The 288,358-nt window shown below is 40.8% G+C and overlaps 1 protein-coding gene across 2 annotated transcripts; it reads right to left on the bottom strand.

Moving 5' to 3' along the window:
- Positions 1-84,394: 84,394 nt before the first annotated feature.
- TGFBR3 (transforming growth factor beta receptor 3) lies at positions 84,395-271,832 on the bottom strand. 2 transcript variants are annotated; one of them, XM_075833225.1, is made up of 17 exons: positions 271,744-271,832; positions 271,255-271,412; positions 213,883-214,067; positions 183,170-183,307; positions 148,738-148,921; positions 147,983-148,148; positions 145,932-146,079; positions 134,333-134,519; positions 133,270-133,493; positions 131,748-131,897; positions 129,745-129,891; positions 126,832-127,005; positions 125,190-125,489; positions 119,478-119,595; positions 114,993-115,031; positions 113,668-113,775; positions 84,395-92,756 (listed from the first exon to the last, which is right to left on the bottom strand). In XM_075833225.1, the coding sequence occupies exons 2-17, from the start codon at positions 271,313-271,315 to the stop codon at positions 92,638-92,640; spliced, it is 2,448 nt and encodes an 815-aa protein (XP_075689340.1). In that variant the 5' UTR covers positions 271,316-271,412; positions 271,744-271,832; the 3' UTR covers positions 84,395-92,637. The 2 variants fall into 2 exon arrangements, with proteins under 2 accessions (XP_075689340.1, XP_075689341.1); XM_075833226.1 differs by lacking the exons at positions 129,745-129,891; positions 131,748-131,897.
- Between the last annotated feature and the right edge of the window lie 16,526 nt (positions 271,833-288,358).

Below are 288,358 nucleotides of genomic sequence, written 5' to 3'. Positions count from 1 at the left end.
TCATTACACTGAGTTAATTTGTACTGTTTTTAAAGCATGATTATACTCTGCAGAGCGCCTGTTTAGTACTGGTACGTGACCGCTCGGTTATTTTCGTTTTTGCAGTAGACATATGAGTTCATGGTGTGAAGGTAATATTTAGTCCTTGTATACTGGTATTATTTGGTAACTGCTTTACTGTATTTTTGGGGGGCAAGGCTAATGTATCTATGGGTACAGGTTTCCTTATAAAGTAATATCTAGGTACAGTGTACTGATGAGGTTGTCTGTCTAAGCCTATTGTTTACTAAAAGTTGCTTTATACTGCCTTCAATATATTCTTTGGGTTGGGGGAGCAAAGCATATGCATTGGGGCTCATGCCTTGATCATTTTAGTCCCTAGCAACGCTCCTGGTGGTGGCAGAAAGAAATTGACTTGATTTTTTGTCCTGAACTGCTTAGAGGGGGTTTTCCATACACTAGGAAATCCCCCTAAGTATGCCCATGGACCTGGGCCTACAGGAGGATCCTTTTGTCCTCTGAATGGCCAGTACCAGCAATAAAAATATGTTTTTTTTATACTGTGACGCCAATTGTTCTTTTTAAATTTATTACTTAAAAATAAAGAAGTGGCATAAATGCAATATGTAATGTTAACAAGTCTTCCAAGTGCTTAGAGTCATGTCTAAATAAATCCAAAAGTTGTCCAAATCGCATAATAACTATTGAAGTTTTAAAGACTGTGCAAAAGAATACAAAGGGAAAATGCTGTAAACCACCCTTTCTAAATGTTATTGAAACAACAATAAACTAAGTAATAGCACATGGATAGTGGACTTTCATTTAACTCTCTGTATATAAGATGTGAAACAATATGATTTTGTCAGTACAATGTGTTTTCTTTATGTGCTACGTGCTTGGCTGTGGAACAGCTTGGATGACATGACGGAACAATGGCTCCCAGAAAGTATGATATAATCTCTACTTGGACACACACGGAATTTTTTTTACTAGTAATCAACACTTGGGGATTCTGCTGGGGATCCTCATTAAAATTGTAAATAGCAGAAAAATACATCACTCCAATCATATAAGTCCAACAAATACTGGTTTAAGGAATTAAAAATTCATATGTTTTTTTTCTGCAACAAAATACTATAGATGCAATAAATAGCTAACCAGAGCATATTAACATTATAGATGAGGGTCCCTCGCTCAGGACCCCACCCATTCTATTAGCCAGAATGGAAAGCCTAAACAGTAGATTAGCGTGAAGGAGAGGCAGATGGATGTGAGTAACACCTAAATATTAGGCTATTGCTCTTATGGGCCAAGCACACTTTATTACTGTGCGCACGGACCCTATATGGCAGCAGAATGGAGTCTCTACTGGACAGGTAATATTGACCCATAGGCACAAGGTGCAATTAGTATTTTAACCAACCCCCTACTGAGTGGTACAGGTGTGTCCTTCCTTACCTTTCCTTTTATTTCAACATATCCTGGGATGTGTGACACAAGATGACCAGCTTTGAAGGAAAACATGCTTTTGCGATAATCTGTCACGAGATGTATAAGCTATATCTGTCTACAATATGTGTGGCCACTCAGTGGTTGTGATGTGAGTTGCACCCTGTTAAGGATTTTGCTATCATGTTGCAATATTGTATTGAATTTGTTTCACGAGGTATTGGAGTCCTTAACCAAATTCTAGCAAAGGTAAAGGTGGACACATCTGTATGTGTGTGAGTGGCTGGTCATCAGTATGTTGCACCTATGCAATCTCCCTCATATAACATTGTGGCTTGTCTGCATCCAGCTGAGAGCTGGTATTTTATCTTGCCCTTGTATCAGTAAGTATGGGCCTTTTTCAACACGTGTTGGTAGTGATATGAATTAATTTTGCTTATACAAGTATTTTATGACATTGCTATAAAAGCAATTTTCTAATATTCAATAAATACAATATCTCCAGTGTGAAGCTTTGCTGATGAGCAAGTGAATGAGATCGAAATTCACCACTTTCCCATGTTATGTTCAGACTTTACATATTTAAACCATTACTTGTATATTATAAAATGTAACACCATTTAAGTATTACATTACTGAATTGGTCGGTTACTGCAGTTCTACAAAATGCCCCTCAATGTTTTGAAATGTAAATGAGACTTGGCAAATCCTGGTATAAGGAGTGTTGCCAGATAAAACATTTACAATGTGATAGTGTAAATTCCTTCTGAAAGGTTCGTGAAAGAAAAATAGCCATTCTTTGATTTATATGGTAAAGATGGTTAATTTAAACCACTTTTTAAATCTAAACATGTTAAAATGTTTCACTGATTTTGTTTTGTTACTATAATTCAATTGTGTGTGGCTTGACAGCTTTAACTATGTTTGGAACTGTTCATAACATATCCAGACTCAGAATTTTTATACTGAAATTGTACTGACGAAATAAACTGGAGAAATCCTGGCAAGACGAGCCTGCTTGACAACATATGTTCTGTGAGTAAAATATATTTGGGTGATGGATCAAATCTTATTAAGAGATAAGTACCTTAAAAAACACTCCTTGTTGTTTTTTATCCTATCATTAGATACCTATCCCCCTAATATATTTACTAGGTGAGTATTTCCTTATTTCATTTTTCCTTTCTATCTAAATTCTTCTCTTTAGTTGGGTCATGTGATCTCACTCTGACCTGATAAAATCAGCAAAATACAGCAGTTAAAGGCTATGTACAGCTTTAAATTCTTTCTTTTTTTTAAAAATTTAATTGCCTATAAGTGTGTTTTGTGCAACTCACTAAATACATTTTATTAAAACTTTGTTTTGCTCTTTGAGATACAGCTGCTTTTTACTTTTTGAGATACAGCTGCTCTGTATTCTCTATACAGAGCAGCTATATCTTGCTCTAAATCCTGTATCTGCCAGGTCCGCGGGACTGACGGGTTCAGTGACAGCGGGACCTGTGTGTCTCTCACAAGCAGGATCGAGCAGTTACCGATCACATCTAAGTTCATAACTTAGATGTGATCGATAACAGGTGGATCCAGGCCTCAGGCGGCTCCCTGCTGCCTCTCTGAGGGTGTGGCGGCACCACTGAAACCAGCTGCCAACACACCCGCCTGCACTATAATTGTACCTGCGTCTATAGGACTCAGATACAATTACATGCATAAGTGTTGAATGGCGGGACAAGTTCCATGCCACGCTATTCAGTGCCTTTCACTGACATAAGTGGCGCGATGACATCATCGCGCCGCTTGCATCGTTGAATGACAGAGCAGCCTGCCGATCAGCGTCTTTCAACCTTTCAACGACGCAACGTTGAAAGGTGCTGATTGACCGGGCAGAATGACTTGCCCTGCCACTTAGTGCCTTTTGACGATGCAAGTGGCGCGATGATGACGTCGCCCCGCTTGCGTCGTTGAATGACAGGGCAGAGCAGCTTGCCAATCAGCGCTTTTAAACGACACAACATTGAAAGGCGCTGATTGGCAGAATGACTTGCCCTGCCACTCAGCGTCGTGCTGTTCAGCCCCAGCAGATCTGCATTGCAAGAAGGCGGCACGGGAATGGGTTTAGGTGAGTATGTAAAGTTTGTTTTTTTTGCTAAAATTGTGAGGGGCTATATGTGCAACAAAACTAGTAGATTGGGTTTACAAAACTAGCAGATATGGGCCCTATGGACACATTCAGTTTATGCGCTAGAAGCGTTTAAGCGCATATGCAGAACGTATGTCACAAACGTGATGTGAACAAAAACTTGCTTTGCCCAGGCTTTGCCTTTGCCCAGGCTTTGACTTTGCCCAGGCTTTCTTAGGCTCCATGGTGATGTTTGATGATGACATGAAGCCACCATAATTGAGTATCAGTCCCAATGTCTAAACAGCAAACTGCAACATTTACTTTAGGTCTCGTTCATTTTTATTAGCCAAAGCGGAATTCAAGAAAAAGAATAGAAATCCTTCCTTTATAATCCTTCCTACTTTAGAATCCACTTATATTTTTCCCAAAAATAAATATACGTACAAAGCTGCACCAAAACTGCTCTGTAGGGATTAGGCCTTAATGTCCCAAGAATCCAGTAAATGTTGCCAGTCTTGTGTGCACAGTTTTATGAACTAAACTAAGGCCGGTTTCAGATGGCTGTAATACAGCTGAATTTTTATTTGTGGTTCATCTGAATCAAACTCCGATCATCACAGAACCCTATGGTGATCTAGGTTCGGTTCAGTGGAACCTCAGAAGGTTGTGGTGTTTTAAGCATAGTACAGGAGGTAAAATGCTCAATATTACAGCTATCTGAAACCGGCATTCTATGGGAAGAAATAAAAACGTACATCTTGAATTAAATAAAGTGACCCAAGTCATGGTCATACTGACCAATTTGGAACAGTCAATACTTGGCGCTAATCTTTATATACCCAGGTTCTTGAACCCTGGGCAGCATCATTTACAAGACAACATTGAGCTTTGTAGTTCACTCATAGATGGACCGACCCCAAATACTGAGATCACTTCACTATTCTTCTTTCTTCTGGGCAATGAAAACATTTATTATAACTTTTCCGGCAAGGATATAGGTAATGGTTTGTAACTGTTTAGGGTTCACTTTTACTCAGGACTAATTAAATACATCACGATGGGTATTATAATAATAAGTACATGAAGTGCACAGGGAATGCTCTTTAAAACAAAGGTTAAAAGGAAACACATGGTCTCCATCAGTGATTTTTCTAACAACTGGAGATCATATTTCTTCATGTGTCAAGACATTGAATATTTAATCACCCAATCATGACCCATTAATAAGTGCAGCTTTAAAATATGTAAGAAATAGCAGTACACGCAAATAGTACAATCACGGATAGATAGTGGTATCAAGTGATTCATCCTGCCGCAGTCTTTATCAATGCAAGAATGAATCACTTGGGAAATATAAAATTGTGTTTCTTTCAAGTGTTTCCCCAGCTGGATTTATCATGAACTCTCTGCAACAGGGCAGTCATGGGTGTTCCCTAGACCTAATCTGCCTATCTCTCTCCTAAAGGAGTCGAGGGTGAATGGTCATTTCAACATGTGACACTCAAATATGTGTGTGAATTTAGACGCAAGATAAAAAAAACATTGTTATTGTGCTTTACAGAGTTCAATATTAAAATGGCTGCTTATTCATCCAGGAAAAAAAATATGCATTGGATCATGTACTTAAACTGGACTCCATTTACAGTGCATGACATGCCTTATAGCCGCTGTAGTCCTAGTACTTTGTGCAATGGGGCAGTTGTTTCTTAGGCCTTGTTCACACGGCGTGTATTTTTTGCCACGTTTTACGCGCCGAAAAAACCTGTCAAAAACGCATGCTGTAAAGTTTCCCATTGACATCAATGGGAAAACGCATTGTAGTGCATACGACGTGTTTTTTTTACATGCGCGTGTTTAAAAACGCGACGTGTAAAAAAAGAAGCATCAGGTCAATTCCTGGTGCGTAAAACGTGCCGAAAACTCACTGAGAATGGTCCTAATTCCCATAGTGAATGGAAGTCCTAATTAAGTGCCCAAAAAACGTGCCGAAAACGCTTAAAAAACGTCTGAACTTTAAAAATTGCTTTGCAAAAACGCTGGTTTACACATCTTTTTTTAGCACCGTGTGAACAAGGTCTTACTATTGCAATTGGCGAATGCCAAGGAGAAGAGGGACATGGGGAGGATAATGTATGGGGAGTAGTCAATTTGGAAGTACATCTATCAACCTTACAACTAAAGGCCATTCTAGGAAAAGTTTATTTGTTTTCTAAAGTTTCCAAACATTTTCGAGTGTTCATCATCATCTAAGTCCCTAGTCCCCAAAGTCTGTAATTCAGTTTAACAACTAAATAGGAAAACCAGCAGTATCCCACTTCAGTGAATGATTGGATCATTATTCACCTATGCAATGTTCCAGCTCACTAATGAGCTGAAACATTGCCTGGGTGAATAAAATCCAATTATTTACTAATGTGGCATGCTACCAGTCCTACTTTTTCTGTAATATGCAATTGTACAATTTATCCAGTTGTCACAGACAATCCAGTAGACCCCCTACGTCACTATTAGATTTCTAAATCAGAAGACAGAGTCTAAGCGATTGTTTGGTTTTCACCTTAAAGCGCCCATCAAGCGAGAAAGTACTAATTTTGACTCCTTTTATAAGGCTCATTTGGCTATTTGTATATAACAATTTTATCTTTGTTGAAAAGGAAATTATGTCATCATGTAATAACGTCCTGATGAATTTGTGCTGGGCTTGAGCTCATCCACCATAGCCAATCTGAACACACAGAGCTTCAGCGTAAAAACATAAGGGCGGGATAAAGCAGCAGCCTGCGTTACCGATTCACCGATCATAGTTGTTCACTGGGTGCTGTGGAGCAGAGCTAAAGAGCAGCCAACACTGAAAACAATAGATATCAGGTAACAGTACCCATGGGGTAGTGGCTCAACTGAAATTCTACTTTTCCCTGGTAGTTCTGTTGCTTGCCTCTTCTTGACATGAGTCCTAAGCAGAATCAGTTTTAACAGTTAACTGTAAAAATGACTTCCAACAAATACAAGCACGCAAACAGATCTGTTTCAAGACTTTATGGCATATTTAAATGCTGTATTCTTTGATGCAGATGGTCAAAAAGAGGCAGAACAGAAGAGAGAGGTTATTCTTTGAAAATAATATGTCTATGAAGTCTATTTACACTTTTATATGGAATGTCATGTTTGTTCATGTTTGTACAGAACTAATTAGTTAAGAACAAGCTAATTATAAATGTATGAAAAGTTCTTCAAAAAGAGGAAATAACAAACAATTAATTGCTGCCACATTTCATAAAGCTAAAAATATGTACGGTGAAAACACATGATAAGCAGGGCCAAGGCACAAATGGCATGCATGTAGTGAACTATGTACATTTATATTGGTGTCTATATTACCCTGTTACCAATATGGATCCAGAATATGGCACCCATAGAATTCTATGCTGTACTTCCATGTGCCCCAATTTTCACATGCATGCACACTGAATAGGCCTGGTTAGAAAATATTAAAGTCCTCATGGTTTCTTCACTTTATGATCCGTTTTCTGCATCCCATGCTCTGTAAATAGCAGTCAATAGCCACTATTGTGACATCATAACAATAGCACATAACTTATAAATGAAGACACAGTTTATTGTGGCGTCATCAAAATATAACACAGCTTATAATTGAAGACACAATTAGGAATAAAGACAAACACTATTGTGACGTTATAACACTAGAACTTGGTTAAGGAATTGAAGTTGCATTCTGTTGTGACATCAGCAGGATATAACACATCTTAAAAATGAAGACACAGGCTATTGTGACGTCATTGCAATAAAACAGAACCTCAGAATAAAATCAAACACTATTGTAACATTATCACAATTAGACACAGTCTAAGAATAAAGCTAAACAATATTGTGACATCATCTCAACAGAACACAGCCTAATATTAAAGATAAACACTATGGGGACATCATCATAATAGAATACAGTTTAGGAATGAAGATGAACACTATTGTACCATCACTCCAATAGAACATAGTTTGGGAATAAAGACAAATGCTACAGTGACATTAGTAGAACATAGCTTGTAAATTCCATAGTCTATTATAACACAATAGAATGTACCCTAGGAATAACAACAAACACTATTTTGATTTGACACTGTTGTGACATCATTGATAGAAAACACAACCTAGTTATAAAGACAACACTATTGGGACATCATCAGAATAGAGCACAGCAATAAAGACAACATATTGTGACATCAGGACTATAGAACACAACCTAGGAATAAAGAAAAACACTATTGTACAATCATCACAATGGAACACTGTTTAGGAATATAGACAACGCTGTTTTGACAATAGAACAGCTTAGAAATACGAATAACAGAGCAATGGCACAATGCAGAGTTGTAAGAAAAGATGCTCCAGAATTATGATTTCATGAAGAATATGAGTATTTACTAAAACAGACATGTCAGGAGAGCTGTCAGGTTCTCTTTAAACATTAAGGAGTTTTGTAATTGAGTAATAGAGCAGGGGTTCTTGGCCACTGCCCTAATGTGCCCAAAAGGTCAGTCCGCATCTGCTGTACAGGTATCCTGACTCCATAGAATCTACAATGTAAGCAAACAAGTACGTAGAGAATAAGCCCAAAGATCATAAAAAGAAGATAGGGCAAATGTGCACCAAGTCCTCCGACCTCAGGTGATTGAGTGTGTCATGGTGTTAACCAGCACCAGAAGGGACACTCATGTCAGTCTTTGCTATAGTACTCTTAAATTTCATACATACCTCTGGCCAAGAGGAGTGAACAAAAATGCTGGAAAATGGTGACAAATAAATTTGATTGTACTGCAAAAAATGTACATCAGATACTAGTCAAGATTTTTTAAACCATCGGTTGTTCGTATAATTGCACGCCCACATTGTGTGTCTTGGGACTTTGGTCATCACAGCATATAACCTGTAGAAAAATATTCTGTGGACAATATTGCATTGTTGTTTTAGTATGTTGGGCTCGTTGTTCAATTACTCTCTTTCTATCTTTTCATTACTTCTTATAGCAGTGAGATCACCTTCTACCTTACAGATGTGTAGTGCACCAAGACACAGTTTGACCACACTGTTTAAAGTATAGAGTCGTTGCAGATCTGTGGGTGGGTACACAGGAAGCCCACTGTGACTCTGCTGCACAAGGGCCCCTATAGATCTAGAGCCAGCCCTGAGTGCTCTTGAGGTCATCCAGTACCAAAAGCTAGTGTTCCCAAAAAAGGAACCCTTCTATTAGAGATAGAAGATAAAAACCTCAGCTTTGTTTGGAATACGTTTACATCTTTTGGAAAGTTTAACAGAACCGATATATCTGGCATACATTTGGACTCAGTTAATGGATAATTTTGTTTGTTTGTTTTCTTTCTAAATATGTTTTGTAGTTTTCCTTTCAGACAAATCATTGACTTTTATTGTAAAAAGAAACAAAAATAGCAGCACACCATGTATGTTTTTTGTTGTGCCAAATATAATAGCCGGCTACAATATCTAGCAACTCAACAATAGTTTTTTGAGACACAAACGTGTCAAACATTTGCAAACAGGACACTGTTTTTATATATATGCCACTTGGCAAATGAAGTTTAATGTAGATAAATGTAAAGTTATGCATCTGGCTACCAACAACCTGCATGCATCATATGTCCTAGGGGGCGCTACACTGGCGGATTCACTTGTTGAGAAGGATCTGGGTGTTCTTGTAAATCATAAACTCAATAACAGCATGCAGTGTCAATCAGCTGCTTCAAAGGCCAGCAAGATATTGTCGTGTATTAAAAGAGGCATGGACTCGCGGGACAGAGATGTAATATTGCCACTTTACAAAGCATTAGTGAGGCCTCATCTAGAATATGTAGAATATGCAGTTCAGTTCTGGGCTCCAGTTCATAGAAAGGATGCCCTGGAGTTGGAAAAAATACAAAGAAGAGCAACGAAGCTAATAAGGGGCATGGAGAATTTAAGTTATGAGGAAAGATTGAAAGAATTAAACCTATTTAGCCTTGAAAAAAGACGACTAAGGGGGGACATGATTAACTTATATAAATATATTAATGGCACATACAATAAATATGGTGATATCCTGTTCCTTGTAAAACCCCCTCAAAAAACAAGGGGGCACTCCCTCCGTCTGGAGAAAAAAAGGTTCAAGCTGCAGAGGCGACAAGGATTCTTTACAGTAAGAACGGTGAATTTATGGAATAGCCTACTGCAGGAACTGGTCACAGCAGGGACAGTAGATGGCTTTAAAAAAGGGTTAGATAATTTCCTAGAACAAAAAAATATTAGCTCCTATGTGTAGACATTTTTCCTTCCCTTTTCCCTTCCCTTGGTTGGACTTGATGGACATGTGTCTTTTTTCAGCCGTACTAACTATGTAACTATGTAACTATGTAAATATATATATATATATATATATATATATACACATACATACACACACACACACACACACACACACACACACACGGTGATTAAAAGAGGATGGTGCAAAATTATAGCCTTGGTATTCATAACCGAGAGGACATAATACAAATTTATGAACATGAATAGACTATATATATATAATAGACACTAGCTATCCAAATTTTATCTATACATTACAAATGTTCAAAGTGATTTCCATTGGTGACACAGCAGATGTCTAGGCGGTAGTCCAGTTCTGCCCAGACGCGTACCAGCGTATCCTCGGATATGGACTCCATTGTTTCAGTGCTGGGTTGTCTCAGGTCATTCAGATCCTGTGGCTGGGCAGATACTGAGTCCTTGACGTAGCCCCACAGAAAGAAGTCACAGGTTGTCTAGCGATCGTAGAGGCCAGTGCAACGTTGGTGAATCGTTGTTTCCGGCGCGGCCGATCCAAAGTTCCGGTAGAGTTTCATTCAGGAAATATGGAGGTGCACCATTCTGCTGATAGACTACGTTTGGCAGATCTTCCCCTATCTGTGGCAAAAGCCATTCCTTTAACATGTCCAGGTAGGAGTGGCCAGTGACAGTATCCTCTGCAAAACAGAAGGGACCGCAGACTTTGCGCCTGCTCATTGCAAAGAACACATTTACCTTGGGTGAGTACCTCATGCACTCGATAAGAGCACATGGTTTTTCTGAGCCCCAAATTCCAACTTGGCAATTGACCTTCCCACTGAGGTGAAAAGTGCGCTTATCGCTGAACACCAGCCTGTTAGTGAATTTGTCCTCTTTCAATCTACCCTGCAAGTCAATGCAAAAGTCACGGCGTTTTGGTTTGTCGTCTGGTTTCAGGTCCTGAAGAAGATGTATTCTGTATGGCTTGCAACACAGTCGTTTTCGTAAGATACGCCATACCGTGGTTTGTGGCACCTGTAGTTCCATACTAGTCAGCCTGTTTGACTTTCGTACACGGATTGAATCCTGTTCAATGTCTCTTCTAGAGTCTTTGGTTGGCCCAGACTTTTCCCATGACATAAACACCCAGTGGTTTCGAATTGCTTCAACCAATGTGAAATGCAGATTCTATGTGGAGCATATTTACCAAATTTATTCTGAAAGTTTCTCTGTACTGTCATAACAGACCCCGTTCTTGCAAATTCCAACACGCAAAAATCGTTTTCTTGTTTTGATGTCGCCATCTTATGTCACATTATGTAAGCACATTTCAAATTTGGCTCTTGAATATGAAAGCTGTGTTGTGATTGGTTGCTAAGGGCAGCTAAGCCAGTTTTGCTTTGAATTTCAGTCACTGGCCTCTTACCACTGATTATACTTTATGTACAGGCCTTTACTTTTGCACCATCGTTCTTGAATCACACAAGGAGATGGCATTATTAGAAAAATAACTTGGTCCGATGAAGCCAACTTCAAACTTTCAGGTGCTGTCAATAGGCACAACTGAGTTTATTACTCAATAAAAAAAACAAAAAACTTGCAACAATTGAACAGTTGAATCACCCGGGGGTTACAGTTTGGGCGGCCATTTCATGTAAAGGGGTAATTGGACCTTTCTTCGACAATACAACAGTTACCTCAGACCTGTACCATAACAAGCTCCAAGAAAATGTAATACCACAATTGCAGTTGGAGCATGAAAATGAAGACTATTTTCAGCACGATTGAGCCCCTCCTCACTATGCTTTAGCGGTGTGTCATTTTCTTGACAAAAAATTACCCAATAGGTGGATAGGTAGACGAGGCCCGGTTGAATGCCCACCCTGATCACCAAACTTTACCCCAATGGACTTTTTCTTTTGGGGAGTTATCAAAGATAAGGTATATTTAAGCAAACCACGCACGGTTGACAACCAGATTCAGTTCATAAAAGGGGAATGCCGAGAAATTAATGCCAATAAAGAACTTTGTGCCAAAGTGTGAGTGTAAAAACTAGATTACAGCAATGTGTGAATAGTGAGGGCCAACAATTTGAGCATATAAGAGATTGTACAAAGTTGTTTTGTTATTCTATAAAATACTATTTCAACGGTGTACCTATTATTATTATTATTATTATTATTATTATTATTATTATTATATTTATCTAGTATTTAAACTGTATACCTACAGCTTCATAGGAAGTATAAGCTGGGGTTGTCTGAATAAAAACAGCATGATTTTTTTAGTGTGTTCAGAGCTGCACATTAATACTGGGTTATGGTAACGACCTCTACCTATTAATTTTGCTAATTCCCATGCTCTCGGGACTCTCCTATTATTAACACAGTCAGAAATGATAACCTCTCCTCAGGTCTTTAACTCAACTTAATCACATTTGTATGTTGTTTCCCGTCACGTTGTTTTCCTTTGGTTTCACATAACTTTTCCTCCTTCCTCAGTCCTATTTTTTAACCAACAATCATATTCAGCTTCCAGGCATTGTTTTCTCTGGGTATCATTTTCATTGTATCCCCACTTCCACTCTTGTCACTGTGCACTTGATTATTTACCATTTCATTTGTGCACCAGAATTAACCTTCCGATGGGACTAAATAACTTTGTAATATACGTTAACCCTTTTCATGCTGTTTCTGCAAAAAAATAACTACTTAATATAACCCAATATAGTACACTACTCTTAACAGATTTTTCACAGTATTTAGTGTTGAAACAGATATAGTATATCCAAACAGACTGGGTAGCTATCAGGTTTATTTACTGCTAATCCAATTGGATAGTTGAATTTAAGTAAGTGGATGCTATTATTATTATTATTTTTATTTATATGGCGCCAACGTATTCTGCAGCGCTTTAAAATTCAGAGGTTACATGTACGAACAAAACCAGACATTAAAGAGTAAAAACTAATTACAATTCAAACAATACTAGTGTGAGACCTTCTCACAAGAGTTTACAATCTAAAAGAATATGGTGCTTCATTTTAATCCCGCTTTAGTCAATTTAATCTTTCCATCTTTTGTACACAATTGAGGAAGACACATGAAGCTGCACTAGCCAGTCACCCAGTCAGCACCTGTCCAGATACAGATATTAAATGGGTTGTCCCGTTACTAAATATCATTTGTATTTAAATGATGTTAGAAAAAATTATCCAGTGATGAGGTATAACATATACTAACATAATATGATTCTACCTGGTGTTAAAAGTGCATAGCAATGTGCATTTCCACCTACTGAGCTGAGTGCTCTTGGACACGCATGCTAAGTCAGAATCACCACAGCCAGGTCTCTGCATAGTGATCCTCTGTTAACTGCAGTTCAGCCAATAGAAATACTTATCTGCCCTGCTTGTCAGGGAAGGAGCAGAACCTCTGCAGTAGCATAGCAGTATAGTTGCGAAGACTCCTTCTGTAGGGGAAGCAGGAATGGACTATATTGTCAGCTGTCTGAGAGGGAAGAAGATTGATTCTGCTCAGAGCTCCTCCCACAGCAGCACAAATTAGCAGCACCAATTTGGGTCATATGGAAGCAAAAAAATAAGAAAAATAATTTTTTTAATGCTAGAAATATTGAAAACGTCTTTAAAACAGCTATTAAAAGCATTTCAGGACTTTTGATATAAAAATGATTCATGGGATAACCCCATTAAGTGCATTATGGAGCAAGAAGTGTGAGAGATGTAGAGGCAGTAGGTTTGAGTGTGAAGTGATAGGGTCCTGAGGAACAATATAGAAGGGGGGTAAAAGAAAAATCACAGTTCAGACCAAAATGTTCAGAATTGTTCAGAACTGTGTTAGGAATAGAGACCAAGGAATTCCTTTAGTCTGTTTTTTAAGCCTGGATCACAGAGGGTTCACCACTCGGTGTGTTAAAATAGTTAACCAACTTCCTCTCAGACCCAACCTATAAGATGAACAGGGGTTTCCTGACCTTCGTTTGGCAGGCCAAGGAAATCAGCATCAGCCACCTATAGGAGGAGACCAGATAGCGAGGTGTCTATGCATTTACACGACTCCCTCCATTGAGGTCTACAGGAGTTATGGAAACAGATGATCAGGCTTGCCTGCTCCTGTAAACATCCCTTAATTGTCTGAAGTGGGAAGACCCCTTTAAACAGTTCTTAATTTACTAGGCTCATACATTAATCTTCCTGCCTTACTTTTACATATCTCTTCTTTTTCACATTACTACATGCAAAGGAGTAATTCTTTACAGGATGCTCTTTACCACTGCAGTTGAGCTTTCTCTTCTGACTAAGTCTTCATGTCTAACGTTACATTGCAATTCTTTATTGCTTTATTTTGATTGGCTTCTTTGGCTGTTGAAGAAAAGTTCCCTTCAATGTTTTGTCCTGCCCATCCCCAACAGTGCATTCTTCCAAACTACATCTGTAATAAAACGGAAAAAAATAATCTGAGCATCGGCATCCATTTACCAATATAAATGTGATGCTAGTATATACCACCAGCACTAATACAGACAGACTGGTGACTTCTCTGGTCTGCAGAGAAGCATGGAGATCCAGCATAGTCACTCAATGATTGTAGTGTCTGGTCTGGGTGTGGGTCCACACTAATTCTGGTGCCACCTAAGGAAAAAAATAATTATTAGGGTGTCTGGAGAACTCTAATCAGGTCCGATACTCCTTAAATCGCTTTGAGCTTTTTATTGAGGTCCGTTTCACATATTACTTTAATTTTGCACAGTATGTTCCACTATTAACAAACGTATTTAAAAGTAAGTAGGATAAATAGTTTACATCATATAATAAGATTATAACCAATTTCTAACCACAAATCCACACAAATCTCTGAGTAAATAATGCCTTTGGATAAATATATTTGTACAGGAAGCAAAGAGCTAAGTTTCAACCAGCAGCAAGCCAATGGGAGTCCACTGAAGTTGTCCTTGTTTTTTCTGCATCTCTCACCCATCCTGCAATTCTTGAAAGATAGGGTCCTTTTACACTGGTCAATATTGTCCGCAAAAATGAGACAGCTCGTTGATCGGTGTTCGTTTGCTCCTTTCACAAGGAGCTAGTATGGGGACGATGGCTCGTTACTACAATCGCTCGTCCCCGTACATTATTATCATTTCGGCAATGCATCTCCCTGTTTAGACAAGGAGAGGTGCTGCCGATAACAATAATATTTTAGGCTGCTAAAATGATACAATCAGCCAATGAGCTCATTCATTGGCTGATCGTTGCCCAGATTACACAGGACAATGATTGGGAAAGTGCGTTCTGTGAACGCTCATTTACCCGATCATTGGCAGGTGTAAAAGGGCCTATAGTCTAATAAAAAAAAACACCACATTCTCTTTCAATTGTATGGGAAAAGCATTATCTTATCAGATACAGAGATGAATAGAAGAAAAAAGATCGGTAGGAGCAACAAAGGTCTTCAAATGGCCTCCTGTCTTGTGAATACAAATTCACCTTCCCTAAAACAGATGTCTAAAGTCAAAAGCTTCAGGCTCTGTTCAAACTATCGTTCAGGTTCAGGTATTTTTGACAGCAAGAATAGCATATTGAGACTCAATGCTATTCTTGCCACCAAAAAAAACAGTAACCAATGCCGGAAATCTGACAGATACCATTATAAGTTGTTGGGTTCTGTCAGGATGCTTTAGTACGCACTTTAAAATGGATCCGCCATATAAAAAAAATTTCATTTTAATATCTTCTGACATATCTTTTTTATATATTTGTGTTTCTCTTTCTCATATATATGTGTATATATATATATATATATATATATATATATATTATAAATACACAGGTGTAGCTATAGGTGGTACAGGGGTAGCAGTCACATCCACGCCCTGGAACCTAAGATGGCCCAAAAACCCCTTAGCCGCATAAGAAGACACTAGTGTTATAAATGACACATGGCAGGTGGGGGCCCTGTTATAGATTTTGCATTGGAGCCCAGAAGCTTCAAGTTACACCTCTGTGTGTATATATATATATATATATATACATATATATATATGTATATATACACTACCGTTCAAAAGTTTGGGGTCACCCAGACAATTTTGTGTTTTCCATGAAAACTTATACTTATATTTATCAAATGAGTTGCAAAATGACTAGAAAATATAGTCAAGACATTGACAAGGTTAGAAATAATGATTTTTATTTCAAATAAGTATTTTCTCCTTCAAACTTTGCTTTCGTCAAAGAATGCTCCATTTGCAGCAATTACAGCATTGCAGACCTTTGGCATTCTAGCTGTTAATTTGCTCATGTAATCGGGAGAAATTTCACCCCATGCTTCCAGAAGCCCCTCCCACAAGTTGGATTGGCTTGATGGGCACTTCTTGCGTACCATACGGTCAAGCTGCTCCCACAACAGCTCTATGGGGTTGAGATCTGGTGACTGCGCTGGCCACTCCATTACAGATAGAATACCAACTGCCTGCTTCTTCCCTAAATAGTTCTTGCATAATTTGGAGGTGTGCTTTGGGTCATTGTCCTGTTGTAGGATGAAATTGGCTCAAATCAAGCGCTGTCCACAGGGTATGGCATGGCGTTGCAAAATGGAGTGATAGCCTTCCTTATTCAAAATCCCTTTTGCCTTGTACAAATCTCCCACTTTACCAGCACCAAAGCAACCCCAGACCATCACATTACCTCCACCATGCTTGACAGATGGTGTCAAGCACTCTTCCAGCACATTTTCAGTTGTTCTGCGTCTCACAAATGTTCTTCTGTGTGATCCAAACACCTCAAACTTCGATTCTTCTGTCCATAACACTTTTTTCCAATCTTCCTCTGTCCAATGTCTGTGTGCTTTTGCCCATATTAATCTTTTCCTTTTATTAGCCAGTCTCAGATATGGCTTTTTCTTTGCCACTCTGCCCTGAAGGCCAGCATCCCAGAGTCGCCTCTTCACTGTAGACGTTGACACTGACGTTTTGCGGGTACTATTTAATGAAGCTGCAAGTTGAGGACCTGTGAGGCGTCTATTTCTCAAACTAGAGACTCTAATGTACTTGTCTTGTTGCTCAGTTGTGCAGCGGGGCCTCCCACTTCTCTTTCTACTCTGGTTAGAGCCTGTTTGTGCTGTCCTCTGAAGGGAGTAGTACACACCATTGTAGGAAATCTTCAGTTTCTTGGCAATTTCTCGCATGGAATAGCCTTAATTTCTAAGAACAAGAATAGACTGTCGAGTTTCACATGAAAGCTCTCTTTTTCTAGCCATTTTGAGAGTTTAATCGAACCCACAAATGTAATGCTCCAGATTCTCAACTAGCTCAAAGGAAGGTCAGTTTCATAGCTCCTCTAAACAGCAAAACTGTTTACAGCGGTGCTAACATAATTGCACAAGGGGTTTCAAGTGTTTTCTAATCATCCATTAGCCTTCTAACACAGTTAGCAAACACAATGTACCATTAGAACACTGGAGTGATGGTTGCTGGAAATGGGCCTCTATACACCTATGTAGATATTGCATTAAAAACCAGACGTTTGCAGCTAGAATAGTCATTTAGCACATTAACAATGTATAGAGTGTATTTCTGATTAACTTAATGTTATCTTCATTGAAAAAAAGTGTGCTTTCTTGCAAAAATAAGGAAATTTCTAAGTGACCCTAAACTTTTGAACGGCAGTGTGTATATATATATATATATATATATATATATATATATATATATATTATATATTCAGCATTTTAATATCTTTTGACATATCTTTTATATATTTGTGTTTCTCTTTCTCTCATAATATATATATATATATATATATATATATATATATATATATATATATATATATATATATATATATATATATGCAACACAAAAGTTTGAACAGCACATTCCAACAAAATGAAAAAAACATGTAAACAGGTGCAAGAACGCCTGTGACTGCAAATTTATACAGCACACAAAAAAATGGCAACAGCACTCTGCGAAAACCAATGTCACCTTAACCGCTAAATATAAATAAATATGCATTACTGCTAAATCTACTTACAATAGGGAGGTTCTTAGTGCACATTCTGATCAAATTGTGTTTGCCCACCTGCCACGACAAGGCGTCCTCCATAGGTGGACAGTTCTGGTTGTATGTGAGGAGTAGGTCCCCACCTATGGAGGACGCCTTGTCGTGGTGTCATTGGTTTTCGCAGAGTGCTGACCATTTTTTTTATGTACAGTATAAATTTGCAGTCCCAGGTGTTCTTGCACCTGTTTACACATTTTGTTTAATTTTGTTGGAATGTGCTGTTAAAACTTTTGTGTTGTTTATGTGATCCATATATGTGGGGTTAGTGACTGCCTCCATTTTTTGATCTTGCACTCCTCCCATTCTGCCCTGGGTGATTTTAATTAATTTAATGCTGGTTCCTACCATCCCCAGATATATGTAGGCTTAGTCCCAGTTCTGGGTGTATGTGCAGAGTAGGTCCCCACCTATGGAGGTTACCTTGACGTGGCAGGTGGGCGAACACAATTTGATCAAAATGTGCACTAAGAACCTCCCTATTGTAAGTAGATTTAGCAGGAATGCATATTTATTTATATTTAGTGGGTTAGGTGACATTGAGAGGGAGAAATACAAATATATAAAAAAGATATGTCAAACGATATAAAAATGCTAAATATATATATTTATATTATATCTCACATTGGTTGTTAATTAGCTATTTAGAGGTAAAGAAAGGATGTTTGTATGTATATTGGCCCCTGTATCCTCCTCCATCTATTCCCTCATACCTGCTATGTAATAACCTATCTGTTTGAGAATGCAGACACGATTAATCACATTAAATGTGTTGACACAGAGCATACTTATGCTCTACAGAGAGGAGCATGCAGGTCCCCTGCTGACTTCACATTTTATTTTAGGAAGAGTTTTATGAGTTCTGTCTGGTCTCCTCTAAATATGTGAACTGACAATGGCCCGTCTGTGAGATAAATGGCAAGTACTAAATCTTATGCTTTTTACAACTGTTAAGGAAAATGCATATGTGACATTATTACATATTTGCTAATTACTATATAGTGACAATAAAACAAGAGAAACATGTAGGTCAGACATATATTAAATCCCAACATATAGGTAGAAAAGTTTAGTTAAAGAGCATTGCCCCATTTAGAATTGTATATATTGTTATTTTGCACAATGCAAAAGCTATTTTAATATCGTACATTGTGTTCCTCCTGGGTTGCATGTTTCTTTATCGAAATAGCTCACCACGAATACATATTACAGGCCCCTCCCCTTCTCTTACCTCATAAAATACATAATTTATAAACATTCTCTACACGCTGAAAGCTGAGTGGCCTGACATGTGACCTCACATTTGTTGCTGAGCAACAGTGAATGTGATTGGTTAAAGCCCTCTCTGAACAGTTTTATAAGCTCGACTCTTAAGCTGGCCATACACTTGAGAGGTTGACTGTCACACTGGCACTGAAGGTTGGCAGAACCGCCTGATCTCATGTGTATGCGGTGCTTTTTGACTGTCATCTGACAGCATATTTAGGCGAAAGAGGGATCGGGCATGTTGGATTTCTTCATGCCCGACTCTTTGCTCCCAACAGAGTTAAGCTCTAGCCGAAGCTGTCTGGCAGTGACTTATTTCCCTTTCCCCAATGAAATACACGAGTCCGCTCAGTCGAGCCGAGCATGCATGTTTGTGGTAGATTCATGAGAAATAGCTGTAGGCCAAGCGAGCTATCTCAAGTGAAGGCCAGTTTTAGACTTAAGCAATTCTGCTTAAGAAACGTTATTATTCTTATTTACATTATAGCACCATTAACTTCCATGGCGATGTACATATGAAATAGAGGAGTTTAAATGGATTAAATGAATAGCAATAAGAAAAAACAAAAAAAGCAAATACAATATTGAGTGACTTATTGAGTGACAGGCTTATACAGAAAGATAGAGGTCCGTGCCCGAGAAGGCTTACAATCTACAAGGACACCGAGTTATTGCGGGCTGTAAGCTCTTCTGAAGAGGTCAGTTTTCAGGTTGCTTTTGAAAGTGTTGAATTTCAGAATAAGAGGCAGAAAAGTTTGATACACAACAGTTATCAGACACTGAAAAAAGCAATGCACCAAATTGGATCTAGCCCCTAGGTCCTGCTTAGTAGAATACCATACACTGATACAAGCATGCTAATCAAAATGTACAAAATTGTTGAGATAGGTAGAAGTATAAAATTTCAGACATGAAGATGAAAATATATAAAGTTAGTATTTTCCTCAATCACACAGACATAATGTACCTTATGAAGGTCAACTATCAAAGTGGAGCCTATATGTTTGCCTATCCATATAGAGCAGTACTGTACATACAATTGCACGTGGGGCAGAGCAAGAGACATTAACTATATAGTCCTAAAAGAGTAGACTCCACAGGAATTAATGGCAATACAAGTTTTAGGATGGAGACATATCCAGATAATACAATAGGAAAGTAGTACACCCTTAACTTAGCTCAATACAGGGACAGAATAGCCTAACAGAGGATCCTCCGCTGGGCCCAGGCTCTGACACAATAATGGGCCTCTAATACAACAGAAGACAAACTTATTTGTAGCCAAACACTATCCGCTAGGCTTTATACCTTAGTGGATGATTCACAAATAACCAGTAGTAGGAATAAAATTTTTAACAAAAGAATCTCTGTTTTGCCGACAAAGACATACGCGCCTGGGGAAAGGGGTCCCGGTGTTTCGTCGTGTATCGCGCCATGGAATATGATTCTAATAATCAAATAAAACTATTTCCCTGTCCAGAATGTTTAACTGGATTGCCACACTATGCATATAATTACATAAGCCCACATACATACCTACCCACAATCATTATATTAAAATAACCCATTACGTATAGACCTATATGCTCACATTCAATATCCTAAGCGGGCTCAGCTCATTTACTTAAACTGCAATGTGAGAAGGGTGGAGGACAGTGCTGCGTGTGAAGTAAGCCATGACAAATCTCCCGGCTAATGAGCAGACACGGTGCCAGAACCCAGCTCAGTACATAAAAATTACACTAGTGTAAAGGCGGGGTAGGGAGACAGACAGGTGAGCCCTAATCTACCTGCCACTCAGTCCCTGCCTACTTGCAACGGCCCGTCCTAGGTGACGGCGTACAACTGGGCGACGGTCCCTACTCTCACTATGTGCACGACAAACAGACAAGGGTACATAGAAGCTAAGGGAAAAGGGGCAGAAGCCCACGGCAACACCGTGAGCTACAAGAGTAGTGAACGAGCCGAGTCAAACCAGGAGTGTACGAGGTACCAAACGCAGAGCAGGAGAGTAGTCAGTAAAGCCAGGGTCAATATGAAGCAGAGGACAAATAGTACAAGCAGCAGCAGCAGAGCCAGGAAACAAGCAGAATCACAGGCAAAGGAGAAGCAGGAAATGAAGGTATAAATAGACAGAGGGCAGGAGCTAGCTCCGTCTGGCCAGGCTGTGATAGGCTCTCCCACTCCTCAGCCTCCCACCCTGAGTGGTACAGGAAGGAGTCACTCTATTAGACTTAGGAGCAGGTGCAGACTGACTAACCACGGGCGTCGACACAGAAGCTGTGTCTGGCAGATCCATTACAGTACCCCCCCTTTTATGAGGGGCCACTGGACCCTTTCTAGGTGGACCTGGCTTATTGGGGAACCGAAGATGGAACCTCCTGAGCAATACCCCAGCGTGAACATCCCGGGCAGGTACCCAAGTCCTCTCCTCAGGCCCGTATCCTCTCCAATGGAACAGGTACTGGAGGGAGCCTTGGACCCTCCTGCTGTCCACAATTTTGGCCATCTCGAATTCTACCCCTTCAGGGGTGAGAACAGGGACCGGAGGTTTCCTCGAGGGAGCCAAGGACGGGGAGCAGCGTTTCAGGAGGGAGGCATGAAACACGTTGTGTATTCGAAAAGACGGTGGTAACTCCAGTCGGAAGGAGACAGGGTTAAGGACTTCAATGACCTTGTACGGCCCTATATACCGGGGAGCAAATTTTTTGGACGGGACTTTAAGGCGCAAATTTTTTGAAGACAGCCACACCAGATCCCTGACCACAAACAAGGGGTTAGCAGAACGTCTTCTATCTGCCTGAGTATTTTGTATGTTCTGGGACGCCACTAGGTTCTTCTGAACCTGGGCCCAGACTGTGCACATTTCCCGAAGAAACGACATCTACCTCGGGATTGTTGGAACCACTAGGTGAAACGGAGGAGAACCGTGGATTAAACCCAAAATTACAGAAAAAGGGGGAGACCCCTGACGAGTTACTGACCCGGTTATTAAGGGAAAATTCAGCGAGGGAAATGAAGGAGACCCAATCATATTGACAGTCAGAGATAAAACACCTTAAATATTGTTCTAGAGACTGATTAGTCCTCTCAGTTTGGCCATTAGTTTCAGGATGGAAGGCCGAGGAGAAGGACAGATCAATCTCCAACTTCTTACAGAAGGCTCTCCAAAACAATGAAACAAATTGTACCCCTCTGTCAGAAACAATATTGACAGGAACCCCATGGAGACGCAGGATGTGTTTGACAAACAAGGTAGCTAACGTCTTAGCATTGGGTAGTTTCTTGAGGGGCACAAAGTGGCACATCTTACTGAAGTGGTCTACTACAACCCACACCACCGACTTGCCTTGAGATGGAGGCAGATCGGTGATAAAATCCATGGAGATATGGGTCCAAGGTCTCTGGGGAATGGGCAAAGAACATAGTAAGCCCGCTGGTCGGGACCTGGGTGTCTTGGACCTAGCACAAATTTCACAAGCGGCGACGTATGCCTTAACATCTTTAGGCAACCCAGGCCACCAATAGTTTCTGGCAATGAGGTGCTTGGTACCCAGGATGCCTGGATGGCCAGATAGTGCAGAGTCATGATTTTCCCTGAGTACCCTTAGCCGGAATTGCAGGGGAACAAACAGCTTATTTTCAGGAAGGTTCCCGGGAGCTGAACCTTGATCAGCCGCAATTTCGGAGACTAAGTCAGAATCAACAGAGGAAATGATTATACCTGGGGGCAAAACACAAGCAGGATCTACCTCCGAAAGAGGGCTGGCCATGAAGCTACGCGACAGTGCATCAGCTTTAATATTTTTAGACCCAGCCCTATAGGTGACCAAAAAGTTTAATCTAGTAAAAAATAACGCCCATCGAGCTTGTCTCGAGTTTAGCCTCCAGGCAGATTCTAGGAAAACCAGATTCTTGTGGTCGGTAAGGACCGTTACCTGGTGCCTAGCCCCCTCCAGGAAGTGGCACCACTCTTCAAATGCCCATTTAATGGCTAAGAGTTCGCAGTTGCCAATGTCATAGTTACTCTCAGTGGGTGAGAACTTCCTGGAGAAGTAGGCACAGGGACGGAGATGGGTGAGGGCCCTGGTACCCTGGGACAAGACAGCACCCACTCCCACCTCGGAGGCGTCAACCTCCACGTTAAATGATTCCATTTGGTTAGGCTGAATCAGCACTGGGGCCGAGATAAAGCACTTCTTAAGGACCTCAAAAGCCTGGATCGCCTCTGGAGGCCAGCTGAGGAGATCAGCACCTTTGCGAGTGAGATCCGTAAGAGGCTTAGCGATGACCGAGAAGTTAGCAATAAATCTCCTGTAATAATTCGCAAACCCCAGGAAGCACTGTAACGCCTTCAGGGAGGCAGGTTGGACTCATTCAGCCACAGCCTGAACTTGGCAGGGTCCATGCGGAATTCATGAGGAGTGAGGATTTGACCCAAAAATTGTATCTCTTGCACCCCAAACACACATTTTTCGGTTTTAGCAAACCGTTTGTTTTCCCGAAGGGCCTGGAGCACCTTCCTGACATGCTCAATGTGGGAGGACCAGTCCTTGGAAAACACCAGTATGTTATCAAGGTACACTACAAGAAATACCCCCAGGTAGTCTCTTAAAATCTCATTTATGAAATTCTGGAAGACCGCGGGAGCATTACACAACCCAAAGGGCATGACGAGGTATTCAAAATGACCTTCAGGCGTGTTAAACGCAGCCTTCCACTCATCCCCCTCTTTGATGCGGATAAGGTTATAAGCCCCCCGTAGATCAAACTTAGAGAACCATTGGGCCCCCTGAACCTGATTGAAGAGATCAGGAATCAAAGGAAGGGGATACTGGCTCCTTACAGTGACCTTATTCAAGTTTCGGTAATCGATGCACGGCCTAAGACCACCATCCTTCTTCCCTACGAAGAAGAAGCCAGCACCTACTGGAGAAGTAGAGGGGCGAATTTAACCCTTGGCCAGGCATTCCTGGATATACTCTCTCATGGCTTCACGTTCGGAACAAGAGAGATTAAATATCCTACCCTTAGGGAGCTTAGCTCCTGGTACCAAATCGATTGCGCAATCGTACTCTCTATGAGGAGGTAACACTTCGGAGGCCTTTTTAGAAAAAACATCAGCGAAGTCCTGAATAAACTCAGGTAGAGTGTTCACCTCCTCAGGGAGATAAATACAATTAACAGAAAAACATGAAGTCCTTCATTCATTACCCCATTTGGTAAGATCCCCAGTATTCCAGTTAAACGTGGGATTATGCATCTGCAACCAGGGTAGGCCTAGAACCAAATCAGACGATAATCCCTGCATCACCAGTACAGAGCACTGCTCCAAATGCATGGAGCCAACAAGGAGTTCAAAAACAGGGTTATGCTGCGAAAAATAACCATTAGCAAGAGGAGTGGAGTCGATACCCACTACCGGGACAGGTTTAGGCAATTCAATCAATGGAATAGCTAGAGACATAGCAAATTCCACAGACATAATATTAGCAGAAGACCCTGAATCCATGAAGGCACTGCCGGTAGCAGACCTACCACCAAAAGAGACCTGAAAGGGAAGCAAGATCTTATTCGATTTCATATCTACGGGAAATACCTGTGCGCCCAAGCGACCTCCCCGATGATCACTTAGGCGCAGAAGTTTTCCGGCTGCTTATTCTTACGCCTAGGACAGTTGTTCACTTGATGCTTGTCATCCCCACAGTAGAAGCAGAGACCATTCTTCCTGCGGAACTCTCTACGTTGTTGGGGAGACACGGATACCCCGAGTTGCATAGGTTCATCCGAGTTTTCCGTGGAAGAACGAAGCAACGGCACCTCGGGAGCCATCATGGGGGAGCCAGAGGGGAAGGCACAAAAACATTCAAGTTGTCGTTCCCTGAGACGTCGGTCAAGACGTACCGCTAAAGCCATAACCTGATCTAGAGAGTCAGAAGAGGGATAGCTAACTAACAGGTCCTTCAGGGCGTTCGACAGACCCAATCTAAACTGGCACCTCAAGGCGGGGTCATTCCACCGAGAAGCTACACACCACTTCCTAAAGTCCGAACAGTACTCCTCAACGGGTCTCTTACCCTGACGTAAGGTCACCAGCCTACTCTCGGCAAAGGCAGTCTTGTCAGTCTCGTCATATATGAGCCCGAGAGCAGAAAAAAAAAGGTCAACAGAGGAAAGTTCAGGGGCGTCGGGAGCCAAGGAAAAGGCCCATTCTTGGGGCCCGTCCTGGAGCCGGGACATAATTATACCCACTCGCTGGCTCTCAGAACCTGAGGAGTGGGGCTTTAGACGAAAATAGAGCCTACAACTCTCCCGAAAGGAGAAAAAAGTCTTCCGGTCCCCTGAGAACCGGTCAGGCAACTTGAGGTGGGGTTCAAGAGGTGAGGTGGGGGGCACTACCAGGGTAGCATCATGCTGGTTGCCCCTCTGAGCCAGGACTTGGACCTGTAGGGAGAGACCCTGCATTTGCTGAGCCAGGGTCTCAAGGGGGTCCATAGTTGTGTCAGGGACCAGGGTAGAAAAGGTATATGGGCCTGTGATTATGTAAAGGCAGGGTAAGGAGACAGACAGGTGAGCCCTAATCTACCCGCCACTCAGTCCCTGCCTACTTGCAACGGCCCGTCCTAGGTGACGGCGTACAACTGGGCGACGGTCCCTACTCTCACTATGTGCACGACAGACAAACAGACAAGGGTACATAGAAGCTAAGGGAAAAGGGGCAGAAGCCCACGGCAACACCGTGAGCTACAAGAGTAGTGAACGAGCCGAGTCAAACCAGGAGTGTACGAGGTATCAAACGCAGAGCAGGAGAGTAGTCAGTAAAGCCAGGGTCAATATGAAGCAGAGGTCAAATAGTACAAGCAGCAGCAGAGCCAGGAAACAAGCAGAATCACAGGCAAGGGAGAAGCAGGAAATGAAGGTATAAATAGACAGAGGGCGGGAGCTAGCTCCGTCTGGCCAGGCTGTGATAGGCTCTCCCACTCCTCAGCCTCCCACCCTGAGTGGTAGAGGAAGGAGTCACTCTATCAGACTTAGGAACAGGTGGAGACTGACTAACAACGGGTGTCGACGCAGAAGCTGTGTCTGGCAGATCCATTACAACTAGAACCAAGCTCAGTACATATATACAGTTCCAGAACCAAGCTCAGTACATATATACAGCACCAGGACAAAGCTCAGTACTGCCCTCACTAAAGTCTCAAACGATCCCTTGGTGGCTAAATCTAACGGCAAATACTCTCTACTGATTCTGCTGGATCGCTCTGCAGCCTTTGACACTGTAGACCATCAACTCTTACTAAACATTCTTCCTATCTCTCTGACCGCTCGTTCAGTGTGTCATTTGCTGATTCTATTTCTCCTCTTCCCCTTGCTATCGGGTTCCTAAGGGATCAGTCCTAGGTCGGCTCCTTTTTTCTCTCTACACAGCCTCTATTGGACAAACCATTAGCACATTTGGCTTCCAGTACCATCTCTATTCTGATGACACCCAATTATATGTCTCTACCCAATACATCACCCCTGTTCTAATAGATAACACCAGTGATTGTTTATTAGCTGTCTGTAACATCATGTCCTATATTTGAAACTGAATCTTTCTAAAACTGAGCTCCTTGTATTCCCACCATCTAGTAACCTACCTAAACCTGATGTCTCCATCGCAGTGTGTGGCACTACCATAACTCCTAGGCACCACGCCTGCTGTCTTGGGGTTATTTTTGACTCAGATCTTTCTTTTACTTCGCACATTCAATCACTTACACGCTCCTGTCTATTTCACCTCAAAAACATCTCCAGAATCTGCCCTTTTCTTACTGTATTAACATCCAAACCTCTCATTGTCGCTCATCTTTCTGACCAACTGCTACACCAATGCCTCTACCCTGTGCCAGTCACTGCACTGGTTGCCCATACCCTTCAGAATTAAATTCACCCACAAAGCTCTCCACTGTACTGCACCTCCTTACATCTCCTCCCACGTCTCTATCTACCACCCTACTCATGCTCTACGTTCTGCCAACGAGCGTAGATTAACATCCACCATAATCTAAACCTCCCATTCCTGGCTCCAAGATTTTTCTCGTTCTGCACCAGTCCTCTGGAATGCACTACCCTAGACAATCAGATTAATTCCCAACATCCAGTTTTAAACGTGCCCTAAAAACACATCTTTTTAGACAGGCCTAAAACATTCCCTAATCTGACTCCTTTCCCTGGCCGTCGTTTTACATTAGTCATGAGAACTTGACCCCTTCATTCAGCAGTATCCCCCACATTCCTTGCACCCTAATGCACTTAATTTCTGTCATACACAGACACTGGCTGGTCACCGGCTCATGCAGCTTTATGTATACTACCACATATGTATAAAGGATGGCTGGACCATTGTACTTAACAAGCACTTTTTTAGATTTTGTGTCTCACTTATTTCCTCATAGATTGTAAGCTCTTGTGAGCAGGGTCCTCACTCCTCTTGTTTGAATTGTAAATTAGTTTTGTCAATATGTAATGTATGATATTGTCTGTACAATGTATCCCCTGAATTGTGAAGTGCTGCGGAATATGTTGGCGCTATATAAATAAAGATTATTATTACTATTATTATAATATATGCAAACACAGTACATAAATACAGAGCAAGGACCAAGTTCAGTACATATATACAGCACCAGAACCAAGCTCAGTACATAAGTACAGCACCAGAACAAAGCTCAGTGCATATATACAGTGCCGGAACAAAGCTCAGTACATAAATACAGAGCAAAAACCAAGCTCGGTATATATATACAGTACCAGAACCAAGCTCAATACATAAATACAGCACCATAACCAAGCTCATACATATATACAGCACCAGAACAAAGCTCAGTACATATATACAGTACCAGAACAAAGCTTAGTACATATATACAACACCGGAGCAAACCTTAGTACATAAATACAGCTCCGGAACCCAGCTCAGTATATGTATACCGCATCAAAACCAAGCTCAGTACATAAATACAGCTCCAGGACCAAGCTCAGTACATACATACAACACCAACACCAAACTCAGTATATAAATACAGCACCAGAACAAAGCTAAGCACATACATACACAACACCAGAACCAAGCTCAGTACATAAATACAACACCAGAAACAAGCGCAGTACACTGTGGTATTACTAGGAAAGACTGAGCCCCATAGAAAACTTTTGACTGGGCCCCCCCTTCCCTTGGTGCCACATACATACCCTCTTGTAGATAATGCCCCCCTGTAGATTGTGCCATGCAGCCCCCTGTGGATTGTGCGATACAGCCCCTCCTGTAGATTTTGCCACACAGCCCTCCATGTAGATAGTGCCATATAGCCCTCCTGTAGATAGTGCCATACAGCCCCCCTGTAGATAGTGCCCCCTGTAGATAGGGCCCCCTATAGAGTCCCTTATAGATAGTACCCCCTGTAAATAGGGCACCTGTAGTGTCCCCTGTAGATAGGGCCCCCTGTAGAGTCCCCTGAGGATAGGGTCCCCTATAAAGTCCCCTGTAGATAGTGCCCCTGTAGTGTTCCCTGTAGCATCCTATGGGTGCGGATACAATTGAGTGCAGGGGATCGGTTCCCGGTTCCCGTTTCACCCCAGTTCTGCGAATCGACTATCATTTTAACCACCGGTTTGGGAGAACCTGGATGAACCGGCCGGATCCCACCCCAGCAAATAACCAATCAGAACTGATTGTTACATGTCCTGCTTATTCAATGATACAATTTTACGAGCAATATGTATTTTACTTTTAGAGAACGACTCGTATTATTGACTTTTTTGTCTTTCTGCTATTAATCTACTTATTACTAAAACAGCAGACGGAATGCAAGTGATGTATTAACCATACCAAAAACAATCCTTTAATAGGAGCCTGGATTATTCATATAAACTTTATTAAACTGAAGTCTAAAGCATAACCGCTACAACAGCACTGAACAATATTAGTTTTACAGATCAACTTTAAAAAATGCATTTATTATTTATTTTTGTTGGTAGTCGCTCATGGCCGGTGTCATAGAGGTTGAATTTTCTGAAAACCCATCTAACACAATAATGAATATGAGGCCAAAGCAAATAACTCACAGCTCTAAAGCCAGCTTAACTCTATCTCTTACAGAGAAAGGTGTAGCAAAGTCGTTCCTGTGATAAATACATATGAAGCCTGCACAAAACGCTTGGGGATTATAATTGTCACCCACCCTGGATACAATTCAATCATACATTTGTAGCACTGATCTCCAAGAAGTTCAAGAGATCCAAGATTTCTTTAGAGGGAATTCGGATAAAATTGCCTGTTTCTGTTAATTCCATTAAATGCGCAACAAGTAGCTGGCCTTCTTGAGCTAATCTAACCAAAGACTTTCTTAAGACAATCCAAGTAAAAGCAATACAAAGTCCAAAAGCCAATTAATACATACGTAAAGTGTAAACTATCTGGTAAAGCACATCCCTATTCACATGTATGTAATGATTTTTTTAGTAACAGTCATTTCTGCAACAAATCTGCCATATGTCAATATACCCTTAGAGGGCTCAGTGTTCCTAAAAATTATTGGTATTATAAATTTGCCTGAATCCCCATATACAATTTGACAGGGACAACAGATTAAAATATTTATTGATTTGGCATAAAACACACAGACTACTCCCAGGCCCCGATGCAAACTTTTTACCAGGGCCCCCAACTATCCCATTTATAGCACTATGTCCCCTTTTGTGGCAGAGCGGTCTTTGTACTGTACAGTCGTGGCCCCTTCATTCAGCTGATCAGTGGGGTTGCTGGGAGTTGGGCTTCCATCAATCACTGTAAATATTGATGGTCTATTCTAAGGATAGGCCATCAATATTACAGTCTTAGAAAGCACCTCTAAGGGTATGTGCACACGACAGTGTAAAATACAGCTCCTGAATTTCAGACGTTTTTGCATGTACTTGCGTTTTTCGCGGCGTCTTTTATGGACGTAATTGAAGCTGTTCTTCATTGGAGTCAATTAAAAACGGCTCCAAATACGTCCCAAGAAGTGTCCTGCACTTCTTCGACGCGGGCGTAATTTTACGCACCGTCTTTTGACAGCGACGCGTACAATTACACCTCGTCTGCACAGAACATCATAAATCCCATTGCAGGCAATGGGCAGATGTTTGCAGACGTATTGGAGCCGTCTTTTCAAGCGTAGTTCGAAGCGTAAAACCCCTGAATTACGTCTGAAAATAGGTCGTGTGAACATACCCTAAGACACCATGCACACGACTGTATATTTCATCAGTAATTACGGACCCATTCATTTTTATTTACCACGGACACCTTTCAGTATTTTTACTGATGGGTGTCCGTGATGAAAAAATTATAGAACCTGTCCTATTCTTGTCCGTAATTACGGCACGGACTCGCCCATAGAAGCCTATAGGAGCTTCCGTAAATACTGACGGCTACGGATGTGCATCCGTAAACTGTATTTACGGAAGCGTTGCTATGCAACATGTTGGTGACATCATTTGCAGACATATCCATGTACGGATCAAATACGGATGACTATGGTTCTGTATTTACGGACAGTATTTACAGATAGATGAAAATACGGACGTGTTCATGGGGCATAAGACTAATGAACAACAGATTAAAATACTGGATTCAAATCTGATGACACAAATTAAATAAATTTCAGTCCTTTGTTCCATGGACCAAACAATACACCATGGTTTAGCAACCTTTGGCACTCTAGCTGTTGAGAAACTAAAATTTTTTCATGCCCTGACAACCAAAGGCTTTATTATTCCAGCCAAAGGCTGTCAGGGCATGCTGGTAATTGTAGTTTCACAACAGCTGGAGTGCTGAAGGTTTGCTGACCCCCTGCAATACACTATGCTTGTTAAAGGGGTTTTCCCATCAGAGACATTTATGACATCTCCACAGGAGATGTAAAAAATGACAGATAGATGTGGGTCCCACCTCTGGGACCCGCACCTATCTCTAGAATGGGGCATCCTGAATCCCATTCCACCTTTTTCTGCTCCCTCTGCCTCCCCGGCCACTGAGATACGCTGTTTCCGTAACTCCCATAGTAGTGAATGACAGTTACGGAAGCAGCATAGCATTTCCATAACTACCATTCAGTTCTATGGGACTTACAGAAACAGCATAGCTTAGCGAACTACGCTGTTTCCTAATTCATGGTCAGAATTTCAACTGCCTCTGCCGCAAAACAGAGCGGCAGAATGGGGTTTAGGGGGCCCCGTTCTAGAGATAGTGCGGGTCCCAGAGGTGGGACCCGCATCTATCTGACATTCATGACATATCCTGTGCATATGACATAAGTGTCTCTCATCGGAAAACCCCTTTAAATAGGAAAAAAAATGTTCTCCTTTATTTTTGTCCCCTTAAAAACAATGGGAACAGAAGTATGATTGAACTTGAAAAACGTTGTGCAAAAAAAATTGAGGCTCAGGCATTAAAGGAGTTTTCTGAGAACCCTCCCCAAATACAAACCAATGAAACTGCCTGGCATCATGCACCATATAGAGTAAAGCAGGAACAGCACATGCATGTTTTCCTGCTGTGACAGTGCACGCCCCCTTTCTAGTGATGTGTCGTATACTGGGCTTTTTAGATTTATGATAATTTATTCTAAATGCGCAACTATACACTTCTCTTCATTTATGCCCAGCTTTATTCACAGCTGTAACGTGACCTCCTCCCACAGGTCCTCCACTGGAGAGATGGAAGAATGAGCACTTACTCACACATTCATTTTACTGAAGTGTCTTGAGAGTGAATAGACATCACCTCCAGCCAGGACGCGATGTCTATTCACAATCCCGACACTTCGGTAACGTTTGTGTGGGACTTAATGACAGCAAGCGTGATCTCGCAAGATCACGTTGTAAATGACAGCTTACAGCATGATCTCGCGAGATTACACTTGCTGTGCTGTAAGTCCCACACAAACGTTACCGAAGTGTTGGGATTGTGAATAGGCATTGCGTCCTGGCTGGAAGCGATGTCTATTCACTCTCAAGACACTTCAGTAAAGTTAATGTGTGTGTATGTGACTGCACATCATGATCTAGCAAGATCACTATGTGCTGAGTAAATGAATGGAGAGAAGTGTATGATGCTGATTGGTCAGCGTCATACACTTCTCTCCGCAACGCCCACTTGGTCAAAAAGTAAAAACACGTCCAGTTGGGCATTAAGAAAGTCATTAGAATAAAGCTAAAATAGGTCATAACTCCGTCAAAATTTATTTTTTTTCTAAATAAAAAACACTGCTGTAATCTACATTACAGCGCCGATTACATTATGTAGAAGATAGGGCACTTATAATGTGGTGACAGAGCCTCTTTAAGTAAATAAGGGCGAAGTAGCCTGGAATTTCTCTATATAGTACCAGGGCTAGAAAAAAATATAACAGGCTGATGTCAGATGGGGTAATTGCCCACGACGCAAGAGAAGGATGTGCTGTATATCACCAGAAAAAAAACCAAGATATCCTAGAAGAGTGTTAATAATACACTTTGACATTGGGTGGATGGAGATAGTTGATATATAAAGGAAAACTCCATAATTGTTTGATTTGCTCATATATAGCCTACATTTTTTTTTATAGAAGCACGCAGCGTATCCGCCCTGTGTGCCGTAGGGACTTCCGGACGAAAAACCACACCAAATTGTGGTGCAGGTTTCAGGCCAGAATGTCCGCTGTGGAAAACTCCACAGAGAAATTTAAAAAAAAAACGATACTTACCATGGCGACACATCCCTCCAACGTCCTGACGTCAGACGCTCTGCAGCCCTGGGATGACGTTTCATCCCATGTGACCTCTGCAGCCTGTGATTGGCTGCAGCGGTCACGTAGGTTGAAATGTCATCCCAGTAGGCCAGCCTGGAGGAAGAAACACAGACTTCTGGGTAAGTATAAGATTTCTTTTTTTTCTTGAGCAAAAAAACGCAACATCTATATGTTGCGGGTTTTACCTCTCCATTGATTTCAATGGGGAAATTCCGCAAAAAATAAGCAGCGTTTATGCAAATACAATTGACATGCTGTGGAATAAATCTCTGCACCGCATCGCATGTCAATTTCTAAACGTTTTTTTCCACTCATTATTTACGCAGCGTGTGGCAGAGATTTGTTCCAATCTCATCCACTCTGCTGCTACTGTAATATGCCGCGGATTTTCCGCAACTAAATCTGTTGCGGAAAATCTGCCGTATTTACGCTACGTGTGAACTAGCGCTTATAGTGTAGCAAACAGATTTTTGGATTACCCTGGATATAATAAAAAATACTATATAGAGAGTTCCTGCCTAGCATCTGTTATAAATAGCTGGAAAAAACAATGCTATCATTTCAATGACGCAGCAATGAAGATGTTTATTGCTATGTGTAATGTCATTCAGTCTCTAGTCTAAGCCAGATAATTATTTCAAGAAAATAGCAGGCCACCCAAAGACCACATCTTAGTTTTGTCAAACTGTGACAAAACTGAAGGCCCCTTGAATCAATTGTATCACAATCAATTGTACACAATTGACATCACTGGCTAAGCAAGGGAACCTTAGGTTCCCTTGCCCGCTATTCAGCCTTCTTTTTTTTTATGCTGGCGGCACGATGACGTCATTCTGCTGGATGCGGCCTGGTCAGAAGAGACTAGGCCTGCATCGTCTGAGAAGAGGACGGCGCTGGAACGGGGACAGGTAAGTGTGGCACTAACTACAGGGGTGTCGCATCTACAGGTGGGGCTGTGTGGCGCTTTCTATAAGGGGGTGCTATCTACAGGGGGGCTGTTTGGCGCTATCTACTAGGTGGCTGTGTGGCGTTATCTATAGGGGGGTGTGTGTGGCACTATTTACAGGGGGTGCTGTGTATAATGCTATTTACAGTGGCTGTGTGTGGCGCTATCTATAGGGTTGTGTGGCACTATCTACAGGGGGTAGTGCTATTTACAGGGGGTTGTGTGTGGCACTATCTACAGGGGGGTTGCGTGTGGCACTATCTACAGTGGGGGTGTGTGTGGCAATATCTACACAGGGGTTTTGTGTGGCACTATCTACAGGGGGGTTGTGTGCGGCACTATCTACAGTGGGGGTGTGTGTAGCACTAATTACAGCGGGCTGTGTGTGATGTTATCTAAAGAGGGGGGTGTGGGGCACTATCTATGGGGGCTCTGTGTGGCGCTATCTATAAGGGGGGCAGTGTGGTGTGAGGCTATCTATGGGTGGGTGGTTGTCACTATTTACAGGGGGTGCTGTGTGTAATGCTATTTACAGGGGCTGTGTCTAGCGCTATCTATAGGGGGTGTAGCGATATCTACAGGGGGGTGTGTGGGGCACTATCTATAAGGGGGTCTGTGTGGTGCTATCTATAAGGGGGACTGTGTGTGATGCTATCTACAGGGGGGGGTGTGGGGCACTATCTACAGTGTGTCTGTGTAGATCGTTTTTCTAAATAAAAAGCACTGCTGTCACCTACATTATAGCGCCCATCTCCTTATGTAGGCGATAGGGCACTTATAATGTGGTGACAGAGTCTCTTTAACAATAGTTACGGCGCGGCAGGGCGGACAAGGGGGGCCCTAGTTTGGATAACATCCAGGGCCTATGGTCTACTTAATCCGCCACTGATTATATCACTTGTTTTATTTTGTCATTCCAAAAATAGAAATATTAGGGTTTGATTTATGTTTAACCAGAAGACCGAATACCATCACTCAAAAAAAATACAAAAAATTCGACAGAATTAGTTAATAACTTCAGTTTCCCTAATATGATAGTGTTAGGTGGAACTCACATGTGGCAGATTTGTTTCTGAAATAACTGTCTTTCCCATTTAGGGTAGGAACACACACAACGTATTCAGTGCGGATACCCTGCGTTAAACTGTGCAGCATAACCGCCATGAACACCACAGGGAATGCCATCTGGCAAATGGCACCACATTGTGATGCGTTTTTCCGGCTGAATTTCTGCTTTGAACGTTTTTTTGTTGTTTTTTCCGGTGCCGCTTCGTACTTACCCCTCCCTCTTCTCGGTGCGTAGGGACATCTGAGGTTTTTATGTGCGTTTTTTTGGGCAGATATTTACTGTGTGTGATCCTTTCCTTAGGGTAGGAACACACAGCGTAAAAACTGCGGATTTTCCACAACCGATTAATTGCGGAAAATCCGCAGCGAAATACAGTAGCAGCAATGTGGGTGAGATTTTAACAAATCTCGCCCCACACTGCGGTAAATATCCGGCAAAAAAAATGCACAGAAAATTCAACTGCGGTGCTGTTACTTCAACCGCAGCATGTCAATTAATTCTGCGGATATGCAACTCTTCTGTTGAGGGTTTACCCATTGAATTCAATGGGGTTCTTAAACACAAAGCAGTGTGTGTTGCGATATTTGCGGCGGAATCACAGCGATGCGCCGCAAAAACTGCAAGTAAGAAAAAATATATATCAAGTTATACTTACCCAGAGCTCCCTGCTTCTTCTCCAGTCCGGCTTCCCTGGATGACGTTGCAGGCCATATGACCGCAGCAGCCAATCACAAGCTGCAGCATCACATGGCCTGCAACGTCATCCCAGGAGGCCGGACTATGCGCCGAGAAGAGGAAGGGGGTAAGTATGAACGTTTTTGGTTTGTTTTTTTCCGGCGCCCCTTCGAACTGGAAATTCTGCCGTAAAAACGCATCACAACGCTATTTTCCAGACGGCATTCCCTGCGGTGTTCAGGGCGGATACTCTGCGCAGCTTAAGGCAGTGTATACGTACTGGATACGTTGTGTGTGTTCCTACCATTAACTCAATGGAGCTTGCAGAAATGTACACAAATGCTGCATAAACAATCCCATTCAGATGTATGGAACAAGTTTTCAGTCAAAGAAATTTCTGCAACAAATCTGCCAAGTGTGAATATACCTTATTTATGCACCTTTGGACAAGCATTTACAATGCCGTTCGGTCTATATGCAGTGTAAGGGTATGTTCACACGAGGGCGTCCGTTATGGCTGAAATTACGGGGATGTTTCAGCCTGAAAACATCCCCGTAATATCAGCCGTAACGGCATGTGCAGGCGCTTGAACGTCGCGTCCATTACGGGCGTAATTAGCACTGCTATTCATTGGAGTCAATGAATAACGGCTCCAATTACGGCCAAAGAAGTGACAGGTCACTTCTTTGACGCGGGCGTCTATTTACGCGCCGTCTTTTGACAGCGGCGCGTAAATTACGCCTCGTGTGAACAGACAAACGTCTGCCCATTGCTTTCAATGGGCAGATGTTTGTCAGCGCTATTGAGGCGCTATTTTCGGACGTAATTCGGGGCAAAAACGCCCAAATTACGTCCGTAAATAGGCCGTGTGAACATACCCTAAGAATGTAAGGGATGAGTTGGTTATATACCGGAATACTAAAAGCAACCTTGAAGGGGAATCATAAATGTGGACATTGTTCAAATTGTAAGGACATGTAGACAGACAAGATCCTGCATGCGGTTGCAGCACAACATAATGTAACACATTAATATCACATTGTTCATATTTTGTTTTCTTTTGTCTGTGTCACTTTTTATATATTTGTAAAACTATCTACAAGCCTTTGATAAATTTTGTGAGCATGTTTGTTCTCTAACTACTGGTGAAGGTATCCCTAGTTTGATTTAACATATAAAGAATGTGCATAAGGGTGACCCAGCATCGCTTTCGTTTGTGAGTCTACAGAGGGTGCCCACCCAGAAGAATGGTTTGGATAGTCATACAATCCAATTGGCTTCACATGTAATAAAGAGATAAGAACAGATACATTAGGATCATTAGGTTTCAAGGATAGGAACGATCTATTGGCAAGACTATATATATTTTTGACCTGGGATACATTGTTTTTATTGATTTGTTATTTTGTATCGGCTTTAACTTTTGTAAATAGTAAGAGGAAACATTGTAATTGATGTCATTAGTGACGCATGGCTAGGGATTTAAGAGTGGTTACGCTATCTCCCATCAAACCTTCAAAAAGCATCAGCAGAAGCGTGGCAACCGGTAAACATGTGTCTGTCCTTGTGTAATACCTGCAAGAAGCACTGCAATAAAGGATTGCTACTTACATAAAAGGGAAAGTGTCGAGGATTTGTTCTCGTGTTCATTTCAATATATTATGGAACTTACTTGACACTGAGCACCACATGTAAATCTGACTTATTGCATCACAGTTCTTAATGATTTGGTTGCCCCATAAACAGACATTAAAATTTGAGTAGCACCAGCCGTTTCTCCAATTAATAGTAGGGACAGTGTAGGGACACACCCTATTGACAAGGGGAATGGTAACGACCAGTTGTCAATTTATTCATGTATTCCCAGGATGAATAATAGAGGAATAGTACAAAGTAAGGTTCTAAGAAAAGATGTTCCTAAATTGTTATTTTATGGGGAATGCAATTATTACTAAAACAGACATATCAGGAGAAAACTTTTCTGTACATATTTTGTAAGCACTGGAAGGGACACAAAAGTGTAAATCTATCTAAAACATTTTACCATAATAGATCTGGTCTTTGTAGTACAATATAACTTTGATTATTACAACACAAACAGGACATTACAGAGGGAACACAATACATGGAGGTCTTGCAGTAATTGTAACCACACGAGACCTGTCCCGATCTGTCCCATGTTACTGAATGTGCTATGTAACTAAGTGAACATCCATTGAATAGAGGGTTAACTGCAATTCTAAGACTTGGGTGTTACAAGTGAGCTGACACTCTGCATCAGATTTTGATTATAGCACAAATAGGTTTCTGAACTGAACTTGGAAATCATACAACCTGATAAATATTTATGGTGATGCTTCATGCCAGAAGCTTTACAATCATTGTATATCTTGGACTAAATAACTTATTAATATATGTTTCTGCTACAACACCAACCCAGGAGAATGTGGCTTAATTAATACGGATACAGCACTGGCATCGCTGTGTAATTCACTGGCAAGTTATGTTTCATTTAAGTAGACTTCTTCCCGTAACCATACTTGCATTTTAGTATTATAATCCTCAAGTTGGCAAGCAATAGAGGAAAATATAATGTATATGGCATTCTCTCATAGCAGTTCCATTCACAGCTGAGGAAATAGTAAAAAAAATAATCTTAATGAGATAATTGTATCTAATTTCTAAATGGCAATGTAGGATTAGAAAAAGAAATCTTATTTAAATCAGGCATTTATTATAATTAATTTTTTTTACTATTTTATTTTATGGGGCTATACCTAAACTAAAATAAACAAATCTTGCATTATTGCCATTTTCACACTGGCCACTAGAACATACACAAGCTGACACTTCCTATTTTCTGCAGCTAAATTGTTGGCTGTGCTGTGTAGACTGGGACAGAATGAGCAGAGGGCAGGGATTTAGTGGCATATCTATTGTACTGCTGGGGGAATAGCTAAGGCAGGATAGCAACATTATACTCTATACACACAGGTAAGGCGCTTTATGCAGCTCCTCTGTCACTCCCCTGTCTCTAGGAGAGGGAGCTGAGCTCATTGTTCTTTTTCCTCCAAACATAGTGTTGTGCATTTGTGCTTAAAAGTTCTACTTTTGTCTCATCTGTCCAGTAAACACTTTCCAGAAGCTTTGTGGAACATCCAGGTGGTCTCGAACAAACTTAAGACAGGCCACAATGTTCTTTTTGGAACAGCAGCGGCTTCCTTCATGGTGTCCTTCAATAACCACCATTCTTGTTTAGTGTTTTTCTAATAGTGAATACATCAACAGAGGTTTTTAACAGAGGTTTGTAAAGTCTTCTATAGGTATTGCCCATTGTTCTTTTGGAGTGAACTTAAAGGGGTTGTCCCTGAATCAACAATAATCACCTATCAAATAATTGTGTGATTGCTGGGGGCCCCAAAGCTGGGACCCTCACTGATTGTGAGAATGGGGGTCCCAAACCACCCGTTCCTCCTTACTGCTGAACCGCAGTAAGGAGGACTTTGATTAGAGTGGTGGTCAAGCATTCAAGGTCTATGGGAATTGCAGAAACAGCCGAGTAGAGCGCATGTCTATTTCAATCAGTCCCATAGACATTAAATGGAGCGTTGGGTGGCGCTTACGACGCTCCTCACTGTTGAGATCCCAGTGGTGGGACCCCCAGCGATCAGACAATTACCCTCTACTCGGTGGATAGGTGATATTTGTAATAGGTGATATTTGGTTTCTGGGACTTTAACAGGACACCCAGTAGCAACACTCCCGAATTTTCTCCATTTGTAGACAATTTCTCTAACTGTGGATTGATGTACATCCAGGCCTTTAGCAATGCTTTTGTAGTCTTATATATTTCTCAGTAACCAGTCATTGTGTGCCTTTTTTAGATGAGCAAAGCACCTGTGAAACACATATTACCAATTAGTCCTTGGAAAAGTCATTAACACAGAGGTTCACTTACTTTTTCTCCCTGCACTGTGTATGGTTTCCCAATATGCTCAATAAAAGACATAAACAGTGCAACTATTTGTGTGTTATTAGTTTATTTAGATTGCATTTGTCTCCACTCGTCTAGGAAGGCTTTCACAAGTTTTTGGAGTGTGTCTGTGGGAATGTGCAACCATTCAGTCAAAAGACCATTTGTGATGTCAGGCACTGATGTTAAACGAGAAGATCTGGCATGTAATCTGCATTTCAATTTATCCCAAAGGTGATCCATGGTGTTGTATTCAGGGCTCTGTACAGGCCACTTGAGTTCCTACACATAAAACTTGTCAAGCCATGTCTTTAGGGAGCTTGATTTGTGGGGCACAGTCATACTGGAAAAGGAAAGGACTTTCCCTAAACTGTTCACACAAAGTTGGAAGCATACAATTCTCTAAAATGTCTTTGTATACTGTAGCATTAACGTTACCCTTCACTGGAAATACATCAAAATAGGAAGTGTCATCTATAAGACTGCCAGATAGTGAAACGTGATTCATCACTCCAGAGAACATTTTTCCATTAATCAAGAGTCCAGCGAGGACGTGCTTTACACTACTCCAGCCGACACTTGGCATTGTGCATGGTGATCTTAGGCTTCTTAGCTGCTCTACCATGGAAAGCCATCCCATGAAGCTCCCGACACCTTTCTAGTGCTGATTTCACTTCCAGGTAGTTAGAATAACTCACTACAAGGTTTCAAAGTAGAATCAGAGATTTTTACACATCTTGAACTTCTGCATCGCTCTATAAGTTTGTGTGGCTTACCACTTCATGTCTGAGCTATTGTTACTCCCTGCCACTTCCACTTCACAAGAATAGAACTTACAATTGAATGGGGCAGATTTGGCAGATCAAAAATGTCAATAACTGATTTGTCGCATAGGACATACACATATTACAAAGAAAGTTGCATTACATAAATTAAAGATTAAAGGGTATGCCCACATTTGCAACCATTTTCTTATTGCACCAATGCATCTGAAAAATAAAAATGAAGCAACCATTTTTTGTATTAGCTCCTCTGCCGACATATATGTCTACCCGATTACAGGCTACAAACAAACCTGTGTAGTCTGATACTTCAGTCATCCTTCTATCTGTTCCCTACTTCTTCCTAACCGAATGAATGTTAGCAAGAAGCAGTAGACACAATCTGATCGACGATCTAATGTGCATGGGGGTGGCCATGACCAACCCACGATAGCAGACTTTGGGGAAAGATGTATTGGCCATGTTGTATTTAAACGTGTTCGATCCTTTATTCTCCTGAGAAAAACTTGCAGCAGCATATCCATCTTTTGGGATTAAGACCAGAAAACTTTTATCATTATATGGCATACTAACATCATTGTAGTCATGTTCAGAGTGTCCATCTAATCAGTGTGGTATGTAATTATGTGTAGGTAAAATTAGATAAATGACATCAATTAAATTCCATCTCATTGAAAGCATAGGGTAATATTTGAGTATCTCACCTGACTGCATACATATCTGCAGCTGCAAAATCTCTGCTTTTAATTAAAAAATATATATATATAATTAAACTAAACTGACAATAAATAAATTCGGCAGAGCATAAAGAAGGAGGTAGATGGTAGCTTATTCCAAATCCTTAGGGCCCATTCACAGAAATGTGAATCTCGTCCGTGTGATGCGCACGGAAATCACGCACAACACACGGACCCATTGCGAGAGTCCGCTGCGTGAAACTCACTGCATGTCCTATATTGGTGCGCTTTCACGCACCTACGCGCCCATTGAAGTCAATGGGTGCGTGAAAACCACGCACAGCACACAGATGCCCATTCCTGTGCTGTGCGTGACCTGCGCATCAATTCCATTAAAAAAAATGTGCTTTGCGAATGTGTGAAAAACGCATGCCACCCCCAAAGCACAGATGCAATAACGCAACGCACATGGACCAGATTTACAATTTATGAAAACCTGTCACACTCGTGTGAATTGTTTAACCATAAAGACAAATATTTATAAATTTTTGCAGGTGGCCTTCACTTTTGTAAAACAGTTTTCAGGATTTACCAGTAAATCCATTGTATTGACCCAAGCTCCAAAGCTCGGACGAGTCATTGCTTTCCAGTTTTCTAGCAATTTGTAGGGGTGTAAGCCCAGCCAAGATATTATTTTGCTTTCCCTCAGTTCCCATTTTAATTCCTAGGGTTCAGCGGGGGTATTTCATTCTTAAAAGTAACCTTAATCTCATTCACAATCTTCATACAATAGTGATGGAGCTTGGTACATGTCCACAACATATGAAAAAGATCTGAATTATTCTTTCTACGTCTTGGAGAGTTGGTATTATAATTTAAGTGAAATCTGTTAAAGGAACAGTGTCATCACAAATAATTTTTTTATATGTTAAAGATGTTAGTGCTTTATTAAAAACGTTTATATTTATTTGTGTGTTTGTGTTTTACTTTTTCTTATTTTTACACTTTTTCTTCCCTATGGGGGCTGCCATTTTTTGTTCCATTTCTGTATGTGTCGATTAACGACACATACAGACATGGAATACGGCAGCCACAGTCCCATAGGGACTGCGAACGGCTCCCGTCCCATTCACTTGTGTGTACGGCATCTGTGTGGGAACTGCGCATGCGCCGCTCCCACACAGTCCAATTTGAAATTGGCGCCGTCCGGCGCCATTTTCCTGTGGACCGGAAGTCGCGGCCGGACAGTAATATTACTACTTCCGGTCGCGGCTTCCGGACTTGTGCACTTGGACCAGCGGCAGCAGATGGAACGGACGGGCCGGAGGGAGCCGCGGCGGCAGGAGCAGGTAAGAGATTTCAATGTATTTTCGTGTTTGTGTGTGTTTACTACTGTATGTAAACCTACTACACTGTGTGTTAGCTCAAAAAATGGCGACACACAGTGTAGGAGGTTACACCGTTCGAACCCCTCGTTTATCCCGGCACTAGCCAGGATAAAGGAGGGGGGGGGATGCTGAGAGCTCACTAGAGCGAGGGCTTTTTACCCAATTTTGCAATGCTGCAATTTTGGGAATAGCTCCATCTAGTGACCAGAAATGGGTAATACTATAAATTAGAATTAATTTATAATATTTCCTGACTCGTGAAAAAAATAAAAAAAATTTGAACAATGTTTAATCACCCACACACTAAATGCTTAATTTAAAAAAAAACAACATGTTTTTCTGGCAACACATTCCCTTTAAGCAGTTGTGGCATACAATGAAATGGATAAAGAATAAGTCATTGATCAATTCTAAACAAGTTATTCTTCTTGGGATATAATTGGAACTATCTGTAACGCATCTCTCCATTAACTTTGTGTGAATCCATAACATCATTCCACTTTTTAAAAACTCCTTTTTATGATATTGTCCTTATGATTGCCATTTAAACGACTATATATTTTGCCATTGCCCCTTTTTTAGACTTACTATTTAATTAAATAATAAGGAAAAAAACATCTTCTACAACCTTATAAGCTTCCATATTATTTTGAGAATTAATTGCGCGACACAGTTGTTAATAATATTTTTTTATTTTATTTATTATCATATTTTTATTTTGTAAAACAAAACCTTTGTTAAAAATCTTAGAAACATTAATCTTTCCTTTGTTCTCACAAAATAAGAGGCATGAAAGATAAATACCCTTTTATATTCAAAATCTTTTTTACTCTATCCCAAACTGTAGCATTTTCCCTGTACAAAACTCGAAGTGCCCCCCAATTTTAAATAAACCTGCCAAGTGCCATAGATACATTAAAATTCTCCCCCCCCCCACCCTCCAGAGTTTATTATCTTTACCTAAACACTCCATTAGACATAGTTGGGCATCAAAAAAATATATTCAGAAATTAGGCAGACACTTCATTTTCAATGGTTGCCTGAGCTACTTCATGATTTTTTCCTTCCCCATATGAATTCACTAATTATGGAATCTAAGGTTTGAAAATATTTATCTGAACTCGAGATAAGACTGTTTTCAGAATGAACAAACTTTGAGGGAGGATTATCATCTTCCAAATGTAACCTTAGCTACCATTATTATGGGTAATTTTTGCCACACAAAAAATGCTTAGTGTATACTAAGGAAGACCTCCAGTGGTAACACAACTTTCCATGTCTGCATTCCCCACCTGACTGTATACTACACTCTAAACTTATTTTATGTATCCTGTACTTACTTTTTGAACTGCTGCCTTGTCTGTGCTTAGAAAAAGCCTCCATCTTGATTCTTAGATTTCCCCAGCTTTCTCTTCCTCTCTGCTTTGCTATCAACCCCATAATGCTTCAGCACAACATCACATGACCAGCTAAATACCATACCATTTCTGCATGCTGGGGGACACTGTGATTATCATTCTCTCTATATTCTCCTAAATAAGCTGAGAAACCATAAGAATACAGACAGGGAGGTTGCACTATATTGTTACCTTTGGGACAGGAACCTGTCTAAGTATCAGTGGTAGCTGATGATGGAAACTTCTGTCCCCTCCTGTGCAAACCTAGTGTGGTCCAGGAACTGCTGAAGCCTGTGATGGGTGACACATAGATCTCCATAGAATCAAGTAGAGAAAGCGTGTCACTGAGCCGGATTCACACGGCTGCTAAGCAACCATCCAAGTCTGATATATAGAGATAGAAGCAACAAGAAAAATAACAGGTGAGAGACTGACACATGGAATACCATAATAGCACACATGGTAAAGTTTAGTTTTGGCCAGAGTGTCTCTTTAATGCTCCAATACAGTTTATACGAATTTATCAAGTTTCAAGACCATCTTCTATCCTGAATACATTAGTTGGATACAATAGATTTCTGTGGACAACAGACTTATATACAACTGCAATTGAATGCAGCACTTTAAGTATATAAAATGAACTGGTAAAATACAAAAAATATCAATATTAGTATTGGACAATATACTGTTCTGGACATCTCACATCTGGGAATTATAATGACCTGTTTATTTTTGTACAGGAAGTCTCACCGCTGCCCTTTGTGTCCTCATGACCAATATTTCTTTATATCTTAAGGCAGAAGATTTCCCAAATTTTTTATTCATTACCATCAAATGTTTTTTCAGATACACTGTGCGCTACTATTCACTGTGCCACAAGTGAGGGCATACCAGCAAACCAGTGCAAGAAGTCCTGCATAGAAATGGTCCACTCACTATCTGTACTTTCCACATTATTCAGTACTTATTATTGATATTATTTAACCGGAGCAGTAGCCTAGGATGACAAGTGCAAGAGAAAAAAAACTCACAACCAATAATATCGCCCAAATCAAAGTACAAAGAATAGAATACTCAAATATGAAAACATTTTGGTTCTCCCGGACCTGCACAAAAGTTTCACTAAACTTTAAGGATATGCGGCAACTGGCATTGTGGAATATGGTGCCAAGACATGTGTATGGATAGGAAGCACCAGCACTGGATGGATGGTCAGAGCACAGGTAGACAACATATGCAACGATGGGAAGCAAAACAAGTGTATTCCCAATTACTTGTTCAAGTAATCCTCAAATATTCCACTGCACTGACATTCCCAGCTTTGAAAGTCAGCGCAGTCGTTAACAGGTTAGCACTCTTGCCTCGCAACACTTACACTTGCCTCACAACAATGGGGTCCTGGGTTTAAATCCAGTCAAGTGCTACATACTGATAGGTTAACACGCTCCTAAACATTTGAATCCCAAATTGCAGGACATGTTTAATCCCACCCAGGAATGCCCCAAACTATCTGGATACACCCATTTAAACACACTGAGAGGGAGGCGGAGAGAACAGGGAAGTGTTTGGGTTACCTTGTATGCAAGTGGGTGACCAGATAACCAAAAATGTTTCTTCATAGTCTCCAAATTGGCAACTTCCTGCCTTTATTAACAGTGGGAAGAGGAGCTCTGGAGCACATACTGCTGCTATAATGAGTAAAATACTTACGATATAGACTTAGACAAGATGAAAATTCTTGAAAACATGTGCATTTTATTATATGGGTGGAAAGAACAAGTTTAACATTTTAAAAAATCAGCAAAACTTTTTAATACAGTAACTATTCTAACTTTAGTAATTATACCCCACCCCCAGTCACATGCTGTAACAGCAATTACAGCATGTGACAAGACATAATTGCACTTTGGATTAGGAAATATTTGGCATCACTTATGATTGGAGAATTAGGATAGTTTTACAGCAGTTTGTAGACATCGAATGAACATGTCCCGGTTCTATTGCTCGCTTTGTATTCATGCATTATTCTTCTCAATCCTCTTAGTTTCAGCTATCAGATGGCAGCAATATAAATCCTTTTACAGGGGAAAATTAGACAGTGCCTTTTAACAGCCTGACTTTCCTGGAAGAAACAGCTCCACGCAAGGATGTGAACTTTATACAAATAAACTGACCTATTAATTCTAAGTTTATTAAAGTAGATGGAAGTCTTCCTGATAATCAAATTAGGTGAGAAGGCAAACCACAGTTATTTCTTAAAGATGAGCCTCCCGCTGGGAACGTGAGAACTTAAAACCATATCAGGTTATACCAGGGGACGCCAATGTGTGATCCTAAACTGTTGTATGGAAAGGAGAACATAACACACAAGCATTGTGCAGGTTTATTATACTCGTGCCAAATACATAAAAAATATGAAATGGTCTATATATCCCACACATTCCGCTGGTTAATAGTTTACTCCAAGGACACATACATACTCACTCATTTTAAGGCCTGATGTTGTCCATGAAGCTCAAAAAGAGAGTTAAAAGTCTGTTATAATCTACAATACAGATAAAATCTAATATAAACAAATGACTGGCTATCAAACAAGACTACCCATGAAAAAAATGGGAAAATAGGCAACAATAAATAAGTAATAATATATAAAATACATATTTTGATAAATCCAGTTCTCAGTTTTCATTATAATTAATTTGCACATATAAAAAAGCATTAGTACATACAAATTGTGTTTTTCTGCATCTTGGACTTTGCAAGAGGTTACATATTCTTTCTAAAGGTTCAACCAAGGTCCACAGATTTAATGTTTTCAGCAGCTTATTTTTAAGCTTTGCTGTGTAGACTGGGGTAGCGTCAGCAGAGTCATTTAATTGCTATTAGGGATTGGGGGTTTAATGAAATACGACAACTGTATTGCACTGCTGGAGGCCTAGATAAGGCAGGATTGCAACATTATACTTACAGAAAATGCTCTGTAAGCTCTCCTGTCACACCCTGGTCTCTGGGAAAAGAGCTGCCACTTACTGGAGACTGTAATAGTCTCACTTTTCAAAAATACACTTTTCTAACCAATAACTCCCATTCATTGCAGCTGCCATAACGTGTATACACATCCTGCTGCCCTGTCTATAATAAGGAAGTGTGTGCCTCCAATATGGCCGCTCCCAAGAAAGTTTTAAATAAAAAGGGGCAAGATTTAGAACTAGAACAAACATGTTGGAGCAGATTTACTATTCAAATTCACCCAGAATTCTAGCGCACATGCTGTGTGCCACATTTTTTGAGACTTTTGTGCCACGGTGACAAGGGAATGTGACTTGGTGTATAATCGGTGTGGTCTACCTGGAAGGAGCACGTCTTAGAATAAGCCACCAAGCGCCAGAATGTTTGTGCAAAAATGAAGGGTAAACAAAGCCAAAAATTATCTCATGGTTCAAACCAATCTCTGAGTTTTCTTTACTATATCTGTCAAGACTCCGTGATATCCAGTGACTATCAGTCATTTAGATCAATAGTAGGAAAAACGGATTGTTCACCCCCCCCTCCCCCCGGGCTGCTTACTATCCAAATTACTCGTTTGAAGATTTTTAGACAAGTAGTTTCCAAACGATTTATTGTACATGAAAGCGACACGTTTAGAAGCTGGACCGGCTTTTTCCTCAGGCATAACACACTATGTGTTGTATGAACTCTATCCTGATGTTTACTTGTGAACAATTGTTATTTGAGAAAAGATAAAACAATACAATGGTTAACACAATAGAGTAAACAGAAGATGGTTGTAGGATTGGCAGATATCTTGTATTATGAAATGAACACGTTTCCATGTGTACAAAGTAGCACTCAATAATTCTAGCTCTGCACTCTCAACTCTTCCCACTTGCCCTGACGCCAAGCTGGACCAGTCCCCAGAAGACTAACATTCTGTGTATTGATTTTATATTCTTGCCTCTACTTTATTGTTCTGCTATTCAGTTTTCTCGCCCCACAATTTTCCAACCACATTTGGCAGCCTAAGTGTAGCCAAAGGTATGGAAAAGCAATATATAACTACAGACTTCGCTAAATTCTATATTTCACCTCAAGAAAAGGAGTCATTTTTATGAGATAAATTCCGATTGTTACATACTTGTGTGAATTTATTTGGCAGAAATGTTTATGTATATTTAGGTGTTTTCATAAATTAGAACCTAAAATATTTTTGGCATACTCTGAACCAATGAAGTAAAATAAGAAATTACAGCTATAATCAGAGTATTGTACATTTTTATATTTTACATTTACTGTCTACAAATGAGCCACTGATGTTGCTTTTGATATTTATTTCTTTTACCTGCAATTTTTTTTCATAAAAGAAAATGATTTTTCCATTATTTATATATGTGTTATGTTAGGCTTTGTTCACACTGATGTCCTGGCTCCTGTTTATAACAAAAGGCCATGGTGCTGTGCTGGATTCGTAGTATGGCAGTTCCAAATAGCAACCAATGGAGACCTTTGACATGTAATGGGGTTGGGGTTGTGTTGAGGTTTCTATTGAACTGATGGCAGGAATAGCGCTGGATGCTACAATATTCTTGCCAACAAAAAGTGACGGAACCCCCAACAAAGGTCCTAACGCCAATGTGAACAGAGCCAAATGCCAATAGAATGTAAATGATTTCCCTTTTATGTTACTCTGTTATAGTTTCATAGTTTGCAAGGTTAGTTAAATACTAAAGACACAAGTCCATAAAGTTCGGGAGTTTATTGTCCATTGTGTTGATCAACAAGAAGGCAAATACAAAAGTTACCAGTCCCACTATGAACTCTATGGTGGCGACTGGCGTGAAGTGACAGTGCAAGAGCAAGCGGGGAGGTGAGTACATGACAATTACAATGCCTCCTCCCGTCTCTCTGTACAGTAACTAATGCATATGACTAAAGCAAGCGTACAACTCTCTCCTATATAAGTCAATAAGTTATTTTCTTACTTGGTTTTCTTATGTCCAGGTGTTTGCCGTAAAGCAAATCTATGCAGCTGCCGTTCCAGCAATTCAGACAAAATGGCTGCCCCATCACAGATTCCAATTTACAGAGTCCTACAGTTTTCCAAATCTTTAGCTATAAAATACAACCATTTTGTTATGTTTGCAGACCTATGGTAAGTATAAAAACTACAATAAACAGATCTGTGTAGTAAATTTATATACATATTCAAATTTTTTTCTAAATAGTCCCGATAGTTTGATTCTTTCTTGATAATGTAACCCACCCATGGATCTAATTATTCACATTGCCCATCCCTGAAACCTCTCCGGCTCTACTATGTCATTCTTATACTGTACACTGGAGCCCTACATTGTACATAGTATTCCAGATGTGGTCTGACTAGTCATTTCTATAAAGGTAGCTTTATGCAAGTCCTTCAGACTTAATAAAACAATTCACGGAGCACATAGGAGAAAAATAAGATAAATGACTTTGCATCAGTATAGAAAAATGTCATCAGAGTGATATCTTTAGCTGTGACCGGAGGAATATAATCATATAATCGTAGAGGATCGCGTATCTATAAAAAAAAATCATGTTTTCCGTTAAGCTCTATAAGTAATAACTATTTGACAGTCACCGTTCCATCTCAACAAGCAAACTGCTTCTTAAGCTAAGTTCACTTAAACATTTAGAGTGTCTTTGCCGGTCAGTTTATATTAGCAGAGAGTAGGAAGAGTAAGTCTGGAATATCTGCTGCAAAACAAATATATACAAAATAAAGACTTGTTTTCCTGTCTGTTCTTCCCACATCTGTATTATAATTGTTGAGCATTTAACTGAAGCCTGGAAACAATATGCGATTATCCGGAGCTTTTGTTTAACTAATATGTGAACAAAGTAAACAGGAACATAGGTTCTACACATGCACAATAGATTCTACCACTAACTTCTGTACCAGATGAAACTGAGATTATAATCACTTTTGCGCTCCTGCGTACTGATACGCTAAATTATAACTAAATGCAAATGAATGACATACTATAAGCACTGGAAACTGGTTGGAACACAAAAAATACGTTTGTGATACATTTCATCAAGCAGACATCACACAAATTATCAGGAAATCCCACTGTACTCAGTACCCATCACTCACCACTGAGGGCATGTTCACACACTTAGAAAAAACGTCTGAAAATACGGAGCTGTTTTCAAGGGAAAACAGCTCCTGATTTTCAGACTTTTTTAAGCCACTCTCGATTTTTGCGGCATTTTCGCTGTGTTTTTTACGGCCGTTTTTGGAGCTGTTTTCTATAGAGTCTATGAAAAACGGCTCCAAAAACGTCCTAAGAAGTGACCTGCACTTCTTTCTTGCGGCTGTTTTTTAACCCGGCCGTTTTGAAAAACGCCCACGAAAAAACGGCCCATCGGAACAGAATGCTGTTTTCACATTGAAATCAATGGGCAGATGTTTGGAGGCGTTCTGCTTCCGATTTTTCGGCCGTTTCTGGGCGTTTACGGCCGTGTGAACATACCCTTAATATGTTCACTTCTTCTACTCTGATGAGTTGAACCTCTTTCACATATGTTTCTTAGCATAGCATTGTGTGCACAGTGGTAGTTACACAGTTAGGGCTTATTCAGACGAACGTGATATACGTCCGTGCAACGCGCGTGATTTTCACGCGCCTCGCACGGACCTATATTAGTCTATGAGGCCGTGCAGACAGTCCGTGATTTTTACGCAGCGGGTGTCCACTGCATAAAACTCACAACATGTCCTATATGTGTGCGTTTTTCGCGCATCACGCACCCATTGAAGTCAATGGGTGCGTGAAAATCACGCGCACCACACGGAAGCACTTCCGTGGGACGTGCGTTATTCGCGCAACAGCAGTGAAAAGTATGAATGAAAACAGAAAAGCACCACGTGCTTTTCTGTTTACAAACATCCAAACAGAGTGTCATAATGATGGCGGCTGCATGAAAATCACGCAGCCACGCATCATATGGTGATGACACACGGAGCTGTTAAGTGCCTTTTGCGCACGCAAAATGCCTCGTTTTTTGCGTGCGCAAAACGCACACGCTCGTGTGAATCCGGCCTTATGGTAAGGCTACACAGAGCAACATTGACTCGGCCGCTATGTGGCTGTCAGCCGTGCCGGCACCCTGTTCAGCATAGCTGGCAAATTGCCTGTTGATGGCCACGCGATGTTGCACTGTAAGGCTGGGTTCACACGACCTATTTTCAGGCGTAAACGAGGCGTATTATGCCTCGATTTACGCCTGAAAATACGGCTCCAATACGTCGGCAAACATCTGCCCATTCATTTGAATGGGTTTGCCGATGTACTGTGCCGACGACCTGTCATTTTACACGTCGCTGTCAAAAGACGACGCGTAAAATGACTGCCTCGTCAAAGAAGTGCAGGACACTTCTTTGGACGTAATTTGACCCGTTTTTCATTGAATCCAATGAAGAACAGCTCCAAATTACGGCCGTCAAAGACGCCTCGCAAAACGCGAGTACGAGCAATTACGTCTGAAATGACGGAGCTGTTTTCTCCTGAAAACAGCTATGTAATTTCAGCCGTAATGGTCGTTATCGTGTGCACATACCCTTTAGCTGCAAAGTTGTATTTCCACAAAGGGTGTATTCATTAATGGTCACATGATTTTGCATGTAAAGAGCCGTTTTACCCGCAACAACTTGCAGCCAGTAACAAGCAATTTGACAGCCATGCCAAACGTATGGACTTAAATTGGGGAGTTGTATTTCAGCATGCTTGATCCTTTTGTTCATTAGTAGATAAGGAATATGACAACGGCTTTCTCCCTTCTCTCTATTAAAAACACATGCACAATTTGGCCTCTCTGAACTTGCATGTGTAAGTAGATGGGAGAAATGTCTGTCACCAGCTATCCAATGCATATGACCAGCTTTAGCGATTATGCTACGCAATGACAGGCTTTCTGCTTTGAAGGGTTGTTGGTGGGGGGTGGGATGATTGAGTTTTTGTGTGTGATGGACTGTTGTCCTGAGTGTATAAGTGTAGTAGGTATCTGTTGGAAACGGTCCAAGATTTCTTTCCATTTTGTTACTATCTATCTTTTGTATTATTCTGGCGCTGCGAACGTTACTTGTTGTCTTGTAAAATAAAACAACTAAACGCGTCATTCACTTGGACGGCTTATTGCAGGGTTGTTAACCGTCTGTAAATTCATTGACAGTCCGGAAAAATAGTGGACTTTTTCTAGAGTTTGTGAAAAAAAATGATGCTTCCGTGATTATTTTGAAGCTGGAGGAGCTTGTACAGATTTTTCGGATTGTAATTTTCATAATTTTAGAAGCTCGTGTTCATATCAATATTCTGAGTTATAGACAGATATTACTTATCATTTTTATTTTCAATCTAGTTTTTCAATTTGTCCGTAAAAAATATTGGCTGGCTGTGATTTTTGGATAAATTGTCCTGAAAAAAAAAAAAAAGGAGAAATCAGGTTGGCAAACCTGGCCTCTTGCTTATTGGAGTCCCCCCTTGAACAAAGAGGGTCTTAGTTCAATTTGGCTTCTAAAACACATGTTTACCTGAGCCAAAGCATGACAGCACAACATGGACAGACTTACCAGTATTTCTATCCTCTAGCATCACTGTTGTTTTCTATGCTTAAAGAGGTTTTCCACGTTCTGATAACTGATGTCCTATCCACCGGATAGGTCATCCGTGTATGATTGGTGCGGGTCCGAAACTGCACCGATCCTCTGCTGCGGCTGCCTCTGGGCATCGGACGATATTGCCAGAAGCAGATGGCTCTGGTCAAAGAATAGTGGCCGAGCTGCAGTACTGCAGATCTGCTCCTATTTAAGTGAATAAGAGCGGAGCCACAGTTCTGCTGAATGGCCACTATGCAGTGGTCGGAGCCATCTGTTTCCGGCTCCAACTACTTCATACTGTTCAAAACATCCGTTGTCCGGAGGCAGCCGGATCAGCTGATCGGTGCGGGGTCCGGGTGTCGGACCCACACCGGTCATATACTGATGACCTATCATAGGTCATCGGCTGTCAAAACCCCTTTAATGCTGACTACACAGGCTGTAATAGCTACACCAATATTCGGAGGTTCAGCAAAAATATCACAGTGCTGAAAATGAGTTTAGGAAGAATGCTAATAATTATATGGAGCTGCTCTGAAAGAGCGCACTGGGGACAGAAATGGCGCAGCCAAAATTATGAAGTGCTCAGTTTCCTGCTACACGAGTTGAGATTTTTCCAGTCATCTAATACTGAGCACAAATGCCAGGTGCTGGTAGAGAATATGCAGCAGAGCTCTGTAGAATACTGTACTGTGCTCCTGTATAAACAGAATATAAGAATATGTGGAAGCAAATTAAGTTATATGTGTAAACATATCTGCATGTATATATTTGTATATTTTCCAGCTGTCCAGACACATGCTGATAGTACATGGCTGGACTTCAAAGTTCTTGAACTAGTTATCATGGCTCGGAACCAAACAAGCAGGGAATACTCAAATTTATGGGGTGAAGAGCAGTGCAGTCTGGGCTTTCCTGCATTTTATCTGCTCTATGTATTGCTTCATTTTGCCAATGGTTTACAAGGCTTTTTAATAGTATGCATCAAGTGATAGAAATGTCTACAAAGAAAAACATTGCTTATTTTATCCCTTACAGTCCATTCTCCCACACACTCTGTGCAGTTAATAGAACATAGCGACATGTATCACAGATTCCAGCCTCAGGTTAAGGGTATTACTGTGTTACCCAATTGTCTGGGTAAAACTGGGGGGTGGAATATATTATACAACATTAGCAATGTGGTAGGTTAGGGTTCTGTATATGACCAACTGTAAATATGTCCAAGCATGCATGGTGCACTTACAGGGGGTTTCTAAGTTGCCAATGGTTGACAACCATCCTTAAATCGTCAGGTACTCTGATAAAATAGGAGTCAATGACATAGTAGATGTATCTATAATTTTATTTTTTACTGGAGGAGCCTATTTAGATGATTTTGGTTGTAATTATCATCATTTCACAGTGTAATAAAAATCAAGCTGGAGTAAGATGCGACAGATTTATCAAGAGTCACAAGCCTCTAAACAAATTTGTCGCATCTTTGGCTGTCCATGTACCACTGAATGAAATCCACACCACCCAAGAGTTGACATAGATTTACGCTATCATTTACGCCAGTTTCTGGTATCAATTATAGTAGAAGGGGTTATGTGGCCACACCACTTTCGTTGAGCTTTGCCCACTTTTTTGAAAAATGGCTAGAGCAAGGAAAACGGCCCAAAAGTCAATTGTTTTGCTACTTTTGGGCCGTTTGTGACATATCTACAACAGAAAACTGCCGTATAAACAGTAATAAAATTCTTTCTGCTTGCAGCTGTCAGTAGAAGGAGCATCTTAAATATGAATTTATACAGCTCTTGTTGATTTCAATAGGAGCTTTATAAAATCTGTGTGCAGTTAGCTCCCCCTAGTGGTGGTTGCAATCATCTAGAATTATTTTTTTTCACTCTATAGTTATATAAAAGGAAGCAGTGGATTTGGAGCTCTGTAACAGAAAAAGGCAAGCTCCAATCACTAAAAGGATATATTATGACATTATTCGGCATAGAATTTTACATCTATTTAGATTAAATTAAATGTAAATTTTAGCCTACTACTGCCCTTGACCACCAAAGATAATACTATTAAACCTTTCACCGTCCTAAACCGCCCTAGATCTCCAGGAGTATTATACACTAATCCATAACCAGCCTAGAGCACCATGAATATTACCATTAAACCCTTAACCACCCTAGACCACCAGAGATATTAGGTATTAACAACTGAACCATTGTAGACCACCAGGGATATTGCCAGGAATACTATCACTAACCCCTAAATCACCGTATGTGAAAACATTCATTACAGCACATGTAGAAAGCGAATATAATGGGGGATATATACTGAAATGTAAACTCCGCTTAAAAAATACGACCTTTTCCCTTTTAGTTTGGTTGTGTTTAGAATGGGGTTTGTGCAAAATCTCAGTGAATATTTTACGTTCTGAGACCATATAACGTAAGAGGACTGACACTGGGGGGGGGGGATGGGTAAAAACAGATAGGGGTGACTAGGGCTGGAGTGTATTATCGGGTTTCTTGTGGGTCACAAATGGCAGCCGATCACACCAGTCCGGACTGTTTGTGTATCCTAATTGAAAAGAAGAAAGGGAAGACCTGCGCCTGATAGTGTAGCATTTTAAATGAAACATGCCATATAAAAGCAATTGACCTAAACTTGTCAATATAGCAGGTATCTTGACATCCTACCTGTCTCTAAACTTCAAACAGAGGGTCCACGGATAGCGATACAAAGTTCCAGAATAATCTGTTTCTATCTTTTTGGTTTGTATCTTTATTTCTTATTGAAATATCTCTAAAATGAGCTCAATGTTACACAATCTCACATTGCTTCTTCAGAAGACTTATATCAACATAGCAAATAATATACATACATATATATACACACACACATATATTTGAAAGATTAATTGTATCAATTTTTTTAAGTATAACTGTTTCCTTGTAAAGAAACACTACACAATCATACTAACGCTTAGTTTCGTGTGGTGTTCCCATTGAAATTATCTGTACCTTACATCATGTTACCTATACCTTTGGAATTTGTGTGACTTTCAGTAAACACAAGCCCTAAGTATTATCATTATTATTAAAGTTGCGATTGTATCAATGGTCATTACAGACGTGATTTGTTCCAGATGTTGGAAACAATGTATCTACTTTCGTACATAAACAGCACTTCCCTTCAATACGGTCTATAATAAGGCTGTATCCACTTTCGATATTTTATATATATCCCTGCACATCACCAGGTTCCTAGTGTCATGGAACTACAATACTCAGCGCTCCTAGGCAGCTTAGTGCGCATGCTTCAACTTATGGCTGCTTGCTTCTTAGTGTCATAGAACCACAACACTAAGACGAGGGCACGCAATCAGATTAACCTATCACCGGTCTTAAACTAACACATGCGCCATTGGGAAGTCAGAATGCTGACGGTTACTGATAATTGGCTTGTTCTCTATGTATCTTCTATTTGTTCTTTTAATAATTTATTTATCAGTTTTTACTTATTTATTAATGATGAATTTTAAATATAGATGCATTTATTTTTGTGTATTTATATTTGCATTCTTGATGTTGATCATTGTTGAGTGTTTTGAAAATTAACAATTTGCACTCAAAGACCTTAATCATGTAAACGCCTCAACCTGTTGTAGAATATATCCGTTCAGTCTCCTGAAAAAGCAATGTGAGAGTGCGAAATCAGGTGCGCTTCTTACCTTTCTTCTGAAATTTTTGCAGTGTGGCAGGGCGCACTGCTGGAAGAGGCCACTGCCATTAGGGATTACTGTTGTCAATATTACGCCACTGGTGGTGTTCAAGACCGCAACACCAGACAATCGCTATCACATGGGTGAAGCACGCATCAGTACTGACAGAAAAAAAAAGGCATAAGTAACTCCCCAGTGGAGAAGTGGAACCAAATACTGAAGGTATTAGAAGATGGAGATGATGCATAAATAGAGTGGATGGCAGATAAATAGAATGCAAGCAGTTAACATATGAATACAGTGGACAAGAATAAACAGCACTCACTGACCTTAGCTGAATACTATTCCACAGCAGGGTAAGACAACAGCTTGGCAGCAGACCAAACACACAGGAAAGGCAAACTAACGAGTGGAACTACTGAACCCAGGATACACATAAGACCACTATACCATAACTAGATCTCTCAGAGGACCAACAGGTCCCACAGTAAAAACAAACACATAGACAAGAACAAAGTCACCAACCAGTATCTGGAAAGTTTTTAGCACATTCCAGAAATAGTATAATCAGCACCTGAGTAATCCAGGCCTGAAGTATATATAGGCCCAAGAAAAGTACTCTGCCCTAATTAACCAGGCAAAGCTAAATGATGACCAAATCCAGATTCAGACCAAAGGCGTTGCCTAGCAACTCTCAAACACAGAGATAACAGAAATAATTGATTAGTAGCAGTCCTATGGCTAATCGTAACAGTCATGAAGGGGTGTACTCTGTCTGCAACAATGTTTAGGTGGGCGGTACATGTCAAAGTTACATCCACATGAATGCCAACACCCATGATTTCACAGTAGAATGTTGCCCAGGGCATCACATTGCCTCGACTGGCTTGCCGCTTCTTCCCATAATGCATCCTAGTGACATCTCTTCCCCAAGTAAGCGATGCACACACACCCGGTCATCCACATAATATAAAATAAATGCCTATTGTAGGTGCTTTCGGCGGTGAGCATATCAGTGCATATCAGCTCCAAACACAAGAAGCTGATATGCACTGCATGTTCTGACATCTTTCTATCATAGCCAGCATTAACTTTTTCAGTTATTTGTAGTAGCTCTTTTTAAATTCAATGTATAATCAGTTTTCAGTAACATCCTAAGCGCCCTCTAGTGGCAGCTGCAGGTAGCCAGAATTTTATTATTGTAACCGGTTTCTATGTAGGGAAAGCTCCAATTATATTAATATATAATATGAAATTAATCAGCACAGAATGTTGGACCTATTTAAATTAAAAAGCAAAGTGGTGCACATTTGCTTAGTTGGCAGGCATTGAAAGTACAAGCCCCTTAACGCACCTTGACGTAAGTGCACATCATGGTGTGGGGGTGACTGTATGAAGCGGGCTCACGCGCTGAGCGCGCTACATACCCTGCGGGCGTCAGCTGTGTATTACAGCTGACACCCGGCACTAATGCGATCGCTGTTCCTGGCCGTTTAACCCCTCAAATGCTGCAGTAAATCGCGACCGCAGCATCTGAGGCGTTATAGAGAGGGAGCTCCCCCCTTCGACAGCTCATCGGCGGCCCCACAACGTGATCGAGGGGCGCCGATGGTTGTCATGGCAGCCCAGGGGCCTAATGAAGGCCCCCAAGGACTGCCTTCACTCTGCCTCTGTTAAGTCCTGCCGGTAAAAATGACAATATACTGCAATACATTAGTATTGCAGTGTATTTTACCAGTGATCCAACGATTGACTAATAGATCGTGTAAAAAAAAAAGTTAAATATAGTTTTTAGTAGTGAAAAAAAATAAAAAAATGTAAAAGTTAAAAAAAACAACCTTTTCCCATTTTTCCTTTTAAGTTATGTAGAAAATAAACAAGATTTTGTATTGCTGTGTCCGTAAAAGTCCGAACTATTGCAATAGAGCATTATTTAATGCGCACGGTGAATGCCGTAAAAAGAAAAAATATAAAATGCCAGAATCGCTGTTTTTTGGTCATTTTAGTGGTGGAAAAAAAAAAGTTATAAAAAGTGATCAAAAAGTGGTATGTTCCAAAAAAATTGTACCCAATAAAAATCACACTGCTCAATTGACGAAAAAATAAAAAAGTTAAGGCTTACAGAATATGGGAAAAAAAAGTAAAAAATAGTTTTTTCTTTGTAAAAGGATTAAAACATTAAAAAACCTATATAAATCTGGTATCGTCTTAATCGTATTGACGTGCAGAATAAAGTAAAGTTGTCATTTTTACCACACAGTGAAAGACAAAAACAAAACCCAAAAGAATATGGAGGAATCACCGTTTTTTCCAAATCCACCCCACTTATAATTTTTTTTTCTGTTTCCCAGTACATTATATGGTACTTTACATGGTGCCAATAGAAACTACAACTCCTCCCGCAAAAAACAAGCCTTCACTCCACTCCATTGAGGGAAAAATAAAAAAGTTATGGCTCATAAAAAGTGGGGAGTATAAAATGAAAAAAAATAAAATAAATGGCTTGGACACTAAGGAGTTAATACATAATATGAAATTAATCAGCACAGAATGTTGGAACTATTTAAGCAAAAAACAACAAAGTGGTGGACATTCGCTTAGCTGGAAGGCATTGAAAGAACAAACCTTACAGCTAAGAGTTGTTCCTTTTTGCTTCTGTTGCTCCGTAGATTTGGATTTCCTCGCAGTATGTGTATTTTTGCCAGTTTAGAAATAAAAGTTGTTCTTGTAAAATAAGGACTGCATTTACTGGACCTGACCACTATGAAAACAAATCTCCGGCAATTAATATCATATGTTTCAAATTAAATTATTATCGTGGGAGAATGGACCACCAACTAATAATTTATCACCCATGAAGCTATTCCGCTGAGGCCACAATAATTTACCATTACCATGAATGAAATCTCTTCTCCCTCTTCTTTGCACGATATCTTGCTATGAGTTATTTTCCATTTTATTTTCATCATCTCGGCCTTTTCCACAATCCTCTAAACTTGACCAGCACATGCTGCAGAGTTTTATTGTTTTACTTGTGAGTGTGACTAGGTCAAGAGTTAGGAACCTGTGGTTTTCAGCTGTTGCTGAGCTATAAATTCCATGATTATCTGCCAGCGATTCTCTGGCCACTTCCTGGCAGGGAATTCTGGGAGCAGTAGTTTGACAACAGCTGATAATCTATAGTTAAATATTATGTATCCCTTTTTATGCATAATGAATAACGTGGGTCCTATATGATTTACGTTCCATGCAGTCCAGGCTTCTTCCTCATATTGTTCTATAGTTTTTATTACAGTACTTAAAGCGACTATCCAATAGAAGGATTTCAACTGCTAGCATGATCCTGACTTTGGCTACCACTGGGACTCTTAGACTACCGTTTACCTTCAGTGGCAATATGAAGAGTGGTAGGCTATGAGTTTGCCGACGTCCGCACAGTGAATGGAGCGGGCGAGAATAGCTGGTGAATTCCCTCACAAGCATCTGGAAGAGGATCTGCGGTGGAATGGAGGCTAGGTGAGAAATTATTCCTTATCATTCCTTTTGCCTTAATATATACGAGGCTATTACCTAATTATCTTTTTCTCATTGGTGTTGTGGTTGCTTTAAGACTATAATTATTTACCTTACTAGAATGGACATTAGCACACCATTCTCTTCTGTTTATGATTAGTGGAACAGTACATATTCACAAAAGCCAATCTGAATAAGCAGAGATGCAGTGAAAAGCATGGGGGCTGAGGTAGGAAACAAGCAACATCCTTGAACCTCTTACACCGGTAATAGGGCTGGTGATGGATTTCTATATATTATAGACTCCAATTGACTCTGCAGCAGAGCAACGAATATTTATGTTGATTTTAATACCTGTTGCATGCATGCTTACTGTTTCCATTCATAACAAACTAAAATGTATTCTACTCACAAACAGACTCACAACCTTTAGTATTTTTTTTCTCCCATTCTTTTCCTTCATATGGAGCATTTTAAGGCCATGCGCTTTGTATTTCAGATATGGGTTATGGAATAAACAAAACAGCCAGAGTAATATAACATATTTTACAATAGAGTAGAGCATAATTTATTTTCCTTATGAAGACACAGCTAAGCCAAGGTTCCTATCAAAAACTTGGGTCTTAACCTTAAAAATCCGTAGAAGAATTATATTTCTAATAAGGAATAAAAGGCTTACTTGGCAAGAACATAACTTTCCTTTAGTAAGAGTTCTGGTTTATTGCTATGGATGGTACCTGCTGAATGAACTAATGTAAAGGGAAACTGTGGTTAAATATATTATTAAGAATGACTGATAGACCAAGATTATGTTCCTGGAGTAACCCAGCAGTACAAACCACAAGAATCAAGCAGCATACAATTATGTGCATTACAAAGACTTGTGAAAACAATTTTTCAGGAGTTTTTTCTTTAGATTTTTACTAGAATATTGTAATGATTTTAAAATGTACCTAACCTTTCAGGTGAGTTTTCAGAATAAGCTGTCATGTGTGTGTACCTAAGGAATAACAGTTTCTGGCCATTATATTACTCCTGAAAAACACCATCAGAAAACCATCCTGGAAAAGAGCATATCTACATATGAGGTCAGAAACAAAGTGGCACAGGCTCACCCAAGTGCTTCTGTCGCTTCATTTTTTTTTTTCTTATTCCAAATTTTTTATTGAGTTTCAGAACACAAAATTACAAAACATAGTGGAGGGAAGGCCTCCACACCTTAAATAAAAAACAAACAAGGTCAGTGGACCAAAGCAAAAACAAACAAGAAAAAAGGAAAATCAATAATGTGCATCACATCTCAACATGAAAAAGAATGGTCGGTATACAACAGTAGCATGAATAATCCTAGAGGCATAACATCAGGAGGTACAGCGAGACCACTTAATTCAAACAGAGAAGGAGAGGCACATTACCCTAGACAGGGGGAGAGAAAGTATAGAAAAAGGCCCCAAGAGAGGGAGGGATAGGAGGGAGGGGAGAGGACAAGAGGGATCCTGGACTCCAGTTCCGGCGTATTATGAGTAAAAATCAGCAGCGAGCAAGAGCCGTAGTACATTTCACAGGGGCATAGGCCGACTCAGGTTACAGCCGTGAGGTAGGAAGGAGAAGAAAGAAACACTATCCAAGGAGACCATGTAGACGTGTATTTTACCACAGCTGCCGGGGAGTGAGCCACCAAGTGTTCCATTCGCTGTATCAAGGCAACTTCCCGAAACCACTCATCTAATGTTGGGGGTATTGCCGTTTTCCACCTGCGCGGGATCACTGACTTTGCCGCCTGAAGGAGATGTCTAGTTAGGGAGCTTTTATAAACGTGTATTGGCATCGGGAACATGAATAAAAGAGCTGCTTCCGGAGAGTTGGGGACAGAGACTCCAGTAACCTCCAATATCAATTTAAGTACCGCATCCCAAAAACTCCTCAACAAGGGGCAACTCCACCAAACATGAGACATGGAACCTCCTACAGCACCACAACGCCAACAATTGTCAGGCACAGACGGATACCATTTATGAAGCGCAGCCGGGACCCGATACCATCTAGAGACAATTTTATAACTAGTTTCCTGGGCCCTAATGGCTATAGAGGCTTTTTGTGAGAGGGAGAAACACCGCTTCCATTGTGTATCAGTAAATGTAGTATGTAATTCTCTCTCCCAGGCCCCGCAGAAGGAGGGGAGTTGTTGGGAACGCTGTGAAAGGAGTAATTTATATATTGTGGATATGGTATGGGTAGGGGGCTGGGAGGAGACACATAGGCGCTCAAAGTCCGTCAACAACCTGTGAAGATGTGCGCGTCGGTTAACTGCTCCATAAAAATGTTTTAACTGGGCATATTCATATATATGGCGAGTGAGGGGCACGGCATCGGGGCAGATGGAGGTTAGAGGGAGAAGAGAGAAATGGAGAGGACCTGGGCAAAATACATGGGGCCGGTGGACGGCCTGCCTAGGAAGGAGCGACCAGCCTTACCAGCAGCAAAGGCTGGATTATCTGTGATAGGAGTTAAAGGACCCAGGGGGTCTATAAGCGTACTTTCAGGCCCTAAGGACCTCAACGCCATGAGGGTATGGTAAACCACAAAGGAGGCTTGAGTCGATCTGTTCCCGGACAGGGTCCACGGCAGGGATGATAGGGTACTGGGACATAGTTGTTGAGCCAAACGGACCCATAGTTTTGATTCACGGTTATGAAAAAAATCTAAAACACGTGCGTGAGTTGATGCCAGATAGTAGAGCCGACAATCCGGCAGACCAACCCCACCCGTACCCCTGGAACGAGTTAGAAGAGCCCGGCTCAGACGTGGACGACCAGTCGGCCAAATGAAGGAGCCGAAGCATCGCTGAAGCCGCAACCAATAGGAGGATGGGATAGAGATGGGGATCGTCTGCAGGAGATAAAGCAAGCGAGGGAGGAGAGACATCTTAATAATATTGATACGGCCAAACCAGAAAAACTCAGTCTTATGCCAGGAATTAAGGTCAGTGCGAAACTTGGCCAGTAGGGGGATAAAATTATTTGTAAACAATTGTGTAAGGTCCCCACTTATACGGGCACCCAAATATGTAATACCTCTGGAGGGCCATGAAAAGGGGAAATTACTTTGGAGAAGCGACACTAACGGGCCCGGGAGAGAAACATTTAGCGCCTCAGACTTAGAGAAATTGACTTTGAAATTAGACCATGTTCCAAAACGAGACAACTCGGACATCAGTGAAGGGAGAGAGACATGAGGGTCTGTAAGATAGACCAATAGGTCATCATCGAATGCCGAGCACTTGTATTCCTTCCCTCCAATGTTAATACCCTTAATATCCGTGTTGCTCCGAATGGAGGCCATGAGGTGTTCCATAACCAGGACATACAACAGGGGGGATAGGGGACAGCCCTGTCGTGTGCCATTGTAAATAGGGAAAGGTGCCGAGAGGGAGCCATTTATTTTTATTTGGGCCGAGGGCGTACGATACAATGGCCTAATTTTTGCCAAGAGAGAGGGTCCTATTCCCACATGCCGAAGGGTTTGGTAAAGGGCAGGCCACGATATTCTGTCAAACGCCTTTTCAGCATCTAGGGACAGGATCATGAGCGGGATTCGGTTAGTCTGGGCGTGGTGAATGATATCGAAAGTTTTAAGGGTGTTGTCACGGGCCTCCCGACCAGGCACAAACCCCACCTGGTCCGGGTGAATTAGATCAGGCAGGTATTTATTCAGTCTATTGGCGAGCAATTTAGCGTAAATTTTTAGTTCTACATTGAGCAAGGAGATGGGACGATAACTGGAGCAAAGTTGAGGATCCTTACCCGGCTTAGGGATAACCGCGACATGAGCCAAGGTGGAGCTAGGAGGAAACAGGAACTCCGGGGAAATAGAGTTAAAAGCTGACAACAAAAGCGGTAGCAACCGGTCCGCCAACACCTTGTAAAACTTGACAGTGTAGCCATCCGGGCCAGGACTCTTTCCCCCAGGAAGATCGGTTATAACCATGAGGAGCTCCGAGGGAGTGAAGTCCGTATCAAGTTCCTCAGCTATCTCCCCAGACAACGGTGTGAAGGGAGATGAGAAAGAATCCCGTTCTGGCGGATGGGAGGGGGCAGGGGTGGGAGGGTCAAGGTTGTAAAGATCAGAGAAAAAGCTATGGAATCACTCCGCTATCTCTGGGGTTGTGTGAACAACTTGGCCAGAAGGAGCCTTAGTATTTGGGATGTGTGACTGGGCAATTCTGGTTTTTAAAGCTCTGGCCAACATACGTCCGCTCTTATTGCCAAACTCGTAGAATTTACTGCGACAGACTTGAAGAGCGCGCTGCTGGGCAGAGTCCAACAGCCGTCTGGCGTCCTGTCGGGCAACCTGTAACTCACGTAAAATCGGAAGAGACAGCGCACTTTTGTGAGCCAGTTCAAGAGCGCTAATTTTTTGGAGACCAATTTTAAGGGAGTGGGCCCTTTCTCTTTTAAGGCGCGCCCCGTGTTTTATGAGGACCCCCCTGAGAACACATTTAAGGGCTTCCCAACGAACCAAGGGGGACGTGTCATCCTGGGCATGATCAAGTGTGAAATGTTCCACCGCTTGAAGCAAATCAGCATGGCACGCCCCATCCAGGGGCAGGGACTCATTCAGTCTCCAGGTCCAGGGGCCTTTAGTGATGAAGGGGAGATGTAAGGTACAATATACCGGGGCATGGTCAGACCACAGGATACTGCCAATGGACGTAGAGGCTACCCAGGGGAGAGCATGTTGCTGAAGGAAAATGTAATCCAAGCGACTGTAGGTGCCATGCGGATGGGAGTAAAAACTATAATCCTTATCCGTGGGATGTTGAATGCGCCATGCATCACACAGTTGAAGCTGTAGGAGAGCACGCCTCACCCGCCTAATAGCACCGTATGCAACACTAGAGCGACCAGTAGAATTATCCACCGTCGGATCCAGAGTAAGGTTAAAGTCTCCGCACAGCACCACAGTCCCCCGGACCACCGGAAGGGCGGTTTCTATAAGTTGAAGAATGAAGGGCACCTGACCCTGGTTAAGAGCATAAGCGTTAATCACCGTGAATTCCCTCCCACCAATATTAAGCACTAAGATGATGTATCTCGCATCGGGATCCACAACAAGATCGACAACCTGATGGGGGAGAGACTTGTGAAGGGCTATGGTAACTCCACACGATCTGGAAAGGGGATTATTACTGAAATGCCACGTAGTGTAGTATTTGTGCTTGATAGTAGGGGTATGTCCCTCCTTAAAGTGTGTTTCCTGGAAGCATGCAATGTGTACCTTACGCTTGTGTAGATGGTGTAAGATTTGCTCCCGCTTTTCAGGAACATTCAGCCCCTTCACGTTGAAGGAGGCAATAGTAAGGTCAGCCATGGATGCAGACTAAACGGCTCGCTGAGGTATGCCGGCTAACGCACGAAGGATCGGAGTCCAGGATCGCCAGGAGGGAAGCAGAGGAGGGAAACAAGCTAGGAGTAAAGAACAGAGCATTAGAGAAAAACACAGACATAAAATCAAACAAAAAAGGCAGTACGAAAACAACTGCCGCACAAGCTAAGCGCACAATTGCGGAAGACCAAAAATTCGGTCCAAAACCTACAGGGGGAAGGTGACAACTACGCATAAGAGTTATCCGCACTCCCTAGCGTACAATAATATAAGTATTAACAGCTTAACATCATTTGCACACTTTAAATAACGAGAGAGGAAGACATTGGAAGGCATCTGAAGGTAATGCTCAAAGCAACAAGCAATCTTGAAATCAGACAGCAGTAAGTAAGTAAAAGGAGGAATTCCAGGAGCGGCAGTCCGGGTCATCACGCCGAACGGGCGGTCTCCATGGGTGGAGTAGGGTCACGTTCTTGTCGGCGTCTAGATCGTCTGCGAGGTCCACGTGGAGGGCGACCCTCCACCACAGCTAGGGGCCCCGAGAATGGGCGTCTCCCCCGCGATCCCCCGCCAGCAGAGGATAACAACGAGGGCCACTCCGGTAATGCAACATGAGGAAGGTTCAAGTCCCGCAAGAAACCAGGCAGGTCGGTCGGGGATCGCACAGTGTAGGTACGACCCTCCTGTCGGACCATCAGGGCAAACGGGAAGCCCCACCTGTAGATGATGTCCCGGTTTCGGAGTACCTCCAGCAGGGGTTTGAGAGCAGCTCTTTGCACCAGCGTGTGTCGAGATAAATCCGGCAAAATACGTAACTGCGTGCCTTGGTCTGATTTTTTGGAGGTTAGAGTCCTTGATTGCGTAAAAATGGATTCAGCAGATGACATCCCTCGACCGAGGATCATCAACACTTACAGGGCGGAGAGCTCTATGTGCCCGGTCGATCTCTATATGGGTATTCGGCGGACGGCCTAGTAAAGTATTGAAGATGGTGGAGAGAGTCGAAAACAGATCAGACGCAGGAACAGATTCGGACAATCCTCGAACACGTAGGTTGTTCCTCCTATTACGGTTTTCAATATCATCAAGGTGCTGCTGCAAAGTGAACAACTGAGCTGAGTACTGCTGGATAGTGGATTGGATATCTGCAATAGTGGCATTATCAGCAACCCGATCCTGCGTAAGAGTGTCCACCCTCGTAGAAAGTGAGGAAAGTTCAGCACGAAACTGTGTAAACTCCAGCTTGCTTTCTTCCACGATCTGTCTGGCAAAGGAAGTCATATCAGCCCTAGTAGGCAACAATTGAACAAGTTGGCGGATATCTGAGAGAGTCGCCGGCCGATTTTCACACATAGATCCAGACAACGGGTCGGTAAAACTTAATCCACTACTGGCTGGCGTGTCCACTTCAGGCGACGGGAGTGGGTGCAATTGAGGACCTTGGCCACTTGCAGGTAGTGCAGGCATAGTCCCGGGGTGCTGGGGAGATCCCATAAGCAGGGTCGAGGCTATGGTTGTTGGGGCATTGGGGTAGCTGTGCCAATGCGGAGCCGGAGGACCAAGAGGGAGAGGCCCCCACCAGCCCCGGGTCCCTGGGTGGAAGGGGGAGAACTGGAGCTATCAGTCCCATAGGGTGTGAGGTGAGCTGGGTGATGGGAGGCTCAGGGCCTCGGTACTCACTGTGCCTCCTAGCTAGCTCCTCCAACTGCAGAACTGCAGGCAGGGCAGGTGTGGTGTCTCTCACTCCAGGGGATGGTAGTAGGCCGCAGTCGGGTCTCGGAAGGAGAGGGCCCGCAGGCCATGAGAGCAGTAGCGAAGGAGGGTGACAGCCATCTTGAGAGGCCACATGGTCTTGTGACCGGGGAACGGCGTCCGCTGCTACAGGGGCCTCCGATGCCTCCCAGCAAGACCGGGGATCTGGTGCCTCTGGGTCCGGTACCTCCTGCACTGGCACTCTCTCTTTCGGAGCAGCTGAAAGGAGGGCCGTGCACTCCAGAGCAGGCCCGCATCCACACGCCTCATGGTCCCGGCGGCCATCTTGGAAAGCGGCAGGCGTTGTCGGCCGGGCCGCAGGATCCATCGCAGCCCGGGAAGGAGACAGAGGGTCGGGGATCTCTGTCGCTTCATTTTAGCGATCGGTGGGGGTCTCAGTGCTCGGACCCCCACTGATCAAAACTTTTGACATGTCACTGTGAAATGTCAAAGGTTTTCAAAAAGTTTAGCTACCCTTTAAATGTTCTTTCATGTAATCTTGGCATGGTTACTTTACCCCCTTTTTATATCGTACATGTCGATTTTATAATTTTCTTTGTAGTGGACAAACATATTGGTTTATGCCCTGCTTTTTTTGTATTTGGGTAGCCTGATAAAGGGAAACATTGATACATACAAGTTTTTTTGCTGCACAGTGGTGCCTCAATCAACATGGACACAATTAAGATTAATGTGAAAAATACCACCTAAAATTTGAGTTCTGACAGTTTTCTTGAATTTTGGACTTCTGTTTATAGACAGCAGCATATCCCAGTACATAGAACTTCAGTGAAAAGTATGAGGGATAGATGAGACAAGAGGTGTTCTTCAAACTACTTTTGACTTCTTATGTGGATTAGTTCACATGTGTCACACTGGTGATAAATCTCGATTTAAAAAAAAAAAAAATGTTACTTTTTTTTAAATTGTCATCATTCAAAATAACATATATCAACATAAGGGTCATGAAAATAGATTTACTAATTTCTCCCAAATTACAGGGGCAATTTAGAGGAAATATTCTTACCTGAGCACATAGAAGGAAGCCCTAATAATTTAATAAAAAAATGTGAATGTCTTGTTTGTCGAACTGGCATCTTATTAACCTTTCCCAGTATTTCCTCTGATATCCTTGCCTTATAAATATGAAGACATTCTAAGGTACTGTAGTAAACATTTTTAGTGTGTTTAGAAACCCTGAATAGGGCGGTGTGCAAGATTTTATCCATTAATTCAAGCGGTCATTGTCAGTAGAGAGATTCTCATGGTTTTCATTTCATATGATTATAAATCGGAGTTAACGACAGGAGTCCAGGTGTTTAGAGTAACAAATTGATCCAATACAGAGTCTATAAACAAAACCACTAATCTCCAAAGAGAATGCCAAAGTCCATCCTTAGGAATTGCCCATTTTGAACAGATATCAGTAGGACATTGTTTCTCAGGAATTTCTTGGTTCCCAGTAGTTTTAGGTTTAAAGCCAAAATTGAAAGCACCATAAACTCTGAAATTTATCTTCCATTGAAGTTCCCTCAGTATCGCAGATTTTAGTGCTAGGTTAGTATTCTTCCACCCCTTGTATAATTTTTCCTGAATCCGAAATGCTGATATTTTAATATCTGGGGAGATTTATTTTGCCCATTTATTAAAACAATTACTATTTAAAGAGGCTCTGTCACCAGATTTTGCAACCCCTATCTGCTATTGCAGCAGATAGGCGCTGCAATGTAGATTACAGTAACGTTTTTATTTTTAAAAAACGAGCATTTTTGGCCAAGTTATGAACATTTTCGTATTTATGCAAATGAGGCTTGCAAAAGTACAACTGGGTGTGTTGAAAAGTAAAAGTACAACTGGGCGTGTATTATGTGCGTACATCGGGGCGTGTTTACTACTTTTACTAGCTGGGTGTTGTGTATAGAAGTATCATCCACTTCTCTTCACAACGCCCAGCTTCTGGCAGTGCAGACACAGCCGTGTTCTCGAGAGATCACGCTGTGACGTCACTCACAGGTCCTGCATCGTGTCAGACGAGCGAGGACACATCGGCACCAGAGGCTACAGTTGATTCTGCAGCAGCATCGGCGTTTGCAGGTAAGTCGATGTAGCTACTTACCTGCAAATGCTGATGCTGCTGCAGAATCAACTGTAGCCTCTGGTGCCGACACGATGCAGGACCTGTGAGTGACGTCACAGATCTGCACTGCCAGAAGCTGGGCGTTCTGAAGAGAAGTGGATGATACTTCTCATCAGAACGCCCAGCTAGTAAAAGTAGTAAACACGCCCCGATGTACGCACATAATACACGCCCAGTTGTACTTTTACTTTTCAACACGCTCAGTTGTACTTTTGCAAGCCTCATTTGCATAACTACAAAAATGGTCATAACTTGGCCAAAAATGCTCGTTTTTTAAAAATAAAAACGTTACTGTAATCTACATTGCAGCGCCGATCTGCTGCAATAGCAGATAGGGGCTGCAAAATCTGGTGACAGAGCCTCTTTAACTTTTTATAGTTTATTTGCTTCATATGTAATATATGATAGATAAGCGATACTGAGGGTCTCCCTTCTGTTTTAGGTATTATTTTATAAAAATCTGTCGGGTTCCATAAATTAGCATACTTTTTGCAAATCGGATTCAATAAATGTCACCAATGGTGATAGTATAAGTAATCCTTTAGTGAGACCGACAATTTGTTTAATATTTCTCAAAGTATAGATGAGACCATTATCTCAATGTATCACTGTTCTCCTACTACAGAAAGTTTAGTAATATATGGGGAAATTTCAAATATTGCAGTACACATGCCCCAACCTTCCAAGTATCACTCAACAAAATCATATTCCTCTGTACTACTGACATGTCTCCGTTCCATGCCAAAATGATAAAGTTTAGTGGAAACGGCGATAATAAAGCCTCCTCAAGTTCAGTGTTTACAAAATAAGATTATTTTAATCCATTCAATAGGGTATCTCATAATACAGTTGTACTTTTTTAAGTTCGGAAAGGATTTGCCACCTCCACGTTTGGTAGCCTGTAATCTCTCAAGAGACATTTTATGTATTTTCCCTCTTCAAATAAATAGGAGACAGGCTCTTTCCAAATATTTTATTTCTTTATTTTTTTATTAGAAAAGGTATCATTAGAAATATATATAACATTTTTGGAAGTATTACCATCTTCACTAGTGACATTCTTTCAAACCTAGTGTCCTTCCATTTCTGTAAAAAAAAAATATCTGTATTGGGTAAGAGTGTCTGTATATTACTACGTTAAATCCTAATCCCAGAGTATTTTATCTCTTGTTTTGAAAATTATTTAATTTTTAAATTCTGTTTTTATTTATTTATCACAAGTTTGCGACAGAGACATAAAACATATCACGACTCAATGATATACATTTGTAACATGTAAGTACAAAGGAAGATCATACGGATAAAAAGAACAAGATGAGAGTGAAAGAACCAGAAAGGGGAAGGGAAGAGGGAGGAAGAAGAAGGGTATAGGGGGGGCTTATCCTCAGCATCCACCCCGTAAGCGGATGTCTCATAGGAAAAATAAGTAAATTTAGTTACATATTAGGACAGCAGAGCGATATACTCCGAAGAATTCTCAAAGCTTACCATGGTTGACCAGACGCGCATAAACTTATCATAAGTGTCCCGCAAGGAGGCCGTAAGCTCCTCCATACGTTTGACTTCTTGGATCTTCTGAAACCAAAGACGCACAGTGGGGGGCTCGACCTGTTTCCACATAGCCGGAATGCAAGCACGGGCCGTGTTGATCAGATGTCGCACTATTGACTTCTTGTATGTGGAGATCGGGATGTCACACAGATGAAGCAGGAAGAAGCCCGGGTATCTGGGCAGCGTATAGTCAGTAAACCTAGGAGCTACACTCCAAACCTTATCCCAAAAAGCTGTTAATCGCCGACAATCCCAAAAGGTATGTAAAAGATCACCTATCCCCACACTGCATCTCCAACACATAGGGGACACCCCAGGATAAAATTTGTGATGCCTGGAAGGGACCCCGTACCACTTCGTCAGAATCTTATATCCTGCTTCCTGAATTCTACTCGATATGGAAGATTGACGATGGTATACAACCGAGTACGCACATCCGCTGTAATAGTTATGTCAAGATCTGTCGCCCATTTAGCCAAATAAGATGAATGCGAGTCTGCCATTGGGGAATTTAACAAACTACACGTTACCGAAAGGGTGTGGCGAAGGGGACCCGACGTTGTACATAAAGTTTCAAAGACTGTTAGCTCACGGGAAAATTCGGTTGCGGGGGAGAGGGATAAAAGAAAGTGTCGTAAGTGGGAAGCCTGCCAGAACGGGAGGTGTCCCGGGTCCGCACTGTCAGTTAGTTGAGATGACGTCTTCCAACTGTCATTAATAATATAATGACAGGCCTGGGTCTCCCTAGCTAGACGTTTGTGAGAGAAAGGATCAGGTTCACAACCCGGCTGAAAAGAGGGATTGTCCAATATGGGGTATAGTGGTGACGGGGAAGGGGAGATACGGAAATGCTTGAATGCAAGTGTTGCAACTCAAAGGGTAGGACCGATAAGGGAATGAGATCTCGCAGATGGTGGATCTGATCCAACAACCATCGGGCCGCAAAAAAAGGAAGGGATAAAAAGGATTGTTCCAACTTGACCCATGGTTTGGATTTGTCATGCCTACACCAATCTATGATGCGCGCTAAATGTGCCGCCTGATAATAGTGCTGAATATCAGGCAAGCCCAAACCGCCATCAAACCTCGGGCGTGTCAGAGTCGTACGTGCAATGCATGATGGTTTGTTTGACCAGATAAACTTAAGCATTAAAGAAGAGAGGGATGTTAAGAAAATACGCGGTTGTTTTGCAATTTTTAATCCCTGTCTCTGAACTTCCAAATGATCCTTAGCGTTTTTTACTTCATCAATAAACAGAACCTCAGTTTTATCATGATTTATTTTAAAACCTGATATGGGGCCAAAATCATCCAAGGTGTTCATTACTTTAGGAGGGTCTTCATCTATGTCAGGGGTCTCAAGCACGCGGGCCGCGGGCCGCATGCGCCCCCTGGGGCTGTCATCTGCGGCCCGCGGGACACAGAGCCGCTAGTATCGGCTCTGCTCCGAGACTCTGGAATTCCCTGACATTGCTGTCCACATATGAACAGCGATGTCTGGGGCTTCCCCAGAGCCGGAGTCCTGAGCAGAGCGCTGGTGTCGGCTCTGCTCCGGGACTCTGTGGAATTCCCTGACATCGCTGCCCATATATGGACAGTGTGTCAGGGTCTTGCCCAGAGCGGAGCAGAGCGCTGGTGTCGGCTCTTCTCCTGGACTCTGTGGAATTCCCTGACATCGCTGTCCACATATGAACAGCGATGTCTGGGGCTTGCCCAGAGCCGGAGTCCCGAGCAGAGCGCTGGTGTCGGCTCTGCTCCGGGACTCTGTGGAATTCCCTGACATATCTGCCCATATATGGACAGTGTGTCAGGTTCTTCCCCAGAGCGGAGTCCCGGGCAGAGCGCTATTATCGGCTCTGCTCCGGGACTCTGGGGAGCCTCTGACATCTCTGTCCATACATCGACAATGATGTCAGGGGCTTCCCCAGAGCAGGAGTCCCAGTGATGTCAGGAGCACAGCTGGAGTCCCAGGAAAAGCCTACTAGCGCTCTGCCTGGGACTCCAGCTCTGGGGTTGCCCCTGACATCTCTGTCCATATATGTCAGTGATGTCAGGAGCAGAGCTGGAATCCCAGGCAGAGTGCCAGAAGCGGCTCTGCTCTGGGACTCCAGCTCTGGGCAAGCCCCTGACATCACTGTGGCAGCATCTGCAGAGGGCACTGTGGCAGCATCTACAGAGGGCACTGTGGCAGCCTCTACAGAGGGCACTGTGGCAGCCTCTACAGAGGGCACTGTTGCAGCCTCTACAGAGGGCACTGTGGCATTATCTACAAGTGGGTGTGTGGCAGTATCTGAAGAGGACACTGGCATTATTTAGGGGTGTGTTGCATTATCTACAGAGGGCACTGTGGCCTTATCTACAGAGGGCACTGTGGCCTTATCTACAGAGGGCACTGTGGCCTTATCTAGGGGTGTGTTGCATTATCTACAGAGGGCACTGTGGCCTTATCTACAGAGGGCAATGTGGCCTTATCTACAGAAGGCACTGTGGCCTTATCTAGGGGTGTGTTGCATTATCTACAGAGGGCACTGCAGCAGCATTCACAGAGGGCACTGCGGCAGCATTCACAGAGGGCACTGCGGCAGCATTCACAGAGGGCACTGCGGCAGCATCCACAGAGGGCACTGCGGCACTATCTAAAAAGGGGCTGCCCAATCTTGACATGTGTGCTAACTGAACCGCCGGACTGCATTTAGCGACACTTAAACTGGAAAGCTGGATTGTTGAAATAAGCACATGGAGAAATATCTCAAACTTTAAACCTAGCGCTATTATTATAGTAATGTAGTATTATTATTCTAGTAATATAGTGTTATAGTACCGTGTTTCCCCGAAAGTAAGACAGTGTCTTACTTTCTTTTTATCCCCAAAAGCCCCACTATGTCTTACTTTCGGGGTATGTCTTATATTGGGAAAAAATTGTCGATTTTTTTTTTTTTTTTTTTTTTCACAAACTTTATTTAACTGTTTTACATTTTTTTTTTTAGTCCCACCAGGGGACTTCACTATGCGATGTGCCGATCGCATATATAATGCTTTGGTATACTTAGTATACCGAAGCATTATTGCCTGTCAGTGTAAAACTGACAGGCAACCTATTAGGTCATGCCTCCGGCATCGCCTAACAGGCAGATGCTGAAGGCAGACCTGGGGGTCTTTGTTAGACCCCCGGCTGTCATGGAAACCCGACGGCGACCCGCGATTTGTTTGCGGGGGCGCCGATCGGGTGACAGAGGGAGCTCCCCCCTCTGTCAAACACATTAAATGCCGCTGTCACTATTGACAGCGGCATTTAATGGGTTAAACTGCCGGAATCGGCGCGCGCTTCGATTCCGGCAGTTGCAGCAGGAGCCAGGCTGTGTATAACAGCCGTGCTCCTGCCGCTGATCGCGTGGGTACAGTCTCAGTACCCGCGCCATCACAGGACGGATATATCCGTCCTCCTGCGCGAACTAGCAGCTGCTGAGGACGGATATATCCGTCCTTCGGCGTTAAGGCGGCATTGACAAGTGCAGGGGAGGCGCGGTGACGTATGGAGAGGGGGGCAGCGCGGAAGTGGGCAGGAGGCGGCAATACCCCCGTGTTTCCCCGAAAGTAAGACATATGTCTTACTTTCGGGGTACGGCTTATATTAGCCGACCCCCCTGAAACCCCCGATACGTCTTACAATCGGGGGTGTCTTACTATCGGGGAAACACGGTAGTTCAAATAACTAATTGATTAACAATAATTTTGTATTGTATCAAATTTGAAAGTAATGCGGCCCGTCAACTTCCCATTTTTTCTATATGCGGCCCACTTACACGGCCGAGTTTGAGACCCCTGATCTACGTTATGTAAGAAGACCAAAAGATCATCTGCAAACATTGCAACTTTGACTTCATAGTGTAATGGTGGGGGGGGGTAGGGAAACGGACAAGTGAGCCCTAATCTACCCGCCACTCTGTCCCTGCCTACTTGCAACGACCCGCCCTAGACGACGGGGTACAACTGGGCGGCGGTCCCTGCGCTCAGTAAGTGCATGACAAACACGACAAACAAACAAGGGAACACAAGCAAGGGAAATGGGCAGTTGCTCGCGGAAACACCGTGAGCAACAGAGTAGTGAACGAGCCGAGTCAAGCCAGGAGAGTGCGAGGTACAAAGCGAAAAGCAGAAGAGTAGTCGGTAAGCCGGGGTCTGTATGGAGCAGGATCAAAAAGTAGCAGGAGCTGTAGCTGGGCCAGGAAACCTCAAGGAAAGAATTCACAAGCACAGATGGACAGGAAGAGCAGGCTTAAATAGACCGAGGGCGGGAGCTAGCTGAGTCTGGCCAGGTTGCGATAGGCTCTCCCACTCCTAAGCCTGCCAGCCTGAGTGGAGGAAGCTGGTGTCTGTCTCAGGGATGTACACTCAGGTGTTGACTGATTAATTCTGGGAGTTAACCCTGAAGCAGTGCCTGGCAGATCCTTTACAGTACCCCCCCTTTTATGAGGGGCCACCGGACCCTTTCTAAGTGGACCTGGCTTACTGGGGAAACGCAGGTGGAACCTCCTGACCAATACCCCAGCGTGAACATCCCGGGCGGGTACCCAAGTCCTCTCCTCGGGCCCGTATCCTCTCCAATGGACCAGGTACTGGAGGGAGCCTTGGACCATCTTGCTGTCCACGATCCTGGCCACCTCAAATTCCACCCCCTCAGGGGTGAGGACGGGAACAGGAGGTTTCCTCGAGGGGGCCAAGGACGGGGAGCAGCGTTTCAGGAGGGAGGCATGAAACACGTTGTGTATACGAAAAGACGGGGGTAACTCCAGCCGGAAAGAGACAGGACTGAGGACCTCAATGACCTTATACGGCCCAATAAACCGGGGAGCAAACTTTTTGGACGGAACCTTGAGACGCAAGTTCCTGGATGACAACCACACCAGATCCCCGACCACAAACAGGGGGTTAGCAGAACGTCTTCTATCGGCCTGAGCCTTCTGTATGCTCTGGGACGCCTCTAGGTTCTTCTGAACCTGGGCCCAGACTGTGCACAGATCCAGATGAACGACCTCCACCTCGGGATTGTTGGAACAACCAGGTGAAACGGAGGAGAACCGTGGATTAAACCCAAAATTACAGAAAAAGGGAGAGACCCCTGACGAGTTACTGACCCGGTTATTAAGGGAAAATTCGGTGAGGGGAATGAAAGAAACCCAATCAAATTGACAGTCAGAGACAAAACATCTTAAGTATTGTTCTAGAGACTGATTAGTCCTCTCCGTTTGGCCATTGGTTTCAGGATGGAAGGCAGAGGAGAAGGACAGATCAATCCCCAACTTATTACAGAAGGCTCTCCAAAACAATGAAACAAATTGTACCCCTCTGTCAGAAACAATATTGACGGGGACCCCATGGAGACGCAGGATGTGTTTGATAAACAAGGTAGCCAACGTCTTGGCGTTGGGTAGTTTCTTGAGGGGCACAAAGTGGCACATTTTACTGAAGCGGTCTACCACCACCCACACCACCGACTTGCCTTGGGATGGAGGCAAATCGGTGATAAAATCCATGGAGATATGTGTCCACGGTCTCTGGGGAATGGGCAACGAACGCAGTAAGCCCGCTGGTCGGGACCTGGGAGTCTTGGACCTGGCACAAACCTCACAGGCGGCAACGTAGGCCTTAACGTCTTTAGGCAAACCAGGCCACCAATAATTTCTGGTAATGAGGTGTTTGGTACCCAGGATGCCTGGATGGCCAGATAGTGCGGAGTCGTGATTTTCCCTAAGTACCCTTAGCCGGAATTGCAGGGGAACAAACAGCTTGTTCTCAGGAAGGTTCCCAGGAGCTGAACCTTGATCAGCAGCAATTTCAGAGACTAAATCGGACTCGATAGAGGAAATGACTATACCTGGAGGCAAAATACAAACAGGATCTTCCTCCGAAGGAGGGCTGGCCATGAAGCTACGCGACAGTGCATCCGCCTTAATATTTTTAGACCCGGCCCTATAGGTAACCAAAAAATTGAATCTGGTAAAAAACAACGCCCATCGAGCTTGTCTCGGGTTTAGCCTCCGGGCAGATTCTAGGAAAACCAGATTCTTGTGGTCGGTAAGGACCGTTACCTGGTGCCTAGCCCCCTCCAGGAAGTGGCGCCACTCTTCAAATGCCCATTTAATGGCTAAAAGTTCGCGGTTGCCAATATCATAGTTACACTCCGTGGGCGAAAACTTCCTAGAAAAGTAAGCACAGGGGCGGAGATGGGTGAGGGAGCTGGTACCCTGGGACAAGACGGCCCCCACTCCCACCTCGGACGCGTCAACCTCCACAATAAATGGCTCCCTTTGGTTGGGCTGAACCAGCACGGGGGCCGAGATAAAGCACTTCTTGAGGGTCTCAAAAGCCTGGACGGCCTCAGGGGGCCAATGGAGGACATCAGCACCCTTGCGAGTGAGGTCCGTAAGAGGCTTAGCGACGACCGAGAAGTTAGCAATAAATCTCCTGTAATAGTTAGCGAACCCCAAAAAACACTGTAGCGCTTTCAGGGAGGCAGGTTGGACCCATTCAGCCACAGCCTGAACCTTGGCAGGGTCCATGCGGAATTCATGAGGAGTGAGGATTTGACCTAAAAATGGTATCTCCTGTACCCCAAATACACATTTTTCGATTTTGGCAAACAGTTTGTTTTCTCGAAGGACCTGGAGCACTTTCCTGACATGCTCTATGTGGGAGGACCAGTCCCTGGAAAACACCAATATGTCATCAAGGTACACTACAAGAAATATCCCCAGGTAATTTCTCAAAATCTCATTTATGAAGTTCTGGAAGACCGCAGGGGCATTGCACAACCCAAAGGGCATGACGAGGTATTCGAAATGGCCTTCGGGCGTGTTAAACGCAGTCTTCCACTCATCCCCCTCTTTGATGCGAATAAGGTTATACGCCCCCCGTAGATCCAATTTAGAGAACCATTGGGCCCCCTGAACCTGATTAAAGAGATCAGGAATCAAAGGAAGGGGATACTGGTTCCTTACCGTGACCTTATTCAGGCCACGGTAGTCAATGCATGGCCTAAGACCCCCATCCTTCTTCCCTACGAAGAAGAAGCCAGCACCTACCGGAGAAGAAGAGGGACGAATGTAACCCTTGGCCAGGGATTCCTGGATATACTCCCTCATGGCTTCACGTTCGGGACAAGAAAGGTTAAATATCCTACCCTTAGGAAGCTTAGCTCCTGGTACCAATTCGATAGCGCAATCGTATTCTCTATGAGGCGGTAATACTTCGGAGGCCTCTTTAGAGAAAACATCAGCGAAGTCCTGAACAAACTCGGGTAGCGTATTCACCTCCTTAGGGGGAGAAATAGAATTAACAGAAAAACATGACGTACAACATTCATTACCCCATTTGGTTAGCTCCCCAGTATTCCAGTCAAACGTAGGATTATGCAACTGCAACCAGGGAAGACCTAGAACCAAATCGTACGATAATCCCTGCATCAATAGTACAGAGCATTGCTCCAAATGCATGGAGCCAACAAGGAGTTCAAAAACAGGGGTATGCTGTGTAAAATAACCATTAGCAAGAGGAGTGGAGTCGATACCCACTACCGGAACAGGTTTAGGCAAATCAATCAGAGGCATAGCGAGAGACATAGCAAATTCCACAGACATGATATTAGTAGAGGACCCTGAATCCACGAAGGCACTGCCGGTAGCAGACCTACCACCAAACGAGACCTGAAAGGGAAGCAATATCTTAGTACGTTTCATATTTACGGGAAATACCTGTGCGCCCAAGTGACCTCCCCGATGATCACTTAGACGCAGGAGCTCTCTGGCAGCATTCTTACGCTTGGGACAGTTGTTTACTTGATGCTTGACATCCCCACAGTAGAAGCAGAGACCATTCTTCCTGCGGAATTCTCTACGTTGTTGAGGGGACACGGAGGCCCCGAGTTGCATAGGTATTTCTGAGTCTTTAGGGGAGAAACGAAGCAACGGGACTTCGGGAGGCATCATGGGGGAGTCGGAGGAAAAAACACATAAACGTTCACGTTGTCGTTCCCTGAGACGTCGGTCAAGTCGTACCACTAAAGCCATAACCTGGTCTAAGGAGTCAGAAGAGGGATAACTAACTAGCAGGTCTTTCAGGGCGTTCGACAGACCCAACCTAAACTGGCACCTTAAGGCAGGGTCATTCCACCGAGAAGCTACGCACCACTTCCGAAAGTCAGAGCAATACTCCTCAACAGGTCTCTTACCCTGACGTAAGGTCACCAGCTGACTCTCGGCAAAGGCAGTTCTGTCAGTCTCGTCATAAATAAGTCCGAGAGCAGAAAAGAAACAATCAACGGAGGAAAGTTCAGGGGCGCCAGGAGCCAAGGAGAAGGCCCACTCTTGGGGCCCTTCCTGGAGCCGGGACATAATTATACCCACCCGCTGGCTCTCAGAACCTGAGGAGTGAGGTTTTAAGCGAAAATAAAGCTTACAACTCTCCCGAAAGGAGAGAAAAGCCCTCCGGTCACCTGAGAACCGGTCGGGCAACTTGAGGTGGGGTTCAAGGGGTGCGGTGAGGGGAACTACCAAGGTAGCATCAGGCTGGTTGACCCTCTGAGCCAGGGCCTGGACCTGTAGGGAGAGACCCTGCATTTGCTGAGCCAGGGTTTCACGGGGTTCCATAATGGTGTCAGGGACCAGGGTAGACTAGGTATAGGGCTTGTGAATTTGTAATGGTGGGGGGGGGTAGGGAAACGGACAAGTGAGCCCTAATCTACCCGCCACTCTGTCCCTGCCTACTTGCAACGACCCGCCCTAGACGACGGGGTACAACTGGGCGGCGGTCCCTGCGCTCAGTAAGTGCATGACAAACACGACAAACAAACAAGGGAACACAAGCAAGGGAAATGGGCAGTTGCTCGCGGAAACACCGTGAGCAACAGAGTAGTGAACGAGCCGAGTCAAGCCAGGAGAGTGCGAGGTACAAAGCGAAAAGCAGAAGAGTAGTCGGTAAGCCGGGGTCTGTATGGAGCAGGATCAAAAAGTAGCAGGAGCTGTAGCTGGGCCAGGAAACCTCAAGGAAAGAATTCACAAGCACAGATGGACAGGAAGAGCAGGCTTAAATAGACCGAGGGCGGGAGCTAGCTGAGTCTGGCCAGGTTGCGATAGGCTCTCCCACTCCTAAGCCTGCCAGCCTGAGTGGAGGAAGCTGGTGTCTGTCTCAGGGATGTACACTCAGGTGTTGACTGATTAATTCTGGGAGTTAACCCTGAAGCAGTGCCTGGCAGATCCTTTACACATAGTTATTTATTTTGATACCACGAATATTCCCTTTTTGTATAAGAGATCTGGCCATTGGTTCTATACATAGGTTGAATAATAAGGGGCATCCCTGCCTAGTCCCTCTTGATAACTTCAAGCTTGGCATAATAAGCCCTAGAATGGACATATGAGCTAGAGGGGAATGATGTATGACCTGTATCATATTGTAAAAATTGCAAGTAATGCTGTTTTTTTAAGCACCATATTGAGCCAGGGCCAGGCCACTCTATCAAATGCTTTTTCTGCATCAGATGTGACTATTTCCACCTTAGCGTTAGTTTGTGGCCTGGTCCTGACCCAATCTTGAACTGACAGAATTTTCCTTATATTTCTAACCTCATTCCTTCCCTTGATAAACCCATTTTGATGTTCGCCAATCAAACAGGGTAATACTTTTGCTAACCTACTTTTGCTTAATTTAGTGTATATTTTAATATCTGTGTTGATAATTGAAATAAGGTGATATGATTTAAAGTCTAAGAGGTCTTTATCCTTCTTTGGTATTCATTTTACATGGGCCACATTCCCTGATTGTAAACCTTTCCCAAATTGATACATATGGTTGAAAAGATTTAGTAAAGCATCTTTTATGTTTGGAATAGAAAATTTGAAGAACTCATTTGTGAACCCATCTGCTCCTGGGCTTTTGTCATTAGCTAAACCAGAAATAATCTGTTGCAGTTCCTGACTGATTATTGATTTGTTAAGACTTAATAATTGATCTTCACTGAGTTTAGATAAATCGAATGAGTCCTGTCTTGTAGAAAGCACCCCCCATGTAAATAGCAACCCCCTGCCTGTAGATAGCCACTCCCTATCCCTTGTAGATGGTGTCACTGTAACTCCCAGCAGGAGCGGAACCCCAGTGGCCAGGGATTCAGCTCCTATATGGACAGTGATGTCAAGGGCTTACTCCTGGAGTGGTATCCCTGGTCAGAGCTTTGCCGACGCTCTGGCCTGGGATTCCCCTCCTGGAAAAGCCCCTAGCGTCACTATCCATATATGGACAGTGATGTCAGGGGCTACTCCTGAAGCGGAATCCCCGGCCAGAGCGCTGCCGATGCTCTGGCAGGGAATTCCGCTCTCCTGACGTCACTGTCCATATATGGACAGAGATGTCAGGGGCTCCGTCTATGAGCGGAACACCCGGCCAGAGGGATTCCGCTCCTACTGTGGCGATATCTAGAGGGGGTGCTATCTACAGGGGGTGAAATCTACAGGGGGTGGTGCTGTTCAGAGGGGGGGTGGCGCTATCTACATGGGCACTGTGGCACTATATGGGGTGTGGCCCTTTTTGCAAGGGACACTGGCGCTATCTACAGGGGCACTGTGGCACTATGTGGGCTCTGGCACTTTGAAGGCACTATGTCACTTTATATGTGGGCGCTATGGCATTATCTACAATGGGCACTGTAGCACTATGTGAGCACTGGCACTTTATATGTGGGCACTATGGTACTTTATATGTGGGCACTGTGGCACTATCTATAGTGGGCACTATGTGGGCACCGGCACTTTATATGTGGGCACTATGTCACTTTATATGTGGGTGTAACGTCCATGGCTGCGGACCGTCGTTCAGACTTACCGTCTGACGGCTCCGGCCATGGACGTCTGTGTTCCCGGCAGCATCTCCCTCCAGGGAGATGCCGGCACTCACTTCCGGGTTCTGTGACTTGTTTCCGCAGGGCGCACGTGCCTGCGTGTGCACGGCCTTAAAGGGCCAGTACGCGTCCAGCTGTCTAGTACAGCCAGTGGCGGATCATCATTAGGGCGTCATGCCCGGTGGCGTCGCTAGCACCGGAGGGAGCCCCGGTGCCAGGACCGCACCTGTCATGAGGCGAAGTAAGCTTCTGTCCTACTTAGCAGCCGTGGTCTGTGCTGAAACTCCCCCTCCAGCCCCCCTTCCCTGCTCTACACATCTCTCCTCCTGCTGCTAGCAGTCGGGACATGGGGGAGGGGAGACTGTCTGCGGGCTTTGTGTCGGGCTGTGAGCAGGAGAAACGCTGTGTGAAGACTCCGACCGGCCTCCTGGGATGACGTTTCACCCCATGTGACCGCTGCAGCCAATCACAGACTGAATGGGTCATGGCCAGGAGAAGTCATGAGCTCTGGACTGGATGGAGAAGAAAAGAGGAAAAAAAACTACTAGCATCTGAGACGTCATCACCTGTGAGTCACTGGATTTGTAGAGAATCTGTCCCCTCTCCTGACATGTTTATTATAGGAAATCCTTGTATTCCACATAACGTCTTTGTGCAGTCCAGGACTGATAGAAAAATTGGTGTTACCAATCCCCTTGTCAGGAGGATGTGTCCCTGCACAGTGTGATACTGTCAGTATGTAGGGACACAGCCCTGTGAAAGGGGAATCGTAACACCCATTTGTTAATGCTTGTGCAAAAAGGTAGTGTTAGCAATAGTTACGGCGCGGCAGGGTGGCGGTGGAGAAGGGGGACCCAAGTTTGGATAACAGCCCAGGGCCCATGGTCTTCTTAATCCGCCACTGAGTACAGCGTCCAGCTGTCTATTATCAGTAATTAGCCCAGAATGTTGCTGGACTATAAAAAGGGCTCTGCCCACTTGTTCCTTGCCTGAGCGTTGTTGTATACCTAAAGTTTGTCTTGCAAATGGTCTCCCAGTGTTTTCCAGTTCCCAGTGTTACCCGTTCCTGCGGCCTGTACCCTGTATCCCGTGCTATCGTATCTACTGTGCCATCTACAGTGAAAGTCAAGTCGTGTCTTCACCTGCATCTACTGTGCCATCTACGGTGAAAGTCAAGTTGTGTCTCCGCTACTGTCTACATTGTCTCAGGTACCCTTTCTGGACTATAGACATTGTTTTGTACCTAGTTGTCCACCTGCCACCCCGCTACGCGGTACGGCCCAGTGGGTCCACACCCCGCGCCGTGACAATGGGCACTGTGGCACCTTCTACAGTGGGCACTGTGGCACTATGTGGGCACTGGCCCAATGTGGGCATTATCTACAGTGGGCACTGTGGCACTATCAACAGGCAAATTGCGGCACTGTGGTGTTTTCTTGCTTGCTTGAATATCTTTTTAGCTCAATGTCTCTGCTTGGTTTGCTCCACACGCGGCCTTCACTGCACTTAGTAGTGTCAGTATATATTGGGCACATGTTGCTATTTCATACAGACCAGAGCCTATAGCAATTGTATTCATACTCCTCTGTCAGTACACATTGTAATTTTAACTCTATGTAGTTGTCTCTATTTTCGCTATTTAATAAAGATTGTATTCATTACTTTTTATTGTTCAGTGTAGTTGGGAAAATAACGGGCCTCATTTGTCTTCGCCAATTTTTTGTAAAATTATCAAGTGTTCTGCCCGCCAACCACTTGGGTCTTTCATTTAATTTTGTGTTTATCCATGTAGTTAGCGCCAAACTGACCCTGTTGTTAGCGCCACACTAACCTTGTACTTCGCTCCACAATGCCCCCTGTACTAGCGCCACAATGCCCCCTGTACGAGCACCACAAAACCCTCTACTAGCGCCACAATGCCCCCTGTACTAGCACCACAATTCCCCCTGTACTAGCGCCACACTACCCTTGTAGTGAGCGCAACACTACCCCTGCATTTATCCCTAAAATGCCCCCTGAAAGCCCCTGTATACTCACCTATGCAGCGCCGTGTTCTTCAGGTGTGTTATCGCGGCTTCAGCGCAGGCGGTCCGATGACGTGATCGCGCTGCCGATAACCAGCAAGGGAACCAATAGTTCCATTGCCTATTGAATCCCCTTGTCACAGATCCATTTTTAACGGTGGTTACATGGATTGACGACCGTTAAAAATTTATCCATTGACTTCTATGGGGGTCGTCTGCCCGTGAAAACAGGCAAAAATAGGATATGTCCTATTTTTTGACGGCCAATATTCACGGGTCGTTAAAAAAAAATGGCCGTGTGAAGACACACATAAAACCTCATAGTTCTGAGAACGGCTGTGTGATGGCCGTTCAAAAATCGTCCGCTACATGGCCGTTTTTCACGGTCATGTGAATAAGGCCTAAGTATCTTAGTTCTCTTTATAGGGTTTGTAATACTCCTAACATTCCAACTAATGATATTAATCATGTTTTGTTTTTTTTTAAAATATATACTTTTTCATTTACCTAGTGTTATAACATTTTACAAGCAGGAGGAACTGTCCCACTGTTAGGAAAGAAATCACAGATCCTCCTACTCTCCCTGCTGCACGCTGTCTATACTTTCAAAAATCTCCCACACAGTCCTATAAAGAGCTGCTATGCCTGTAGTCTCCTCCAATCAGCAGTCACCACCAGACATCTTGGATTGTGAAACAGGAAGATAAGAGCCCCATTCTCCAATATGAGGGGGTACCTGTGGATATGCCATAAATGTTAGTGAGAATACCCCTTTAGTTATGTCAAAATTTAATAATGACAAACACAAAATATAAACAAAACATTACAGATATTTATATATATATCTTTATTATGCACAAAAATACAAGGTGACACATCCAAATATCAAATTTGTACAAAATATTAACAATAATGAAACGTTTAACAATTGTGCTGGAATAATGAGAATTGCGGCCTTTCTATTCAGGCCAGTGGCATTATACTTATAATATGGCAAGAAATGTAAATTGTAATTTGTCATAAATGGATAGTCATTGATTGAAATACCAGATAAACACATAATTCCTGGTTTAATACAAAACAAAAATCCCTCTGATAAACATTACATGTAACTTCACGGGCAATCTTTAAAACATCTTTTAAAATGAGGTAGATCACATATTAGAGAAGAGTACATTGGTCTAACAGATAATTTGGCGGGATTGGGATTAATGGACATTTAGGATCCAGAATTAAGTTCCCCAAACAGGGCATTGTTAAACTTTCATTTACAGATGTAGAGAAAGTAAAAATTTCATTAAGTAGAACAGAGGGAGGAAAATGCTAAAAAGATTTTACTTCCACGGCTAGGACGGGTTAGAGGACGAATTCTCAAGGCAATTGTAACAGTCAAAGAGTAAGTAAAACAAGTAAAGAATCATGTCACAAACCCTTAATTTCTTAACATACATTTTACCATAGATAGCTCAACTCTTATGTCATAAGGAAAAATACAGATCTGAAGAGAATTCTTTATTCAGCTGTGGTAAGAATATTTGCACTGACGGTGGAGACACAAATTTGATAAAAATTGCAAATGTAGTCAGACACACAAACCATATACAATGCACAATATATGGAAATATGCTATTAATGTTGCTGTAAATTCAGAAGTTGCCTGAGTTAGGAACAATTTATCCCCCCACCATTCTTATTTATGTGGACTCCTGAGATGCAGAGGTCTTAGCGGGATAGGCCATCAATATCTGAATGGTGGGAGTCCGACTGCCGGCACACCTACCGATTAGCTGTTTGAAGGGGCTGTTTCCCCTTCATTCCTTATCTGCTTGTTCTGTGAATCTCCGACGTTTCAGTATTACAGCCTTCTCCTATTCACCTGAATGAGAAAAGGCTGTAATACTGTGAATCGCCACTACAAGTGTGTCCGCGATTCACTGTACAAGCAGATAAGTGGGGAAAACCCCTTTAAGTAGAAATACTTTGTAATTCCTCTACAATTTTAATGTATATTTTATTTATGAATACTGACAAATGCAAAGTAGTCTAAATACATTCACAGCAGTAAAAACGTAAAGGGGCCCATAAAATCAGCAATGCTAATGGGGATTTGCTCACCACAGACAACAGTAAAACAGGACAAATTTCTACAACCTGCAGTTTAAAAATGGTCACCACTTATTTATTTGGAGGGATGCTCATGACTACAGTAAACTAATATGCACAATAGTAGAATTAACGGATCTCATAGAGCTACATGACAACTACGGCCGCGTAACGTGTGGTACTGTTGGGGATATCACTTGCCACAAGAATGCCACAAGAATGAACTGAATGGTGTGTGACTCAATGTAACTGCAGTGCATCATCCATGAAATGCTGCAGGTGACTGTACATGTGCTGTTTGATACAGTCCTTGACACTTGAGCGCCCCAGGAGACAATGGATTCCATTGGCTTCTAAGAGGAAAAAAACTGTTGTACTGCTTGAATTGGTTGTTTTCTACCAGTAGTTGTCACCTCTTTCGAAAATTCTTTAAAGTGGGCATTTCTAATACTGCTTTAGAGGACCAATAACCTACGATACACGTTATATTCACAATTAAACAAACACAATTCCAACACAATGGTACAATGCACGATAGTGGACTTTGAAAATGTTCCAAGGAACTACCTAAAATTGCAGACAGAAATAGAATCGTTCCCTTATTGTATAGTATAAACAAAGAAAATTCATGTTCCCTTAAAGAGGACCTGTCACTGGTAAGTTACAGACCTTAACAGCTCTGTCTTTTTTTTTTCATGCCCACCCTCCTGTTTCAGGGATATGGCCCACTGGTGTGTCGGCTTCCTATATGCTAATTTGCTGTAATTAGCCAACGGGGCGTCAACTATCCTTATTCTCCCAAGGTGCAGCTAGCTTCACTGCCTCTGATGCTGCCCAATCAGCATGAGGCAGCTTGAGGGTTGTTCACACCCCGTTGGCTAACTACAGAAAATTTGCATGAAGGGAGCCAACACAATAGTGGGCCATATCTCTGGAACAGGGAGGTCCAGGGAAAAAACCAACAGCGCTGTAATCAGGGAGACAGCTATAATTGTCAGATAACCAGTTCAAAATATATATGACCTAGTCACAGGTCTTCTAAGGCTATGTTCACACAGAGTTTTTTTGCAGGCAGAAAATTCTGCCTGGAAAAATCAGCGACGGATTTGCACCACAGGCGGTTTTTACCTACTTCTTCAAGAGGCAAAGGAAAAAACTGCATGCGTTTTTTTTACATAAAACGCGTCAATAAACGCTTCAAAAAACACGTCGGCTGTTCGCAGCGTTTTTTCCGTCTCTCATTGACTGGTTTTTGAGGCAGAAAACGCCTCAAGATAGGGCATGTCGCTTCTTTCTCCCGCAAGGGTTTATTTGTGCTCGCAGGAAAAAAACGCCTCCACCTCCCATTGAAAACAATGGGAGGCAATTTCGGTTGTTTTTTGCTGCGGTTTCTGCGGCAAAAAACGTGTAAAAAAAACTCTGTGTGGAGAGGGCCTTACTGTGCTGCCTAAGTTGCATTTCAACTGTGTGCTGCTGTCTTTATAAATATACAACATTATGAAGGAGATTTAAAGGACCTCTTTATTTTATTGTTTTATAAATGACCCTTATTGGGGCTTATTTATGGAAAGAAATGCAAACAGAAAAAGAAATATTATTCATAGCAACCAATAAGACATACTTTGAAATGCCAAAATAATACTTAGAATCTGATTGGCTGTTTTGCACAACACCTCCATTTTTTTCTTTCCACTCATTTTATAAAAGAGGCCCCATAATGTGAATAGCTGCTGAGAGTACTGCCCTAAAGTACGAGATAACTGATATACTATAAAGATGGATATTAATATATTGCTTTGTTTTTCATGTGGACAGATGCCTTAACATGGAGAAATACACAGTAAATGCCAACAATTGGAAAGTGACTTTCATATATGTTTAGATAAAATACGTATGGCTTCTTATCTGTAAATATAAATTTGTAGGTATATATATATATATACCTATATATATATATATATATATATATATATCTTATAATTAAAGTAAATTACTGATAGTACAAATCATTCTCGCTCAAAAATATACATTTAAAGTGTTTACAAATTGTGTCCAGCCCAAACTTGAATGCTTGATTTCAATAAATGAGTTGGAGGGTGTGTAGGGTAAGGGGATTTACAATGGGTGATGTTAAAATTCACAGTAATTGGAATTATAAAAAAAAGAAATAAAAAAAATTTCATAGAGTAAATTTGTCATAAAACATTTAAATATAAACTATATATATAATGTAGTAAAATATAGCTATAGGAATAGTACAGTCTCTTGTCTTCTTTGAAGACATTTTAAAGTTTTTGTGTTTATTTTTTTCCTTTTATTTTTAATATAGACTATGATTTAAAAATACATTCAGCTTTAGGTTTGGCAAAGCGCTTGATTGTCCAAAACACAGGTAGCTTATATGAATCTTTTTGCTGCCTCTAGTGGCAACAATAGGTATTTTTTTTTTCCTTTTTGCTTTTATAAATGTATCGCACAAGCTGAGGGAGGAAAACATTACACCAGTGGTTTTTAACAGTAGGAATGAACTAATGGACATTAAATCAAAGTTACCGCCACCACATAGGATGGATTTAAAATGACCCTTTAATTCCTGGACTCTCTGAGTACTCTTGAAGAGATATTATATTACATTAGATATAATCACTGAACTCTATACTATTGCAGCAGTGATGGAAAGCAAGCTTAGGATAACTAATGAGCTATACTGCTTTTTGGAAGCAAATACTACGATATCATGCTTCTGCCAACATCAAAGGAGATCTACACTTTTAGGTGAATTAAAAAGCCTCGTTGCCCTTAGATGCCTCTTGTACTGCTATTGTACTTGTAAAGAAAGAAATGTGGGGACATATACAAATTGTTGATGAAAGAACGGACATATCCATGAAGGATGGTCCTAAGGGAGACCAGGTTGTTTAATTCAGCTCAAAGTGCAAAAATGTCCAGAAGTATAAACCCATCACAAAATGGAATATTTTATGTAACATATGTTTCCATTTCAAAGTATCTGTTCACTCCAATCCTGATCACAAGCAATAAGGTAAAGTGACTTGCGTCTCGAACTCTCATAAATATCTCCTTCAGAATAGTTGGAAGCCCATGCTCAGAATTATAATTACTTCCCAGCCTAAACCTGCCTAAAATACTGAAGTTACAATTATTCCATCATGACCATCAAAGATATTAAAGAGGTTGTTTAAGACTATAAAAACATGGATGCTTTCTACCAGAAATAGCGCCACTCGTCATTTGGCTGTGTCTGGTATTGCAGCTTGGCCACAATCACATGAATGAGGATAAGCTGCAATACCAGACGTGGCCAATAGACAAGAAAGGTGCTATTTCTGGGAGAAAGCGGCCATGTTTTTTCATCTCATACTACCATTATACAATAAATAAGCTATAAAGCTGATGAAATTCCTATCCTCTACATATGAATGGGCTATGCCTGTACAATATCATAATAAAGTTTTTCTTTCTAGAATATAGGTGAGTAGTAGAAGTTCAGTATATCCTTTGCTGTAATTGTCCGTTCTACACATATAAACTTGGAGAATTATAAATATATAATTTCAGAAATTCTGCTGCGATCAGTCACTGGTGTTATGACTCTGCTGTGTTAGATCACTGTGGAGCTTAAAGCTTGCCCCAGGTCATTTACAAGGCAGTAACTACTCATATGACAAACCCCAGGAAGAATTATTTTAAATGTCATCCTGTCAGCTAGCCAAGTATGAAGCCAAGTAAATCATAAAATGTATATGCTGCATGTTCTAGTATCCCAAAATGCAAACACATACCTTTTAAATCATTCACTATAAAGAAAGAGCAAAAGCTGAAGTTTGTGATCAGGATGGAGAGATACTTAACATTGCAGGAGATATAAATGTATCCTCTCAAGGAACCAGGACCGTGATGTATGGAGAGACCAATGCACGTATGTAACTACAAGAAACGTACAGAAATGTATCCTATAAAGTAGAAACCATACCAGCAAGTGCCACACATCATACCTGCCAACTACTTCATGGTCTCCTGTAAGATCAGGACCTTGCTCCAGGCAAGAGATGGGCAACCCTCGGACCACAAACAATTGTCTAACTAAAAGATGCCCTGGCACGAGCAAAAAGTGTAGTTTATCAATAGCAAAACCACTGTGGAATTCCCTCCTGTAATCAAACATTCCATATGGTCAGTGGTAAAATAAAAATCTGTTTTCCTTTTATATAACCCCCCCAAAAAAAACAAATCTAACATGATTTCTTATATTACTACCTATCTATATACAATACTAACAAGGGGTACACCCCTAATGTTAGGTTTACGAGCCCTAACGATAGATAACACCTTTGTATCCATTGCGGGGTCATAGAATCACTATTGAAAACCCTAAAGCACATCTTAAGCCTTGTTCACATCTGTGTTGGAGCCTCCGCTAAGGGCCTCCATCGCAAATCCAGACGAAGATACCGGAAACAATAGAGCAGCATACTGCGCTATTGTTTCCGGGAAAACCACAGACACCTCGATGGAAACACGACGGTTCCGTAAGTTGCAGTTGGTGTTCGTCGTGCAACGGAACCAGAGCTTGATAGAGCAGAACGGAAAGTCGATCGCTGGTGGGATCCCAGCTTTACTGCTAGGCACCAAAACTCTGGATACAATTGTATGCAGTCTAGACAATGTCCTGTAAGCTAAAAGTTAGTGAACCATTTGAAATTACCTGGATTTCTGAATTGATTACTAATTAAATGTGGTCTGATTGTTACCTAAGTCACAATTATAAACAAACACAATCTAACTGATATTGGAAGTGTGGGTTTCACAGGTGCTTCACCCATTAAGTCCTGCTTACTGACAAATCCGTTCTTCTAAAAGAGAGATTGGATAGTGTGAACCCTGCCTCGAGGTAAACCGCTTTCAGAAGACCAGAGAAGATGTGTTAGAGATACATGACACAGGGAAAAGGCTACAAAAGAATTTGCTAAAGACCTGGGTGTACATAATCCATGGTTAGACAAATTTTCTACAAATGGAGAAAATTCAGGACTGTTGCTACTCTCCCCAGGAGTGGATCTCCTGTTAAGAACACTCCATGAGAATAATAGGCAACCCTAAAAGAGGTAAGAAAGAACTCTAGGGTAACAGCAATAGACCTACTGAAGACTCTACAAACGGCAAAAACCTCTGTATCCACAATTAGAAAAACACTAAACAAGAATGGAGTTCATGGAAGGACACCATAAAGGATGCTGCTACGGTCCAAAAAAATATTGTCTCAAGTTAAGACCACCTGGATGTTCCACAATGCTTCTGGGAAAATGTTCTATAGACAGATAGAGAAAAGTGTAATTTTTTAGCACAAATGCACAACTCTATGTTTGGAGGAAAAAGAACACTGCACACCAACACCAAAACCTCATCCCAACTGTGAAGTATGGTGGAGGGAGAATCATGGTTCAAGTCTGCTCTGCTTTTTAGGGACTGGCGGCTTTGTGATCATTAAGGGAACAATTAATTCAAAGAAGGATCAAAGCATGTTACTGGAGAATGTAAAGGCAGCAGTCCATGACCTCAAGCTGAAGAGATATTGGGTGGTGCAGCAAGACAATGACCCAAAGCACACAAGTAAATCAACTAAAGAATGATTGAAAAAGTAGATTTGTGTTTTGGAATAGTCACGTCAGAGTCCTGATTAAGGACCACACTTTATTAGAAATCATTGCAGAAATCCAGGTAATGCCAAAGGGTTCACTTACTTTTTATGACAACAATAAACACATCAGGTAGTTTTCTGTAATGTATCATTCTGGAGTCCAGGCTGTTTTGCTTCCAGAGCATTGCCTAGACTGGATACAATAGTGATTAAGCTTTATTTACATAAAACAGGAAAAACCCTTCAATTGGCAAGTATTAAACAGCCCCCTCCCCAACAAAAAAAACGAAAAAAAACATCACAAACATTCCAGGACATTTATATACATACATTCAAATGAATCCTTCCTACAAGTTTAATACCTTAAATGTATGCTTATTGCATCTAAGGACTGGTATAAGTTGCTCTGCAATTTATCAGTTACCTAAAAGCAATATATTAGCACAAAAAAAAGAAAAGAAAACAAAGTGCCCAAAATCAACAAAGAAAAAAGGGGAATGGGAAAAAGAAAAAGGAAACGAAGGGAAAGGTTAGACATGTTTCTCTATTCGGCTGATCACTACAATGGGAGAGAAGATCGGCATTTCTCCACAAGACTCTTGGAGAGCAAAGTGTTTTTCCATGTGCAGCAGGCAGACTCATTACAGAAAGATCCACACATCTGTCTCAACACCGGGATCAAGACGCAATGTATCACTTATACTGAAACCAATGGGACAGTTGAGAGACGGTGAGATTTCTGAGAAAGCCGATCAGAATATATACAACCCAACATTGCACATTACACACTCCAGCTGCAAGGAGCATTTGAGAATAGAAAAAGTTAACATTCATCGACCTGCTGCCTAATAGTGGCTAAGTATTTGACACTGCACTGCAGCGCTCATGGTACTCCAATCCATATTAACTTATATATACACTATGTATATATATATATTTATCTTTTGTTATGTACAGATCCATGGCACCGAAATACAGCTTAAATGGGATGCAAGCAGCATTACTCAAAACTGGCACACATTTCACATTGACAGCCAAGGAAACCCATGTTGCAGGTCTGCACACTGCATAATTAGTAGTATTACCACTTTTTTTTTTTTTTTTGGCTTGATGCTCTTTGGACGGTCCTAAAGACTGTATTCATCCAGAAAAGAAAAAAACAGGCAGATATTACACCAAGATCTCTTTTCCCTTTCAGAAAGAACCCAAAATGATTCCTTTCAGTCTTCGAGAACTAATGTCAACAAACAGTGACTTTGAACCCCTGCCCCAGGAGCTGTTCTTTAGCCTTCCTGTGCTGTTCCTCGGGTTAGGCGGTGCTGTTGCTAGAACAGGGGGTGCTTTGTGTGCTGCCGATGCTATGAGCTGCGCTGCTGTTTTCCGAGGCTGGTGGGGATGTGGGGACCTGCTGTCTTCCTGCTGTATCACCTGAAATGTCCAAGAAAACAGATTTCTGATTAGTTTTTACCTGCTGTTTTTGAGATGAATAAATCAAACATCAGTTCCACAACAGCCCATTTACAAGGAACTGGGGAGGGCAAACCACTGGGCATGTAACATTTCCAATATGTGCAAAGGAAAGCTAACAAGCAGCTACCTTATTCCCGATTGTGTGTGCAGTTAAATATTTGGCTGGGAGAGGATTTATCAAAGATTTGCTATATTTTCTCTCCCCACAGCTAAAACTCACACCTGGTCTCTACTGCCTTTCTTCCCAGTCAGAGGAAACATGAGATTTCATTAATAAACGGTTACAACAGTTCATCAATGGTGACAATCAGTAATTCTCAATGTGTTCCTAAATTGCGGCATTCTTACTATACGTCTTCTCTTTGTATTGTAAACTCTCAGGTGCAAGGCTCTTGTAAACCATGTAATGAACAGTTGCAAAAACATTTGGGCTTCCTTTAGGGCCTGTTCACATCACCGTTGCCCTTCCGTTGAGGGGTTCCGTCTGAGGTTTTCGTCGGGTTAACCCCTCAACGGAAAGGCAAACGGAAACCTAAGCTTCCGTTTGCATCATCATTGATATCAATGGTGACGGAAACGTTGTTAAAGGTTTCCGTTTGTCACTGTTGTGACAGGGTTAAGTAGTTTTTGATGGAATCAATAGCGCAGTTCCGATGGAACCCCTCAACGGAAGGGCAATGGTGATGTGAACACATCCTAACACACACTTTTTGGGCAGAACTATCATTTGTTTGTAAAAAAGCGCCATGAATTTCACGTATTTTTTTATGAGCTTTTTTTTATTGATGTTTTTTGCAGTCGCACATTTTTGTTATGCTTTTTTTTTAAGCCATTTTTTATAAACTTCTCTATAGGGAAAAAAAATACCAGGAAAAAATAACAGGAAAAATGACACAAAAAGGTACAGGGTTGGTGAACTTAGATATGATCAATATTAGGCGGATCCAGTGTGTCTCAGCCGTGCCGTCTTTCAAGTTGAACTGACGGGATTGGGATGAGGGAGGATACAGCTTCGATATACATATATATATATATATATATATATATATATATATATACACAAAGTACACATGGAAGCTGTATTGTAAAAAGGAAAAATGCTTTTTTCATAAAAGTCAATTAAAAAATGTTTAAAAAAAACATTGATTTAATAAAAAACAAACATTAAAAAGATTTTGAAGACTAAATGCCCTTTTACACAGGCCAATCATCGGGAAAACGCATAGAATGCTCGTTGCAGATCATTGCCCTGTGTAAACAGGGCAGCGATCAGCAGATGAACAAGCAAACACTGATCGTATCGTTTTAAAAATGAAAAATATTATCATTGTCGGCAGAGCATCTCCCTGTGTAAACAGGGAGATGTGCTCTCGGCATGATAATAATGTATGGGGATGAGCGATCGGAGTAACGAGCGCTCGTACCCATTCTAGCACCTTGTGAAAAGAGCTGTCTCATTGATCGGCGCTCGTTTACACGGCCCAGTCCATGTAAGAGGACCTTAAGCTAATTTTGGGCCTGCGGACCAAGGTAATTTTTTGCCTCCTTGCATTTCATCAGCCATAACTTATTTTCAAAGCTACGTAGATATTTCAGGTCTTGTTTTTTTTTTAGGAACAAGTGGAATATATTTTAGGCATCATTTTCGGATACGTTTATGGTAGTGTCCTAATTTTCTATACGTTTTTCAGAATGTTGGAATACATAAAAAAATCTATTCTGCCATAGTTTTATTTTACCCCTTACCATAATAGAAGGTACAACAGATCATTATGAGTATGGGGATACCAAATATTTATGTGTTTTTACTGCCTATTGACTTTTTTATAAAAAAATATTTATTAACCAAATTTTTGTATTATTATATTTTTTTGATCTACATGTGTGTCGGCGATTCACTGTGTGAGGAGTAAAGGAATTAAGGGGAACCTGTGCTCGTACAAGCGCTTCAGCCCCTTCAAAAACAGCTGATCGGTGGGGGTGTCGGGAGTCAGTCCCCGATCAATCAGATATTGATATCCTGAGGATAGGCCATCAATTTCTTACGACTGGAAAACCCCTTAAATAATAATGCTAAACCATTTTTTTATATTTAGCCTAAAAATTTCCCTTTACAACGCAATCAAATACTTTGGGGTCTTTTGTTACTGCAGAACAGCCAATTCAAGTTTTTGTCCTGGATTTGCAGCATTTTGAAGTCAATGGGAATGCAGTAGTATTATAAACCTCATATAAAAACGCTGATACTCCTTTCTAAAGGAGAATTTTCTTACAACTGTATCTAAAAAAAAAGCCCCAATCGCCTGAAATCATGGCAAAAATCGTATGTATTTACAGCTTGTACATGCAGGATATATTTTCAAACACTGAAGTGAACAAAGCCTTATCTTAGCTTACAAAGCAATGTATATGACATAAAATATTAGGGGAATAAGCTCTTAGTAACACACCTTATGTTTTGCTGAACTTTTAACAAATAGTAACTATATGGGGTGTAGAGGTATCAGTTGCACCCGGGCCCTGGTGCCTGTAGAGGCCCCAGCACCCCTATGCCACATAAAAAGACACCAGTATTGTAAATGGTACAGTGAAAGGGCTCTGCTACAGACTTTGCATTGAGGCCCAGGACCTTCAAGTTACACTTCTGATAATATTGGCTACATTTCCCCCATATTATGATCAATAAAGTAAAAATTAGAACATGCAGTTAGTATTCTGATAACTAGATAGTGGAAAAGGGAATGCTGGTAACTGCAAACCCCAAAACCGCACTTTCTAAGGGAGTATAGAGTGTCAGATAGCCGCATGTGCTGTGGATTAAGTTCTGTATGTACAGTTCCAAGGAAAACAAATGATGTTGTAAATGGCTTACGCTCCCCCAGCAGAGCAGCGTAAGGAGCTGTACCGTTTCCCTTTAATTCTTTTCAGAAACGCTCCGTTCTGCCTGTGATACTGATTTGGCACTTTAGACCCACAAAGTGACAATGCAATGATAGGAGGCTTCATCTGCTGCCGTTTATGAGAGCCTCTCAAAGTTCTGGAACACATTCTGGATAGCTTATAACAAACCAAGTCCTTCCCCATTAGACCTGTCAGTGGGGAAATGACCGCCAGAGCGCTCTGAAGATAAACTAAGCAGTACGACATTATTTCCAGCTAAATACAGGAACTTGTACGAGTTTCATTCCCCTGTTTGAGGCCCCTGAAACATCTGTGCCAAGAAGAAAGCAGAATGTAGAACTGGCTGAGTCTTTGCAGGAAGGTCTTATTACTGAATCGCTGTCATCCATTGTATAAACCAGGCTATAACAGCAGCAACGCTCTATGCAACGCTGTATTAAATGACCACATTATATAGTGTCAGTTTATGCAATGAATGCAGTAAAGTGACCGTAACAGGGAAAACAGACCTGCAGCTCCTCAAATATCTTTTTAGATTTTATAAGTTTTTTGAAAACAAGGGTAAAATTTGCCAAAAAAAATCGATAATAACCTTTATCCAATATATTTTTAGAAAATGATGACTTATGAGTCATTGAAAGCTACGGCTTGATGATATGTTGGTCGTCGCTTAATGGTAAGCACTGTTGCCTTGCAGCACCGGGGTGCTGGGTTTGAATTCAACCAGGGACAACAGTAGGCTTCCTATGAAATTGGACCTAGTGTGTTTCTAAGGTAGGACAACTAGGGACAGGGACTGATGAGAGCGATTACAATCTCTGTACACTGCTGGGAAATAAAAATGATAAATAATAATAAACCCTTGTTGGAACTGTTCATCTTATATTGAAGACTACACAGTAGGACATTGATAATGTCAGCATTTGATGTTTGTTAATATCTTAGTGTGAGGAAATATACATCCTTGGACACAACTTTGTTTTTTGTTTTTTATGTATCAAAATAGGTTAAAAATGTTATAATGATTAATTTCTTAATATATAATTATAGCTGTCGGAGCTCCGTTTTTCTGATACAGAGCTCCAAATCCCCTGCATAGGCATACATTTAAAACATTCTGGATACCTACCACCACCAATAGAGGGAGCTTAGGAGCTAATTGCATACTGTTATACATTGAACTCAATTATAAACGAGCATGTTGTAAGCTCTGTAGCTCCCTCTAGTGGTGGCTGCAGGCATGTTATCTTTAAAATCAGAAAAACAAAGCTTGGACCACTATAAAGACATATTAAGAAATTAATCAGCACAGATTATGGACCTAAAAACAACATGATAAAAGGCAGATATTTCACTTTAGGGATGAGTTCACACGGGCGGATACGCTGCGTAAAAACACGCAGTGTATCCACCCTGTGTGCCGCAGGGAATTCCAGGCGAAAAACTGCACCAAACTCTGGTGCAGTTTTTCGCCCGGAATGTCCGCTGCGGAAAACTGCAGCACTTAGCCGACGTTTCATCCCAGGAAACTGCTGCAGCCTGTGATTGGCTGCAGCAGTGATCACATGGGATTTAGCGGATTTCATCCCAGGAGGTCGGCCCTCTGACGTTTCATCCCATGTTACTGCCGCTACAGCATGTGATTAGCTGCAGTGGTCACATCGGATGAAATGTCTTCCCAAGAGGCTGGCCTGGAGGGAGGAACACAGGGTAAGTATAAGATGCGGATTTTCCGCAACGAATCCCGTTCTGGAAATATCCACAGTATTTACGCAACGTGTGAACTGACCCTAGAGGTCCAAATACTGAATACTTGTATAAGACAGTACTTCTTGTGAAGTCCTTAGAGGAATTTTCTTATAGAAAGTGAGTAAAATTTGTGGTCTGTGCAAATTGGAAACACTCAAGTCCGAAACTTACAGTATTTTATATAAATCACAGTATAGTATTAAATCTGCTTTACTAAAGGGACTGTGGTTATATAGTATATAACTGCCTCAATAACAAGGCAGGAATGTTCTTACATGTTTAACAGAGTGTTACTATCCTCCGCCTGTCTTATATAGCCGTAAACAGGCTGGATGCAACACCATGTCCTTTATTAATCACACTCTGGCACATACTGGATGTTCCTCCCTGTACAGGAAATCTCAAAAGTTTACTTTTCTACCCTTTTGCCAAATTCAGTTTGTTGCCATGCCTTTTTAGTTTAATTGACTTTTTTTTAAAAAGTTTCTTGGTAGATGTCAATGAAATATCAGGAACTGCTCTATTACATGGTAATACGTAGACAATATTATTTCATGTAAAGGGTTCGCTACCCGCTGCAACAAAAATAAAGTTTTGTTTGTATTTAACGATACATATGCTGGATTATTATATATATCATTAGTAAAGAAAAGCAAATGAAAGAACTTGTTGTAAATTACAAAAAGAGGTGTTTTTCCCCAGAAACAGCAACACTCCTTACCATGGGCCGTGTATGGTATTGCAGCTCCACCTTACATGAATGGCGATGAGATGTAATACCATACACAGCCCATGCATACGAGAGGCACTGTTTCTGGATTAAAAGGCAGACTTTTTTTTAATCATAGTCGATCACTCTAATTCAATCTAATATCAGTGGATGACAAAAAGTATTCAATTAAAAATAGAATTCACTTTAGTTTTTGGTATTTTATGGATATATAGTAGGATAGATAATAGACCCAGTTATGGGTAAGAAAAAAGCCAAGTGGGATCCTTTTTTGATATAATAATCATAACCTGGTACCATACCAATGTTTTAATATTTTATAGTTATGATACACTATTCTTAATCCCTGATGTCCACCTAGCAACCTTTACGTATATGCTATGCAGCTCTATAAAGTTAAAGGGATATTTCCATCTTATAAACTGGTGGCATATCGCTAGGATATGTCATCACTTTCAGATCGGTGGGGGACCAACCTTTGTCCGCAAAGTCTCCTTCACTCTTTTTTCCTGGACAATGGCTGAGGCACTCTGTCCGCACACCAATGATGCTGTATAGAACTCATTGCCTTACAAGGAGGATCTTAGGATTTCCATTGTGGTGTCTACATTTTTTATAGGAAGAATGTCATTGCAAGCAGTGCAATTTCTCCAATCAAATCTGACGGATTTTGTAACAGAGGTACCGAACGGAGAATTCAATGCAAATGTGAACAGAGCCTTAGATTGTCAGCCGATCCCACCAAAATGGCGGGTTCGGCTAATTTTTATTTAATGTACATGCCGACTAAAGCTTTTATGCCAACTAAATGATAACGTTTATTAAATGTCCATGTTAGGAAGAGAAATGTAAGCTGCAATAGGTTCAAACTTGTCAAATTCTACCCCCCCCCCCCCCCAGAAATTTACCCTATGTTAATATTATACTGCATATAATGTAGATACACTTCCATTTCACATAATATTTTCATACTTGTCAACCATATTCATTACGGCTTTTTGCTGACACTACTAGAATATCAGAAATAATCGCCACACTTATTTATTTATTTTTTTGATAAATGTTCTTAAATGACTGTTCAAAAAAGGGTGATCTGTTTTTATAAAAAGTAAAACGGTTTATACATTTTAGAGTTCAGACAGGCAAAATGGACAATTTAGACAGACAATTTTGTGCTAACTGTTGATGCTTTTTGTTATGACACAACTAGTGTGACAAACGCTTACCTAAGGCAGATATTTATGGAAAAATTTATCTGCCGTATTACAATTTTTGCGTTGTTGTGTGGTGCAACACTTGGAAAGTCGTTTGTGCCAAATCACAGATATGTAACCTAACAGTCCAGGCCACAGATCAAAGCAGAGATAGAACAGTGTTATGTCATTTAACGTGTGAAGTTTTCACCCAGAAAGAACACCTTCACAGATCAACATTGAACGAAAAGTAATTTTAAAAAAAAGGCTATCTAAAATCTATCGTATATGGCAACATGTTAGTGATCCGTTTTTTACAATCCTTTTTAGTTTGAAGGGTCCACAAATAAATAAACTGTTCAAAGGTTGTCCCACTGCTAAGACCACCAGAGATCAGCTGTAATCTATTGGGGCGCCTGACAGCAAGTGTTCATTTTCCCTGCAGTGCCACCACAGGTGAAATAAAGCATTACGTGGTGCCTATTGAAACCAATAGGCCATCTGGGAAATTAACGGACATGCCAAGTCTTCCAGAAATACTGATGTTCTATATAGCGGTTTTCCCTCATCTGGCTACTTAGTGAAGGGCTCAAAATAGGGAAGCCCACTCGATAAATTTAGGATGCTATAAAGGGGTATTTGAAGTTGGGTTTTCTAAACCAGTCTGACACTTTTTCTTTGCAAGTCAATACAGCTCTGTAACCCTGGACAACTTATCTAATGATTCGCCAAGTATTTTTTTTTATCTGTACACTTTAACCATAGTCTTTTAACTGAGTAAATATTGTACTGCTTGCTGATTTTAAAGTAACCATTGCAAACCCAAGCATATTAGGTCATTTGTTTTGTTATCTTCCAAACCTTAAACCTCTTGGATGTAATCCATATGTTGATCTTTCTTTTAGGGTAGAACATCCAATTCATTTGCACTTCAGACACTGAAATACTTCAAATTCACACTGCAGGTCATAGCGAGTGTCTGAATAACAAAGATGAAATAAAGCATGGAAATGTGCTATGTTCCTTTTGGGAGTCTAGCTGACATTATCTCTTTTAACATTAGTAGGGAGTCCATCAACAACCATACTCATGGGGCTGGCTGGAAGTCTAGTCACTTAGCGAAGCTTTGAAGATCCAGAGGTACAGTTGTAGTCTACATTGTTGAACTGTGTATCAATCGGAAATTGTGTTGATACATCTGTACACAGTATTTACTACCATGGCATGTTTTCTGCAGACATTTAAACCTTTCTTTACCTTTAATCAAATACTATACAACATAAAATATATTAATCTTAGAGTTCATCTCCATTAAAAATCAGGAAATTCTGGTGTGATGGCAATTAACCCAAGTAGCCCACCAATGTCACATAAACAGAGATCTACAAAGCCGTACAATGGGGATTTATGTAGAAGGGTCCTAACACTGGACAGCTAATGGTCATTTGTACTCAACATTTTGTTAGTCAACATAAACTCTGTCTAGCTTTTATGTGAGGACTTTGACAAACATACCTATATCTCAGCTTCCGGGACTATTATCAATGTGACTTGGATGACATTGATGTCAACTCCAAACAACTTGAATTTTTAGGTTTTTAGGGTATTATTATGTATGGCAATAGCTTAATTCACAGTAGTCTAACGTCGGCAGCGCGTTCCGCTACTGCTAACCGTCCCTGCCTTCCCTGTAGACGACCTGTCCAGGTCGCCAGTGTCTGATGTGTTCCTCTACTCGCGGCCACAATGCTCCTTGTGCGTGTGTGTGCTCTGGCCGCCTCCTAAAGGGACAAGCCTGAAGCTTTCATCCATCAAGGTACCGTCTGCCAGTGCCTTTACATGGCCCGCTGGGCCAGCAGCCATTCCACCGGGACCACCTCAAGAGGTAGCGACCTAGTAGCCTCTCCGCAGCAAAGACCAGATCCCTGCATAGTAGTTAAAGGGTGAAGACCGGGAGGCTACTTAGATAACACCCTTAGAGTTTGCCCCGATGCGAAACCAGTGGAGTAGCCCAGTGGGTCCACAACCTGCTGGTCATAACAAGTTGTAAGTTAGACTAAAATGTCTGCCATAAGAATCTTTTTGAACAAAAATTGCTTTGAAATTAATAACCGCTATGTCTAGAGCAGGATAGGTGACGGTGAATACATGAAATACATGTAAGTGGGCTAATTCATAGCATATGATGTTGGATACACAAAACTGATAAATGAAAATAGAAAGTGATAACTGTACACGGTGTAATCCAAATATTTCATAATTTACTGTAACAGGCAAACTCTGCCAATGGTATGAGTTGCATTCTAGCTATAATTGAGTGGCATTTAGCATGCCCACCCAAAAGCCTAATCAGTTGAATTAGGAAGTATCCACTGCCAAGGCCATATGCAGACAGCAATATCCAGATGTCCACATGAACACATTAGTCTAGCAATGTGCTGGCTCAGATTCACCAAATTACAACAGCCAATTATGAAGCGCAAAATTTGGACTCTTTCAGAATTAACAAGTAATTCTACACTAAGTAATAAATCATGTGTATTGCATCATTAGATTAAAGGTACTAATGGAGTTGTAAATTCTCAAAAATACATAAAAACCAAAAGATGTCACATTACATGGAGGGAAAGGACCAAATGTACAGGTTCTCCATGTTCCAGCTTTTAATGTCATCGGGTCATCTGACCCAATGCTATAAACATCAATTCTGACATCATTGTTTTTCTCAGGTTCTGCTCTTGTCAATGAACTAAGGCTGTTATTTCATTCTGGAAAACATTAGCTACAAGTCTGGTAAAGAAAAACCTATCCCATTCTGTTTACAACCGTCATTTGATGATCACACATGTATTATTACTTAGAGTTTGAGCACATTATATATATGGAAGCAAGCTGACGTCCGCTGGGAGATCTCTGACATCTCATCCATCTGAGTGGAAAAGTACTGCAAAAAACATGCATTGTGAAGGATACCCACGCTACATCCCCTATGGAGTCCTTTCCAACACAGCCCCATTACTAAAACACCACTTTAATTCTAGTGACGGCATCCTTGCATTGTTATTTTATAAATGGGGTAGACCTTTCCCATAATCATAATTGATCACCTATACACAGGAAAGGTAATCATTTTCTTTTTAGCGGGTGTCCGATTGGGGTCCCTATGAATGTAGCGATAATGCGCATGCTTCGCCACCGCCTCATTCACTTTCTATCCTGTGGATAGGTGATAAATGAGGATTATGGGAAAATCCCTTGAAGGCTCAAAATAGTCCTTAAAGGGTTAAACAGCCTGCAGTCTATTGAAATTGCCAGTAGTTTGTTATCAAAATATGTTAATAGTAATAGCAATATTTACGCTATTCCCTAATATTGTATTTAACGGTGCAGTAAAGGTAGCGTTTCATCTTAAAGTGATGTCTATCCTTCAACACCATTGTTTTATTTTATTTTTAATCTAAAAAGGTCCATATTTTAGTGTGATTGGTGCAACTTTCAACATACTTTTTATTAAAAATAATTTTAACTTTTTGAGATACAGCTGCTTTGTATTCTGTATACAGAATACAGGATCCACCTGTAATCGATCACATCTAAGTTATGAATTTAGATGTGATCGACGGCAGCTCGATCCTGCGTGTCAGAGACACGCCAGACCCGCTGTCACTGAACCAGTCAGTCCCCCGTACCTGACAGATTCAGTACTCCGCGCACGATACAGCTGCTCTGTATACAGGATACAAATCAGCTGTATCTCAAAATGTTACAATTATTTTTTAATAGAAAGCGTTTTGAAAGTTGCACTCACATCTATCACACTGATAGACATTTTTATAAAAAAAAAAAAAAAAACTATTTCAAAGGTGTGCATAGCCTTTAAGTCTTTATTATGGTGGGATTTCCAAAAGAGGCATCTTAAAAATACTGCTATACTATGAGAGATAGTTTAAATGTTCATTGGAGTATATACAGGACGTGAAAGTGAAAATTATGATCATTACAGAATGAGTAATAACTATATGTACTAGAGATAAATCCACAGTACAATCCCTTCTGCAGAGAATAAAGAGTTCACAAATTGTTAGGGGAAAAAATTACCTTTAGAAACAGATGGCTACATTTTATCAAACACATAAAATATGAACATCTGGTCAATACAAATAATCTGCACGGATTAGATTTGTACTATTTGTCTGGCAACGTGCTATGTTAGTCCATACTATAATCTATATTTTTTTTACCTTGCCCTCCAGTTCTCCCATTACCAGCTCTCGATTAGGCCCCACAACTCACTTCTGCAATCACTATTCTCTTTACTTATCTAATCCCAGTGTTTTTAAACTGAGGGTGGAAATTTGAGACAAGTGTGCGCTGCTCAGGTTGACTCAAATCCTATTACTAAAGTTTTTGTAGAAGTATCAAGTTTGTCTCTTAGCACAGATGGAATTCCATTTTAGATGATGGCCGAGGTGATGCAAAGGTTCATTTAAGTTAAGAAGATTTCCAGATCTTGTTTTGATTTATTTTGTATTCCTCACTTCTTAGAAATCCCTACCATGGCACTATAATGTCTTAAAGAGCTGTGTATGAAAAATCAATTGTATCTTTATAAATTAACTTTTTTTTTTTCATTTCATTATATAAATCCAAGTCAATGTCTGACGAAAGTGAAAACAAAATGTATCAGATTTTAATAGTTAATGACACAGTAACATAATTTAAAAGAAAATTATCAGATGTTTCATATAAAAGGCCCTTTTGTATATATTAAAATTGTGGATAAAAGTTGTTTGTTTTAAAAAAAAACCAAAACAAAGTTTACTCCTTTGCCAGGTTATATGTGTGAAGTTACAGGCTCCAAGCATGCAGCTCCTCTACTCCTGTGTCCTTATGACAACACTTCCTGCCTCTGCCCTGTTATTGTACTGCCTTGTCATAAGGACATTGTTACAATGACACATCAATGTCCACACACATACACATACTATGTAGCTGCACCTACTCAGGTCAGTTAAGATATTTATATTAATATGGATGGTGCTTTGGAGCAAAACATAACGTATAATGCCATCGGTTACAGATTACGTTGAAGTGCTCTCTAACGTATTGGACCAAAATCTGCTGGTGCCAATATACTGTAACCCAGTGCTGTATTTTAACTGGATCATCACAACTAAAAATTGTAATAGGTTGAAGATATGTGTCATGACCGTGGTCGCGGACCGCAGCCGTTCCTTACATTGCAACAGCCGCGACCACAGACCGCCAGCACTCACGGCTGTGTGGCACTGCTCTGTCTGTTAAAGTCTGCGCACTCGGCCCTGGCCTTAAAGGGCCAGCGCGCACACATGTTGATGTTCCCTAATTAACCCCTGTTCATCCAGGACTATAAGAAGGGCTCCGCCCTTCCACTCCCTGCCTGAGCGTTATTGTAGTTTTCCCATGTTTGTATTGCAAATGGTCCCTTAGTGTTTTCCTGCTCCCACTGTTCCCGTGCCCTACCTCAGATCTCCTGTATCCCGTGCTGTGTCTTGTTCCCGAGCCTGTTTAGTATCTGAGCCGTGCCTTGCCTGCTGGAATTCACCATGTATGGTGTCAGCTGCCATCCCGGATATCATCCACCATGTCTGGCGCAACCTGCCACGTCTGCTGGAATACACCACATCTGGTGTCATCTGCCATCCCGAATACCATCCGCCACATCTGGCGCAACCCGCCACATTTAGCCCCATCTGTGCTGAAGCCCTTGCTGCCATCTGAACTATCCCAGGTACCCTTGCGCTATACTCCTTCCATAGACTTTTGCATAGACTGTGAGTTGGTCAGCTGCCTTTCCACTACGGCGGAGCGGCCTAGTTCGTCCACATACCCCTAGATCGTGACAATATACAACCTATGTATGATATCATTGACTGTAATATTTTTTTTCCCTATCTATCTATCTATCTATCTACACACTGAAATTCCCTTAATATCCAGTTATAATCTGGCACCTATCTGGTCCCATTGATGCCAGATAAAAGGAATTTTATCTATCTATTTATCTTGCTATCCAAAAAAAACAGTATTGTATAGAAAACTGCATAGTAAAGAAATGAACCACTATGTGCTATACTATCTTTACAATACTGTGTCACTTACTGTTACATAAACAGTGTTATTAAGATGTCATGAAGTATGCAGAAACTTGAGAAGTTTGGTTCTAATGGTACATCATATAAAAAGCATCTGATAAAAGCGATGGCATGAAACCAGTCTCAAATGACCCAAATTACAACATGAGATCATTTACTGAAAACTTCCCTGAAAATGCAGCTTTAAATGTAGATTTCCTCCACCCAGCACATTCCCCTAATGTCACAAACCACAAGTGTACTGCCCTGCTGTTGTGGCTTGTATGAGGCTTGGAGTGGTTTGTCATGAACCAAAAGTAAATTGCTATAGATGACTGCCAGGACTGTAATCTAGACACCGTGTACGTGTGCCACTCTCACTGCATTATTACATTACATACTTGTGCATTACAAAATGTGCATAATCCATTTCCTAAAACTATAGGTGATAATGGAGAGATACCAAAGTCTATGGTCAGGCAGCACCCATAGCCTGAATTAGTGTAATGACCGTCAGCATCAGGCCAAAAAGTGATCTACTGACTGTTTCTTCAATGTGCCTAAAAATAAAATTCGCAGAGAGCCCCCAATTCTGTCACAGAGACTCTGAACTAACATTTCTGCCTAATAGCTGAATATCTAAATGTAATAGATACTAGAAGGTTTCATGTAGCGCTGAGGAGCTTTTTTTTTTTTTTTTTTTTAAATGTTAATCATTCTTCCTTAATGGTAATAGCTTCATGCAACCCACATGTGCTAAGAAAATACAGTCAGCATGTCATTATTAATATTATCATAGGTTTGTTACGAAAAGAACAATATTTATACGGGCTTAGGCTAAGTCCACATCTTTTGTGCACACGTTTGTGGTATACGACAACATATACATTTTTAGAGTTACAAAAACGTATGCATTTGTAACATATGCTTAAGATTTTTAGTGGTATACATCGTATACGTTTTTATACGTTTGTGTCCGTTCTTACTTAAAAAAAAGTAGACTTTTTTTGTTCTTTAGCTAAATCAAACTTTATAAAGTCAAGATTTCCCATATAAGGGTACAAAAACGTATACGTTTTACGTATGTAAACATAGGGTTTTATATTGCATATGTCGTCCATACGTTGCCATTGACTTCAATACAGATAAAATCTTATACGTTTTGGAAAAGTACTGAAAAGCGTAGTAGACTACACTTTTCAGGACATGGAAAAATAAAAAAAGAATACAACGTAAGCAAACAAAAGGTAAGCACAAACTACACCATTAGGGCATCCGTCCTGACCATAGAAATCAATGTGCACGCTGTGGTACACGTTTTGGCGCTGTTTTCTCATGTCAAAACTTGCATGTCAGACGAAGTGTAAAAACTTATTATTAGCGTGATTCAGACGAACGTCTAACGGCTGCATGTATTTCTATGGGGATGTTCACACGGCCGTTGTTTTAACGGACCGTGTGAAGGGCCCGTGAAAAAATAGGACATTCCCTATTTTAGTCAGTTTTCACGGATCCCTCAATAGACTCAAGTCTAAGAGGGATCTGTGAAAACGGGTCCCGCACGTGTGCCAATCGGACGTGAAAAACTCTCATTTTTCACGTCCGATTTTGCACACATTCATCTGCCTAAAGGTTTTTGCACCATATTAAGTATATAGTATATTGTTAGGATATGCATTCACTTTATGATCTGTAGGGATCCCAGTGGTCAGAACCCCTCCAATCCCTAGAACAAAGAGGTTGCCGCGCTGGTTAAAACAAAAAGCGGCATACTTAGAGCATGCTGCGTTTTGAAACAAAAATTTCACTGGCCCCAAGAACACTACAAAAACGCCACAAATCAAATCGTTGTGTATGTGCGCTTTCTCCTATATAACCAGCAATATCTGGCTGCAACGTATTTGAGAAAGAAAATAAAGACGCCACGAAAAACTTTGTGTATAAATTCAGCCGTACACTAAGAAATTATTGTTACGATCATTTAAAAGAAAATGAATCAATACAATAACGGATATGTGTACATGAACCTTAGGATTCTACGTCTCTAAACTGAAGTTTTCCTTTTCTTGACATGGAAGAGTAAACTCTATAATCTTTATAATATATCTTCATCATTTTTTCCATGCAAAAAATAAAGCCATAATAAGATCCAGCAGCAGCAGGTAGCCTGTTTCTTTTTGTTTTTCTGGTAGCAAAATTGTTTTCAACACTGCAAAGATCAAAAAGGAACTGAAAAATAAATCCTAAAGATCTATAAAGACGATCGATGTTACATTTGCTGACTATAGAGGCAATGTACAGTAAGTCAACGCCATGCCGCTATGTAACGTGTCTGCTGTACAGATCCATAACAAAGGCCTAAACAAGTTTATGGCTACATAATGTACCTCTGTGTGCCTTACATTTCATATGGAGACATGCAGAAATTTTTTTCTGCCGGTTACATATGGAATCCACGAGAAAAAATATTGTGGCATGTTCCATTACATGTAGCACGACAGAAGTAAATACAGTAAATACAGCACAAACCGATGCTGTAATCCGGAGCTGTACGGACTTTGTGTCACCGTGCGTGAAGCTTAACTCAATTAAAGGGTCAGCTGAATGCGCTCAATTGTATCAGCAGATCACACAACACTGGTAAAAAAGAATGATATTTGCTATATCTGTACATGTATCCAGACTTTCAGTCAGAATAAACATGTATCTCTAAATATATTTTATAGTGCAAAAATATGCTGTTGCTGTAACTGAATGAACTATGTTACATTGTAAATCCTAAAATAATAAAGAGTTGGTCGTACCACGGCTGAGGTAGTGATGAATTGTAGTACACCGACAACTAGCTAGGGGGCTCAGCAGACACATTTATTGTTACACACAACTGGCACTTCTCTGCAATAAGCACGCTATAACTTTATATTGCCCGGTGTTTTACGTCATTGACCAATCCTCAATAATATCAAATAATATCTTACAATAGCAATAATAATAACAAACATGTCAATGCAACAGATCATAAGGACCTCATAGGATTCCCCATACGGCATGTTTTTTAAATCGGATCTGTCATCATACTCTGCTCCCCATTTTTAAGTCAACATAGAATGTAGACGTGTCCGCTGCACTTATTAGCCCAAATAGCACAAAAAAAATATTGCGCTGTCTGACTAATAGCAGTTAGGAAAGAATACTGCAGACTCATAGTTATGAGTGCACTATATTCATGAGGGGAGCCTCTAAGCAGTAAGTAATGGCTACCAAGTATATAGCCAGATACACGGCAGACAGTTGGTCACTGGTAAGGGGGAAGGGCTCCGCTTCATGAGTATGAGTCTGCTGTATTCGTTGCTTGCTGCTATTAGCCAAACGGTACAATACTTTTGGTGCCATTTAGGGGTAAAAGTGCAGCGGGCCTGTCTTCATACTATGCCGCCCTAAAATGGGCCTTGAAGAAGATCTGTCAGCTGAGCTGAATATGCTGATCTAAATAAGGGCAGCATAGTACAAGGACAGGTCCGCGCTTCTACCGCTATTTGACTAATAGCAGCTAGCAAAGAATATAGAAAACTCGTAGTTATGAATCCGATGTATTCGTGAGGGGACCGCCCCCCTCACCCCTCTCATTGGTGATTGACAATCAATCTGAACATACAGCAGCCCGTCAATCACTGTCCAGAGGAAAGGGCAGCACTCCCCTCATGAATACACCACATAGCTAGGAGTCCGGTGTATTTTTTGATTGCTCCTATTAGCCAAAGAGCACAATATTTTTTAGCCCAGTTTTGGCTTATAGGAGAACGGACCTGTTTGTGTAATATGCTGCCCCTACCTAGAGCAGGATATTCAACGGACAGATCTGCTTTAATGATCTATGTAACTAATTAAATGTTTTCTATGTATATTAGATGGGCCTTATTAAAGAAACATGTATGACAAAAAGTATAAAACCATAAATTCTTCAAATAATAACAGAACAGCTCAAAAAGATTGCACCCTAACTAATAAAAATCTGTAAACAGTACAGAATTCCTTTAAATCAGGGCATGCATCATTTCTTATATTCTGTAAACTAGAGAAGAAAGTGCATTCTCTAAATTGCCCCATGTAGGGTCAAAAAACTAAAACCCAACCCTGAGTGTCATTAGAAACAGACCTCTGTTATTTAGGAAATAAGGGTTCAGTGAAATGCGTCATGAGACCTCTCTCTACTCTGTTGAATGGTGGTAAAGGGGCATTTATGGCAAACAATTCTCAAGACCCCTAGCATTTTTAGGGTCACTTAAGTGGGTGCAATTGTGCCTTCTAGTTTATCATCATTAAAGTAACTATAAGGCCTAATTTACTTAAGCGTTTTTGATTTGCATCCAGAAGAAAAAGGGCTTTTTTCAAGCATATGACTGTCCGTGTTGCGTCAGTGTGCTTTCAGTGTGGCATCCGTTTTTCTGCTCTGTGCTTCCTCTTTGCAAGCACTACCTGGTTTTACTTTTTTTTCCTCATCATTTCTTTAGCAACTGATGCGTGAAACTACAACAGCACACTAACGTTTTTCACGCACCCATATGGGCGTCTGATCTGCAAAAACAGACCAGAATAGGACATGCCGTGAGTTTCACGCAATGGACGCACGCTACGTGAATAAACACCATTGAATAGCCCCATTGAATTGCATTTGTCAGTGTGCTGTCAGTTATTTAAATGGACAGCACACTGATGTGAAATACGCTCATGTGAATAAAGCCTTAAAGGGGTTGTCCAGGCACGGACAACTGATGACCTGTCACAGGGTAGGTCATCAGTATATGATCGGTGGGGGTCTGACACCCAGACCCCGCACCGATCAGCTGCCCCGGCTGCCTCCAGGCGCCGGATGTTATGCAGGGTATGTAGTATTTGGTGCCGGAAGCAGATGGCTCGACTACTGCATAGCTGCCGTGCTGCAGAACAGCAACTCTGCTCCTATTCACTTGAATAGGAACATATTTGCAGTACTGCAGCTCGGCCGCTATTCCGTGACCGGAGCCATCTGCATCCGGCATGGACATCCGATGCCTGGACTCAGCCTAAGCAGCTAATCGGTGCGGGGTCCAGGTGTCAGACCCCCATCGATCATATACTGATGACCTATCCTGTGGCTGGGCAACCCCTTTAATAATTTAATCAATGATTTGAGCCGTTTTTGCTCATCTACCTGCAATCTAATATTCTACTGAGCAGGCCAGTGACTTTTTGGTGGTTTCCTCGTCATTTGAGCTTAGGACATATAAAGTAAATGAAAACCTATTGTGGCCCATCCATAACACTGAAATTACCTTTAAATGCCATTATACTATCCAAATATTTGAAAAACCACAAAGATGTTCTGCACCACTCCCTTATTAAAGGGCATTTCTTTCTGCCTCCAGGTAATTAATCAATGTACATGTAGCAATATACAGTATATAATTATGGGTTACAGTATTTCTTCTATAATATATTTTTTTGTTTCAAATTGCAGGGACAAACTATTTGTGGTGAAAAAATATTCAGCTGTGCTATGAGGAATGTATTCCCCAAACCACAGGGGTGGAGAAGGCTTTATTTGTTGGAATATGGAATGTATAAGGGAACATGTTTTACATTAATTTGTTTACTCTGGTAGGCGGTCTGCCTATGCAAGTTTTCTTGGCAGTGGGATTACTGGGGAACAGTCAGACTAAACGAAATGGTAAAGAGATATTAATATTGAGATATCCTTAGTTAAGAGGATATCTAGACAATAAAGTCACAAAAATTGACAGATCGATCTCCGCCTTGCTCTTTGACCTAGACTGTGCTTCAGGGGCGGACACAGAAGGTAGATGGCCCCTGTGCAACAGTATATGGGCCTGACTTTCCAATAACTCAGCACAGAGCATCCCCCTTATGTCTTCCTTACAACCCACCAGTAATTGTGAGCTCTGAAATTTGTTAGCTCAGTCTCTTACATGCAATTTAATAAACAGTAGGAAGCTGCTGGCTGCTTTTAAGGTGGCAGTGGCCTACCTTACCGACGGGGGCTGGTGGACAGTTATTCAAAGACTGGTTATCAATAACTTGCAAATTGATAAATACTGTGTTAGGAAAATATAGAAAACAGGGGCTTCTAATAGACGGTGAGATCACATAGTGGCCACATATGTTAAGGTAGTAGAATATTGTACAATAAGGTTTATATTGGACCTTCTGTCAATGTATTTGTGCTTTATGGGCACATTTTATTTTTAGGAACGTTAGTGCCCTCCCGAAACACTGAAAATACATTCTTTCTTCACATTTGGAAAACAGTGTTCTACACAGATCTGGTTCTAGTTTACAACATGCCATAAAGTGATGTCACGCTGGATATTAATCATGAAATGAACTGTGAAATTATGAGCATTTGCTGGAAAATAGCATTTTGAGGAATAAGACTAATGAGAAATATTTTTATGTTTCTTGTTTCCATTATGGACCGATACAAAAATCTGTAATTTATATAAAGAACCAGTGCAGCTCTTAACCAAAGGACAAATGTATCACTCTATAAAAAAATAGAACATCTGACTGACACCAAAATAAATTTTTTGTAGTTTAATTGCTTTTCTGCGGCTTCCTACTGCAACAAATTTTCATAAATATCATCGTGTTTATAAGGACACTAACGGTAGATTTACAAGCAGCAGATTAGTTCACACCATTCAGTCCTGCAGCCTATGAGGTGCCGGGAACACAACGCAGACCGAAGTGATACAGTGACGTCATGTGCCATGCTGCTGACAGTGCAAGCCACAGGCTGGAAGAAGCCTGCAGCCTGACCTGCACCGTTAATTGCGGGAATAGGGCTAGGTGAGTATATAGCGGAAGATTTGAAAATCTGTCCCATACATCTGAAAGGCGTTATTCCTGCAGCAAGTGTATGGATTTCTGCAAGCTTCATTCAGATTAATGGGAGTCAGCAAATCTGCCAAGTGTGAATATATTCTAAACCTAGAAATTATCGAGGGAAGAAAAACATCTGTTTGTCCGTCATTAATAGCTTATGCAAGTTCCTAAAATAAATAGTCCTTCACCTCCTGGTTCTCACCATAATCAACTGGAAGGGCAGAGCTTAACATTACTTGGTCTTCGTTGCAAACAGAGCAGTGAAAGAAGTCCCGTCCTGCAGAGAGCATAGACAATGCAGCAAAAGGCCTGTCTCATTTCCCTCATGAGACGAAGAATGAATTCTTGTATTTATCTTTTTCCCCTAACATTAGTATTTACTGGCCTAGGGCAAGAATTGCTCTTTTTATGATTAAGGAACAGCTGAGAACTGAGATTTACTGGGGCTCTTACCCCAATGCCTCTTTATCAGCAGAGTGGAGTTGAGAATTGTACGCCTCTTGGACTTGCTCTCTTGGTGTCTTCGGTAGAATATAGGCACCTTTTACAGTGTGTGTATCCTGTGAGGGGAAAGAGGCTGTCACAATGTACTGACGCGCATGACAGTCCATTTGCTATCTCTGTTCACAGGATACAAAGTAGGGTAATTTGAAGGTACTGGGTCCTAAAAATCTATAACCCAACCATTAGATGTCCTCTCACGTGGTAAAGAGCCATCATCTGACTACAACCTTTGCAACCCTTATAGTTACACCTCTGTAATATGGCAACTGAATGTGCACAAGAATTGGAGTTCGCTGCTTCTTTCCTTTAATAACAAAAAAACCTCATAAATTATTCTGTAATGAAATTGTTAAAGGGGTTTACCTGTAGATGGACTTCATATTTAGCTACAATTAAAGGAGCTGTCCATTGTGGACAATCACTTCTTCTTAAAAGGGTCCCTTTACAATAAGAAGGATATACAGTGTAACCTTGCTGGTAACCCCAGTAATCAGCCATAATTTGCGGGGAAACCTGCCAGGAAATGTTCAATTTCCCTGCAGCGCTACCACTGGCGACATTAAGCATTACACAGTGCCCAGTTAAAGCAATGGGTTGTATAATACAGGACAGGTCCTCCTGAGTGAAAGACGTTGATCTCCACTGTGGCCAAGAGATGAGGATACTGAACACAGGATTTCCCACTATTAACTCAGAATTCTTTAACAACAAAAGACCTAAACACATTTTCAAAAACCCTGAAGTCTTAGGTTTAAAAATATTCTAATAATACTGAATCTTAAGACACTAAGACCTACCTGTATGAGAATAAATGTACCACAAAGCTCCCGTTAATAGTGCACCAATTAAAAAGGCTGCAAATGCAATTCCAACCACTATTGATGTATCCAATCCGTAGAAAATTGCTAGATTAATGAGAAATAAAACATTATTAATTGTGATTTATACAGAATTTCCATATTATAGATTTTGCTAACATTTCTTTTTTGGCTTTAAGTCTAAAAAGTTCACGGTGACCTAGCAGTTCTATATATTGCTTTTTCATAGGTCAATAAATCAGTTTCTTTGCCAGCATGTCTGCGGCTTTTTCCCTATGAGATCAACATGATCTAGAGTAGAAATGTCGTTCCCATGTAGCTGTGAGGAATCAGGCCCTTTGGTACACGTCTAAATACTGTACAGTGAAAAATAGATTTTTGCAGAAGCACTTAACTGCAGTGGCCTTTAAATTCTGCACTGACAATATTACCAGGATTTAAGGAAATATCACTTATTCCTACATGTGTACGGCCATTTCAGCCAACTTTATTTTGTAACCTATGAAACCATCTTGGCCTGCTTCCCATTTGAAGGTGGAGAGAGGAACCGCTTGTGAAACGAGTGATGTCAGGCTAAGGACACAAAATCACAGAAATAGAATCTATTGTTCTCAAAATTTGGCAATGCTGTATATGTTTGAAATTAATTCCAGACAAAAAAATACAACACTTCCTTTAGCTGGAAAAGTCACAGAAACACCCTCTACTGATATCCAAGTGTGTTTCTATTTATTTTCAAATCCTTCAGGCGTTCATTTTTTTTCAATGGCACATCCGCCCTATTCTAATAATAAAGGGAGAGTAAATGGAGCCGAAGGTTGAGTGGACAAATAAGGTCAATAGCTCAGCAGAAAAACCAACTACTCATGCCACATTCTGCAGAGGTCACAACTTTTACTTATAAATTATGGGTTGGTGGGTTCTAGGCCTAATGTGGACCTGGTATCTGCACAGTGAAGAGGCAGACAGTCAGGGAGCAAGTACTCCAACTATCAGAGATTAGGGTCAACACCATCATGCCACTTTCACACGGCAGTATTTTGGTCAGTTTTTTGCTTCAGTATTTGTACGACAAGGTTTGCAACATAAAAAAGATGCAATTCTTTCCATTAAACTGATGCAAAATGATGACCAAAACAATTGCCGTGTGACAGTGGACTAATGGCATAACATTTTCAATTCTTGTCATGACATAACTTTACATTGATGACATCATTATAGAATACCAATGATGATTGGGATTAAAAATGAGAGCCACAATATGTAAATATCGTATATATTATATTTGTATCAGTATGACTTACGTTCAGGTATACTTGGACGGACGCTACTGACTGAAGTACCTACATCAAAACGAAGGATTCAAATTATTACACATAAGAAATATATAAGCACCAACACTTAAATCTAAAATTGCTGGGTGTTTTAAGCCTCTGTTCTGCCCAGAATGCCCCTAAATTGTTCAGGAACACCCCATTTAAGGAAAAGAAGCCAATCTTTTTTTGCGGCCTAGTTTATGACACAAACTCTGCAATAATCTTTAGTGTTGGCAGCTGACCGGGATCAACCTTTAGGCTGGGTTCACACACCCTATTTACGGACGTAATTCGGGCGTTTTAACCTCGAATGATGTCCGAAAATACGGCTCCAATGCGCCGGCAAACATCTGCCTATTCATTTGAATGGGCTTTACGATGTTCTGTGCCGACAGTCATTTTTTTTACGCGCCGCTGTCAAAAGACGGCGCGTAAAAAAGACGCCCGCTTCAAAGAAGTGCCTGTCACTTCTTGGGACGTAATTGGAGCCGTTTTACATTGACTCCATAGAAAAACAGCTCCAATTACGTCCGTAATGGACGCTGCGAAAAATGCCTGCAACATGCCATTACGTCTGAAATTCAGGAGCTGTTTTCTCCTGAAAACAGCTCCGTGATTTCAGCCGTAATGGACGCTGCCGTGTGAACATACCCTTATATGCAGTATACATACATACATACATACATACATACATACATACATACATACATACTATATATATATATATACATAATTGTGTGTAATAAAAATTTTCATATTCTGCTAAATGTTACTTCTTAGCGTCTGTCACGTTACCACGGCTACAGTGTTTATGTGAGAGACGTAGATTATATTAGTAAATCTCTTGTTTATTTTTCATTCTTTGCAGGTTCCGTCCTTTAAATTGATCAGGACCTTTTAAGGCTAGAAAACAAATAGTGACTTGACTAGTGTGTGACTCCCTGTAAGCAGAAGCTGCACCTAGTAATATCATGCAAATTGTAAATAATTTTAGACAACCACTTTTTCTTATTTATTTGATTTCACTCCCTCTTAGGTGTTCCCAGGGGTAAATTTGAGGTCGAAAATATCCAGTTCAATATCCTATCCAAAGGTTGGTATGTTTGACAATATGTAATATGGATATTCACAGTTAAAGAGGCTCTGTCACCAGATTATAAGTGCCCTGTCTCCTACAAAATCTGATTGGCGCTGTAATGTAGATTACAGCAGTGTTTTTTATTTTGAAAAAAGATCATTTTTGACCAAGTTATAAACAATTTTATATATATATGCTAATTAGTTTTTACTTTTTACCAACTGCGTTGTGAAGAGAAGTGTATGACGCTGACCAATCAGTGATCAGTGATTGGTCACTGATTGGTCTGCATCATACACTTCTCTTCACAACGCCCAGTTGGTAAAAAGTAAAAACACGCCCAGTTGTCTAACAAGAAACTAATTAGCATAAATCTAGAATTGTTTATAACTTGGTCAAAAATAAAAACCACTGCTGTTATCTACATTACAGCGTCGATCAGATTATGTAGGAGATAGAGCACTTATAATCTGGTGACAGAGCCTCTTTAAAGTGTAGAGCTCCACTGATCAAAATTGTCCAACAGAAAAACTGGCCTAGTTGCCCATAGCAACCAGAGCTCGGCTTTAATTTCATAAACAGCTGAGGTCAAATGAAAGCTGCACTGTGATTGGTTGCTATGGCCAACTCGGTTTGTTTTTCTGCTAAACAGTTTGGATAAATGATGCTTATATGAAAAATCTGGAAACATAAAGAACTTCTCAGGGATTATATATTTTTTTCCTGCGGCTGAATTCTTATATATCAGTAAGGGCCTGTTCACATCAGCGGCTTGGTCCGTTTGGGGTTTCGGTTCATCTATTCCATCAGAGAACCAGATGAACGGAAAGCCGAACAAAAACACTAACTTCCGTTTTCATTACCATTGATTTAAATGGTAATGTTTCAGTTTCCGTTGGTTTCCGTTTGTTTGCGTTCCGTAAAGATTGTTGTTTTTTTAACGGAAACAATAGTGTAGTCAGCTATGTTATTGTTTCCTTGAAAACAACTAAAACTTTACGGAACGGAAACCAAAGCATTACCATTTAAATCAATGGTAATGCAAATGGAAGTTAGAGTTTCTGTTCGGCTTTCCGTTCATCTGGTTCTCTGATGGAATAGATTGATTTATTATTATTTATTTATTTCAGTTACTTATATAGCGCCAACATATTACGCAGCGCTGTACAGAGGTCCTCTTTTTTACTGTCCCCATTGGGGCTCACAATCTAAATTCCCTATTGCCATGTTTTTGGGGTGTGGGAGGAAACCGGAGTACCAGGAGGAAACCCACGCAAACACGGAGAGAACATACAAGCTCCATGCAGATGTTGTCCTTGGTTGGATTTGAACGCAGGACCCCAGCGCTGCAAGGCAACAGTGCCACCGTGCTGAACAGAAACCCCAAACGGAACACGGCGCTGATGTGAACAGGCCCTAAGTGACACGGCCACAGCAGGAAGACCCTTTCTGTGCAATGTTTGGGTGTCTACTAAGTTGCACAGACTGGGAGGAGGGATGTAGTATACAGGCAGCAGCGCTCAGCATGCCATGTGGGGTGCGATAGGGAGGGAGGGATTTTTTTAAAGAAATATAATCCCAGACAAACCCTTTAATCATTAAATTTTCATTAGAAAAATATGATTCATTTTTTTCTTTACATGAACATGTCAGTTGTTTATAAATTACGTCTTTCAAACCTTATAAACAATAAGAGATGCAGGAATCTGGATTTTATAATTTGCCTATTTTACACTGCTACATTCCTTCCTGAGCAGAGTTATCACTGAATGTCACTCTGATCAGTAACACCACTAATCTGCTCCTCTAGCGGAAAATTGTGTGCGCCATTGAAGTCTGGAAAGATTTTTCCTGGAAATATAATGTCTGGTCACAAGCAGAGTGAAAACCATACATAAATGTGCAAACTATATACATAGTGTGTGTACATATATATATATATATATATATATATATATACACACACATACACAGTATATGAACAAAAGTATTGGGACACCTACACATTACACCTACAGGTGCTTTTATGACATGACAATCTAAAATTCATAGGCATTAATATGGAGTTGGCCCCACCTTTGCAGCTAAAACAGCTTCCCTTCTTCTGGGAAGGCTTTCTACAAGATTTTGAGAGTGTGTCTGGGGGAATTATTGCCCATTCATCCAGAAGAGGGGGCCTGGCCCACAATCTCCGTTCTAGTTAATCCCAAAGGTGTTCAATGGGGTTGAAGTCAGGGCTACAAGCTAGTCAAGTTCTTCCACAACAAACTCAACCAACCATGCCTTTATGGACCTTGCTTTGTGCATTTGCTTTTTACATCACTCCATTAGACGCTTGGCATTGCCCTTGGTGATGTAAGGCTGGCATGCAGCTGCTCGGCCATGGAAACGCATGCAATGATGCTCCCAGGGCACAGATTTTGTGCAGATGTTAATGCCAGAAATTTCCCAAACTGGCTTGTTGCAAGGGTGGCATCCTATAACAGAACCACAATCGAATTCAGTTAACCCATTCTTTCACAAATGTTTGGCAGACTGCATGGCTTGATTTTATACACCTGTGGCAATGGGACGGAATGAAACTCTGAATTCAATGATTAAGAGGTGTGTCCCAATACTTTTGACCATATATTGTGTCTGTGTATAAATATAAATAAATAAATAAATATATATATATATATATATATATATATATATATATATATATATATATATATATATATATATATATTGGATTAAATTTGTATTACATCACTTAGACTTGTATTAAGCTCCCTTTTTGAATTGGCTAGTACGGAGTAATGAAAACGTATCCATAGTAACCCAGTGTTTCTTAATTAAAATGACGGTACTATTCTATTCCTCACTTTGATCGCTTTGCGGTAAATTGAAGAAATAAATGAGCTAACTCGTCATTGGTTACTATAAGCCATCTGTGCATCATATCTACACATTACAGTTATATGACACAGGCTATAAACAAACTTTGTTGGTCCTATTTCAATTCGTATTACAGTATAATTCAACAACCAAAGCCTATAAATAATATGAATTAGTGAACAATGATTATTAATCGTCAGTCCATGGATTACTACATTATATAGTGAATAAACTCACTGCCCTTGTGCACCGTTCTACACAAAATTCAATTACATCCCCATTTAAGGATATCTTTGGTACCGAAATGTTTATATCCAGCTAAATCCTATGGACCAAATATTTGAAACTTGATATACCATCCTATAACGTCTACACAGACCGCTGGTGTATACATTGGCCTTGTGCGCCTCACTTGGGTGAGAAAATGGTTCCCTCTTGTAAAATCGGTCATCAAGAAAATAGTTTATAAAGAGTAGAAAGAATATTTAAGAAAGGAAAGTGATGCACTGGATTACCTGGAGCTTTGTCCAGCGAGACCACAGCCAGGGGCTTCGTGAGTGTTTTCTTTTTGTCCATCATAACCATGATCATGCTGACGTCGAGAGAAACGCAGGCTTCCTCAGGAGGAATGCACTGTAACAAAAATATGCAAGGTCAGGGAGGTCTTCATAGTGTACAGTTCAGTATCTTCAGCTCTGTCAGCAACTGTCAGGCCGACCTGGAATACAGCTCATATTATTATCCAACTAGCCGACGGAAGAGAAAATCTAGTTACAGATTACTGCATGGTGCTATTACAGATAAGACCCACTGTTGGCACTAGAAGTATTTTGCTAAATGCACATAAGCGTGACAGATTTTACGCGTATAAAAAACGTGCGTTATGCATCAGTGTGCTTTGCGAGTGGAATGCGCATTTCATGCACTCGTAAGCACTTTTTTTTTTCAATGTAATTGATGCGTAAAACACGGAGAGCACACAGATGTGTATCCGTGTGCTGTCCGTGGTTTTCACGCACCCATTGACTTCAATGGGCGGCTAAGTGCGTGAAAACGCACCAATATAGGACATGCAGTAAGTTTCACGCAACGGACACTCGCAGTGTGAAAACTCACGCATGTATGAATAGACCCATTGAAATCAATGGGGCTGTGAGATGTGTGTTGTTTCAACGCACAGCACACGGACAAGTTTCCCACTTGTGTGAATGAGCCCTTAGAATGTCCTTCCTGTGTATTGTCTAAAGAAGACCGCTACTCACGGAGTATCAAATGCCGTTTTTATGCATTATTTCTGTATAGCTGTTAAATAGCATTTCTCCTAAAAGAAAAACATCAGTAAGGGCTCATGCACCATATTATAGCTCCTTTGGGTGAGGAGCTATAAGGGCATGGCCAGATGTGGCGTATTTCTGCCGACACTGTCCGCATCAATGCCGCACATTATGTGCGTTGCAGATTCTGTTGCGGCTTTGCCTAAAATGTGCAGTAAATTGATGCGGATTAGCCGTTGCGTATTCAGGTGAAGAGTACTTCCTGCTGTCTTTTAAAACATTTCATCTCAGTCTGGCTATAGACCTCCAAACACATAGGTCCAGCCAGAATGAAGAAATATCCTGTTTGTAAAACCAATACGCAACGCAACACACATAACATCTGCAGATTTCCTTGCGGAATTTGGAAACTCCATTGAAGTCAATGGAGAAATTCCGCAATAAGTCCGCAACAAGTCCGCAACACGTCCGCAACAGCCAGTGTATGCTGCGGACACCAAATTACGCACTGCAGCCTGTGTGGAAACCTAAGGAGAAAATGTCCGCTGCGGATTTCCGCAGCGGACTGGCCGCAGCGGAATTCAATAGCAATTCCGCCACGTCTGGCCATGCCCTAAAGGTAAGTTCACACGGCTTAGCAAAATACATCTGAAAATACGGAGCTGTTTTCAGGCGAAAACAGCTGATTTTCAGAAGTTTTTGTAGCCACTCGCGTTTTTCGCGGCGTATTTTACGGACGTTATTGGAGCTGTTTTTCAATGGAGTCAATGAAAAACGGCTGAAAAACGTCCCAAGGAGTGACATGCACTTCTTTTTCGCGGGCGTCTTTTTACGCGCCGTATTTTGACAGCGACGCGTAATATTACACCTCGTGGGAACAGCAATGGGCAGATGTTTGTAGGCGTAATGGAGCCATTTTTTCAGGCGTAATTCGAGGCGTAATACGCCAGAATTACGTCTGAAAACAGTGCGTGTGAACATACCCTAACAGGGCTTCCATAGACGTGCACAAGGCCTCCTTTTCTATACTTTTGTATGCCACCGATTTCATACAGAGGCTGTATCTGTCAGATTGCATATGAATCCAACAGAAAAAAAATCGTTCCTTACTCCATCAGACTCTGTATGAGTATAAGCATTGCTTCTAGGGGACAATATCCGATGCATGAAGACTGTGCGGCTCCATACACTGCCGCCCAGGTTCCATGAACAGGGCTCTGCCCTAATAAATATAAGACATTCAGCCGTCTCTTAAAAGAGCTTTTTATGGAAACAAGATGGTGGCCATTACAGCTCCCAAAGAAGTGGTCATCTGGGTTTCCCAGATTTCAGAATGGTAAAAAGTCAGTCAGCACGTTTATTGATGCGGGAACCGTGTTGAAAACTCCACCAAAAAACGCCCGAAAATTACTCCCATTGATTTCAATGGGAAGCGGAGGCATATTTTTCCCGCGAGCGAAAAGCAATGGGAGACGGTAAAAATCGCTGCAAACAGTCGCTGTGTTTTTTTTGGCGTGTTATTTTTTTAAAAAACAATGGACCTGATTTTCCCAAGCAGAATTTTCTGCCTTCAAAAAACTCTGTGTGAACTAGGCCTTATTGTGCAGAATTTCATTCCACCACTCTCCAGAAAAGCTGGGTGATGTCTCCTTTGGGAGATGTAATGTCATCCAGCTGTCGTAGAAATTGCTGAACAGACTTTGTATCCACTTTACAGAAGAGGACAACTCAAGGGTTGATATTTTTTATTTTAGCTTAATAGTCTCTTCATATATGAATATAAATTCTAGGAAATGTGCTTTAGATAAAGTCTATCCCAAACGATAAAATAAACACATGATGACAACAGATTCTATGGGGCAAGTGAACAAACAAGGTCATTGATTCCTATTAGCAACCCAGAATAAAAGTATCCAGTATCCGAAAAAGAGCTGAACAGCGTGGGTCTAATTGATTTATTTGGTTGTCACTCTACTTGTTGAATCGTGAATACACCAGTCAAATATCAAGAAGCACTTGCCAACTCAACAAGTTGAAGGGTAGTGAAACGTCTTGATAGTAGCCAGTCATGTCTTACATTCTAAATCCAGGTCCCTGGAGCCTCGGCCTGCTGTGAAATATAATCCCCTCTTGTGTTCCTTGTTACTCAAATGAGGCAAAACACACTTCTGAACACAAGTAACCTGCCACAAATAACTGTCAGTGTCTCTACTTGACTTTAGTAGCATGAAAAACCTCTTAAGATAACTCTATTCTATTCAGAACTATTGGGCCTTCCTGTATTTCCTTCACACTCACATAAGAAATTATTTTTCTTGCCTGTTACACTATAAATATTCATCACACGAAGTGAAAACCAAAGCTTGGCATTAGTCAGTACTTCAAATAAAGCACGCACTAGGCAGAGTGCCGCGTGAGGACATGCTACGCCATTAACGGTCCACAAAGAACTAAGGAATTAATTAAGAATTAAAGAAACTAAGCACGGGCATGAAAAGGGCCATCTGAGCACAAGGCGTCTTTTATGCTGCATGTGATGCGGAGCTGTGCTATTATGTCTGACCAAGCTAGCAGTGGACTTTGGGAATATTGGAGTAAAGGGTTTTACAAAATATTACACTAAAAAGCATGTTAATCTGTTAATACTGATATTGGTAAATACCAGGAAAAGAGCCTAAAACCTAAATGGCAGTGTGGTGGTAAGACACCTGCTGTATAGTGCCGTATAGTGCTCCATGTCGTCCTGTATGTTGGAGATATTCTACCGTAGAAGCAATGCTTCTAAGAGGAATACCTCCGTAACATGGCATGCAATAGAGTATGCGACATGACATTAGAGGCATACAGAGGTACAGTAGGCCCCATAGAAGAGGTTTTACTGAGCAGTTATATGGCTGAATGTATGAGGCCTAAAATGAAAATAAATAAATGCCTTCCTCAGTAGAGCCAGGGGGACCTCATGTACATATTGTCCAGGATGGATTTGAACCCATAGCCACAGTGTGAACCACTGGTAAATCTTGCGTGTTAGGCTACATTCACACATCCCTCCATAGACTGGAGTCTATGGAGGGATGTGTAAAAACGCAGGAAAACAGGACAGGTCCTATTATTCCACGGACCTTTCACACGCTCCGTTGAAACTATGGCCGTGTGAACGGCCCAATTGAAATACATGTGTTCGCGTGGCGGCCGTTGTTTTAATGGCTGTCACACGGATGAGTTACACACTCGTCTGAATTCATGCTCAACACAGTAATTCATTGAATGCACAATGAACACCTACACCAAAGTGACCCATCAAGTGTCTGCAGTTATCCAAAGGCATATCAGAATCATATTCTGCCAGAACTAAAAGTTGACATTAAACTGCCCATGTTGTATTACCTCAACTAAGAAGCAAAGAGCAGACAGAAGACCATGAGAGTCCGACTTGAGGGACATCTAGTACTTTAAAGATGATCATGTTTCTGCCCTTTGCAGCGCTAAAACCAGGACAGAGTTCTGTTTTCGATTCGCTCTACGGTAGGCGGTTATGTATGCGCATTAATTACGCTCCACTGTCATATAAAACAGGGTAAATAACTTAAAGTAAAGTTTTGACAGAAAAATGGTGTTAATGGGACACACACCGTCATTAATCTAAAGGGAATAGAAAGGGTATGTCCACTTGTGGCAGACAATATGATAGCAGAGCAGCACTGTCATGACATACCCAGAAAACCACCTAATAAGCATAAAACAAATAAGGAATATGGCAGGCTACTGTTGTAGGAAAACGCTTGATATAATTCAACAATACTTTATTGCATGTAGTACGCGTTTCGGAATTGGTCTAGTCCCTTTTTCAGGTGTTTGTGTAAGCAATACTACAACTGCCACTACTGGTGACCACAGATATTGTGCAATAACATGTACAGACAGTGTGGTCACCAATACAGGAAGTCATTAACATTTGGGGGATCTGAGAGGTAAATGTACAGAAGCAAGCTACAAAGTAGAACTGGTAGTTCTCAGTAATACTACATATAACATATGGTGATATTATAAGGAGTTACACGACAAACTCAGCAAACTGAGCTCTGCTGCATCTGTAAATGACTGATATTAGCAAACACAAATGTAACTTTTATGTGATGTGAGAACATCCAGATTTGGCTACGTTTTACACATTTTTTTTGCATGATGTTTTTTGTCTTTACAGAACAAATTGACATTAGTTTGTAACAGTGTTTTCATTCAATCACCCACTGACATGTTCAAATAAATGATCCTGATGAAAAATACTGATGCAAAGTGAAACACGGATTAGTAGGATCTTTCAGGTTTAGTTTTTTTTTTTTAACAAAAAACATGATGCAAAACCCTGACATATACTGCATGAAAAATGTGTTCCCTATTGCTCTAACGCTGGGCCTCATGTATCATGACTGTCTGAACTAGAGTTTAGATTTCATTTTTATTTGCACTGGAGAAAAGAAACATTGAATAGTTTTGATCAATGAGGCCCAAATTTCCCATGAATTACCCCAATTACTTACAGAAACATATCTAAGCCAATATTTTTCTAGGCCTCTTTAGAAAATAAAGGCAAACATATGATTGATGGTTGAAGCCCAGCTCCGTTTCCCATGTACTAGCTTTTACAAATGTGAGTGTTTCATTTGTTAGTGATCCACTGGGGTGTCTGGTTTTTGGATCTGGTGAATCTTTTGTCTTCAATAAAGGAATTTAACTGAAAGAAAGAAAATTTTCTCTGCAGCCTTGGCAGCTGTAGGTGTTATGCTCTCAAAAATGAGGTTATCTGTGCGTTTGACTGGAGAGTGTAGGAGTTCACCGCACTGTCACATTATTCTTGGTAATTGTTAGCTGACCTGAAAAGGTTGCACATTTACCAGTGACCTCAAGTCCTTAAAGCAGATGACAAATGGGATATAAAAGCCTAAAGCTCACCTTGGGCAGACCCTCCACTGCTCCGTCGCTATTCGTGCACAGAGTCAATTCGCAGTGAAGGAAGACTAAAGATGCGTTAAACATAGACTTAAACATGAAGCTGAAGCGCTTTTTCTCAGTCTGTTCTTGTAGTGTTGGATAATTCATATTTTTTACTTTGTAAAACTTCAATGATTCATCTGTAGGACATATGTTCTCTATGATGGTATGCATGGTTGCAGCATCCGCATTGGAGGAGGACGAAACAAAGCAGTTGTTGATGACAAAACTTAATTCTTTATCAATCTTGGTTACCGAGACCTGTAAATTGAAAAATAGAAATTATTGCAATATTTTATGACATAGAAATAGATTAATCGCTGAAACAGTAACAAACTGCTCAGCTGCGAGGAAGTCCTACAATATCAAAATGATCTGCAAAACTTACACTGGGCAAAACTTCTCGGAAATATCTTGTAGGAGCTGTAAATGGACTGTGAAATAGTTCAAGAATGGACAATACAGGCCCAGGATGAATGTAGGAGAGCGAGAAAATAGGAGGTTATCAGTGAAGTATGTCAGGAATCTGTAAATTCGCTCATGGTTGTTGTACCATTAGTGATGCTGCAAATTTTTGCAATGCCTTATTATGTACACTGCTGGAGTAGGATTGGAGACCTTAAAAAAAATGAGGGTTTCTTGATCCCTTTGGTGAAATTTTTATATACACTTACAGCACACGAAAACAAAACAACACAAAGGTAATAGAGCCACATGGGAATCAGATTCCTTACATATCCCCTATAGCCCCCCACCAGATACAGGCTGTTTTACAATAATCTGTATCTGCTGCACCAAACGGACTTATCCGCTGCAAATGTTGGTGCAGATTTGGGGCAATTACACCATGAATCCGCACTAACATTTGCATATTTGACAGGTAATTCAGACGTTGCAGAAAACACAGCGGACTTGCCACAGATTTCAGTTTTTGCATTGCAAAGGCTGAAATCCGCAGTGAAATTCCGCTTCTTCTCCGCAACAGACAGTGCATGCCGCGGAGGGAAAATTCCACACCGCAGCCTATGGTCCGCAGCGGAGTTTTCCGCAATGTCTGAACTAACTTGCCTAAAAATGTATTGAAACAAGTGTAAAAAACGGCCGCTGGAGAATTCCACTGCGGACTGTCCACAACGGAATTCCACCACGTCTGGCCTTGCCCTTATACAGACTACCATAAACATACGGTAAATACCCTACAGAGTATTTTTTGGGGGGCTATTGAAGTATTTGGACACTATTGGCTTTTAGTGAGCACCATGCAATTTTGTGTTTTTCTGCAGCAGCAATGGAGGAAAAACCCACATTTTCTTTGAGGGTTCCGTGCTATAAAAGCTGATCATGGGGGACGTGGGAGAGGGTTATCCCACCAGCAGGACTTTTGTGGTGAGCTTGACACTGTAAGGACCCGTAAGATGAAATTAGTGATACGTTATAAACCAATACAAACATACACAACCATTTTAACAGTATGTGTTACATGTTCTGATCAAACCCCCTTTTTGTTATTAAAGACTGATCAGCTTTGGTTCCTGGAGCCAAGAGGACCTTAGATCCCAATAGAAACAAAAACTAAAATACAATGATTTCAGTAGAACCATACCTCTACAAAGACCTGTCCATTTTCAGCCACCGAGAATGGGTTTTTAACAGGAGTTAGAAACAAATCAGTGTTATACAGCTCCATATCAAATGTGACATTATTCATTGTGGCACCAGGTTCAGCAAACACGGCGTCGACGAGATCTATGCTGTCTCTTGGAATTGTGCAGTTAAACTATAAGTGGAAACAACAAAAAAGGTAAAGAAAATAAACTATTGAAAGATTCCATACAGCAAAGAACAGTCCAATATGTCAGGTTTTATTCAGCTGGTCTATTCAATGTTATATCCACCACTGAAAGCTGTAGGGGACTTGGAAATAAAACTGTTAGTCACATTACCTTTTTAATGGCCACTGCTTATTGAATCATCTAGCAGAATGTAGCACACAGCACAGCGATGATCAAATATCTAGTCTATCTGCGTACTATTGATAAGAGAATATTAAAGGCTACCCTGAATGTGGTCTGAAATAACATAAACACTATCTAATATATATGATTCATTGTGGTCACTAGGGAATTTGTATATATATATATATATATATATATATATATAAAAAAAAATATATATATATATATATATATATATATATATATATATATATAAAATACAGATTTTATTTATTTCTATGCCTTCCTTATGTAATGTCCCAGCAGATCTCCGTTCATCTGAATAGCAATGCACACATTATCCTAATTTCACAAGAAACTGGGTTTAAAAGAAAAAAGAAAGCGTTGTGTCTAGAATAGAGCATTGCAAGGAGCGAGTGGGCATGCTCTATAGACGTCACATGAGTCTGACCTGCCTTGTCCAGAGAACAGGTGCTGGCAGAGTATGGGCGTAGATTTGAAACTACTAATTCTTCCTCTAGACAATAGTAGTCTGAGAAGAAGATGGACATCTGCTACCATGGCAACATATATAATTGTAAAAGTATTTCTTTCCTGCAGACATGATGATTGCCAGTAACCGTGCCCCTATTGATTGATTTATTTTTAAATCTGATTAGGTTCAAAATTCTGTGAGGATTATTTCCATCACTTTATATCTTTATAGGAGTTAGGCCACATTCACACGAACCCGGACATGAAAAACAGTTTTTCACATCCGAGGTGCACCCGTGTGGAAAGAATTATCACGCATCCCCTATAGACTAGAGTCTATAGAGGGATACGTAAAAACGCAAGAAAATAGGACATGTCCTATTTTTTCACGGACCCTTCACACACTCCATTGAAACAACGGTCATGAGAACGGCCACATTGAAATACATGAGTCCGTGTGACGGCCATTGTTTTAACGGCCGTCACACGGACGAGATACACGCTCGTCTGAATAAGCCCTTAGAGTTATGTTTTTCTGACATTTGTTTTCTTATACTTTCTGAGCTCCTGAAGCCCTGCTTGATTTCTCCCAGTTCTAGAGTTATAGGACACAAGTCTGGCTGCTTGAAACCTTCCTTAGGGGGAGTTTACTGAAGACGCATTTATACAGTTGCCATTTAACTCAATGATAAACTTCAAATAAAAGAGATTGCAGAACTCCAGCAAGGTCCAGTAAGAAAATCTGTTGTTTTATTTGCCTATGTCTCACTTGGCTCTAACAGCTCTTGCACACGATCGAGATTGGGCCGTGAAAAACGGCATTTTATGATGCTAGGAGCCCCTGCCTCCCCTGCTGTTCCATACTGAACAAAACTATACAGTACGGAACAGCAGTTCTGTGGGGAGGCAGGGACTCCGAGCATTATAAAACGTCTATGATGCCAGGAGTCCCGTTCACCTGTACCATCGTCGGGCAGGGAAATCCAGCCGGTACTCTGACCGTTTATCACGGCCCGATCTCGCTCGTGTGCAAGAGCGCTAAACATGGGCAAATAAAACCACAGATTTTCTTACTGAACCTTGATGAAGCGCTGCAATCCCTTTTCTTGTATATATATATATATATATATATATATATATATATATAAAAGACAAAACAATAAGTACACATTATTCTGTAATGTCATTGTAATGGCAGGAAGGAGGTGAAGGGAAAGTGAGCCCTAATCTACCCACCGCCCTGTCCCTGCCTACTTGCAACGACCCGCCCTAGGCGACGAGGTACAACTGGGCGGCGGTCCCTACGCTGTCTAAGTGCACGGGAAAACAAACAGGGAACACGCAAGGGAAGGGGCAATAGCCATGGAACGCCACGAGGAAACGGAGCGGTGAACGAACAGTCAGGACCAGGACGAAGTGAGTACACCCGAGCGGGCACGGAGACAGAAGCAAGCCAGGGGCAAAGCAAAGCAGGTCAAGCAGAACTGCAGCAAGGCAGAAGCACGGCAGAAGCAGGCTGGAGCAAGCAGCAGTGGGGCCAGGAATCCAAAAGAATTACAAGCACTGAGGGAGAGAACAGGGCAGGTAATAAAGGACAGGGGGCGGAGCTAACTCCGACAGACCAGGCCGCGATAGGCTCTCCCACTCCTGAGCCTGCCACCCTGGTTGGTGGGAGATGGTGTCAGTCGAACAGGTCTGACCTCAGGTGTGGATTGATTAATCCCAGGAGTATACCTAGATGAAGTACCTGGCAGATCCCTAACAGTCATGTTCAGTGTTGCAAAGTAGACTTTTATTTATTTAATTATTACACTATTATATTTATAATCATATAATAATCATCATATCTCTGCCTTCTTTTTTAATGTGGCAATGCTTTAGTGTATTCCGTTGGGTCCTGTTTAATTATTATTTGTTTAGTCCACCCCTAATTCTATACAAACCAAGCACTAAATAATTAAAAAAAAGGAGCCAGTCTCTTATATTTGGTAGACAATAAAATCTCCCAGAATTAGATCTATCAGAGGGAAAGTATGAAAAAATTCTCATAAAACGGAGCCCCTGCTCTCTCCCTGAGAGGCACATACCACCACAATTTCATGCCGCTTCAAGTAGAGATGATCTATTTCAGTTTCATCTGCATCTTCTGGAAAACCGTTGTCTCCAGATTCCAAATCCTCGTAATCGCTAGGCCAGCCACTTTCCTCAGTGGGTGGTGACAGCGGTATAACAATCTGTAACATCACAGGAAAAGCTGTCAGTGTGACTGCTTTTTACAAAAATAAAACCAAACCCCAAAGTTCTTTCTAACTAAACATCTGCGGTTATACACTTATTGCTTCTCCTCGGAGAATAAAAATGTACGGTCATGTATGCTATTATATTAGGGATATGCATAAACGGCAGATCCAAAATATTATTAGAAAATGTTTTTTTTTATTTTTTTTTACAAGTGAGAGTGATCGAATTAGTTTCTATTGCCCTAAAATTCACCAACAGAATGCAGGCTGCTATTTATACATATTCCTTCTAAAGAGTAGTAGACATCGGCTGTCATAAAACCGCCTGTAACTGTGTCCGTTTGTAGGCTAACAAGTAGATAAGAATGAGAATTTCCAATGGCTTTGCCTCTATACAGTCAGAACACTCCCGTAGTAAAGAGGGGAATTCCATTAATTTGGGTGTATTAGGAAATTGCTATTTATGCAATGCCTTTGTCTGGGTTTTTTTCAGTTACCAAAGGTAAACTGACACTTAAAAATAGGAAACTTTGCAAAAACTTCTATAAATGTCACATCAACCTGATAGATAAAACCGGGCCACATGACAGGCAGACTGTGAGTTATGGAAAAGATGAAACCAGTAAGGAAAATGGAACATGTGGTTTTTTTTTATACCTACAGATCACGCTCTTGGGAGGAAGTTGCCTATTGTGTGCACAATACTTGTGACGAAAGAAGGATTTGGGTTATATTGCAGACTCAAGAATAGAGATTACCGTAGATTTGTTTTATAGAGCACTGTACAGCCAGACCAGTGTTTTTTATACGATATGTGCAAATAAAACCTAGCAGAAGGGAGCCTAATTTACTGTACATGTACACTTATGGACGCGCTTATGGATACATGATCTCAGAATATCCATTTCTGTACAAGTTTAGCAACCTCAATGTCTACAGAAGATCATAATTAGTCTAGGGCCTCATACACGGAGGCACAAGTAAGGGAGTCTACATTGTACCGAGACTTTTCAACTGCAAATATTCAGAAAATTAAGGTTCATTAAACCTTTTAGTAAACACTCTCTCTGCACGCATAGGATCTCAAGATGTGAACATAAAGCATAGTGCTCTAGCTCTATTGGGTCAAAAACACTACAATGATCACAGGAGAATAGAGAATATTTATTATAAAGGGTGTTGTCACTCAGGTTTTAGGTATCTGAACTTGACCCAAGGTCACATTATTAGCACCATATTTAAATGGGGATTAAATGGCCTTGCCACTAAAATTATGCAAGGACTAAATGTTGAAAATGATGAGAAATAGTAAATCCTAAAGCCCATCATCTGTGATTACAATTAGACCTGCACAGTTCATTTGCAGAAAAATCAACATCTGAATTCATTACACCATATGCAAGGGTTTCAGCCAAAATTAAAAAAATCATGCTAAAAAATAAAAAGTGTCCCCAATGTCATGTGACCTATCGAAACAATGCACACAATAATTCCAAGCTGCAGGACTAATTATATATTATTATGACTGTAAGTCATTACTGATCCTACATGGACATCCTGAGCTTACTGGAAAATAAGAAAAACATGCACAAAGTTCTAAATAGTTCAACATGTGGCTGGGCAATGGATAAAATGGAACTGGACAGGAAAAATCCAACCTGCCCAGTCTATATTCCCCCGGATGCTGGAGGCAAGTCAACAGAAATGAAATAATTGGCGGGGTCTGGCAACAAAAATCTACTGTCTGAGGGCAGATTAAGGCACATTTAAAGCATTACTATCATTACGCTAAAGTCTTATTATCCCTGTCAATGCCTTGCATAGAGCTAACAGCTAATTTAACTACTTACAGTATTGTAGAATATAATGTTTGAGTCATCAGTAGTGTGCTGTGTCCCACATTCCTTCTGTGAAAACTCTAAGATAAAATGAGTCTCATTTTCTCTTGCTCTGCAAACTGGATCGAGTAGAGAAAGTTCTGTCCCTATGTATCCATTGGCCTTAAAAAGGATGCAACAGGTAAATGACTATAAGATTCAACATTATAAAACAAGTGAAAATGCCATAAACAATTCCAAAGACAATGTGGTACATTTTTGGTTTTAAGGTTCTAATTTTTTATTTCTGTGCCCCTTACAAATGAGTTAAATACTTTACTTAAAGTCAATATGAAAACTTACAAATAAATGAGTCCTGAAAAGACTATAACAAAAGCATTACCTAAATCCTAACTCCACTCAAAACCTAAAAGTTTTGGTGTCAATGTAGTAGCTCTAATATTATACCCACAGGGGTCCAGGAAAGTGATATATGGCAGCTGTTTGAGTGGTTCATACACTGGAGAACTGCGTTAACTGTCTCTGTGACTATTTGTTCCACCATGTAAAGAAAACACTGTATACACTGGTAATTTACTTTCCATACTAACAAAATAGCAGCAGTTTAAAAAATTTTTTTTTTTTTACTGAATCAATGACCGTGAAAGGCCAAAAAATATAAAGTGCAACGCCAACAATGACATGACAAGTCTTAAGTTACCCATATGCTTTACATAAATGTCAGCCGATCCTGCCAACAATCTAGTGTGTATGGCGGCCCCCTGACTGTCATTGGGGAAACGAGGATCGGGCTTGTTGGATTTCAACACCTTTGATGCTTTGTCATGCTGGGGGATAAGCAGCTGTAGCTGTGGCTTCTATCCCTCTCCCCATTGAAATTTATAGGAAGGTCGATAGGTGGGCGATAGCTGGAAGCCGAACAAGTGTTTGGCCGACAGCTACCTTATGTATATGGCCAGCTTTAGTTATATTTGCTGATCATCTTTCCTGTCCTACATATTATACCTTAGTCTGAGCACTGCTAGGTGAGTGAACAACCTGAACAGATTACAGTCTTGGAAACCAAGCTGTCACCTTTTTGGACTCTACTCCTACTACACCATGAACTAAATAAAATTATATGCATTTGCTTATCAATGCAGACAATATTGCTGTGCTAATAACCCTTAGGCTACATTCAGGCGAGCGTCAGCAACCTCGGATGTAAAAAACAGACGTTTTTCACGTCCGAGGTGCACCCGTGCGGGACGTGTTGTCACGTATCCCCCAAAGACTAGAGTCCATATTGGGATGCGTGAAATGCAGTAAAGTAGGACTGACCCTTCACACACTCTGTTGAAGCAACGGTCATGTGAACGGCCCCATTGAAATACATGAGTTCGTGTGACGGCCGATGTTTTAACGGCCATCACACGGACGTGATACACGCTCATCTGAATGAGCCCTTACGGAAAGGTTACATAAGGCTCCATTTTCTGCCTTCAACATCAATAAAGTACTATTGTACAAACAAAATACTAGGGTGATTACATACCTGTAAACTGTCCTTTTCTATAGATGCCACGATCTTGTTCTTATCACATATCACAGACAAGGCTACATTAATATTTCCTTGCACTTCCTCAGGCTCCTTATGCAAATCATGCCTATCACTCCCTCCCAATAACCTATGCAAAAAGTCCTCTGCTGTGTAATTTCGATTTCCAATGAGTAAATCCAGTTCAGGCGGAATAGTAAAGTTTTCTTCATCATTCATTTCTAAGAGGAAAGATTAGTTAGGACATGAGTAAGAAAAATAATTTAGAGAAAAATTTTGTTTAGATAAAATCTGTGAGCAGCATAATAAATATCTTTATTTAGGGGCTATTCACACAACGTTTGCAGTGAATGCTGGAGGTATAGGTTGGGAGAATTTTCGGACATATACGCCTCTAACGGGCAGTCTGCCACTGTATCGGCATACAGTAAATCCATATTCAGATAGGCAAGGTATTTATAATTTAACAAAATTCTGACTTTAATTCATTTACTTTTTTCTGTAAAACATGACAATTGCTTGGTCTGATATGGCCCTCACAGGGGTTGAGAGGATAGACTCTGTACTGTTAGCTTGGTAGAAGTCTAAGGCCCTGTTCACACTGAGTTTTTTGACAAGTCAACTGCGCTATTGATTCCGTCAAAAAAACGGAAACCTGCATGAATGGTGACAAACAGAAACCATTAGCAATGTTTCCGTCACCATTGATATCAATGGTGATGCAAAAGGAAGCTAGGGTTTCCGTTTGCCTTTCCGTTGAGGGGTTCCATGATGGAAACCTCCGACAGAACCCCTCAACGGAAGGCCAACGCTGATGTGAACAGGCCCTAGAAAGGAGATGTGAACTTAGCCTTAGATATATACACACCAGCACAGTAAAAGCATAACCCAAAAATATATTCGTTTATATTTTGAAAATATAGGTATGACTGCAGTTAACTTCCCCATCTGAGGGGGGGGGGGTATTTAAACAGCATTCTAGAACAACATAAATTACTTTGAAGTACAATATTATCAAATGAAACAGAAACATACAAATATTGAGCGATTCTATCTTTACCTTTGTCATCGAGTTTAATGTGAAACTTGTTTGCCACGGGTACATATGTGTAAGATGTCGCTGGATAATTTTCAGCAGAGGCCCACTTTATTAACTGCTCCTGAGTTGAGGGAATGTTTTGGATCACCTGTTTGCTAGTGAAAAGACTACTTTCTGGATCCTTGCCAAAGGTAACACTGTTTGGAGTCTGTAGGCAGAAGAGCAAACATAAAATATGAGCCTGAAAAACTGCACAGAAACAAAGATTAATTAAAAGTGCAAACAAATATCGAATTGCAATATGATAAATGGGTAATCTTCTGACTCATTTGAAAGCCTAGAACAATCCCTTTTCAGAGAGTACGTAAATAAGGTTAAAAAAGTTAGGTATGCGTAGTTCTCCAATATACTATCTAATGTTAGGAATGAATCACAGAACACCAATCTTGGTAAGAATGAATGCAAATGTCTATCCCTTCTGCCTGATGCTTTATATGTCCCATCCATACAAAACACACATCAAGCTAAAGTTCCCCCCCAAAAAAAGTTGAACAGTCTTAAAAGGCTCGTCCACTTTGGACAATGCCTTTTTGTTTAAAGGGTCCCCTGTTGACTAGCTGTTTACAAAGTTTCTCGCTGCTGGGGGCCCCATCGATTAACTGTACACTGTGTGGGAACCAGAAAAACGTGTTCCATTTCCCTGCAATGCCACCACAGCAGAAATTGCGCATTATGCAGGTCCCTTTGAAATTGAATGGCTGTCCGTGTAAAACATGTGTTAGTTCCTCCAGGACAAGAGTCCTGAACGGATGACAGAATTCCCTAATAGGGTGTTTAACAAAATGGGTTTTCTAATCCAGGCCTCCCCTGCCACCAGGATCTATCACACAAAAACTTCTTTATAGGGGATGTCCAATATAGAAAATTAATTTTCTTTTACCCTATTAGGGAATTCTGATAATAGGAGGGGTTCTCTGTTCAGGATTTTCTTGGCCAAAAAGCGTCTCCTTCTCTCTGTAGGACCCTGTTCTGTCCTGCATTACACAGACAACCTATAGATTTGAATGGACATTGTGTAATGCCCCTGCGATGGGGAAACCGAACACTTACTGGAAAGTTTCCCCATAGATTACAGCTTGATCACTGGGGGGTCCCAGTAGGGGGATACTCTGTGATCAGTTTATTTGTCAAGGAACCCTTGTAACTGGAAAATTCTATAAAATATTTAATTGAAAAAAGAAAAGAAACCCTTGTAACAAGTAAAGATTGTCCAAAGCTAAGAACCCTTTTAAATTAAAGGGGTTTTCCCATCAGGGACATTTATGACATAGCCACAGGATATCAAGAAAAAAAGGATTTTTGAAGCAGCACTAGTCCCGAGTGTGATGCGGTGCACGCTGTCAAGCCAGGCAAACCCACTCCGGCACGATGTAAATTCAAAAAAAGTAGTAGGACAACAGCACACGTCTTCAAATCATCAAAGTGGTTTTATTGTCGAGACATCCACAAACGACAGGCAACGTTTCGACCCATAGTGAGTGAGGGGTCTTTGTCAAGCCTAACATCATGTCTAAAAACATCGTTATAAATGGGTGAATACAAATGATCACATGGTCCATTCCAACCAGTGAAAATCGTGAATCTGGTCTCCCAGGTGAAGCATACATTAGTCTTAATGACATTCATCGAATAGTTATATAATCTTCAAAAAAGTGTAAAACTGCAACATATAATACATCTTCAATACATCATCATCAACAATATGTCAATCATTGTTGTTGCAATGAAAAAGTGAAGGAGGGAAGTTCACCACACTCCAGGTTCCAACTACGATCGCAGAGCGCTACTGCGCATGCTCAGCAATCAGTCGTCTCTGCTGCACAAAAAATACAAAAATAAGAACCAGCGTTTGATCAAAAATAGCAATCCAATATGTGTAGATATAAAAAATCCTCAATCATGACAAGAATCCATCATACTGCAGCTTTATATCTATGTACTTTGAGGCAAACTTAATTCGGTTGTTATGGACGCCTTCACTCTGTGATGATATGTCACGTGTGAATAGGTCCGACGGAGGGAGAAGGGGTCCAGTTAATACTGCTTCATAATATAGATCACTAAGTGATAATAACATCAAATAATTTTTAGTGTTAAATCGCCTACATAAATTAGACCACTGAAGTGATCAAAACTTTTTGGGGAATGCTCGTAACATCTGTCCGACAAATCGTATCGGACAATTATACCGCAAAAAACACAAGATTATGTAATGATGATCAAGCATCCACTGTGCCCAACCCTATCAGGATCCCTATACCCTCAAAAACATTGCATAAAAATTCCCGGGACACAATCTATTACCCTAAATCTTTTGTTGCAATTGCAATAATATTGTGAAAGGGAATAAATTTCAGCACCCACACACGGGGAGGGTCTTTAACATCAGACATAGATTTACGTGCAACTCAGATTTCGTTGTGTATATGATCACATGTCCCTGTTCATTAATTTACATAGGAGAGACGACTATGCCTATTAAATTGAGAATTAATAAGCATAAAAGTACAATCAGGAAGAAAATGATGGAACTTCCATTACCGAGGCATTTTATTGAGAAAAATCATCAGTTAAATCAATTGAGATTTAGGGTAATAGATTGTGTCCCGATACTCAGGAGGGGAGGGGATAGACAGAAGCTATTGAAAAAGAAAGAATTACGTTGGATCTTTGAGTTAGATTCCCTACACCCCAAAGGTTTGAATCTAGAATATAAGATAATTCCTGGACTCTGAGATCCCATTGCTGTTTTTAAAAATTTTTTAATGTACACATGATGGGTGATTTCTTGGATACATTATATTGCATCTATTTGTCATCTTCTTGTTTTCATGATGTTCTTTAACATATTTTGAATATTTCTTACAGTTTTGAGAATATTCGTGATGGAGGCTTATTCACCACACACCAGCGGATTTATGATCAGAATGAAGATTATAGTGGCTCCTCTCATGTTTGCATCCATCGGGAATTTTTATGCAATGTTTTTGAGGGTAGAGGGATCCTGATAGGGTTGGGCACAGTGGATGCTTGATCATCATTACATAATCTTGTGTTTTTTGCGGTATAATTGTCCGATACGATTTGTCGGACAGATGTTACGAGCATTCCCCAAAAAGTTTTGATCACTTCAGTGGTCTAATTTATGTAGGCGATTTAACACTAAAAATTATTTGATGTTATTATCACTTAGTGATCTATATTATGAAGCAGTATTAACTGGACCCCTTCTCCCTCCGTCGGACCTATTCACACGTGACATATCATCACAGAGTGAAGGCGTCCATAACAACCGAATTAAGTTTGCCTCAAAGTACATAGATATAAAGCTGCAGTATGATGGATTCTTGTCATGATTGAGGATTTTTTATATCTACACATATTGGATTGCTATTTTTGATCAAACGCTGGTTCTTATTTTTGTATTTTTTGTGCAGCAGAGACGACTGATTGCTGAGCATGCGCAGTAGCGCTCTGCGATCGTAGTTGGAACCTGGAGTGTGGTGAACTTCCCTCCTTCACTTTTTCATTGCAACAACAATGATTGACATATTGTTGATGATGATGTATTGAAGATGTATTATATGTTGCAGTTTTACACTTTTTTGAAGATTATATAACTATTCGATGAATGTCATTAAGACTAATGTATGCTTCACCTGGGAGACCAGATTCACGATTTTCACTAGTTGGAATGGACCATGTGATCATTTGTATTCACCCATTTATAACGATGTTTTTAGACATGATGTTAGGCTTGACAAAGACCCCTCACTCACTATGGGTCGAAACGTTGCCTGTCGTTTGTGGATGTCTCGACAATAAAACCACTTTGATGATTTGAAGACGTGTGCTGTTGTCCTACTACTTTTTTTGAATAGCCACAGGATATGTCATAAATGTCAGATAGATGCTGGTCCCACCTCTGGGACCAGCACCTATCTCTAGAACGGGGCCCCCTAATCCCCGTTCTGTGTTGCGGATGAAGAGTGCGATTTCTGACCATGAAGAGGGAAACAGTGTAGCTCGCTGAGCTACGCTGTTTCCGTAACTCCCATAGTAGTGAATGGCAGTAACGGAAGCAGCGTAGCATGCGGGCTACACTTTTTCCGTAACTAAAATTCAGTTCTATGAGACTTACGGAAACAGCGTAGCTCAGCGAGCTACACTGTTTCCTTCTTCATGGTCAGGAATCACAAGCTTCAGCCGCAACACAGAGCAGTAGAACGGGGGTTTAGGGGGCACGTTCTAGAGATGGATGCGGGTCCCAGAGGTGGGACCCGCATCCATCTGACATTTATGACATATCCTATAGATATGTCATAATGTCCCTGATGGGAAAATCCCTTTAAGTCATCTACGTATCTAATAGCATAGGTGCAGATGCATTTATGTAATGGCCCACTGATCATTAATGAAAGGCTTACACTGAAGACGTACAGAGATCAGGCTATATGCACATGACATGAGCCTTTCTAATACCTCTCAGCCAGTCTGCTAGATTAAAGGACATTTTATATATAAAACGACCAACAAAAGCAGATCTTGAAGCTCCTGTGCCTCGATGCAAAATCTGTACCACAGGTCCCTAAACACCAGAGCCACTGCATCCTCGGCACTACCTGTGGTTATACCCATTATAACCATGTACGCTTGGAGGAATAGCGAAGGTAAAATTAGACTTTAAATGTGGCATCTCACAGTCCAGAAATTTGAATAATCTGGTCCTTGGTTTTGGCACAGAACGTCTAGATAATATGAAATTTCTCATAACCAATAATGGGAGCTCTAATTACATGTAAATTTTACAAATGGATTAAAAGTCAGCTGTATATTGAAACACACGTTATGGTTGAGGCCCCATGGCGCGTTTCAATTGAGGCCCTGTGGAGCTAATCAGGGTGCAGAAAATTCTTGCTGAGAAATACTCGGATATTAGAAGCTGCGGGCCGTTTGATCACTAATGCAAAGGCATTTTCACTTCTCAATTCCCACAATCAGTGACCTCAAACTAGCTTGAAATCTCCTTGCATGAAACAACGTTATAAGATCCCGCTTTCCTTGAATACCAGACCAAGATTAGATATAAACAATGTGACTTGGTGCTCTGCTCTGTACGTAAATAAAATATGCATTGCTTAACTCAATTACTAACATCTGTAAAAATATTTATGAGCTTACTCTTCTGTTTCGGATTAGAGGAGTGAGGGAAGTCTTATATTTCACATCTGTGGTTAAGACTGAACACTGTAAAGAGCGGATCATCAGGTACAGTAAATATCCAGTTTAATTGCTACGCTCACTCTATCTTTCGTTTCAACTAAAACGCGTCTCCGCGAAAACAAGTGCTTAGACTTCATGCCATTTTCATGCTGGTATGGAAAGAATATCCATGTGTGTCTTATTCTACAAAAGAGAACATGATGTGTCCTTTTCAATGTAACACTCCTTAAAAATAAAATATAGGATGAGTTGTGCTCCTCTGTCAATTGCTCACCTGCGTGTGCAATGCATCTGGTGCAATCAGAGGGGTCTCCCGTCCCCCGACATTTGTAAGGGTATGTGCACACACACTAATTACATCCGTAATTGACGGACGTATTTCGGCCGCAAGTACCGGACCGAACACAGTGCAGGGAGCCGGGCTCCTAGCATCATACTTATGTACGACGCTAGGAGTCCCTGCCTCGCTGCAGGACAACTGTCTCGTACTGAAAACATGATTACAGTACGGGACAGTTGTCCCGCAGCGAGGCAGGGACTCCTAGCATCGTACATAAGTATGATGCTAGGAGCCCGGCTCCCTGCACTGTGTTCGGTCCGGTACTTGCGGCCGAAATACGTCCGTCAATTACGGACGTAATTAGTTTGTGTGCACATACCCATAGGCTGTCTGAATTACTTTTTCTATGTTCCCTTTATTTCTTTAGTCCCTTATTTCCAAGAGATGCCAATTCGTTTTGGAAGCTGCCTCTACTTTTTTTCCCTTTAAATCTACCACAGTTTACAGGTCCTCTAAACTAGGAATTCTCAACCTTTTTCTACTGGGGCCTCACCAGCCAGAACATGGTGATGTCTGTGCTTTACCAGTGGTTACGCCAATTTAGTCATGCATAAGAGCGCCCGTTTGCTTATTCAGCACCTAAATATCTGGACATTTTATTTCTGGAATGGCACCAGTATTGGCACTGGGAGAAACCGGTACAGACATTCACATAAAGGCAATCTTTTACAGAAGAACCATTTGTCTTTAAGTCATTATCTACACTTTACAACCCTAAAAAGCTAAGAACGAGCAAAATAGCAATGTAAACCAGTACAAGCTGGCAGAACAGAACCGCTATAGATTTCTGCCTTGGTCTCAAGAACTAAAGCTAAAGAGTTAGTACATATCTGGACATGTTCACAGGAACTCTATTTATTCACACAGCTGTATTTGGAACTAAAAAAGCCTGGTAGGTTCTGCCAATATGAATGTATATATTACTATTCCAGGCCTAAATTTAGATACCAGGCACAGAACACGAAGGAAAACATGCTGTGACTGAGGCTTAACCACTTTCAAGCCAAATGTTGTAGTTTACTAGTGGATCTGTATTACTTTCCAGTAAAAATAACTCACCCCACATAGTCCATTTTACTCTGGACAATGCCTTGGACAATGAATGTAGTTTAGCAATGTCAAAAAGTTAAATGGTTTAAACGTAAAATATAATCATGTATATTGTGGTGGGAAGTATATAAAAGTTTGTTGCGACATAATAAGGGCTAGACAATGTGAATAATGATGAATATTGGAAGAAAATCTACGAGCCACATGAATGAGAGCACATTTCTCCAAGAGAAAATTCAGTGAAAGTGTAGTAAAAGAGAAAAAAACAAAACGAAATTAGCTATCTTTAGAAAATATGAACAGCACATGTTTCAAATAAAGACATTTGGCAGCAGACGGCAGCCCACAACCTGGGGATTTCCTTTCTCTGATGATCCAGCATGCTGTGCAATACATGATATCTGAAAAATTAGCCCATACAGCCTGAAAGGGTTAATTGTAGGTGACAAAAATCCAAGTTATGGCAAGATATATATATATATATGTATATATATATATATATATATATATATATATATATATATATATAATTGTATTTTTCAATATTTACAGTGTAAGCTAATGAAGAATCTGCAAGGTCGAGAAGACCCAGATGTAAGTGGAAGAAATCTGAAGTGGAAACATTTAAGGTCAGCCCTAGTTCATGATGTGCTCAAACAGCGCTCAAAAACTGGACAGCAATAGAGCAGTTCTCCATGGTTTACACTGACCAAAAATAACAAGAAACCACATAAGAAATAAACACTACTGCCCACTTGGGGAAAAAGGTAACCAACCCAGGCTATGTTTCCACTAAACTGGTGAGCAGGTCCCATTCTATTTAAAAAAAACTTATAATAAGCATACCCTTGTAAATATACATTTTTGAGTTTTTCTCTGCTGCCAGGTTGTTAATAGTTCAATGCATAAGTTTCTTAAGACCTGGTTTTCAAGGGTCAATGATCAGTTGAGCGAACCTTCGTACGACCGCTTGTTCCCGATCATTGTCCTGTATAAACAGGGCATCGATCAGCCGATGAACGATCAAACACTCGTTCATCGGCTAATCTCATCTTTTGTGCAAACCAAAAAATGGTCGCCAGCACATATGCCTGTGCAAACATGGAGACGTGCTGACGACACGATGCAAATGCACAGGGGTGAACGTAATGATCATTTGTCCCCATACATTATTGACCATTGCTTCTTTTGTATGGCGCTAACGAGCGCCGTGCTGTTTCGGTGATCGGTGCTCATTTTCATGGCCAGTATCGGGATGTCTAAAAGGACCTTTAGTTATATCGGTTTCAGAAAAAACGGAGAGACCCCAAAAATGGTTGTCATTACACCTCCAAAAGCGACAGGGTTGGCTTTCTCAGATACCTGCACGGCTACTATGTATATATACATCCCCACTCCAGTATTCCTGCAAAACTAGGCAGGTTTGCAATTTAGAACTCTAAACGGTAGGTGACAATCTCCTGAAAGTCATAATGGTAGCCATACTGGCATCAAAAAGTTTTTCTTTAATAGCTTGACTGAAGATAACAACTCTACTATATATATATATATATATATATATATATATATATATATATATATATATATATATAAACATTTATTTTATTGTTTTTACAAAAAACCCTATGGCCAGATTCACACATGCAGTTTTTGATGCAGTACCGAAAAGGCAGGAGTGGGTCATAAAGGAAGGAAAAGTATAAAGGTGAGAATGTATTTGTCCTCATATTTGGAGCCATTCATGGCTAAAAATACTGCACATAAAACTACATCTTATATTACAGGTGTGAATCTGACCTTTCAGTCCAACAGAACAGGGTGCCGTCAATTAAATTAATCAACTAGCCTAATCTGTGTGTCAGGCTTAAATTTGTCTAAACTGTGTGTCTGGCTGACCTGATGAGACTATAAGAAAAATATATAGGCAAGGCCACTTTAACCATAGGGCAAATCCCTGGCGCCGACACCACTGTCAGCTGTATCCGCATACTTACTTAGGTTACGGACATAGTTGAAAGTTAATGCGTAGCCATTCTCCCCATTAGATTAGGCCACAGGAGTCTAGCCCTAGGCCAGGCGGCTTAATGCAGTGACGTCATCATGCTGCCTGCGCCGGGCTGCCGACGTCATGTACTCCCAGTGGCCTGACACAGGCAGCGTGATGACTTCACTGCATCACACGACCTGCGCCATGCCACAGACATCCTGTTCTCCCAGTGCAAGCCAGGAAAGACCCCAGCTGCTCTGCTCATCGTGGGAATGTGCTTAGGTGACTATCAGTTGATTGTTTGTTTTTTATTATCAGGGCTACGGCTATTACTGTGGGGAGCACAAAAGGGGTTTATTGCTATGTCGATGCATTATTGCTATGTTTGGGGGTGCAAAAGGGGACATTATTGCTGTGTATGGTGAAATAAAAGGGGGCCATTAGCTGTGTAGGGCACAAAGTGGGCATTATTACTATGTAGAGGGCACAAAGGGAAGCACTTTTACCGTCTAGGGTGCTTTTACTGTTTGGGTCAATATCTATCTGACACTATAGTTTTCAGGGGTACTAATTGTCCAGCACTATTATTTTGGGGTTACTATCTGTTTAGCACTAGTATTTTTGGGGTAACTTAGATTTCTGGGCAACAAACTCTCCAGAGATGAGTTGTGGCTGGATAGAGAAGAAAAGTAAAAGACCCCGATCAGAAAAGATGTCACCTGTGAGTCAAAACCTTTCCCAATTATGTGTTTAAAAAAAATGTCTCTAAACAGCTATAATTGTTTTTATGATCTTAGACTGTATGTTTACATTATTCATAATAGTCAGGTTATAAACAAAGATAGAAAACCACCAAGTAAGGTCAACCTTTTGTATGTACAAAACCCAAATGATCAGGAAAAAGACTAAAAGTTCACATTACTTTTATTTATCAAACGCCATCATCTGCTCTTCTACCTCATAGAGGCCTTGTCCAATTTATGTCTAGCATGGTAAGATTCCTTCCTAGCTCCTCCTGGCAATCACATGTAGACCACAGGATCAACATTCTTCATTGTTTTATTATTGTCAGTAACCCTCTATGTAGACAACTGTCATGTTATCTACTGTAGACTAATATCCTTGGTGCATTACCGGAGGATTAGGAGTCCTTCAGCAATCTACATAATATATGGAAACTTCACACTTTTGTTAGATCCAATCAATTAGTGGAGATGATAAGCAATAAATAACTAGGATTTATAAGCTACATTTGGAAAACTATAAATAAGTTCATCTACAGATAGAACCACACTTCAGATAAGATAAATCCTCGGAGGCGATAGAATGTATGTTATTGTAAGTGAAATGTTAGCAATCTGTCAACAAGCATAGAAAGCTGCTCTTCTCATTGGGAGATCATGAGTGCAGTATATAATGCTTGTTGATCATTTGAGTTATCTCTTGAAAATTCTCTTGTGTTTTATGTACTTTTTGGTAATTTCAGGAGTATGCAAGAACAATGACTGTATGACCGACTTCAAATGGACATAAAATTCCCACATTTTAATGTCTATATTACTGCAAGACCCCTGTGTCAAACTTAGATTATTATTAAGTTCTATGATGATCGAAGTTTAGTTCAGTAAAACTGTGGGGTGTCCAGGTCTTGCGGCCGTAATATGGGCATTAAAACCGGCCTGAGGGTGCATAACTTACATATTTTCTTGTGGCAAAGTAATTTGTTTAATAATACAAATCTATTAAAAAATATTAAACACTCCAGTCTCCTTATTGGTTCTTGATAAAAGTTGATTTGACTTTTTGGAACAACTTAAAGATTTGATTTTTCCCTTAAATATTCTTTAAAGTGAATGTCTGGTTTAGAAAATGAATTTTTGAAAAAAACTATTAGAGTTTTGAGTTAATAGATGGAGGTGCCCTATTCAGGACCTTCATCTAATTAGACGGGAGAAGAGAAGCTGTGGAAAGTCACTACAAAAAACTGGAGGACATAGCAGATCCATTACTTGGACAGCCTACTAATTTCAATGGGCACTGTATAATGATTAATGTCCCATGTGGTGGTGATGGTAATTGAACCCTTGCTGCCTGATTTCTCTGATCTAATTAGATTTGATCATGAGGTGTCCTAGCAGCAGAACAGCCTGTGATAGGCATATTGTGGGGGGATTTTACTAGCAAAACAAGATTGTACAAAGTGGTTGTTTAAAGTGATTCCAAGGGTGACATGCTGCTTTAAACAATATATATATTAGCCAAAACATATTTTTCTAAACTTGGTGTTTAATCATGAATACAATTATAAAATCTTAAAGGGGTTTTCCCAGAATCCTAAATTATTACCTATCCACAGGAAAGGTGATAATTTTCTGATTGCGAGGGTCCCTCTGCTAGGACCCCCACTGATCGTAAGAATGGAGGTATCAAACCCCCCATTCCTGGAGCGGCGGTTCAGCATGCGCGCTACCGCTCTATTTAAAGTCTTAAAGGGACTCGGGACACAGGATCCACCTATAATCAATCACATCTAGGTTCATCAACTTAGATGTGATTGATATTAGGTGGATCCTGTGTGTCAGAGACACACAGGTCCCGCTCTCAGCTAAGCCATCAGATCAGCTGAACTGACGGAATGAGCTGAGAGAGAACGGTACAGCTTCTATGTACCCAGGATACAAAGAAGCTTTATTGTAAAAATTAGAAACATTTTTTATAAAAGTTCATTTAAAAAAAGTGCTTAGAATCACAAAACACATTAATTTAGTTATATTAATAATAATAATAAAAAAATATTCAAAGGTTTCCATTGACTTGAATGTTTCGTTATGTAAAACATAATCTCCAAATACTGGATACAGTGTATTAAAAAGCACGTGCAGTTTCCCAGATTTGTTATATTTATAGAAATTTTCTCTACAAATTTTAAAAACGTATCATTATAATAGTAAGAAACATACCAGGATTTCCAGGCTGCCCATGATATTGTTCGCCCTGATAACCCAGTTGACTGATTTTCTACACTTGAGGATAAGAACAAGATTCTTGAAAACATTGGCATGGGGATTGCGTGGACTGATGTCAATATTTATGTCGACCTGAAATGAACTATATAAGGAAAATAAAGTCAGTGTATTGTGATCCAGTATCTACTAAACCAATTAAATATTCAGATTTTCGCCAAAGAACAAACATGTGCAAAGCAGACTGTTCTAACAAAAACTTGACACATATCTATTAATCTATTGAATGATAACAGACTGACATGTAGTTGGGTTAGAAAATACTCAGTGATGCTCGGAGCCAAGGACTGAAATGCTCACTGATGCTTCGGAATGTGGATGAGAAGTTCTACCATCGGTCACAAGGTAAGAAGTTCAAAGACAAAGACGTTTAGTCAAGAATTGTTGTCTATGTGATACAATACGTAAATAGGTAGACAACACAAGAAATATAATTTGCTACATGCCGGTAGGAACTTACAGATGGAGTGGACTTTTTCCTCCAATTTCAAGAGGAACCACATCCACCCATTTATGTGTACAGATAACATTTGATAATCATTATAAATGGTAATTATTAAGTTTTGGTGGCCAAGAATTTTTGTTTTAAATTACTGTAATAAATACGTTCAGCTTTAGGGAAACTTTGAAGTCCTGGCACCCAAAACTGTCATTAAACACAGAGAAAGGCACATTTTAATCCATGGTAACTTAAACAAATATTGAAGGAATCTTATTTAAAGCACAGAAAAACCAAAAAGACTATAATACTAGAGACTAAAAATATACTGGGTGTTTCATGTACCAAGGCGACCAGCTGCCTGGTACCTCCAATTTCACTTTCAACGGCAATTAGAATTTGGCAATGTAATATGTTCTGGAAATTTAAAACATATGTTATACATGGACTATCTTGATGCCATCAATTCATTAATTCAACTTATACTGTACAAAATAAAGAATGTGTGTGTTAAAATGATATCAAATAAAAATGTATATGCATCAACAAACGACATACAATAAGTCAGACATTTTTGTGCGCATGAGAATACTTTATATCTTATCATTTCTAAAATGATGATTTCCATTACTTTTTTTTTCCCCCATCAAAAATCTTACGGACCAGGGGCAGACAATGTAGAGGGGCCCTGTGCAAGAATACAAACAGCTCCATTGCTCTCCACATCCTAATATAATGAGAGTGAGGGAGATTCTCCGAGATATGTATAAAATCCCTCACTAGTGCACTTAACACAGTCTCTTGTATGCAGCTTAGTAGTCAGTGGGACGCAGAGTTATTTATCTTATCAGTATTGGGCCCTCTTGCCCCACTGGGCCCCTGTTGAGCTGCACAGGTTACACATTTGAAATGTCCACCCCAGGTATAAACAGTAATATTAAATAATTACAATGCTGGTATGTAGGCAAAACATGGATACATTCTATATACCATGATCAAATGTCTTCCTGGCAGCTGATACCTAAACACTGAAGTTTAAGAAAAGTCCCCCACAACATCCTGAAGGACTGGAAGTGAGTAGTGAGAAAATTATTTAAACTTCTACTAGGACAGGGATGGATAATATACTGTAGAATTTCAGAGCCAGTTTCAGGCTGAAATAGTCACATGGACTACAGCGTCATAATAGGAGGCCGGGCTGTACTCAAAATAGAGGGATGTGGTGCCATGACAACACCCGGTTGGTAAGTATAAACTTTTTTTTTTTTCCTGCAGTATTTCCGCAGTGGACATTCCGCCTGGATAACTGCACCACAATTTAGTTCAGTTTTTCGGTGGAATTTCCAGGACAGATACGCCGTGTAATTTTACACGGCATATCTTCCCTGTGTGTCCCTACCCTAAGTGTTTGTCACATTTCTAAAATCACCAGATCCAACGTTATCTTTATTTAAATTACTTCTAGGGTTCCAGGCTTTATATAATTCGAGCACACAAAAAAGTCCCCTGCACTGCGTAAATTACCAGAGAGCCACAAAAATAACTTTACCTGTATGGTTTGGCACTGGGAGAATCCAACTCAATGATGTAAACCAATCTGTCTTTCTCTGATCCTAATACACAGCTCTCGGAAGACCGAGGTTCGAGATAACGACCAAGATAATTCAGAGAAATAAAGTTCTTGTGTATGTTACAAGTTGCAGGAAAGGTATTATCTAAAACAAAACATATATATTTCAGTTTATTGTGTTGATTTTTTGTGGGTCTAGAAAAGTTGAGCTAAAAAATAGCTGAGAATGGTGAGAAAAAGTCCAGTGTATACTCCTTTATAAACCATTGCATAAAACCAACATATAAGGTTTAGCAACCTTGGCAAACACTTTGATGTAATTTTCTTGCACTGATCCTGATATACTACATGTATTATAGCTTTTTTCTCATCGACAGCTGAATTCTCAATTATGCAGGCTGCTGGTGAAGTGCATTCTCGGAAGTGTTATATTTCTCCAGCCATTGTAAAGTGATCTGATATGGGAAAAACACATTCTCCAAGACTGAAGTGCAACACTGGGTATTGCATTATAGGGTTTACGCTCAGATGTAGGGGCGTGTCTGTCTACACACCGTTGACTGATTATGGTAACAATCAGTAGACTTGTCACTTCTGGACTTTAACACATGCATAACATATTTAATGGTGGTGAGAAGCATAGACATATATTGTGGACAAAATGTACAATAATAATAATGCATAGTAGTAATAATAATAATAATAATAATAATAATAATAATAATGCATCCTACCTTCACCCACTTTGATGTCAATGTAATTAGTCATTTTCATTTCTGTAAAAGACGTGACAGCCCCATAATTCTTTGTGGTCCATTGTAACAGGCGCTCATTTTCAGGAGGAAGGAGCTTTTCTTCTGTCTGTGTTTTCAGGGAGAGGCTTCCTGTCTCATAGTGAACTGTAGAGCCTTCTGATACCTAGTGGGACAATAAATCATGATTTCTCTTCATGAAGTGCTTCAACGTGACCATATATTACTGCACAACTATAAAAAAAAACAGTTACCAAGGAAAAACAGCTCTTTTATTGGTAATTCCTAAAGCCTAAAGCTGGCCATAGACATGATAGCCAACTTCCCGATTGCCATGCACATTTGGCTCAGCTGAATTTACATGCTATTTGTAGGTTGAATGAGGAAAACCGGCTGCCATACACATGACACCCCTTATTTCTGGGGATTGCAGTTGTTCCATTCAAAACCCTCCTTATTACGGTTGTGCGGGTGAGGAGGTATGGGGGACTCGAGCCCCCTATTCTAGTAATTGTAGGGGTCCCAGCTGTGGGGTCCAGAGCAATCAAACATTTATTACTTCCTGTGAATAGGTGATATATGAATATGGAGGGGAAAATTATTTTATATTCACTTTTGCAGCCATTTTCTATAGCTCTAATGCATCTATAACACAAAATTAAGCTGAAAAAAATAGTTCTAAGACTTGTTGTTCATGCACCAATATGTCTGCTCTTTAGTGTTTGGACCCTTAGTATGCTAGATAATTGGGTGTAGTCTGGCGCTAAGACTCTGTTTACTGTCGTACATACCATGGAGGGAGACCATGCAGCTGCTATGAGGTCTTTGGAGAGAGGGGGCCGAGTCCTGGTTGGTCCCCTCCACTTTACTATTAGGTGGGGAGATATGAAGGACCAGAGGAACTGCATTGTGAGAAAACAACATGGGGCGGGAAATTGGCTCAGGGGGCATGTAAATGTGGTGGAGGGGAAGGCTAAAACCAGGTTCTTCTTATCTGGTTGGTTAAACCCTGCACTATAATGGGGTGCCCAATTTGATCTCTCCTATGGGCCTCCCTCTCTTATGTGTACTTCTTTATATAATTTCATTACAGCAATTATGAATCGAGATTGAAATAGGGTTTACTATAAGCAGTTTAATATATAATAATATATGTTGACAGGGCTGGGTCTAAAAAGACGGTTGCAGAAGAAATTTTCTGCCTGATTCCTTTCATTTCTTTACACTGGGTATGGAGTACATGAAACATTATACAAAATATACTAAGGCTTCTGGACTTCTGCCCAAAAGATGCGGACAGCTGAGATATCTCAGAAAACCCATCATTGTTTGTTTCAGACTAGAGTGAATTATAATGTGGATGAATAGCACAGCAGGAAGAGATTACATGTTTTCTGCCCAAGAAAAGGTGAGATGGACAATTCTCCAATGTGCCTACACAGCTATCTGACGAGATGTGCCAACGTTACTTTCATATGCTCAAATGATCAAGCAGGAAGACTTATGGCAATATGATGCCCTTTTGTTTGGATTTTATCTATATACAATGACCGGTGCACACACCTTGGCAGATTTCCGGGCATAGTATAATTAAACAAAGGTTGCTATAAAAAGTCACTTCTAATAGAAAGAATGACATCTTTCAAGGGTCATTAGAAAATCAGAAGTTTTATCGATTAGCATAGGATAGAAAATGGATAAAAACACAGCCTATAAAGTGCACACATGCAGAAATCAGTTTTTAAAAGGGTTGTCTGGGCATGGGACGGTTTTTCATACAGATGACATATCCACAGGATTGGTGTGGGTCCGACCCAGCTGTTCCGGCTGCCTCCGGCACCGGAAGTTATGCATTGGTCGATGCTGGCAGCAGTGTAAAGCAGCCGTACTGCAGCTCTGCTCCTATTCCCATAGAAGTTAATGGAACGAACAAGGGGATATGCCATAAATGTCTAAGATGGGAATAACACTTTAAAGGGGGTTTCCGGTTTAATTTAAATAAAGCTTAATAAATGTATAAATGAAAAGTTATAGAATTTTCTAATATACTTTGTGTTTTAATTCCTCACCATTTTCATATTAGTTTGCTTTCTGTGAATGAGAACACTCTAAACCGGTTTATACCTAGTCCTACTCTCTGGTGAGAACTGAATACAACTTTACCGAGTCTAGGCAATGCTCTGTAAACTAAACAACTTGGACTATAAACTGATACATTGTAGCAATCTACGAGGAAGTTTTGCGTAGCTGGTGCTGATGTATTTAGCTCAGAGAGCATTGTCTAATCAGGTTAAGCCAGAGACAAATAGGTTATAGAAGATCTGTCACTAGTCACTAGTTTATTAACGTCCTATCTCCTAACTAATCTAATAGGTGCTACAATGCTGATAACCACAGTGTAATTACTATTATTTTTTTCATTATTTGCAAAGTTATGATCATTTTTCTAAATATGCTAATTTGGCTCTAATAGCCAAACAGGAGGTGACTCTTACTTTTCACTCTGGACGGTGTAATGTTTTCTCTATGACTCTGTCCAATCAGCGTTATACAGTTCTCCTCTTCCCAGCCGAGCAACACAGCGTGATTATATAGTATACAGCTTCCATTCTTGACTGTGTTTTCAACTTGTGATATTTCTGGTTGTTTCACAGCTAGAACTGCGATTATATTGCCATATGAATGATTAGAATCTCTTAGAAGAACTGTTCTAGGTGGTCCACAGCCCGAGATATGGCTATATGAAGTGAAGGCTGCAAAGTATCCCATTGTATCGGCATGCAGTTGGATGCGTCACTAATAGACTCCCATTATTTTTTTTTTTTACTGTATCAATCTGTATAGAATAGTTTAGTCTACTATGCTATTTTATGGGGGGTGAATGGGCACCTATGGAGATGTTCAGCGTATACACCAGGAGTTTTCCCGGCACATATGCTGAATGTAGGTCTGTGAATGGGATGTGAAAAGGTCTTTAGAGACATATCTAATTCTAATGGGATTATTTGTTTACATATAACTAATTATAATATTCTACTTTTATGGATGTCTTCGTAGATTCTCCAACCTAATCACACAGTCATTAGTGATGAAAAACATTGTCTACGCAGCTGTGATCTGACCCCAATTGTGATTATTAAACATCTTCATAAAAATCAAGTTGTACCAACAGAAATATATTTATCCACCAGAAGAGTTATGTCTCTGGATCTGCTGTTAAAAACAGTCTGAAACCATAACAACAAATCTAAACCATTCCTAAAACTAAATGCCAGTCTACGCTGGAACACTCTAATCATGCAGGGAATGCTCGATGGCAGTGCTTAATATGAGGATGGATTGTACAAGGCAGAGGCATTATTAAACACCCCCAAAAGGATAAAACATATGCCCTCTTCCAGTTATCCTATGCCATTTTACAGAAGACATGGGAGGACTTAAAGGGGTATTCCCATCACATACATTTATGGCATATCCACAGAACATGCCCCTATGTCAAGAAAGGGGGTCCCCAGCCCCCATCCCGTCTGGTGAGTTGACTGCCGGCCACCGAATAAATGGTGAGGTAGTTGCGAATATGCGCGACTCTCTCTATTTACTTCTATTGGAGTTACAGAAAAAGTTGAGCAAACCTGCCCTTTTAAAGGGTCGTCTTAGATCAGGAAAACAGGATCTGCTTTATTCCCCAAAAACAACGCCACTCTTGTCCATGGGACGCAATTTATATTGCAGCTCAGCTAAATTAAACTGAATGGGTCTGAACTAAAGTAATACCAGATGCAGGATTGGCGCAGTTTATAGCACAAAAAAACAAAACAAAAAAATAGAAGTTTTTTTTTTCCCTAATCTAGAAAAGGAGTTATTTCAGTAACTGGGGAGGAGGAGTAGGCATGGGAAATAGATCAAGTCAGGATCATGCCCTGATAACCAGTCAGTTGGATATATTCCACTAAATAATTCCAAGGATAAAAAGGGCAAGGATGGGGAATATAAATGGTCACAGATAGGGGGAGCCCTTCTGATAACTACATTATATTAGAGATTTGCTATCATTAAGCAATGCCAGATTATATTCTTAAAATTGTGGCAAATGGAAAACTTTATTTTAACACTGTCATTTGGATTCTTCCCCATATCAGTTTAGCAGAATTAAGTTTGACACTGTTCCTCACTGTGAATGAAGGAAAAAAAAAAAGTGATGGGTAACAAAATGTAAACAATATAAAAAAAAATTCTTCACTGCTTTTCATAACTTTCTATGTAATGCTTTCCCGGAAAACTGATCTCATACTTTTATGTGTCTGATTTATGTAATGTATTTATTTGTTACCAATGACTTGAGTCTCTAAATCCCCTTTTTCTTCTGAAAGTGACCTGATTTGACCACAGGACTCTCAAAAAATCTAACAGCACAAATACAATAAAAGGGAGGGTGCATTTTTTTTTCTTTTTTTAACAGTTCAGCGGAACCAGTAAAACAGATGTGAGTAGAGGCTGGGCCAAACTGTAAGTCTGCCATCATGGAACCAATGTTGTTGTGATCTGCTTACGGGCTGCATTATATTTTTGACCAGACTTGCATTTCTTATTTGAAATTTTGGCTTTGGAAATGGTAATAGAAAAGTAAGGCGTTCTGCTTCATCTGTCAATTCTATAAACTTTATTGCAGCAGCTTAAGGTGATGGCAGAACACCAAAGCCTGTTATTACTGGATGTGAGTCAACCACCTGGCTCAAAAACAAAATGAAAAATTTTTTTTTTTACTTTGTTTGCACACCTGCCATTGAGGAATAATGATGTCGTATTACTAGAAGTTAAGTGGGTTACAAATATATTCAGTACAGTGCAAAAAAGTCTATGCCTATACTCTATGCCTATACTATATGCTTAGTAGAATTCATGCTGAAGCCAAGTGTCTGGAACTCCTGCTGATCTGTTAAATATCCTATGCCAGATTACCAGGAAGTCATTTGATGGTCCGGCATTTCTAAGTAAAGACATAGAACCTAAGAAAAGAGTTCAGAAGTTTAAAATTGTCTTAAATATTTATGGAACATCCCAAGGATACACCTCCCTCCGCAGGGATGGTGGAGGTGGCCACTCTTGCACAGTTTGGGAGCTACAGAAAGAGCCGAACGTTGCTATGCCAGTCTCATTTAGTATCTCCCATGGATTCAATGGAGAGAGCCATGTGCCAAAGTGACTGCTTTGAATTGGCGAGTGGCCCAGAGGTGGGACCCTCACTTATCAGGGGTAAGATGGGACTACCCTATTAGGGTACAAAGACACATCAGACCCCATATGGCCCCATAATAACAAGCCATTAAATAAGACTGTGTATGCGCAATCTGACTGCGGTAACCCACAAACCGCACAATAATAAAGAAGGAATGGGCAACAAAATCCAACATGCCTGACCAAATTTTTCAATGTTTATCTGCTGGGTGATAGACCTTGTGAATGATCGTCTGTGTAAAATTTCTAACCAACTGTTATCGGTAACAATAGTCATTGACCATTCCAAACAATTCTATGTGTACAGGCAACTTTTGAACATCGTAAAAATGTGACATGGGCTTGAGATGAGCTCACGCCGCCATATAGTAATCTGTGAACCTGCAACTCTGACTACTGCAACAAGGAATTGTGGCGAAAAACAAACCATGACAAAAATTAGCTCATGTGAACACAGCCTTAAGGCCCCATAAACACAGCCCTAAAAATCGTCCATAATTGCGGACTGCAATTACGGTCCGCAATCACAGACCCATTCACTTCTATTGTCCACGGACACCTTCCCGTTTATTTACGGGAAGGTGTCCGGGCCTAGAAGTGTACCGCAAAAGATAGGACATGTCTTTGTATGGGAGCATGGGCCGAGAATGCGGGCGGCTGTGCCTGCAATCGCGGTGTGTGATTATGGGCAAAGCCGTGTGCATGGGGCCTTAGGCTGGAATCACACATGCTGGTTCTGTGGCAGTTTTTAGCCAAATACAGGACTGAATACAAAAGACAGCAGACATATCAGTCATTCTTTTATACATTTTGTTCTTTTTGGATACACACTTGTTTGGCTAAGCCTAGCAGTCACACAAGGACATGTGTATGTGGTAAGTTAAAAGGGTATTCCCATCTTATAAAGAGATGGCATATCCCTTGGATATGTTTTCATTTTATGATTATTAGGGTCTGACCTCTGGGACCCTTACTGATCCTGAAAATGAAGAAGCCACAGTGCTGATTTAGTCCTGTGTTTTCCCTGCACAACGACGTTCTTGGCCACCTGGCTGGGCAGGGAACTGCAGCTGGCACCATTCGCTTGGTGCCGTGCTGCAGTTCCGTGCACAATGAGTGGCCGGGATGCCGCTGTGTAGGGAAAAACAGTAAAATCGGAACATCTCTATGCTTCTGATATTTTTACAGTATAAATCTCTGTATCCTTGGTTGTTAAGACAGCTGTGTTTACTCAGGAAACCATTTATTAGTTTTATCTGCCCGCTCACTGGATGCTGCAGCTCGCAACTTCAGTGTAGATTATATTTAACCATTTACAGCTCCAATCATAAAAAATAAAAAAAACGAAAAATAAAGATCTTCATAACAGTGTACAGGACAGTGTCCCCAATCTTATCCCAGGCTTCTGAGCAGAAACGGAAAATGTAATTTTTGGATGACAGGTGTCATCTCCGACCCCAACAATGTTACCTACCACAATGATTAGATGGGGTTGGATGTTTCTTCTTTCCTGCTTCCACTTCAACAGCGTTGTCAGGATCAGCCAGATCATTTGTCATACAGCAATACTGCCTCTGCTGGACACTACAGGATGCAGCAGATGGAGTATTTCTTTATACAGATGACTGGACAGATCATGGCACCAGAGCAATTTCTAGTTGTTACTAAATCATCCCTGGTCTATCACTTCATGAAACTTGATGGTGCTGAAATTTGGACTATTTACCTATTTCAGCACAATTAAGGTATGTTCATTGCAAATCTACGTCAAAATCATCATGTGTTACATTTGCGCACCGTTCCATTAAATAGTTGACTCATCACAGGAAACCCCCTTTAATATTGAGCTAATGCAGTTGCAGTCATCATTTCCCATACAGCACCCACTGCAGGGGAAATGTAGTATTACATGGCGTCCATTCACATAATTGGCATCCATGAAAAACGTGTGGCCCAAGTCCACAAGAGCGAAAGCGAAAGAGTGAGGTCCCAGGCAGAGGAACCCTCTCAATGACATTCATATGCCTAATAGGGAACATGATCAGGGAAGGTTCTGATTGGACAGACAAACCCTAGAAAAACTAGTAATGTTTGTATCCGTATCTGCTGAAATATGGTTAAAAATACAATTTTGTGTCACCGGTGATCAAAGGTGACAACAAGCTGTATATAATAACTGTGTTCTTTACATTACAGTCAAGAGAGTGCACAAAAAAAACCAATTCAGTCATAGGATGCAATCTACAATCTGGATTGGGAATTTCGGTGACTATCACCTGTCACCCATTAAAGTACAACATCTGGTCCCTCTTTGCAGATGACACTTACATTCCTGCTTGGAATCCATCATGGATTTAATGGTGTTCATGAAGAAATAGAAAGACTTGTGTTCAATAACTGAAACAAGAAAAACATTGGACTGTCCCTGTGACCTGTGATCATTTTCAACGTCCTGGAAACTATTTTTACAAACGTCAGGAGTGAGTGATACTATTTGGAAAAATGACCATTTAGCAATGTACCACATATGTTATCCATTGCAAAGCTTTAGCTACTTCTTGTAAAGATAACCTTGCGATATGTGCTGCCAATGCTGAATTTGATTTCACCCTAATATATGACAGATGATGAAAGAATCAACACATTATTGGATCGCAGTGGAAAGGATGTGAAGGAAAGACCTGGCTACAAAATCGTATTTCAGTTCTTGGAGATGGAGCTCAAGGGTATGTTCACACTGGGTAGAATAGCTGCGGATTTTCCGGAACGGATTTCAGAACATCAACAGCATATTACAGTAGCAGCAAAGTAAATGTGATTTTAACAAATGTCTTCCACCCGCTGTGGAAAAAAATCTGCTGAGAAAACGTGCATAAATTGATCGTGGCGTGTTTTTTTTTAATCCGCAGCATGTCAATTTATGCTGCGGAATCATTGCACTTTTGTCGCATTTTTTTCCTATTGAGTTCAATGGGGAAGTAAAAAAAAGCAACAGATAGCAATTGTGGCGAAAAAGCGGCAATTCCGCTGCGAAAATCGCAAATCTGAAGTCTACATTTAATTTAAAAAGTCTATACTTATTCTGACTCCATGACCAGGCTGTAAGTTGTAGGGCCCTTGAGACAATCTCACTGTATATGTCTGTATTGAACCGGTACTTACACCAAGACACTGTCAGATAGCGTCAACTCAGCTGAAGAGGCACGTGGGAAGTTTCCAGAGAAGTTTATTTTCAGGCTGAAATACTTGTAAGGTACACAAACCAGCAGGTGAAAAGATGATATTTTGCCAGAGTTGAGCAGGAGATGACTACACAGTATGGGAACCATGAGGAAAGACAACTAAGCACAGAAAGAAGGGAGGAGCTATTACCTCAGAGCCTAGCTACAGGGAGATAGCAGGGACAAACTAAATAAAGCAAAGCAACTGCAATAGGAGCATATAACATAACATGACAGTGAATAGAAACCTAAGTCGAGGGACATGACACTCCCCGTCTGAAATCTTTAGATTTCACAATAAAATCAAACTTGAAAGAATGTCCTTGAATAATGTCCAGTAGTGGATCCTGGAACCTGAAAGACAAAAGGAACATGCAAACAATGACAATAGTTATAGTCCAAGTCTGTTGCCGATAGTCCACAACAGTAGGTATCCGCTTGTACAAGTTCCAAGTAAGAAACCCATCTTCGGATCGGGGAAGCCGCAACTTGCCAATACTTCCACCAACCCACTGTATATTCCAAATGGTAAGGTGTTCCAAATATAACACAGCTAGCAGCCAGCTGGGGGCTGTGTCCTTTATGTGCCTTCTTTCTTTGGAAGAAGAAGCACTAGTTCAGTGATTGGGCGGAAGAAAACTCGCACTGAGCCTCCTTTGGTCACCTTGACCTCTACCTTTCGAGTCTTTCCATCATCACTAGGCATAACCTTGGTAACAAGACCCATTGGCCATTCATTGCGATGGGCTTCCTTATCCTTTAGAAGAACAAGGTCACCTTCCTGGAGGTTAGGTCTCGACGTCTGCCATTTGTAACGGCTTTGAAGTATGTGCAAATACTCTGTCTTCCAGCGGTGCCAGAACACGTTGGACAGGTATTGTACCTGTTTCCATTGGCGTCGGTAAATGTCGCTGTGGTCAAAGATTCCCGGAGGGATTGCAGCAGTCCCGATCTTCTGGGTAAGAAGCGTAGCTGGGGTAAGAATAACTGGGGAATCAGGGTCCGAGGATACTGGGACTAGTGGCCTTGCATTGATTATGGCGGACACCTCTGCAAGAAAGGTGACCAAGATCTCATGAGTAAGCAAAGACTTGTGATCCAGCAACATGGAGTCAAGGATTTTGCGTGCAATTCCAATCATGCGTTCCCATGATCCTCCCATGTGAGACGAATGTGGAGGGTTAAACACCCATGTGCACCCATTGTTAGACAAGAAATTGTCTAACTGCAGTTCTTTGCTGGCTCCCACGAAGTTAGTGCCGCAGTCAGACCTCAGTTGCTTGACGGGTCCTCGGATAGAGAAGAATCTTCGGAGGGCATTGATGAAGCAAGAAGAATCCATAGACTCAATCACTTCGATGTGTACTGCTCGGATGCTGAGACATGTAAACAGCACAGCCCACCGTTTGCTGTTTGCGACTCCACCACGGGTCCTTCGTGTAACAACTGACCATGGGCCAAAGACATCCACCCCAACATAAGTAAAGGGCGGTTCCGTACTTAGTCGGTCTGCTGGGAGATTTGCCATTTGTTGTTGATGGTGTCTTCCTCTTAACTTATGACACTTGACACATTTATGGAGCACGGAAGAGATGCATCTCTTCATCCCTACGATCCACAAGCCGGCTGACCTGATGGCACCTTCCGTAAACTGTCTGCCTTGGTGCTGCACTCTTTCATGATGGTGTCGGACCAATAGTGTAGCAATATGATGCCGACCTGGTATAATGACAGGATTTTGTTCCTTGCTACTTAGATCAGATCTCACTATACGGCCGCCCACTCTCAGCAATTTGTGATGATCAAGCACTGGATTCAGTTCAAAGAGTGCACTGCTCTTGGAAAGATTGATACCCTTTGTAATATTGTCAATCTCCTGACTGTATACTTCTTGTTGCACACAACGGGTAATGACTTCTTCAGCATGTTCGATGTCTGCGACAGTAGGGTGTTCTTTACAGATATGCCAGCCATGACACTCTGATGTGTCCTTAGCAAAGCAGTGAGCGATATGAATTAGGTGAGCAACAGCTCGCACAATAGATGACCAATTTGAGAAGCGCTCAAAGCGATGTGACTTCAGCTTCAATTTTGGAATTACAGAAGTGAAGAGCGTGGTATTTGTAGGCCTGATTTCCTTGTCAGACTCGGGATCCACCATCTCATAGGTGGTGTTGGTAGGAATTAAACAGGGATCCTCATACAAGAATCTTGGAGGTGACAACCACATGTCACATAGGCCTGCTGCCGGTTCAGGTCTTGTTCCACGATCAGCTGGGTTAAGGTCAGTGGAGATGTACTGCCACTGCCCAGGAGTAGAAAAACTTCTAATGCGTTCTACTCTGTTGCTGACATATACATAGAATTGTTTTGTTTGGTTGTATATATAACCAAGCACAACTTTACTATCTGTGTAGAAAGCAAATGAATCAATTGCAATGTCCATTTCGTTTTTAATAACTTCAGCAATCTCTACTGCTAGCACAGCTGCACAAAGCTCAAGTCTTGGCACAGAGTGTGCAGGTTTTGGGGTTAGTTTGGCCTTACCCAGGACAAATCCACAGTGAGGCTTGTTGGTTCCTGGGATTCTCAGATAGGCTACTGCAGCTATGGCTTCGATAGACGCATCAGAGAAAATGTGTATTTCTCTTCTGATGGCAGCTGAAAGAGAGCTGGGAACGTAACAACGTGAGACTTGGAGTTGTTCTAATATTTTCAGAGACTCCTTCCATATCTTCCACCTTTGTTGTTTCTCAATAGGCAGAGAAGTATCCCAGTCTATGTTCTCGGTGGTAAACTGTCTCAGCAATTTCTTGCCTTGAATGGTGACGGGGGCTATGAAGCCAAGAGGATCATAGATGCTGTTCACAACAGATAAAACTCCTCGCTTGGTAAAAGGTTTGTCACTGGCTGACACTTGGAAGGTGAATGTGTCTTGCTTAATGTCCCACAGCAAACCTAGGCTTCGTTGTATAGGAGGAACATCAGAACCAAGATCGAGGTCTTTCAAGTTGGTTGCATGATCTTCAGAGGGGAACGCTTTCATTACCTTCTGGCTGTTAGAGATAATCTTGTGAAGTCTGAGATTTGCTACAGACAGCATTGCCTGCGTTCTGGTGAGGAGATCGATTGCCTCTTCACTTGTGGGTAAGGATTTAAGTCCATCGTCTACATAGAAGTTCTTCTCAACAAATTGACGAGCATCAGATCCATACCCCTTCTCACCTTCCTGGGCTGTCCTTCTCAATCCATAGATTGCTACAGCAGGAGAGGGGCTGTTGCCGAAGACATGTACCTTCATCCGGTAATCTGTGACCTTGTTGTTGACATCATTGTCTTTGTGCCATAGAAACCTGAGGTAGTTCCTGTTGTCTTCCTTGACAATGAAGCAGTGGAACATTTGCTGGATGTCAGCCATTACTGCAACAGGTTCTTGTCTGAAGCGGATGAGTACTCCTATGAGGTTGTTGTTTAGGTTAGGCCCAGTGAGGAGCAGGTTGTTTAGAGAAACGCCTTCATGCTGAGCGCTGGAATCAAACACCACTCTGATTTGATTAGGCTTGCGAGGGTGATACACGCCAAAGGATGGAAGGTACCAGCATTCTTCTCCTTCCTTTAGTGGTGGTGCAGGTTCTGCATGATCTCTATCAAATATATTTTGCATGAAGTCTACAAAATGTTTTTCCATCTCTGGTTTCCTCTTTAGGGTGCGTTTTAAAGAGGAAAATCTCGAAACTGCTTGCTGTAGATTGTTTGGTAATTTTGGTCTTGGGGAACGGAAAGGCAAAGGTGCTACCCAGCTGTTAGACTCATCCTGAGCAAATTCTTTGTCCATAACCTTGAGAAATTCTTTATCCTCTCTTGCAAGTGCCAACTTATTGTCTTCACTTGTAGAATTGAACACTGTTGCTCCAAGACTGTCATCCCAGGACAGGAATGTGTTCATATTATCTTGGTGGTCAAGCTGCCACTTACTGTTGTTCAGCTTCTCTTTCACCCAGTAATGGTGTGGGCATGGCTGAAAATAAGTGTTGCGACCATTTGGCAAAATGTGAGTTTTAAATGAGGAAATCTTGGTAGGCTTCTTCATCTTGTCTATACAGACGTTGCCTATGATAACCCAACCTAAATCAAGGCGTTGGGCAAACGGAGCATCATGTGGTCCGTTGATTTGCTGGCGTACCTTATGTACCCTGAGAATGTCTCTACCGAGCAGAAGTAGGATCTCTGCACTCTTGTCAAGGGCTGGTATTTCTTTCGCTATAGCCCTTAGATGAGTGTGATGAAGAGCAGCCTCTGACGTAGGAATCTCATCTTTGTTGGATGGTATCTGGTTGCACTCAACAAGTGTGGGTAAGGGTATCTCCTGATTGTTGAGAGAAGCCACTATAAGTCCACTGGCTCTTCTTCCGGAGACCTCTGTAATGCCACTACAAGTACCCAAGGTGTAAGGGTAAGCATCTCCTTTTAAGTTGAACAGGTCAAAGAGTTCTGATCTTGCGAGTGAACGGTTGCTCTGATCGTCCAGGATGGTATACACCTTTACGGCCCTTTCCGGTTGACCCTTGGGGTATACGTTGACTAGACATATCTTTGCGCAGGACTTGTCGCAAAGGTCGTCTCCGCAGACTTCTGTGCATGAAGAAGATACAGTAGTAAGATTTGCTGCTTGCTCTGCATTCTCCCCGCCATGATTTATCGCAGGAGTGGAATGTGCAGGTGGAGCAGGACTGAATTGAGATGGATGGAGCGCTTGCACATGGTCCTCACAGCCGCACTCTATGCATTTAATAGTAGTTTTACAGTCTTTAGCGAAATGTTCAGTAGACGCACAACATCTGTAACATACCCTAAATTTCTTTAGAAGCTCTTTGCGTTCCTGGAGCGGTTTCTTTCTGAAGCCAATGCATTTCTTGAGAGGATGTGGCTTCTTATGAATAGGACATAGGCGATTAGGATTTTCAATCTTTTCACCTTGGTTGTACTTGTCTGGAGCTGATGAGGGTGTGGGAAGGACATCAGTCTTTTTCACTGACACTGGACCTCTGTGGTTTCTATAGTTAGAACGTGGGCTGTCGTACTTAGGATGGGGTGAACCAGGACCACTGGACTCACTGGAGGTAAAGCTTGGGTCATTCTTGGATTCTGCAATGTTCCTGATAAATTCACAGAAGTAAGAAAATGGAGGAAAGGAGACTTGCTTTTCTTTTTTGTATCTCGACCCAAGTGTAGTCCACCTTTCTTGAATATTGTACGGCAGCTTGGAAACTATTGGGTTTACCCCACGAGCTGTGTCTAGGTAACTGAGGCCAGGTAGGTGTGGGTCTGCCTTGGCCAGCTGGAGCTCTAAGAGTAGGTCGCTGAGCTCTTGGAATTTTTCATTGTCTTTGCCAGATATTTTTGGAAAACCTTGCAGCCGTTTAAACAGAGCATTCTCTATGGCTTCAGGACTGCCAAAGCTTTGTTCCAGTCTCTCCCAAGCAGCGATGAGGCCTGCAGTTGGATTCTCAATGTGGACAGATCTCAATCTCTTGACACGTTCTGTAGACTGTGGACCGAGCCACCTGATCAGCAGATCTAGTTCTTCAGCAGCAGTAATGCCAATGTCACTAATAACGGTTCTGAAGGCACATTTCCAGCCCCTGTAGTTCTCAGGCTGGTCGTCAAACCTTGTGAGGCCGGTTTTAGTAAGTTCGCGGCGAACCATGTATCTTGCAAACTCTGTCATGTCAGTTCTCTCTGACTTTGGGCAGAGTATTGCTGGCTGAGTAGTGCTGATCATATTATTTGCGGTGTTCTGGCTAAGAGACATAGGGAAATACGGGTCTGCACGGGCGTTCAATCCAGGAGATAGTTTAAAGTCCATAGGTTTAGCTACACATGGAACTGGAACTATGTGGTTGTCAGGAGTCTGGTGACTTGCTAGCATATTGGATTTCACCTGGGCGTCTGTGTAATGAGCTTGCTGAGGTGCAGGGTTCTGGTGCAATGTGGTATGTGGAGAAAGGTAAGGATGACAAATTGGTAATGCATTGTACTGACCTTGGATGCAGAATGCTGCAGAAGAATCTGTGCCCCGTTGCTCTGGAGAAATATTTGCGCTGTCAGGATCATTAGCAGCAATCACAGGTTCACTGTTTTGGCTTAGTACGTAGTCTCTTGTGCGCTTAAGAGGATCTTCTACCTCCACTTCACATACACTGATGCTGTCTCTTTCACTTCCCCTGGCAGCTTCTTCTAAAACCTTTAACCTTGCCATAGCTGTGGCATGCTCGCATTGTTTGTTTAAAGTTTCTATTTCCGCCTTTTGGCGCGCTGCATCGGCTTCCATATCTGCCTTCTTTTGCGCAAAGACGGCCTGTATTTTAGTAGCCTCTGCTTCTGCCCGCGCTCTTATGAGCTGTTCGCTGAGCGTGGAATATTTTGAAGATCTTGACTTAGAAGATAGTTTTGAACGACTGGTAGACTTAGAAATGCGAGACGACGTTTCCTGTAATTGCGCGATTCTTGCCTCTGTGTTAGACTTAATTTTGCATACTAGGCTGTCTCGTTCCAAATTAAGTTTCTGGAAGCTTTCAAATTCTTCTAAAGAATCCTTTGTATTAAGTTTCTTCAAAATGCCAACATATTCCTGGCTTTTCAGTGAATAATGTTCATATGCTGTACAAAGCTGTTCTAGAGCTCCCTCTAGTGGTGAAACATTGTGAGCAGGCTGTGAGATGGTGGAGATGTGACTCAGCAATCTTTGCCATAAGTTTGAGACAGCAGAAGAAAGTTCATGTTTTGCACCTTCTAGATTCTCTGTAACCTTCCATGTAGGCTTAGCAGAGCGTTTAGCTCTCTCACTGTACTGCAGACTAGGATCCATACTTTCTTCTGACTGTAGGTATGGTTCACCTTGAGAAGACTGTGCAATGTTCTCTTCAGACATGACACCTCACAGACAGGATGTGGATAATACAGAGGTGGGGGTGCTAGCTTGCTAGAAGGGTCTATGCTGTGGGGTCACACACACTGATGATTTCTTCTGCAGGCAGTTGCTTGTCTGTGACTATCTCTGCAGGAGCTGCACACTGACTATACAGCTGGATCTGGCAGATATATAAGCATCTTTTCACTATTCTGACTCCATGACCAGGCTGTAAGTTGTAGGGCCCTTGAGACAATCTCACTGTATATGTCTGTATTGAACCGGTACTTACACCAAGACACTGTCAGATAGCGTCAACTCAGCTGAAGAGGCACGTGGGAAGTTTCCAGAGAAGTTTATTTTCAGGCTGAAATACTTGTAAGGTACACAAACCAGCAGGTGAAAAGATGATATTTTGCCAGAGTTGAGCAGGAGATGACTACACAGTATGGGAACCATGAGGAAAGACAACTAAGCACAGAAAGAAGGGAGGAGCTATTACCTCAGAGCCTAGCTACAGGGAGATAGCAGGGACAAACTAAATAAAGCAAAGCAACTGCAATAGGAGCATATAACATAACATGACAGTGAATAGAAACCTAAGTCGAGGGACATGACAATACTTACCCCCTGGCGTTATCATAGCGATAGCTTCTTGTTCCCCCGGCCGTTCTCCGTGCAGTCCAGCCTCCTGGGATGACTTTTCATCCCAGCTTCATCACAGGAGGCCGAGTTGCATGGAGTACAGAGGAACGCGTCGCTAAAACAAACGCCAGTGAAGGTAAGTATTGGATTCTTTTTTTTCAGCTGTTTTCTGCAGCGATTCCGTATGAAAATATGCACCTCAATTTGGTGCGTTTTTTCGTCCGGAATTCCCTGTGGGTTCTATGTCGTATATGCTGTGTACTTTTACGCAGCGTATCCGACCAGTGTAAATTTAGTCAAAGAACAGCTGTACCTTCGTTTCCTAATATTTCCTATAGTAGATACTTATATTCCCCAAGAAATAACAATTCTGGTGTCGTTTCTTAGAACTCTGTATTGTGCCATTCCTCTGTTAAGCCTCCTGCAAATGTATAAATAAATTAACAACTGGGTGTTACCATTCCTCTTGTCAATGAGCCAATTCCCTACACAAGCTAACACTGTCCAAATCAGTGCTGACAGTGTTGCAGTATATGGGTATGTTCACACGGCCTATTTACGGACGTAATTCGGGCGTTTTTGCCCCGAATTACGTCTGAAAATAGCGCCTCAATAGCGCTGACAAACATCTGCCCATTGAAAGCAATGGGCAGACGTTTGTCTGTTCACACGAGGCGTATATTTACGCGCCGCTGTCAAATGACGGCGCGTAAATAGACGCCCGCGTAGAAGAAGTGACCTGTCACTTCTTTGGCCGTAATTGAAGCCGCTATTCATTGACTCCAATGAATAGCAGCGCTAATTACGGCCGTAATTGACGCGCCGTTCAAGCGCCTGCACATGCCGGTACGGCTGAAATTACGGGGATGTTTTCAGGCTGAAACATCCCCGTAATTTCAGCCGTTACGGACCCCCGCCGTGTGAACATACCCTATAGGGACACACACTATTGACAAGGAGAATGGTAACGCCAGGATTTCAATTTATGCATACATTTCCAGGAGGAATAACAGAGCAATTAAACAACACAGTTCTGTGAAATGATGCTCCAGAATTGTTATGTTATGGGAAATACAAGAATTTCATGTCAGAAGAGTTGACAAGTCCTGTCTAGAGAGCATATCACGTGCTCAAACTGGATAATGTAAACTGTGTCCAAATCTGGACAACTTTCTGGTAACACGGCTGCACAATCGGCAGTGTTTGCTTAGATACAGCCTGTCCAAGTATGAGGAATGAGTATACAGATCCATGTATCTGATATAGGATATCTTTTGTTCTGCACTACTTGAACTTTACAGAACCATGCTAATCTTACTTATATTCCAGAAGACATGTAAAGACTGGGCATAAAACCTAAACCAAATATACATCTACAGTGTTAAGTTAAACAGACGCCAATACAAACACGACTTGTCCTTACATGGCACAGTCAAAGAGGCAGCTAAAAGGTTATGCAAAAGTAAGTAGGACGGGTAACGTAAATACTGTATAAAGTCAACTCAATCCCTTTATTGAAAAATAAAGTGACCTTGCCATTGTTAAGTACGCAGAACTTACCGTAATCATATATCATGTGAAGATACTAATATTTGCTTTGCCCCGATATGCAGGATGTAGCACCTATATCTACTGCACCTTATTTTATGCGCCTCCAGGACATCTCTGATAGAATGTATGCAGCACTGATGCCAAGAAACACGTATTCTCCATTTATAGAATAGGTAGGCGTCCTAGTAACGTTCACCCTTCATCTGGTACACTTATATATATTATATAGTGACTATAAGAACTCCATTCCTCTTTTCTACACATTATGGACAACTATTCACACTGTGCTGTGCAGTATAATTTTCCTAGCTGGACATATGTTTAAAGGAGGATATGCCTAGAAATGAAGACATTTCACGTGTATATATTGGATATAAGAAGGGTATTTTTTTTTTATCCCTCCACAACTAAAATCATAGGCTAGTCCCATAACTATTACAAATTTTTAATATACTAAGGCCCTGTTCACACTGAGTTTTTTTGCAGGAATTTTGAGGCAGATTTTGATCTGCCTGCACGCCGTTTGCCGCAATTTTCGCCTTTGGCTATTGAGCGCCGCGGGCAAAAACGCAGCGAAAAAAGCTTTCTCTGCCTCCCATTGATGTCAATGGGAGGTCAGAGACGTAAACTCCCTAAGATAGGGAATGTCTCTTCTTTTTCCCGTGAGACTGTTTTCCCCGCTCGCGGGAAAAAAACGCCTCCGCCTCCCTTTGAAATCAATGAGAGGCATTTTCATCCGTTCTTTGGCGCGTTTTCCAAAGCGGTTTCCGCATCAAAAAACGTGTCAAAAAACTCTATGAACATGGCCTTAGAGAGTACCGTATATGTCGGCGTATAAGACGACTGGGCGTATAAGACGACCCCCAACTTTTACCCTTAAAATATAGAATTTAAGATATACTCACCATTTCGTGCAGGAGCGCTTCACTATGGCCATCGGCGGCAGGACCCAGGACTCTGTCTCTTTGAACTCGCGCATGCGCAGATAGGCGAGGTACATGATGGGGTTAATTACTATTAATGTGAGGAACATGGAGGGTAAATTCATCGCACCTCGCGCCTCACATTAATAAGTGAATGAAAGCCGTGTTTATTTCATTTTTTTACAGCGTACACATCATAAATGATGCAAAAACATTGTTGTCCGCGCCATTACTGAATGTGTGTATTTTATGTATTGAGACTTATTTTAATGTTTATTGTAAAAAAGGTGAAGGTGTATTTTTTTTAAAATGTAACCATACTTTGTTTTTACTTTATTTTTAAACTTTAATGTACTGACATATATCAGATATGTGCCAGTACATTAGCCTGTGGACGGATAGCACACAGGCAGTTGTTAGGACATACTTGGGTATATCCTAACAACAAGAGATATGGTCAGACAGCCCTGGGGTCCGTCAATAGACCCTGGGCTGTCTGCCCATATATGGTATGGCCCTCGATCGCGTCACAGGAATTCCCTGTGACGCGATCCAGGGGCATCCCCCCTTCTCACTTTCCCCTGAATGCTGCAGTCAGCTGTGATCGCAGCATTCACGGGAATAACGGCGGAGATGAGAGGTTCTCTGATCTCCGGCGTTATAGAGCGGGGCTGCGGCTGTGTAATACAGCCATTGCCCCGCTCCTGACAGGAAGTGCGCGCGCGGTCAGCATGAGGAGATGCGGCCGGCGCTGCACTAATGAGCGGCAGTTCAGGCACTGAAGACAACATGGGGGTGCTTTGTAGCGCGCCCGCCATGTTCTGTCTTCAATGCCGCAGATCATTAGTGCAGCGCCGGCCGCATCACATGATGCTGACCCCGCGCGCATATGTCAGGACTCAGGAGCGGGGCTGTGGCTGAATTACACAGCCGCAGCCCCGCTCTCATAGTCATGTGTACTATACTGAGCTGTGCGGCTGCAACGTGCATCCCTAATATCCGACAATATCCGGCATATAAGACGACCCCACACTTTTGACATTTTTTTAAGGGTGTAGAAAGTCGTCTTGTACGCCGATATATACGGTACATTACACCTACCTAGAGGAAAATACCAAGGAGTTATTTTATGAGATTACATGAGATTAAAGGCTATGTACACTCTTGAAAAAAAAATGTTATTATTATTATTAATAAATAAAAATTAGTATCAGTGTGTTTGGTGCAGCGTTCTAATTACTTTTTATGAAAAATTATTTTAACTTTTTCAGCTGCTTTGTATCTTGTATACAGAGCAGCTATATCTTGCGCTGAAACCTCTATCCATCAGGTCAGCGGCACTGATGGGTTCAGTGTCATCGGGTCCTGCATGTCTCTGACACCTGTTACCGATCACATCTAAGTTCATAACTTACTGTAGATGTGATCAATAACAGGTGATAACAGGTGTACATTTATCCTTTAGTTGAACTTCATAGACATATGTCTTTTTTCAACCGTACTATGTAACTATGATCCTGCGTGTTTGACCCGCTGTCACTGAACCCGTCATACAGAATACAAAGTAGCTGTATCTCAAAAAGTAAAAATAATTTTTAATAAAAAGTAATTAGAAGGTTGCACCAAACTCACTGATACACATTTTTACATTAAAAATTGGACAGTATATAGGGGTTGCTATAGAAGCATTGTTTTTAAGGGAGAACATACAACACCCAACAGTCTGTACAGCAGCAAACAGAGACTGTGCGGCTACGTATTAAGGAACTGTATGACCCCTGTGCATTGGCTCTGCAACGTGCATGAGCCCTTATAGCTCAGCCTCCATTGTCAAGAATTATGAAGGCACAGGGGCTTTTCATGGGCCCTTCCCTTAGCCAACATATGAAATATAGCACTTTTATGTTAAAAACAAAATACATTGGAATAGTTTAAGGGTATGTTCACACGGCGGGGGTCCGTAACGGCTGAAATTACGGGGATGTTTCAGCCTGAAAACATCCCCGTAATTTCAGCCGTACCGGCATGTGCAGGCGCTTGAACGCCGCGTCAATTACGGCCGTAATTAGCGCTGCTATTCATTGGAGTCAATGAATAGCGGCTCCAATTACGGCCAAAGAAGTGACAGGTCACTTCTTTGACGCGGGCGTCTAGTTACGCGCCGTCATTTGACAGCGGCGCGTAAATATACGCCTCGTGTGAACAGACAAACGTCTGCCCATTGCTTTCAATGGGCAGATGTTTGTCAGCGCTATTGAGGCGCTATTTTCGGGCGTAATTCGGGGCAAAAACGCCCGATTTACGTCCGTAAATAGGCCGTGTGAACATACCCTAAAGGTGAAGTTCAGTTGTGACCATACAACTCATACAGAAGTTTCTGTCCATCGGTAATGTTTCCCCACTATTTATTTTGCTTTGAGGCTCTGCTTCATTTAGAAACAGCTATGGTCAGTGGCTGCAGTACTATCTAAGAGTCTGAGTATCTGAGTACTGTGAAAGCCACCCTCTATTTCATCAATGGCCCAGACATCTGATCTGTCACTCCCCCATGATTTACACTGCAGCTAGGAATGATCTGATTGGCTGCTTTGTACAAGCATAGGATCAACAAAAAAAAATCAGTGTATAGACAGGTGATTTGCTTGATGTAAGGCTAGAAATATTGCCAATGCAACTTAAGATCACCAAGAAACTGTCAATCATGAACTGAGCCAAAGAAGCCACAGCAGTTCTTAAAGCTCTTCAATAGCAAGAAAACTTAAACAATAGAATAATAAATGAAGAAAAAAAAATACATACGCAAAAGAGGCAAGGTCGTCTTTAATGTCTATGGTAGGCCTTTAGGGTATAATTAAAAGGGCTGTATCAGATTGAGAAAAACATGGCTGCTTTCTTCTAGAAACAACGGCACCTCTTGTCCACGGGCTGTGTCTGGTATTGGTGCTCAGTCCGATCCATGGGGATGGATGCAATACCAGATACAGCCCATGGACAATAGTGGTGCTGTCTCTGGAAAGAAGCAGCCATGTTTTTTAACCTTATACAACCCCTTTAGACCATGTTCAGACATGGTGGAATTTTTCTGCTCCAAATGTTGGTGCAGATTTGGGGCAATTGCGCAATGAATCTGCACCAACATTTGCATATTTGACAGGTAATTCAGACGTTGCAGATATCACAGCGGACTTACCACAGATTTCAGTTTTTGCATTGCAAAGGCTGAAATCCGCAGTGAAATTCCGCTTCTTCTCCGCAACGTAATGGGCATGCTGCGGAGGGGAAATTCTGCACCACAGCCTAATTTCTGCACAGCTATTTTCTGCAACGTCTGAACTAAGTTTCCTAAAAATGTATAGAAAGAAATGAAAAAAAAAACGGCTCCTGCAGAATTCCACTGCGGACTGTCCGCTTCGTAATTCAACAGCAATTCCGCCATGTCTGAACGTGCCTTTAAGGTCCTTTCTTGAATCCTGAATAAATTACTACTTTGCTGAAATTGGTCATCTATTTATCAGCATCCCTATAGTGTTTTTCTAGTGTTATATGGTTGGCTACATAGATATATTTTATGTTTTTCATATTCAGTTTTCCTTTAACTTGTTGAATGTGTCATATCTCCGGCAATCATCAATAAATGTAACCAGGGTTTCAGTAGTCAGCATAAATATAAACTGAGTAATCCCATATGGTTTCTAACTAAACTCCCAACAAAAATGTCATTTTCAAAAACATCCATCTTACTTATAAAATGATATTTGTCGTTACCGCTCCTTAGGACATCTATCACTTTTACCGCGTCGTATCAAATCAAGGCAATCATTCTAAACGACTTAGTTCCTGTTTTATAAGCAATTTACACCTCTACGTCTTCCAGTCACTTTCAGCACATTCATTTTCAGCCCACCTCTCTGTGTGTGGAAACATTAATAACTGCAGTTCCTATGAGTTTAAACACTGGCAGAGCATTTCCTCTTACGCCTCACTCCATTCCTAGTGGGGCTCGAGGCTCACATCTGGATCTATTTAAAATACGATTCTGGAAATATATCCTCCTGACTTCCCGTTAAACGCTATGCACAGGAAAACAAATGGCACTTGTTTTTCAGACAGTTTTGACAGCAATCCAAAAGCAGACCAGGCCTTTGCCTGCCTGGAAGTCATTGGTAAAGGGATCAGGTTAACCGTTTTCCAGCAGATGCGTAGCAGAAGAACGACGGAGCATTCGTTGCCAAAAGTGCCTTCTTGAATAGTATAAAGGAGCAAAATAATTACATACCGTGTGTTCAAAAAGGAACAACAAAACATAGCAACCATTTCCAGATGGTAAAATACAGAATAGATCTGATATATGATCCAAATAGTTTAACGGTGTGGTTATGGTGGATCTATGCCATTAACATAAGCAGAACAGAATAGCGAGCCATGCTTAGATTTAAAGGTTATATGATCAAGATATAATATATTAAAACCGACAATACATAGATCGCTGTGCTATTCATGCCAGTAAAAATACTTCACTAAAAATTTACTACAGTTCAATTAGCTGCGACTTGACGTACAAAAATAATAATACCTGCAGATGCTGTTGCACTGAAATCCGGGGAAAGTATTTTCTGCCTACGGTGGTGATAAGTGGTATTACAAGTTACAGAAGTAAGTAAGGCTGGCCATGGACATGAGAAAACTGTCGGATGACGGCTATTTCTCTTAACTCCGACATCAATATTTCCTATATGAAAAAGTAATTGCTTCCTTGACCTCATCTCTATTTGGAAATAATGGCTCATAGGCCTCATGCACACAACCGTAAAGTTTTTTACTGTCCACATATAAGGATCCGCAGACACGGATGTACTTCCGTAGCCGTCCACAATAGCAGAAGCGCTCTTAGACTTCTATGGGGGAGTCCATGCCGCAATTGTGGACAGGAATAGGACATGTTCTATATTTTGCGGATCATTTCTACAGGCCGGCACACACTCTTAAATATACGGAAAGGTGTTCGTGGCCTATAGAAATGTAAGGGCCCACAATTTCATCTCTAATTACCTGATCCGTAATTACGGATGAAAACTACGGTCGTGTGCATGGGGCTTTACTGTGGTGCAATGGCATCCTATATCCTAGGAGGTGTCTTAGTAAACTTGTCCAGAAAGATATATTTCACCACTCTTTTCTCATTTCATTTGATATTGGTAGAGTGTTCTTGTAGAACATTTGTAGTGACTACTTTCCTCTCACGGTGAAGATCAATATATAATAAAAGCATGATTAAGCAGTCACGTGAGGACATATAAAATTCTAGGAAGTATTTGGTTGTAATTGTAGTTGCTAAGGGTGGCACCTTTATTAAGGATGCAATTATATTTTCACATGGGTAAAATGGCTGTTGGATGACTGGGATGAGCTATTGTTTCATCCTTTTACATGCAAATCCCCCCCTCCCAGAAAAAACAAGAAAAAACATACTTATTGGGTAAAGTGTCAGGCTGGGTAAATCAGCCCAATAAGAATCACACGACATTAATGACAATTATTTTTTTTTTAGGGGGGGGGGATTTTATCTTCTTTGATCGTTGCATTAGAATGCTGTCCTGGCTGGAATACCTTGGAATTTACAAACAATGGGGCTACCGCCAACACAGATGACCAATCAGGAAGTCAGGATTCCAGGCTTGAGGCAGAAATAGGCTTGTACTTTCCTCAGCACAATTAACCCTTGCAACTCAAAAGGTAAGTACCATGAACAAAAGTGTATCGTACCATTATTATTTCGCCATAATCCCATTGGCGCTCTATGTTTAACCACGTCATGACATTTGATGTAACTGTATGTCAAAGTCAGTAAGGGTAAGTATGGAGGTCGTTCACAGGCTGAGGCAGTTCCATACCTAGCGTACTTCACTGTAATGCCCGGTATCGGAGATTACACCGATCCCTGCCATTTAACCCCTTAGATGCTGCGGTCAATACTGCGGCATCTAAGCCGTTAGAAAGAAGGCGGGTCTTTATCACCTCATCGCCCCCCACAAAGTGGTTTAATAGGAGCTAGTAAATAGCACGAGTAAACATAATTTGCATGGCAGCGTTCGTAAAAGTCCGAACTATTATAATATAAATATTATTTAGCCCGCCAGATGAATGCTGGAAATGTTTTGGTTTTTTTCTGGTTTCCCAGTATATTATATGGCATTTTAAATGGTGCCATTAAAAACTGAAAATCGTCCATCAAAAAACAAGCCCTTATACGGCTACGTCGATGGAAAAATAAAAAAAGTTATGGCTAATTTATTATGTGTTTGAGAAACTAGACAGTTTTGAAAAGTATCTAGAAAAGGGGGCGTGAATTAGAGGAAACTTAAACGCTATGTAAACCATTGAAAGGGATTTCTTTTTTTTTTTAAATAAAACGGTCAATCAGTGTGTTTGGTGCAACTTTATAATCAGTTTTTACTAAAAATTACTTTTACTTTTTGAGATACAGCTGCTCTGTATACTGTATACAGAGCGGCTGTATCCTATGCTGAATCCATTACCCGTCAGGTCCGCGAGACTGACTGGTTCAGTAAAAGCGGGATCCACCTGTTATTCATCACATCTAAGTACATAATATGTGGGTCGCTGATACTGAGCCTGTCAGGTCCGCGGAACTGACAGATTCAGGTCTTAGCGAATTATACAGCTTCTCTGTATGCAGAATACAGAGAAGCTGTATCTCAAAAAGTAAAAATAATTTTTAATAGGAACTAATTATAAAGTTTCACCAATCACACTGATACACATTTTTATATATATATATAAAAAAAAATCCCTTTCAAAGGTGTACATAGCCTTTAAAATGCAGAAAATTGTGCCAGAATTGCGGCACAAAATATTGGCCCAAATTCAGCCAACAAAGAGATGGCATAAGGAAGAGATGTTTAGCACCAAATCTATCATACAGCATGCGCCACTGTGATAAATTTGGCGCATCTTCTGGCTGCCTGTTCTAGTTTTAAGCTGTCTAAATTTCTAACCATAATAAAAGAATCTCTGCCATTATGTTTGCAGTGTAAAATGGATGTATGCGCTGAATAAACTAAAAACGCGTACGTCAAACAAGTTCATAGGGCACCATTGACCTGACGTATGCCAAAAAAGTGTCCTCTTGGCATTCCTTGGGGTGGTATACCTTTTTTGATCTGTATTAAATAGTGCAGTCAACTATTCAATACAGAGGCATCCCTCAAAAAAACGTATACTGCACAGTATACACTTTTTAAAAAATAAATAAATATGGGAGTCAATAGGCCAAGTAAGCAACTGTATGCCCTATAGTTGCATACACTGGAGGCATCTGTCGGACCAGTCGTTTTGCCGGAAGCAATAGCGTAGTCGTCTATGCTATTGCTTCCGGCAAAACGACGGGTCTGGTGCACAACAGAGGCAAATGGAAACCATGGGCGCCGGATCCGTCACCATTGAAATCAATGGTTATGGAAACGGAAACCTCTGGTTTCCATCTGTGTCAGTTTGTGTCTGTTCAGGGTCTCGTTCTGACGGAAAGCTCCGACGGAACTTCAGAACGGGACGGCAACGCAGATGTGAACGAGGCCTAAATAGAGCCTAAACATCTAAGGCCCCATGCACACGACTGTGTTTTTGCGTCCGCAATTCCCCCACAAATCCACGGGAGAATTGCGGACCCATTCATTTCTATGGGCCCATACACACTATCCGTGTTTTCACGGGTCTCCGCATGTCCGCAAATCCGTGCCGCAGAAACTCAGGACATGTCTTATTACGGGCCGCAAATTCGACGCGGACATGCCAATAGAAGTCAATGGGCCCGTGGAAATTGCGGATACACCTCCGTGTGTCATCCGCAGTTTGCGGATTTGCGGAAATGTTGCTAGGCAACGACCGGGAATGAGTTATGTCGTCATCCTGTTTTACCTAGGCTTTTTTTTTTCATCCGCATTTTGCGGATTACATACGGATGAACTGCGGATGACATTTCACGCAACACGGTCCTGGAATTTGCGGACCAGAAAAACACTACGGTCGTGTGCATGAGGCCTAACTTGTTTTTTCTTCACAATTTGCATTTACAAGAACGCAAAATCAGATTCTGGATGGAAAAGTAAGGGTTCCTGCTGTTACAGATGAAGGCATACAGTCGCATATAAATAAACAGATGCCTGATATTTATTTTCTATCATGATTGTATATTTATTTATATGATCGGTCATTGTTTTATCATGGGCCAAGAAAAAAGGCAAAGAGTGTGCAAGGGCTGACTTATTCGAGAGTCTTTTCTTTTTTTCCAGTTTGATTACAATATCCTGAAGCTAAACTTTTTAATCTGGTATTGCAAAATATACAAAATATTTCTGTGGGCCAACAAAATGGAAAGCTAATTACTATCATCTATACTGGGTTGAAAAAACCTCTAATGTTTGAGATCGCTGGATGGAGGAGCATACCCATGGAGTAGATCTGTGGTCACATATATCAGTTGTGTCCGGCCAGTTGTTTTATGCCTGAGTCGGACACAACTGATGACATTTTTGTGCACTGGTTCGGCGTCCATAGCCAGACATAGTTGGACAGAAAATGCTGTGTGTAACATTTTTCTGTCCGGCGCAGGTAGACATCCGGTATCACAACTGATGCATTGGATGCCAGAGCCACTCTCATAGGATTAGTACTCGTATCAGTTTACCTCCGGCGTTTAAGTACCACACTGGAGAAAACCAAAACTGGATGGCCAGATATATGTATAGTGAACCTTACACACTTCTATCCAGCAAATAAAATGTCCAGTACATAAAAACAAGGCAGTTGGATAGCGAGAATAGACTCATCTTAGAAGTAGGGGCTATCACTTTAAGGCCACTTTCACACTACGTATTTTGGATCAGTATTTGTAAGCCAAAATGTGAAACGTATCTTGGAAAGATTTGTACCCCTTCCGTGTTTTGGACCCACTCTTGTTTTTTGCTTACAAATATTGACCAAAATACCGCCGCGTGATAGTGAACAATAGGTCTGAGGGTTCTCAGCTTTGTTTGTTCTTTAATACAGAGATCATAACAGATTTGTTAAAAAAAAAACATGGAGATACTAATTGGTAATCCTGCGTCATTTGCATACAGGGTACAAAACCGTCCAGACCCTAAAGCCCTGGACACAGGCTTATACTCTGGATAAGAGACTATTTACACGAGTTATATTTTGTTGCAGGTTTTTGCAGCGTTTTTCATTATCATGGCAAAACTGCAGGGTTTTTTTTGTTTTGTTTTTAACAAGAATAGTTGTAGTTTTACTGCAATTACAAATATTGTGGCAAAAATGGCAACAAAGAACGCATCATGTAAATACAGCCTTAGGGCACGTTCAGACGTGGCTGAATTTTTCCGCTGCAAATGTTGGTGCAGATTTGGGGCAATTACGGAACGAATCTGCACCAACATTTGCATATTTGACAGGTAATTCAGACGTTGCAGATAACACGTCATGAGCATGCTGCGGAGGGAAAATTCCGCACCGCAGCCTGATTTCCGCACAGTTATTTTCTGCAATGTCTGAACTAACTTTCCTAAAAATGTATAGAAACAAATGTAAAAAACGGTAGCTGCAGAACTCCACTGCGTATTGTCCGCAGCGTAATTCAACAGCAATTCCGCCACGTGTGAATGTGCCCTTACAGTTCCTTCACACATTGGTTAATATTTCAGTCAAGTCTGACCAGTCCTTGGATAATTTTCCAAATGCAAATAATCAATCTCAGTGTGGTCTGTTGGGGTTTTAGAGGATTATACACACAGTCACAGAGGCTGGTTTTGTGGCTTTCTGCTATTATCTCAAAATTGCAGCACAAAAAGTAATGGTTTTGTGTGACCGCTGCATTTGTTATTTTTTTCTTACTAAAACAATGTACCAGGACCCGCTGTGACTGAAGCCGTCAGCCCTGCTGACTTGACGGATTTGGGTTTCAGCGCAAGATACGGCTTCTATGTATACAGGATACATAGAAGCGGTCTCTCAAAAAAGTTTTAATTTTTTTTAATAAAAAACAATTACAAGTTGCATTAAACACTATAAAATATTGTTTTAGTAAAAAAAAAAAAAAGTCTTCAAAAGCTTTTTATAGTCTTAAAACTTGTCATACACATTAGATTTGGCTAAATCCGCCGACTTGATGACCATCTGATATGTATGGCAGCGTGCTGACTCTCTCCCGATTGCAAATATTGGGGGAGAGAAGGGTCGGACATGTTAGATTTTAACATGCTTGATCCTGTTTGTTAGTAATAAGTCGCTGCCAGAGGAGCCTGCCAATGGCTTTTTCCTTATCTCTATTGAAAACACATGCACGATCGCCAAGCCGAGTGTGCATGTGTATGGGGGGAGTCGGGAGGAATAGCTGCACGCTGAACGATTTTAACTGCATGGCCAGCTTTACGCCTCATTTATCAAGACGGTCTAACATAAAAACCGACCTTGTTGCCCGTAGAAACCAATCATAGTGAAGCTTTCATTCTTAAACTGCTCTGGAAAAATTAAAGCTGCACTGTGATTGGTTGCTATGGGCAACAAGGCCAGTTTTTATGATAGGTTATATTCACATAGTGTGGTCAAATTGCGGTAACTATGTAACTATATGTAACGTTTTATTTTAGTCAACTTTACTTTAATTACGGTCATAAAGTACAAAGTACATTTAACGTAAATCCCTGTGCCTTAAACTTTTCCCACGTCTTGAGGTTATCTGCACCAATAAATCAATACTTTTGAACCGTAAAGTGTTATCTATGTTCTGATCCTCAACAAAGACAATGATAACCTTCTGCAGTTTAAGCAGCGTTAACAAAAAAAATCTTCCAAATAAGATCCATGTTTAGTTGTGTATTGGAGCCGAGCCTGCAATATGTCCTGCCTATTTCCAGTGGCTGCGTGCCTTGTACGTCAGGATCTGCATGTGGCCTGCAGACGGCATAATTCATACCATAGAGTGAACCTTATTAACTCATATTACAAACCCATCCACAATGAGCAGACCGGCCCGGGGTGGCTACAATATACTATACTCCAATTCATTTGGGAGCAAGGGTGGAGTTCAATGTCTCGACTTAAGAATCCTATTCTTTTACAATACCACAGGAATCTGCGAGTAAACCTACTGAAAACTGGAGAAATACAAATATAGGAACAACAAGAACATTGTTTGGGCTTTCTACTTTTTTCTGCCCTTTGTTTTTTGTGTGCTTCTATATGTTTCCTTCCTAAAAGTATGAAGCTGGTCCAAAAATGTGTTTTGGTGTGGACATTTAGATTGTATGCTCCATCAGGATAGTGGTCAATGTAATTCACTAACCTTTCTAGTAGAGGATAGATAGATAGATAGATAGATAGATAGATAGATAGATAGATAGATAGATAGATAGATAGATAGATAGATAGATAGATAGATAGATAGATAGATAGATAGATAGATAGATAGATAGATAGATAGATAATGATAGATAGATAGATAGATAGATAGATAGATAGATAGATAGATAGATAGATAGATAGATAGATAGATAGATAGATAGATAGATAGATAGATACATAGATAGACTGTTAACTATGTGAATTGTGCTAGACAAGACCCTAGTTGGATTTCCCAGGGCCAATCACCTGAACAGAATAATTTATTAAGAAGGTAAAGCCTAGGATTGGATTGATAATCTGTCCACTCTCCTCAGCTTTTTTCAAAAAGGAAACGGCTGCAAAATCTTCTTTAAATAATAATAATTTAAAAAAAATATATTGTCTTTATTTATGTTTCTCTCAATCCTTGACCCCAAACTGTTTATTTAAAGGAATTGTATGGTATTAGAAAAAATGGTCTAATTCTTTCCAGAAACAGCGCAACTCTTGTCAATGGGTTGTGTCTGGTATTGCAACATGGCCCCACTCAGGTGAATGGAGAAGAACTGGAATACCAGTCACAGACCACAGACATGAGTGGTGCATATGCAACAAAAAACAAACAAAAAAAAAACAACTCGTAACATTTCTGCAGTGCTAGACAATTCTTTTTATGTAAAAAAAATAAATAATAATCTGTAGATCTGGATTACTAATGTAGGAGGTTGACAATAGCAGGCAGCCATAATCCCCGCAACCCCTCATGCTTTCCTAAAACTAGCTATAATAATGCATTAATCTCAGCAGAACATACTTCTCAGCAGATTGTATTACACACACGTTGATTGAAAGATATGTCAAGGTTAGCAGTAGCGAGATAATGTCAAACAGCAGAAAGGCGACATGTTTATGAGCTGCCGGACTGAAACCCTATCATTTTTAATAAAATAGCCGTATGTAACAGTTATAAATGCATTGACAGGTTTATGAGTGAATTGCGCATTACTCTGACCAATGCACTCCAAGTTATCATCACCAGGGACTTACGATGGATATTTAATTAAAAACTTCACTCAACTGCCAGCATGTACATAATAAAATCCCCTTTACCTTGAACTCATAATTAAAAAGCGTTTGGTTTTCGAAAGACCAAGACCTTGTTTCCTAATCCGATGTTCTCTGGCGAAGGGTGACATACTACTCAGGTTGCCTTGCACAATGGCAACCAATCTTCCAATGACAGAGAGAAAGTCACATCAATTATTTTAGAACGTGTTAAATTGATCCTAATTTATGGTCAGTAACACCAATGGGCTACCGTTCATATTCAGATCTCATGCAGAACTTTTATCAGGAGCAGCAATCACTAAAGGTATCAGCAGCGATAGGAAGGCCAGCTATTGTTTTTAGTTTGTGCACCCACAAAAATAACATGGTGAGACAACAAGAACAGTCATGTCCACTATCGGGGAGATGTGCTGCTTTGTGAATAGGGTTATCGTGTTATCTGATGCCTGTCAGGTCAAAATTTGGAGTTTATATGGTAGTGGTGAGGTTTGTATCTGATGGTAGTACGCTAAATTGAGAATTAGGGTACTGAACTCAGGTCAGATCTGACCCAGATTCCACAGAAAGCCCACACCAAATCATGTTTGATTTGGTGCAGGATTGCGGCCTGATTTGATGCTGCGGAGAAGGGAGATTTAAAAAAACAAAAACAAACATTCTCACCTTCCCTGACGCTCCCATAGCAACGTGCCCCTGCTCCCATTGCCTGTTCTATGTTGAGCTGGCCTCCTGGGATGACGTCTCATTCTATGTGACGCTGCAGCGGTCACATGGGAGAAAACGTCATCCTAAAAGGCCGGCTCAACATAGACCAGACAGGGAAGCAGGGACACGTCGCTACGGGAGCGCCATGAGAGGGGAGTATGGTCTATTTTTTATTTTAAAGTGGGGGAAAAAAATGTATAGTTGCGATTTTTGCAGCAGAAATGCAGCTGTGCCACAGCAAAAAAAAACATAAGGGCGGGTTCACACATGGCGGAATTTCACTTAAATTCCGCTGCGGACACTCCGCAGCGTTATTCCGCAGCGGAGCCGTTTCTCCATTGACTTTCACTTTAATTTAGCAGTGTTCGTTTACACGATGCGTACAATTCCGCTGCGGAGCAGAGGCTGCGGAGCGGAATTTGGTGTCCGCAGCATGCTCTGTCTGTTGCGGAGCAGTGGCGGACTCATGGCGGAATTTCTCCATTGACTTCAATGGAGATTCAAAGTTCCGCAATGAAGTCCGCAGCTGTCATGCACATGTCATGTGTGCTGCGGATGCGTCTTGCTTTTTTAACTTGACATTTCTTCATTCTGGCTGGACCTATGTATTTCTAGGTCTACAGCCAGACTGAGGAAGTCAATGGGGCTCCCGTAATGACGGGAGCGTTGCTAGGAGACGTCTGTAAATAGTCACTGTCCAGGGTGCTGAAAGAGTTAAGCGATCGGCAGTAACTGTTTCTGCACCCGGGACAGTGACTACCGATCCCAATATACATGTATCTGTAAAAAAAAATGAAGTTCGTACTTACCGAGAACTCCCTGTTTCTGTCTCCAGTCCGGCCTCCCAGGATGACGTTTCAGTGTAAGTGACGGCTGCAGCCAATCACAGGCCAAGCACAGGCTGCAGCGGTCACATGGACTGGCGCGTCATCCAGGGAGGTCGGGCTGGATGCCGAAGGAGGGACGCGTCATAAAGACAACGGGCGGTAAGTATGAATTTCTTTTACTATCACTAGGGAAAGTGCTGTCCCTTCTCTCTATCCTGCACTGATAGGGAGAAGGGAAGCACTTTTCCCGCAGTCCGCAGCAGCTAGTCCGCATCAATTTTCTGCACATTTTGTGCAGATCCGCAGCCGTAATCCGCAACCCGGATTAGGTGCGGCATTGATGCGGACAGTTGCGGAGGAATTCCGCCATGTGTGGTCATGCCCTTAGGGGGAAATCTGCAACACATGCACAACCACTGCTGCGGATTAAAACATTTCTGCAGCGTGAATTCGTTTTTTGTTAAATCTCATCCATATTTGATGCTACGGTAATACTCTGCCGATTTCTGCCCGCAAATCTGAGGCAATTACGCTGCGTGTGTCTTAGGCAAACTTTAAGTGGTTATAAGGGTATGTTCACACGGCCTATTTACGGACGTAAATCGGGCGTTTTTGCCCCGAATTACGCCCGAAAATAGCGCCTCAATAGCGCTGACAAACATCTGCCCATTGAAAGCAATGGACAGACGTTTGTCTGTTCACACGAGGCGTATATTTACGCGCCGCTGTCAAATGACGGCGCGTAAATTGACGCCCGCGTAGAAGAAGTGACCTGTCACTTCTTTGGCCGTATTTGGAGCCGCTATTCATTGACTCCAATGAATAGCAGCGCTAATTACGGCCGTAATTGACGCGGCGTTCAAGCGCCTGCACATGCCGGTACGGCTGAATTTACGGGGATGTTTTCAGGCTGAAACATCCCCGTAATTTCAGCCGTTACGGACCCCCGCCGTGTGAACATACCCTAAGGGGTTGTACATTTCTGAGACTTCTACAACTGGTCAAATAAAACCACTTCAATGGCAGGTGTCCTGCAAATGTATGTCTGTAACTGAATAGGGAATATAGGAATATCTGATCAAAGACATGATGGTGTAAATTACAAGCAATTAAGGGTAGAGTTTCTAACGCGGTTTTGCAGCAATTTTCCGAAAAACCACTGCAAAAATGTAGCAGTTTTACAAAGCCACATTTTTTAAAAATCACTGCAAAATACTGCAACAAAACCGCAACGTGTGGCCTCATCACTAGTAAGAAAAAGCAGGTAGGGCTTCGTTCACATCTGCGTCAGGGCTCCGTTCCGACGTTCCATCAGTAATCGACTACGCTTTTGATTCCGTCAAAACTACGGAACCCGACGGAACCCCTGCACAACTGAGACAAACGGAAACCATTGGCACCGGATCTGTCACCATTGAAATCAATGGTAATGGAAAGGGATACCTCTGGTTTCCGTTTGTGTCAGTGAGGGCTCCGTTCCGACGGAAGGCTCAGACGGAACGTCGGAACAGAGCCCTGACGCAGATGTGATCGAATGCCTTACAGGGAATCCCGGAACTTGGTATTAAGGGCAGCATTACAGAATGATGTGAAATACAGTACATGATCTCCCCAAACAAACAAGAGTCTCGCCCTTTCTATTGTCTGACTAACCAGGTGACTAATATAGCTTGGCGCTCGTGAAGGAAGAAATTGCAATTTTAACTAAAAACGTGTGTCCGTTAATAAAGAGTACTCTTCTATTATATTAAGACTGTTGCCAAAACTAAATGATCTTCATGACCCCTCCTAAAACCCAGTGCTTGTAATAAAACTGGTGTCTGTAAGCCAAGAGTATATACTGTTGCTACAATGACAAGACAAAATAACCCAATATCTTTATTCCATATGCTGCTGCACCTCTGCTAATTTCGCAACAACATATATACTCACAAAGAAATATCTTGGAATGTCGGCTTCTAGTTTCTCAGTCTTCAGCTCCCACGTCACAGGCTGTGGGGAGTTTAAGATGAACACCAGAGGTTTACTATGAACCAAGACTGTTGAGATTGGGGTCAAATGCAGAGTGACCTGTAAATAACCAAAATGAAAACAGATTAGGACATGCACTATGAAGACCTGCACATAGTGGTACTGCTGATATAGAATAAAATAATGGACATGGCTGGTGTGAGACACAAAACCCAACTTCCATCCTCTAAAAAAAACTAAATAAAAAAAAGAAAAAAGATGAAAACGTTTTTATCAAATTCAGAAATGTATACTGTATAATGGTAAACCCTATACGATGCAGTAGACCGTTTCTGTATATTCCTGATACTTTTGTTTAGAAAGTGTTTTTTTTTTTGTTATAATATGGAGACAATGGACAAATATGAAAACACCTCCCATGGTCAAGAGAATATGGAATCTGTGCTCCAACTGGGGGATGATGTCCAGTTATGGTTTTAATGGAACACTCCAGAAAGAACTGATACACTTTGTTATACCTAGTGCAGGGCTTGTAGAGATGAGGGTGAGGACCCTTCACTGAGCTGATGAGCAGGGGTACCGGAGGACTGACCCACACCAATCAAACATTGATGGACTATCCTAAGTATGTCTCAGTGCTGCACATACCTTGTCTATCCTTTCCTTCTCCTGCTCCCAATCTTTCACCCTACCCTTCTCCAGGTGCCTGCCATCATCAAGCAAGAGTTGCCCCTTAAAGGCTATGTAAGCCTTTGAATACCTTTTTTTAAAAGAATATAACAATGTATCATGGTGTTTAAGCAACTTTTTAATTGTTTTTATTTATTTTTTTTAATATATTTTTGAGATACAGCTTCTTTGTATTCTGGATACATAGAAGCTGTGTCTTGCACTCAAAATTGAATCTATCAGGTCAGCGGGACTGACAGCTTCGGTGACAGCAGGTCCTGCGTGTCTCCGACACGCAGGATCCAGCTGTTATTGTAGACATCTAAGCATGACTTAGATGTGATCGATAACAGGTGGATCCCCGCTGTCACTGAAGCTGTCACTAAAGCTGTCACCAAAGCCGTCAGTCCCGCTGACCTGACGGATTTGGGTTTGAGTACAAAATACGTATTTTAATAAAACACAATTAAAAGTTGATAAAAAAAACAACACCATGATACATTGTTTTATTTAAAAAAAAGTGTTCAAAGGTTTACATAGGCTTTAACGTTAACACTCTTTACACAGAGGAGGTAAACCTCATATCAGCTACGCTTTCATCCTTTTAGCTACAACCCTACAATTCACCTCAATAAGGTGGGCTCCTGGAGATCTAGTTTAACAATGTTTATCTTTTATGACAAGAGTTGACATTCAATCTGTTACTTAGGGCATCATTCCGTGAAAGGGAACACATTTTAAAAACCAAGAATCCACAAATACCATGCACTGTACATGTAGTATGATCTATGTTTTCCATGGCTGATGTTGATGAAAGGCCTACTGGAGAGCTTGTTAGAAGGGTCCCTTGACAATAAGCTGATTACAAAGTGTCCATCTACTGAATCCCCCAGCGATCAGCTGTAATCAGTTCGAAAACCTGACAGTAAGTGTTTAACTTTCCTGCAGCGCCACCACAGTGAAAATTAAGCACTACACAGTGTTCATTTAAATCAGTGGTTTATCTGTGTAATGCAGAACAGGACAAGTCTTCCAGAGCAAGAGACACTCTTTTTAAACATTCTTCACTCTGGCCAATCCTGAACAGAGGTCCCCTCTCTAATTTCTCTAATAGTTCTCTAATAGGATATAAACAGGGGTCAGCAACCTTTGGCACTCCTATTCCAATTCACAGCATGCCCTGACAGCCTTTGGCTGGAGTAAAAAGGCCTTAGTCTGTCAGTGCACGCTGGGAGTTGTAGTTTCAAGACAGCTGGAGTGACGAAAGTTATAAAAATGTTTTTTTATGAACTTGAAAACCCTTTTAAGGGCTGTTTATATATGATTGTATCTCAGTAATAATAAAAGTAACGATTACAAAACAAAAATCGGGGTTTCACAGAAGCATCAGATCCTACAGCAAGCGTCAATACCATTAGTATGAGGTGCTGCTGCAGATTCTTGTCATGCCAAGGAACACTAAAGTGTCAGTATACAACTCTCAGAAATGTTAGCGGAACATGACAAACAGTAGACAGCATGTGACTGTGGCTCCATTATACATGCCAAGCGTGGGCAAATGCAGCAGATGGAGCACATCAAAAAGACAGCTGTGCTATTGTGGGGCTTGAAGTGTGGTGCTGGCAATCAGCATTCAATGGTGTAATGTTATTCTTGTCTTGAGATGTAGTTGTACTATGCTAAGGTGACATAGGACATACACATAATGGAATATTGTCAATAAATCAAGTCACTTTCATGGTAATCCTAGCAGAGATCATACTGTTCTCCTTACGCTTAATGCTTTTTATGTTACAAAATTGGGGGCACTTTACATGGAGTCAGACGGCCAATACATGGAATACATCAAATATATAGACGTTAACAACAGGCTATGTATACTGTGTGAAAGCTCGAAAAAAGGTTTTTGTTTTGGATGTATTTGGAAGTGTATTTAATAAATAATCAAATATTACAAATATAAATGAAACAATTTAAGGGCCCATTCACACGAATGTGAATAACGTCTATGTGCTGCGCATGGAAATCACGTGTCTAGTTTTAAAGAAAAACGCACCAAACCCCGCAGCATAAAAACGCATCTATTTCCACATCAAAATTTAAAAACCGCACCTAAAAACACATAAAAAAAACTCACCATTAGGTGCGGTTTTAGCTGCGGAATTATGTGCGTATACCTGCGGTTTTTATGCGGATTTTCCGCATCAAATTATGCAACGTGTGCATTCAGCCTAATACTGATAAAATCTTAGTTGATCAACTTAGATTTTATCGATATTAGGGTATGTTCACACGCACTAATTACAGACGTAATTCGGGCGTTTTTGCCCCGAATTACGCCCGAAAAATGCGCCTCAATAGCGTTGACAAACATCTGCCCATTGAAAGCAATGGGCTGACGTTTGTCTGTTCACACGAGGCGTATATTTACACACCGCTGTCAAATGACGGCGCGTAAATAGACGCCCGCGTCAAAGAAGTGACCTGTCACTTCTTGGGGCGTAATTGAAGCCGTTATTCATTGACTCCAATGAAAAGCAGCGCCAATTACGTCCATAATTTACGCGGCGTTCAAGCGCCTGCACATGACGTTACGGCTGAAATTACGGGGATGTTTCCTCCTGAAAACATCCCCGTAATTTCAGCCGTTACGGACGCTGTCGTGTGAATATACGCTAAGGGTTATATAAGGTGATCAAATGATGAGGAGTTTGTAGCACACAAGAGCCGCTGTCAGCCGAGCCGATAGTCCAGCTCACTGAATGATTCAGCTGATAGCGGCGTTCTACAGCTTCTATGTAGGGGGATACATAGAAGCTGTAGAACAGAATCTAAGCTAAATTTTATATAATAGCATATTACAAAAGTGCTTATTTTCACAGAATAAGTACATTACAAAAAAAAGGGTATCTAAGGTTTCCAAAGCCTTTAATTAAAGGGGATGTCTGTTTTAGAAAACGGAGTTTGAACAGCTTATTAGAGCATTTTGAATAAAACTGGTTTTCTGGGACTGTAATATTGATGTCCTCTCCATTTCAATATCTGATTGGTAATGAAACAGACTTGAAAGAAAAAATTTTGCTCCTCTATACGGGCACTCAGTGGTGAATGGGATGATATTTCCACAAAATCGTCAGAGTTTAAAACAACGATTTTATTCGATAAACTGTTAAAACAATAAATAGACTGTGCTGCAACGCGTTTCGACCACGCACTGTGGTCTTCGTCAGGCATATCAGACCACAGTGCGTGGTCGAAACGCGTTGCAGCACAGTCTATTTATTTTTTTAACAGTTTATCTAATAAAATTGTTGTTTTAAACTCTGACGATTTTGTGGAAATATCATCCCATTCACCACTGAGCGCCCGTATAGAGGAGCAAAATTTTTTCTTTCAAGTCTGTTTTATTTCCAAACCACGAGGAAAAGAATTCCTGAGATGAATTCACTCGATGCGGTTATGGCTCCAGAGGCAAGCACAGTGTGATCAAGCATCTACAAGCTACAAAGTTAAGTTCTGCTAGCGACATTGCACAACTTACTAAGGTGAGCTCTATTCCTATCAGCACCAATTGTTTATATAGATCTGAACGTTATCACCTTAGAGGAGCGCCGTTCTATTTTTTTTTTTTTTCTCTTTTTTCAAGAATATCTGATTGGTAGGGTTTCAAATCTCGGCACCGCGCCAATGAGCTGCATGAAGAGACAACGGCACTCCAGCAAACACTGCGTCTGTTTTATAGTACACTCAGGCTCAGCGCTATACATTTGGTTGTGGCTTCGCCTGGTACGACAAATCACTCCCAATTACTTGAATGGGACTGAGCTGTTGTGAGCTGCAGTACCAGACATAGCCACAACCAAATGTACAGTGAGTGCCGCAGCCTCTTAATGCCGATGATCGGCGGGTGTGTCCATAGTTGGACCCCATCAATTGGATGTTGAAGCCTTTCCTAAGGATAGGCCATCAATATTTACAGTCCCAGATAACCCCTTTAATAGAGGGAAGTCCATTAATTGAAACCTCCACCAATTAGCCGAGAGAAGAGAGGCTACAAAGAGTGTCTTTAGGTCTGGAATTGTCAGTACGTCCATGCATTACGCTGATGACTCACTTATTTTAATGAATAACATTTAATGCTTTATTTCCCCTGTGGTGGCGCTGCAGTGGAATTGAATGCCTGCTACCAGGTTCTCCTGCAGATAACATTTAATTGCTGCGGATCTCGGAACTGGGAATTCCTGTTATCAGGTAATTTTCAGATGACCATTCTAACAAAAAGGGATTTAAAGAGGCTCTGTCACCAGATTTTGCAACCCCTATCTGCTATTGCAGCAGATAGGCGCTGCAATGTAGATTACAGTAACGTTTTTATTTTTAAAAAACGAGCATTTTTGGCCAAGTTATGACCATTTTTGTACTTATGCAAATGAGGTTTGCAAAAGTCCAAGTGGGTGTGTTTAAAAGTACAAGTCCAAGTGGGCGTGTATTATGTGCGTACATCGGGGCGTTTTTAATACTTTTACTAGCTGGGCGCTCTGATGAGAAGTAACATCCTCTTCTCTTCAGAACGCCCAGCTTGTGACAGTGCAGATCTGTGACGTCACTCACAGGTCCTGCATCGTGACGGCCACATCGGCACCAGAGGCTTCAGTTGATTCTGCAGCAGCATCAGCGTTTGCAGGTAAGTCGATGTAGCTACATTGACTTACCTGCTAACGTCGAGGCTGCTGCAGAATCAACTGAAGCCTCTGGTGCCGATGTGGCCGTCACGATGCAGGACCTGTGAGTGACGTCACAGATCTGCACTGCCAGAAGCTGGGCGTTGTGAAGAGAAGTGGATGATACTTCTCATCAGAGCGCCCAGCTAGTAAAAGTATTAAAAACGCCCCGATGTACGCACATAATACACACCCACTTGGACTTGTACTTTTAAACACACCCACTTGGACTTTTGCAAACCTCATTTGCATAAGTACAAAAATGGTCATAACTTGGCCAAAAATGCTCGTTTTTTAAAAATAAAAACGTTACTGTAATCTACATTGCAGCGCCTATCTGCTGCAATAGCAGATAGGGGTTGCAAAATCTGGTGACAGAGCCTCTTTAAGAAACAAAAGCTATCCAGCACCTATTTCACCCATGAGAAAAAAAAAAAGGCTGGAATACAAAAATGGGACAGAAAAGTTTAAAAAAACTTTATAACATACTCTACTGATTTTAATCCACCTTGTGGATCCCAGTTGGTTCTTGGTCCTCTACTTCCATGTTGAGATGATGACATGACATCCATACTATGACTTGAGCCCCATCAGCCCCATTCCTACATCCAAGGAAGCTTCTTCAAACAATTCCTATACTTTACAATCAATCAACCAATCTAAATCCCTGTTCCATCTTGCTATATATTTAACCTCATCTTGGCATACCCCTATCAAAGATATTTACAGAAGTCGTTTTTTAAATTAGTCTAATTGAACCTCATATAGTGTATATACATCATATACAGGGTGATGTCATCATACACGGCGGTGGACATATTATTCCCCCAGGTATACATTTTTTATCTGGGCCAAGGATTTTCAAGCCGGACTTTCAACAACAATACATCTATACAAAATACATCATCAGCACATTTTAAAAGACCAAGAGAAAATGCTCGACCATCCATTAGTGACCTCTTTGACCAACGTGCCGTCATGCCTTGGAACACAAAAGCACATAAACCACAAAATTGTGAAGATGTTAATGCGTCTTTTTCAACTCCTCAAAATTCTTTCATTCAATAAAACTTAATGCTTGGATAATTGAGGGTTACAATGTCAAGGCCAATGAATGGGCCATTGTGTAGAGCTGGAGAGTGTCAAGCATGACACACCAGCTTCCGCCCTACATACAACTCTACAGTAACAGGACTATCATTAGTTCACAGGAGACTGCAAACCACTGCCAGCAAGAACTTCATTTTTTATATTCACAGCGTCCTATTACATCTTACAGTTAGAAGGATTAAATATGACTTGTTTTACATAGGATTTTTTTAACTTTTTAATCTTTTACATAAACTGCAATGTACAGTATACATTGCCCTTAATGGATGCTGTTAAATACATACCATAAAGTAATATTACATTTACACATTTGTTCATAGATATATCACAGTTGTCTTGAAGGCGCTGCTCTGTTAACTCAAATTACCTTGTTGTTAAATTCCCTTATCGCATATTCAGTGCAGAACATGTTAAATATAGATAATTCATGTTCTGCATTACAAGACTACAAATTAATAGTTTAAAGTGTAACTTAACTTTAAAAAACTTTTGACATGTCAGAAGTTTTGATCGGTGGGGGTCCGAGCACTGAGAACCCCACCGATCTCCAAAACGAAGCAGCAGATGCGCTCAGGTGAGTGCTGTGCCGCCTAGTTTCTACAAGCGGTATACGGACTCATAGAATTTCTATTGAGCCCATACACCACTCCGAGGAAAGTAAATCAGAAATGACGAGGCACAGCGCTCACCCGAGTGCTTCTGTTGCTTCGTTTTAGCAATCAGTGGGGGGTCTCAGTGCTCGGACCACCACCGATCAAAAGTTCTGACATGTCACTATGTCATGTCAAAAGTTTTTTAAAAGTTTAGTTACACTTTAATCTGGAAAGCACATTGAATATTGTACAAACAAATGCTTCGTGGGTTAGATCAATATCCATGGGGAAATCTAGCCCATCAAGTCATCAGAACCAGTGAATGACATCCCAATTATGACACCATTTCCGAGTAAGGCTTATGTCCGAACTGATGTTGGACTAACTAACTTTTCAGCACTGTTTTGCTGATCTAAAGAATTCCCCAAATTGTTGCAGAATAATGCAACATATTGGTGTCTAATAGCCTTCCTGTCTCCCCTCAATGAGATGTCAGAACTCGTGACCATTGCTTTGTCTTGTGTCCTTGCCGTGAACATTCTGCATTCCCTATCCAGTTTAGTGTGAAGCAACTGCGCATGAGTCTAATGAAAGTCTTACCTGACTTTTAAAAAACTCCTCATACTATAGTCCTGCATAGTCACAGCACTACATCCATGTTAACAGTAAGAGCGTAAAAAGCACCCAATAACAAAAGCATTTTCATACATAGAGTCATTTATGTCCTTGAGAAATATAGATTTTGATCTTCCATCCTTGGGCTTAGTTCACACAGCAGCAGTTTTGGTGCAGCTTTGAGGCTTTTTTTCTTTTAGCCAATACCAGAATTGGATCCATAAAGGGGAGAGGTATATAGCTTTCTTTTATACTTTTTATCTCTTTAGGATCCACTTCCGGCTTTGACTGAAAAAATTAAAGGGGATTTCTCAGCTGAACATGCTGAACTATGTAAGTACACCATATACCCACCAAAGGTCCGTAGTTCTATTATAAAAAAAATAATAATTTGTGCCATTAGGGTAATAGGAGCAATGAAAGAATATAGTGGGCTCATAGTTATGAGTCTGCTGTATTCATGAAGGGGGTGCTCCCCCACCCCTCTCTGCAGGGACTGTCAGGCTGCTGTGTATGTGCAGGCATCGCAGAGAAGGTTGGGGAGAGGCTGAGGGAGCGCTGCTGTATTCTTACATGGCTCCTATTACCGAAACAGCACAAATTTTTTTGTGCCATTTTGGATAATAGCAGTACGGACTTGCAGCCGTTATATGCTGATCTTACATAGAGCAGAATATTCAGCTAACAGATCCACCTTACGTGGCAGTGGGGTGGAACAAAACTCTGAGTCTGGCTACATATCCTACCGGAACTTCAGATGTGGTGCCTGGTCACAGAGCATCATTGTCTCTTTTTTATTTTCTCTAACTTCCGACGATTCGCTGTTATCTCCTGGGGAAGTTGTCTCTGACTAGACATTTCCACTGCAGAGGTCCTCCACGTAATACAGAGGCCACTCTGCATTCTAGCTCATCAAAGGGGTCCTGATTGGGGGGACTTCCCTCTATGACATCCAAATTAAAACATATGGACAGTAGCGGTCTCCATTAGATAACCACTTTAAGACAATTTTTATTTATTTTTTAAATTGCCACCAATGCTGTTGACTCTTCTGCATATTCATGAAAACACAAATATTAGTTGAAAATTCTCTAAAATTCACTAAAAACTTAATTTGTTTCCCTCAAAGCTTTTTATATTTGTGGAAAAGGCACAAAAGTGCCACCTTAAGCAGCTCAGTGGTGTAATATGCCGAAATGTCATAGAAAATGGTTTTACTTTTACCAAGATAAGGAACAGTATTTCACTAGTCAGGTAAGACAAATAGGTATTAAAGACATATCACGAAGATTAAAATTCTGACAGCTCCTGATCTACCTTGGACGGGCATTCTCATTCTAAAGGACTCAAGGTAACTAAGCAAGGGAGCAAAGAAAACCACAGAAGTGTCACCGGTTGGTTATTTTTCCTTACTTTCCCGCTTAGTCATTTTTATCAAAAGCAAGGATCAAGGTGATTATCCAATCAGTTGAAACTGCAATGGCAACCCAATAATGTCATAAGGGTTAAGAAAGCTGCAAAGTTTTTTGTGATGTCCCTTGAGATAGCGGAGTTCATGGACGGCTGGATATCTCTATGGTAACCAGACTAAAACAAACAATCAATGAACTCCGGCTCCATTACTCTGCAAAAGTAATTTGTAGACAGAAGAAAAAATTCGGGCACAATTCTAAAAAATCTTCCAAATGAACGTAGTTCCTTATGTATCGTTTTATTTGCAGACGTCCAGGCACACACACATGCATTGGAAGTTTTGTTATAAATGTTACAGTCTAGTGCCATATATCTTCATGGTTACTTTAGAACAGCAGGAAAGAGATGGAAACATCTTCAGACATTTATATGAAATGGATATGCTGCAATAAAAAGACCTGACGTAAAAAGTCTACCTGCTTGTCTAAAATGTATTCTTCTGGGATTTGGAATACTTGTAGATTTTGCCACAGGCATAAGGTTTAATAAATATTACTAAACTAGTGGAGCATATGTAATGGTCTATTTTCTTGATATATTCTTTTTGGGTTCAGCACTGTGGCGGAGGTTACAGTTTACCTAAACTTTCAAGCACCTTTTTCTAGTTCTGAAGTTCACCCCCTAATATATCAGGCCATGCACAATCAGTCCACCAGTGGATCCACCAATTTCAACAAGATCTACTGAGAAACTAATGTGTATAAAGCTTTGTTCACATCTACGTTGGGGTCCCGTTCGGACGTTCCGTCTGAGCTTTCCGTCTGAACGGCACAACAGAGACAAACAGAAACCATGGGCACCGGATCCGTCACCATTGAAATCTGGTTTCCGTCTGTGTCTGTTCAGGGTCCCGTTCTGACGGAAAGCTCCGACGGAACATCAGAACGGGACCCCAACGCAGATGTGAACAAAGCCTTATACGCTAGTCTTAATAAATGTATTGCATCTTACGCCAACCTTCTTTATATTGAGAGCTAAATGCCATTTAATAAATGCGTCGCATCTTTCGGCTGACCATACGCCACAATTGTGGAGAAAAAATTGCAGAGGTGCGCCATCTCTTCCCCCCTTCCTATCGAGCATACTATATATATATATATATATATATATATATATATATATATATATATATATATATATAAAAGGTATACTCACCTTACCGCTCCTCTTTTCCCGTGTCTCCTCTCACCATGCTGCGGCTCATACAAGGTACTTACGCCCAGCAGAGCCAGGGCCGTATATGCAACGTAGCACTTAAAGTCATCAGTGCTACGTCACATACAACGTCCTGACGCTGCCCGGCGTCATTATGTTGCATGAGCCTCAGCATGCTGAGGGAGGCTGAGGGGACCTGGAAGGGAAAAGAGGACCGGTGAGGTGAGAATACTTTTTTTTGCCTGGCTCGGTACCCCCAGGAACAGCAAATGAAGAATTACAAGGTGCCTATTAAAAATACTGACCATTATTAAGCACCATTAATCCTTTGAAAGTAGAGAAGCACCCCGGAAATGTCTCTCAGGTCTAGCTCATTGAGAGTAAAGGGGGTCTTGATCCCCTCTATGAGTTAACATGCCCTAAAAGGCCAAATGGAAAGGGGTTCTCTAATGCAGACAACGCCTTTCAAGTTGACTTTGTACTTTTTAGTATTGGTTACAGTAAATGAATCACTTGTAGTTTTGTAAGAATGATTCATATTCTTAAATGTTGCGAATCACACACTACCATAAAGGTTTAACACATCTACGGACACCCAAAAATAAAAAAAATGCCTTTCACAACCACTTACAGAATGTATGAATATGCAAATGGCCAAAGGTTTTGTGTCATTAAGGCCTCATTTACACGAGCGTGATATACGTTCGTGCGACGCGTGTGCTTTTCACGTGTGTCGTACGGACCTATGTAAGTCTATGGGGGCATGCAGACAGTCCGTGAGTTTTGCTCAGCGTGAGTCCGCTGAAAACAACTCACGACATGTCCTATATTTGTGCGCTGTTCGCGCATCACGCACCCATTGAAGTCAATGGGTGCGTGAAAACCACGCAGGTCGCACGGAAGCACTTCCGTGGGAACAGCGTGATTCGCGCAACAGCTGTCAAACTCTGAATGTAAACAGAAAAGCACCACGTGCTTTTCTGTTTACAAACATCCAAACGGAGTGTGATAATGATGGTGGCTGCGCGAAAATCTCGCAGCCGCGCATCATACGCTGATGACACACGGAGCTGTTAAGTGCCTTTTGCGCAGGCAAGACGCCGCGTTTTTTGCGTGAGCAAAACGCACACGCTCGTGTAAATCAGGCCTTACAGTAATTATGGTGGGGCAAAGCAAACAGAGGAAAGAACGTTTCCCCTTGTGAGACCGGCATTCACGGTGTGGAGGTGTTCAGATACAGCATGTCCACATATTAAAGTTGAACACTGTGAAAACAAGATGTGATACTGGAGAACGCTCCTCAGAACGAGGCAGCTGTTCACAGTACTTCTAGGAAAGCCAAAGATCTGTCTATGGGGAATAGAAGAAACTTCCAACAGGCATGAAATGTTGCTGAAAGAAATGTTTTCTTCATGGACCACTATATAAACCTGCCATTGCAAGAAAAATAAAAGTGCAGACTATATATTTGGAAAGGAGAGTCAATGAGAAAAGGGAAAAAATACTGATATCCTAAAAAAAAAAGAGTCGTACTCAAAATATACTTTACATTGAAAAGTTATACATATACTGATAGATAGTGGCGAACCCTCAGAACAGCATAGAGATGTGTTCTGCTGTGTTTAGTTCACAGATATTGGTCTAGACTGGATATATTGTAGAAAACCTTCAGCTGTGAAAAGTATTATGGCAGGACAAATTGGATGTAAAAAATTTTCATTCACTGACAAAAAGCAGAGATATTGAAAATGTGAAGAAATTCTAATGCAAACTATATTATTTCTCGTTACCTAATAATAAATCTTTATCTATAAAACTGGACAAAGCAGATGGTAAACATGTTGAATATTTGATCTCCTAGTTAAGATCCCGGGGACATAAACTGCAGGACTGTTGCCACAGGAGTATCCTAACAATTACCGGCATGGATGCTAAATATTTAAAATTCCTGCACCCCAGGCAGCAGTCTGGAGCCAGTCAATGAACTGCCATTACCTAATATGATCTTTCAAGTGTCCCCATAGCTAGACCTTTCTTTACAGTAACAAGATGCCTTAGTAAAAGTATCATACAGCACACGCATATATATATAATTTATTTTTTTTTAGACTTTACACTATCTAGTCATACAAATAAATATTGTTACCGCCTACATAACCTGGTAGTATGCTGATAATCTGCATTCCCTGCATATCTACTATCTACTCCTTTAAGATTTATAGAGCCATTACTTGCATGTCATCTCTAAAATTTCAAGACAAAAGACAGATCTAAACCGCGCAGTTTACGTGAATGTATGTGCTCAGAAATTGCTTTTTGTTTCCCTCATATGACACCTTGTTACCCTCTTCTATTAGGACTGATTAAAGGACTTCCTGCTTGTGTTGTGGTTTAGCAGGAAGGAGTATTCACTCGGAATTATTAAGGGTCCGAGAACTGATCCTGAATTTCTTTTGTTTCATAGTTTTCAGGATACCGGTTTATCAGATGAACGTTCCATGTTTCCCGGCCGAAGGTTACTCTTTGAAGTTCCACCAAGAATTTCAATCCCATACCCTACTGCTTACAGTATTTACCAATCACTACAACCAACGTTATAATGTAGCAGCAGACATACATCGTCCAGGATGACCATAATCTGAGAGCAATTTGTTAAGGGGTGTCATTGTATGTAAAAGCCCATGATCAGCCCTAAATCAGGATAATTGTGCTACTGCTGTACTTCACTAAGAGAGATTGCCTAGAGGATTATACAGATGAGATCCTGTTCATGTTTAGATTGCAATTTATACAGGGTTCTTAAGGGTTAAGGCCCTTTTACACTGGCCGATAAAGCGAGCGCCGATCAACGAGACATCGTTGATCGGCGCTCGTTTGCTCCTGTCACACGGAGCTATGGATGGGGACAAGCGGTCATTACTCCAGTTACTCCTCGTCCCCATACGTTATTATCATGTCGACATGTTCTTCATAAAAAAAATTGCTACTAGAAAGATGACATTAAAATTCTATAAAAGTTAATATCATAAGTATTTGAGTTTCATTTGTCTGCATGATGGCCCAGGAGTAAGGTAAATAACATCAATTTGTGAGGAAGGAGATTACCAGGGTGAAGATATCACATATTTGGGAATGTTTCCTGTTGATCATTACATACCAGAAATTAACTTCTGCCCATACATTTGATCATTAAAAAAAAAACAACTAATATGTAGGTCTATAGGAATCTTTTATCAAGTTAAATAATGTAGAATAGCTCCCACTTAGCAAACCAAGTCAAACATTTCCAAAAGCTACAAACTAGAATTATAAATCATATTTTAAAATATTTCCGTTGTCTTTAAATTGTATGAACTTGTCTTTTTAGGTCTAAGGAAATCAGACGTCAAATATAATATACAGCAATACAGCACTCAAGAACGTAGCTCGCCAACATGCATGTAATGAGATGAATTGATTCACTTGAATAAGTGTTTTACTCAATGTAACGCTTAAACTGGCATGGCTGCTACACAAATCACAAAGTACTTCTAAGTCATTTAATAACCCATGGAAATCATCTCTAAATGCATGACATGAAGGCCGCTCTTAAAAAATATATATATATAGATGTGACACAGTATCTGGAAGCTTGAGTGAACCCTGGAATTTCAAATGTCTGCTTGAAAGTTATGAGTTTGTTCTTTATGAGGCAGCTGTTGTAATAAGTCCATTTACGTCAAAATATTTGTTCCATTTCATGTATAACATAGAACATTACATTTCTATGGACTTTGCATATATTGTCTTTATTTATTATAATTTTCTGTGGTTAAAGATGAGGTATTCTAGTAATAAAGATAAATGAACTTGTAAAGGCGCATCTTCACACGACAATAATTCTTACTTCAAAGGTCCCTTAGATTACTCTGCTTCTTCTACTTGAAGTCTCTAAAAGTCCTTTTACACGGCCTGATATAGGGCCATGAAAATGTGTGCTTATCAACGAGATAAGTCGTTTATTGGTGCTCGTTTGCTTCTTTCACTAGGAGCAATGCTTGGTTATGTATAGGGACGAGCGATTGTTACTATGATAGTTCATCCCCATACATTTCCATCATGTCGGCAGCAAAGCTCCGTTTACACAGAGAGATGTGCTGCCGACTAGCAACCATTTTACTGGCCGCATAAACTAGCAGATCAGGCGATGAACAGCCGTTTGCTCGCACATGGACTGATCGTTGCCCTTATTACACAGGGCAATGATTGGGTACAAGCGTTCATATTAACAATCGTTTGACTGATCATTGGCCCGTGTAAAATAGCCTTAAGTCCATGGCTTCATACTTGCTTATGGCCTTCCCAGGCAACAAGGGTGACAATCAAATTTCTTCATGTGCCATGTTAATTATCTCAGATGACTTACCCTGGGTCTAAGGGACAGCTTGCCAAAACAATGTTGTGTTGTTCTGTCATAATATTGGTGGAACAATACTGCCACCGAAGTTCTATCTAGAAAAGTGTGCCATGCAGCCTACGCCGATCAAAGGAAAAGTTCATGCCATCTCTTAGAACAGGACATTCTTCAGCTAAAATATACAGCGCTAATTTGAGAATATGGCAGGTGTAATGTGTTATGTGTTCTACCTTAAAGGGGTGGTATGCTTTAGACAAATTACTTTTGTTTGAAAGGTCCATGACCATAGGCCGATCGCATGAGATCTTGCTGCTCGGATCCCAAACAAACAACCCTAATCTGTGGGGAAACCTGGTAGCAATTGTTTAGTTCCTCTGCAGCGCCACTACAGGGCAAATGGAGCATTACATGGTGCCTATTGATTATCCGTATAATGCATGGATTTGCTGGGTCTACAAGAGCTGCAGACTCTATTTGTATCTGTTCTCAATGCTGGATTATAGATGACAGTCCTGAACGGGGCGCCACTCTATTAACTCAGAATTTCCTAATAAGGTCATTGAAAATAGTTTTTCTAAACCAGACAACCCCTTTAACATTTCTCAACTGGAGGCAAATAGATATACTGAAGATAAATTAAGTTCTGAATGCATATAATATGAATTTGTAGAGCTGGCTGAACGTCCCATTATGTATGTATAGTATATATTATGTATGTATAGTATATACTCTGTTGGTTAGGCACTTCTGCTACATGGTATTAAATTCTAAACAAATTCAAAGCAACAGCATAGAAATGTTACTATATTTCTCAGCCAGTAATATACTTCTGTAAAATGTTATCAATAAAAGCATCACAGGGTCCATGTCTGCAGTTGTTTTCAGCATTATGCATGCATACAAGGATCCCCTAGCAGAGCTGTAACATTTCTCTAAAATTAATGTACAGTCCTTAAAATGTCTTGTGTGTAAAGTGAATTATACAGGAAGAATTGGAAAACAATTTATTTCATCTCCCTTTCTTTATTAGAACATTTTTGAGTATCACAGACAGGACGAGACCCCGCCTGCACATAATTATTTCTTATTTTCTGGAAGAACATATAAAACAGTTGAAGCGGAGTTCCAACTGGCTGGGACACACTGTCTGCTAACAGCCCACAACGACCATATAACACTCCAAATTTCAGTGTTACGTTTCCAAGGTTCATTTTGAGGATGTAGTACCGGTGATAACTTCTTGACCTGAGTTTTGACTAATCTAGAATTATCTTTGTTGCGTTATTTCAAGGAGGAACATACCAATAACATACAATTTGGCAGAGGTCAAGTATAACATGTGCCTGGCTCTGTACCTTTTAGGCTTGGTTCACACCTGCGTTGTGATATTCCGTTGTTTTGCTCCGTCAAGACATCAGCACTATTGCCTTTTCTTTTGGGAAAAATTTCGTTTCTAAACTAATCAAACTTTCAGAAACAACCGTAACTTTAGACAAAATCCAAGAACGGTAATACCTTCATGGTGGAAGTGTTACGACAATGTCTTCTATCAGTTTGACAGTAAAAGTGGACTGAAAACATAACTGCAATGCACAACCAGCTGCACCGCTTCAAGGAAACACAACATTTACAGTCAGGGTTATAGAGTGGCCCCAAGCAAGACGTAATTTTTCAAATGTTTTCAAGGTCTACCATTTTGAGAGTCAATTCCCTATAGAAGTCTTTCCCGCTAGTGTTTGCATAAAAAGAGTGCATCGTTAAATCATACTTGGTGTCGTGATTAACTTTCCCAACATTATTGACACTTGGGACACTTTGCAGCTGTGAGCAATGTAAAAAGGCAAATAAAAATTTAGAGGCAAGAACAAAGTATGTTTATGTAGTGTCTGATGTCATCATATCCATTACATTTGTTAAGTGACTTCGTTTAGACAGAACTTGACAAATGATCTTAGTTTTATGCAATTACATATTATTCCTTTTAAAGGACTCATAGCTTGGTACTCTACTTCCTAAATCAAGGCCAAGACTTGATAAAATTATTAAATGACATAGTAGCAATCCTTCAACAGTCTGAAGCCAAAACCACATTATGTAATATGAAATTGTTTTTATTAATATCATTACACTCTATTGTCTGGTCATCACATTCTAAAACTTCTGACATGTGATAGTGACATGTAAGAAGTTTTGATCAGTGGGGGTCTGAGCACTGAGACACCCACCAATCGCTAAAACGAACCGGCAGAAAAACTCGGGTGAGCACTGTGCCGCTTTATTTCTGATCGGCTTTTCTTGGAAAGCCGAGCACATACTTTCTATTGAGCCCATACACCAATTGCTCAACTTTCCGAGTAAAGCCAATCAGAAACTAAGCAGCTCAGTATTCACCCAAGCGCTTCTGCCGCTTAATTTTAGTCTCAGTACTCACCCAAGCGCTTCTGCCGCTTAGTTTTAGTCTCAGTGCTCACCCAAGCACTTCTGCCGCTTAGTTTTAGTCTCATAGCTCAGACCCTCACCGATCAAAACTTCTGACATGTTACTATGACATGTCAGAAGGTTTTTGAAAGTTTAGTTACCTTTTCAATTCTGTAGATGATGACCTTGGCTTGAACCAAGTCTCTAAGTAAATACCTTGGAGATACAGGTTTAAACTGCTTAAGGGTGAACAAATTCAAAGGGATTTATTCATGATCGGACAGGAGAGAAACCAAAATTCCAGAACTGTCCTCTGCAATCAGGGAATTGTTCTAACTTGATTCATGACAAGACCTAATAGCGAAATACCAGTTCTGACTAAGGAAAAATGCTGCTTTGCACAGATCTAAGGTTTCACTAAAGTGAGACAGCCAGAATCAGCTGTCCCCAGTAGCAAATATCAGGGGTGTCTGAGCATTCCATACAGTTTTATATATAATTAAACTTCTCCATCATCTTTTTCACCAAAAGAAAATTCACAATAAAGCTTTTGCAATTGGACAGCAACTATTCACCGGATACTTAGGAACTACATACATATCTGTGAAGAAGAGCAGTTATACTCGAAAATTTGTCAGGGGCGATTGGGAGTTTCCTTGGTTTAACTACATATTTGTGATTAAGCAATGCTAGTCGTTCCATATGGAAAGGTAAGTTCTGTGAATAAGGCAATGTAAACCAGATGGAATTCCCTGTAGATGCAGAGCCGCCGCCTATCACACTCTTTACAGCATAATTAAAAACAGATCAAGTAGTTGATTGAGTTCATGATGCAGCTAAAATACAATTTTCTTCGCAGAGTGATAATAGGACAATTAATTTGTTCCAGAGCATCTGGGAAGGTCCTTTAGGAGAGCAAGTCCACTAAGAACATTGAGATTATGTTTAACTATTTCTGGAAGGCAATGATTTATCATACAGAATGCAAACATTATTTTTCTGGCAACTCCAGTTAAAGAGGCTCTGTCACCACATTATAAGTGCCCTGTCTCCTATATAAGGAGATCGGCGCTGTAATGTAGGTGACAGTAATGCTTTTTATTTAAAAAAAACTATCTTTTTTTACAAAGTTAGGAGCGATTTAAGTTTATGCTAATGAGCTTTCTTAATGCCGAATTGGGCGTTGTACAGAGGAGTGCATGACGCTGACCAATCGGCATCATGCACTCCTCTCCATTCATTTACACTGCACTAGTGATATAGATATATCGCTATGTGCAGCCTCATACACAAGCCCTAACATTACTAGTGTCCTGATAATGAATACACATGAAATCCAGCCTGGACGTCATGTGTACTCAGAATCCTGACACTTCTGACTCTTTTTTGTGAGATTCCAGCAACGGATACGAAATCTCGCGAGATCTCGCAGCTAAACGAGATTTGGTTTCACTTGCCGGAATCTCACAAAAAAAGATTCAGAAGTGTCAGGATTCTGAGTACACGTGACGTCCAGGCTGGATGGTCATGTGTATTCATTATCAGGACACTGTAGTAATGTTAGGGTTTGTGTATGAGGCTGCACATAGTGATATAACTATATCGCTAGTGCAGTGTAAATGAATGGAGAGGAGTGCATGATGCCGATTGGTCAGCGTCATGCACTCCTCTGTACAACGCCCACTTGGTCAAAAGTAAAAGTACGCCCACTTGGGCATTAAGAAAGCTCATTAGCATAAACTTAAATCGCTCCTAACTTTGTGAAAAAATATCGTTTTTTTTAATAAAAAGCATTACTGTCACCTACATTATAGCGCCCATCTCCTTATGTAGGAGACAGGGCACTTATAATGTGGTGACAGAGTCTCTTTAAGGCCAATACAGACTACATGAAATTGAAAATATAGCGCTCTGTACAACAGAACAATTTTTATTGGGTGGTATTTACTTCCATTGTTAGGCCATTATTAAGAAAATTCTGATAATTTACACTTTTAATGTTAGTGGCGACACAGTACGTAGGAGTATATGGAAATAAATGAACAGTGTGCTATTTAAAAAAATAAAATAAAATTGTTAAAAAGGACAGCAGTAAATATTTTATTCTTCCTTGATGTCATATTTGACATTACAATCCACAAATAAACAATATTTTTTATACAATCTTTACAAATAAATATATATATATATTTATTTGTCTTATTATGTTTGCCTTCTTATTCTTTTACTGAAGGGCTCAAAACATGTAAACAAAACATTTTGGTAAAGGGAGTAGCTTAGGCTGTCTCACTTCTAGCTGGGAGGCAGCTTGCTTCAGGAGTAACCTTACCCTACAGCAATTCTGCAATGGAAACCAAACAAGGATGAGCTCCATCTCTCAACTAAGCTTCGCCCCTTCTAACACAGCAGCTGATAATGGAACCAGGACATAAATGAGCCCTGCTTCTTTGCCAGATCTCTACAAGACATGTTTATGTCGGAAGCCTTTGGGCAAATTCAGACGTGGCAGAATTGCTGTGGAATTTCCGCTGCGGACAGTCCGCAGTGGAATTCTCCAGCGGACGGTTTTTACATTTGTTTCAATACATTTTTAGGCAAGTTAGTTCAGACGTTACGGAAAACTCTGCTGCGGTGCAGAATTTTCAGTCCGCAGCATCGACTGTCTGTTGCGGAGAAGAAGCGACATTTCACTGCGTATTTCAGCCTTTGCAATGCAAACGGCAAGTCCGCTGTGTTTTCTGCAACGTCTGAATTACCTGTCAAATATGCAAATGTTGGTGCAGATTTGTTGCGTAATTGCCCCAAATCTGCACCAACATTTGCAGCGGAAAAACTCTGCCACGTCTGAACGTGCCCTTTGCAGACTAATCAACAGTTGTTGTTTTTTCTCAAGTTATTTCTTCAATTAATTTCCAGATTTCATGTCCCAGTGAACATTATTTGAAAACATTATTTTGTGACAGCTGAGAAGATGGGGACCATTAATGTTACTGTAAATTAAACATGTAAAGGATTTTCAATGTTAAAACAGATTATACCTATAATAGCTGCCTGAATAACACAGGAAGAAAAAAAACATGTTTCTTCACTTATCAATTATCAAATAAAACACCTAAAATATGGAGCAACTCAATGCACCTTGCTGTGAAGTAATAATAATGGCATTGTAATAGATTAAACAATCCAAGTCTAATAATCTAAACCAAACTTTCTTGGAAGTCTCTAAAATCTGGAGTGCTATACTCATGTGCCAGAAGAACATTCAGTTAAAAGAAGGTAAAGGAAAAAACGAGTGATACTGGAGGGCTTCACCAAGTGGAATCCAAGTGAAATTGTAGCTAACCGTCAATAGTTCCACAAGTGATTGAATTTGGGCGCACTGTGTAATGATTACTTGTCATCTCACCTCTAGACCAACATCAGAAGTTACCGACTGACATAATCTCGTAAAATATATTTTAAATTAATGTTTCTTTATGGAACAAAACCCCATGAATTCTCGCTCAACAATAAAAAAAAAAAAAATGCTTATAAACACTGTTACATAAAGTAGCTACGTAGTTCAAACGTTATCAATCAATTATACGTCATTCATTGCTAGATTCATTATGACCCTCAATGCCACTTGTCGTTTTTTAAAAGATGTCACATTTTGTAATAACTCTAAGGCTGGGTTCACACACACTATTTACGGACGTAATTCGGGCATTTTAGCCCCGAATTACGTCCGAAAATGCGGATCAAAAGTGTCGGCAAACATCTGCCCATTCATTTGAATAAGTCTTACGATGTTCTGTGCCGACGGTCATTTTTTTTACGCGCCGCTGTCAAAAGGCGGCGCGTAAAAGTGACGCCCGCGTCAAAGAAGTGCATGTCACTTCTTCAGACGTAAATGGAGCCATTTTCCATTGACTCCATGGAAAAACAGCTCCAATTACGTCCGTAATGGACGCAGCGAAAAGAGCCTGCACATGCCATTACGGCTGAAATTACGGAGCTGTTTTCTCCTGAAAGCAGCTCCGTAATTTCAGCCATAACGGAGGCTGCCTTGTGAACATACCCTAACTGTAAAGAACCCTTTCCTGTATTTATGTCTGAGTCGCCTTTCCTCCACACGTAATGAATGTCCCCTGGTTCTTTGTTAAGTTCTTGAAAAGAATAAACCATGTGCCAGTTCTTTGTATTGACCACACATATATATGTTAATAAGATCACCTCTAAGGCGTCTTTTTTTCAATCTGAATAGGCCCAATTTTTCTAGCCTTTCACTGTAAGAGATTCCCCCTATCCCATTTAATAATCTAGTTGCCCGCCTTTCAACCCATATGTGACCTTACAAGGGATTTAAAGAGGGGTAATATTTCAATTAAATTACAGATTTTTACCTAATTTTATATACACTAAAATCTTATTTGCTTTTACAGCTACTGCTTGACATTGAGTGCTGCTTAGCTTCCTTTTATCCTAAATACACAGGTCCTTCTGTTGTTTTGTTATCACCAGTTTTATTATATTTAATGTATATGCATTAATACTATTCCTGCGGCCTAGGTGCATTACTTTACATTTATCAACATAAAATTTCATCTGCCACCTTCTTTCCCAGGCTGCCTAGCTTATTAAGAACTTCAGCTAAGTGCATATGCTTCCACAGAGGAGAGGAGGCCTCATAGCAAAACTCAATGTTTGATCCTTGCTGCAACTGGCTCATGGCATTATGCGCAATACCCTGGGGCAGAAAATAGGGCATGTTCATCCCGCTATCCTAGGTGGAACCCAAGGGAAAGTTTTTCGATTCTTTATTTAATTGTGGGGCACAAGGGCGGTAGTGGGGCCACTCAGATTAACATTAGTCCTCTGGAATGTGCTACCCCAGACAATCAGATTAATTCCCAATATCCACAGTTTTAAACGTGCCCTGAAAACACATCTATTTAGACAGGCCTATAACATTCCCTAATCTGACTCCTTTCCATGGCCCTCCTTTTAGATTAGTCATCAGAATAAGATTCCCTCACACTCCTTCTCTTCATGTCCGTCATACACGGATACTGGCTGGTGATCGGCTCATGCAGCTTTATGTTACCACCGCATGTGTATAAAAATGGCCGGACCATTGTACAGAACAAACACTGTTACACTTTGTGTCTCCTTTACTTCCTCATAGATTGTAAGCTCTTGCGAGCAGGGTCCTCACTCCCCAGATTTGAATTGTAAATGAACTTTGTCACTATGTAATGTCTGATATTGTTTGTTTCATGTCCCCTCTAAATTGTAAAGTGCTGCGTAATATGTTGGCGCTATATAAATAAAGATTATTATTATTATTATTATTATCCGTGGACCATACCCCAGAAGCTGCTTGGGCACCTTTACAGCATGTAACACTTTGTATACATAAATAACATATTTGTTATTGTGTTTTTTCAAAAATGATTAAGTGGAATAAAGCAGAATAGAGACCACAACTCTACTATTCACACAGTGGGCCTCATGATTCAAAGCATCTATGGGCAACAGATACACTATAGGGTCAAAACTGCTGATAAAATCATGCCTTCGAAAGTTTTAACAACTTTTCATGCTCACTCAGGGCACAATCTTGTAGAAATGTTCCCTATCATCTGTTTGACCTCAAGGGCTCTGTAGCAATTCTACTATTTTTTATATTTTTGTAGAATACGCTGACATAAAGACCAATTTAAAAAAAAATCCAAATTGTTTATCTTGTTTCAACAATATCAGATTTTATGTCAACTGGCACCTTGCAAACATGCAAAATATCCTGTGACCAGAACACACCGAGTCTATTTTCAGTCTGCAAACAGATCAAGGTATTCTGCTGTAAACACATGCACGTCCAGGGTAGCCAGAGCCAGCAGACATCAGGAAACCACTTATCTGTTTTCAACATGAAGTGGGATTGATATATGTCCAAGACTAAAGGTCATGGAGGTCACTAACTTTTGCAAGGATCAGAAAGATAACATTCGATCTGCTTTAAAATGACTTATTCCCAAAGTACAATTGTGGTTGTGCTCTGGTTGTTCATCATCTTATTTTTCATTGCTGTTGCCAATAGATCTCTGAAGCTTCCTGGACTATTTAGCAATCTTTTTTGAGTATTGTATTACAAGGAAAGGGAAGAGGTTGGGGGTTTATGGTGCTTAATGAATGCTTCTATACAGTAGAAAAGATCAACGCAGGAAGAGGTAATTCTTTACACGAGCTTCTAACAACAAAAGTCTATTCTTGTAAGGTCTTTCTGGAAAGGTATAACAGGAATTAGGAAAGTGTCATGACAGACAATGACAGATTACATAGTTCAACATAAGCAAAAAAAACAAAAGCCTTGTTAGGTTTATTTTCTATGCTCTTCATTTCAAAATTTAAAAAAAGGCTCCTATAATTGTAGAATCAAGTAATGAAACCAAGCAAAATGGATACTTTACATTAAAGGGGTTCTCCGGGACTAACATTTCTTGCATAATTTAAGGATAGGACATAAATGTTTAATCAGTGGGTGTCTGACCTCTGGTACACCGGCCCATCAACACAATGAAGGGGTTGTGGCACAAGTACCCTTCTGTTACTGCAACTCATCCTATTCACTTGAATGGGAACGAGCTGCAGTTACAGGCATGGCCGCCCGTATGAATAAGCCGCTGTGCTTGATTAGACAATGAAGTGTAAACGCCACTGCCCCTACCGATTAAATGTTGTTCTCCTTTCCTAAGGATAGGCCAGAAATGTTTGAGTCCCGGAGAGCGAAGAGAAGAAAAAGTTGGCAGATGCACTGATCTGAAAGGGCTGTCCAGTTTTATGTAAATACAGATTAATCATTGTATGATGAAAAGTTGTGCAACTTTCTAATATACATGGTGTTTCAATTGCTCACCTTCTTAAATATCTCTGCTTGCAGTCATCAATTGGAAACGTTCACTGTTTATTAAACACTAAGGGCAAAGCCACACGTGGCGGAATTCCTCTTGAATTCCGCAGCGGACACTCCGCAGCGTTAATCCGCAGCGGAGCCGTTTCTCCATTGACTTCCACTTTTATTTAGAAGTGTTCGTTTAGACGATGCGTAAAATTCCGCTGCGGAGCATAGGCTGCGGAGCGGAATTTGGTGTCCGCAGCATGCAAGGGATGTTGCGGAGTTGTGGCGGACTGCTTGCGGACTCATGGCGTAATTTCTCCATTGACTTAAATGGAGATTCTAAATTCCGCAATGAAGTCCGCAGCTGTCATGCACATGTTATGTGTGCTGCGGATGCGTCTTGCTTTTTTGACATGACATTTCTTCATTCTGGCTGGACCTATGTATTTCTAGGTCTACAGCCAGACTGAGGAAGTCAATGGGGCTCCCGGAATTACGGGAGCGTTGCTTGGAGACGTCAGTAAATAGTCACTGTCCAAGGTGCTGAAAGAGTTAAGCGATCGGCAGTAACTGTTTCTGCACCCTGGACAGTGACTACCGATCCCAATATACAGCAACCTGTCAAAAAAATAGAAGTTCATACTTACCGAGAACTCCCTGCTTCTGTCTCCAGTCCGGCTTCCCAGGATGACGTTTCAGTCTAAGTGACGGCTGCAGCCAATCACAGACTGCAGCGGTCACATGGACTGCCGCGTCATCCAGGGAGGTCGGGCTGGATGCCGAAAGAGGGACGCGTCACCAAGACAACGGCCGGTAAGTATGAAATTCGTTTACTTTCACTAGGGAAAGTGCTTCCCTTCTCTCTATCCTGCACTGATAGAGAGAAGGGAAGCACTTTTCCCGCAGTCCGCAGCAGCTAGTCCGCATCAATTTACTGCACATTTTGGGCAGATCCGCCGCAGAATCTGCAACGCAGATTCTGTGCGGCATTGATGCGGACAGTTGCGGAGGAAATCCGCCACGTGTGGGCATGCCCTAAGGCTTCCTGACCAGTCCTGCTTACACAGCTGCGGATTTGTTGAAATTAAACATCTTCCTGTCCTAAACTCAAGGCTAAGAGATCTTACCTACACTGATACACTGTAACAAGCCGTTGTGTGAGCAAGCCTAGGTCTATACCTGTTTTCAATCTCTGAATGAAAATAAAATGTTTCCGTTCACTGACAATTGCGCATTGCAACCCGTTTAGAGGGGATGTGTCATCAGAAAATGACCTATTGCTTAAATCAGGTTATTATGTTAAACATATTTTTTTAAGAACTGATTTTTTTGTAATTATCTATATTAAATAATAATCCTAAAATCTTGCAGTTTTCACTCTAGCCACTGAGCCTCACAATAGACTGACACTTCCTGTTCTGTAAAGATCACTTCTCAGCAGTCAACTCATTATCATCACAGGCAGGATTACAATGATAGGTAATACCTCTCTATATATATATATATATAACACAGGATCCACCATTGAGAGGTGATGGTCACTGCTTCCCATCTCCCCCTCCCTGCACAATGACCTCTACACAAATCACAGAGCATGCCTAGAAAACTCTCCCTTAAAAGTCAATGGGTAAGCTCCAGACTTGTTTAACATGGCCCATGTGGCATATCTAAATGATGTTAGCAGCAGCTCAAGCAAGATGCCTGCCCCCATAATCATGTACAAAAGATAGAATTCAAAAAAATGTGCAATGAAAAAAATATAAACATATTAGAAAAACAGATGTTTCACTATCTTGTATTACTTAGTAAAAAAAATTAATAGTTTATATATATATATATATATATATATATATATATATATATATATATATATATATATTATATATATATATATGTATTTCTAGCTCCTACTACCCTTCTCTATATAGATGGTTGAGTATTATTCCACGCATTAGTGTCGACTATGCTGTCACTATACCTATATGGGTATGTGCACACGAGAAGTGGCTTTTACGTCTGAAAAGACAGACTGTTTTCAGGAGAAAACAGCTGCGTCGTTTCAGACGTAAAAGCTCTTCATCGCATTATGCGAGGCGTCTTTGACGCTAGTAAATCTTGAGCTGCTCTTCATTGACTTCAATGAAGAACGGCTCAAATTACGTTGCAAAGAAGTGTCCTGCACTTCTTTGCTGAGGCAGTCAATTTACGCGTCGTCGTTTGACAGCTGTCAAACGACGACGCGTAAATGACAGGTCGTCTGCACAGTATGTCGGCAAACCCATTCAAATGAATGGGCAGATGTTTGCCGACGTATTGGAGCCGTATTTTCAGACGTAAAACGAGGCATAATACGCCTCGTTTACGTCTGAAAATGGGTCGTGTGAACTCAGCCTAACCCTATTGCCTGCAAAGCCACACTTGTGATAAAAGAGTAAGTACTACCCTCTTTGCATCAGTAATGCAGTCCATCTCCAAGAAAAACAACAAATGAACACTGTCTGCTGAGTTGTAGGTAGAATAGGGTCTGCTGAAAAATAAGCAAACTTGTCCGCCCACGTGGTCTCTGGAGAAAGTAGAGCAGAGCCAACAGGTGATGAAGTGGCCTGACGCTTTTCTAGTGGTATGCCATCAATGTCTGTCCTGAGACATCCCCTTCAAGGTCACACCTATATGAAGGTTATACCAACAGAGATCATTTTTGCGTGGCCTTTCACTGTTAACACATATTAAACTGATTTACAATGTTATTCAGACTTTTCTGTAATTGTAAAAGATAATTAAGATTAATTGGGGAGAAAGGAAACTTAGCGGTCAACAGTCTGCGGCCCTCATAATAAAATTCTTTACTGCCCTCCCCCTCGTGAACCCTGTTCAAATGAACAATTATTCTCCACATACAAAATGCTGCAGTCAGCAAGAGAACCAGAGAAAAATGCAATCTCCAGAAGATATAACTTAACTGCGCTTCACAAGGGTGAAAGAATTTGAACTTAAATATTTGTTTATAGGAATCATGGCATGTAGCTCGAGCATTAGACCATAATCTGCAACACATTTAGTAAAATCATACTTCGAACATGAGCATGGCCTCTTAAAGAGCACCAGCACCCAAAATAAGTTAGCACAGTAAAATTCCTTAAACCTGCCATCAATAGGACCGGATACGTGCCAGATTATCAAATGTTCTAAATTATTAGATGGTTCTAGAAATGCATTTAAGTCCATTTGAAAGGGTAAAGAATCTTCAGACAGAAAGCCCAAAATAAAATGTTAAGACTTCGGGTATGTGCACATGGCGTTTTTGGCAAGCAGAAGAAATCTGCCTCAAAATTCCTTCAGATTTTAAAATGCAAGCATGTTTTAGGCTTTTTTTTACATGTTTTTTGAGACTTTTTTTAATGCAGTTTTTCTAATTAATCAAATGCAAAAACCATGTCTCCCATTGTTTTCAATGGAGGTTTAGGAGGCAGAAACCACTCCAAGGCCATGGCCTTTTTTTCTGCGAGCAGTCAAAAACCGCCTTGGAAAAAAAAACGCCTATGCCTCCTTTTGAAATAAAATAACAATTGTGTGAACTGGGCCTATATCTGCTACTATTACGCTGGATTCACACACAGTGTTTTGTTGCGTTTTACGTGACGTTTTTGTTGGCGTTTTTCATCGCTTTTCTTATTTTTAGGTAAAAAAAATGCTACGACCAGATGCCACTTTAAAGTCTATAGTGAAATACAGAAAAGTCTACATACACAGCGTTTTTGGATTGTGACGTTTAAGTGGAGTTTTTGGATTCCGCATGCTCTGGGTGTGCTGTTTTTCCCATAGACTTCTCTAAAGGACGCCAAAATAAGTAACACCACCAAAAAACGCATACTACATTTGTTTGAATGCATTTTTTCAAGCAGTTTGAGGCCTTATTCACACGAACGTGTATTACGTCCGTGCTACGCGTGTGGAAATCACGCGCGTTGCACGGACCTATGTAAGTCAATGGGGCCGTTCTGACAGGTCGTGATTTTCACGCAGCGTATGTCCGCTGCGTAAAACTCACGACATGTCCTATACTTGCCCGTGTTTCACGCAACACGCACCCATTGTAGTCAATGGCTGCGTGCAAATCGCGTTCGGCACACGGAAGCACTTCCGGGTGACGCGTGTGATTCGTGCTACAGTTGGTAAAGAAGTGAAGGGAAACATAAAAGCCCCTCCTTCTTTACAGTGTCGTAACATCAAAACAGAGTGTCATTGTAAAGGATCTGCCAGGCACTGCGGGGTTAACTCCCAGAACTAATCAGTCAGCACCTGAGAATACATCCCTGAGACTGACTCCTGCTTCCACCATTCAGGCTGGCAGGCTTAGGAGTGGGAGAGCCTATCGTAACCTGGCCAGACTCAGCTAGCTCCCGCCCTCGGTCTATTTAAGCCTGCACTTCCTGTCCCTCGGTGCTTGTTATTGCTTTGGTTTCCTTCCTTGTGGTTCCTGGCCCAGCTACAGCTCCTGCTATTTTTGATCCTGCTCCATACCGACCCCGGCTTACCGACTACTCTTCTGCTTTTCGTTTTGTACCTCGCACACTCCTGGCTTGACTCGGCTCGTTCACCACTCTGGTTGCTCACGGTGTTGCCGTGGGCAACGGCCCCTTTTCCTTGCTTGTGTTCCTTCTATGTTTGTCGTGTTTGTCGTGCACTTACTGAGCGCAGGGACCGCCGCCCAGTTGTACCCCGTCGCCTAGGGCGGGTCGTTGCAAGTAGGCAGGGACAGAGTGGCGGGTAGATTAGGGCTCACTTGTCCGTCTCCCTACCCCCTGACGTTACAGTCATAATGATGCCGGCTGCGTGAAAAGCCACGCACCATACACAGATGCCACACTGAACTTTTGCGCGCGCAAAACGCAGCGTTTTTTGCACGCGCAAAACGGACACGTTCGTGTGAATAACTACAAAAATCCTGTGTGAAAGGGGCCTGAGGGTAAGTTTACACATGTGGCAGATTTGTCGCAGAAATTTCTGTGACTGTCTCATTCACCTGAATAAGGTTTTCAAAAATGTATACACATGCTGCAGAAACAACCCCATTCATAAGTATGGAACAGGTTTTAAGTCACAGACATTTCTACAACAAATCTGCCGCATGTGAACATACCCTTTCTATGTTTTCTAATTAAAGGAATATTCGAATTGGTTACTAATGCTTATTACTTCGCTTCTGTCTGATGAAATTCACAATTTTATTGCAGTTCTGTGCTAGCAAATTAAAGGAATTTCACTACATAAAAAAATTTAAATAGCAAAGCAATGTAAAGTATATGATACAACAATAGAACTAAAATGTACAGATCTGTAATGTCAGGCCATTTACTATACAAGACTGAGCAATGAAGATGAAATCTAAGAAAGAAAACGATCAAGATAAATTTATTTTTAGTGACATTACTGTCATAAAATCTTAAGAGTAAAGAAAAGAAAGGAATAGTCTACCCTTGTTCATATACACTTGGACATAAAAATACCTTTACCCATAAAAGGATATTCTAGGTAAAAATGCTAGAATAGTGGGGGTCTGATCGCTAGGACCCCCACCAGTCACCATAACAGGGGACTCCTAGCCGCAAGTTGGTGGCTAGGGGGAGTTTGAAAGACGCGAAGCGGGGCATGTGCAGTGCTGCTCCATTCAAAGTCTATGGGACTTACGAAACAGCCGAGCACAGCCCCATAAACATTGAATAGAGCAGCACCGTGCATGCCCGGACTCCAATCCATTCCAACTCCTCCTAGTTGCCGACTTGCAGCTAGGGAAAACGGGGGATCAGAGTCCTCATTCTGGCGACCGGTGGGGATCCTAGCGGTTGGGCCCCAAACGATCTAGCATTTTTCACCTATCCAGTGACTAGGTGAAAAATGCTAGAGGCTGGAATACTCCTTTAATGATCCTCTAAAATTCAAGCGGGTCATCTCTGCTAAATGATAAACATTGTACTCTGTACAAGGTCCAAAAATAGGCTGCCGTGGAACCAACAGTGACCCAAAGGATCAAAGTCCTGGTGCTTTTTTTTTGTTTGATATATTTTTTTATATTTCTGAACCATTGAATTGAATAGCAAACTCTGTCACTGATTGACTTTTCTTTTTCGAAAATTTAATACAAATAAATATCTAAAAGATAAAAAATATCATAGCAGGCATACATTTCATCTTCTCTCTTCAGGACTCTTCCAGATGTGCCGAATTTATAAAGAGACATACACCTCTTATTAAATTTGGCACATTTCATTCGATGTAGTTCAGTTTAAGACGGGCGTATGAAACCCCAGACTTAATAAATCTCCCTCAAAGAATATTAGAAAATTGTATAATACATACAGTATACCCAGAATGAGATAAATATCTATGTGTATACCATAAATAAGGAAGATATAATTTAGGAAGATACTGAAGAAACGTAGTAATGTGGCAAGTGCCCATGACTTTACTTGGTCTGGACTGTTCTATGTAAAGAATTGCTCTGTAAACACTGCAGGATGTTCTATCAGTAACAGGATCAGCGGCAGTGTTAGTAATGGCACACTAAAACAATAGACAAGCGTATAATACTGTGCATCCAGGAAACACTGACGGGCAGATTATACTGTACTGTAAATCATACATACCTCATGTTTACTTTGACAGGGGTCTTCCTCCAAACATTTCAGATTTATGATATGAATCTCTTGGGGTTGACTTATTGTTCCTTTACTGGCGCAGCCAGATATAATACTGTAGCTTTCCAGAAAAGCTTGGACAGGGTGATCTTCAGTAACAGGTGACAGCAGACATGTAGCTTCAGGGATAGGACCTGTTATACACAGAGAGGAAATGGGATTACTATAAAATAATAGAAGTGATCATTTTATGATTTACCGGTAAATCACAATGGAGGCAATTTTTTCAAAATGGAATTTCATACAGCAGTCTTGATCTAAAAAAAGTTGGAGTAAGATTTGCCTAATTTAATAAGAGGCATATACCTCATAATATAGTAGGCGCATTTCTGGCTGTATGTGCACCAGAAAATCAAATCTATCCCAGCTAAGAGCTGTGCTATCATTTACAATAGTTTTCTTGCCTAAATTATAGTAAATGTATCGGGCTGCAGTTGCTCGCCCCTCCCTATAAATCCCACCCACTTTTTATTAAAGTAGCAAAGAAGGTGTAATTGAGACTTTTCTATGCCAAGAAAACTGGCGTAGGGGGTTCATAAATTCCCCCCAAAATCTTGTCTGGTCAAAGACATAGAACTGGACTAAAAACGAGAGTCAGAAAAGTCATAGACCAATTGAAAGGAAAAATGACCAGTCTAACGTCACTCCCTAAAACATGTGTCCACCACATCCAGGTACTGTGAACTGACTAATAAAAAAAACAAATATAGGAGCAAGGAAAAAAAACTTCTAGGAAAATAAGAAGGAAGAAACTAATTTGATTAATTTTTAGTTAAAAATAAAAATTTGGGTGTGAGCCCTGGACCATAATGCTGTAGTTCTGTCCACGTGCCACCACCAATTATGAAGTTATAGTGGTTCAGAAGCAGGTGTCTTGAAACTAATGGGCTACATAAAAAACTTCAACTTGTATTCAGTAGTCGCTAACAAAATTGTGAGTGAGAAATATTACATACAAATATAGGTGCCGTCATGATGGATAGAATAAATAAGTTGGGATATATGTGTGATTTAGGAATTGTAAACTGAAAGTTTCAGGAACCCTCAATAGATTTTAACAACCAGAACCCCACTGTAGCCATACTCTAGTGATTACCCATTTATGTGTGAATAAACATACCCCATAATAAGGCTTTTACTTAGGCTGCTCTATTCACATCTGTGTTTTGGTTTCCAATTATAACGGAAATCAGGAAGCAGTTCTGGATCAGTCATACAACAGATACCACATGCGCTTGACGGATCTCGTTCACTTATAATGGGGTCTGACGGGTTCTGTCGTGGTGTCCGTTGTATTGATGAGAAGAATAGCGCTGCATGAAGTGCCATTATTTTAGTAAAATCTGATGGAATCTGCAGGGGAGGCTCCGAATGGAACCAGTGGCACAGATTTGAACAAAATCTAACCTACAAAAAAATTTATAAAATGTCTCCCAATTAATTAAGATAGCACTAAACTTGCATTTTTGTGAACAGTAGCGTATGACAAAAATGACTTAATCTTTTGGTTTTTCGAATTATAGAAACAGAAGAAGGCACCACCAGAAGGACACGCAAGCTATAACCAAAACCTAAAATAAAATATTCTAATAATACATTTTTATTCATATAGCCCCACATATTCCTCAGCTTTTTATAATCAGGAGAAGTATACATGCAAAATAACAAATAATAAAAACAAATGAAAATGAATTACATAAAAGTAGAAAGAACCATGATGGTAAAAGCTTAAAATCTAAAGACATGGGAGATATGTATTATTATTGGTGCATCGTATGAATGGTGCGCCATTCTCTAATAAGAAATGTGTTGGAAATTTTTGACAAATGAGTCCCGCTTGGTGCAACTCTAAAGTCCTAACAAATCAAAAACTGGCACATGGGCTTCATGTGGCGCTCAACCTAAATGTCTTATGTTTTTATATCAGAAAACTGGCTTAAACAATTAAATCTGCTTCAATGTGTTTAGTGCCGTAGCATTGCTTAACCATAGATTTCTTATGTTGAGTAAGAAAAAGTATTATTTAAACTGAAATCTGTTTTATGGTTTAGAAAAGAAATGGGTCTCTTGCTGAGATCCATCAGCGACTCTAACTGCTTCTAAATTGCAGGAAAAGATGTGGACAAGACTGATGTGTGTGTAAGCGAAAATGTATAGGGGATACTCAAGTTCTATTCTACCACTGCTTCTTGATGGATAAATCACAAGGCCCTACAGACATGTTCTGGGAAAATTACAGGAAATCTATGAAAAAACTGTACTAAGTTTTCAAAACTGTTTAGATTCATATTGACAAGGGAAAAATAGTGCAGACTGGAAATACAAATGTAAATTCCAAAAATGCAAAATACATTTTTGTGCAATATTAGAAAAACAGAAAAATTAAAAAAAATTTCATACTGCTATGGACACAAAAACTAACAATTGTCAATCAATCATCCGTAAAATCCTAATATAAAAACAAGATGTACTAAGAAATGGAAAACCACAGAATCATGTATTTCCAAAATGATACTTTACGTAAATAACCTTCTAATAATATTAACAGATTTGTAGGTAAAAGTTTGTATGTAATTGGGACATCATGTTGTACACCGACGTTATTAACCAATCCAGGCTGGATAGATGCTAGATGTAGTGTCCTGGACAGGAAATCTGAGGAGTGGAACAAAATATGTCCGTCCACTCGTATAACCCATTTTTTTTTATAGCTTTAGCTCTTTGTGGGTTCTTTTCAATCAAAATCTGAATGGGATTTAGTTTCGATTTTATATTTACTAGTGCTATTTTAGGCATGTTCTGCAATGAGGGACACCAACTCACATACACTGGGCAGATGGCAGAAAATACAGGATGATGAATAACTGAATTTATCTATCAAGTACAGATACAATTTCCATTTCATAGATTGGAGTTGTACAAATGGGCCACTGGAATTTATTGCATAAAGCAAGTAAAATGGAGAAGAAAGCTATCACAGATTGGTTGAAAAGAGGATAATTTATTTCCATATAATTACTGAAAATAAGAAAATCTTCTCCATAGCTGTAGTACTGGTACATAGCAATGACTACACGACGAAGCCATATTAGTCCAACATTCTCATATGTTCACAACAAATCAGCCATGTCCCAATGATGACAAAGCCAAACCCAACATATTTGCAGACCTTGACTCCATCAAAGTGCTGCATATTACATTTAGCTAGGACCTGGTCAAGGATTAGATACAGGTACACACTTGTCCCCATTTTTTATGGTTAGTAAGAGAACTTACCATACACCAAAATCCATGTTTTATTATTGTTCTATATGAATTTGCATTGCTCTGGGGGACCCACATCAAGGACATGAGGGCCACATGCGACTCCAGGGCTGCCGCTTGGGCATTACTGATTTAGGAACTCCCTTAAATACTCATATAAGATTAACTTTCAAGAATTGCATCTAGACAAAATTGTGTTTGACGTTCTACAGATGCCTAATATATATATATTACAGTATATAATTTATAAGACAATTGCTATTTGTATGTAATGACAATATTAGAACTTATCTAAACCCTGTGACACGCCAATTGCTGCAAGTGCGAGCTTATCACAGAGTAAACAACAAGCGTATTTATTAAGTCTATTTCACATTAAGCAGTGATCTGGTATATTGATAGTGTACCTGTATCTGGCCCAAAATAAACTACAACTCTACATTCTCGGTAAGGGATTTGTTTTTAAACAAAATGTTTTGCATTGAACACCGTAGACTCACAAAAATAAAACAAGTCTGTCTCCTGTTTTCTGACAAAACCTTTCACCAGATATCAGAAAATAGAACACCAGTGCCAATATTTGAGTAAGTGAACTGATAAAACAAAGCACAAGATGGCCCCTCCAAGCTAAGAGTGTACAAACCACAAAAACAGTCCCTGTGGCTGCTATGGGAATCATGGAGAAAGTGCCCCCAGCCTCATTCACCAGAACATTATCCAAAAAAGGTCTCATTACCCTTTTCTCCTAAAAAGAATTGGTATTAACAATCTATCCAATGGATCCGATCACTTTGCCCATTTATAAATTTTATGTCGGACTGTAGAAAAAGTCTATACGTGTAAGCTCGGCCTAATCTACCTGTGCGGTCTAGCTGAATGCAATATATTGATCCATGTAAGCCATCATTTTAGGCACTAGGAACCTAACTTTAGTATTCTTCAATATGATTAATGCCACAAAGTCCAAAAATGTTTGTCCACATTATCGCCATATATTTGCAGCTTTTTTTTTATATATCTAAAATGTAATTTTTAACCTTTTTAAAGGGGTCACCCGGGTTATTAAAATTGATGGCCTATCCTCAGGATAGGCCATCAATATTAACTTGGTGGGGGTCTGACTGTCACCCCCACCGATCGGCTGTTTGAAGGAGCCGCGGCGCTCGTACCGCTTCATGGTTTCTATAGTTCTCTCTGTTCGTCCTGGCAAGCGCCGTTAAATTTGCACATTTGTTGTTATTGCACCACTGTACCATTCACATTGGGTTCTATTTTTAGATTTACAATGTTTGTCTACTTTTGACGATCCCTTTTTATTTGAAGGGTTTACCATATAATGAGATGAGGGACCAACGGCGATCAACTGTAATCTGTGGGGAGAATACAGCACATATATTTTCCTGCAGCGCTACCACATGCTAAATGAAGCATTGCATAAGGTCTGTGTAATGCAAAGATGAGCTGGGTCCTCCAGAGAGAGAGAGGGACGGTCTTTGCAGTTAGGGTATGTGCACACGATAACGTCAATTACGGCTGAAATTACGTTGCTGTTTTCAGGAGATACCAACTCCTGCATTTCAGACATAATTGCTCGTACTCGCGTTTTGCGAGGCGTCAATTACGAACGTAATTTGGAGGGGTTCTTCATTGGATTCAATGAAAAATGGCTCCAATTATGTCCCAAGAAGTGTCCTGCACTTCTTTGACGAGGCTGTTATTTTACGCGCCATCTTTTGACAGCTACGCGTAAAATTACAGGTCGTCGGCACAGTGCATCGGCAAACCCATTGAAATGAATGGGCAGATGTTTGCCGACGTATTCGAGGCTTTTTTTTCAGACGAATTTCGAGGCGTAAAACTCCTCCAATACGTCTGAAAATAGGTCGTGTGAACCCAGCCTTACTCGACAGTCTGACTCTAAATAAGTGACAGGGATGCCCCCTATTAACTCTTTAAAAGGGAATTTGAAATGGATTTTTCAAACCAGACAACCCCTTTACAATGTAAATGTGTGGAGCTCCCCTTTAAATCCCCATAAAGTGATTCTTTTTGTAGTGCTTCCAGAAATGGTGTCTGATGCCAAAAATCTAAGTTTAAGGCCTCATGCACACGACCGTGTTTTTGCGGTCGAAATTCCCCCGAAAATCCACGGGAGAATTGCGGCCCCATTCTTTTCTATGGGGCCGTGCACACGACCGTAGTTTTTGCGGTCCGTGCACGGCCCGGGAGCCCGGACCGCAGAAAGAACGGGCATGTCTTATTACGGCCCGGTTCTGCGGTCCGGGCTCATTGAAAACAATGGCCGCGGCCATGTGCATGTCCCGCGATTTGCGGGCAGCCTGCGGCTGACAGTCCGCTGACAGTCCGCAGCCGGCCGACCCGAAAATCACGGTCGTGTGCATGAGGCCTAACCTTCAAAAAAATAATTGTACTGCTTCAAAACAGTTTTTTTTGTCTGTTTAAATATACGTCAGCTCAATATTGAGAAAAAGTATAGTTACTTATCTTCTAGTACGGATCTTAAGGAAAGAAAGTTTGTACCATATGAAGAACAGACTGTGTTAGGTGACATGTAGTTTGACTTTAGTTCGTCAAGTGCTTTATTATGAAATGTCCTAAAGGAAATTGAGTGGAACCAAACTACATTTTCTGAAAGTATTGATTTCATTTATCCCTAAAAAAAAACCTGTTAAGCACAACATGAACTAGTCCAGGCAGAGAAAAGAGTGTGGTGAAGCACTCAAGAACAGAGATCTGCAGATAATTCCAAATTCAACAAAGCCTTGGAAGCCCACAATTCATTGTTTTTCTTTACGGAACACTATAGATGAAATTTAAGTTGCTCCCATATTATATTTCTAAAAATTTCTGCTAACGACAAGAATAAAGCAGAGTTCGCTATCACCTTGAGTCACATGCTGTTACTTTTGTGCCACCTACTTTCTTTCTCCTGGTCGGCAATGGTAATGCCAAGTTACTGTGGTGTAACAATGTCAATTTCCACTGACTATTACGGAAGTTAGATACAACTTTCCCAGATGAGTCCTTGTTTGTGAGTCCCTGTGAGTTTGAATTGGTTCATATCATGTTGGGAAAAGTTCCTTTGTGCAACTTTTACCATTAGGGACTGAAGACTACCTCTAGCCACTACCTCTAGCCTAAAGGTAATTAAAGCATTCTCAGACTAGGGAAAAAGTGTCATTAGGGCATCGGATTTAGAATAGAGTCTGTTTAGCAATTATCGAGAGATCAAGTTTTTAGTTCTGTTGGTTCCAGTCAAGTTTTATTACAGTGAATGAATGTCAGACAACAGGAATTTTGTAAGACATAGAAATGTTTGTGCAACCACAGTGGTTACAAAAGTTTTAAAACTTACTGTACTTAAAATCATTTTATTGCGATGTCACTAGTCACCACATAATTGACTGGCGTAAAACACAGATAGTATATATCCCATATATAACTTATTTAAATTTATGCATTTTAATGTTGTCATGTCATTCCCTTTAAGTTCCCATACACATTAGATAGAATATGCTATAATTTTGAATTTATTTTCACCTTTTGGTTGGTATGAAGTTTTATATGAATGATTGCTAACAATACCCAACCCCCAACAGATACCTTTCAAAAATTAGGTTGGATAGTATAGTGAATTGCTTAAACTGTTCCTAGTTTATAGCATTCCTTTTTCTAGACTTTTTTTTTCTATAAACATTGTATATTTATGGATTCATTGTTCAATGACAATTTCATCAGAAATACTTTTGGTTTTTTTTTCCATACAAACGAAGTACAACCAATCATCCATCCATCATCCACCTTCTATCTAATTTGTTTGAGCAGCTTTACTCCCACTTCAAATGGCTCATCCTAATCAGAATACTTACCAGAATGTAAGGCCTTATGCCGACTTCAGTTTTTTTCATCAGGGTGCTCTCCATTTTTTCAACTGATAGCACCGTGACACATTCATTTCAATGGGGCCATGCACACTTCCGTTGTTATAACGGAAACATGCGGCCGTTCCGTCAAAAGTAGTGCAGGTCCTACTCCTGCCTGTTTTTGACAGAACAGTTTTGGCCTTTTCATTGAATTTGGTCCGTAAAACAACGGACTGCACACAGACGCCATCCGTGTGTGGCCCATGTTTGACTGAACCGTCGTTAAAGGGACGTACAACGGCCGACGGAAGTGTGCATGAGGCCTAGCACAAAGGACAGAATCACCTACAAAGCCTCCACATGTTGCAAAAATAGTATACAAATTTTTCTAAATGTTTAACATATGTTTAACACCTTAACGACCGCCCACCATCTTTTGACTGCAGGCGGTGCAGGTCTCTCGTCCATAGCGATGTCTTTTGGTGTCGCTGTAGAAGAGGCTGATGAGTGCTCCTGTGAGCGCTCATCCTCTAAGCAGGAGTTGTAATTTACAGCTCCTGATCTTAGAGCAGCCTGCTGAACACAGCTGGGATCACAAAACATTCCAACTCCAGCTGTTTAACACTTTGATCGGCGCGGTCCGTGACCGGGGCATGATCAAAGGGAACTCCCTTCTTTGATCTCGTCATCAGAAAACCCAGTTACGTCATCAGAGAGCAGGAAATCCCTCTGCAGTCAGCCCTGGGGACCTACAAAGGACCCCAGGGCTGTCTGTTCAGTTTGCCTGCTGTTAGGGCACACTATGTGCTGTCCTAACAGAAGCCTGTGTCATAGTGACACAGTATAATGTATTAGCATACAGGAGTATGCTAATACATTATAAGTTAAAAAAAAAAAAGTTTCAAGTAAAGTTATCCCTTAATGCGATTACAAAAAAGTAACAAATAAATAAATAAATAAAAAATGTCCCAAAAAAAGTGTCATTATTTTGCATAAAATATATTTTATTGCTCCTACAAAAAACCTACACATATTAGGAATCAACACAACCGTAATAACCTGAAGAATTAATTTGACAGGTTATTTAGTGTGAAGCTTGAACGGGATAAAAGATAAACTGCAAAAAACTATGCCGAGAATCGCTTTTTCCTATATTCACGCAGTAAAAATAAAATGTTTTCACCCCCAAACTGCGAAAAACAAAATACGATTTCTCCCGCATAAAACAAGGCCTCATACAGCCAGGTCAATGAAAAAATGAGAACGTTATGGCTGCTGAAATGCAGAGGGGCAAAACCAGAAAATTTATCTGGTCATTAAGGCCTTTTCAGGCCCGGTCATTAAGGAGTTAAGTGTAACCACAAAATAATAATACAGAAATAATGTTTCTTCTATGCTGTAACTGGAAGGTAAAATATGCAATTTTAATATAATATTCATTTCATAATTGAAATAAATGTATTATTTTCACTTAGACACTTTTAAAGAGTTGATATAGTGTTACTGTAGATTACACATTCCCTGAACAAGATACTCTAACCCTAACCTTTCAGACTCATTTGCAGTTACCAACATATATTTCTAACAGATTGCTAAAAATATACCACATACAGTATGAAAATTGTAGTAAAGCAAAATGTATATAACTTTTCTTCTGTGCTCCACCATAACCTAACACCACTGAGAACACATTGTAATACATGAGGAGTTGTACCAAGTGACAATCTCATCTCTGCTACATCTGTATATGTTATTTTTCTTGGGGTTTAGTTATGTATTTCCTAGATAATATGGTCATAAAGGCAAATATCGGATAGGAATTGGCACATATTAAATGAATAATAATATACACAGAGCTAACATCCTATATACTGGCGGGAACATGCTTAGTGAGCTCCTTAGATGTATTTTCTTCATATTTTAAAAATACACTAAACATACAAAATGCACATAAAAAAATCCCAGCACTTCCTTTATTTCCTCCTGTCCTTTAATCTTATTTTGTCTCATACTGAAATTAATAATGATAAATACAAAAAAAGAACTCTCATATATGTGTTCCAGGAGATTAGCCTTCCCACCCACACTACTGTTTGTCTGTAAGACAACTGACTGCAGCAGGAACCCTCCCCCTTCTGCCCTGTCTGTAGTAGGGCACACAGATTGTTAAACTCCACCTCTTTACTAAACTCCAACCCCATCATCCTTTCACTAGCCAAAATTACATTAGCAGAAAATTAACCCCTGTCTTCTCAGGATTTCTAAGAGACTAAGTATTTAAGGAAAATTCAGAAATGCTGCAGTGTGACAAACAATGTAAGCAAATTGAATACCTGTTTTTATCATTCACTTCTAGGTTTAGTGCTATCTTAATATGATATTTAACCCGTTAGTGACCGCCAATACGCCTTTTAACGGCGGCCACTAACGGGCTTTATTCTGATGCATATGCCTTTTTACGGCACTGCATCAGGATAAAGTAAACAGGGCAGGGAGCGTCAAATCTCCCTGCTTTCAGCTGCTAGAGGCAGCTGAGGGCTGGGGGTGTCCCTGCTCTGCCGGGTGAGATCGATATTAGTATCGATCTCACCCGTTTAACCCCTCCGATGCGGTGCACAATATCGTGCACCGCATCTGAGTGGTTTTGGAGAGAGGAGGGAGCTCCCTCTCTCCCCCACTGACACCCGGCGATACGATCGCCGAGTGTCTGTGTCTCCAATGGCAGCCGGGGGTCTAATAAAGGCCCCCAGGTCTGCGTGGAGCGAATGCCTGCTAGATCATGCCGGAGGCATGACCTAGCAGATGCCTGTCCGTTTTAAACGGACAGGCAGTAATACACTGCAATACAAAAGTATTGCAGTGTATTATAATAGCGATCAGAGAATCGCATATTAAAGTCCCCTAGTGGGACTAGTAAAAAAGTAAAAAAAAAGTTTAATAAAGTTCATTTAAAAAAAATGTGAAAAAAACTTGAAAAACCCATCTTTTCCCCTTTACTATTAAAAAAACAAAATAAAGTAAAAAAGTTACACATATTTGGTATCGCCGCGTTCGTAACGACCCCGACTATAAATCTATTACATTATTTAACCCGCATGGTGAACGCCGTAAAACATTTAATAAAAAACTATGGAAAAAAATGTTTTCTGTGAATCCTGACTTTAATTTTTTTTTATAAAAAGTGATCAAAAAGTCGCATCTACTCCAAAATGGTACCAATAAAAACTACAAGTCTTCCCGCAAGAAAAAAGCTCACACACAACTGCATCGGCGAAAAAATAAAAACGTTACGGCTGTTCAAATATGGAGACACAAAAACAAATAATTTAGAAAAAAAACCGTTTTTACTGTGTAAAAGTAGTAAAACATACAAAAACTATACAAATTTGGTATCGTTGCAATCGTAACAACCCGCTGAATAAAGTTATTGTGTTATTTATATCACACGATAAACGGCGTAGATTTAAGACGCGAAAGAGTGGCGAAATTTCAGGTTTTTTTCTATTGCCCCCCTAAAAAAAGTTAATAAAAGTTAATCAATAAATAATATGTCCCCCAAAATGGTGCTATTAAAAAATACAACTTGTCCCACAAAAAACAAGAGCTTATACAGCTATGTCGACGCAAAAATAAAAAGGTTATAGCTCTTGGAATGCGACGATGGAAAAACGTAAAAATAGACTCGTCATTAAGGTTTAAAATAGGCTGGTCATTAAGGGGTTAAAGAAATGGAACAGTACAATTTTATTAGCCGATTTGCACAGTCTACAAACTTTGTATGCAAATAAAGTATATTGGATTGAATAATCATCCATACCTTTACAATGGGTGCCATTTCTGTCTTTAGGGCTAGGACCCATAATGGACAAGGCTCTAGAATTCACTAATGGGCAGAAGCGTAGAGTAAGTGAGGTGAATTCAAAAGTTGGGTTTATATATATCAGTTGTGTCCAGGCAGTTGCTTTATGCCTGAGCCGGACACAACTGATGACATTATAGTGAATTTTGTGCACTGGTCCAGCTTCTAAAGCCTGACAGAAAAATGCTGCATGCAGCGTTTTTCTATGTTTGGTGAGGTGAGAGGTCCATCATCACAATTGATTCATCGTATGTTAAAAATGATCCCATAGTAAAGCATGGAACTAATTTCTGGCATCAGTTTCCTTTTGCCGTTTCTGTACCTCACCGGAGGGAAACAAAACTAGATCGCCGGACATATACGAAGAGGGGCTTTGAGGGCATTTGGAAGGGAGAAAATCCCTTTAAGAGGAGTGAATTGCATGACTTCACATAATCTGAACAACATTGGCCTGAGAATTTAAAAAAAAAAATGTATGAGGTACAATTCTGACTAATGATTCCGTTTACCACTGCATTATGGTGGACTTATTAATTTATGTTGCTTATAAAGCGCCAACATATTCTGCAAAGCTGTGCAGAATTTGTCATCATTCACAATCTAAATTCCCTATCTGTAGGTTTTTTGGATGGTGGGAGGAAGCCGGCGTACTCAGAGGAAACACAAGAAAACAAATTTGGTAAGTATTCCTTTACCATATTCTTATTCAAAAACCATAATGAATCTAGAAACTTATCTACAGTATTTGACACCGTATAAGAACTTACTAATTTATCTATCTATTTGTAAACTTTTAAAAAAATGTAATGGGCCGGTAGCACTCATCCAGGGAACTTGACCACAGATACACAACTGAGTAAGTGCCAATGTGTGTAAGTGCAGATGTCATTTATGTAAAAGAATACTTGACAGACACTTCACTAAAGGAGAGTGTGTCTTAGACATATGTGTCACGCAATATTGAAGTCTGATTAATCCCATCGGCACCACAAATTCCACACATAGATCTAGAAACAAAACAAAAAGTGGTTGTCTATATTATTGCAAGTGTCACCACCAGAAACACTCTTAGTAAGAAAAAACATTCAAAGCATCTAGTTACAGCATAACGTGCATGTTTGGCCCCTAAAGAAAGCTCCGGTTTCAAGCACAAACCCCTATGCCAAACTAATAGGCTTTTGTTTGCTTTACAGCAAGAAATAATTGAATTACAAGCCAAGGCAATGAGATTTTAATAACATTACTTTGCTTATTCTTCACTTTTTTAGCTGCTGTTAATGATTTGTAAATTTACATTAGGAAATGCTGTAATACAGGTATAATATTAATGTGGCCCAAGATATAGACTGTACAGTTTCTTGACAGCCAAAAGTTCTACTTTGCACCCCATTAGCTTGTTTTGGGTCACACAATGCAATAACAACTGTAATTGTACTGTATTTATGAAGGTCCCCCACCAGTTTTATCAACACCATAGCCAATTTTCATTAACTTTGGTAAAAGGATATATGACCTTCCAGTCTCACCCAGTGAGAATGATTTACATAGTTATATAGGTTGAAAAAAGGTCCATCAAGTTCAACCTTTCTGAATAAATTACCCGTCATTCATTACTTGATTAATTATAACTCCCAATTCCATTTGTCAGTAAATAATCATCTAGCTTTTTTTTTTAATGCTGACATACTATCTGCCATTACTACCTCCTGGGGTAGGGCATTCCATAGTTTGACTACTTTAACTGTAAGGATAATTGAGGTAGAAAAATTGGGACCACCGGCGCTGCTATATGAAGGTGAGCAATATGAAGACTTAAGCAAACATCTAGATAAAGGACTTTATTGTCAAACAGGCTACGCGTTTCAACACCGAACCGGTGTCTTTCTCAGGCCAATATAGACTGTGCGGTTCCAGCCATGTCTCCTTGCTGACAGGATCACAGGTTTTTGCAGCCCGTCCTGCAAAAACCTGTGATCCTGTCAGCAAGGAGACATGGCTGGAACCGCACAGTCTGTATTGGCCTGAGGAAGACACCGGTTCGGTGTTGAAACGCGTAGCCTGTTTGACAATAAAGTCCTTTATCTAGATGTTTGCTTAAGTCTTCATATTGCTCACCTTCATATAGCAGCGCCGATGGTCCCAATTTTTCTACCTCAATCATCCTCCCAACTGACAACAAACTCCGTTTGGCTGTGTTTTGGACCTGGCAGCAGCTTTCCATGCCTTTATGACACCTATTGGTGTCCACTACCCGAGGTGAGCGTAATTGTCACATCTATCGTGGTCTTTTGTTCTACCTGGCTTTTACTTTGCACTATGTGGCGCCGTGTTCTTTTTTCCATTTCATTTTAGTTTACTTTAACTGTAAAGAACCCTTTCCTTTATTGATGTCTGAAACGTCTTTCTTCCACACAGTGAATGTCCCATGGTCCTTTGTAGAGTACTTGGAAAGATCATATTATGTGTTACTTCTTTGTATTGACCACACATACACTTATACATGTTAATAAAATCACCTCCAAGGCGTCTTTTGTTCAAGATGAACAAGCCCGATTTTTATAGCCTTTTATTGTAGGAGACACCTCTCATCCCATTTAATAATCGAATCGCCCACCTTTGAACCCTCTCCAGTTCTCCTATATCCTTTTTATAATGGGTAGACCAAAACTGAATTCCATATGCAAGACGTGGCCTTACAAAATATACATAGGTAATCAGGGGCGTAGCTAAAGGCTCATGGGCCCGGGTGCAAGAATTCAGCTTGGGCCCCCCTACCCCTCCCCAGCACCACCATCATCATCAGACCCCTGCGCGCTCCTATGCCCAGACACCCTGCCCAACAGCCCCCATAGTATAATGCCCCCACACAGTTAATGCTCCCATAGCTGCCCCCACACAGTATAATGCCCCATAACGTATACTGCCCCCCCATAATAGCCCCATACCGTATAATGCTCCCCATATCAGCCCCCCATACAGTATAATGCCCCCCCCCCCGCAATATCAGCCCCCCCATACAGTATAATGCCCCCATATGTGCATAATTACTTACCTATCCCCGTTCCCACGTAGAGTGGAGGATCCTTCGCCTCCTCCGGTGTGTACTGAGTGACTCGGCGCAGGAAGGCGCGATGATGTTGCTACATCCCGCCTGCCTGCGTCGAGCCGCTCACGGCACAGGGAATGCTGGATCAAGGAGATGTCAGCTCCTTGCTCCAGCATTGATTGGAACCGGGACCTCGGTGAGTGACTCACGAACTCCCAGGGGGACGCGACCCACAGTGTAGGGATGTCACGATACCAAAATTTGGACTTCGATACCGATACTTCGTTTACTTTGCCAACAGTAATAAAAAAAAAAAAAAGTTCTTCCATTTTATGATGTGAGGCACGAGGTGCGATTAATTTTTAATAGTAATTAACCTCATCATGTTTCTCAGTCATAATGGGTTAATGTGTAAGGTACATGATGGGGTTAATTACTATTAATGTGAGGCACATGGAGGTTAAATTCATCATCGCACCTTGTGCCTCACAATTAGGCCCCATGCACACGACCGTAAATAACCTCCATTCACTTTCATTGAGCGCAGACACATTTCCGTAGCGCTACGGATGGGTGTCCGTGCCGTAGAAATGTTCCGAAAATTATGGAACATGTCCGTCCTTTTGCATTTTGCGGGCCGTTCTCCAAAACTTTGTATGGGAGCACGGCCCGAAAATGCGGGTGGCAGTCGGCGGCCGGCCGTGCCCGCAATCGCGGGCCGTGATTGCGGGCACGGTCGTGTGAATGGGGCCTAAGTGATAGAAAGCAATTTTTATTTTTTTACAGAGTACACATCATAAATGATGCAAAAAAATTGTTGTGCAGGTTATTACGGGCGCGCCAATACCGATTATGTGTATGTTTTATGTATTGAGACTTATTTTAATGTTTATTATAAAAAAGGTGAATGTGTAATTTTTTTATTTAACATTACTTTGTTTTTATTTTATTTTTAAACTTCAATGTACTGGCCTATAGCTATAGGCCAGTACATTAGCCTGTGTACGGATAGTACACAGGCAGTTGTTAAGACATACCTCAGTATGCCCTAACAGGAAATATGGTAGGACAGCCCTGGGGTCCTTCAACAGACCCTGGGCTGTCTGCCCATATATGGTATGTCCCTTAATCGCGTCACAGGAATTCCCCGTGACGCGATCCAGGGGCATCCCCCTTCTCATTTTCCCCTGAATGCTGCAGTCAGCTTTGATCACAGCATTCAGGAGAATAGCGGCGGAGATGAGAGGTTTCTCTGATCTCCGCCGTTATAGAGCGAGGCTGCAGCTGTGTAATACAGCCATTGCCCCGCTCCTGATATAAGTGCGCGCGCGGTCAGCATGAGGTGATGCGGCCGGCGCTGCACTAATGAGCGGCGGTTCAGGCCCTGGGGACAGAACATGGGGGTGTTTTGTAGCGCGCCCACCATGTTCTGTCTTCAGTGCCGACGCTCATTAGTGCAGCGCCGGCCGCATCACATCATCCTGACGACGCGCACATGTCAGGACTCAGGAGCGGGGCAGTGACTGTATTACACAGCCGCAGCCCCGCTCTCATACACTCGTGTACTATACGGTATTGTGCAGTTTGCGGTGGAGGAGGGGGGGGCTGTGATTTAACGCTCCCTCCCTCTCCACCGCATACAACACAATACATTACAAGGCATCACACACATTACATTACATTACAATACATAACATTACAACACAATACATTAAATTACACTGCAGCTTACCTGGAGTCCTCCGCACCGACTCTTCTGCTCTGTCTGGAAGCCGTGTCACGTGACAACACGGTCACATGGTACACTAAGTGTACCATGTGACCGTAACCCGGAAGTGCCGGCTTCACGGCACAGAAGATTTAGTTAGAAAACATGCTGTATGGCAATGGGGGCCCGTGGGCCCCCTAGGCTTATGGGCCCGGTCGCAACTGCGACCGCTGCGACCCCTATAGCTACGCCACTGTAGGTAATATTACATTTGAATCACAGGTTTTTATCTCTCTTTTTATACACCCTAACATCATATTTGCTTTTGCAGCTGCTGATTGACATTGAGTGCTACCTAGCTTATTTGTAACCAGAATACCCAGGTCCTTCTCTTTTTCTGTTATCAACTGTTGTATTCCATTTAATGTATATGCATTAATACTATGATTGAGTCCTAGGTTTCACAAAGCCTTCTGCACAAAGCAATCTATACAGATCAGCCGATGAAGGAGAATTTGCTCGTTTATCGGCTGATCGTTGCCCTATTTACACAGGGCAATGATTGGGAAGTAGTGTTTATATGAACGCTCATGTAAAAGGGCCTTGAAGGGAATCTGTCACAAGCATTTTACCTATTAAAACAGCAATACCTAGTGGTAGTGGGTGAAAAATCATTTTTATTTAACCTATAAATATATTCTAAGTAGGTCTGTACCTTTAGTATTCAGTTTTTTAGTGTTCCCGTGCTGTATGCTAATGAGCATAAAAGAGTCATATCTTAGTTCAAAAAGAGTCATATCTTCATTCCTCAAGCCTTTCCAAGTTAACTCCGCCACCTTACTTTTGAGTGACAGCTTACTTTTGATTGACAGCATTTAGAGCAGGCCAGTTTTCGGTGGTGGGCGGAAATATAAGTAAAGGAACGACCGAGACTGCCGGATTATTACCATAAAAGGGGCAAAATGTTTGCAGACCGTTATTTACGGTCAGAGAAGGAGTTTAAGAGAGGAAATAATGCCAATGAACTTTTGACAGCAGCCGCCAGCGATGGGTGAATAGGGTTTAATAGGTAAAATGCTGGTGGCAGTTTCCCTTTAAGGGTCTTGTACTTTCTAGAGGACCAATTCAGTGAGAAGGTAGCCACTAGTCTCTTTTAATATAATTCTAGTGTCCAGAGGTGAAGATTAACCGGGTTTTCCCACGAGGGTCATTAATGATATATCCACAGGATACGTCATAAATGTCAGATAGATGCAGGTCCCACCTCTGGGACCCGCACCCATCTCTAAAATGGGGCCCCTAAACCTGTTCTACCACTTTGTGTTACGGCTGATTTCCGACCATGAAGAAGAAAACAGCGTAGCTCGCTAAGCTATGCTGTTTCCATAAGCCCCATAGAACTGAATGGTAGTTACGGAAACAGAGTATCTTGCATGTTACGCTGCTTCCGTAACTGCCATTCACTACTATGGGAGTTACGGAAACAGCGTAGCTTAGTGAGTTACACTGTTTCTGTAAATCCTGACCATGTAATCAGAAATTGGCCGGGAGTCAGCGTGAGCACAAAAAGCTAGGGGGCCCTGTTCTAGAGATAGGTGCGGGTCGCAGAGGTGGGACCCACATCTATCTTACATTTATGACATATCCTGTGGGTATGTCATAAACATCCTTCATGGGAAAACCCCTTTAAAGCTCATAAGAATTGGTGAAAAAGCTCCACCTAAGCCCTGATGACTTCTCTTGCCACCATAGGTAATAACATATTTATACACTATAAACTGGTATAGTAAGACAATGCCATCTTGTACCCTTAGATCACTATGTAATTATTACACTAGGTCATTGCGTCTCTGCACCACCGACTCATATCGACATTGTTTTCCTAATGTGGTTAGTGGAAAGAATTTGGGCCCCTCAGGTATAGGTGTTTAACTTCAGTAACCCCTTTTGTAACACAACTGATGAAAACACCGGAAAACCATTAACAAACAATACCAATGATAATAATGCCAAGTCAGAATAGAAATCACCCCTTTAGACCATAAAACATTTATAAGATCAAATGGAGACATAAGATGTCATCTACATCTCAGAATCACAAATGATTTCATGATTACAGTAAAGTAAACAAAAGTGTAACAGTTTGGTACCCGGTGACAACATACACAATTGTTTGGCTAAAGTGACATCAGTGCTTGCAGTCTGTCATCTCCTATAGTCGCAGGCAGCTCCCATTAATCAAACCTCTGTTTTTCCAGCTCGCAGTAACAGAAGAGGCCTCTCAAATGTAATAAACAAAAGATTCCGCAGGAGAGAAACTGGAATGGCTGACGGTGGGGGTTGTCTAAAATCCTACATTCTGGATTCTGCAGCTTATACACATTTCCCTAAGTGATAAATCATTTACTCTTTATTTTAAATGCACTTTTAATTCTTGGAGAATACTCAAATGTTTCAAGTATACCAATTCAGCGGGCACTGAAACTATTTTGTATATTAAATGTAATGACTAGCAGCTGTATTTTATATACTATCTGCCAGTATATTAGTTGGTTGATCAGAATCTTCAGTTACTGTGACTTTCTAAGAAAAGAGATTTCTTCTAAGTTTCCATAACCACAAAAACAATATATACTTGTATGACAAAGGCAGTTGTGTTGGACCGGTGAATGAAATGCATTGGGATGTTTTATATTCAATATAGAAAGAGGAAATAAATAATAGTAGGTGGAATTGCGAATCCGCTTCCAATCAAAGGTGTTTTTAGCTGATAACTAAGCTTACGGAGTCTTTGGACAATCCACTTTAATAAGAAGGGTTCTCCAAAAATTGGCTTATTCACAGGCTGTCCCGCTACTGGGACCCCAGCAACCAGCTGTGTTCAATTCCCTTATAGTGCTAATGAATCATTACATGGTGCCCATAGAAATCAGTTGGTTGGGTGTCTGTGTAATATATGGAGAAAGAACGCGAGAGAGAGAGTAAAAGAGAAAGGGAGAGAAAAAGAGAGAGTAAAAGAGACAGTAAAATATAGAGTAAAAGAGACAGTAAAAGAGAGAGAGAGATAGAGAGTAAAAGAGAGGGAGAGTAAAAGAGAGAGATAGAAAGTAAAAGAAGGAGAGAGCGAGAGACAGAGACAAACTTTATAGCTGCTCCCCACCCTGGCTAATAGTTGGAGGTCCCAAATGGGAGACTCTCTTCAATTAATTTAGAATTCCTTAATAGGGTTATGCTTAGCTTCCAAGTGGTAGTGTTTAGATACTTGCAATATCTCAGAGGTCCTTAAAAGGGTAGACACACAGTATCAATATAAACTCATATTTGCAACATCTAACGGCCACAGATCCCTATGTGTCTCCAAATGGGAGAGTTGGAACTAATTAATTCAGAGGAAATTCCCCACTTACACAGTTACCTCCTCCCGCTCTACATATTTTCCCATAACAACTACATTGCAGATGAAAATGTAATACGGCTTAGTGAGCTCTAACCTATTTCCTTTTCACAGACATCAGAGTTGTTCATTTTGTTGTAAAAGTTCTAATTTTATTTCTATTCGCTCACCTATGCACTTTTATTTTCCCATTCTAAATGTATTAGAGTGTATTTTGTTTTGCATTACGATTTATTATACCATTTGAAAATTTAATAAAAATCTTAAGATTTAAAAAAAAACAACAAAAAAAAACAAACAGGTATTTGAGAATGGGTTTTCTAAACCATACAACCCATTCAAAGAAGACCCGTCACCTCTGACATCTCTGTTTTAGTAAATAATTTTATTCCCCAAGAAATAACAATTCATGTGCCGTTCCTCTGTTATTCCTTCTAGAAATTTATGAATAAATTGACAGCTGGGTGTTGAAGTTGGGGTGTGTCCCTACACCGTCTGGCACTGTCCAATCAGTGCTGATAGAGTTAGACTGTGTAGGGAAACACCACAGCGGAATGGTAACACCCAGTTGTCAATTTGTTCATACATTTCTAAGAGGAATAACAGAGGAATGGCACAACAAAGTGTTCTAAGAAAATATGTTCCAGAATTATTATTTCATGGGAAATACAAGAATTTACTCAAATAGACATGTCAGGAGATGTGACAGGTCCTCTTTAATTTACTCAATAATTTTTTAATGTATAGATGATCAAAATAATATCTGCCTTCTTATTTGGAGTATGTATGAAAAGTCTGAACAAGTCCATCACTGCCCAGAGAATGTTTCCTAAGATAGGGTACATCATTCATAAATCAGCTTTTGTTATCATTATCTAAAGGTGCCATTATTTAAGGCATAAATCTTCCAAATGTCCAACTCCTGCCTTTTATTACTGCTAACATAATAAGCCTGCAGAGTGACTGCCGAATCTTTTGTTTGTGGTGGTGTCAGGGAAACATTTATTAGGGTGAGTTCATATTTGCTATTCAGTTCTTTGTTGTTCTGCTCCTTCATAGAAGCAGAACAAAAAAAACAGCAATTCCGGATCCGTCCCATGACAGACACCAAAGGCTCCCGATGGAACTCATTGACCGTCATGGGTACTGTTGGGGTTATATCATGTTTTCTGTCGTTTCATCTGAAAAAATAGCGCGGCATGCTGCACTATTTTCTTTTTGTCATTTTTAAACCAGATCTGCGACAGAGGCTCCAATGCAGATGTGAACATACCCTAAAATGAAGACGTGTCACATTTGTTTATAATTCATATTCTGAAACAAATACATTTCTCAGCTCCATGCATATGAACTTGAAGTGGTAAGGTATGTGCATATGTTAACCACATGCAGATCTAGGATTCTCAAAAAAACACCCAAAGGACGCAAGGGATTCCTTCTACAAGAAACATCATTTTTATTTAAACAACACCATGTCCTGTCCGGTACAATAAATTGGTTGCCACGTAAATTCTCAATGTTTGCCTAAATATTCTCTAAATATGTAATAATACATGATTGTTACCATATAGCTATCAAGATGTAAATTCTCAGAAAAGTGAAAAGATGACATCCAGTTTCCTACTAAACGCCTTCACTTTTGCATAAACTATTAAATCATTGTTTAGACCAAAAATAAAGACTGAACATGTAAGCTGAACATCTCCTCTCCAGGCATGGACAAAATAATGCGGACATTAGAACCTAGTTAGACCACTCCAGGAGCCAATCTGAGCTCTTAGTGGCCCAGCAACAAAATCTTTTATAGATCAATAGTAAATAACCCAAAAAGATAGGGCCAGTAGAGAAAAAAAATAGGCATGTTGGTTACCTGGAAACTTGGATTTACCCCCTTCTGCTTTATTCAGTACACAAACATGGCAATGTCAATTTTAATACCCAATATCAAATTCTAAAACAACATCAACCAACCTTTTCACTCTTACATCATCAGGTGAAAAGCAAGTTTAGACAATGTATATCTTTTTCTTTCCCATTTATTGCACAAACTTGGCTGAAACAGAACGTATTTTGGACTCGTGTCTAAAAGCTGCAAAATAGTTCTCCAATCGTGTATTTTAAGACCTAAAAAGGAATATTCAGGTTTTACTATTGTTGGGAAGATAGCTTTTCATTGCCTTTTATTTAATACAAAGTGACATGCTGCTTAGTGAATGAATTATTAGATTACAAAAATGTTTTATTAGGCAAAGGAATCAACTGGCACAAAAGATAATTCAAGACAACTTGTCTGAAGAGGGTCAGTAATCTGGAATGAAAGGTCGGATGGAGCAAGCTTCTTAGACAGACAGACTACGAGCACTCAGAGAAAAATAAAATCCAAATTCCATAGGTAACAGTAAATGGACCTTAGACTGCAGCAGACAAAAGCAGCGGGATTGCTAGAAGCCCTATGCAAATCTAGAGGAGCTTTTTAACCAATGCCAAGAGCGAACACGTGCCACAGGTATGTCATTAGCAGATGGCAATAAATATAAACTTTAATAATGTAACTTGAAGTCAGCAGCCGGCCATTTCACCCACCTGTGAGGGCACAGCTGCTGCTGGGAAAGACATTACAATTTATTGTATGAAACGGGAAACTTTTTTTTGCGGCTAAGAAGTATAAGAAAAACATAGTGATGTGAAACATGAGACATTGGTCCTTTCAGGGATGAATACTTTATTATCATTTATATACTTTGAATGCTTCTGTCCACTGCAACTCAACAAATCAAAAAGGAGGAAACACTAACATATATTTTTTCTCCTATTTTTCTATAATATAATAAAATTTTACAATAAATGCAAATTTTACCCCTACCCACCTCCCACCCTTATAGAAGTCAGCTCGGGGGACTCATATGTCAAACAGGAAGGCGAGAGGGAGAGAAAAAAAAAAGATGAAAAAATTAAGGTGACCCTAAGGCCCTGTTCATACGGCGGAATTTTTGCGGTGGAATAAATTTCTCCCTCCCATTCATTTCAATGGGAGTCGGATGCTTCTTTTTTTCCGCTAGCGGATTTTTTTCAGCTTGGGGACAAAAGAAACGTCCAGCTCGATCTTCGGCCGGATTTCTCACAAACCTCCCATTGAAGTAAATGGGAGTAGGAATCTACCTGCCGATGGCAGGGATAATTCTCCGGCGGATTTTACGGCGGGACCCACCAAGCTAAATCCGCTGTGTGAACATAGCCTAAGGTCCTCTCTAAAGGCCCTTTTACACTGGCCAATTATAAGGCAAACAAGCTTTCAAAGGAAAGCTCGTTCCCGATAATTGCCCTGTAAACAGGGAGACGTGCTGCTGACAGGATAGAAATGTATGGGGACGAGCGATCGGAGTAAAGAGCGCTCGCCCCCATACTGGCTCCTTGTGAAAGGAGCAATCGAGCGCCGATCAACGAGTTGTCTCGTTGATCGGCGCTCGTTGCACTGGCCAAAATTTTGGCCCGTGTAAAAGTAACCTAAGACTACAGTAATATAGCCGACAATCTGCCATGTCAACTGATATGGTCTGTCTTTACCTGTCAGGATGTCTATACAGCAGTCTATGGTGGAAACGCAACCCGCATGTTTGTTAAGAGCACAATATGTTGCATCTTCATCCAATAGTTGTATGAAGGGCAAACAGTCATCCATAATGTTGAAGCACCTGGGGCTATGTCTAACATAGTCTGCTATGTAGCCCTAGCTTAATACTCTGTCCCCACCACCTTTTTAGCCAAAGGTAATATACCAGTAGTTGTATGACAGGCCTGTAATTAGGAGCACATTTGCATTAAGACATCTGAAACTCTAGAGTGACTGTAGCATTCTGTCATCAGTTAAAAACGAGGCTTAACTAGCTTTAAATTAATACAATATGTTGCGTGGTATTTACTTTTCTCTGGGGTCCGGCAAACAGACTCAAGTTTCAAAAGCAAATACAAATAGAGTGCAGTTATTCTTTATCCGGAGATATAATCACAAAGTAGATATGTCATTATATACAATATTAACATACCTGATACTGAAAGAATTCTACATGTAGTGTGGATTGAGGGCATAACACAGCATTTATATCACAGCTATAGCTATTATCCATATTATTATGCGGATATATATCAGTAAGAATGTGAGGATGTCTCTGAGAAATCTAGACTCCTATCTACTTATTGAGGAGTCCTCCATACAACATAATAAATAATCTCTGCAAGAATAGAGCATTTCTAAGCAGAGAATAAACTCATTTAGGCAGGAACCTAACAAAGAGGCCAAAGTAGTGACCACACTGGATCGGCACAGTCTCGTAGAGATCAGCTTGGTCGCCTTCTGTGTTAAAGAAGTGATGGTAATTAGGGTCTCACTAGTACATCTGCCTCTGAAATCTGTAGGTGAAGATGGATGATGGTCCCCAACACTAGAGGAGGGATCAGGTAAGCCCCCTTGCACACAACAGAGTTACACTCGGGCTATTTTACACAGCATTCGAGTGGCACCTGATAGTTTTCATGGACCCATTCACTTTATTGGACGAATTGGGTCCGTGAAAATGGACCCGACTCTCCAATCCATGGAAAGATGGAACATGTCCTATCTTTCCACGTATCACGGACGGGACTCAGGCGGAACACACGGTCGTGTGCATTAGGGCTTAGTCAAAATGCAATCCTTCCAGACATTTTATTTATATTAATCCATATGATAAACCCTACTCCACCCAGTTAGCCGGACCTGAATCCTATGGCCCTTGTCATGAATAGATTACATACTTACAGCCTTTACATTTTAGAGAGTAACTGACTGTACTTTCAAAAACTTTCGACATGTCATAGAGACATATCAGAAGTTTTCATCGGTGGGGTCCGGGTGCTGCGACCAGCATCGTCGCTGAAACAAAGGTGCAGAAGCGCTCAGCTGCACCTTCGGTTGTAATCAGTGCTCCTTGTTAGGCTGAAGACGGGTTTATAGACGTTCTATGTGAGCCATCTTCAGCCTAACAAGGAGCACCGATCAGCCAAAGAAGAAGGGTGCTCAGCTGAGCACTTCTGCACCTTCGTTTCAGCGATAGTGGGGGTTATAGCACTCATACTCCCACCAATCAAAACTTCTGATACATCTATATGACTCAAAGTTTTTTTAAACGACAGGGCCCTTTTAACCCTCGGCCGGTGCAGCGAGCGCCAATCAACGAGACATCATTGATCGGCACTCGTTTGCTCCTGTCACACAGAGCTATGGATGGGGACGAGCGGTCGTTACTCCGATCGCTCGTGCCCATACATTATTATCATGTCGTCGGCGCATCTCCCTGTTTACACAGGGAGATGTGCTGCCGACAACGATAATCTTTTACTTTTTAAAAACGATACGACCAGCAGATGATCGTTTGCTTGTTCATCTGCTGATCGTTCCCGTTTACACAGGGAAATTATTGGCAACGAGCGTTATATTAACGCTCGTCTGCCCGATAATTGTCCTGTGTAAAACCCCCTTTAGTCCTGAAAGAAAATGTTCACAAGTCTATGGTGTTGGTGTCTGAACTATCCAACCTCTAAATAGAAAATCACAGAGACAGCAAGACAAAGCCCCTTAACATTTCCAATTATGTCCGTGATCTCATGTCCTTATCCACAAAACTACACCTCCATAAGGGTATGTATAGTGCATGTACTTTGCATATATACTATCAGGATAAAGTACTTTGATGGTTCTTAAAATTGTTATCAATTTCATAAATTATTTAATTATTCTTTATGGCTCATTGTAAGGGTATGTTCACACGGCCTATTTACGGACGTAAATCGGGCGTTTTTGCCCCGAATTACACCCGAAAATAGCGCCTCAATAGCGCTGACAAACATCTGCCCATTGAAAGCAATGGGCAGACGTTTGTCTGTTCACACGAGGCGTATATTTACGCGCCGCTGTCAAATGACGGCGCGTAAATAGACGCCCGCGTCAAAGAAGTGACCTGTCACTTCTTTGGCCGTAATTGGAGCCGTTATTCATTCACTCCAATGAATAGCAGCGCCAATTACGGCCGTAATTGACGCGGCGTTCAAGCGCCTGCACATGCCGGTACGGCTGAAATTACGGGGATGTTTTCAGGCTGAAACATCCCCGTAATTTCAGCGGTAACGGACGCCCTCGTGTGAACATACCCTAACACTGACAAACCATTTTTAGCAGGTACAGTTTTCACGATATCATGTTTTTATGCCTACAAAGTGCATTGGAAGATCTGAGTTTCCTGATGGAACACGCATAACAAAATGGAAAGAAGTAGCCTGTATATTCCAAGAAGACAATTATGTCCTTTTTAGCTAGAACATGTAAAAGACAAAAGACCTTTTCACAGATTCATCAAATGAACTAAATTTCAGAACAACAGCAAATGTCTTTGTGAGATATTTGAAAAGTGCCCTTAGGAAGTTTCTTTTGAATTTGTTTCGTCATCACTTGTCCATAAAGGGAAGGCATAAATTTATTATAATTGCAAAAAAATCTATAATTCCTAAAACCGAAGCATGGAAGACAAAGGTCAATGCCAATGACATAGAAAGTGTATGAGCTCAATAGACAATTGATAATGATGTAATGCAAACACATCAAACTGCTAAAACATGCAGTAATAAAACTGGGTTTGATAATGGACTTTTTGTCTACATAATTCCTACTTTGCACAGCAAAAGCCAAGATTTCAAATACTAGTAACACAACATAAAAATACAATACCAAAAATGGACATGAAATGAGCGACTGTACTCATAAAATCTTTAAAATTTTATATTTTAGAAGGGGAAGGTCTGTAAAATTTGCACAGTATTAAAAGCAGTTTGCTTATAAAACAATATGAGGCTCATTATTCTCTGTTACAAAGAAACTAATCCCATTTATATATGTCTCTGCTAACAGCGCTTTTGCTTTCCGTTGGAGTTATAAGTCGAGATGATTTCCCTACATATAACTCAGATGGAAGGCTGCGTCATAATCAACTGTATAGGTACATAGTATATAGTGTTTATAGTGTCATTCGTCGCCAATTGGCTCCCATTGTAAAAAACACTGGTATTAGTCACCAATAGGCTCCTGTTGTACAAAAACGTATAATGCGCAGTATACATTTTTTACTGTATGCAGCATCAGACTATGCTTTTATATATAGTAAAAAAAATGTACTTGCGTTATCACTTGTTAAAAGAAATTCTAAGGGTATGTTCACACGATGAGAGGCATTTACGTGTGAAAAGACAGACTGTCAACAGCTGCCTCGTTTCACACGTAAATGCTCCTCCTCGCATTTTGCGAGCCGTCTGAGACGCTCGTAAATCTTGAGCTGTGCTTCATTGTGTTCAATGAAGAACAGCTCAAATTACGTGGCAAAGAAGTGCCCTGCACTTCTTTGCCGAGGCAGTCCATTTACGCGTCGTCGTTTGACAGCTGTCAAACGACGACGCGTAAATTACAGGTCGTCTGCACAGTACGTCGGCAAACCCATTCAAATGAATGGGCAGATGTTTGCCGATGTATTGCAGCCCTATTTTCAGACGTAAAACGAGGCATAATACGCCTCGTTTATGTCTGAAAATAGGTCGTGTGAACCCAGCCTTACAATGAAAAGTTCTGCAACTGTCTGATATACTTTATGCCATTTTTAAGATCTATGCTTGCTGTCAGTACATAGATTTTTTTTTTTACGCTAATATGCTAAAATCTTGCGCTTCAATTACCAGTAAACTCCACAGCCCCTTTGTTCTGCTGAAAGCTGCAGGTTTGGGGGATCCGATTGCCCACTGATCCTAAGGATCGGCTATTCCTAGAATTATGCAGTACCGTAGGGATGATGTGTGGCACTGTAAATAGCAACCAGTTTCTAAAATATAAAAAAGATCTATAGAGGCAAGGCAGGAGCTTCTATCTCCTGATTTAAGGACGTTACTTTTTCTTCTGGACTGTTGACAAGGTTCATGAAGAGAGCGGATAGCACTGAACAGGAGGCGCTGTACTAGTCACTCACAATGTCACTCAATTCGATTTTTCTGTAGTAGGAATTTAATAAGATGTAGAGGGACTTTGATACATGGAAGTTCATACATTTTGAGGCAGGGCTGTGGCCTATCATTTGCAAGAGGCTATTTATTAATAATAAACCTGATCGAAAATAATTTCAAGGCAAGTAAATGGAAGACAATCAAATGGATCACTCACAATTGCATTAAAAAGTGGTCTTCTAGGGGGGGCTGGTCTTAAAGAAAATGGTCAGTATGCATGACATTCAGAGTAACCGAAAAATATTCAGAGGCAATCTGGCCTGAATAAGGGGGTGGTCCTCGCAAAGTGGTGGTCTTTTGGAAAAGTTACCCTATACAGGAGCAGTAGATAAATGCATTACATTTTTAATAGCATGGATGCACTGATAAGGTGGATGTTTTTACATATGTACAGTGAAGGAAATAAGTATTTGATCCCTTGCTGATTTTGTAAGTTTGCCCACTGTCAAAGACATGAACAGTCTAGAATTTTTAGGCTAGGTTAATTTTACCAGTTAGAGATAGATTATATTTAAAAAAAACACAGAAAATCACATTGTCAAAATTATATATATTTATTTGCATTGTGCACAGAGAAATAAGTATTTGATCCCTTTGGCAAACCAGACTTAATACTTGGTGGCAAAACCCTTGTTGGCAAGCACAGCAGTCAGACGTTTTTTGTAGTTGATGATGAGGTTTGCACACATGTTAGATGGAATTTTGGCCCACTCCTCTTTGGAGATCATCTGTAAATCATTAAGATTTCGAGGCTGTCGCTTGGCAACTCAGATCTTCAGCTCCCTCCATAAATTTTTGATGGGATTAAGGTCTGGAGACTGGCTAGGCCACTCCATGACCTTAATGTGCTTCTTTTTGAGCCACTCCTTTGTTGCCTTTGCTGTATGTTTCGGGTCATTGTCATGCTGGAAGACCCAGCCACGAGCCATTTTTAATGTCCTGGTGGAGGGAAGGAGGTTGTCACTCAGGATTTGACGGTACATGGCTCCATCTATTCTCCCATTGATGCGGTGAAGTAGTCCTGTGCCCTTAGCAGAGAAACACCCCCAAAACATAATGTTTCCACCTCCATGCTTGACAGTGGGGACGGTGTTCTTTGGGTCATAGGCAGCATTTCTCTTCCTCCAAACACGGCGAGTTGAGTTAATGCCAAAGAGCTCAATTTTAGTCTCATCTGACCACAGCACCTTCTCCCAATCACTCTCAGAATCATCCAGATGTTCATTTGCAAACTTCAGACGGGCCTGTACATGTGCCTTCTTGAGCGGGGGGACCTTGCGGGCACTGCAGGATTTTAATCCATTACGGCGTAATGTGTTACCAATGGTTTTCTTGGTGACTGTGGTCCCAGCTGCCTTGAGATAATTAACAAGTTCCCCCCGTGTAGTTTTCGCCTGAGCTCTCACCTTCCTCAGGATCAAGGATACCCCACGAGGTGAGATTTTGCATGGAGCCCCAGATCGATGTCGATTGACAGTAATTTTGTAAGTCTTCCATTTTCTTACTATTGCACCAACAGTTGTCTCCTTCTCACCCAGCGTCTTACTTATGGTTTTGTAGCCCATTCCAGCCTTGTGCAGGTCTATGATCTTGTCCCTGACATCCTTAGAAAGCTCTTTGGTCTTGCCCATGTTGTAGAGGTTAGAGTCAGACTGATTCATTGAGTCTGTGGACAGGAGTCTTTTATACAGGTGACCATGTAAGACAGCTGTCTTTAATGCAGGCACCAAGTTGATTTGGAGCGTGTAACTGGTCTGGAGGAGGCTGAACTCTTAATGGTTGGTAGGGGATCAAATACTTATTTCTCTGTGCACAATGCAAATAAATATATATAATTTTGACTATGTGATCTTCTGTTTTTTTTTAAATATAATCTATCTCTCACTGGTAAAATTAACATAGCCTAAAAATTCTAGACTGTTCATGTCTTTGACAGTGGGCAAAATCAGCAAGGGATCAAATACTTATTTCCTTCACTGTATCACATTGGCAATGCTGCTTCCCTGGAGTATCCTGGTCAGTAATGCGTTGAGGACAGAAGTTTCGGACAAGAGACAGGGGTATGAAAGAGTTGCTAATTGGACTTTTCCTGTGCAATATTGTCAATTGTACACGATAAATCACCTGTCCTTTCTCAATATGAAAATGTCAGTATACAAACAATACTGGCATTCTCCCCAAAATAATAAAATATATACTTAATACGATTTGCTATCTGTCTTATGTCAAAATTATCACAACAGCACCCGCCTAGAAACATTGTTTCTACAAATACAGAATAACTGCTCATGAGGAGCTAGCAGATGTTCAATATGACATACTTTGGTATTACTCACTATTTTTTATACTATAGACAAGATTGGTTCATGTCTTGTGTGTGACAGCAGAGTACACAGCGTGATCTATTCATCTTTTATGCCAACTTTTTGGTTATAATATGCAGACAGATAATTACATGCAGTCTCAAGGCCAACTTTTTTCTGCTTTCGGACAAATTTGCGCAACCTGTTTTACCCAATGTGAAAGAAAACCCCAGCATCGCCAATTGGCTGTATACTTGTAAGTTTGCGTTGTGCTGTCTGTTGTTGCAAGCAACAAGATTCTCAGACATACAGTGCTCACCCCAAGGGTTGAAAAGTTCTAGCCAACTTCAGGATCAGGAGGATTTATTCTTTTCTGAAATAAAAGATGGAAGTGTGCCACCATCAGACACCACAAAAGTGTTGCAATCATGTATGAACTTTCACTGAAAGGGAAGAAAAGAAAAAAGGTCTTTTAGCCAGATTTCTATAGGCGTCAACTGAGGAAGGGAATTTTGAAATCAGTCACCGGATAAGTTCTGACAATGCCACATGGAGAAACATCCTGAGGATCTAACACAACATCTTCATCTACAAATAATGAATTGGGAAGGAAAACTGTAAAGAGGTTAGCAGAATAATAATAAAAAAAATTATACTGAAACAGAGTTTTTACGGACACGTAGTTAAGGATGTTTTTCGGGAATATATAAATTGAGATCAAGTAACAGTTACACTGTTAAAATTATAGATAACAAGAAGTGGTCTCAGGGAGGACAGCTGCAGGACGGGAGGACTGCTCGACATAAAGGTCTTAATACATCTCCAAAATCCTAAACTGTGACTTCTGACTAACTCCAAAGTCACCCATAAGAAGATCCATGTGGGGACAACATGTCTTATAACTACTAAAATAAAAAAACATTAAGGATATAACTAGATCTTGTAGCGAACTAGCGTTGAAAGAATATGGAGTTTGAGATGTTAAAGCGGTTGCCCACTTTGGACAGAGCCTTTTGTTAGGGTAACCCGATGATAAGCTGTTCCAGAAAGGGCCAACAGTTGTAATATGTGGGGATACTACTTATTGAGAACAATGAGCTGTCTGTGTAATGCACGGACATGTTCCGTCCTCCAGAAAGTAGATGTTTGTTCTCTGTGCGAGTCTCGAACGGGGGAACCCCCTCTTCTATTAACTTAGAATGCCATAATCGTAATAAGATTTTTTGAAAATGGGTCTTCTATCACAGATAAACCCTTTAAAGTCGCCTTTTCATTTAAAGGGGTTGTCCGGTTTCAGCAAATCAGTGGTATTTTTTGTATAATTAAAAGCTATACAATTTTCTAATATACTTTCTGTATTAGTTCCTTACGATTTTCAGGATCTTGAACATTCATTGTTTACTTCCAGTAAAAGTGGATAAAATTCTGTCCATGAACATGTGATGGACACACAGGTGCATGGCTCGTCTCAGTTACATCCAGTGGATAAAATTCTGTCCATGGTTATGTGATAGACACACAGGTGCATGGCTCATCACAGTTACATCCAGTGGATAAAATTCTGTCCATGGTCATGTGATGGACACACAGGTGCATGGATCGTCACAGTTACATCCAGGGGATAAAATTCTGTCCATGGTCATGTGATGGACACACAGGTGCATTGCTCGCCGTAGTTACAGTACAGTGTATCAGAGCTGTGTCTTCTAATGATCCCAGCACCTGTGTGTCCATTACATGACCATGGACAGAATTTTATCCCCTGTAAGTAAACAATGAATGTTCCTACTGAATAAAAACAAGAAGTGATCTTGAAAACCGTGAGCAATTAATACAGAAAGTATATTGGAAAATTGTGTAACTTTTAATTATACAAAAAATGTTTTTTGCTTTAAGTGGACTGCCCCTTTTAAAACATACTAGCACACCAAGTTTCCCATGCTTCAATCAGAAAGCCAAGGCACGTCAGAAATAGTAAATAATATGAATTTCCTCCCAAGAACCAAAAAGGGTCACGTTTTGACAGAAAAACAAAGATATACTCATTTCTTACTCATTCTACTCTGTTCTTCCAATACACATAAATATTTAACGAGGAGAAAGCCAACACTCAAAACAGCTTCATTATCATTCCTTTCTTCTGAATCACCTACGCAAAGCAGCGCTCGCTCGTACAACAGCTCCAAGTTCCAAGCTCACTCCAGACAGATGCAAGGCAAATGTGTGGTATGTCAAAAATGATGCGCATACAATATTTAGCATACTAAAAGCAAAGCAGTAACTACAATTCAACAGTTAAATATTATTTGCCTATGTAATTCTCACTATTGTCATAATTATTCTCATTATTTGCAGCTTTCTTGCAATCTTTTTTTTTTTTTGGGTAGTGATTGGATTAGACATCAACCTGCCCCTTCTTTTTTCTCCAATTTATATAATTGCTACACTCCCACTTCAAACCTATGTTGGTTTAAATATAACATTATATGAGGAGAAAAGATGTTTTTATCAATTACCTAAAATATTCTGGTAGGTTCATCTAGGTGTACCTATACTTTAATTCAGAATCAACATGTATAACAGCCCTGATGAAAAAAAAGGTGCAGATATCCATGGAAAATAAGCCTTGTTCGGGCACAACTGAATCTAAAGGTGAGAGAAATCACGTACAAGTTGGAACACCAAGCTACTGCATATGTTTTTATTTTTATGGACATCTACTCAGACCCAGACCTTGATAGTCAAAAAACTGAATCTGTGATACGTTTGACCAGGCAGACATTGATTGGTCACTGATTACATTCAGACATTTGGCAATCAAATCACATAGCTAAAAAAAAACATTGAGCTGTGCGTAGAGAATTGATAGTCTACAGATTCTCAAAAATGATGCAATTAGTGGATGAAATGAATGATCGCTCTACTGACAGCTACAATTAAAGGGGCTCCCATTAAGCTGCACATCAAGCCGGGTCAAAGACATTTTCTTTTTCAATGGTGGGTTGGATGAGATGTCAGGCAGTCCACTACCTCCAGAAGAAGGAAAGGCTCAGACTTTGCAAAAACCAACATGTTAGATCCATGTTTCCCTGTGACTGTGCTCATAGACCCCCTACATCCACTATCCAAAATTGAATGCATGTGGCGAGATGGAGACATCCACACTTGCACTTAACTATGCTCTGTTAGGCTATATTCACAACACGTTTCTGCCATATGTTCACCGTATTCCTTTGGGAAACTATCCTGCTGGATTTGCAAAACCGTATACTGCGCGGTATATACTTTCATAAAGGGGTTGTCCACAATCGGACAACTGATGACCTATCCACTAGATAGGCCATCAGTATATGATTGGTGCGAGTCAGACACCCGGACCCCGCACCGATCAGCTGCTCCGGCTGCCTGCGGGCACCAGATGTTATTGTGCAATTTGAGGTGTACGGAGCCAGAAGCAGTTGGCTCCGTACACTGCATAGCGGCCGTGCTGCAGAACTGCAGCTGTGCTCCTATTGCTCCTATTCACTTGAATAGGAGCAGAGCTGCAGTACTGCAGCTCGGCTGCTATTCCGTGACCGGAGCCAACTGCTTCCAGCATGGATGTCCAGTGCCCGGAGGCAACTGGAGCAGCTGAATGGTATGTGGTCCAGGTGTCGGACCCCCACAGATCATGTACTGATGACCTATCCGGTGAATAGGTTATCAGTTGTCCAATTTAACAAGGGGGCCTATAGGTGATGGATGCCACTGTTAGGCATCTGTCACATGCCAAGGCTTAACGTATATTTTCAGAGCTTTTGCCAACGTATACGTCAAACACAGGCAAAAAAGTGATGTGAACAGAGCCTTAGTAATACTGGTAGTTTGTTTGGTTTTCATGTCAAGGTGCCCATAAATCATCTAATCCTGTCATCTCCAACCTGTGCTTCTTGAGCTGTCACAAAACTGTAAGTCCCAGCATGTAACAGCTTCAGGATCACAGGAACAATTATGGGCGCCTAAGCATTTTGCCATGATGCCAATAGATTAGATCCAACCAAAGGAAGACTATTCTATTGGTTGCAAAGTTTACTGGATTAATTAAACAGGTAAGCAACAATTCCCCATTTAAGTCAATTAAAATGGTAACTAGTAATACAGTAAGAAAGATTTACTAATGGAAACACTGTTCCAGTTTTGGCAACAAATTTCTCTATCTACAACCTTCAATAGGACACTGCCCACGGGGTCACTGCAGAGTTTTACTCTGTACTAAATCAAGAAGACATATACCCTTACATGTTTATATTCAACTTGCCTCTGCAGAAGTATGGTTTGTCACATGGGCTGTAATGAAAGTTTTGGTTGTTATAAATGGGTATTCCATGTTTTATTTAGGTACTTTCTATTTTAAAGTAATGGAGGAAGATTAAAAATAGTCAATGTAAAATAAATAATCTAAGGACAGCACATTCTAGATTTTTGATGAAAACAAGAAAAGATGCTGTATCCAACAGATGAAATAGCGGTGCCTGAAGTTATGGAAGGGTGTTTGCACAATATGGCCATAGGCACGGATAGATGTAGAAAAACAAGTCTCTTACTGGCTCCCCTCCAAGTCACTGCTCAGGCCTCCTGAAAATTCACTCAAAAATACAATACTTCATCTGTTCAGCTTTACACTGAAGAGGATTTAAATATCAATTTATTTTATTATTCTGACACTGCGCTCTTGGCAAGTCGGTACTTAATTGTTGACTCTGGTTGCTACTTAATTAATCTCTTAAAATAAACAAGAAAATAATCTCTAAAAAAAGAACAAACATTTAAACTCCAGGTAAGTCTCTATTAAAGGGATTTTCCGAGTTATCATCATATTCCAAATAAATCTTTTATACTTTTCCCCTTATATACACAACATCAATAAACAATAATAATTCCCAAAAATTCCTCTTATCCCACTTTTTCTTTGAATTTCGCGCCATTTGTTTACATACATTCCAGGTCCGGTTCGTTGATGTTTCTTGCTGCCAATCCTTTCTTTCCCTGCATGCATTGCAGGCTGTAATAAGCATGCATGCTGCAACTCCCAACAGTTCATGTTTATTTTCATTGCTCGTCCCCGTTGCCTGTACAGCGTTTTTCCAACCATGGTACCAAAATGTTATCGCCCACAACACTGACACTATATTACACTTGTTTATTCTGCTCCTTTCAAGTTCCTTTTCCCGTCCACCAGAACCCTCGTCCTCGCTTATTAGCCGCCCCAGGGCCGCCATAAGGACAGTACTACTGCTTCTGCTGTCAGGGGCCCGGCCACGTGGCTGAAAAAGGGGAACACCCGACTCGTGACACTCCCTCCATTGCGGAACCCCTGCCCACCCTTGCGGCAAACCCCCACCCCCCTGACATCTACCCATGTTTACAGGCATAAACATCAGTGGCTGTCAACTATTGGTAAGGAGGATGGGAGGGGGCGAGGAGGGTCTGTGGGTGATTTTTTGTTGTTTTGCAGTAGAATGCTCTAAAATGAGAGCTGTTCACTTTTCTATCTAGTGTCCCAACACAATGACAACATTTGGCCATAATGTTGGAAACCACATCATACCTTTACCCTTTTTTAGGGAAAATAAACAAATCAGTCAAAGCACAGTATATTAATGTTTAGCTAAATATCAGGAAGAAATGAAAAAATATTATAAAAGTTACAGAAGATGCATAAGCCAATAAAAAGTTGTCTGAGGGTGTAAAGAGACCCTTTTAATAATGATAAGGCAGGATAAAGAAAGGCGTTTCTAAAGCAATTTTTGTCAATGAATCATGGGGGAAGTTAAAGGAGGGTAAAGTTATTAACCCTGTTAGGACTCTGTCCAGAGTTTCAAGTGAGGTGAAAATCAACACAACCACCCCCCATCTGACATTAACTGCTGCCCTAAATAGAGTGGTATGAATGACAGCTCACCTTGCAAGAGGGAGGAGGGGGCATATTGCCTAGCAAAAGCAAGCTGTCAATAGCACGGCCTAAGAGGGTAACAGGAAATAACTCACTTTGACACTGAAGGTTGTAGTAGGGATATACGTAAATCCTTAAGTGCCAACAAGGGTAGAAGCCATGAAATGCTTTGCAGGCCTTGAGGATATAAAAAGCTGTCTAACTGCAAGTCAAACCCTAAGACATCAAATGCACTCATACTGATCTGTTTACAGATCCTTCCAGGCCTTAGTGAATTCACTGGAAGATTAATACCTCTAGGCAAGATGCAACACCCTAGTAATAATATGTTGTAAAATATTTGGGGCCTAGGGATGTATTGTGTGCTTTTAAAACCAGAGTGTTCAATATCTAGGAAGAATTACTAGCCTGGAATCACACGTTCCAGCATCATGATCTCACCACAGGAAGATAATCATTTGTTTCAATTTAAAATACGTAATTCCCAAAATGCAGAATAGAGGTGCCGTTTCTACGGTATATTGTACCTCTTCCCTATATATATTTGATTTGGGGGAGGTGCTTCTTCACCCTATTGACATCATGGTCAGCGGACAAGTGTCACGCCCATAGTCATCTATGTATGTAAAACTTCCAGACAGACGGAATGTATATACATGACCTGTGTCCACTGCGGTTGAAGAAACAAATTTGTGGCAAGTTAGAAGACAAATATTTTAACCAAATTTTTATCAATGTTAATTAAAACTATAGAATCCCTTTGAAGAATATCCATTGTTACAATATTTTCTATTGTTTTGCATAATTAAGTAGTACATGTGAATAAAACAAAGACACAGCTCTGATACACATACTGTAACGAGCCATGCACAATGAAAAAAGAATATTCCTACTAAATAACAATCAGAGATTCCGAAAACCGTGAGGAATTAATAAAAAAGGATATTGTAAACTTGTATAACATTTAATTATACAGAATAGCATTAATTTCCTGAAACTGGACAACCCCTTTAAGGGGAAAGTGGCATCTTCAAAGGGCTATAATGCAATTGCATTTTAGGGGCTGTATTACAGCTGCAAGTCCCGGCCAGACCGCAGGTCTAATAACTCAAACTAATAGCAACAGAAGGATCTATGATGCTGTTAATTCTTTCCATTAAACCTTCAGTTGGGCGGGAATTTGAAGTCATGATAGGAACATTAAAGGGGTATTCCGGTTACAAGTTACCCCCTATCCGTAGGGCAAGGGGTTACTTGCTGATCGGTGGGTGTCCGACAGCTCGGATCCCTGCCGTTTATGAGAACAGGGACCCCAAATCCCTCGTTTGGACCGAGCGGCAGGTCGCTCATGCACACTCCACTCCTTTCATTCTCTATGGGAGTGCCAGAAATAGCCGAGTGCAGTGTTCGGCTTTTTCCGGTGCTGCCATAGAGAATTTATGTAGCGGCAGTGCGCATGAGCGACGGTTCAAACGAGTCATTCGGGGTCCCCGTTCTCGTAAACATTGGGGGTCCGAGCTGACCCACCGATCAGCAAGTTACCTCTTTTCCTACGGATAGGGGGTAACTTGTTGTAACCGGAATACCCCTTTAAAATGCAGCTGAATTATACCCGTCTGAATGAGGCCTTAGGCTGTAGGTGAGAACAGTTTGGGTATTAAGTTATAATTATATACGCTTTCGCTTTTGTGAAACTGGGCTACTGTCCATAAATAAGACTGATTCAGTTGTGTCCCTCAATCATTCATCTATCTATCTCTAATATCTATGCTTATACCGTATTAACACTTAAACAGAATATACTGACGCACTTCATACCCCAGCAATGTATATTAAGAGGTAAACAGGGGTGAAATGGAAAAAAACAACCTATAAATGTCAAGTTTTTGCAAAAGGATTGGAAGAATGACGACTGCAAAAACTATGAAATAACCAAACAGAAGTACCTGGGGCGCTGTCCAACAATTAATTGGAGAGACTCCCTTTCCCAGGTTTATTCCCTTACACTTTCCCAGGTCTGGTGCTTTTGTCCATTCTCTAGGCATAAGGCGTCTCCCATTTGGGCATCTGACTGGCTCTAAAACATGGCACACCTGATATTAGATAAGTCCATCCATTTTACATCCAAGCTAAATGAAAGCTACCAGGGAGAACTGAATATGCCTACCGACTATGGGTCCCTGAAGTTCAGCTGTCAGATGGACAGTCATTAATTTAATGATCCCCTATTCCGACACAATCCCTGCCAGTGTGCCTAATGTTCTTATATATAATACTTACTCTTCATTTCCCTTCATACATGTGCAGTTTTCAATGCAGGGACAGTTTGCCACGCCATCACGTATTCGTAGTAGATTGCAGGGTCCTGCAGCTCCTCTCCTGTCTCAATCCCTCACCTCTCTTATATTGTGCTTACTTGTGGATATGCCATAAATGTCTATGATGGGAATACCCCTTTAATAGCTCCTCCCCAGAAGGAAGAAAACTGTCTCTCTAGTGCCACCTATAGGTTGAGGTACACATGGCATTTCACTCAACCAGAATCCTACTCTATACTGACAAGGAGCAACAACTCCGAAACAGTGCTGCCAATGGGTCGGACATTGTCTTACAGAGAGCTATGTACAGGTATGTTAAAGTACTGTGCAAAAGTTTTAGGCAGTTGTGGAAAAATTCTGCAATATAAGAATGCTTTCACAGATAGAAGGTTTTTTTTAAAGAAACTAATAAAATATGAAGTTAACGAACAGAAGTGGATTCTTAATCAAATCAATATTTCGCGTGACCACCCTTTGCTTTCAAAACAGCATCAATTATTATAGGTACACTTGCACAAAATCAAGGATTTTTCAGGATTATAGTCTATTTTATGATTTAGGTTGAAACACAGTCATTAACTGTAACAAAAACAGCTGTGTAGAGGCTTAAAACTGAGTGAGGAACAAACTCTGCTACAAAGGTGAGGTTGTGGAAGACAGTTTCATGTCACAGGTCTGCCATGGCAAAACTGAGCACAGCAACAAGACACAACGTAGTTTTACTGCATCAGCAATGTCTCTCCCAGGAGAGGTGCTGTTCAAGGTCTTTTGAAAAAACACAAAGAAACGAGCAACGTTGGGGTCCATAGAAGCAGGGATTGGCCAAGGAAACTTAGTGTAGCAGATCATAGAAACATCATGCTTACTTCCCTTAAAAACATCGGAAGATGTCCAGCAGTGCCATTAGCTCAGAACTGGCAAAAATCAGTGGGACCCAGGTACACCCATCTACTGTTCCGAGAAGTCTGGCAAGAAGTGGTCTTCATGGAAGAATTGCGACTAAAGAGCCATACCTCGACGTGGAAACAAGGAACTTAGGTGCAGAAAAATGTCAGCAGGTGCTCTGGACTGAGGAGTCAAAATCTGAAATATTTAGCTGTAACAGAAGGCAGTTTGTTCACCGAAGGGCGGTACAATAATGAGTGTCTCCAGGCAAGAGGGAAGCATGGTGGCGGTTACTTGCAAGTTTGGGGATGCATTTCAGCAAATAGAGTTGGGGATTTGGTCAGGATTAATGGTGTCCACAATGCTGAGAAATACAGGCAGATACTTATCCAACGTGCAATACCATCAGGGAGGTGTCAGATTGGCTCCAAATTTATTCTGCAGCAAGACAACGACCCAAAACATACAGCCAATGTCATTAAGAACTATCTTCAGCGTAAAGAAGTACAAGGAGCCCTGGAAGTGATGATATGGCCCCCACAGAGCCCTGATCTCAATATCATCGAGTCTGTCTAAGATTACATGAAGAGACAGAAGGATTTGAGGAAGCCTACATCCACACAAGATCTGTGGTTATTTCTCCAAGATGTTTGGAACGTCCCGGGAGAGTTCCTTCAAAAACTGTTTGTAAGTGTACCTAGAAGAATTGATGCTGTTTTGAAGGCAAAAGGTGATCACACCAAATATTGATTTGATTTAGATTTATCTTCTGTTCATTCACTTTGCATTTTGTTGATTAAAAAAAACTATTAACGCTTCTATTTTTGAAAACATTCTTACTTTTGCACAGTACTGTATATATATTATTAAATACTGCAAAAGGAACACTTCCCTGATGAGTTTTACACAGACAATAGCACTGGCTGAACACTATATCCATCAGTGGAAACGTTTACTATGCAGAAACTGCTGTCCATAATGAGATCATTCATGATTATTTTTACTTTACAAGCAGATAAGTGCATGAGGCAATCATCATGAAACATTTTTTCCCTGTTAAAAACTAATTGCAATCGGCCTGCCTGATTTCTGCAGATACATAATGTCGATGGCTATTAAATCCTTTCTTGGGACAATTCCTCCAGTCGAGATCACGTAAGGCAGTGTCTGCAGACTGGGAGGGTGTCCACCCACACAGCAGCTGTTGCTTAACCACAACTCTCATAATATACTGACACTTTCCGATAGGCTGAGAATAGTGGTAGGCATAGCTTTTTTTTCTTCTTTAATTTATTATCAGGTTACTAAGTTGGAGAACAATAGAGTGTAAATTCATATATTTGTGTAAGAGAATTTTTTTACGGTAATTTAGGACAGATAATTGTTAGGGCTTATACACCGGACGATTTCATAGCGGTGCATGTGCCCTCTACTGTACGTTTGTAAGATTCCAATTTCATACAGAGGCATACATAGTATTTTTTTTTTTATATTGTGGCATGCTCCATCAGACTTGCTAGCAGTGCCTTTTAATATTTCCAAACATAAGGCACCTGAAGTAGTTTGTACGGCAGCACATGGAGGCCGAGCTCCATACTCAGCCTTGTTCATGAGCTCTAAAAGTGCGGATCCACCATTTTTTTAAAGTAGGATCTGTCATTAAGGCCACTTTTAGGCAAGCGTATTACGGCACAAATCCCAGGCCTAACTGCGCGTCTAATTACCCGATCTAACTACATCATAGGGATTCATGAAGCTGTTAGTTTTGGTAATACGCAGGTCAGAAACTTTACATTAGGGCATCTTTAAGACATCCTAATAACGCTAACTTAGGAGGTGCAATATCCCCACTGAAAGGCCCCTCAAAGTATAAATTATACGCAAAGGCTCCATAATTTGTATGACTGTCTGCGTCTTTTTCTCATTGACTGCAATAAGTTTAAAAAAAGCAGAATGAAAAAACAAAAATGTAGAAATGCAATAGCGTTTTTTTAATTGTGGTTTTCTATAGGAGCAGTACTAGGAAACTTTTTCTATGTATTTACATGTGGTTTTGTTCTGGTTTGCACCATGCACTTTGTGTGGCTTTGAGCACACCCAGCCTTAGAAAGGTGCCATGCAGCCTGGCAGATGATCCCTATTAGTCATTTACGTGGCTTTGAGGAATAAGCAGAGTGCACATTTTGAACCTTGCAGAGCAACTGGGACTAGGTCATCATATGTTCTTTATAAAAGCAATGGAGGACATAATAAAGAACTCTGCAGACTCTTTTAGAACGATAAGTTCTGCCTGTTTTTAGACTTTTAAAGAAGCGTGGGGTAACACTTGACAGGTGATAAACATTTGAAATCAACTAATAAATTAATTGTCTACCTATAAATTAATACATGTACAGTGCTGCAGACTATGTTGAAGTTGCATTAATAAGGGATATTTCACAGTACCGCTTCATGCCCATTTTAGGAACCAGGTTCCAAAGTTTCCTGGCACATTACTGGAAGGTTCTTGCAAAAAAGCACATCGAAGGATGGGACTGTGAACCAGTGTGTTACCAAAAAAGACTAACCCAAAACTGTCCAAGAAGCAGATCTGGTTTTCTGCGATTTTACATTGACAACCTATCTCATTAAAGTTAACAGTTTGAGCTGCAGTACCAGACATAGCCACATGTGTATAGACGTTGCTGTATCAGATACTGAAGTGAAAGTTGATCGTTCTGCTAATCCTCACGATCACACATTAGAAAAGGCCCTCAATGTAAAATTTTGGTGGTGCAGTGAGGAGGATCTGGGGAGTCCGTAACCCCTTCCTCGCGATCGGTAGGGGTTCCAGCGTTTAGACCCCCCAGCCATCAGACAATTATCATCTTTGATGTGGATAGGTGATTATTGTCGATTCTGGGACAACCCCTTTAAAGAGGATCTGTCACCAGTTTATTAATTCCCTATCTGCGAACTAATCTAATTTGCACAATGATGCTGATAACTACTATGTGCTTTGTCTTCAAAAAATGTTTATTTCCAAAGTTATGAGCATTTTTCTAAATATGGTAATTTGGCTCTAATAGCCAAATAGGAGGTAACACTTTCTTTTCACTCTGGGCGGTGTAATGTTTTCTGTATGACGCTGTCCAATCAGCATACAGCTTCTCCCCCTCCCCTGCTCAGCAACACAGTCGGATCTTGTAGTATACAGCTTCCATTCCCAAGTGTGTTTTCAACTGTTGATATCTCCGGTTGTGTCGCAGCTAGAACTCCTGGTGTTATATGAAAGATTATAATCTCTTCTTTCATATGCAAATAGAACCGCTGTTCTAGGTGGTCCACAACCTGAGATATGGCTGTTTGAAGTAATCCCCCTTCCTTCCGGCTCAGTCTCTCACAATGTGTGAAGCAGCTTCATGCTGATAGGACAGCGTCAGAGGCTGTGAGGAGGCTCCACCTCAAGAGAATCACTGGTGTTGACAATCACTTGTCTAGTATAGCCTCATTTGCATATTTAGAAAAAAAGCTCATAACTTTTAAATTCTAAATGTTTTGGGACACAATTTTCACTAGTATTATCAGTGTAACAGTGCCTACTAGATTAGCTAGGAGATAGGGGATTACTAAACTAGTGACAGATCCACTTTAAGTTATCACTGATGTATTTTCCAACTGAAGAAGCTTTTTGAATAAGAACAATTTATATAAAAAAAAGTTTATACAGCCATAGGGAGCACTTTTACTTTCTTGTCCATTGGAAAGTAAATAGAATCGGTCCCCCCTACAGTAGCATTCCTGAGATCAGTCCATGGGATCCACATCACAGAATAGCCTATATTAGCAACTATAATTTTTACCCGTATTACATACATTATGTAATGTAGTAAGATAATTACACTAAAGATATCCTTAAAAAAAACAGTTCCGTGGCACAACTTCTAAAGAATGCAAAATGCATACGCACTAAGTTCTTGTTAAAAGAAACCAGTTCAAAAACAAATCAAAGTAATTTGTTCCTATGAAGACAATGGTCTGCCACAAAATGTCATAAATACCACAAGATGACTATTTGTGTGGGCAAAGGATGCATTTTATTTTTGCTGCCTCTATTAATAGTCAATGGAAAAGTAAAAAAGAAAAACGAACAAAAAAAGAATCCATATGTTTGAGATGTGACGTAGAAAGACACACTCTGCTGCATACCTGGTGGGCATACCCGACTGTTAATCTACTACAGGTGCGTTATGGATATGTGGCAGGTCGTGAACAATAATGCACAAATTGACCTGCTTTTACTTTTGCCGTTATTTATCACTTCAATTAAAAAGGGGATCCTTAATCTCTGCCAGAGCCGTGAGACCTCGACTGCGCTATTGATTCCGTCAAAGCAACGGAACCCGTTCACAATGGTGACAAACGGAAACCATTAGCAAAGTTTCCGTCACCATTGAGATCAATGGTGATGCAAACGTAAGCTAAGGTTTCCGTTTGCCTTTCTGTTGAGGGGTTAACCCAACGGAAACCTCAGACGAAACCCCTCAACGGAAGGGCAACGCTGATATGAACAGGCCCTTACTGTTCCCCCCATTAGGTAATGGGTTTATAAACTTAACCTTCTAGTGCACCTTGAAGGACAGTTTCTTCCTCCCCATCCCCAATTTTTGGTTTTCTACTCGCCCTCCCCCATTCTTATTTTTTTTCTTAAATTCTATAAAGTGTATTTCCCCAATGTATTTAAATTTTTTTTAACATCTTCATTGACTTAAGAGGTATAGAGTGCAAATCTAAACAGTCGTACCACTGGTTATCTTTTGTTCTTTTATTACTGTGACTTGCCGATATTCTATTTTTGTTACAATTCTTTTTCTATATGACAAATTATAGGCTTAGTGAGTTTACCTTCTTTCTATGGCACCAGTACCTACCAATAATCCCGACCCTGCCCTCCCGAGTTTTCCTAATTTTCCTCACCACTGCGCCCTCGAATACTCCTGTTATGCAATTTTTGGCATGACATGTAAGCTTGTGTCCTTCTCGATAATGGCTACAGGTTAAAAATTACCCATTGTGGTTCAATAGTTGAATAATCCCATGGGGAGGAATGGGCTTTAGTTTTCCATACCAAGCTAGATTTCAACTAACAATTATGGAACAATAAACTCCTTTCTTATCTATGTTTTTTCTGGCCGAATTTTTTTTTTCTAAAAAACAAAAACGTTATAGTTGTTCTTTTGCATGTTAATCTTAAAAACACAAAGTTAAAAAAAAATAGGCAGAGTTTGGAGGTGAGAAATCAGCACCACTTTTTGCTGTGGTAGAAAAAAATACAGACAAACCGAATCACTCTAAAAATATCTATTTTTGTCGGTATGACATTATGCTATTATTTCTATAAATCTTTGTTATATGGTGCGGTTTCCTTTTGCTCTATAGTTTTCAGAAGTTTATTGTGCTGAATCAGTGACGGTAAAGTCTCAGGGAAATGAAGGAACTGTATGAAAGCAGAGCGATCTATTTACCAGAGATCACACTTACACTTGAGTTTACCCTTCGGAGAGGCACACATTTCCGGCTGAAATCCCTGTGTTGTCTCAGGATTTCCTGTATTCTGCATTTTAGTACCAAACCTTGCAGCTTCCTATGTACAGAATTATTTTGGCAACTGTGTTTATTTTTTCCTCATGTGGATAAATGCCATATACCTTTTAAATGTTTCTAAGAAGCTGGGGGCAAGCTGAAGTATAGCAAAGTCAGCAAAAATAAATACTAAACTGATTATAAAACTGACAGAATTCCAAATCTGACTAGTTTTGCAGGTACATCCCTCAACCTCAAGCACTGCTGCAAAACTAGGCAGGGTAGGGACAAATCACTGCAAATCTGCTACGAATCTGCTGCAAAACCAGCATGAAATAGGGATGAAATTCACTGTAAAAAATCTGCGGACATGCTGCCGATTTTAAAATTTGCACCGCAGTTACATTTTCGTGTGGGAAAATTCCACAGCATCTACATGAGGTTTGTTCAAATCTCATCCCCATGACTGGTACTGGAATCCATTGTGGATTTTCCATGGGCAAATCCGCATTTAAAAACGGCAACATTTCTGCCCCATGTAGACCAATCACAGGCTGCAGCACCCACATGGGACGAAACATCATTGCAGCAGGCTCGGCTGCAGAGAGACCAGCTGGGGGAGAAGGGGCTACTGGAGCACCAAAAGAGGTGAGTATGGTCTTTTGTTTGTTTCTATAGCCCCTCCGCTTTCCACAGTGGTAAATTCGTCTGAAAATCTGAATCGAATTAAACACTAGGTCAGATTGTTGCGGCACATTCTGCAACAAATCGGACTTGTGTGAACTTGCCCTTACTGTTCAGGACTCTAGTAAAGCTCAGCACCATTCAAGTGAATAGAGCTGAGGTGCAATATAAGACATAGCCCATGAATATTGCTGTTTCTGGAAAAGATCATTGATTTTTAATCTCACACAACTCCTTTAAAGGGAACTGTCAGCAATGTTGTGTCCTCAAAACTGCTGACAGCGATATAAACAGGGGAGGAGTGCAGTGTAACCATGCCTATGTTGTCGGTCATGCAAGTTGGATCCAGTGCTGCTATCGCAAGTGCTACTCTCTGCTCTGAGAGACGGCTCTAGTGGTCTGCTGATTGGACGCTAGAGAAGTCACTCAGTGCAGAGGGGCTGGGCAACATTTAGTGCAGAGAGCCCAAATCACTGAACATGAAGGGGCCGCCTCTGTGGCACCCAACATCGCGGTCACATCTAAATAGAGATCTCCTATAATTATGCTGTACGCCCCACCATGTATATAGAGTTATCTGCAGTTTTTAGGACTCAAAACTGCTGACAGGTTCCCTACAAGGGACCCTTTAGTCAGCAAAGACCGCACCAGAGTGCAATTTCTTTTTTCAGTAAACAAAGCTGTTATAACAACTAGGAAGAGTAAGACATTTTAGAACATCCTATCACAGTCTGCTGAAAATATTTGTTTCGTTTGTGTTTTTGCTGAAACACACAGGCGGCAACTGGTAGAGAAACCTCCACCCACCCACCCACCTCCTGCTATGCCACCTGAAAATATCCAGCTGCTTCCCTTTCCTCACATTCATGTTTATTTGCTTAGCAATAAGTGCTCACAACAAATTGGACTACAGGAGATTAGAAAGATGGGTCTTCAGAAGACACTTCCAAAATCATGACCCAAGGACATGTTTCAGAGCAATAGCTTTATCCGACTTGCATGCTCTTTGCTGTGGATGATTGTCTACAGGCGTACGATGGATGATGCCTGGATCATATCTGAACAGACATGACTGACACGGAAAGCAAAAAGGTTTACAACGTAGATTTGAGCACTAAAAAAAAAAAATATAGATTGGTAATTTCTAGAGGTAAAAAATGAAGACCTATATTCAAAGCAGTGGAATTGTTCCTAGGGAATTTTACAGTTTCACTTTACTAACAGAGATATTTATTACGTAGATTGAAATTCAATAGGAAAATTTTATAAATAAGTTTTTCTAAACTCCCCCATCCGTCTGAAGGTGCGTGTCCAGGGGCATAACTAGAAAGTGCTGGGCCCCATACTAAATTTTTTAAAGGGGTTACCCCCCTCCCTGCAGCCTCCACTCACGCCTAGAGCTGACACCTCTCTCTGCAGTGTATAAAACATGAAACAGACAAAATGTTGAATGGTTCCCCACCGCAACCAATCAGATGACTACTTTTACTTTCTAACCTGCTTTAGAAAAATGAAAACTGTGTTCTGATTAGCTGGTATAAGAAACAGCTTTACCATTGGCTTTGGGTTACAGGTTTTTATTTAATCTATGGCAGGTTTACTTGTCTAATGCTCCATATTAACTTTGCTTATGGAATAAACCACTTGCCTTACCATATATTTAGATGTAGAGGTCATGTCGCGTCCCAGCAAAATGCCGCAGTTTTATAATGATTTGTCAAAAAACGCAACGTTTTGCCGCGATTTTGCAGTATTTGTGCCAATAAACCGCGACATGACCTCTGCATCTGAATATACCTGATGGAGCATGGAACATAGAGAATCTTAAAGGTCTCACCTTTCTTGGGGGAAGAGGCCAGCATATTCCTCCAGTTCGGGGCATACTCTTCATTAAAGTCGTACTGGAGCTGGGGCGCCTGGATGACTGTGCTGCACAGTGTAACTATGAAGCCCACAGGCACCTGTAGATTCAGGAAGGGAGGCTTGGTCCACAAGAGCTGTCACACATCCCCCAAAAAAACCGCAACGACCATCCATGCTTTAAGAGCCCCTGAACAGGGGCAGAGTATAGAGGTAGCGGGGCGGGGAGTGGGGGGGGGGGGGGGGTTGGCTTATGGACACTGCTGGGAGCAACAGCTGGTCTGCCATCTTTGTGCTCCTATAAAGCCCTGAGGCCCTTTGTGCTCCTATTAAGCCCAGTAAAAAACACAATTCCAGGATATTGCGCAAGCGATCCAAGTGTCCATAATCCAACGATCGCTCGTTCAAGTCCCCTAGGGGAACTAATAACAAACCAGTTAAATAATAATTGGTATCGCTGCATCTGCAAAAGTCTGAACTATTTCGGTATAATATTATTTAATTTGCATGGTAAACGCCATGAAAAGTTATGGCTCTTGGAATGTGGGGAGAAAAAAATAAATCGAAATGAAAAAATGAAATAGGCCTGTGGTTAAAATTTCCTAAAAACAAGGCAGTTAGTAAACAAGTAATATACACTATTTAATAAGAAGACAATACATTATCAGCTAAGATTGCTTTGTTTCAATTATGATTTGAATTAACTTTTTGGAAAAAAGTAATAATATTTTCATAACACAAATTCAAGTACAGTAGTCATGGATTGGTATAATAAAATACTTACATCACTCATTTTATTTGCTTTACTGTCAGTTACATATTTAGAACCCCAGATATAAAATATTACAGTAATAAATAAAGACTGTTCAGTTTATGAGTTCTACACAAGCAGTACAAATGCTGACTGTTTCCCTTTACATGGTGCTAGGTTCCCCGGATTCTGTAAACAATTTCACTACCATTCAGACGTTTGAAAATTCTGTGTAACCTTCAAGCCACAAAACTCCCCATTGATGGACCTGCCCATTCATCACCATGTATAACCTTCTCCTCTGACAAGTAAACATTGCTTTCACACTCTAATGGTTAACACTTAGCTTTGATAAAGCCCTTCCAGGCAAACTTCTCATAGATCTGGCGGCTGATAGTTTAGGTGGGTGAATTGGTTGGTTAAGCAAAGTGAAGTTAACAGGCAGCTCATTGTGTCTACGCCATGCGTTAGTCAATCATAAACTTTTCAGAGACAATGTGGTGGAATTTTTACAGACTACAGAAATGAATTTACAACGGATACTGTGCATTTGAGAAATCCACAGCAAGCAATCCAGGTGGGGTATCATGCAACTACTTGTATAGTAATGTATGATCATTTGTATGATGAGCTTGTCACGTTCATAAAACATGTTTATAAAAATTAGTGAACTTTTAAAATTTTGTCGTGCGCCTTGTTCTCAATTTTTGCCACAATATACTGTGCACTAGAATTCTAGCACATTTTTCCCACTAATTTCTACTCTATACTAGTTAAACTACAAGTTTGGAATTTTAATCCATTGAGTAATTTTTGAATTTTGCCGGGTTCGGCTGATGATCTAATGTGTATGAGGGCCACTGACTGTCATTGACGGTTGATGTCGGGGGAAGGCAGGATCCTTCGGAGACCCGCACCTATCTCTCAAATTAGTCCCCCGACTCGTTGTGCCTGGTGAGGTGGCCGCTGGGCGCCGCATCCATGCAGGCAATCAGTGCAAAGTCAGACTGTATCACGGAAACAGCCGAGCTCACTGAGCTACGCTGTTTCCGTAACTCCCATAGAAGTGGATATGCCATTATTGTCTGTCATGAGGCAACACCTTTAAAGGGGTTATCCCATAAATCATTTTCATACCAAAAGTCCTGAAATTCTGTCAAAAGCTAATTTAAAGCAGTTTACAGTATTTCTAGCATAAGAAAATACCTATTTTTATCATTTTTTGCTTCCATGTGTCCCACTTGGTGCTGCTGCTAATCTGTGCTGCTGGGGCAGGAGCTCTGAGCAGAATCAATCTCCTGCCCTTGTTGGCAACTGACAATATAGTTACTTCTTACTTGCCCTGCAGAATGAGTCTTCTCAGCTATACTAAATGTCATATCTCTTTACTGAATCATTTTTTAAAAGCAATGTCAAACATTGTTCATTTTCATGATCTTTACAATGAATATGATATTTAATGGGGAGGGGGGGGCAATCCCTTTTAGTGATACTGAACAGTGATTAGCTGGCATTACGGCAGGCATGATCCAATCATGTTTTATCCCGTACATTCTTAGAATCGGAGACATTTGAAAGGTTAATTTAAATCCTGTATTAATATTACAAATGTATGTAATGCAAGACAATGTGTTATCCTACAGTGTAATTTATATTTCAATGAAATGTGATGTTCTCTCAATGTTCAGCACAGGATGATGGTCATAAAACCAGTCCTGTGATGCTGAAGATATATTTGGCGTTTCTATTTAAAGATATAAAGGGTCAACATGTAAAACTGTGCACTTCATTTGCAATGGAAAAATATCTAAATCCAGCTGGGAAAGTATAGTAAAATCCACCTTTTCTAAAAGACATGCCCTGCCGCGTCCTTGTGTTGGTGACAATGTCACAGTGAACTCTAGGGATGGGATTTAAATAATTTCCATGGATGAATATTAACTCTATTCAGACAATGGAGCCACAGTATGCAGTAAGCAATATACTGAGGAATTACATGCGTTGTATTAAGTCTGGATATTGCAGGATTTCTTAAGTAAAGTTGTTCGACAAGTTTTGATGCCTCCTTTTGATCCCCGGGAATTGCAGGACCCTATTTAGGCTAAGTTTACACCTCAAACATGTTTGTGTCGTACTGTCTGTGTATACAGTAGACTGGAAAAATCTCCCGATGAATATGCAAAAGTATGCCAAAAGGGTGTCCTCTGCATACATTTGGCTAGGATACGATGGAATCCCACAGTCCCAGCTATATTGAAAAGCACTCTTGCAGCTATACATAGGCATACAGTTGGATACGTCTGTCTATATGTTCAGGGTACCATATATTCTAAAATGTGGTGTGAAATTAGCCTCACCTAAATAACTAATAAACAATACTAAACATCTACAAGAAAAAAACGCATGCGCCAAGGCTGTGATATGACGGTGTGCCAAGCATAAAGTCATATCCTTAAAGAGGCTCTGTCACCAGATTATAAATGCTCTATCTCCTACATAATCTGATTGGCGCTGTAATGTAGATAACAGCAGTGGTTTTTATTTTGAAAAACGATCATTTTTGAGCAAGTTATGAGCTAGTTTAGATTTATGCTAATGAGTTTCACAATGGACAACTGGGCGTGTTTTTACTTTTTACCAACTGGGTGTTGTACAGAGGAGTGTATGAGGCTGACCAATCAGTGACCAATCAGTGTCCTGCACTTCTCATTGTTCCAGCCCAGCATGATCCACAGCACAGTGTGATTGTGCAGTGAAAGACGTAAACACGCCCAGTTGCTAAAAACACAATACACGCCCAGTTGGAAATAAGAGAAAACACGCCCAGTTGTCCATTAGAAAGGCTCATTTGCATAAATATAAAATTGCTCATAACTTGGCCAAAAATGATCGTTTTTCAAAAAAAACAAAAAAAACGTTACTGTTATCTACATTGCAGCGCCGATCACATGCAATAGGAGATAGGGGTTTGATAATCTGGTGACAGAGCCTCTTTAAGTGAATAAAACAGCATGCCCATTATAACGGGGACTAAATGTAACTTCTTTGGGAAACCTAACATATTAGTAAAAGCGTGATGCCAAGCACTTAAGGGTTTTTCAAAACAGCAAAATATTGTGTAATCGTTTAGGAAAGAAAGGGTAGAAGTTCTGGAAAGACACAGTTGATGTCACATAAAGCGTTGTGTCGAGTCTGTGTCTTTATTTTATAAGTAGTTTTATAAATGGGCAATTGGCTCCTATCTGCAGTCAGATCCTTTGTCTGGCAGCCTCGGCTACTGCACCTTTGGCCCATACTCTGGTGTGACTCACTCCAGTAAATGATGCCCGGAATGCATGTTGTCTATTGCGTAATTTCTGTCTCACTTCAACCTGTCATCCTTAAGAACCACAGGTGCTATATCTATACGTGACAGCTAGAATACCCACGCTCAACTCAAAGTAACCAAAACAATATCTTTATTTCGCTGCATTGAGACGACTTCTGGATTTAAAGAATCCTTTTTTACCCAAAAGATAAATTACAAACATGAATAAGTATTGCTTGGGAATGTATTACTTTGACAGGGCAGTGATGCCAGCCGCCTGAAATAGAGCATACACATTGGCAGGCAGAGTAACGAAGAAGGGAAACTCTTAAAAAGTCTATTTACGCACACTGTCACCTTTCAGAATACAGTATGCCACTGATAGATGTTCCCGACGTCTGAATGCGTGAGTAGACGTTACCTGCTTGATAGTGTACCACCTGTAATTACAGTAAGTCTATAAACATTCATAAACTTTTCCCTGCCCTTTACCCTATATACTTTTTGTGTAAATGGCAGCCAATGGATGACGTACTGTATGCCACTGTATCGCATACAGTAGCATAGATTGGGGCTTTAAATGTGCATATACTGGCAGATTTCCCCATCGTATGCGCCAAATGTAAATCCCGAACACTGTGTGAACATAGCCTGACCCACATATTTAGCTACCGGCATGAATTTATAATCACAATGGTAACTAATTCCTAGGATTTGTTGAGCTCTGCCCTATCCCTCTGCAACACCCCAGCTTCTCCTTATGTCCGGCACCTGTCATCCTAGCTTAAGCAGAGACCAGGAGCCATCTTGCCCTTTCCTCTTATATATTATGGGCAGTTATCTGCCGCCGTGTTCTTACTAAAGCTGCACTTTGAGTTTGTCCTTCTGTACTACAAATTTTTACCACAATAAAAATCAGCCTCATCTCCTTTCTTGTAGGGCTAGGGTTTGACATATATCTAACTGCTATTGTGATTTTCTATTGCCTGACCTTGAATAGTCTGATGTGACATTGCTCGGTCATTACCTTTTTAAGACAAATCAAAACATTTGTAAAACATTTTTTTAAAGGTACAAATCATGGTATTTTTGTGATTGAGAAGTAGATGCATTTCACCCATGATGGAATATGTCAGTGCATTCATCATGATTGTTTTTAATGACTTTGTCTATTACAATGTAATCAGATTTAACACCCATACTATGTCACTGTCACAAGACCATGCAGCCAACGAGATCACTGCCTGATGACAGACTGAACGCAGGACGTAGAATCACATAAATACTGTTAAATCACATAGATCTTTTTGCAATTCATCTACAATACAATAAATGTGACTTGATACATAAAAAACAACATAGTAAAACAATAACAGCAACAAACAACTTATGGTCACTTTGAATGGACCATATTGACAGGAGTACAAGCAATGAATGCAATGAATATCAGGCATCATCTGACACCCTGCAATCAGCTGCAAGCAGCCATGTAGAATGTAAGAGGTTGTTAAACCAGACAATTCCTGTAAAGGATCTGCCAGGCACAGCTTCGGGGTTAACGTCCATAGGTAATCAGTCTGCACCTGCTTCTATGTCTGTGAGACTGACTCCATCTTCCACCACTCAGGATGGCAGGCTTAGGAGTGGGAGAACCTATCACAGCCTGGCCAGACGGAGCTAGCTCCCACCCACTGTCTATTTATACCTGCCTTTCCTGTTCCTCCTTGCTTGTGATTTCTTCTCGTTTGGTTTCCTGGCCCTGCTGCAGCTTCTTGTACTATTGTCCTTGCTTCATATTGACCCCGGCTTGCTGACTACTCTCCTGCTCTGCGTTTGGTACCTCGTACACTCCTGGTTTGACTCGGCTTGTTCACTACTCTCCTGCTCTGCGTTTGGCACCTCGTACTCTCCTGGTTTGACTCGGCTTGTTCACTTCTCTTGTTGCTCACGGTGTTGCCGTGGGCAACTTCCCCTTTCTCCCCCTAGCTCTGTGTACCCTTGTCTGTTGTGCACTTATTGAGCGTAGGGACCGTCGCCCAGTTGTATCCCGTCGCCTAGGGCGGGTCGTTGCAAGTAGGCAGGGACTGAGTGGCGGGTAGATTAGGGCTCACTTGTCTGTCTCCCCAGCCCCGTCATTACAATTCCTTTAAATATTAATATATCATAAGTGAAAAAGCACCAATATAAATCAAAAGGTATAATTCGAGTCCTAAAGACACAAGTTAGTGATTACAATGTAATCTGTTAAAATATAATACAAAACAATACATTACAATATCATACCATTGACACAGTTAGAAAAGAATTGTTAAAGGAACGATAAGGTAATTTTTTTTTTATCTTGGCCCCTGTTTGAAAAGTACATCAGATAGAAAGGTTACAGGTTGTCAAACTATCTTCTCCGGGCCGCCGTTATGTCACGTGACATGCACACGGTGGCTGTCCGAAAGCGTTTGCTGTGTGGACCTAATGACACATTCACTATGCATTCCTATGAGACTCACATTGAGCATCTCATAGGAAAGCATAGTAAAAGTGACTTCCGGTCCACACAACAGACGCTGTCGGATTTGGACATTCACAGTGTGGTCTAAAGACATATTAGTGGCCCGGAGAAGATATGTTGGCAATAAAGCGCACGGTAAGACGAGTACCTGCCCTACCTTTTACCAGATGTACTTTGCAAACGGGGGTCAAGATTAGAAAATTTCACAGGGTTCTGCTTTAAGAATTGGGAAAATTAAGTTAGAGATAAATTGCTGAAAATACAAGTACAAAGCGAGACTTAGACTACATTCAGATGAGCGTGTCCGATTTGCGCGCATAAGAAACGCAGCGTTTTTACTACATTTCTTGTCAGTGTGCGTTGCATATTGGCAAAAGTGTGCTTTGCATGTAGCATGCGTTTTTTAAGTCCCTGCAAGCATTTCATGTTTTTATTTTATTTATTTCTTTGCTGTTCAATGTATTTGATAAGTGAAACACGAACAGCACACGGATGTTGTCCGTGTGCTGTCCGTGGTTTTCACGCACCCTTAGGCTTCAATGGGCGGCTATGTGCGTGAAAACGTACCAATATAGGACATGCAGTGAGTTTCACGTAATGTACACACGCTGCATGAAAAACAACGTATGTGTGAATGGCCCCATTGTATTACATGGGTCCGTGTGCTGTGAGTGATTTAGACGCACAGCACACGGGCGAGGAACATGCTCGTCTGAATGAGCGCTTAATGCATTATGTAAAATAATAGTATCTACAACACTGGGCTTGGCATCTCCATTGTGAAAAGTATTAAACACCATTGTCGAATAACATGCGCTCTAGCTGACAACAGTGACGGATCACCAAGTGACATTGCTAATGATTTAACAAATAGACAGTGAAACGAAACAAGAACATGTTATTGTACCATTTGTGAATGATATATCTATTAAGTTAATGACAGCCATTAGACCGGAGGTCACCAACCTGATATACAGCTACCCTAATAGCGGCAAAAAGATCTAAGCCTAGCTCGTGATTTGCGCATGCCAGTTGTTTTTGCTCAGGGGTGGTAATACTCAGGGGCTTTTTACACCAACCTAAAAACACTGAGATTCTGCTGTGCACCAGCTCTACTCTCCCAGCAGTGGGGAGATGATATACCGGTCACATGTATTTTTTTTTTCTTCGATTTTAACTGTTTTTAGATGTTTTTTTCCCTTTTGAGTATTGCTGTGCTCATTATTTGTACTTTTTCATGTATATTGTAATAAAGTAATTTCAATTGTTTTGGGTGTGCGACTCTAATAGCATTTCCTCTTCTTTTTGTGTACATGCAGAAAGATGTCACATAAGCCTTGTAACCGCACCTTTTATACTGGCCAAAATATCTGAAGACAAGTGTGAAAAGCGCTACTATAGAGATCAATTTTTTAATGACATTTCAGATGAACTCAACCACAAAACAGACACAGCACAAAATCTACATTTAGTAATGCTTCAGAGCCACAGAATCAGAAATGATCAAGAGCCATTGATGAGCTGAAGAAAACCCCAAACTGTAGGGCAAAAAAGGGTCTAGATACCCCATATTGCAATAATATTATAATAATAAAAGGCAGATGGAATAAATTAGGGTCTCATGTTTATCCCTCATAATCCAAAGTTTTGCAGGTGCTTAAACCATAGCAGGTTCACAGTTTTTATACCATATAATTAAAGGGGTATTCTTAGAATCAACATTTATCATCTATCCACATGATTGGTGCTGAGCCGCACCGCTGGACAACCATCATTCACAGGGATCCTGGGCCTGTGCATGGGTGATAAATGTCAATTCTGGGAATACACCGTTTAAAGAGCAACTTTCAGCAAACTTGATATGTCAGAGGCATATCATAAGTTTGGATTCAGCTGTGATTGGTGCTCCACATTAGGCTAAAGACGGCTCACATAGAACATCTGTGTGAGCCATCTTCATCCTGACAGGCAGCACCGAGCACAGCCGAATATGAAGGCGCTCAGAGAAGCGCCCCTACACTTTTGTTTCCTCAATAAGGGGGTCTCAGCACCCGGACACCACCAATCCAAACCTCGGATAAGCCTCTATGACGTATCAAAAGTTTGCTGAAAGTGCAGATACTCTTTATTATTATTATTATTAATAATAATAATAATAGTAGTAGTAGTAATAATAATATTAATAATAATAATAATAATAATAATAATAATAAATAGAAGCTTACATTTATGCAAGTGTTATCAATCCTGTTTTAATTATTGTCAAAATATTTATATTAAAATAAACTAATGACATCTCTAAAATATAAATTTTATATCTTTTTTTTGTCATTGCTTCAAGTTGGTGAAGTATTGAAGGACCACATGCAGCCCACCAATTGTATCAATGCTCAAGATACCACAAGTAAGCTAACAACAATTTATAGATGAGCGTTCAGAACATCTCTTGGGGTCTTATAACAAGAAGGAAAGCCATGCATTGTATTCAGTGAGATCTGGGCAGGAGATGGTGCTATTAAGAACAGCTGTGGCACACGGCAGAGAATGAGCGAGATGGTGCGAGTCGGCTGTGGCACTGAGCAGGACACACACGTTTTATATGAAACAGGTGAAATATGCACTCAACACAAGGAGGATTTATCCAATTGGAATGTTAGAACCGCAAAGTCAAAGCATTTATAGATTCATATCCAATCTCTCTATTACTTTATTGGGATAAAGCGGCCGCCTCACATAGACCAACTATTAGCCTGCGGGGCAATATTACACACACAAGTATTCCCATCAGGATGTTATTGTCCAGTTTATGTGTATTGCAGTAAGTGACATAAACTACGCAGCCTGCATTACATCGCCTCATTTGGACATTTTAACCACTCATATGCCACTCAATGTGCAAATCAAGTATAACACCTTCTAACATCAACATGCTAACCTGAACTCTTCTTACATCAGCACTGACAAACTGTGTGGAACCACTAGTTCCAGCATGCCCTGACAGAGGAGCACTGAAGACGCTAGTCTATTATGTAGCACAAGAGCAGTGGATAAATGTGGTGATACCAGAGGTGGTCAATCTGTGCCGAACCAGTCGAGCACAGTTTGGTGGGGTATCAGTTGCGTAGCACTACGGGTTGCAATTCCCTGCAACAAGAGATAACAGTGCTATCATCACCATAGACAGGAAGAAACGTAGCATTTTGCTGTGATTTTGTGGAAAAAAATGCTGCATTAAACCTCACTTTGACTGCACCGTGTGAATATACCCTGAGGGGTTCTAAGCTTTCATAAATATGGCTCATAACAATGCACTAAATGATATATATGATTAAAAAAAACACATCCCCACGCCTGAATCTCAGGATTGGCAGATGCAAGAGAGGGCTGCGTTTACAATATATATATATATATATATATATATATATATATATATATATATATATATATAATATATTTAGATGTAATAAATACATCGTTTTATGTATACATCATTTCCATATAGGAAGTGTATTTGTAAACAATTACTCCTGCAGCTATGATTACCAAGATCCACATGGGGGGCAAGTATCAACATACTAGTTATAAAGTTTTGCTATATTAGCCATGGTTTAAAAACAAACAAAACAGAATCTATTTAATTTGTAGAGTGTATATACTGATGTAGCAGAGCCGTGTTTGTCATTTGACAAAATTTATTGGGATATTACACTGGATTATGTAAAAACTTCTATAGAACTGCTGGATCTTAGTGCAGTGAGTTGTTACGGTGCACAAAAAACGCAGTTACATATGTAGATTGGATAAAATGTTATGTCATCATACAAGATCAAAGACGGTGAACCACAGCCTAAGATCTACATCTCTGCAGGGAATGCAGGCACTTGTAGTCCGTCAGATTCTAAAAGCCAAGATTATATGGGGTTTACATTACAAAAATGAGTAAGTCACGCTTTAATCACTTGCACAAGTTAATAATTGACTTTACCTGCAGATGATGAGCGCCAGAAGAGGAGAAGACAGGCACTTAGGAACGCCAGAGTCCTCATGTTGTCCCGGTAGGATTTTCTTAACAATCCACTGCAGTCCTCTGATAAGTTCCCCCAGTTTGTTATCTTCTTTTTATGCGCCAGACCCTTCTGTAGCCTGGGAAGGAAAGAGAAGAAAACTTGAATCTGTAGTTGATGAAAACATCCTGCTGACATCTCCCACCCCCAGATCCTAGCAGGACAGAGCGGAATAGGAGCGAGCGCTGACAGGACACCAATGACAGTCACTTTGGATCAAACAAAACTTTGCAGATTGTAAACTGTATAGAGAACGCAATAGATTGTAATGCACAAAACACCAGAAGACAAAACAAATCCACAGCAGCATATACAGTGTGAGCTGCAGCAGTCAGATGATGGGACCAGCCCTTACAGGCAGGCATCACTGTTATTACAATAGTGGCATTTCTTGCCAGTGGCACACTCACCCACAGATCTCAGGCACAGGCTGCCCAGCTATTGCTGCCCGTTGTCAGTTCCCAATGGGCTGAAGTTTCATGCATCTCCGGCTCTGGGACACTCCAAGTAGCGGAGAGGAAAAGAAGGGGGCGGAGTTCTAGTTCTCCCCGGGGCGTGGTCTGGCAGAAGCCAGCACAGTCCTGTAGAGCTGATGTTTGTGTGGATTCTGTCATTCTGTCATAAGTATGGCTGGAGGGCTAGTATCGCCATCTAGTGGACATATTTACTATCGCAGTATATTTATACCCAATAACTTGTTGGGTTTATGGACAATTATAATGGTTGGTAATTATTATAATGTATTTAATAAGCTGCAGTTACACAAGCTAATTACATAATTTTAAAAAAAAAGACTATGTGGCATATATTATAAAATTTGACCATAATTAATTAGGCTCAGTTCATATTCATTTTGATGCCGTTTTTGTTGTTTTTTTTGTTTGTTTTTTAAAGCTACAATTGGAAATGGATCAAGAAAAATAGGAACCTGATATAGCTTTAAATTATACTTACTCATTTATTTAGGGCATCACTCTTGGTTTTACCTTAGAAAAAATATTTTAAAAAAATCATCAAAATGAAACGTGAAATGTGCCTAATTATGGTAAATCTCCCAAAATATCCTAAATAGTTTTAGTAAAATTAGTCTATTATATTTTAATATGTAATTAAAGAGGCTCTGTCACCAGATTTTGCAACCCCTATCTGCTATTGCAGCAGATCGGCGCTGCAATGTAGATTACAGTAACGTTTTTATTTTTAAAAAACGAGCATTTTTCGCCAAGTTATGGCCATTTTTGTATTTATGCAAATGAGGCTTGCAAAAGTACAACTGGGCGTGTTGAAAAGTAAAAGTACAACTGGGCGTGTATTATGTGCGTACATCGGGGCGTGTTTAATACTTTTACTAGCTGGGCGCTCTGACGAGAAGTAACATCCTCTTCTCTTCAGAACGCCCAGCTTCTGGCAGTGCAGACACAGCGTGTTCTCGAGAGATCACGCTGTGACGTCACTTCCCCAGGTCCTGCATCGTGTCAGACGAGCCGGCACCAGAGGCTACAGATGATTCTGCAGCAGCATCGGCGTTTGCAGGTAAATCGATGTAGCTACTTACCTGCAAACGCTGATGCTGCTGCAGAATCAACTGGTGCCGATGTGGCCGACACGATGCAGGACCTGTGAGTGACGTCACAGATCTGCACTGCCAGAAGCTGGGCGTTCTGAAGAGAAGTGGATGATACTTCTCATCAGAACGCCCAGCTAGTAAAAGTAGTAAACACGCCCCGATGTACGCACATAATACACGCCCAGTTGTACTTTTACTTTTCAACACGCCCAGTTGTACTTTTGCAAGCCTCATTTGCATAAATACAAAAATGGCCATAACTTGGCCAAAAATGCTCGTTTTTTTAAAATAAAAACGTTACTGTAATCTACATTGCAGCGCCTATCTGCTGCAATAGCAGATAGGGGTTGCACAATCTGGTGACAGAGCCTCTTTAAGGGGTTGTCCGGGCACAAGGCAGTTTTTCATACAGATGACCTATCCACAGGAAAATGTGTAAAAGCAAGAGATTATTTCTAGGGACGTACAGGCGTTTTTGCTCCTGTGTCCCATCTCAGCTGTTCTTCTCTTCCATCATGTCCTTAGGTATGTGTTACCTTTGTTAGCATTAGGCTATCATCAGATGTTGCCGTTACTGCCATCACTATGCCTGGTTATCTCTATAGGCTTTCTTACATATCTTTAGATTATCGTTCTATACACACTATGCAGTTTCTGTAGCGTTTTTTGGTATATTTACTTGTGCAACACATATCCAATTATCTCTCTATTTTTTGGTGTTATCTGATATTGGACGTTAGACTCTGAGTTGGGTCAGGTCTGCTAACCCTTTGGTATACTTATCGGTTTACCTTGCTGCTGCTCTCCATGTGTTTGTTTGTATGTTCATTATATTTCATGTGATACCATGTATTGTTATTTATTAATAAAGATATATATATTCTTTTACAATACGTGGCTGCTATATGTTTAATACCATTTATTGGGGTGTTTTGTCCCCTGTGCTTCAGTGTTTCTAGGTTGTCTCTATAGTCGTTGGGGACCCCCTGCTTTTCCCCCTTTTTAGAGGTCTTTTGTAGGTTTACTAAGGTAAGGGTCCAGGGTCTAGTATTGGCTGTATTACAACGGTTACTCCGCTTTTAGCCACTATCAGGGACAGAACCGCTTTATAGTTTAAAGACTTCCAGTCCACACAGCAGATGCTGTAGGAATCGGCCGGTCACATGACATAATTGCGGCCGGGATATTTCGACAACAAAGCGCCCGGTAAGAGGAAGACCTGCTTACCTTTTACCGCTTGTGCTTTACAAAGGGGGCCACCATAACAATAAAAAAAAATGACTAGAGTGTCTCTTTACACCAGATTAGGATTGGAGGAGCTCAGACTAGAGCCAGATTTACCGCTCCCCCATGTTGCTTGGCTGACAGAAGTGTCCCATCCAAGTGGTACCTTGCTTGGCGTTGATCAATGTCATTATACTTCTTGGATTAGTAGCAGTGTATAGGTGCATTTATTTAATTGGAAATATAAATAAAAGCTACGTTTTAACTTATTCAGCCTTATCTAGTACTTACAGATTGTTTGAATTGTTTAGGTTTAAAGGTAGTGGCACATAAATCTATAACATAAGAATATTTTTTTTCATGTTTACAAAGACCGTCATGGGACCACAGCAGTATCGGTGCTTGAACGGTGGGGGATTTAACAAGTGAGTAATGTGTTGTTTTTTTGTTATTTTATTACATATTCTGTATCCAGAATTTTTTTAAATGTTTTTTTTTGTGACAACCCCTCTAAAATATATCTTAAACTATGGTAAAACTTGGATACCAAAAAGGTTAAAAGCTAAATATAAAAACTAACAACCACAAAAAATATTTCTAATTACAATAAAAATGTTCAATTCAACTCTTGCTTTAGAGTTGTACAGCAGTGGCAGTCACCATGACATCACAAGGCACATGACATCATAGACATCACAGTTGGTGCATTGTATACTAAGTTCTAAATCTAAGCCGTTTATGTCATTTGCATGTAACAGCTTGAAGAGGACTAGTCCGGCCGGGTAAGTAACCCTTCACTCGATGCTATCAGGCCCCATTCACCCATAGCGGAGCTTGGGGGGGGGGGAGTGGTGAAGTTCAGAACTGTACCATTAACCCCCCAAATTGTCTAACATTTATAGGAAATGTTAATTAACCTGAACAATGGTGGACTAGTCCGAATGACCTCAGCAAATTCTGTGGTCTCCATCAAGGCTGATCTGAGAGTCACTTGGATCTTTGTTTAATTTATAAAAGGGCCAGTAATATTTTAGATGTAATGTTGCTTATTGCTACTCCAATAAAAAATAATTAAAAAACAAGTTTATTTTGGGGTTTGTTTTTTGTCTGCATTTCTCCCTACTCATTGACTATGATACGTGAGACCGCTGCCACTGAATATTCCAGAAATAGACTGCTGTTCTATCATATAATAAAGTGTATCAGCCCCTAAACACATGGCGGAAGATGCTGCAGGACCAGGAACTATAATGGACTCCATATACACAGAGCAAATCACATGTAACTGCACACATCGTGATGTCAACATGTCAACTCCTGCCCCAAATTACAAATTAGTACAACATACTACCTGAAAGAAGACTGAAGACTGGGTCAACACAAGCACCAGAGTACAGTAGGCACAGGGGGCGGGGGGTCTTATATAAAAATAGGGCGGAGAATAAAGGGGTGTCACTCAGAGGGGTGCAATAAGTAACCATGGGGCCCACTAAAAAAAACTTGGAAGGGGCCACATGCAGCAATGAGAAGACATGTATTTTTCCTCCCTAAGGCCAGTTTCACACTTGTGTTAGGCTATGTTCAGATTGTGATTTAGGCCAAGGTGATGTAAGGCCAATATGCAGGGAAGTCACCGAAAGATAAAACAGAGGGCAGGAATTAATGGCAAAAACAAAGTTACTTTGCCAGTGTTAGGCTATGTTCACACCAGCATTGTGCTGTTCTGTTGTTCTGCTCCTTCAGAGGAGCAGAATAAAGGAATAACAGAACCAACTGTATAGTTGCGCAATGGACACCGGCGGTTGCCGACGGAATCCATTGACTTTAATAGGTTCCAACGGCTTTCTGTTGGGGTGTCTGTGATTTTACCGGACACCATAGCGCAGCATGCTGCGCTATTGTCTACGGTGAAACCCTGCCGGATCTGCAATGGAGGCCCCTAACGGAGCCTCCGACGCAGATGTGAACAGAGCCTAACTCCCTCACATGGCCACATCCAGACAGAAACACAACACTTCTCAGGATACACTCTTAAAATAAGGTGCAACATTGGTAGACATTGGTACAGATTCGATTCAGCTTGGTTCAGGTAATAATGGCTGGCTCACCATTCTAGATTCATGACAGAATCTCGGCACTCCTCCTTGATATAGGGATATGTCCCCTTCAATCACAGGCCCTCACTTGACCTTTGGTTCAGGATATCCAAAATACGCTTGCGAAGAGGTTCCTCTGCCCGTCCACCCACCAATCACACTTTTTCCAGCCCATTACCCGCCAACCATAGCGACACACATAGAGAGGCTCCTGCCAGTCACCCACTCTCACTCCCACTGACTGAGCCCTGCTGGTGGGAGCGCCACCCCTGCGTGAGGATGCAGAATAGCCACGCTTTGTCTCATCCACAATGCTGTCATGGCAAGCCAATGCAACCTTACTAACATGGCGTCTGGACTATTTCTCCCAGCGCCGAATACTTTAAAGTTACCACAGCCACCATTGCATTATACAGTCTCCAGTACAATACAAACAAATTACACAATGCAATACAGCAAAGTAATAACATGCATATGGGCCATCGCAACATGTCTTCCTTCCCACCTCCAGTTCCTGGGGAGAAAAGCAAGTTATCGTCAAGACAGTGCACAACATAAATACACCATATTCGGGCACCATATATAAAATGAAAACAAAATTATTTTAGAGACCCTTTGGGGGATGGTGATAACTACATTAAAATAAATGCATCTATTCAATGCTACTTAGAAAGGAATTATAATGACAGTAATCAGGGCCAGGCAGGGTACCACTTGAATGGGACACCTCCGTCAGTCAACATAGGGGAGAGAGAAATCTGTCTCTAGTCTTTGAGCCATTCCTATAACACACACAATAAATTTGTACTAGATCTATTCGAGTTCAACTTAACCTAGAATTTTTTTATATTTAATGGCCGCTGTTACCACCAACTCAGGGGCACTGCTATGTGAAGTACACGTGAACCTTCTTATGCTAATATGCTCCTTGGCTAATGGGAAGCCAATGTTGTGTATTAATGTCTCTTTGGCATGAATCCATCTGCTTCTGGCTAAGATACATAGACGACATCCTTATACTGTGGTCGAGAACACAAAAAAATGTCTTGCCGTTCATCTCGGAGATTAACCATAATGAGGTTTACCTCTGATTCAGACGGGAACACACTGGCATTTCATGACATACTCAAATTAAAAGTGTCCAAAGGGGCTACACTGCCACTCAGGTTTTTTGTTTTTTTTTAAAAGCAATGGTAATAGTCTCCTGAGGATAGTCTCTTTTGGTGTCTTTAATAAAGCTCATTAGCAGGTCATGTGTTTGAGAAATATTAGGGAATTCTTATGGAAGATCACAATTTCAGGAAGGTATTATTGAAAAGACCACGGATCACATTCAGGAGAGGGAGGAGCTTAAGAGACCGTCTAGTGAACAGCAATTTCTTACCACCACCCCAACAGGGGAATTAGTTGTCACGACAACCACGCGATATGTTCTCTTACGGTATCTTCCTTGCCTGTGATCAAGTAGGAGTAGCACGGATATTTTCAAGATCCTTCAAATTAAATCAAAGTTTCAAAAGCACAGACTTCATTAATTGCTGGTCAAGGAACAGTGTCAGACTGGGGTACCTAGAATTGACTCTATAGGCCCATCCTAAAACTATATGCAAATATTACCTGTTCATATTTAGGTCTTATGCGCATGCCCACTATGCCAAACAGAACTGGAACGAGGAAGCGTGACGTCAAGTGAAACGACCGTAGGTCTATGAATCAATGTCCTCCTGTGCACTCGCTGGCATGAATTGAATAAAGACATTTTAAAAGGATTGGTAGAGAGAGACATATATGGAATGTCCTATGGAATGCACCAAAAAATGTTTTTAGATGGAATACCCCTTTAAAGTTTGCACTAGATTATTTTAACATATTTATACAAAAATAAAATAAAAAATTCAGCAAGGGCTAGAAATCTCAAAAAATAAAATATCAGGGAGCAAAAGAAAGCAGTGTTCAAGGCAAAGATTCAGGACGGATACTAAAATAAATCCTTTTCTGCACCCACCGATAGCTATTTCTGCCTAAATAGCACTGCTCCTCTACAAATGGGGGTGCAATAGGGGTAAATATGTACGTCTGATTTTCACAACACATGGGTGTTCAATGGTGTATCTACAATTGGCATGCATAGCTCAACCTAAATGCAGTGTCCTCTACACTTAGATAATGTTGGTATCGCAAACACCCAGTCTGCAGTTTGTGGCTGCTGATATAAAATACTTGTGTTTCCATATAAAACTAGAATGTAAATGGCTACTTTGGGTGGATGCTGACCAGCTTGAATAGTATTTCTTCAAAACTGGACAACCCTAAGCAGATCAGCAAGATCAAAATGTCCTATAGTTTGACGTGCATCTGCAAATTCCTAATTTTAATCCAATACAAGCAGTATATTTACTTATTTTAATAAGAACCACTTAATAGATTTAACTAGAAAGTTATGTCTTCTTTCAACCTGGTCTTCATTTTATCTGTGACATTGCAGCATAAATTCTTATTCATCCTATGTGGTAATTTTTCGGAGGAGATTAGCTCATTAAACGAGGACCGGTTACACTTTCTTCTAACAAGTCAGGGAGAGGTGTATTATGACAAGCTATATTTATAATGGCAAAGCACCAAGGGGGGATTATTTCCGAAGTTCAACCACATAACATCTGGTGATAATGTATGAAAAAGGTGGGTGAGTGCTTCTCTCATCACAGTGCAATATCTAAGTGAAGGAGAGGAGTTTATTTAATAAAATAGTAGGTGTTTAATAGATCATTTGATTATATGGAACTGATATAGCGTGCAAGTGTTACTAAGATTACTAAACATGGTGAAGAAATTGCCCAGAAGTAACTTTCAAATGAGGAAGGGAGAAAACATCATTATTCGACCCAAATTTATGCATTTTAAGCATACAAATTTTCCAGTTTTTAATCAAAATTATTTAGTAATTCTATTTCTCAATGTAAAATAAAACCTGCCAGTCCTCACCTCATTGCCAGCTCCCACACTACTCAGACATTAAGATAAAAGACGATTGAAAATACTTAACTCCTAAGAATATGCATCACTTGAAGTTACTGGAATACCCCTATAATACCTTTTTGATTGTCCATTATATAGCTTTTCATAAGTTCATTTGCTGGTACTGTTTGTTCAACACTTATGTACCTTGATTGTGTTGCACTCTGGATATACTTCTGCTTTGATATTATTTTTGTCTTTACTTTAGTTCTTGCTGATGTTAGATTCATTACATACATTATATACAACAACCAAATAGTGTGTAGTTGGTATAGCTGCTGCCGTTGTCCGTTCGGTTCACTGCATGGGGTTTGGTAGATTTTAACCCCTTAGTGACCAGCCCATTTTAGACCCTAATGACCAAGCTATTTTATTCGTTTTTCTATAGTCGCATTCAAAGAGCTATAACTTTTTTATTTTTTCGTCTACATAGCTGTATGAGGACTTGTTTTTTGCGTGATTAGTTGTACTTTTTAATAGCACCATTTTTGGGTACATATAATTTTTTTATTAACTTTTATTAACTTTTTTTGGGGGGATTATAAAAAAAACCTGAAATTCCACCATTGTTCTATGCGTTTTTAAATTGACGCCGTTCACTGTGCGGCGTAAATAACAGTTACCTTTATTCTATGGGTCGGTACGATTACGGCGATACCACATATGTAGAGTTTTTTTATGTTTTACGACTTTTGCACAATAAAAACACTTTTGAACTAAAATTATTTGTTTTTGCATCGTTGCTTTCCAAGATCCGTAATTTTTTTATTTTTCCATCAATGTAGTGATTTTTTTGACTTGTTTTTTGTGGGACGAGACGTAGTTTTGATTGGTACTGTTTTGGGGTGCATGGGACTTATTGATTCATTTTTATTATGACTTTTTTGGGGGGCAATGGAAAAAAAATTGCAATTTCGCCATTGTTTTTTGCGTTTTTTTTTTACGGTGTTCACCTTGCGGTTTAAATTACATATTAACTTTATTAATGGAGTCATTACGGTCGCGGCGATACCATATATGTGTACTTTTATTTATTTTTTACACTTTTATTAAATAAAACCACTTTTTATGGAAAAACCACTTTTTTTACTGTACTTTTTATTAATAATCTTTATTTCACTTTGATGACTTATTTCATTAGTCCCACTAGAGGACTTTACTGTGCGATCTTCAGATCGCTGCTATAATGCTCTGGTATACTTCGTATACCAGAGCATTATTGCCTGTCAGTGTAAATCTGACAGGCAATCTGTTAGGACGTGCCTCTGGCGCGTCCTAACAGGCATATGTCCAGGGCAGACCTGGGGGCTTTTATCAAGCCCCCGACTGCCATGACACCCCATCGGAGACCCGCGATTGCATTCACGGGCCGCCGATGGGTGACAGAGGGAGCTCACTCCCTCTGTAAACAAAGTTAAATGCCGCGGTCGCTATTGACGGCGGCATTTAACGGGTTAAACGGCCGCGATCGAAGTAAACTTCGATCGCGGGCGTTGGAGCAGGAGCCCAGCTGTCATCAGAAAGCTGAGCCCCGGCTCCAGCCTGCACGGGAGACCCGTGCATGACTTAGGCTAGGCGAACGTGAAAAAGCGTCAGCCTAGCCTAAGGCCCCTTAGTGACCGACGTGAAAAGGCGTATTGGTGGTCACTAAGGAGTTAAGGAGTATCGAATTCAATGTTGATGTCCTGGAACAAAAGAGTGCTACAGTGATGCTGTTTTCCAAGAAGAGAAGGTGAACAAATTATACTCTATTGATAGAAGAGTGCAGGTTTACAACTTATTTCGGAACCGTACTAGGTCCTTCATCGGGTATAGCACATCAAACATGTGTAGGAGTTAAAGTGCTGGTCATTCTTGTGCTATCAGTACTTCTGCAGAATAGAATTTGACTATGATGACCTGCACAAGACAAAGCATTAGGATTTAGCCTGATCACCAAGGGTGTAACAAGTATCCATGGGACCCTTATAGCAAAGCTCGTTCAGAGGGCCCCATTCCACCATAACCACCCTCAGCAGCAAGTAAGTTCAGGAAATGGACAGTTTGTGGTTATTATTGTTTTTACTCTATCCCTTCAGTTCTTGTCTATCTTCACTGACCTCATTGCACCCTACGTTTTATCAAACACTGTCTCTCCCCTCCTGCACACTGATAGTTTCTCTTCGGCTCAATAATCAACAGTGAAGAGTAAAGTGGCTCCCCTCAGTCGGTGGGCCCCATAGCAGCTACTATGCCTGCTCCCCTAGTTTTTACGGCCCTGCTGGTCAGCTCTGTCTGATGTAGAGTTTGTATTGGCTGTGCTACTGCTTGTACATAGAGTACAGCAGAGCCGGTCACATGACGAAGAGTCGCAGCGCCGGCCTTAGGTTGGATGGTGCCCTGTGTGCGGCACTCTCTATTGCCGCCCCCTACGCAAACCAAAAATTAACCACATATATAGACACGCACATACTGGAACATATAGACTGTACATACATAAAGACAGATATTTAGACATACAGATAAATACACATACACACATCTGGAATATATACATACAGGTAAATATATAGACGTACAAACACATATACACACACACACACACACACACACACACACACACACACCGGCAGATAACTACACAGACAGGAACATATACAAATACATAAAAGGCACATATATACAAGCACAAAGACACATTCACAAACAGACCCATATATACCCAGTACAGATAATGCAGCAGCGTATACAGGGGCAGCAGGGTATATAGGAGGCAGCAGGTTATATAAGGGGCAGCAGGATATATAGGGGGCAGCAGGGTATATAGGAGGCAGCACAGATATCTTCGTTTTATCTGTTCTACTTTAATATTGAACACACACTTTTACAAAGAGACATAAACACATGCAGAGACACACACACACTGTAACATATACACATACAAACACAAAGACACATACTGTATACACACAGACACACATAGATACTCACATCTTTCCTTGCTGATAGGATCACATCCTTCGTGCAGGATGGGCTGTGGGCGGAGCTTCCTCCTCTTCTCTTACTCCGTGTGTGCAACTAAGAGAAGAGCAAAAAGTAGAGGCAGAGCCCAGTGGCGCCCCTACATGCTTGCACACCCCTGAGGCCGGCCCTGAAGAGTCATATCGTCATCAAAGAAGGCTGTGGAACTAGACTTCCAGTCCGCCGGCAGCGCTATAAAAATCTATGCAAATCTCAGAATCAGCACGACGGGGGACTGGAATGCATATTAGCGGGTGTACTCACATACTGCAGTAAGTACACTGCTAATAATTTTTGATCCCCACATAAGCCCTTAAATTTTCTAGAATCTAGAAATATGACAGACTTGAAGAAGCATGCAAACAGACTGGCAGATGTTTCAATAATAATTTAAAAAAAACTGATGGATTTTCCATTGCATGTCTGGTACTGTAGTTTGCATCTTTTTTACATTCCTACGTATGATAAATATTTCCTGTGATTCAAATTTTGAATTTCATTGTCAGTAAATTGTTTTTACTGCTGTTATTGGTAACATCTAAACACTTACTCTCATTTCTTTGTGTCTCATTGATTTCTTCTTTTCTCTTAATTTCTTCAATAGAGCACCCCAATTTTATTTTCATTCATTATAGAGTACCCTCTCATATATATAAATGCTGGTTCTACCGACCGACAGACAGTCCTTTTTCAGTCACCATATTCATTCCGCGCGAGACACAAATTCTTGCAAACCAAAAAGTACAACTGTAGTTTACAATGAGCCCTCTAATCCACCAGCAAAGAATTAATGAAGATGCTTAGAAACCATTCATACTGAAAACCTATAGTTGTATATTTAAGCAAGAAATAATAAAGACTATTCTCTTCATGCTGTGCACATGCTGACAACTTTCCACCCTGTGAACAACTAGGACTTTTTATAGGCCCTGTATAATCTGTAGCCACAATAAAGTATTTTACGGTAAATTCCTGATACTGGTAATCCTTTGACAATCTGACCTGTTTTCTAATTGGTTTTCTGCTTGAACTCCACGACTTGTGTACCAGTGCGAATGAACACTGCCAGCCTTGACATCAACCTACTTTTATGAACCCCTGCCTCAACTACTGCTATAACCAACTTTGCCTTACAATTTGGTACCTTGTTGTGGACTTCCTTGGCCTTTGTTGCCAGTTAGCCGTCATAAATAGTGGACTACATCAACTGTTGCGACCTGTGTGAAGGTTGAAGAAAGGGAGGTAATCTTAATCCACATTCAGGTGTTACGTATTCATTACGGATATTAGGTGTGCCGAAAATCAGCAATAAAGTACAGTACAATATATGGTTTTCAAAACCCCATCACATAAAGCAATTTTCGAATGAAGATTTTAGGACATACTTTAGGTTCTCAAAGCCACAGCATGCCTATTATGTTTCAGAACTGTGGATATTCGTTGTTTGCAATGCAAAGGGAAATATCAGTGGCAAAATTGCCGCAAAATCAGCCACAAAATCTGAATGTTACTGAATTTTATTTTTAGGTTGTGCCTAGTTTGGCCAGGGCAAACGCTTATGGATTACAAATGGTTCAGATTCAGGTACGTGACATGATTAAAGATACTCGTTGCATGATTGCTTTTTGCTTAAAAGGGTTGTCCAGTACCTAAAAATTTATGGTCTATCCTCAGGATAGGCCATCAATAGCTGATGGGTCAGTCAGGTCCGACTCCCGGTAGCCCTGCCGATCAGCTGTTTCGAAGGGGGTGCAGCGCTCGTACGAGCGCTACTTCCCCTTCTTTTTTACTTGCTCACTGTGAAACTTGCACAGTTTTTGAGATGCAGCTGCTTTGGATCCTGTATACAGAGCAGCTGTATCTTGCAGTGAGACTTGAATCCGTCAGATCAGCGGCACTGACGGGTTCAGTGTCATCGGGTCCTGCATGTCTCTGGCATAACTGACTAACAACAGGCTGACAACAGATAGCAATAGCGGACTGGAATCAGATGCACGCAGGCAGCTTTGCAGGATACAAACTAGGTTGTTCCATTGTTGCTCAGACACCAGGTGGATAGTGTAGGTGAATTAAATAGTCCTGGGAGCAACAGGGATTGATGGAGTGACTTTTGAATTTTGCACCGTAGAGTTTGCCGGAGCTAGGGACAGTGCCGACACGAGTGGAGGACAAAAGTAGATACTGCCTGCCTGGGAGAGAGACAGGCCGCAGGAGGAGGAGGTACGAGATCCGGCGGCGGGGACTGCCAACAGGAGCGGAATATTAAGAAAAGCGGGATTGGTGAAAGCTTACTGGCTAAAGTGGATTTTGCGTATAAGGCCATGATATGACCAGGTTAGAAAAAAAAAACGCATAATAATGCCTGTGTTGTTACCTTGAACTTTGGCTGATATACAATGTACTGGCTTGCTGAAGAATTACAAAATCTATTGGCAATCATTGTAGAGTATATGATTAAGGCTCTGCTGAAATCAAAAAAAATGTGTATTTTAAAATGAAATATGTTGAAAAACATGAGTTTTAAAAGGGTCAATAGAACACAGTTTAGTTTTCAGAAATGAGGTAAGAAGCAAATAAATGATCTCCATACCCTGACATTATGTAAAATTACTGCTGTGTCTCATGAACCACGCTAGGGATCATATTAAAAAAATACGACACATTCTTAGTAATAAACAATGTTAGGCGACAAAAATCTTGAAAAATACTGTATTTATGTCTCAGCTTTCACATAAATAAGTAAGAATAATGCATAATGTTATCTGCCCGGAATGATAATGGGTATAGGGGTGTACTTAGAAATCAAATGGCCCCATAGCATAGCTCAGAAGAGGCTCCACTTCCCACTAAGAGCTCCATTAAATATTCAAAGCCTTTATGACTATTTAAGTCCACTATTCCGTTTTTAGTGTCCAATTACTCTTTCCTGCCCATGCCACGTAGATTAAAAGCAATGCCATTGGCAAATTTGGGCTAACACCCTGACAGCCCGATCATTTACATTGACAGGGAAATAAAATAATCTGTTCCCTGTCACCCCTAAACATAGCACTCATATTGAGCGCCATGTCCTCAAATGCAGAAGCAGCGTGTACATGCATAGAAGACGTGATTGGCATTTTCTCTACACAGATTAATGGTAACAGTGATCTCATGGTTATTACCCTTAGATCAAAGTTATCAGTGATCTGTATATAGGGACAGCACAGATGATGTGTTCCCTGTTACCCTGTGCCACCAAAGTATAAAAAAATAAATAAATAATAATAATTTATTAATAAAAAAATAAATACACTAAATCGTACAAAAAAATTAAAATGTAAAAAATAGTGTTTTTCCTGCTCTAACAATTGTTTCCTAAATAAGACTTACAAAATAAAAAAAGATTGTATGCAAATGGTTTAACTGCAGTAAGATTAGTCACTGATTGATGTACTGTTGCTGAAAGGTCTCTGTAAGGGCCGACATGATAGAAATTGGGACGAGCGATCATAGTAATGAGCACTCATCTCTACTGTTCTCTTCTTTCCCCCCTCCCTGTCTCTGTAGGGATTGTGTTTCACATGCTGGGCAGCAGAGCTGTCTCTTAGAAGCAAACAGTGAGTAATTGCAGCACTACCTTACACCTTGTAAAAGAGGGGCATGCAGGCAGCTGTAAATATAGGCAATGTTTGTGACAGGAGAGAGAAATCATGGGAACTATATTCCTCTACATGGTAATCCCTCCCATATTAAACAATCAAAATGAAAACAGAGCTGCACAGAGCTCAGTAACATAATAAAAATGAAAAAATAACTACTTCTGAAATATGATGGCATGATATGGTGACTATTCAGACACATACAGATACTTTTAATTTTTTTTCATAAACTCTCAAAACCCCTTTAAATAAGCGCTGTGTGCATCCAAAAAAAAATAGTAACAAAAAATATTAGTGGGTAGAAAAAGAAATAAAAAAAGAAAAGGATTAATCTTTAGGGCTTAGTGAAAAGAACGTGTGGAAAATCGGACGTGATAAACAGCCATTTTTCCTGGCCTCGTTGCCCTCGTGCGGGTCCCATTTTTAAGGATCCCCATGGACTTGAGTCTATGGTGGGGTCCGTGAAAACAGAAGAAAATAGGACAAGTTCTAAATTTTCAACAGACCCTTCACACGGTCTGTTGAAACAACGGCCGTGTGAACGGCCCCATTGAAATACATGCGTTAATGTAGGTAAGCTACTGATGATGACAATGATGATGATGATGATGTGTGTGCTATGATCACACGCTTCAGGTAGAAATATTGCTTCTGAGAGTGTGACAGAAAACGGAAGTATTTGTTGAAGAAAACGCTAAAAGTTAGATATGGGAGCTGTTGACACGGAAAGTCCTAACAGTTGGATAGTCATAATGTGTTCCATTATTGGTAAAGATAGGCTACGCTTTTCAATATAGCATATATTAACCAAGAAAGGAACACATTAAGACTATCCAGATGTTTGGACTTTCCGTCCCAGTAGTGCCCATATCTGAATTTTCTTCAACAAAATAATGCCCGCGGTGGCGCCAGTACCACCATCCGCCCAAGGAGAGGAGCTGCAGCTGACAGGATGACATGTCTACGTTTTTATTAGTTCCTGCTGTTCCTCTGCTTATACACCTGTTTTATTAAATGTCTAAGGATCGCTACACTATGAGGCCCCGCGTATGATTTTCTTTTTCCTAGTACTATAGGAAACTGAAGTAAACACTTACACTAAACTTGAGTACACAGTGTTCGATCAGAGCGCTGTGTTCTTTTTAATGTCTAGCGTTCATCTTCTGACAAGAAGTTCTTCTTTGTTATATCAACTTCTATCTGACGTCTCAACTCCACTCCTCTGAATCCCGTATTAACCCTTTGTCATTGTCCATATCTTTCCTTTCCATGTCTGCATTGTGAGGTTATGGAAAGCAAAACTCTTTAGATATACTTTAGTATATAATGCATTTTGCTTATAAAATACATATACACATGTCCCTTTACTATTGTGAATTGGTGTAACACATCGACCAACTTGTTTTTTTCCAAATATATCTATTCTTCCTGTGTCAAGCATGTCTAAAACCAAATTAGGGAATAATTCTGGGGTGCCATTGTATGCCTTTGTAAAAGCCTGCTGAAACACACCAGGTGAATGGGGCTGAGCTGCAATAGTAGACAAAGTCCATGGAAAAGAGTGGCGCTGTTTCTAGGGGAAAAAAAAAAGTAGCCTTTTAATTGTAATCTCAAACAACGTTTTCAAGCTAAGTTCACATTACAAGTTAATGGTAATGGTTATTTTTCATTATATAATTGCAAAGTTAAAATCCCATGTTTCAGTTTATTCCTCTTTAAGATTGTAATCTCTTACTGAATGATCAACAAATACTCTTACCTGCCCGGCAGACAACAGCTAATCACGCATGACAGTGAAGGACAAGGCTTGTTCCTGGAAACCAAAGTTCTGAGTGAATTGCCGGATAACCTTGCCCATAGATATCCTAACAAAACATATGCAACTCAACACCAAAACCGGGGAACTCTGAGCTAGAGACAGGAGATAATGACTCGCCCCGACAAAAATATCCAGGTGTATTATATTCTCAAGGAAACATTTTCTATATTCACATTATAAGCTCAATAGAAAGCAAAGTGTGATAAATAGGTGACGATGTATTGCTTTATGACATTTCAATGGATGAAAAAGCATCTTGGGTCACAGTATCTTTACTTCCATGTCAGGTAAATCTCCTAATGACCACATAACCAGGGTGCTATAAAGCCAATGATGAATTTCAAAGAAATTAAATGAAAAATTGTTATTTTCTCATAAGTTTGACAGCTTTACATTTGGATACTGTTGACTCAATAGGTTGCTTTCCGTTTCTATATATTGCTGAGTTAAATCACAATAAATTTACAGGCCAGATCTTTGTTTTGCTGTTAATACTATCTGTTCATAGACATTAAAGGCAATGTACACCCATAAAAACGTCTTCTTTTTTTAAATTAAAAATGTATATCAGTGAGTTTGGTGCAATGTTCTAATTATTTTAACTTTTTGAGATACAGCTGCTTTGTATCCTGTATACAGAGCAGCTGTAAAATGCGCTGAGAC

Source organism: Rhinoderma darwinii, chromosome 7, assembly GCF_050947455.1.
Source record: "Rhinoderma darwinii isolate aRhiDar2 chromosome 7, aRhiDar2.hap1, whole genome shotgun sequence".
NCBI lineage: Eukaryota > Metazoa > Chordata > Amphibia > Anura > Rhinodermatidae > Rhinoderma > Rhinoderma darwinii.
Note: the sequence above shows the minus strand (reverse complement) of the source record. Positions and strands in the feature narration are given on the sequence as shown.

Coding starts and splice junctions, on each gene's coding strand:
- TGFBR3 (XM_075833225.1), bottom strand. CDS start 271,315: ATGAGGACTCTGGCGTTCCTAAGTGCCTGTCTTCTCCTCTTCTGGCGC. Junction 127,006..129,744: donor AGCGGCATGAAATTGTGGTG/GTATGTGCCTCT, acceptor TTCCACTTATAG/TTTAACTGCACAATTCCAAG. Junction 115,032..119,477: donor CTCGCTGGACAAAGCTCCAG/GTAATCCAGTGC, acceptor GTTTTGATGTAG/GTACTTCAGTCAGTAGCGTC.